At 35.8% G+C, this 288358-nt stretch overlaps 4 protein-coding genes across 5 annotated transcripts in view; all 4 read right to left on the reverse strand.

The window, feature by feature from the left end:
* Nucleotides 1-10963, reverse strand: part of LOC150107516 (oplophorus-luciferin 2-monooxygenase non-catalytic subunit-like) — a 14721-nt gene extending 3758 nt beyond the window's left edge. Inside the window, exons 1-2 of the mRNA XM_090391361.1 lie at nt 10909-10963; nt 7796-8409 (exon numbers count right to left, since the gene is read on the reverse strand). Of these exons, the coding sequence (XP_090247487.1) occupies nt 7796-8409; nt 10909-10942 (648 nt within the window). The 5' untranslated portion in view covers nt 10943-10963. The remainder of the gene's footprint in view (nt 1-7795; nt 8410-10908) is intronic.
* A 25152-nt stretch (nt 10964-36115) lies between these two features.
* LOC150107517 (oplophorus-luciferin 2-monooxygenase non-catalytic subunit-like) lies at nt 36116-56669 on the reverse strand. The gene is made up of 4 exons (XM_090391362.1): nt 56640-56669; nt 49530-50149; nt 41767-41941; nt 36116-36335 (listed from the first exon to the last, which is right to left on the reverse strand). The coding sequence occupies exons 1-4, from the start codon at nt 56641-56643 to the stop codon at nt 36187-36189; spliced, it is 948 nt and encodes a 315-aa protein (XP_090247488.1). The 5' UTR covers nt 56644-56669; the 3' UTR covers nt 36116-36186.
* Nucleotides 56670-85782: 29113 nt separating this feature from the next.
* On the reverse strand, nt 85783-102862 carry LOC150107518 (oplophorus-luciferin 2-monooxygenase non-catalytic subunit-like). Its single transcript, XM_090391363.1, has 4 exons — nt 102761-102862; nt 92645-93264; nt 89626-89800; nt 85783-86008 (listed from the first exon to the last, which is right to left on the reverse strand). Exons 1-4 carry the CDS (start codon nt 102762-102764, stop codon nt 85854-85856), a joined length of 954 nt encoding a protein of 317 aa, XP_090247489.1. The 5' UTR covers nt 102765-102862; the 3' UTR covers nt 85783-85853.
* Nucleotides 102863-116105: 13243 nt separating this feature from the next.
* On the reverse strand, nt 116106-218140 carry LOC150107519 (diphosphoinositol polyphosphate phosphohydrolase 1-like). 2 transcript variants are annotated; one of them, XM_090391365.1, is made up of 4 exons: nt 217768-218140; nt 165824-165979; nt 142326-142404; nt 116106-116330 (listed from the first exon to the last, which is right to left on the reverse strand). In XM_090391365.1, the coding sequence occupies exons 1-4, from the start codon at nt 217864-217866 to the stop codon at nt 116218-116220; spliced, it is 447 nt and encodes a 148-aa protein (XP_090247491.1). In that variant the 5' UTR covers nt 217867-218140; the 3' UTR covers nt 116106-116217. The 2 variants fall into 2 exon arrangements, with proteins under 2 accessions (XP_090247491.1, XP_090247490.1); XM_090391364.1 differs by having other exon boundaries at nt 142320-142404.
* Between the last annotated feature and the right edge of the window lie 70218 nt (nt 218141-288358).

The following is a 288358-nucleotide window of genomic DNA, read 5'->3' on the forward strand; positions in this document are numbered from 1 at the left end:
TTACTATTGGTTAGAATGACGCCAAAATCCCAAAGACAGTGAGTTATCTATTTAATTGAGAGTATGTTTTATTATTATTATTATTATTTATTCGCATAATTGATACACATTCAAAACAAGATAGTGTTTAAACAACAATTTGACTGGTGATACAGAACAATTCAGATTCTACCCAAGAATCTAAGAATAGTCTGTCAGGTAGCGTCGTAAAATATGGACTGTTCCAAGTAATGCTGTTTTTTGTAGGTCATATGGGGTCACTTCGTTTATGTTTAATTGCTGTAAATAGTTGGATAGCTTCTTTGAAGTTGCGCCAAGTGCACCGATAACTATTGGAATAATTTTAGTGTGTTTAAGCTGCAGCCTGCCAACTTCGATTGCCAGTTCTTGATGTTTAGTCATTTTTTCCAGTTCTTTGTTGTTAATGTTGACTGGGTACTGTAATATCGATAATCGAAACCTGTCGATGTTCGTTAATAGTGATGCCAGGTCTATTGTGTTCCAAATGCCGATCAGTTTGTATTCGAAAGTTCCAGAGAATTTTTGCTGTTTCGTTTTCCAATACAGTTTCTATTTTATGCTGCCAGCAGTTATCAGAAGCGGGAAAGCCATATTTTTTGCATACATGCCAACGAATTATTTTGGCCACTTGATCATGGCGGTATTTATAATCAGTTTGAGTTATCTTGCTGCAGGCACTGATTAGATGTTCAAGAGTCTCATCTTTCTGATCGCATAATCTGCATTTGCTGTTATTATTGATGTTCAAAATATTTGTTTTCATTGCATTAGTTTGTAATGCCTGTTCTTGAGCTGCAAGAATAAATCCTTCTGTTTCTTTTTTAATGTATCCATATTGTAGCCATTGCCACGTCTCGTTCACGTCAAATTATTATTATTATTATTATTATTATTATTATTATTATTATTATTATTATTATTATTATTATTATACGGGCACCTCCATGGAGTCCGAAGACTCCTTGCAGTAGACCTAATCTATCCACACAAGCTTCCATTCCTCTCCATGAATCCATTAGCAGACAAAGCACTCACAAATGATTGACATATCTTCATCTGACTGACTTTATCCACTGACTGACTGTTTTGAAGAAAAATCATACATGGAAATTAAGAGTCTGTGCAGCCTTATGTCATTAGAAAATAAACGCAGAGGCTTAGAAATCTGGAGTTTGCTTCCAGTCGACCATGAAATTTGTAGCCAAATATACGATAATGAAGTTAGCGTCTCGTGTCACTATGGTGAATTTCTTTTATTAATTTAATAGTTAACTATTGATCGAATCTCACTGTGTGTTTGCTTTAAACTCTTAACCGGTTAAGAGTTTAAAAGTTATGTTAAGACTTTTACTAAAATAAAGAGATAAAAGGCTTCAGATCGGCGATGCAGAATTATAATCAAGTGGATATTGGATCCAGCATTATTTCAAAGCCGAATGTAGAAACTATTGAAAGTTTCGTAAAAATAAGTGGACCAGAGAGCATGCGGGAATACACCCTCCGGCATTTACGAGTCGCCCTAGTGCGGACCATTTAGAAAACATGAACGCTGCCCAGGCGTCTATATATTCGCTTTCTAATGAGTCCATTTTTGATAAGGTTTCACTGGCCTGACAGCTGTGCTGTTTCGAACTGGTTGGTTCTCTTCAGAGACCAGGCAGAAATCTTAAAAGAGCGAAACTCTTTTTCAATACTAAAAAATTTGAAACGTGGGAGAAGTGTATTTTACGTTAAGTAAGAGTTTCACTGGTTACACTGCACGTTGGGCAGAGTAATCAGCATTCGATCCATCAACTATGAGATGTCTCTTGAAAAAGCATTTCAATAAACACTTCAAACATGCACCATTAGGATGAGGTTAGTACTCTAATACTGTAGCGAACTATCTAAACAGATATGCTTTACTTTCTCTAGTTTCGTCAAAAAACAAAATTAAAGACGGGTATAGACATAGCTGCTCCAAAATATCTGAAGTACATGGAAAGTGTTGTTTTCAACAGAATTCCATGTTGTAGAAAATTTTCATTTTAAATGTATACATTGACATTTATTAGTGTAAGGATGTGCCAAGCTCCATAAGAAAGCGCAATCTGCTCAAAACAATTAGGGGATATTTTAATTTCTGTCGGATAATTATAAATTTCTGCAAATAATTATAACTATTGGTTATGGATTTGCTGTAATTGATGAGATATTGTTTAAATAATCGATATTTATTACAAATTTAACAAATTATACATTTTAGCTTGAAATAATTTTAACAAGAATGACAACAAGAATAGCCAAAAACTCTTTTGTTAATTTTTAATAGTTCAAATTGCTCCATTAAAAGCCAAAACAGCGGTACAACTTAATTGCATGGACCGCACGAGATGATCAAACTGTTCTTGTGGGATATTTCCCCGCTCTTCTGTGAGAGCAATTTCGAGCTCTCGAAGCGATCGTGGTGGTACCAGTCGAGCAGACACGCGCCTACCTAAAGCATCCCAGGCATGTTCGACTTGAATACAATCCGGTGAACAGACAGGCTTGTCCATTCGTTCAATACCTTCTTCCTCAAACCACTCTTGTACCAAATTTGCACGGTGTGGACGAGCATTGTCATCCATGAAAATGAATTCCTGGCCAATTGCAGCAGAATATTGACGAACTATAGGTTCCAAAATCTCATCGTGATACCTTTGGCCTGTTAAAGAACTTTTTCTGATAAAAATAGAGATCAGTATGGCCACCAATACTTATTCCAGCCCATACCATCAAACTCTCACCTTGATGTTGGGGTCTTTCATGAATAAACAATGGATTATTTCTTGTTTCACTTTCACGCCATATCAAGATACGTCGGTTATCTGGTTGCAGACTGAGCCTGGACTCGTCACTAAAACGTACACGAGCCCAATCCTCATTTGTCCAATTGCGGTATTCCTGTGCCGAAATTCGTTGGGCCCTATTATGATTTGCAGTACGTGGAATGCAAACTATTGTCTTCGAGCATATAAATCTATGGCATGAAGACGATTTCGTACTGTCTGTGTCGATACCAGCCTCCATGTTGCTACGGCAAGTTCGCTTCGAAGTTGTGTTGCGTCAAATGTTCGATTTCTTCTGGCAAGTAATGGCAAATACTGATCGTCTGTTGAAGTTGTTGATGATGGGAGACCTTGACCTTGTCTCCGGCAAACATTTCACGTCTCAAGAAAGCGATTCCATAGTCGAGAAATTATTCTTTGAGATACACGACACGCTTCAGTCAACTTGCTGCGTTTGTCCAGCTTCTAATCGACCAATGGCTCTCTAAGCCATGGATTCCGGGACATCATGTTGCTCTGCCATTTTTAACAAAATAATGGGTGGTAGGTATCTCAAGTTTGCAATTGAAGTGATAATTATGCACTGTGGAAAAGTGAGTGCAACAAGCCGCGCTTTTATACCCCCACATGCTAATACGGCTAAGACACGTTTCGGCAAGTGTTAACATGATTTTGTACGCAGTTGTGTGTTCTACACTGTTGTATATAAGAATGTTTTAAAATAAATGTGTTACATTTGTAAATTATTTTTATAACTGTATAATTTACAAGAGAACCCAAATATCTCCTAATTGTTTTGAGCAATATATAATCAAAGTGCTGGTTTAAACATCAGATAATACAACTACTACAGTATGTTGAAACGTTTTTAACCCTCATTTTCAACAATTACTTTTAACCACTACACGCTTATCATCTGATGGAATAGTTCATCGTTACTATCAGTTAATTGCAACTGCTTGTTTACCTCACTATCACTTGTTTAACTTTTAAGCATGCTTGTCGAGTTGCTTGAGTGTCTAATTAGATGCGTGCTGTCTGTCCATCCGTGAGCACATTTGTAGAAGTGAGACAAATTCCATAAGAGGTCAATGCGGTAAAATTTTTGTCATGAGTTAGACAGAAAATAACAGCTATTCCATAACTTTCTTTGATTTACCTACCACTGGTACTGTGATGGTCTTACGAAAAAAGTGACAAGGGAAAATATCCAAATGATAGTTCTCTCGAAAATGTAAGAAGAGAAAATATCCAAGCAATAGTTCTCGTGAAATTATCAACAACTGAAAATTCAGGTCTGAACAATTCAAATGTATACGGAATGTACACAATCATCAGAGGCTGTTAAGCCTAATGATAGCTTGGTTCCCATATGCATGTGATTTAGTTAATTCCTTTCTGTCTTCATTTAATGAAATTGGGATTTTTTTAAGCAACTCCTGTCCATGAAAAGGGGAAACCTATATTACATTAGTATCGTGGGTGGGCTAAGAACATTATTTTATTTTATTTTTTTTTTTCATGTGTTTCGATGTTTTTTTTCCTTAAGATGATCGATTTATTTAATATATTTGCTAACATTTTTTCCTAGTCAGATGACGATTTGTTATCAATGGGACCATTTTATTGGCAAAATGATTTAAAATAGCAGTAATTTATACCCGTAGAATAGGCAGGATTAAACTTGATGAAATTTGTATACAGATTGCTTTCATTAGTACTGTAATAATGTAAACATTTTAATGTGATATGAAAAAGCACACTTTTTATTTAAAACAGTAGAATGCAGCAAAAGCTGCTGAAATAAATAAAAAAAATACTTTTCCATCAATACGTTATATTATCTTTTGATTTTGAATTATTAATATCATTAATAAATATCTCCCCTTGTTGCTGGTCATATTAATGCAATTTCTTGGCTTCTGTATAGCACGAAATTATTTCCTCTTTTATTGGCGAATCCGGAAAATAATAAGTGAGCTTTCAGTAATAAATAACATGAAGTGTTAGGTACTTCTTTTCCCTTGATCTCTTGCCCATTTACGCGCCACTGTGCTACAAGTTATGACTCCTGTCGTGTAGGTATTTGATGTGTTGATATATATAATATACGTGTAGTTCGGGAAGACGCAAGATTTGGGTCTAACAGTTGTTTGGGAACCTCTGGATTAGTTTACTTAATGAAATCGAAGTGCACTGACCCATCCCTAATGAATCTGAAAAGAAACAAAAACAAAAAGTGCGTGCGTGCGTTCAAGTCCGATTCCAGTCGCTGATATATTTCAGGTTGAAATATTTTTTCGGCCTGAAATTCATCCTCTAAATCCAAGAAAAACTGATTACGTAACTGACACTATTTCGGACTATAATGTTGCATTAGGGTTAGGGATTACGAGATGGCAATTGCCTGCCGTTCTCTCATCACGGAATGACGATTAAGTTAATCATTAGTAGTCTGGGTCAGTTATCTGTGATTCACAGATATTCATCAGATATCAGATATATTCAGAGATTGTCTTGTATACTACCTCTCATAGAAGAACATCAAACTCATTAAAAAGTTGTTATATTCCTTATTCAAGATACGGTTTTCTTATTTCTGTTCGTCAATGTTTAGAACTTTTTCCTAAACAAAAGTAAAGCATGATATTTTTAAAAATATTGTGACATGAAGTCGGTTCAGTTGCTTTACTATTTCGCTGGCATAACAATCCTAGCTTAGATGTCAAAAAACTTACGGGATGGATACCAGTGAGCTAGAAAATCAGTACTGACTGCAAAGTTAAGCTCTTTTATATCGTTCTTAATCTTAATCTATTTTGATGTAAAATCTAATATAAAAATATTTCAAATATATCTAACATAAAAATTATGCACAGTACTCTAAATCAGTGGTCTCCAAAGTGTGGTACGCGTACCCCAGGCGGTACGCGAGTCGATACTTGGGGGTACGTCAAAAAAAGTTGTATAGTGATAGGAAACAAATTAAGTAATTAATTAAAGATAAAGAATATTACTATCTTTCATCAATTAAACATATATCTAATATAGACAAAGACGTTATAAAGATCCTGTAAACTTAAATTTGCGAGTAGCGCACATTGGGCGACTTTGCACGCATAATCGTCCGTGGCAAAGCTGTCATGTTTTTTAAAACTAAGGAGTAAATCTCTTACTTCTTATCATTGCCATTGTTTGTAGTGCATCCTAGTGTTGACAAGCCCAAGTAGAGAAGGAAAATTGCTTAGTTATCCTGCTATCTACAGACGACACCACAGTTGTATTAATTATTTGACTATTAATAGTAAGTTTAACGATTTTTAATATATATTGTTTCTTTACAATTCCAACGCCTTTTTGTGCTTACTTTTACGTTTACACTAGAAATAGTGAATTAATATTATCAAAATTGCTTACATTTTTTAAAAGTGTTTGATTTTCAATAGTGAATCAACAGTGAATGGATTATATTTAAATTTTACAAATTAACCCTCACAAAATGGATAAATGGTTAAAAAATGTTCTCCAAAGAAACCGCGAATTGAAGATAATTATGATAGTACGTCTACATCAGACGAACAACAAGGAAAAGATAGGATTGATTCTTCTATTCAAACAAGTTCGTTATCAGTCAAATTAAGCGATGAAAACATTAATCTGAAACTTAACAAAAACCTTGCCCAAGAAAGTTCTAAATTATGAAGACGACTACTTGAAATGGGGATTTACATCGACGATAGTCAACAATGAACCTCGTCCTACATGTGTATTGTGTCATGAGACGCTATGTAATGGAAGTATGAAACCATCATCATTAGTAAGACACTTAAAAACTAAACATCCTGAACATGAACACAAATCTTTGCAATTCTTTGAACGATGTTTGAAGACATGCAATTCTCAATCCAACAACTTAAAAAATTTCACTAAAATTAACGATAAATATTTGGAGACATCTCTTGAGGTTGCATTCTTAATTGCAAGACCAAAAGCCACACACCATTGGGGAAACACTTGTACTCCCAACCGCCATAAAAATGGTAGAAATAATCCATGGAAAAGAATATGCAGATAAACTAAAATGTATTCCCTTATCAGCAAATACTATTGGTAGACGTATAGAAATAATTTCAGATAATTTAAAGAAGCAATGTATCACAGTATTAGAAGCCAGAATTTCAAGAAATTATGAAAGAAATGCAAGGCCATTTGTTCACATTAAATATTGTAATAAATATGTTTGTAAGCTGTTAATAATAAAAATAATGTGTTAAAATATCTAGCGTTTTTAATTATTATATGATGATACAAGGCATATTTCCTCTTTATAATACTTATTACAACAGATTTTTGCTCAATCAATTGGGGGTACGCAGTATGTATTTATTCTGTCTTGTGGGTACGCGATCAAAAAAGTTTGGAGACCACTGCTCTAAATCACGTACATATCAAAGTCGAAATTAAATGTTTAGGCGTGTAAGATTTTTGGTCATATAATAATATTAGATATTTATAGAGCAATTAATTCTCAAAAAATAAAACTATTTAATATGAATGAAACAAAAAAAATTGAAAAAAAATTGAAACATTGCAGAAATCTCTAACTTTAATGATATCAAAGGTTTCAATGCCTTTGACCATTGAAACCTCTAATCTCTTTAAGGAAAGAAAATATTCCATATATAGGAAAACTGGTCTAGATTCAGTATTTTACGCCTTCGCATACAGGTTCCACTGCAGTCAACATTTATTTTATATGCTAAGATGGAAGATACTGCTTAGAGATTCTGATCCAGTTAATCAATAAACCACGTCCTCTTTAGTTGATTCAATTCATTCCTATTGCATTTTCTTGCACATTTTTATTCTACTCATGATATTAATGTACTTCAGACTCTCACAAACTATGTTACATAATATTTCTATAAACATGGAACATAAATAAATATTTTACAATTACTCACCGACAAGTTTGGAAGACCAAAGAACGACATCGGTCCTAAAGTGGAGAGCTTGTTATAATCTAAAAGCAATGCCTGTAGATTTACGAGTCCATGGAATGCCTGCGGTTCGATATGTGAAATTTCGTTACCTACTAAAATAAGATGTACAAGGTTTGGGTTACCTGAAAATGCTTTAGAAGGTATTTTAGTAAGTCGATTCCCTGCATAGCTAAGAATTTGCAACTGAGATAAATAGCCCAAATTCGGTATATTTTTTAGTTGACAGCGGTAAAAACTCAATGTTTGCATACTCTCTTCCGAACCAACGAAAGCGTCATCTGCTACGCTTTCGATGGGATTGTATTCAATGTAAGAGTTCTCTATTGCAACGTTGTTGAAAATTCTAGAAGATAGATAGGTTATAGGAGTGCCTTGAATCCATAAACTTCGGATAGCGCCATAGGGAAAACTTGTTTGAAATATTTTCGCTAGTTGATCCGTCGACGTTACTTTCATACAATTCACACCGTCTCCATCGCATGTGCAAGGTTCAATGTCAACTGGTTTTGGACATGCCTTATGTGCCTCACCATGGATTGCCAGATGGAGAAGAGAAACTAGGAATACCAGAGAAACTAAAAAATAAGAAAAATTATTATCAAAATTGTGCTAGGTTTTAGATACTTTAAGAAACGTTTTCAAATATACGAACTAAAACAGTTATGAAATCGGTTGGTGATTCAACAAAATAAATCGCCAGTGACACGCAGTTGTTAACTATTGAGTATGAGTTTATGAAAACTTTTACTTTACTTTATGATGGGGAAGGATATGACAAAAAATCGTGTAGTGTGTGTGTGTATTAGATTGTATTGTGCAGAAAGTGTAATGTTTGGTGTTCTGCAGTGTACATAAATAATACGAAAACAAATAAGGACAAAATAAAATAATAATAACAATATGTAATGAAACGCCTTCAGTACGCAGATTCTAAATTATACCTGGTGTTCATTTTCGGATTAAATGGTCGATTTGTAACGATTTAGACAGCTGCGTTCCAACGAGCTTCAAGTTCCCAGGCCGGAACAGTCATCTCCAAGTCAAATGATTATATTCCGAACACGGAAAAAATAGTTATCAAAAACTACTGACGAAGAAAGCTGGTCTGCAAAAAAGGCAATTTTCTATGAACTCAAGTCAACGGTTATTCAGTTTGGTAATGAGACTTTCAATTATCCGCTATAAGTTTCTATGAATACAAAAAAAACTTTAATTCTCTACAGCGAACCTGTGTTACATTTTCGAATGTCTTTTAAGTTCTTCGGGATGCATGATGTTTTTGATTTGTTCAAATTCCTTATATGACGCGAAGAATCTTTATAATGGCTTTTCAACTGAGGTCGAATTAGTCTCATACGATGGAAGGATTTTTTTAACTCCGGATTTTCGGTTTTTCATTAACAAAATTGTTAAAACACTAACTGCTGGAAGAGCACGCGCAGTGTACAGATTAATATACTAGCATCACCTCTTTAGTTCTTCATTCATAACTATAAAGAGGCCATAGCTCTAGATTGTGTCATCAAGAAAGAGACATTTGTGGGAGGGTAGTCTTAGTGATCCACGTCCAATGAATGTGGTATTATATTTGCAGCTGGAATTCTACTGTATGTACAGATGCCTTATCAGGTAATTTTATGGATGTTCACTTTTGTTAACACTTTTAGTAAACATTACGTGAACACGTTAATAATTAGAGATTGTCAAACTTTCCGTCACCTATTCTTCATGTCAAGCTTGTTTCTGATCAAGTGAAAGATCAGGACACTTTCGAAGAATTTTCTTCCGTCAAAAGTGAAGAGTGTCTCTGTGCCATCATTACATGCTTTGTATTTTATATATAGCATTTGATGGTGAGCTATCCTCTCTACTAGAGATGAGAAAAAATTTATTCTAGTACTACCTTTGGCATACTACCTCCGACATATAGATAAATCAGCTTAAGAACACACTGAAGTTTCACTATCTAAGCCACCTTTCCAACAATAACCTACATCAGATGTAAATGACAACATAAAAAACTGAAAAACATTAATGAAAGTAGTATATGTAGTCGTTTTATTCGTTGAGCTTGTGTGTCTCCATAAAACAAAGAAGCTTGTTCTTAATTTGGAACGATATGCGTTCGAATTCCGTCTATAGCAGTGAATTTTATAACTACTTTTTTTCAGATGAATTAGACGACCTCGTGAAGAAACAGTGTAAGGTTTCATTGTTGAATTTTTTTTCTTTTCATTTTAAAAACAGTTTTGGTGTCACAGAATTAGTTCTCTTTGCAATAATTACGAACAAACCAAACTTCTAACTTCATACAACTTTGATGGTATCTTTAACTGGATTAAACTTCTTAATAGCGTTATGTCAGTTCAGTACTTACAACCTAGAAAAAAAAATTGCTTTTCGTTGAATTCATCTGCTCGCTCAGTGCGGGACTCAGCGAAGAAAACTGTTCAAAGGAAACTATTCAAAGAAACAAAAAAAAAAAAAAAAAGATTATCTCATGGAATCACAGGACCAATGGGAACATTCTACAAATACTTCTCAAGGACTAATCTCGTATATTAGATAAAAACGAAAAGAAATATATACACTGAATATTTGATTACAGAAGTACAGAATACAATTAATAATTGATAATAATTAATAAATTAAGAATACAAAATGAATAGACAATAAGAGAAATGTAAGTATACCAAGAATGACGTGATATCAGAGAGAGAGACCACTAGACCTAAATCTACTAATGGAGAAATGAGTGAACAGCGTGGTCATTAAATAAAAAGAAAAAAAAACACTAATTAATCCATAGTATATATTTATGTCAGTTTTCTTTGATTAAGGAATTAGGGGAATAAATAGCTTAAATTTCTTCATCTAAATATGCCTTAATTTGACTTTTTGACTGGCATCAACATAAACATTTTAGTTATTAGAAGAAATTATAAAGTTGTATAAAATTTCGAATGAGATTTGATTTCCGCTAACAATTTAAATATTAATGTGATCATAATACATACAGGGGCAAAACACATATAAATATACATTCACATTAAACCTGAGATTTCAATACTCACTCATTGCGAAAGGTGATTTGAAACTCTTGAGCATCTCAGAGACGAACTACATTAAGGAGATCAATCTGGTAGCGATAAATATTCTACTGATGTGGCAATCCAGATTATGAAATTCTTGTGAGAGATCGAACATCTGGTTATGTCACATGCTTCGTGATGTTTGATTAATGCTCCTGATAACCGAAAATGTAGTAATATTTTTATTTTTTTTAAAGGAAAAAAAGCTTTCAACGTTAAAGTGAGATATTAAGGTTAGCATGATAATAACGAATTTAGGCGCATATCTGAGAAAAATTAACAACTAATAGCTAAATCTAGAGCCTCCGTAGCTAAATCTGTTTTGACGATGCCATTTGGTTGGAAAAACCTGGGTTCGAATCTGTCTAGGACGCGAACCTTTATCAAGGCTTTTCAACTCAAGGTGAGTTAGCCGGTCTCATACGGATGTAGAGGGGAGGGGTTCTCACGGAAACTCAGATTTTCGTCCCTCAGAACAGGCAAACCTGCCATTAGAACACATTAAAAACATTATAATACGCTGCCTGTAGAAAACTACGTTGTCACCCCGCCCCTGCTGAGGAACTGTAAACACTAGACAAGAAACTAATGGACAAATAGCGCAGCAGCACCTAAAGCAGGTTAAGGGGCCATTCAGATACCAGCTAAGAAATAAAAAAAGCTAAATCTAATCAAAGAAATCATCAATCGATCACTTTTAATCACTGGAACGCTTAATGAAATTTTGGTCATTTTTAAAAATGATTATATGTTCAAAATAAAATGGTTATTAATTGTTGATTAATGAATACATGTTAATATAATAGTGATCTTCGTTGCCAAGCCCTGAATCCTAATTTATTTTAGAATGATTTATAAAGGGTATTCAATTAGTGTTGGTTAAGCCACGCTGAGATTCCCACCCCATCCACTTATCAAGAAACTCGGGTTTCTCTTCCTGACAAAACTGCAAACTCACTATCGAATCCATGCATTGCGAAAATAGCATAAGTTACATTTATGTAAGCCACATTTATAAGACCGAATGGCATATTACTTAATTAAGCCTAAAGATAATAAATTCTGAAGGTTCTATTTTATTCAGTCATATTAACTTATTAAAATGAATTAAAATTAATTAATTAAATCTCTTCAGTTTCGTCAGTATGGCAAGGATTTTCATTAAAGTGTTTCTGCATTCGTTTCATTTTTAAGTTTCATTATCCGTTATTCAAATTTATAGTTTCCTATTATATGATCATTAAAGAAACAGCGTGTCTGTATTCTAAACTCCAGTGATACAAATTTGGTTGGTCAGTAGCTGATGATTTCATAGTGACGTTTCATTTGCAAAAATGAGGAGCACATAAATTACGCGTCGTAAATAATGTTTCGAAATTACTACAACTTTTGAAAAGTGCTTTATATTGTTTAAGCCTTATATAATCCTCATTTTGAAATAGTTTCCTTCAAATGAACGCTTTTTTTCTTACTTACTAAATCAAACGTAGCTCAAAAGAATTAGCAAATAAAATTTACATAATAAAAAAAATTCGATCACTTCATACAATAAATAAATAAATAAATTCTCCAATGCCGTTTTCTTTAGGAAAGGGAGCAGGCAGAACTTCTCTAGTTCCAACTAATACTCGCATATTGAAATTGATACCGATTTCCAAATGTCAGTTGAACCCTTAATTGTCACAATGGATGGCTAAACCTAGTATCATAGAAACGTTTCGGTTTCTATGATACTAGACAACCAGTGGTAATATTTATTTAACCATAATGCCTCCGGAGGAAAGCTCATTAAAGGTTCGATTCTAATAGCAACAGCCTAGAAATTGAAAATTTAATTTCAATTAAAATTTTCTTTGAGTTTTAATTTGTAATTTTCGAATTCTGCAAATCGCATAAAGAAGTTTTGAGTATATTATAGCATAATGTGTCTCCAAAAATCAATTAATATTGAGACATTTATTTAAAATATGTGTTGACTTGTTAATAACATTTTTGTTCATTTCAAATCGTGGTTAACATATATACCCAAATATTGGTCAGTATACTACCATCTCAAGGATTGCAATATCATTCCTATAAATAATAGTGTAATTTTCACTGAGCCACATACACGCAGGCGCAATGAATCAGATTCTGTATATCACTTCAGACTTCAAAGGTCGGCTGAGAAATAAACGATAGGTGCTTAACAAGCTTTCCTAATAAGGGTTTGGTTTCCGATCCGTTTGACATAAGTCATTCCTGTAAATTAGAAATACGATGGTGCAAAGGATTGAATCATGAAGGAACGAAGTTGTGATGAGTGGAAACGAGTTAGTATTCATTCTACGCGTTGTTAATTTAAACTGCTTACATTCTGTCTCCTAGATCTCTCCAAACATCGCATTATTTTTTTTTCATTTAGCATCATTTTCATAGAAAATAATAATATATTTCATTTAAAACATTATCATTTGTGCATTATCTTAAAGATTATATAGTGCGAACGAGTATTCATTCTAAGACGATAACATCATCCCACGCAGAAAACAATACTAAGAAATAACGTGTCTCGCAGAAATCTGAGAATACACCAGATGAAGCAGTTTCTCAGAAATCAGCCATATGTTAAAATTTGCAAGGCCAGAATAGTTTTTAAAAACAATACAGGCAAAGAAAGATCTGAATTTCTTTGTTAGCATTAACGGATAGTAATTCGAGATTGCGTATTATTTAAAAAACAGAAATATTTAGATTTTGAACCTTGTTAAACAATGTGAGTAATTATTGCTTGATAGACTGTAGATGAATTTAATTAACTACTTTATTTGTGGTCTGTTTTCTTTTATTGAAATTTAGTTTGAATTTTGAATCACTGGGCTGTTACATAGACATTTTAGTCAGCTATGTTATATAAAGAGGTGAATCTTGAGTAAAATACAATAATTGAAAACCTAAATACATAATAAATGCATTTAGTGGAAAGGTTTTCCCCTCCAGGAAATTCAAGGAGAAAACCGGCCAGAAAAAAAAAGCAGTTTACTGACAGTATAGACAGGATGACGCATTAACTAATTATGAGATCATGTCTGCTTATGATGGGGGATTTAAATAGGATTAAATCTCATATCAAAAGCATTCATCGTGTCTTAAAGATGAAATTACTTGACCTTGACAGGGCTATTGAACTTAAGACGAAAATAGAATTGAAAATAAATAAATAAATAAAAATAAATCATGTATATTTGCAAGTACTAAAGACATTACACATAAAGACATATTAGGAGTCTCCGAACCTCGGGATATTCCAGGCTAGGTCAGCAAAAGAAAGATTTACAAGTTCGAATTCATTCAAGAAAAATAAACTACAAATTGTCTATAAAAATGAATAGAACTACAAATGATGAGTTTCCTAAAGATTTTTACAAAGATTTTTCTACACACTTGGAGGTATGAAGGGAAATTCGATCTATTATTTATTTATTTATCATTGTTAACAGTCCGCAGCGATCTTATATCTAATATTTAAAGTGTCATCTTTAACGAAGAACGAAAGTAGCCTTTAGGCCTTTCTAATACCTAAAAATAATAATATAATAAAACAAAATAAATAAAAATTTAAAAATTACATATTTGTAAAATCAGCAAGTTTTTAATATATATATTAAAATTTATTATAATATATATATATATATATATATATATACAGGGTGTTCGGGATAAATTTGACAGTTTCGTAAGGAAAAAGAAAATCTTCTTTGTATCTATTAAATTTAATGAATTGACAAAAAAACATTACAGGCAGAGTTAATTACAATACTATCAACAAGATTTACTCAAAATAACCACCATTAGCATCGATCACAGCTTCAATTCTGCTTCGGAACCTCGAACAAGCTGATGCTACAGTCTCCCTGGGAAGGGCCGCAAAAACTGTTTTAATTTTATCCATTAACTGGGCTTTTGTATTACTGGAAGTGCGATTGGTGTCTTTTTCAACTGCGCCCCATACAAAATAATCCATGGGGTTAAGGTCTGGGGAGTTTGGAGGCCAAACATTTGGACTGGTGAAGTCGTAGAAATTTTCAGACAACCATTTTTGACTTTTCCCAGAGGTGTGGCAAGGGGCCGAATCCTGCTGCCATACATACGGCCTACCATTGGCTACCCTTGTTATCCAGGGCTTGACTACAGTTAGCAACTCCACGAACAAAGCCCGAATTCCAATGCCAGGGTTCTTCAACACCTGTTCCTGCAGATTTGCGAGGAATTCTGCTGTACGAACGCAATCAGATCGTCTGCTAGGGATCTTTCTTCTTGCTACATCCTCGTAGTCACCATTGCAAGTCTCTAGTTCATGCCTGATTGTTTTTACTGTATTCAGGGAGCATTGGGCAGCAGTCGTAATATTCTTATTTTGATGGCGGGCACGAATCATCATGATACAAGTTATTCTCTTCCATGATTCAGGTGGGTTCCAGCTATCCATCCTTTCTGACATCTTGTATATGAATGAAGAAGGGTCCAAACTTTTAAATGAAGAGAAGTGTGTGTTAATACATGTAACTCACGGAAAAATATAATTAATTATAAATATGTCAAATTTATCCCGAACACCCTGTATATATGTATAATATTTTTCGCCAGCGTGACTTCAAAGATAAACTGCTTGCATAAAATACCAACACCATTTAGAATTGTAAACCTTTAGTCATACCAGGATACTGATGTACTGTAGGTTTGCAATCTTGTGTGGGTACGAATCATATAAAAATTAAATGAATCATCTTCTTCGATCTTCATATTGCCATTTATTTACGTTTTATTATTTATTTATTTACCTTATGTCCGACAATAAGGAGTAAATGATCAACTATTTTAACTCGGTTTCATAAAACCTATAAGCGCCTCTGTAGCCCAATTAGAAGGGAAGAACGACGGTACATTGCGCCCGTCGATTGGAATTGACCTAAGTTCGATTCTCGTTATGATGGGAGGAATCTTTATGTGGACTTTTTCAATCGAAGGTGTATACCTATATATAGGTATATATATATATATATATATATATATATATATATGAAGGATACCAAGTAATTTTATAAACTTGGTTTTTCACTCCTTCTTCGAAGTAAGCAAAACAGTTAAGTTTGCGCCTAAACGTAGTTCAAGTCTAAAGGTAGTGCAACACCAGGGCAACTCGTGGTAAAGCTCTGATCAGTATTTTTAGTATTTCTCATAACGTAAAACACATCTCACTAGGAGATGTATACTGTTATACATTACAGGTGGGGAGGTCACTACCCAGACCGGTTTCAACCTTTTTTGAGGTGGGTGAGAGTAAAGAAAAAGCCCATCATCGGCCAATTCAAAAATAAAAGGCGTCAGAGTGTCCCCGAAGAGAAGGAAAAGAAGGGTAAGGAAGTGACAGAGAGGTCGAGGTGGGATGCTGGGGGGGGGGGGAGAGCAGGCGGAATAGGATGGGGAAGGGAGGGTGGGGTGGTATGGGTAGGGAAGAAGAAGAAAAATAGGCCTCAGCTCATTATTCGCATCTTGCTAGCTTAAAGCTATCAGATGATATCTCTTCACCCTCCTCGAAAATCTCTCTCCAAAAAAAAAAAGGACCACGGAGGTAACCGGTGCCCAGGTGACCCGCTTCTTCAGGGCAGCCCACATCGAGTAGGCTTGCGCTTCCTGGGTTCTTCATCCGAGTTACCTCTGTGGGAGACCCCAAGGACCAAAAGAGACCTCAAAGTGCACGCAAAGACCAAAGACATTGCTAAGAGTGGAGATGCTGCTGCAGATGGAGATGTTAAAGCAGCAGCAAACAGAACTTGATGGTGTTATTTCTGACATTCCAGAGGGTTGGAGGTGAACACCACTTGTTGTTAAATCTGGTGTCACCTAAAGCCTCTCTCTCGAGATGTAAAAACCTCCTTAAAGAACCATAGAACATGTAGAGGACGATCCGAGAGAGATTCAACAGACCGGGAGGATTAGCATAGTTGGAAATTTTTTTTTCTTACCTTCCAGATGTGATATTTAAATTCACTGATGATGAATATTAGCAACTTCTGCCTGTTGTTAGCTGGTGGAGCGAACTGTAGAAAGATCACTTGCTCCTGCAGTAGGAGGAGGATGCGGAGCACGTCGCTTAGCCTCCTCCAGATGAAGATGGAAATGGGACACGCGTAGAAAGCGTGCTCTACTGTGTCCGGGCTCCTGCAGAAGCCACATAGTGGGTTCCAGTTGTTGTTGAACCACCACCTATTCACCTTGACCGAAAGGTGTCCATAGGCTATCCTTCAGGCCAGGTCCTTTCTCGACGGGTAACCTCGATGTTTAGAGAGGTGGCCGAAGAGGATGTCGTTGTTGTTGATTCCTAGATCCGGAAAGTCAGTACGAAGGATGTTAAAGAGTTGATCGTACCACATCTTGCTGTTCCGGATCCCGGCAGTGTTGACATCCGATGAGCGGAGTTGTTGTACTAGCTGGCAAAGTCTGTTGTAATCCTCTGGAACAATGTCCGCCTTGGGACCCTGGTGGACTGGGATCCCAAAAAAGGGGGAAGCTTAAAGCCTAAGAAATACCGCACAGGATAGCTGCAGGGATGGTTGGTCTGTAGTATCCTGCTAAGATGGAAGGCGGTATTGCTTAGGTATTTGATGTTGAGGATGGGGAGACCGAAGCCCCCCAGCTTCTCCGGAAGTTGAAGGATCTTGATGTCGACCTCCTGGTGTAGACTGCCCCAGAAGAACTTCAGGGGTTTCCTGTAAAGCCGGAGTTCTTGATCCTCGCTGATGTTTGTTATATTTACGACGTGCTGGTACATAGGGCACAAGATGGCTTGATGACAGTAGCCCTGGAGGAGAGCGACATCTGGCAGTTTGTCCAGTCCTTGAGAAGCTCGACTGTGGTGTTAATAAGTTGTTGGACGTCGAGCACGGGCTCTGCTGCAAATGGGGTTGTTGTTTAGGTCCCAGACTGCATACGTCTTGATCTTAGTTTTTTCGGGGTTGGGTGTTAACCCCGACACTTTGAACTTCTCTAAGATGTTGAAGAAGTTCCGTATGGAGTCGTTGTCCCTGAGGGTGCCCACCACGTCGTCCGCATATGCAATTAATTTGGAGTCATCCGTGGTGAGCAGTAGTGGAATCCCTCTTACAGCACGTGAGCTGTTGACTGCAAATCAGTCAACAGACTGATGGGCCTTCAGTTTTTGATGTAGGCTGGATCCCTGTTGGTTTTGGGGATGAATACTGTATGGCATTCCACGAATTCTCTCGGCACGTTCCCTGTGTTGAGAAAGTTGTTGAATAGTGCCACGAGAATGGGAAGGATGTAGTCCCAGGCTTCTCTATAGAGTTCTGTGCTTAGTCCGTCTGGCCCAGGCGCTTTCTTCGTACGGCACTGCTTGAAGGCTGATGTTATTTCGGCCGCTGTGATTGGTGCATCCAACCCTGCATCGATGTGCACAGGGAAGGGGTCAATATTCCAACAGGAGTAGTCCTGGGGACGTACTGTTGTCCTGATAGAAGTTGTTGTTGTAGTACCCTCAGAAGGCTTTCAGGATGTCGGGTGTTGTGGTGTGGGTACACCCGCCTTCAGTGATGGTGGTGATGGTTCGCTCCTGTCGAAAATTCACATAGCGCCTGCCTGTTGTAGAAAGCAGCCGATTGCCTGTCTTCCGAGCGGAGGTGGAGTCGATCTTGGTGTTCTTTTCTTCTACTTGCTTCTGTCTCTCCGCTTCAATGTCGAGATTAATGTCACGGATGGCATTGTGACATGGAAAGCCTTGGCGTTGACTGGCCACGACAGCTTTTTTCCTTGTATAGATCACGAAGCCGAGATCTTCTGAGGACGGCACGTTCTTGGTCCCATTTTATCATGTTTTCTTTGATGTTGGATTTTAGTCGTGCCCACGCGTCCCAGTCCCAGCGAGCGGTGCTCCCGGTGGAGCACAGTTGGTTAAGGGTAGCCGAGAACAGGGACGGGAAGTCTGGTGGTAACTTCCAGGGGCACGACCAACTTCTACTGCTTCTAGTGGATGATACGTGAGCACAACCATTTTGTCGTCTGAGATGGTATAATTAATTTTCACGTGCCTTATAGCTTCGGATCTGGAGACAAGGGAGGGTGCAAGTAGAACCGTTCGAGCCGTGTGCCCATACCTTGGCCTGTCCACGTATAATCCCGACAGTAGGGGTTGTGAGCCCTCCAGATGTCCGTCAGCTGGAGATTCCTGAGGCGAATTCCCAGTTGCCTGTAGCCAGCAGTACCTGTGTTGGGATCACCCCCCCCACACACACACACACTTTATCGTAGGCCGGGTCCGCCACGCAGTTGAGGTCCCCCCATCAGGATGACGTGATGGGCGCCATATAAGTAAGTATAAAGTGACTGGAAGAAAGTCGATCGATCTTGATGTTGGATCTGCCGGGGCGTAGATGTTAATGTACCTAGCGGTACAGTCCCGGTACTTCCAGTCGACGGCGAGACCTCTCCCTTCTGCGTCCCTCTGGATGTTATGGAAGGCTCCGAGGACGGGGGGGCTAGCATAAGTACCCCGACTCCGGCGCTGTTTCTGTTGCCGAAGCTCCAAAACGATGTTATGGGGTACTTATGGCGTAGATCCTGCATGTCCTTGTAATGGAAAAAGTGCGTTTCCTGCAGGAACAAAAGCCGGATGTTGAACGCTAGCATGAGCTTCCACACCTCCTCTTGTTTAGATGGTGAGCGGAGCCTTCTGATGTTGAGCGAGGCAACACAAAAAGGGGGTGGCGGCATTATGATGTTTTACGTTGTTATGCCCGGCCTAGGTCCTTGATTCGCAATTCCTTGACATATTTGATTAAAGCTTCAATTTGTGGGGGGGAGGTAGTATATCCCGCACCCTGCAGACCGGCTTCAAGTTCTGCACACGAACTCGAGAGGACCACTCAGCTCATGACTGGTCTCTGCGTTCTTAAAAAAGAGAAAAAAATTAAGAGTCCTAAGACTCTGAAAGAAAATCCCGCTGTGCGTCGAAACGTACTACCAGCAAGTTAGTAGAGTTAGTACTAAAGATGCAAAAGGTTAGTACACCAAAATAAATAACAAATATTAGTAGCAAATCCAACAATGAATAAAGGCTGGCTATCCTGATACGATGTGATATCCTTCGGAAATCCGTCTCCTCAGTGAGTGGCTAGACCCTGGAATACCAAGGTTTATTATAGTCCTTATAAGGACTGGCTTAAAGGGGAGAAGCAAGAATGCTTTTCATCTTCCCCGCTATCTGTAGAGGACAGGGTAGGGATAAGGTGTTATTGAGCTATTAAAGCTCTGATCATGGCAGGAGGGTAACAGCAATAGTCGAGCCTCATTTAGAACTTCATTGGCTACAGCATTGCTATCCATTACCCTCTAAGGGTATTATTAATCACCGCATCTCACCAGTCGATTCCTTCATTTTTCTCAGAAGGTTTCAGTAATACAGAGCCTTATCAACTTTACCTATACAAGTTGCTACAAGGTGCTTTTACTTTGAATAAGAAACTCTGGATGAGATAAAGATGTGAAAAGTTTTTTACCTTGGGGATAATATATATTAAGGATACCAAGTCGTTTTATAAACTTGGTTTTTTACTTCTTCTCCCAAGTAAGCAAAATCTCCCAAGTTTATAAAATTACTTGGTATCCTTAATATATATTATCCCCAAGGTAAAAATATTTTCCCATCTTTATCTCATCCAGAGTTTTTTTTTTCAAAGTAAAAGCACCTTGTAGCAACTTGTATAGGTAATGTTGATAAGGCTCTATATTACTAAAACCTTGGTATTCCAGGGTCTAGCTACTCACTGAGGAGACTTCAAAAAAGTTGAAACCGGTCTGGGTAGTGATCCCCTTCCCCTCACCCATAATGTATAACAGTATACATCTCCTAGTGAGATATGTTTTATGTTTTACATTATGGGAAATACTAAGAATAGTGATCAAAGCTTTACCACGAGTTGCCCTGGTGTTGTACTACCTTTAGACTTGAACTACGTTCAGGCGCAAACTTAACTGTTTTGCTTACTTGGGAGAAGGAGTAAAAAAAACCAAGTTTTATAAAATTAATTGGTATCCTTAATATATATTATCCCCTAGGTAAAAAACTTTTCATATTCATATATATATTTCAAGCTAAAAATAACAACTGAAATAGTTCAAAAGCAAACTAAACGATAAAAAAAATTGGTCAAAACCCGGGAAGGATTGATTACATGGCTACTGGTTGAAATATCTCACAGGCTTACACGAAAGACTTGCTAACCAATTTAACGACGTTGCCCACATTATGTTGGTGCAGCAAGTTCGCACAAATTGAGCTGTAAAAGGCACTAAAATGTAGTTAAAATAATTCACTGGCATTTATGTAGAAAGTACAGATTTAAAGTATCTAAAGACTATTGGAAACATAAAGTTGACCAAATGGTGATTGAGAATGAAAAAGCTAAAATACTCTGGGATTTCAAAATCCAGACTGACAAAAGCTTGGAATCTAATACACCCGATATAATATTGGTTGAAAAAAAAAAAGTGAAAACAAATTGACGAAAAAGAAATGAAAAAAATACAAAAGTATAGCGAGTTGCAAGTCGAAGTTGAACGAATTTGGCAAAAGAAAACGAAAGTTGTTCCCATAATAATAGGTGCTTTAGGCGCCATCCCCAAAACACTGAAAAACATTTAGAAGCTTTCGAGTTAGATGTATTAAAAAAAAGGGCAGTTGCAAAATGCTGCTTTGTACAAAACAGCATTCATATTCAGAAGGAATTTCCACAATTCATAGGGCCTTGCGTAGGCCAAATTAGTGAAATATAAGCTGAGGAAGCCAAATCAAGCTTGGATGAATATATCAAATTATACTTCACATTATTTTTAAATTCTATAGAGTTCTATAGATTTAAAAAAATAAATGTTTAAAATATTTAAGTTTAAACTTCTTTTTTTTTTAAATATTTCTAATTTTTAAAGAATGCCGCACTTTAATTTAATAAAATTTTATAGAGATCAATGTCATTATGAATAATCAGATGCTATCACTATAATGATATATAATATAGCAATAAAAATTTCAGTATATCATGATTAATGATATATTTATATTAAGAATATAAATATATCATGATTAATGATATATTTATATTAAGAATATAAAGTCCATCTTAGCATATCGCAATACAGTATACGTATACGAAGGATGTGCTGAGTATAAAATGATCACATAAGAGCATGGATGAAAAGAAATAAAAAAAATACCGTAACTATAAAGCATAACCTCTGTTCATACTCTCTTTATAATATGAAAGGTATTAAAATGGAGATGGTCCATCCATTGCTGCCACAATATTCTTCTGTATCTACTGGTAGGCTCTGCATGAAACTAAAACGTTTCTACAATCAACGATGTCGAGTGTGGATTGCTCGCAATCGGCGTTCCATTTCGTTCCTTTTATCGTTTTCATGTTATCTTGCACTGATGGGTGAATGCTCTATGCAAATACCATATATTCTTGAATGTGAATATGTAAATACAAAATGCAAATACTCTATAGAATTTAAAAACTAAAATCAGTTATTTGTAAGTTTTTATTTGCGTTATCAAAGGCGCTTTAACAATACATTCAGATAGACGTCAATATCGGTTACCTTCGTCTTGGGCGACACTGGGACACGTAGTGGTAATTTCTGTTATTAATTCTGACGGGAAGATAGGCAATGTACAAAATTCTATTGCAATATCGTGTCATCAGTTCTACTGCACTTCACAGGGTTTTGTAGAATTTATGTTACTTCCAGACACAGTGTCTCTCATTTAAACTGGGATTTGTGAAGTAGCCTGCATTTTTTCCCTCTGATGAAATGGTCTTCATCCAAATCATTTTGTGTAGTGCAAATTCACATTTTTTCATTTTGTTCAATTTGTTTAAACAGCTGGTTTAAAGAGTTAAAATAACACGATTTTAGACAGAGCTTCAAGAGTTCGCAAATGTCAAATGTCAAATTTTAGAAAAGAGAGCATATCGTCGACTGGAACATTTGAAAAAAGGACGACATGTAGAAGCTCGTAAAGCGATCATACACGCTTCTAATTTGAATGCTCTTAATAGTGGTGTTAAGGTTATTGGGGGGGGGGTATAAACAGTTTCTTGCCAATGTGTTTGTTGAGTTCGAATAACAAGTGTTTAGCTAGCATATATGTGTGATAGTTTTGCCCTACATTAAAGATGCAACGAATAAACTGGGCTCCTGAAATAAAACAGAATTAGAAGCTTATACAAACCAAAGAACAAAGTCACTTCTTGAGACAAATCAAAGAATTCCATGATCCTTGATTTGCCTTAGGAGAAATCCAGGCTCTTTTCAGCATGTTTATAGTACCCCCCTGTCAATGTAGGACTCAGTATTTCGGAGAGACAGAAAGTACCACCTTAATCAGAAACAAAGAATATAAAAAAATATATCCGGTGCGGACAACGAAAAAGCGCTGGCGCACTTTTTGGTTGTCCGCAACGGATGTAATTTTTTACATGACGGATGTCCATTTCATCACATGGAAGAAAGCGAGGCTACTTCACAAAGACCAGTTAAAATCAGAGAGCATGTTCCTAGAAATGGCACATATTTTACAAAATTCATCCAATTAACTGCAGCAGAACTGATGGTGTGATCTCAGTAGAGATGCTGCACGATCACACCATCCCTACTGCGAAGAGACGGTGTCACCATCCATGCATATGACTGTTCTTGTTCTCAAAGAATATCCTTCCCTGTCTTTGCTGTCTATTGTTAAAATGTTTTCGATAATGCTCGCTTGATTCGAACAAAATGATGTATATTATCATATGTTATCATTTTCAGTAGAAACCTCATGTCTATTCTTTATTATTGTTTAAAGACTCACTCATTTTACTACGTATTAACATAGCAGATATTTCCATTATTAGAACTATGCTAAGCCTTTTTCCAAAATTAATAGTACAATCAGTATTAATCTGCGCTCAGTGGAAGCGGATACCTTGTTCATGTAGCTGACGAAAGTTCAGCTTGGCGAAGTATTCTGTGTTCACCTATCTCCAGTCGACAGGAGAGAACACTGCAGGAGAGAATACTGCATGTTATAGATACCAGGTCATGGACCCCTATGTTCTTACATATGCAGAGCTATAGGGGAGACATTTATACTACAAGACGTTAACATTAGTCCTCACTGAGTGAAGTTTGTGAATCAATATCTTCAATAAGAGACTAGTGTATATATATGGACTATGTACTAGCCAGCCTGGTCTCTACATCTGAATCTTATTGAGCATGTCCGGGATGCTCTAGGTACAGGTGTTGCTGTTCTCAACCACCCTCGCCAAAACCTTGAGGGACTTAGGTGAGCTTTGCAGAAGCAGTGGTTGTTATTACTCCAGGACACCATCATAAACAGTATGAAACACTGTTGTGAATGCTGCGTTGCTGTGAATGGTGATAAAGTCTTCGTTTCCTATCAGTCTGACATAGGACATTCATGTAAATTAGAAATATGATGGAACAAATGACTGATCCTCGAACATGTAGTTTTGATTAACTGGAATGAGTTGGTACTCATTCAGCGTGTTGTTTATTTGAACTGCTTGCTATCTGTTACCTTGATATACATATATCTCTCCAAACATTACAATGTGTTTTTTTCACTTAACATCATTATCATAGAAGATAAGAGTACATGTCCTTTAAAAACATTATCACTTTTGCATTATCTTAAAGATGTATATAGTGCGGAGGCGTATTTATTCTAAGAAGGTCATGTCGGCCTACGCAGTGAACAATAATCAGAAATACTGCCTCGTAGAAACGAACAAATACGCCAGGTGAAGCAGTTTTGGAAGAATTCAGCCATATGTTAACATTTACAAGTCAGATTACTTTTTTAGAAAGAAAAAAACGAAACATTTCAGCTAAAGGGAAACTGCCAATTTGATGTCTTTGCTATAATTAAATTAAATCAATGCGAGATTAATGGTATTATTTTAAACAAGAAATTAAGTTTTGAATCTTTCTAAGGAATGCACGTTTAACAGTAGAGAAATTAGTTGCTTGATAACATATTTCCATATATAAAAAAATACAATGGATGTTAGTTAAAGGATGTACTAGAATCAATATAATACGAAATAAAATCAGGAAGGGATTACAAATACAAGCAATAAATTATGAAATAAAACAACAGCAAACGAATTGGAGAGATTATATACAAAAAATGGAGGAGGGAAGGCTACCGAAAGAAGTAAAGTATGAAGTGAGGGGGAAAGAGACATAGGAAGACCTAGAAAGAGAATAAAAATTTTATAGTCCTTAGGATGTCTTGAAGAAGTAAAAGAAGACTACTTCAGGAAAACATAGAAGTATTGGGGTTGAGGAACGTGAAATGGCACAATTTTCTACATTTCCTCCTCGCTCTCTCTCTCTCTCTCTCTCTCTCTCTCTCTCTTGAAAAGCCTTGAATCATCAATAGTTAGTTATGGTTTGAAATCTGCTCCTTTTAGGGAATAAAATCCATTTAGACGATTTATTATTTTATTTATCAAAAGGAATTATGAATCAATGAAACCACTGGTTCCGGTTCTGATAAAAGATTATGGTCTCCTTATTATATGGGCTTTATTTTAATTTAGTTGTTCATAATGAATATGTTAAACAAATGTTGATACGTATGCCCATGTTAAATCGTAATGGAAGAAAGTTCGTATTCTCTGTTCTTATTCTGAGATCCAGCTATAAATGGCACTACCAACAACCAGATGAACCTGTTCATTTTCTCTTCACAAAACAGATATAGAGTCCAGTATGTCATATCAATCCATGGCCTTATTTGAGCCAATTTTGTTGAAGATAAAAATTTGGTTGTAAAAATACACTTTTATCATCATATTATCTAGTCGTGGTGCATAGATACGCATATCATATATACTTGATCGAACTATGATTTATGACAATTTTTTTGGAACAGAAACAATATGAATTCAAAATGCAAATAAAGAATGTAAAGCTTAAAATCAGTTATTTACAACCTGATATTTCTCCAGCTGATCCTAGCATTATCAAAGGCACTGTAACAATACATTCAGCGAAGACAGAGGTCAAGGACGTCCAGGGCGATATTGGAGATCTTCGTGGTAATTCCTGTTATTTATACTGACAGGAAGACAGGTAATGCACCTAAATCTATGCAGCATCATATAATCATTTCTATTGCAGTTTACTGGGTTTTGAAGAATTTATGCTACTCGCAGACACCGTGTCTCTTATTTAAACAGGGATTTGTGAAGTAGCCTGGATTTTTCCGTCTGATTAAATGGTACTCGTCCAAATCATTTTGTGTGGTTCACTTTTTGGATGCCTTTGATGGATGTGTCTTTTCTTGTTCTTCTTTTCCTGACTAAGGTCGTGCTTCCTGTCTCTCCGAAATACTGAGATCCACATTGGCAGGGTATACTGTCAATGTGGAACTCACCATATGGGAACAGCAAGAATCCTAAGAATCCTTGAGTTGCTCGGGAAGGTGCTTGAAACTTTGTTCTCACGTTTGTAGACTTTTCAAAAAGTATGTTATTTTACGAGGAAGCCCAGTTTATACTGGGCTTCCTCGTAAAATAACATACATTCTTTACTCTACATTAAAGGTACTGTATACCTTTAATGTAGAGTAAAGGTATGTATAATCTGGTGGGAGTATGTCGTTCTTTCTTTTTAAGGTGTTTGGCGAGGGATTTTTCTGCTGTGTCCATTATCACAGCACGTAAGCAGAATTTTTGGTTTTGTTCAATTTGGCAGTGCTAAGGAAGGACGATTTTTTTTTCTCTCTCTTTCTTAAGGCGAAAGTTTTAAAAATTCCAAGTTTCTTGGAAGAAGGGTCATTTGACAGGCAGTATAGTTATCTGTGTGTGTACGCAGGCTTGTTGTATACTGGATAAGAGGAACCCATTTGATCGCCTCGTAATGAGACTATCCGAAAAGGACAGAGTTCTTTTTCCTTGTCAAAGCTAAAACTGATTTTGGGACGGATATTATTAAGTAATTTTAAAAAATTAGTAAGGGTATAGGGATGTGCGGTTGAATAGCAAAGAAATTGTCTTAAACAACTGGTTTAAAGAGCTAAAATATCACAATTTTATACAGTACATAGTGAGTTCATACAGATGTCAAGTAATAAATTTTGGAAAAGAAAACATATCGTCTACTGCAACATTTTTTAAAAAAAACAAAACAAGATAACATGTCGAAACTCTTAAAGCGATCGTACACTCCTCTAATTGAATGTTCTTAACTGTTATGTTAAAGTATGGGAGATTGTTATAAAACGGTCTCTTGCCAATGTGTTGGTTGAGTTCGAATAGCAAATGTTTAGCTAGTCTATAGATGTGACAGTTGTACCCTAAATTAAAGATGCAACGAATAAACTGGACTTACTCCTAAAATAACAGAGATTTAGAAGCGTATACAAACCTCAGAACAAAGTTACCACCTTCTTGAGATAAATTAAGGACTGTTGCGATCCTTGATTTGCCTTGGGACAAATCAAGGCTCTTTCCAAGGTGTCTACAGTATCCCCTGTCAATGTCGATCTCAGTATTTCGGATATAAAGAAAGTACCGTCTTAATCAGAAAAAAAAAGACAATGTTAATACATCGAGTGCAGACAACCGAAGAGTGCGTTAGCACAACATGACTTGGATGAAGTCCATTTCATCACATGGAATAAAGCTAGTCTGTTTCACAAAGACCAGTTTAAATCAGAAAGGCTGTTCCCGGAAGTGGAAATATGTCTTAACTTGTTAATAAGAGATTGGATGTATTTTTTTCAATGCAAATTGTGGTTATCATGTATGAACAAACACTGGTATCTACACTCTCAATGAGTGAACCTGCAGTCACTTCTGAAATCAAATGTCTGCTTCTGTATCTTACCGAAAATTAAAAATTTAATTTTCACTAACCCACATATACACCGGCGCAATGAATCAGATTCCATGTATAGCTTTAAGCGTCACAGGTGGCTTGAGGAGAAGGCTAAGTGCATTACGAAAATTGGTGATAAAATCTTCGTTTCTATCAGTCTCACATAGGACATTCATGTAAATTAGAAATATGATGGAAAAGACTGAGCCTCGAAGAACTGTAGTTTTGATTACTTGGAATGAGTTGGTATTCATTCAGCATGTTGTTTATTTAAACTACTTGTTTTCTGTTCCCTAGATATAACTGAAAACCATAGGTACAATATCTCTCCAAACATCACAATGTTTTTTTTTTTCATTTAACATCATTATCATAGAAGATAACAGTACATGTCCTTTAAAAACATTATCACTTTTGCGTTATCTTAAAGATGTATATAGTGAGGAGGCGTATTTATTCTAAGAAGGTCATGTCGGCTTAATAATAGAAAAATAATCAGAAATACTGCCTCGTAGAAATGGACAAATACGCCAGGTGAAACAGTTTCGAAAGAATTCTACCATATGTTAACATTTACAAGGCAGATTGCTTTTTTAAGAAAGAAAAAAAAACGAAACATTTCAGCTAAAGGGAAACCGTCAATTTGATGTCTTGTCTATAATTAAATTAAATCAGTGCGAGATGAATGGTATTATTTTAAAAAAATGTTTAGGTTGTTGGATCTTTGTAAAGAATGTAAGTTGAAACAATAGAGAAATTTATTGCATGGACCGATTTAGGCAAGCTATGCTGCAGGAAACGATGAAACTTGGATAAAGGTAGCCAATAATTGAAAAAATTGGATACCTAATTAATGTTTAAAAAGAGAACTCCTTTATATGGTATTTTTGAATTGAAGGTGAGTTAGCTGATCTCATATGGTGGTAAAAGGTTTTTTATTTTTCCCGGCAATTCGTATTTACATCCCACGTATAGGCAAATAGGCCATCAGAACCCACACAATTTATGTACAAAAAATACCGTTGGTTGGTGGTAATAGGTGGTAGATGGAAATGATGGCGGTTGTGTGTAACGGGAGAATTAAGCAGTAGGGAAGGCCGTGAGATGTATAACGAAGTGAAGTAGTGTATCCTCCTGCGATGAGCTCTTGAACTTCTTGGAGAAGTCACATAATAATAATCATTTACAAAAATTTCAAAACGTTGAACAGAAAAATCTCATCGCTGCTCTATTCTTGCCATTTTTACAGCAAGAACTGATCAAGGATAGGTTCAAACGCAGCCTTTATTCTAACATGCAGACGGACTGCAGAGCCTGAACAGAGAGCTTCAATGTTATGACTAACTTCGCATTCTGGAATTTTTTAAAAAAATGTTGGAATTTTATGAAATTCCAAATTTTGAAAGTCATACAGTATATTTAAAAAGCTTAAAATAAAATCTGCCAAAAGTACTGCTTTCAATTCATCGTCATTGTTTGATTATTCAGAAGTTTATACTAATTATATGTTGAGTAGTATTGAAAAATAATTCAAATTTTATTTCTACTTTTATAAGTGTTTGAAATATATCTGTTCGCCAATGAAGACGTTGGAGGTCTGAATCCCGCCTTTGGCATTGATGTTTGTGATGACATTCATTCATACATACAAATATACATTCTCCCAAAATGGACTTCATGGACATGGAGAAGTAGATCCAATCCTTACCAAGTAGGGAAGAGTCCTTCCTTAACATAAATAAATGTCTTTGGTTTAAATAACAGAAAAAAAATCGTAGTCCTGCCAGAAAGTTTGTTCAGTACAAACCAATTTCAATGTACTTGACATGCATGCAAAGGTTTAACGGGGGGGGGGACATTTGAAGTGGCTGAGGAATGGACCAAAATTCAACGATTGCACAAGTATGAAATCTGCGGCTGTTCTGAGAGAAATTTATAAATCCGAATGGAAGAAGAATGAACAGTGTTCGTTGCTTTCAAAAGAACAGTTCTCGGAAACGAACAATTTTTGCTTGGGAAAAAAGATTGTTTGCAAAAATAAAGGATTTTTTCACTTTCTTCAAAACTGGGAACATTGGCCGTGTTATCCAATACCTTCGAAATTAATGTGAACTCTTGAAAGAACTGGAATTATGAAGCTAAACTTTACATCCGCATGTATTGATTTAAGCTTTCTACTAACCGCTCTATGTTTTTGAATCTTTGAACTTTGAAGAAGCAGTTTGTCGCAATATCATTTCGGAAATGCTTCTTGTTTCGTTAGAGCATCGATGTCAACGCATAGATATCACAATTGTTTCTGATGAAAATGTCATCAGAAACAATTTCGGTCACCATTTCATAAAAAGAACAGCTTAAATAAGTCACTTGGAGCTCTTTATAATTCAAAACTTCACGTATCTCTGAAGAAATGCGAATGAACCTCTTCGCGCACATCATTTTGCATGAGGAGATAAGTTGATGTATCAGATTAATGGCGATTATACTACACATAATCTTACAACAATGCTACCAGTATTTCAATGCTTGTATATTATATAATTCATCTTATGATGCAGGGACTTTCAGAACCGCTTTTCATACTCTATATACTTGCTATTTAGCAACTCATTTTCCTCAATGGTAACTTCATATATGTCAATCGACCGTAAGCAAATATATAAACACCTTTTTTTAATTAGAAACTGTTGGTACGTGTACCCAAGAAGCCTACATTGGCAGACGTCATCCCAACGTAAATCAAAATCTATTGAAGATAGAAGTTTCTAACTATTCCATTAGACTGCAACTGAAAGGTCTCTCACCAGATGTCGCCTTCAATCAATACCACCTTCAAAGAATCACTTCAGACTATAGACACATTTAGCGTTTTGATCCCTTGTAGCAGGACACATGTATCCTGCTACAAGGATACATGTGTCCTGCTATCAAAACACATTGTTCTTCGTTTGATGTTTATTGTTCTTATACAGTAAACCATGAGGTTGGCTTGAACGAAAGAACACAAAGAACATCCCAAGTAGATTGAAGGACATGTTGGAATTGAGTATATAAGACTTGGTCAATTCTTAGTTTTAATCCACCTAAATATTTTACATTGCTGAATTGTATTTAGGGTTTTCCTGATTTTCACTTTCATATTATAAAAAATGTTTTCTTTCAAAGTGATGCGAATAAAAGATTGCCTCTAACTATATGAGTGAGCTGCGATTTTTCTTTATTTCTACTTCTGGTTCTATTTCTTTATCTTTCTTTCCAGCTACTCTCAGATACCCTGCTTAATCATCGATACACCTAGGTTTAAGATGGACTGTCTTTTATTTAATTTTGCCTGCTCAATTCCATCTACCAACTCAATTAGGATGGTCGTCGTCTCCGGTAGCATCCTCTAAAAGAGGATTGCAGCAGATGAGCAGCACTTTCTCTCGTCTGTTGCCTCCGTCATTCTTAAACCAGTCCATTCCACGATGTCATTAAACCACTCTTTAGTTGGTCTTCCACGCCTTCTCTTCCCTTCAACTTTCAATTGTAATATAGTTCTTATCAGATGTCCTGAGGAACCTCTCAGAAGATGTCCTGCAAATCTAGTCTTTCTCTTCATAATGTTTTAAGCCATGTTCTTTCCATCCCAACTCTTCTTAAAACTTCTTGATTTGATATTCTCTCTGTATAGCTAATCTTTTCCATCCTTCTATAAACACCACATTTCCAATGCCTTAATTCTTTCCATATCTCTCTTTCTGAGTGTCCATGACTTGCAATACTCCAAACTGTTGCTTTAACTATTCCAACTCTAACATCTATTTTAATATTATTGTTTATTAAAATCTCTTCATTTCCATAAATTCCGATTTAGCTTTACCTATTCTATTTCTAATATCCAACTCTGAAGTTCCTTTCTCTGAGATCCAACTACCTAAATATTAAAATCTTTCCACTTCTTCTAAAATCTTTCCTCCACATCTTATCTTTGCATTATCTCCTATTTTCTGTCCATTATCATTATCTTGGTCTTCTTTGTGTTAATCCTTAGTCCCCACTCTTTACAGGAGTTTTCAATTCTTTGAACAATTTGTTGTAATCCATTTTCGCTTTCTGCCATCACGACACGACTACATCATCCGCATGCCTTAAGTTATTGATGATTCTTCCATTTATTTTTATTCCTTCTTCTACATCCTCGAGTGACTCTCTAATCATCTGTTCACTATAAAGGTTAAACAATAATGATGATAACTTACATTCTTGTCTATCTCTTCTCTCTCTCTCTCTCTCTCTCTCTCTCTCTCTCTCTCTCTCTCTCTCTCTCTCTCTCTCTCTCTCCAACGGGAATTCTCCTGTTTCCTCTCCATTTACTCATACTGAAGCTGTTTGTGTCCGATATATTCTCTTTAAGATTTTCAAATCATGCGAGTCAATATCAATATTTTTTAGAATATTAAAAAGCCTTTGATATGGGACAAAAGCAATTGGGATGTTAGGAGGTGACAAATGTTTTAATTGTGCATGTTTCTTACTCTTCTTCTTCTTCTTCCTTTCCTTTAATTGACTTAGTCGCTTGTTGGTCTTTTCCCATATGTTCAAAGGCTGTCCTTTATTCCTTCTCCTTTGAGGTCGATCTCTCTCTCTCTCTCTTTGGGAGAGAGAGAGAGAGAGAGAGAAATGAATGTAGGGAGATTCAATCTCCCTACATTCATTTTTTCTGTATGTTGTCTCCATCTCACTCTATAAAGATCGATGTAGTCTAAGACAGATATCACCTCAAGTTCCTTTAAGATATCGCTATTTATTTTGAAGTCTATTATATCCAGCCGTTTTGCGCATGAATCTCATTTCATAGCATATCAGTCTTTTCTATCTGTTTGAGTTATGGTCCAGGCTTCTGAACCATAATGTTGGAATAGGTCTTACTATTGAGTTATGGATTGTTATTCTTGTTTTCTTGCTTATTAAATTTGAATTGAATATCTGATTGACGGTTTTTTATTCTTATACAATTCGTTATTTTATGTTGCATGTCTTTCTCTCTTTCATAAGATAAGTGGTAGCCTAGATATTTGAAGGTATTAACTTGTTCTATAATATCATCGTTGAGGTAAATTTTGCTTTTAATTTGTCTCGGCCTTTTAAATGCCATGACTTTGGTTTTGGAAGTGGAGATTTCCATATTGTATGTTTTTGCCATTTCATTTAATGAAAAGGCTATTCACTTAGGTGAATCCTCGTTATCTTCAATTAGAACTTGATCGTTGGCAAATAAAATTGTATCCGTGTTGGTGTAATCATTGATTTCAATTCCAAAACTGGTTGTTTCCCTCCACTCTCTTATAATATTATTAATACAGAAATATTAGTAGCGATAGACTACATCCTTGTCTGACACATTCATTTATGTTCTATGATTCAGATTTTTTTTTGTGTGACCATCTTTGGTTTTTGGTTTAATTTGGTTATGTGTGTGTGTGTGTGTGTGTGTGTGTGTGTGTAAATATATGAAAGTTTTTTACCTTGGGTTAGTTTGGAATCTTTAACATATACAGGGTGATCCAAAAGTAACAGAAAAAGTAAAAATTCAATAATTCGAAAAGTATAGAGAGCAGCACGATGCGGTTTTCACAGAAATGCACAGAAAGACAGGATTTTTTTTAATAACAAAAAATTTTTATTGCCAGAATAGTTACATTTGCCACCGACAGGTGGCGCTTCAGTTGTGTCAGTAGTTTGTACATTGGCGCAGCACAGTTCGCAATGCAGCTAGGATTACAAATGTTCAATGTGACGGCCGTCAGATGTGGCACAGCATCGAAGAGGGCTGGTTTCAGCTCTAATTCCTGTCACATGATGGCGAATAGCTTCTTTCGACATAGCCAATGACGTCGGCCGACCTCTGTACACCTGTGACTTCAAGTATTCCCATAACCAAAAGTCACAAGGTGTAAGGGCTGGAGACCTTGGTGGCTATTCGTGCGAGAAAGAGCAACTGAGGACACGGTCATCGCCAAATGTCGATAGCATCAGGTGCTGGACAGGACATGTGATGTGCGGAGGTGCCCCATCCTGCATGAATGTTGCACAGGGGCGCTTGCCTATCTTGCAAGGAGGGAATGATGATGTTTCTTAAAAGCACTGCATAACGCTCGCGTGTGACAGAAATAGTTAGAAATGTACCGCTGTGGACTTCCTCAAAGAAAAAGGGGCCTATAATTAATGGCGCAGTGAACCCACACCATGCCGTCACCTTTGGCTGATGCAAAGGGGTTTCCACAATTTCCGGATCTGTTTAAATAGCGACAGGCAGCAGCTCCGGGACCGATACAGCGCTACCTGTCGGTTAAAATGTAGCTATTCTGGCAATAAAATTTTTCATTATTAAAAAAATCCCATGTCTTTCTGTGCATTTCTGTGAAAACTGCATCGTGCTACTGTCTATACTTTTCGAATTATCGAATTTTTACTTTTTCTGTTACTTTTGGATCACCCTGTGTATATATATATATATATATATATTAGGGTTACCAAGTAATTTTATAAACTTTGTTATTTTACTCCTAATCCCAAGTAAGCAAACAGTTAAATTTGCTTCTGAAACGTAGTTCAAGTCTAAAGGTGGTACAACACCAGGGCAACTCATTGTAAAGGTAGGTAAAGCTCTGATCACTGTTCTTAGTATTTTCCATAATGAGATGTGAGATGTGCTTTACATTATGGAAAATACTAACAATAGTGATCAGAGCTTGATCAGAATTGGTTTCCGTCATGAAACTGTTAATGAAGTTGGATATTCAGTTTATCAATTTTGTTATGACATTATTAAAATGTCTTCTTCTTCTTCAACTTTTGGTTTTGTCCACTGCTGGACGTAGGTCTCCCCCATGGTTTTCCAGACCACTCGGTTTTCTGCCTCTCCAATCCATCTGATTCCTGCAATTTGTTCCAGTTCATCCTCTTTGTCTTGCTCCATCCATTGGTTGTTGTTTTTCTAGTCCATCTCCCGTCATTGCATCTGGCAATATGGCCAGCCCATCTCCACTTAGCCTGTTTAATGTATTTTACAATATCCATAACACCTGTTTGAGATCTTATTCAGCCATTTTTATGCTAAAAATAACTTAATGTTATTTTAGCATACTTTTCTCCATGCGATGTTGTGTGTTGTTCTCAAGTTTTTGTTTAAGGCTTCTGTTAAAGTCCATGTTTCTCCTCCGTATGTTAGGACAGGAAGTATGCACTGGTCGAAAGCTTTCCTTTTTAGACTCATAGGGAAGTCACTTCTGAATATGTCTCTCATTTTACCATAAGCCATCCATTCAAGGTGACTTCTTCGTTCAATCTCTTTTCTTTGGCAATCCTCAAAGGATACAATTGGCCCAAATATGCATATAAGGTAACTTGTTCTATTTCATAGTTTTCAACTTTGATAGTTTTTTGTTTATGTATTTATTCATCATTATTTTTGATTATTCTCTATTTATTTTTAATCCAATTACTCTGGAGGCTTCATTTAGTTGATTTAGCCTTTCTTTCAGATCTTCAAGATTATCTGTTTATTAGGACAATATCATCAGCAAATTTCAGATGATGCAGCCTTTCTCCATTTATGTTTATTCCTTTTGTTTCCCGATCAAGGCTTCTAAAGACTTCCTCTAGTGCAGCTGTAAATAATTTGGGAGATATGGTGTCGCCTCGCCGGATGCCTTTTTGTATTGGGAACTTTTCACTGTTTTTATATAATTTAATTACAGAAGTTGCATTATCGTAAATATGTTTTAGTGTTTCAATATATGGTTTCTCAGTTCCCTGGGTTTCAAGTGCTTTTAGTGTTGCAGATGTTTTAACTGAATCAAATACTTTTTTTCGTAGTCTATATAGGTTAGATATAAGGGTTTACTGTATTCAATTGATTTTTCAATGAGCTGTCTTAATGTATCAATATGGTACAAAGTATTGTAATTCTTACTAAATCCAGCTTGTTCACAGGATTGCATTCCCTCTAGTTTAGATTTTATTCTATTATTTATGATTTTTGTGAAGACTTTATATATGGTGGGGAGTAGGCTTAGAGGTCTGTAGTTTTTAATTTCTTCCTTATTGCCTTTTTAAAAATTAATATTAGAAGTGAATTGTTCCAATTTTTTGGAATTTTTCTCCGTTTTAGGCATTTATTAAAGAGTTTAGTAATAATAAAATAATTACATTGTTAATAATTTTACGGTTATAGATAAACACAGTCTTCTTATTAGTGCTTTATAATTTATTGCAGAAAAAATGTAAAAGATAAAATACAACAGCCTTCAGCGGGGAAAGCTATTATGTTCTGCATGGCTGGTGGTCAAGTTGAGTGAGGTCGGCAATACCCTTTCCATTTACGCAGAGGAATCCATAAATATGGTTCATCAACATACTTTTATTAAGAACCTTCCACCTGAAATCTGGGCCACAGCATTTGAATGGATTGTCTGAAAGAAAGGAATCCAGCAAAAATTATACTAAACAGGGATGAATAAATGTAAATTGAACAAGCACGCTAGAGTTTATTTATTTTTTTAATAAAATTGAGGGTTACTGTTTTGTTTTGATGTTCTTATTTTTCTCTCTGTTATCCTGCATGTATAGGAATGGAACAATAAGAGAAACGTAAATGTGGTGAGTTATTATTATTATTATTATTATTATTATTATTATTATTATTATTATTATTATTATTATTATTATTATTATTATACGCCGTCCTATAGTAAGCCGTCCTTATACTGCTTGACTTAACCAAAACATTTGATACACTTGAACATGACATACTACTCACCAAACTATACTCAATAGGTATAAGAGGAACACTGCATACATGGTCCAGGAACTACCTCTCAAACTGAACACAAGTAACAAAAATAGGTACATGTCACAACCTACCTATACAATTAAAGCACGGTGTCCCTCAAGGCGTCATATTATCACTCACGCTATTCAAGATATACATTAATGACATTAATGATGTTCGTAACATGGCAATAAGAAGGCAAATATTTCAGTATGCAGATGACACCGCACTACTAGCAATCCACACAGACATCAACACGGCTCTCTGCAAAGCACAACAAGACCTAAATGGAATCGCAACATACTTCCACCACCCCGCACCACTATCGATACATTCTCACACATACCGCTGCATTAACAACAAAAATACCTGCCAAAATTGTCCCCAAATCAAACCTGTAACACATGCAAAATACCTTGGTCTCTACATATATTGCCACCTTAAATGGACAAAACATATAGAATACCTACATACCAAACTTCTGATCATCGCAACAAAACCAAGTAAAAGAGATTATTCCATCCAACATAAAAAAACCTCCTATATCACGGTATCTGCGAATCCCTACTCAGATACGGTATAACAGTCTATGCAAACACATCAAACAGCCACCTAACAAAATTAGAAACATTACATCGGGAAATTGTGTCAACAGTCATTTGGACACCTTACACGCAACAATCAACATCTGACCAGCACATGGCGACACAGAATCCTGAGTATTAAAAACCTGAAACACTACATGACATTAACAAGGAATTACTTCAACATCACCTATCGAAACAACAGAGACACATATCGTATAATACAACCTACAACAACTCTCTACATCCCTACACCCTACAACAACAACAACAACAACTCATAGGGTTCTTTTGTGAGATCACATCAGATACCAACGCAACTGAACAGCCTACTAAGAAATTTAAAACACATAGATAACTACAGAACATTAAAAAACGAACTCTGCAAAATATATCAACAAAGTTAATACACCATTAACAGTAATATACACAGCACAAATCACCAGCATCCAATGCCTACATCCCATACAAAAACAGTAAAAACAACATAAATAGTGAAGGCTAAATTCCACTCACTTCATAAAGGCTAACCCAAGCTTCGAAGTAGGTGGGATTAACTTACCTCACCCATCTACACGTAATCCTTATAATCAAATGCAGAAATATAACAAAACGGTGAGTAAAGTATACAACAATAAAGAAGACACTGAAGATACTGATTATTATGTGATAATATTATTAATATAATATTACTGTGTAACATGAAAAAAAAATAATGTAATAAATTATTCTTATACTATGTTATCATCATTATTATTGAAATTTCATTATATGTAGAACTTCGTGCTGAACCTTGTAAAATAATATACTGAATGTTACTTAAGATGATAATTGTATATATTTGAGAGATCAAGAAAAAAAATTATTATTATAACAATATTAATAACAATATTAATAATAATTTCAATTTTAATTTTAAAAAAGATTGGATTTTTTAAAAGAAAAATATGTAATCAAGTATGTATCAATGTATCAATGTATGTATTAATAATAATAAAAAATAATAATTATTATTTTTTAAAAATTTATTATTCACATAATTAATGCACAATCAAAACAAGATACCATTTAAGTAAGAATTCGACTAGTGATACAGAACAATTCAGATTCTACCCAAGAATCTAAGAATAGTCTGCCAGATAGCGACGTAAAATATGGACTGTTCCAAGTAATGCTGTTTTTTGTAGGTCATATTGGGGTCACTTCGTTGATTTTAATTGCTGTAAATAGTTGGATAGCTTCTTTGAAATTGCATCAAGTGCACCGGGATTTTGCGTTTTACTTAGGGGGTTCAGTTATTTCCTGGTATGTACTGGGTCTCCAAGCACGGTTGAAACGATTCTTCTGTGATGTTTTTCTAAATTTGATAAGTGACTGTTTGCTGTGTATGTGCGTACATAGTTATACCGTATCTTAGTGTTATGTTAGTATTATGTTTCACAAATTCCATGATATATCAGTTTTGTTTTGTTTTTTACATTGGCTGGCATCATATCTTTTGCTTCGAAAAGTTTTGCAGCAATAGTGCGTAGTTTATTATGAAGGTATTGTATGTGTTTAGCCCACTTGAGGTGGTTGTCAATGTACAAACCACCTTAAAACACACACACACACACACACACACACACACACACACACACACACACACACACACACACACACACACACACACACACACACACACACACACACACACACACACACACACACACACACACACACACACACACACATCCGTAACACACTTTAGCGTGTTACGGGTGTGATTTCGTAGCAGTGGCTGCTTCCATTTTGAATGAAATGGTGTGTGTGATGGCTATACAACGTTAGTGGTATAATGTAAATGTTATACTTCAAAGTATAACGTACTTATAACCTAATTAAGTATAACGTAAATGTTATACTTCTAAATAAATACAAGTCTGCATGATTCCCTGACTAAATTGAATAACTGATGTAATAGATATGGTATGAAAGTCAGCAATAATAGGCAAGAAACATTGAAAACATCAACTTCATTGTGAATGGAGAACATATAGAACAAGTAAAACCATTTCAGCTACTTAGGCACGATTTTTAGTGAAGATGGAAAATTAAATATGGAAATAGAGAACAGAATCATCAAAGCTGGTATGGTAGGAAGTCAACTGAATGAATGTTTTTATATGGAATAAGAGAGAAATTAGTCAAAACACTAAATTAGCTATATACAAGACAGTGTTCAAAACAATTTTAACTTATGGATCTGAGAGCTGGGTCAGAAGTAAAACACATGACTAAAGACTAGAGACCGCAGATATGGGAGTCCTGATAAAGATTATGGTTGTGAACAGATGGCATCAATGGCAATATCATATTAAAAACGAGGATATTAGGAAAGAACTGACATTGTCAGCATTCAGGAATCGTTTGCAGAGCTAATCACAGGTGGTATGGTCACTTAAACAGAATGGGAGAGGAAAGATTAGCAAAACAAGTGTTCTCTGCCAGGTTAGCAGGAAAAAACCCAGAGGAAGACCAAGATGTAGGTGGATTGATACGGTACAAATTGCCTTAGACAATAGAAATATAAGATCTTAGAATTTTGGAGTCTTGACAGGTAACAGACTGATTTGGAAGAAAATTGTTGATCGGAAGTTAATAATGATGTAAATTTTTCACGTAGTACTATCATATGCTGTACACCCCTTGAGGGTACATGGCAGGAATTTGATGATGATGATGATAATAATAATAATAATAATAATAATATAAAAGAGAAATCAAGAGACCGCATCCCAGAATTAGTTGCAGAATTTGAAGATAAAGATACATCCATTATAATACATAATCTGCGCTCATATGCCAGCAAAGGTTGGTCTATTGGTAGGGTCTTCGCTACTAATGGCTCACTCAAAAAGTTAAGCAAGTCTGAGCGCAGTTAGCAGTTGTAAAGGAAAAATAATTCGATACTGTTGGCAATCTGCTGAGGACTGGCCATTCTCACAGGGTTAACTTCGGCCTGTAAACTGACGTATGTCAGACCTCTGTGCCCTCAGGGCACGTGGGGATGTGACAGTCACAATGACAATCTGCGATCATATAAAAAGCTGCAACCTAGCTGCATGAGTTACCAGACAGACCACATAATGCAAGCTCACTTAATAGCCCGCTACATCTTTCGCGAGCAGATATCAGGAGCAACAAACTCGATAGTTCTCAAACATTTCTATGACATTTGTACAATGCCGGATGACACAAATAAGATAATCCCTTGTTGATTGAAAGCAGCGGAATCCATGCTTTATTAATTGAAAAGATACTGACTATTAATGACCTTCATCGTTATTTAAGAAAGAAATGGACTGAGGTCAATCTAATAGCAAAGCTTTTACACCTTTTTTGAGGGAAAATAAGTTGATTCTGCACATGTTTTCCAGTTTATAAGTTTTTGTCACTCGCTTTATCAAAACAGTTGTTAGTTTTAAAATTGTCAGTTCGAAATTTGTAATTGCTGTATAAACATATTTGCCTCAATTCTGCAACTCCATCTTGATAATGCCATTCTGAATCTTAATGTTTAAAATTAAAAATTAACTCTAATGCTTTTTTCTGCTTTGGATGAGATGTGGATGGATTTGTTTCTGTGACTGGATTGCTTCGAGATTGATTTTCGAGAAATATATGCAACTTTAAACACTTCACGCCGAATACTTATTATGCTTATTTTAAACATACACCATGTGGTCAAAGATATCTTGGTAATCTTTTTTTTTCCCTTAAATATTTCGTACAAGTAAGAGAAACCAAACTAACAACTGCATTCCAAATAAAGCGTGAATTTAAAAAAAAAAGCAAATTAAGATGTTATAATAGGATGACATATTAATAAACAATCGGTTCTTGCGATTGCAGAAAAATTAAAGTATCCAAGATAAACTGCGCCGATGACGAAAAATGGAAACATGATGGTGAAAAAAATCCCAAAAATAGTCATGTCACGCATCTCTTACCAACGGTTTATGTGGTTTGCATGACTATTTTGGAGGACTACATAAAGGATTATGTAATCCTCACGTTGCATCAATACACTCTCTTAAGCATCACAGCAACAAATTTTTCTTCTCACAAAAACAATTCTGTTACGAGCTGTCAGCAGTACACCCTGCGTTTTATACAACTCTCATTTGCACTTATCTGCAAATAATGTATGTTGTATAGCGCCCTCTAACGGTAGAAAATTTGAAGTAAATTTTTCTCCTCCAGCCAAAAAAAAATCCTCCTCCTTGCGATTCACTTTCATGTAATAATAGATCAGTTATATAGACTAACAAACCAATATATATATATATATATATATATATATATAAATCCCATTTTCCAAAAATAAGGATGATCATAACTTAGTGTAAGAATTTCATTTTCTAAGATTACAATGAAAAGTGGCAAAAGTTGCTTGAAATTCATTAGGCATCGGTCTAGTCAGCACAAAATAATTAGATTACTTACTTCTAACATCAATAACACCATCCCCGGGTATTGATTGCATATTTCGTACAATTCTCTCGAACGGTTCCTGTGGTAGAGAAGTTAGATTATTGTTATCCATGAATATAACAGACGGATAAACTCCAAAGAAAGCAGTTGCGTCGACACTTTCGATATGATTATGATCCAAATAAATCTGAAATGTTTAAATAACAAAACAGTCAGTTTTAAGTGATTAATTACACTAAACAAGAATGCACGCAGAACTGATTGACTATAATAGAAACAGAATAATTGTTACCGAAATAGTAATAATAATAATAATAATAATTTTAACACTTTATTTATCTCACATAAATTAGATGTGATTACATGATAATATAATTTGCATAACATACAACTGATATAAAATAATCATTTATGTATTACTAATATTAATAACAGTAATAATTGATATTTATATGTCACAATTACATAAGTTAATATTACATGTTGCACTTTACTTTTTTTTCATCATCATGAGTTTACTGGGCATCCACAGGTGCTGTATGGTCACTCCGATGCTAGGTGATGTGCCACACCAGGCCTCGGCATGTCCTGTTCTTTGCTTTTTTGGCAGTCTCAACTCTCTGAAGATCAGTCACCACACACACACACACACACACACACACACCATCCATCCATCCATCCATCCATCTCATTGACGGTCAATCCCTTCCTTTCTTTTTTTCAGGAACTTTACTTTCTATTACCTTGAATTACTATTTCTCAAGAATAGTAATAGGTCAAGTTCCTGGAACTTTACCTTGTATTGCTATTCTGAGACGTTCTCCTTCCATCCTTTCAATATGTCCAAAATATTTTAACTTTCTTCTGTCAGTATCTTTAAGGAGCCTTAAAGTTCTACTGATCTTTTCTAACACCCATTCATTTGTATGCCTCTCAGTATATGATATCCTCAACAACCATCTGTAACACCACATCTCAAAAGCAGCTATCCTTTTCTTATCTGACTTCTTTAGGTTCCAAGTCTCACATCCATAAGTCGTTGTTGGAAAAACAGCTGTATCCAAAATCCTCAACTTTATTCGCGTAGATCTAACCTTCCAGATTTTAGACAAGTCTCTGTCTGTTGTTTTATCTATTTTCTAATTTTCCTCTGACGTCTTCTGAACAGCAATTCTTCATTAATAATGGATCCCAGATACTCAAACTTGCTGATTTCCTCAATTCATTTTCCATTAAGGTACACTCGTTTCTCAAGAGGTTCCCTGTTTGTATTTCCTTTGAGAACCATAATCTTTGTCTTGCTAGGATTGAGTTGAAGTCCTCCTCTGCTATTACTGATCTTGTTAACTTTATCAAGAATTTCTCCTAGTTCTTCCTTGTCATTACAAAGGAGTACTGTATCATCAGCATACCTCAGATTAATGATCAATCTACTACTTATCCAATGATTCACTCATAGTGTCTTCTACATATATACTAAAGAAGTGAGGAGCAAGTAAACATCCTTGCCTAACTCCTTTTACAACTTGAAGCCAGTTAGTCAATCCAACACTTGTTCTTACCGTGGCTTTTTGCTCCTTATACAAGTTGGCTATAAACCTGATAGTGTGTTGAGGAAAACGCATTCTTTTCATTACTTCCCACAGTGTCACATGCTGAACACAGTCAAAAGTTTTAAAGTTATCTAAGAAACACATTATGAGAGGGAGTCTGAATTCTTTATATTTTTCTGTGATCTGTCTAAGGCAAAGGAACTGATCTCTGATGCGTTCCCTTATCTTTCCTAAAACCTGCTTGTTCCTCGGGCATCTCTGTCTCAAGCTTGATCTCAACATTATTTAGCATGATCTTCAATAAAATTTTGCTTTCATGAGATATTAAACTAATAGTTCTATATTTTTATAAGCCTTCATGTCTCCCTTCTTATGTAGTGGCATGAAAATCGATTTCTTTCACTCTAGGTCTCCATGATCCTGTCTCCCATATCCTTGTAATCAATCTATGAAATACTCTTATCTCTCCATCCCCTGTGGCCTTAATTAACTTTGCTGGGATTCCATCTGCAACCGGGGCCTTATTGCTGTTAAGTAGCTTAACTGCGTTTTCAACGTCATACCTAAGTGGAGGAGGTTCCAAATCGGAATTTTTCTGGTAAGATTTGCTTTATCCACTCTATTGTAGAGTTCCTCACAATATCCTTTCCATCTGTGTTTTTGATTTTCAATTCCTTTGGGAGGAAGGCTCCATTCCTGTCTTTGATAACATTGAAAGAGGAATTTACCTGTCCTTTGTTTTCAATTATGCAAGGAACTACCCCCTATAACTTAGAATATCCTTTTTTTTTTCAAAGTTTCACAAAGTATGATTACATACAGAATTTACATACATACAAATAAAATGTTTAATTTCTTATCTCTTACAAACGTACATTACAAACGCAATTCATTATTTACATATATATGACCATCAGGCGCAGGAACAGTATAAAGCTCAGGCCAGGATGGTAACAAGGGTGGTAAGAAAAGCAAAAGCAGATTACGAAAGAAAATTGGCCATGCAGGCTAAAGAGAATCCCAAACAGTTTTTTCAATATGTTGCAAGTAAAAGGAAAAATGCTCATGGTAGAATGATCTTAAAATATGCTGAGGGTAGGGAGATAACCGAATCAGTCGATATTGTGGAATTACTGAGCGAGCACTTTGCAAGAGTATATCATCCAGGTGGTGACTTTGCAGGAACGGAAGAACTAACAGCTTATACTGGAATTGTGATGAATGAAGTAGAGGTAACTAGTCTATTACAGAACCTCAATGTCAATACAGCTGTGGGATTGGATGGTATACCAGCTCGTGTGGTACGTGAAGCGGCTAAAGAATTGTCAGTGCCCTTGACCATTTTGTTTAATTTGAGCCTCGGGTCTGGGTCAGTCCCAAGGGGGTGGAAAGAGGGGAAAATAGTTCCGCTGCACAAAGGTGGTTCCAAGGCTGCTGTTGAAAATTACCGGCCAATCAGCATAACAGGAATCATTATCAAGGTCTTAGAGAAAATAGTCAAGAGGAAAATACAAGATTGGATAGAAGAAAATGGGATACTGTATCGGGGACAGCATGGTTTTGTGAAGGGTAGGTCATACCTCAGTAACTTGCTCACGTATTATAACACAGTGACGGCTGAACTGGATAAGGGTAATGGGTTTACAGTGATTCTACTGGACCTTGCTAAGGCCTTTGACAGGATACCACATGGAATTCTAATCAGTAAATTGCAGCATATGGGGGGGACATAGGGTTGGTGAGATGGATAGGAGGGTGGTTGACGGAGAGATATCACAGAGTGGTTTACTCAGGAGTAGAGTCCACAAGACGGCCTGTGACTAGTGGTGTGGCACAAGGATCTGTTCTTGGACCACTACTGTTTAATTTGTTCATTAATGATATAGGAAAGGATCTGAGAGGAACAGTTCATTTGTTTGCGGATGATGCGAAGTTGGATAGGGCAATAGTGAATGCAGATGACGTCACAATTTTGCAGGATGATTTGGATAGATTGGAGGTCTGGGCTAAGGAGAATGGATGTCAATTTGATGTGGCAAAATGTAAGGTTATGCATTTTGGGGTGAAAAGATTGGCGGCAGTTTACTGCACTGGTGGAACTGTGCTCCAGGAAATTGATGAGGCACGAGATTTAGGAGTGTTGGTGGATAAGGAATTGAAATTTAGGGGACACATTGCAAAAATGGCCAAATCAGCTCATCAAATCACTTGGTTGGTGAAGAATACTTTGACAAGCAGAGACAAGCGGGTTATTGTTCCTCTGTATCGGGCCTTCATAAGACCCCATCTCGACTACTGTGCCCAGATTTGGTCACCTAGGTTTCTTCTTGATGGGGAGGAGGTGGAGAGAATCCAGAGGCGAGTGACCAAGATGATAGCAGGTCTGTGGAATGAACCTTATGAGAACAGGTTGAGGATTTGTGGGTTGCAAAAATTGGTTGATAGGCGGAGGAGGGGAGATATGATTGAGACATTCAAATTACTGAAGGGTTTCTATAAAATTAATTCAGAAGATATTTTTGAGAACAGGGCTGGTTGTGGAAGGACTAAGGGACATCCATGGAAACTGGGCAAAAGTGTGGTTAGTAAAGGTGTTAGAGCTGGGTTCTTTACTTTATAAATATATACGTATATATATATATTCTTTTTTCACAATATTTCTTCCACATCATCTCCTTATGGATCTCTTGTTTAGTAAAGTTGTCCATCCATTTTACTCCCACTTTATTCATTCTTCAAACTCTATTCACACATCATTTTAGATACCACTTCATTGAAATACCTTTTCGAAGCTTCCCATTTATTGCTGATATCGCTTCCATTCAGTTAACTGATACCATAGGACTAAAGATAGTCTTCTGTCGAGTGTCATAATTTCCAACATTGTAGTTCAGCATATGCCTGTCCTAAATGGAACATCCACGTGGTCACTACTTCCTAAGTACATCATAATCGATCACAAACTGGTGGCAAAACATTCATAATCTTATCTGTGACCCCTTCTGATGCTATGATCAAATCTAACTCTTGTTGGCCTCAAATCCCTTCTTTCACATGCTGCTTGAGGTTTCCTCACACACAAAAAAAAAGTCTACCAGGTCTGTAGCAACATCCCACTGCATATTTTACTGTACTGCATATCAGACAGCTTCCCATGTCTCCCGAATTTCTATCCTAACTGGGCACAAAGTGTCTGATATTAGTAGTAGGGCCCTCCCCTCCCAAAAGCTATACTTGTTTCCAGTTACGTCTGACTGATAGCCGGACTTAATGCCAATAATTTCCAAGCCAAAACATATTCACCAAGGCAATGAATTAACTTTTATTCCTTTGTTTCTGATGCTGCTGGCATTTGTGTAGACATAAGTTAGCTTGTCCTGTTTAGGCAACTTTCTTTTTTTTCAGTCCACAGACACAGAAAAAGTCTGAACCCAACACAAATTTCCATCCCTTCACCAGATGCATAACCATACTCAACACCATTCACATCATTGTCATGCTTGCATGCAATAGCTGAACTTAACATTGTCCACCTTCTCAAGTTTTCTCTCACAATGATCTAGTTTCACTGACTCTGCATTAAGTCTCAACCAAATTAATTTCTCCATGCTCCTAATGCAGACCATCTCTCTTTTACAAATCTTTTCTACCAACCTACACATACAAAAATTCATTTCTTGTACACAGCCTGCACAATGAATCATTTACTATCACAGCCCTCCTTAACTCAGTTGTCATATCTAGGTAATAAGCCAACAATTTTTACTTTGCTTCTTCCAACAGAACTTTCATATCCTCTCTCCTATATTTATTACTATTTACATTATTAGTTCCAACAAGCACTACCATCTTCCTTTTGACCTGAGTCTCGCATTGTTCATGGCTGTTCTTGAATTTTTAAATATTTGCTGCATTAAAATTTGTCACTTGTCCAGCTTTTTTGCAACAAGGCTTAACATTTTGTACTTTTCAAATAAATTAGCTTTTGAGAATTTCTCCTGTAACTGTATAAGTTAATCTAATGAAGACACGGAGTTGGCCATCATGATCACTATAATCATCAAGAATGGAGAAACCAGTTTCTGATATTTCTGCTTCTTTTTAGAAAAAAAAGTTTGATTCAGTTTAGAAGATGCCAAGTTAACTGATTCCAGAGAACATACTGGTTCAAAGATTGTGACAAAGTGTTTCTCATTTTCATCTTGACATATAGCTATTTAATTTTTCAAACCTTGAATACATACAACTTTACTTAATAAAATGAACTGCAACAACTTTTACCAACACATCTCCAGAGCAATTTTTCTAAATGATTTTGGGCCATGACAGTAGTGTAGAAATAAAAAAAATAACTTACGGAAAAATATAATTAATTATAAATATGTCAAATTTATCCCGAACACCCTGTATATATATATATATATATATATATATATATAATTTTAATCATATTTTATTATCTTACAGAGTATTTACATATTATATACAAATAAAAAACATTATTACGTTTTTTATCATTACAAAAATTCAGTATGCAAATTACTGGGAACTTCACTTCTGATGAGTGATATAAACTGTGTATATATATATATGTGTGTGTATGTGTGTGTGTGTGTGCGTGTGCGCGTGTGTGCATGTGCGTGCGTGCGTGTGCGCGCGCAGTTATAACTTTATTATTACATTTACATTGTTTTTGTTTCATAAAACTTTGTTCGTTTATCAGCTGGCGTTTCCGCTGTCTTTCTCGAAGCTTTTGCTGAGCTAATCTGAAGAAGATATTCCGTGACGGCGGTTTCGTGGTTTCCTTTCAGCACTTCTGGCTATCCAGGATGCTGAAATTTAATTGTGTCGATTTAACTATGTATATTTTTGTGCATATATATGTAAAGTTATACACTGCTTGTAAAGAAGTCAACGGACACATTAGTGTCAGGAATTAACAGCCATGTTGCCCACCTTAATTAAACACAGAATCTCCTTTCGCTGCGATGACTGCAGAAATCGTACGGGGCATACTTTCCATTAACGTTCGATAGCAATCAGTAGAAATTTCGGACCATTCTTCCCCATAAAACATTCCTTGACTTCATTCGATACTCCAATTTATCCCGCAGATGTTCAGTAGGATAGAAATAAATTCTATAGAAGCCAATCAAGTGTGTCTTCCACACTTGTACATAAATGCGCTGCTTGGAAAGAAATCAAGTACACTTTCCCGCAGACAACCGCTCATATAAGCACTTTAACCTTTTCTGAAGGGGGGGGCGGATAGGACATCCCTGTGTCCTTGTATTGATACCTCGGGAATGATACCTCCTGATTTAAAATTTGCTTTGGTTATTCTAAGTTATAGAGGTAGTTCCTTGAATAATTGAAAATTAAAGACAAGTAAATTCTTAGGCTAATTACATGGCAATAGAACAGATAATGACATTATACGGATCACTTTTTGAGTGAGACACAAAGGGTTTTGTTATTACGGAGGAGATCAGTTAGAACAAATTCGCTTACTTTTTATGCCGAAGTTACGAGTTAAATAGACCAAGGTAATGGCTATGTGTGAATATTTTGATTTTTGAAAAGTTTCATATCGCTCCACTGAATTATTCATTATGAACTTGTGAGAAGCATAAAACATTTGTTGATATACAGACAGCGGGAAGTAACAAGAGAATCTTTAAAAAAAATAATAATAATAAAAAAGCTTTTCAGGACTAGGATACTTTATGATTTAGTGTGTAGGGCCCTTGTTGTTTAATGCATTTACTGGTAGATGAATTATTTAGGTTCAAATATTAAAAGAAAATTTCTAATAATGATTACTTGAAATTGATTACCGGCATTCCATTTTTACATCACCCCTAAGTTGGGTGATGTAAACAATGATGTGGGCCTATGAAAGTCAAATCTTTCATACGTCTGACTTTGGCACTTCGATCAAGGTTTTCTGCAACAGAAAAACCACTTCAGATTCCCATATCTTACGTATTTCAATAATAGATATTACCCAAAGGGGATGTAGCTTCTACTGTAGAACAGTGTTTGGACCTCAGGTCCAATTAATCAGCAAACCCCCTCCTATTTTGGAAATTTACTATAGCCCCCCCCGTGCAGTTTTTTTGTATTAAGTTATACAACGTTCTACAAGTTCCCCAAACTTTCACATATGGTATTTTAATAAATATGAACTATAAAAAAATCACTATTTTAAAAGGTACTTACCGCAGGATTGAATAATGAAGGAATAGAGATTGACAGTTTTCCCAAAGTCGAGATTTTATTTTCCGACAGTTGTAGTTGTTGTAAGTCTGTAAGTCCAATGAATGCATTTGGCTCGATTACTGAAATATCGTTGCGTGCTAGAAGAATAGTAATTACTTTGGCATTATTCTGGAAAGTTCCGGTCAATAGTTTAGTCAGTCGATTTCTCGCTAAGTTAATAACACGTAGCTCAGATAAGTAGTTTAGATTCGGCACATTTTTGAGCTGATTACCAAATAAACTCAGCACTACCATAAATTGTTCTGAACCATAAAAAGCATCATCTGCTACACTTTCGATGGGATTAACTTCAATGAAACAGTTTCTTATAGCAAGGTTATTGAAAGCTTTGGAAGGAATGTTGGTAAGAGGGGTGGCTTGGATCCACAAATCTCGGATAGCCCCATAAGGAAATTTTGCTTTAAATGCTCTCTGCAGCTGACTTGCTGATGTTACCTTCATGCAGTTTACACCTTCTTCATCACAAGTGCAAGGATAAAAGTCTTGTGGGTCCGGACACGCCTCGTATGCTTGGCCATGAATTACTAGATGGAGAAAAGAAGCAAGGAATACCAGAGAAACTGAAAAATAAGAAAAAAAATATTATTAAAAAGTGGTGCGTTGTAGATAATTTGCGAATCTATTTTAAAATGAGGACTAAAAAAAGTACTTCAAAATGATATTATGAAGAATTTAGAGTTAAACCACATCCACAGTCCATAGACATTCAGAACCAGAGCCATCGTGCTGGTTCTTAACTTTTTTCAATCATTTTTGGAAAGATTAGTCATCCAAAAATTCCGTTGATTACGTCATAAATAATAAAATTGTTATCTACTATTTTCTTATGAAACTACTATATACTTAAGGAATGGAGAATTCCAGTAGTTTTTTCAGAAGGTCGACTAAACATTACTTAATGAATAATCCAACATGATGTCATGCATTTTATTAGCTGTCGTTAACTTTATTTTACGCATTTGAACAGTTTCCTATAATCAAACTTGGAATGAAAGTTGGAAGAACGATTGAATATGATCCTTAACTGGAGAAAAACCATGTTCGATTCTCTCCATTGCGAAGAATCTTCACATCAGCTTTTTTTTTTTTTCATTTGAAAATAAATTAGCCGGTTTCATAAGGAATTAGCAGTGCTTTCATCCCTGAAACTAGAAATATTCCGCGACCATCCTGTCCTGTCACGTGTCATCTCCGTCCAGAGTGTTGACTATTATGGATCTCTATCTTAGATCCATAATATACGGTAAGAAAAGATAGTGAGACTTTAATCTCTTTTAATCTCTTCCGTCTCTTAGTTATTATCCCGTGTATATAGACAGGTATGTTCGCTGACAGGTTTGCGCTTTGCTGGAAGAAAAACCCCATTTTCTGGAGGGGGGGAGCCTCTACTTACGTATGAGACCGACTAATTCATCATTTGATACAAAACGCCGATAAAAGTTCCTCTCATCACAGACGTGATGTGAACCTGGTTCTATCCAATCAAATGGCTCGTCTAAACCAAATGAGCTACTCAGGCTCCAAACCAACCATAGAACATACATAATTAACACCAAAAATATTGGGTATTGTATAATAGATGGTATAGTAAAGATATAGCAAATCGTATTGGGTGTTTGTGTAGAATGGCCTTCGTAATGACTCCTGGGACTACATAGAAGTGTAACAATAAATATAAGCATAGCACCACCATATTAAATTAATATTAAAGAAAATAAGAACACAGATTTGTTCTGAATATTTTATTAGTTTTATTTTGAAGAGCCAAACGAAATGCCTATTAAGTACAAAAAAGCAACTAAAAATGTACAGTTGCTAAAGCTTACCGCCGCAAATCAAATTTTAATTGAAGTTCATTTTTGAGCTGGTCGAGTTCCATCCGTCAAGAGTGTTGCATTCAAGAGAGCCAAGTGGTCAGGCTCTAGTCCGTCATGTGAACAACTTCCAACAGGACATAATAATAATTTTCCAATCAAGTAGTGACAGTCGGGATCTGGTAAAGGTAGTTATCAAAAGTAGTGACGAAGAATGTTAGCAAGAAAAAGGTCGATCTTCTGTAAGCTTCAATCAACAATCATTCAGATGGCAGATATTACAGATATATAATCATGAAGAAACTCACGGCATACTCAGAGACCTTTCATATTATCCCCAAAACACAATATAGTTTTCAGAAAAATAAGGGAACAACATCACTCTCTCGGAAGACTTTACAGACATAATTAATACCGCCTTAGACAAAAACAAAATTGCCATGACAGTCTTTATTGATCTAACTAAAGCATTCGACACACTCACACATCAAACCTTGTTAGAAAAGCTGAGGCATGTTGGAATACACGGACCTCTTCACAGGTGGTTTACAAACTACCTTCAAAACAGAAAGCATATCACACGTATCGGGTCAAACTGCAGCAGAGAGCTGCCAGTAACCTGTGGAGTACCACAGGGAACTGTACTCTCCCCAACTCTATTCAACATTCACACGCGCGATATTAATCAGCTACCACTCAAAGGTAAGATATTCCAATACGCAGACGATACAGCTATAATATCCATCCATAATAACGCAAGCATAGCCCAAACAAATATGCAACATGATATAAATCTGATCATAGACTGGCTCACGAAAACCTCCATACACCTAAACTCAGAAAAGACAAAAATTAATGATATTCAGAAATCCACTGACTCGACCAGTTGATAACAAATATATAACCATCCAACATCCACTTTCCAACATAAAAAACACACAGAACAGCAAAACCACTACAATCACTCAGGTTGAAACAATACGATACCTTGGAATTTACTTCGATGCAGATATGAACTGGAATAGCCACATAAACCATCTACACAACAAACTCCGAACAATAAGTGGCAAACTCTACAGGTTAAAAGACATAGTTCCCATACGCTTAAAAACACTAATATACAAAGCACTATGCCAAAATATATTAAGATAAGCTATAACAACGTATGCTTTCTGTGCACCCTACAAATTAAACAGATTAATGTCGCTACAGTACAAAATGATAAAACTGATCTTTTGGGAACAAAGAGAAAATAACGACTTTATATACACTGCAGTGTCAGAACACAAAATACTGAGAGCAAAACATTTATGTCACTATGCAGCCTTGCTAAAACATTATTTCGATGCCAACTACAGGACAGTCAGAAATACATACCGTATAACAAGACCTCAGACTACTAATTATATCACATATAAATACAATAATCACTACGGAAAGGCCACGCGAAACTTCTACATCACAGACATGATAAACAAATTACCTTTTGAATATAGAAACTTTACAAACTACAATAGCCTGAAAAGAGCTCTAAGGACATACTACGAACAAGAAACCCGCACCCAAAATACCATACAAACTTAATGAAACACAATATATTCGTTGTTCAAGCTTCCAGTTCAGCGACGCATCAATACATTCCAAGTTATTGTGCGTATGCGTAGATTTCGTAGCTTCCCAACACAGCAAAATAAATAAATAAATAAATAACCAACTGGTGTCATCCTCAGATAAGCTTACATATAAGCTTCGAGGATGAAAGCTGAGAAATTACTTCTCATCCAAAAAAAAAAGAAGGAAAAAAGTATGTATCATATGTAACCAAATGCATGTAATGTACGTATCATATGTAAACCAATGTATGTAATGTATGCATTATATGTAAACAAATGTATGTAATGTAAGTATCATATGTAAACAAATGTAAGTAATGTATCATATGTAATCAAATCTATGTAATGTGTGTAATAACTGTAGCAAATGTATGCAACGTAATAAAAAAAATGTTTTTAAATGTAAATCATGAGGTTACACTGTATGTTTGCGAGAATTAGGAAATATAATATTTTGATTGCATATGTGTAAATACTGTTGTATAATCACACCTTTTCAAATTTGAAAAAAAAAATAGTAAACTACAACATTTAATAATATACTCTGAACAATATAATTGTAAATTATTACTGTGATTGTTACTTAAAAAAAGAACTATGTTATCATAATTACTATTTAAATCTCATTATATTTAGCACAAAGTGCTGAACCTTGTAAAAATAATATACTGAATTGATGAACATTGTACATATTTAAATATTTGAAAGAACAATAAAAAAGTATATATATACTATATATATAAAAAAAAAAAAAAATATATATATATATATATATATATATATATATATATATTAGAACGGGCAACTCCAAGGAGTCTTTAGACTCATCGAGGGAGGTCCTAACATATTGTCAAAAACAACTATTCAACATTCACACAGTATCTATCATAGTTCGCTTTGATCTCATTTACAGTCATGGCACCCACAACAGACTCTGGCAGCTTAGTCCACTCATTCACCACTCTCCAAGTAAAAAATCTAGCTCTAAAACCCTTGCTAACCACACTCTTACCCAGCTTCCATGGATGGCCCTAGTCCTCCCACCACCAGTCCTATTCTCAAAAATATCTTCTCAATTAATCTTCAAGAAACCCTTCAGTAATTTGAATGTCTCAATCATATCGTCCCTTTTCCGCCTACCAGCCAATTTCTGCAACCCACAGATCTTCAACCTGTTCTCATAAGGTTCATCCATTGACCTGATATCATCTTGGTCACTCGTCTCTGGATCCTCTCCACCTCATCCCCATCAAGGAGAAACCCTGGCGCCCAAATCTGGGCACAGTAGTGTAGATAGGGTCTTATCAAGGCTCGATATAGAGGAAAAAAAACCTGTTTGTCTTTGCTCGTCAATGTAGTTTTCAGCAACCAAGTGATTTGATGAGCTGATTTAGTCACTTTTGCGATGTGCCCCCCCTAAACTTCAACTCCCTATCCACCAATTCCCAAATCCCTGGCCTCGTCAATCTCCTGGAATACAGTTCCATCAATATGGTATACTGTTGCTAATCTTTTCACCCCAAATTGCATAACCTTACATTTTGCCACATTAAATTGACATCCATTCTCCTTAGCCCAGCTCTCCAAACTATCCAAATCATCCTGCAAAATTTCGACATCCTGTGCATTCACTATTGCTCTACCCAAGTTTGCATCATCAGCAAACAAATGAACAGTTCCTCTCAGATCCTTTCCTATATCGTTAACGAACAAATTGAACTGTAGTGATCCAAGAACAGAACCCTGCGGCACACCACTAGCCACAGGCCGTCTTTTGGACTCTACTCCTGAATGAACCACTTTCTGATATCTCTCCATCAACCACCCATTTATGTTGTTGTTAAGATTGCGAATGCTGTTAAAGTGGATGTGGAAGCATTTTTGCAAGAATTTCAACGCGATTTTTGATGGGCTTTGATAGGTTTGTTTCTTTCTTTATGAGTTTTGTTGAATTTTATTGGTTTTTTTGGGTAGGAGGTAGGATTTGTTTGTAGTTGCTGTGATAATATATAATCACTATATAGGAATGCAATTACCAAAACAATTATTTGGGTTTATTCCCAAACTTACTATTCATGAGGTACTGCATATAACTAAACAATCGTGTTACCTTCTCTTCCGTTGTAATTGTCTGTTCTATAGATCACAGGATGCATATGGTGAGGGCTGAAGTGATGAGGGTGGTGTATTGATTGGAAAGACATGTGTTCAGATCCGTTCAGATCCGTTGAGCACATGTGTGGAAATATTTTTAATTGCCATTTTTCAAATGAAGATAAATTATTCAATCTACCGAAGGTGAGAACAGTTTCCACTATTTAATTTTCTATTGCCTCTATCATAGAGCCAAAGTGGCCTAAAATCACACTAATGCTTGAAAGGTTTAATCGCCCTTCCTAAAACTGAATTATATTCAAAATCATAATTATATTCAAAGTCACATGACATAGAAAAAGAGGAGTATACTCGGAAAATTTTATTTTTTCTTTAAACCAAATAAATGAAAACTATTCAGAAAAATATGTCAGACTGGTCGGATGATCAATATCCAGCAAAAACTTTGTAAAGGATTGGTTGAAGCAATACAAATGTTCGTTTAAGTACTCAGCTATTGTACAACGAAATGGCCGTTTTTTAATATTGCTATCACATGCATGATACTTGTGCTTAATCTGAAAAACAAAATTGGGTTCGAATCCCGTCTACCGGTGCGAAATTACTGACGGCTTTCTCAGTTCGTGATGAATTATACTATTTCGTACAAAGAAAGATATTGCAGGGTTTTCATTTGAATTTCGCTTTTTTTTATACAATCGGCTAATCTGGCGAAGAAAACCAGCCATTAAAAGACAATAAAGGTTAGTCTTAGCTACCTCTGTCGAAATTACAAGCAAACCATACTTTGACTTCGAACAGCGCCTCGATAATGTCATTAATAAGAAATAAGTCGAATGCTGCTTCATGGTATGATATCAACTGAGTGCAAAGCTCAAACCTAAAAAAAAAAATTTCTTCTCTTAAAGGATCAGAAAGACATGGAAATCGATGGATTTGAACACATGTCCCTTGCCAAAAGAAGAACTCAGCATGCAGAAGAAAAATATTAATAAACTTCGAAAATGAACCAATGAAAAAAACAATCACCAAATCCTAAATGCTAAACCAATAAAGTGTTACCTTTAGATAAATGGACACGTTTACACAAAATGGGCAAACAGTTTATTTACATAAAATACCTTATGGATACCACATCAACAGAAAGAAGGTTTACTGTAGAAGATCGAGTAAGGCCTAGAATCAAAAAGGGAACTTGACTTAAATCTATGAAAAGAAAAAGAACCAATAAAGAACATAGTTGTTTAAAAAAAATCAATCAGAATAACACATAATTATGTAAGTGGTGGTGGAAAGAAATCTTGATGAACCAAGGCATATCGAAAGAAAAAATTATTAGTAGAAATTATTAAATACAGTATATAAATTTAAATGTACATTTTCTACTGAAGTACATTAAATGTACTTCAGTAGAGAAGTGGATATAATGTATTTATAATTACATTCTAAGTGACGGCGTTTCAATGTTTAAAATTCATTCATATTTAATCTGAGATTTAAGTACTCACTCATATTGAAAGATGACTTCACCTTCTGAGGGTGGCACAGACGGAATGAATTAAAAACCCTCACATTCTCTGTTTTAAACTTCACATAAACTTGTGTCTGTTTCTAGCGACGTGGCAGCTCAGATTAGGAAATTTTATGAGAGATCGAACATCTGGCTATATCAGATGCTCCATGACGTTTAATTCTACTGATAATTGAAAACATAACACCAATAAATAGTAAAAAAAAAAGTAATTTAGATAATATATATATATATATATGTAGAAAGTTTTTTTACTTTGGGTATAATATACAGTATGTTAAAGATGCCAAGCTATTTTAAATCTGGTTTTACTCCATTTCGCAAGTAAGCAAACAGACAAAGATATGGTGCTTTGACCTTATTAAATAAAAATCTCAGGATGAGAGATAGATGTAGAAAGGTTTTTACCTTCGGTATAATATATGTTAAAGATAGCTTGGCATCTTTAACATATATTATACAGGTAAAAAACTTTCTACATCTATCTCTCATTCTGAGATTTTTATTTAATAAGGTCAAAGCACAAAGTTATGGTAACTTGTTTTGGTAAAATACTAATAAGCTCTGCATTACTTAAATCTTGGTATTCCTAAGCCAGGCTCCCACTGATGAGACCTCAATAAAAGTCGAAACCGGTCTGGGTAGTGGCCTCTTGCCTTTAATACATAGCATCATACATCTTCTCAAGGAGATGGGATTTGCATTAAGGGTAAATATTAAGAATAGTGATCACAGCTTATTCTACCTTTACCAAGAGTTGCCTTGGCTTGCACTACTTTGCGGGTCAGCTAGACTTGAAATACGTTCAGGCGCAAACTTGACTTGTTTGTCTGTTTGCTTACTTGGGATATGGAGTAAATCCAGGTTTTAAATAGCTTGGCGTCTTTAACACACACACACACACACACACACACACACACATATATATATATATATATATATATATATATATATATATATATATATATATATATATATATATATATATATATATATATATATATATATATATATATATATATATATATATATATATATATATATATATATATATATATATATATATATATATATATATATATATATATATATATATATATATAGATATATATATTTTTTTTTTTTATTGTAAACATAACAATCTTATATACATGATTAACCGGTTTTTGGTTCTCTGCAGTCAGACAGAGAGGTTACATGCTCATACTCTTGTTGAGGTATGTTACATCGAGGTCACTTATAAGGCTAATTACATTTTTTTTTTAAATAAATTAAAGCCATTAAGAGTTATTTTAACATGATAACATAAGATCTTATTTTAACATAAGAACATAAATGTGGAAGAACATAAAAGTTACTTTTGCACAATATTATCTATTAACATGAGAGTGCCAGCTGATTAACTTTCGCACTGTTAAGCACAACAATCCTTCTTTCTCCCCCTTTCTTTTTTTTTCCTTTGGGGGGGGGGGGGGGTAAAGGTGTCACTTCTATGCTGGAAAGTGGATTATAATGCAGTCGCCCTGCTCAGCCAGGAGTTGATTCCGTAGATTCCATTCTTGGTGGAAAAGATCTAAGGTGTTGTTTTGCCTATGGTGGTGATGCTCGTGTAGGATCCGACATCTCACCTTTTGTTGGAAGGCTGCAGTGAGTTGGTCAGTTGCCTCTCTCTGTGAAGTTGCTGTGCTGTCTGGTCTTGTATGTCTGAGGTAGAAGTTGTATATTACCGCTTTTGCGGTGATGAAAAGGTAATTGCAGAATGAATGGTTATTGGACTCCACATGGACGAGATTGAAATATTCCTCTTCTGTATGAAGATTACCACAGGTAAGAGCTGCCGTTTCCCGAGTCAAACTGATTAATTTAGTGTTGACTGGGCATTCCAAGTATATATGCCGGACCGTTCCTAATTGGTAGCAGAAGAGGCAGTTATCTGAGACGTTTGAGTTAAATTTTCGTAAAATAGTAGGAGTGGGTAATATATTATGCCACATTCTCCACTGAATATCTGCGTCAGGTTTGATGGCTCTTGTGCGATATGGTAGATCCCATTGAAATAGTGTTTGATCAGATGATGCAGGATTTTCCAACAAAGTGCTTTGGTTCGACTGTTGTGTTAGTGTACTGTAGATCTTGTTGGTGTTGCTGGGTGTAAGTTTCTCCCATGAGTTATTGGTTTTTATTAGAAAGATAGGCGCCAGAACTTCTGAGTTTGGAGGGCAAAGCCCCACTTCTGTTATGTTATCAGGCATAGCGGCTTGAAACGCGGCCTTTACGGTGTCTATCTGCTCAGCCTCATTCCCATATTCTAGGTTTTCGAGCGAATTTGGAAAGCGCCAGGTGAGGCTTGGAGAAAGAATGTCACCCAAGATCCTCACGTTTCGCCAGCTCCATGGAGGAAAGAAAAATTCTTTCTGAGTGATCGGGCTTCTTACCATCGTGTTGTGAAAGATGGGTTCCATGAGGATTTCAGGTAGAGATGCTGTCTTCACTGTGTGCTGGAGGTTTAGCTTCTTCCATCGTCGAAGGGCATCTTTGTAGAAATTTGTTAAATTTACAGGTACTTGAGCTGTTGTCATTCTTAAGGTGGTGGAGAGAGAGAGACCTCTAGTGGCAGAAGTGAAAATGTACTCAGTGGTGCATTTGTGTGATATTTCCTGTTGTAGGGCATTTATGAGAAATCGAGCGCGGAACGTTGTTATCCTGTTGTCAATGGAGACCAACTTTTGTCCTCCATCTTTTAGAGAAGTACATAGCTGAGAGTAGGAAAGCCAGTTTGTTTTATTCCATATGAATCGATATATGGTTGACTTTATTTGTTTGATGAATTGCACTGGTGGCGTAAGAATCTTTAGTGTATGCCAAAGGACACTGGTGGCTATTTGGTTAACGATTATTGTTCTCCCTCTTGTGGAGGCAGAGGCTCGTATTGCTGCCCACTTTCCTAGAACTTGCTTGAAACGCTTGTTTAGTGTTTCCCAGTTCTTATCCACATAAGAGGGTGTGTTTCCTAGGTAAATCCCCAGGTATTTGTTTCCCTCTGTGGACCAGGTACCAGACATTGGGGAATCGGTTCGGTTTTTCCATTTGCCACACCATAGTCCTATGGTTTTATGTGTGTTTAGTTTGGCTCCTGAAGCTGCCTGATATTGTTGGTATGCCTTTTGTATGTTATGAAAGTCCTCTTCTTTGCGGGCTATGATTGTAACATCATCAGCATATGCTGTCAGGGTTATGGTTTGGTAGGGAAGTTTAGGGCGGCATGCTTTGAGCAGCATGCTGAGTCTACACAAAAAGGGTTCGATGGCAATTGTGTAAAGAGGACCGGAGAGTGGACAGCCTTGTTTAATACCTCTGCTGTATGGTGCAGTTATGGTAAGCCTGTTGTTTATTTTCATGCAAAACTGTGCCTTGGCATACACATTTTAATAGTGTGAATGATGCCTGAGCCAAAGCCAAATGCTTTCAAGCAGTTGAAGAGGTAAAGGTGTTCAACGCGGTCGAAAGCTTTTTCTTGGTCTAGTGTTACTTGGTCTAGTGTTTCACTGTTGTTGTTCGCTATGCTTATGAGATCCCTTATGAGGTGTAAGTTTTCGTGGATAGATCTTCCAGGGATGGAATAGCTCTGATGCCTATTTATTATTTCGCTCAGAGCGGGTTTAAGTTTGTTGGCAATGGCTTTGGATATAATTTTGCAGTCGGTGTTTGTGATAGAGATGGGTCTCCAGTTTCCTAGTTTCGTCGCGTCTCCTTTCTTTGGAATGAGTTTGATAACTGATGTTGTCATATTGAGTGGAAAGCCATTGGTATTCGCTTCGAGAAATACTCTGTAGAGGATAGGTCCAAGCTGTTCCCAGAAGGACTGATAAAATTCAGTGGTGAGCCCGTCTATGCCAGGAGATTTATCTTTAGGTAAGGAGGTGCAGGCAGTTTTCAGATCGTGTAACGTGATAGGGAGTTCTGTGTTACTCCTTGTAGTTGGTGAGAGTCTTTTCACATCGGAGAGAATTTTATTCGTGGCCTCCATAGATGTTGGGTTGGCTTGGTACAAATTTTTGTAGTACTGCAAGGTATATAAGAGGATTTCGTCATTATTTTCTATGATGTTTCCATTATCTGTTTTAATAGCAGATATAGTGGTGCACTCTTGTTGGCGTTTTTCTAGTGAAAAGAAATACTTTGTAGGGGCATCTGCGAAGTTAATATGTTTGCGTCGTGCTGTTATTAGTGCTCCTCTTGCAGAGTGCTCTAGGTGTGAGCGTATGGTGGCTTCTAGGGACTGGTATTCCTCAGATTCTGGATGATGCAATTGCTGTTGTTGTTGCAAATTTTTAAGGGCTGAATGCTTGTTCAAATTTCTTCGGTGACTATATTTTTGGGTGAATACCTTAACTTTGGATTTAAAAAGTGACCACCACTCGGAAATTGATTGTGAAGTAGGTATATTTCTGATGAGAGTTTCGATATAGATTTTAGAGGTTCTGAGATATTCTGTATCCTTTAGTAGGCTGTTGTTAAATATCCAGTATGCTCCTCCTTTGTATCTGGTGTGTCCAGGAAAGCAAATGTTAAGAAGGATGGAATCATGGTCTGATGCATGAGATGGATGGTATGTGACTCTCCTGATGTAGGGTATTGTGTGCATCGATGTGTAGTATCTGTCGAGCCGTGCCTGGTATAAGACACTGGTAGGACCACCTTTGGCTCTCCAGGAGAACATTTTCTCGTGTGGGTGCAAGTGTCTGAAGGTGTCAGTCAGCTCGAAGTCATTTATTACATCCTGGAGAAGCTGAGCTAGTGAGTGTCGATGTTCTTGGCATTGCTGTCTGTCCATTGCAGGATCCAGAGTGCAGTTGAAATCCCCTGCCAGTATGATGTGGTCATTGACCTTGCTGAGGTGGTTTCGCACAAACTCCAGTACCTGCACTGCAAGCTGGTCATTTTGTGGGATGTATATGTTAATGATATATATTTTCTTTCCTGTCTGAGTTGTAATGAGTGCATATATTGCACACCCAGGAAAGGTATCGATTATTTCTACTTTTAGAGCGCTGTTTTGGTGAATTCCAATGCTGACTCCCGATCCATGAAGTTGTATGGCAGGACAGTGGTGCATGGTATAAGGCCAGTTCTTCCAGTGTTGATATGAAGCTTTGCTATTGCAATGGAAGTTTGTTTCCTGCAGCATAACTATTTCTGGCCGGTGGGCAAGGATATGCTGCAGGACCAGCCTGTTTCGCAGTGGTGTGGCACATCCTCTAGCGTTTAGTGAGAGAAGGTTTATTGAGGTGCTCATTATTTTTATGGTTTAGTTTTATTTGGTGCGGTAATTCTCACTTCCTTTATGGATAGTTACGCTGCCGCTGGGATTCAAGCCCGTTTATCAGGTAGTATATCCTTTTCCTGAGATTGGTGGTTTTTCTCCCTCTTTTTCCTGCCAGAATAGTTCTTAACTCTTCCAGCTGGGTGATAAGGCCACTGATGTCAGCGGTGTAGTCATAGGCTGTTAGCAGTTTTTGTGAGGAGCCTCGAACTTTTTTAAGAAAGCTCTGAAGCTGCTCACTTGTAAGTGGGCCTTCAGTGTGAGGAAGACTTGCATTTCCAGTTTCCTCTTCATCATCTGAGGACTCAAGAAGCTCGATCTCTTCATCCCCCTCTACAGGCTGCTGGGAGGGTTCCAGAGTGCTTGGAGGCAAAGGTTCCCTGCTGCAGCTGCGCTGGTTTGTCTTTGGCTTTTTTTCCGTTTTTGTTTCTTGCTCCTCTTCGTTATTTGTATCTTTATCAGAGTTAGTTAGTTGTCTGTGTTCCGTTTCCTTTTCTCTAGGATTGCTTTTAATCGATGTTGGTGGAGGTTCTTTCGAAAGTTGGATTTCTTTAGTGCTATCACTTGATTTTGTCTCCTCGGTACTGGACTGAGAGCTGTTTCCTTGAGATCTTTGTTGTTTGTTAGGGATGCTCTGTTTTTTGGGGTTGGCTGCTTGCTGCTTCTGATTCTCTGATTCGCTAGGGTTAGTAGTATTGTTAACCGGTTTCTCATTTCTGGGTATATACGGGCATAACTTCCTTACATGGCCTTCTTCGTGGCAGTAAAAGCACTGAGCAGCAACAGTAATATAAAAGGTGTAGGGTACTCCGTCTATTTCTGTGTTGATTATTTTGGGTATGGAGCCGATTGTATTGTCGCCAAAGTGCATTAGAGCCTGTCTTCTAAAGCTCTTGATGTGAGCGAATTCAGGCCTAGTTGTAGAGGCGCGTAGCGTTCGGATTTTATCTGTCACTGCGCCGTATTTTGATAGTAATCCGCGAAGCATTTGATGGCTTATTTCCGGTGGTACATTTGACACTGTTACTTTTGTGGGAGCAATTGCGATTGGTGAGATATTCACGTGGCATGCTCCGATGTCTATTCCCTTTTCAATTAATGTCTCAGACCAAGATGCGTTGTTAAAGTACATTTGTACGGTTCCGGCAACTCTTGAAATGTGAGTTATATTTTTTGGGAGAACATGTTGAGCTACTGCATCTAGATACTTTTCCAGTGGGGTGTTTTCGATTGCGAAAATTACAATTCCGTTATCTCGGGAAAAGCGGTTGGCTAGGTGAACGTTTGTACGCGTTGTGGCAGTGGTATTAATTCGCGCGGAAGTATTAGCTACAATGTTAGCATAGGAGACAGAGAGTACTGACCTTTGTCCGTTGTTGTCCGGGGGGCTGAGACTGATGTCTTTTTCTTCTCTGGCGATGTGGCTGGCGTTTTTTCCTTGATCGGAATTCTGCGACCTTTGACCGATTCCTGCTGAGCTCGGGCGTGGACCGGCTGCTGCTGGTGGTGATATGCTGTGGTTTATACTGGCCATTGCTTCGGGCGAATAAGGGGAAACGCAAGCTATCACAAATTCCCGGTACTCGAAGGCATACCGTTGTAACAATAAGCACACGAACAAAGAAGATTTTAAAATTTTAAATTTAATATAACTTTTCCTAGCTTCACAAATTTAGAAAACTAATTTTTTAACGCGATAGATTAGGTGCTTACGTTTATGTAGGTATAAATCTTGAAGCTGATTGACGTACTAGACCGCACAAAATACAACTTTAGGCAAGAGCGACTTTGGACACGTCTGCACACTTCAGCGTCGCGACTTAGACTAGATAGATAATAAAAGGTAACAAACAAATAAAGAAACACCGTGCCATTATACTTTAACGGAAGATGGAATGACATGCTTCTTCTTAAACGCAAAAATCGAAAATCCCGAATGACTGAGTTTTTTTAGTATTTTGAAATTTATTTTAATCTCTAATATCATTATATAAAGAATAATGGAGACTATTAACCAGATCCTTTTCTGTAGCCAGAATAGAAGTTGACCAGCTACTCCTCAAATGTTTCTACTGCCAAAAGGGCGTGTCCCATGTATATGTGTGCAAGTGCATCATTTCCTGGAACTCGCGTTCTGGATTACCAAATGACTGTAGACGACTCAGTAGTATAACCAATGGGAACCGAAGAAAATAAGTCTCATTTCCAGATAATAAAAGAGAGAAATGCTGCATTTAGAAACATTAAAACATAAAACTAATATATGAGTGGAAACGTATCAGTTGGGAAGGATGTAAAATTTCTTGTCACATCAATTTTCTAATATTTGTTATCATGCGCATAGTTAATTAATAATCACAGATTTTTCAAGAAATACATTCTGGATTTCTTCTTTTGAATGTTCGAAATGCGTAGTCCTAAAAAGGGGATGTCACTGTAGAAGATGAAAGTTACCCCATTCATGTGAATGATGGTCTGTCTGACCATCCACATGTAATACATAAGTGGATAGTCAGACAGACTTGGATGACATTATTAATCAGAGGTGCTCCCCCCCCCCCTCGATGAGTCTTTGGACTCCTTGGAAGTGTCACGAACCAATAATAACTTGTGAAACAATACTCCAGTTAGTAGATGCATGGGAACAAACATTTCAAGCATTAATTAGAATTAATAAGAATAAGAATTAATAATAATAAAAATATAGCACGCCTTGTAGAAGAATAACGGAACGACGTCTCCTCTAAAGGATGTGATAGACCTAATATACACCGCCTTAGATAAAAACGAAATTATGATGGTCGTCTTTATCGACTTGTCTCAAGTATTTAACACATTATATAGTAAACTCTATTACAAAAGATAAGACATGTTAGAGAAGGCAGACCTACATCCATGATTTAGAAATTAATTTCAAACTAGGAAACAAATGAGAGCCTTCTCTCTCTCTCTCTCTCTCTTTCTCTCTGTGTTCAGATTCTATACCGACTGACAAAACAGATGTGTGTGTGTGAGCGCGCGCACGCACGCACATACACTGTGATGATGAAATTTAAGTCGAATAGAAAATTTATAGCGGCATGCACTAATATGTTTACAGTTTGAACCTGTATGGAACTGTTATGGTCTTTCCAAGATTAATTATAACGCATGCTGGAAACAATAATGAAACACTACTGCAGTTAGGATTAGATGCAGGCCCGTTCCATACCAGAGTGCGAAGGTTGCAATGAACCCGTGCGGCCCAATTTAGGGGCGATATAATCGAAAACGATCATAAAAAATAGGGAATAAATAATACACTGAACTGTTTGTGCATATTTGTCTCCTTCGAATGAGGGCGATTTCAGTGAAGGGGGGGGCTGAGTCACTGGGTAGTTAAATGAATATTACGAGCTTCAACACAACTCTGTTTAATCACAGCTCTTGGCACTCTGAACAAGCATTCTGGGAGTAAAATAGAGAATGCGCAGTGGGTGCATATAATAATGGCTGCATACAATAAATAATCAGAATGGTAAATAAATATATAAAAACATAAAGTAATTAACACTAAACAAAAAATAAATATTTTACGCTTAATACATAATGGAATGGGATCTCTTGTTTTCGTGATGAAAATAAACATACGTTACTTAAATATAAAGAGCCAACAGGCTTCATTTCGGCGATATAAACATTAATCAAATTAAGGGGATATTAGATCCCATTGTTTTAAAACCGAATAAGAAATTCAAGGATTGGAATCAGAGAGTTTCATGCCGAATATAGTATTAAAAACTATAAAGGTATCGGCGAATACTAGCGTGAGCTGAATGCAAGTAGTCCTAGTACGTAGTACAAACACGGGCAACTCGTTGCAAAGGTGGGGAAAGTTCTGAGCGCTAATCTTGGTATTTTCCATAATGTAAAAACACATTTCCTAGGAAATGTGTTGTTATTAGATTATGGTAGGGAGGTCACTACCCAGACCGGTTTCAGCCTTTTTTGAGGCTTCGTCAGTGAGTAGGTAGACCAAATAGCGAAAAGAACTTATATACTCTGCTATACTATACGATACTTTAATAGTTTTTTATACTATATTCGGCATGAAACTCTCTGATTCCAATCCTTGAGTTTCTAATTCGGTTTTAAAACAATGTGGGATCTAATATCCCCTTGATTTAATTAAACATACGTTAATTTTTAATAACGATAGTAAAAAGGTAGAAATACGTGAGTATTTTTTAGCTTTTTGTCCTATAACTGATACTACTGGTGCTGCTTAGAAGCATTTGTATTAGATTTTTTAGAAAAAGGAAAAATAAATATTCACGATATGCGCGGGCAGGGTTACGATTACGGTTCGAACGTGAAAGGCAAAAATAACGACCTTCAAAGAAAAAATATTAGATATAAATCCTAGGGTATTTTATGTACAGGTATCCCTCGTTATACGCAATTTCATTTTACGCGTTTTCGCTATAACACAATTTTAAAAATTAATTTAAAAAATCGCAACCGGTAGCAATTGTCACAGTCACCCTTTGCGTGGTCATGTGACTGTGCGCGCACCGCTTTGACAAGGCGGCATCGCGCTACATGTCGTCGTAAGCGCCATTGTTGGAGTCTTCTGCAACGCAAACATCATGGAAAAAAGAGTAAATGTGATCAAAATACTTCCAAGACTGAAAAACAGAGAAAAGCTATAACACTGTAGGAAAAATTAGAAGTTATAAAGAGGTATGAACGTAATGGATGCACAGTCAACATAGTCAGAGCTACAGGAATTTCAGAATCAACTTTAAGAACAATAAGAAATCAAGCAGAGAAAATAAAAGAAAGTTGTAAAAGTGCGACGAGAATGTCGACGACTAAGATAACACAGATAAGGGTACCAATTATGGAGAAATTGGAAAGGATGTTGGCACAATGGCTGGACAAAAAACAAACACCTAAAAAAAAAGTTTGTTTAATGATTTGAATGCTATAGATCCTGATCCTAAAGTGCAGTCCTTTTCTGCAAGTGCTGGGTGATTTGAACGTTTCAAGGTGCGACATGGATTCCATAATCTCAAGTTGACTGGCGAAACTGCGGGAACTGATGTTGTTGCTGCTGAGAACTTTCCAGCAAAATTTCTAAGTGTAATTCAGGAACATGGTTATTTGCCTCAGCAAGTATTAAATCTCGACGAAAGGACGAAATTTGTGTGTTTTGTTTATAAGTTTAAGTAATTCATTCATTAAAATTTCTTTTGCTCACAAGTGTAAAGTTTTCTTCTTATTTTTTTATCCTTCTGAAGAAACCCCTATCCCTATCTTACCCATGTTAAATTCAACTCACTTTACGCGAGTTCGTTTTCCGAGATTATTTCGTGAAACGAGGGACACCTGTACCTTGTGCTGCCCATAGCTTAAATTTAGTAATAAATGACGCCGCCACAATTGTTTCCGATTCAGTGAAATTTTTTTCTTTAATTCAAGAAATTTATGTTTTAAAACGTGAGCTTTTTCTTGGTTTTATTCGTTGACCAGATATTAATAAATGATATACACAAATTGTCAACAAGTTTCACCAGCTATTCTGTCTGGTTTCTTCAGGGCAAGTATAACGATACACACCAACGTTTGCTAGTAAAAAAGAAGAATGGAGTAACACAGTCAAATAATAAATTAAAACTGACGCGTAACATCATAAGCATGGAGCGTGGTGTCTCAGTCATTTTTTACTGAGCGCGTTGTATACTTTTCAGCGAAATGAAATTCTGGTAAGCTAAGTGAATTTATTAGGCTTTTCCAGATGTCTTTCAGAATCATTCCTGGATTTCGAGTTAGATTTTCTTCCAAACAGAGTACAACCGCGGCTTGTTTGAAAATCTTCTTCTATATAAGGCATGGAGCTGTTATCCCAATCGATGGTGTGGTTAGAGATCGAGAAGTGATGGGCTAATCCTGAAGTGTCTGTTCTGTTGTTGTTCACGTCCCCTATATGTTCTTTTTTTTCGAATTTCCAGGCTTCTTGATGTTTGACCTATGTAATTTAATCCATCTGAACATGGGATGTTGTATACAGCTGCGTATTTGAAGAAAACATTAATGTCCTTAGGAGATTTTTAAAATGTGGCTTATAGTTTTGACAGGTTTGAGAGCAACTCTGACGTTGAAAGACTTCAGGAGTTTGGCTATTGTTGTTGAAAATGAGCCTGCATAAGGGATGACGATGGGCGATGTATATTACGCGATAGGAGGTTGTTGCTGTGGAGGGTTTCCATGAAGAATCTTTTTGATTATATTTGTTGGGTAACCGTTGTTTACTAGTGTTTGAGATATGAGAGTGAGTTCATCAAGGAGATCTTTTTCTTCTGAGATAATATTTGTCGCTGTATGTTTAAGCATATGTATTATGCTTAGTTTTTGCGCAATATCGTGAGACGATTTGAAGTGCAGATAACGTCCTGTGTCTGTTGGTTTTCGATAAATTGTGAGCTGGATTTGTCCATTCTCTTGTTTCTTTATTAGTGAATCTAGAAAAGGAAATTAGTTATTCTTTTCAAGCTCTAACGTGAACTTTATTTTTTGGTGGAAGGAATGTCAAAAAAAAAATGCCTATTTTTCTTATTCCACTTATCGTTGGCACATTCTTCAAAATTATGTACCTACATTAATTGTTAAACTTCTTTCTGATACTAGATGGGAAAGCAGAGTATCAGCCATGAAATCCTTAAAATATAATTTAGGAGAAATCCGTGACTCATTATATGAGTCGTCTGAGGATATGAGTAGAGACGCAAATTCAAAATTTCAGGCAAAGTGTTTGGCAAATTAAAATAAGATCATTTAAATTTATCTGCTTAGTTATGATACGGTACAATATTTTGTCACGAGGAGTTGTAGCTAGTAAGGTGTTACAAAAAGTTAATTCTACTATTGAAAATGGAATAGAAGTATTACAAAATAAATATATATATATTTAGAAAATTATAGGTATGATGATGAATTTCAAAATATGCGAAGCAAGAGAATTAGCAAAAGAAATAGAAGCTGATACTACGTTTCCTCCTCTGTCAGCAATTCGACGACGTAAAAAGAAAACAATGTTTGATTATGAAAGCACAGATGAATCTATTCAAGAGCCAAAAACGAATTTTAAAATCAATTTCTTTTTCGCCATGTTGGACACAAGTTTAAATTATTTAAATGAAAGATTTGAACTATTGAAATTACATAACGATAATCTTGACTTTCTTTGTGACATCCCCAGATTATCAAACATTCCGAAAGAAAGAAGAATGAAATATTGTTTAGATCTAAAAAGTAAATTATCTAATGGCACCAGAAAATAAACTGATATAAATGTCCTAGATTTATGCGATGAATCAGATGCTATTAAAAATTATTTAAAACCACAAATGACATGTTTAGATATTTTGCCATTTGTATTTGGAAATAATTTAAAAACGTTATTTCTGAATTTGGTAATAGCTTTACGTACTTTTTAACAATACTGGTTAACAGTTGGTTCTGGAGAAAGATCCTTTTCAAAATTAAAATTAATAAAAAATCACTTAGGATCGAGTATGTCACAAGAAAGATTTAAAAAATGTATCCATATTAAGTATAGAAAATGAAATATGTTGCAGCTTAGATTTAGAAGATATCATAAAAGATTTTTCTGTAATGAAAGCCAGAAGAACATCTCAGTGGGAAATGAATAAAAATAAGGTTTTTTTTACTATTTGTGTTTTTTCTTTATTTTAATGTACATTCCTCTTAATGTGCAGTAAAATAAGATGATTCGTAACAACCATGTTATTGTACTTCGGGATCTTTTAATTTTTAATGGAAGGGGGGGGGGCACAAAAATTTTGCACCCAGGAGTCGCAAACCCATGGAACCACCCTACTTAGACGAATGGGAACAAACATTTCCTGTATTGATTAGAATTAATAAGTCGAAAATAATATATAAATAAAAAGTAATAAAGTATTAATACAAAGCAAATATATAAAATATTTATTATACTTTTTTGTATAATATTTAATACTTTAATTAATTTATCTATTTATTTAATTATATAATACTTTTTACATAATATTCAAGTTTTGAATATTCATATCAGTTTTATTTTCACTCAACCATATATATGCAGGCTCAAAAAAAACTGTATTTTATGTCACGCTAACTTGGCATGTTCTAAGAAAAACTGTAGCAACATTATCAGCATAGCTGATAAGGTTCCCTTCCGGATCCATTGAACATTCGTTTATGTAAATTACAAATGACAAAACGCCTTGATGAACTCAAGTGTTGGTGAGATAGTATTCAATCAACGTGTTGTTCATTGGAACTTTTTTCTGTGTTTTCTTAGGTAAAATTGAAAAACCAGTGCGTTTGCTGAATGACATAGAATGATAAAAAACATATTGAATTTTTTTTTATTCAGTGTCATCATAGCAGAGGATAATAATATTATTATTATCCTCTGCTATATTACATCTCCAAGAAGTCCAAAGATTCATCGAGGGAGGACACCTATTCTACAACTCTCCGTCTCCACCAACTGCAACTACCTTCATCATCTACACCAACGCCATCTACCGCCGATCACTACCACTTTCACAGACAATCACAAACATCCATGCCCATGGCGGGATTCGAATCCGCAGCCTTTTGGATGCAGAGCGGATACGCTAACCACTCGGCCAACCAGGCCGGCTATATCTATAAATGTATCTCGTTTGAAAACATCATTTCGGCACTATCTTTAAATTATGTTACGTTCCCAGGAGTATTGCTGAGATCATATTAGCTTCACAACAACTCAGAAATATTTCAACCCGTAAGAAAGACATGTACAAACGTACCAGGTGTAACAGTTTTGAGTGAATTCTGCCACCTGTTAATATTTGGAAAAAAAAAAAAAAATTAGAGAAAATTAATAATTTTTATTTCAGCTAAAAGAAGATATGAACATGTTTCGTAGCATTAAATGAATAGCAATCCGAAATTTAGAATATAATTTTAAAAATATAAATATAAATATAAACAGTATATTCAGAAACACATAATCTCAGAAAATTCATCTCACATTATTCTATTCTGTTCACATCTGGAATAATAGCCTCGAGAAATAATTAAAATTTTATTTCAACTTTGATAAGTGTTTCAAATACATAAGGCTTGTGTAGCTCAGTGGAAGTGACGCTTGCGTCCTCTACTCTTGGTCGCTCGAAGTTTGACTTAAGTTCAAGTCTAGTCGCCGACTGGAGGAACTTTCTTCGGCCGATTCCCGAGTTAATCGATCTCTGGCACGGAAAAATGGGTTTTTCATCCCGTAAACTCAAGAAAATCGACCGTACTACCCATATTATTTCAGACAAATGACATGTCTTGTTAGGGTTAGGTACCAAGAGATGGCAGCACTTGTTTGCCAGCCTTTTCATTGGTGGCTACCATAATTAGTGATAGGCATTGGCCCTATCTCTGATTGGCTACTGATGGAGATTGAACTGCCCACTCAGTCTCCAAAAGCTAGATAGGGTATAAAGGTCTCGCTACTTCCTATAAGGGAATAAAAGGCGTTAGCTGATTTTTTTTATTATTCAAATATTTAGCTGATTGGTGTTGCGAAGGGGAGATGATCCAATTATTGTCGACGTAGTAGAGTACCACTCACTCCATTTTCTTTCTCCATTAAAACATAAATGCTCATGTTCCCAAAACATTATTTTTATATCACAGTATCAGATTTCTCTTAGGATCGTGGTGTTCAGTGATGGCAGATGGGCAGAACAAAGACTATTGTATATAGTTACCCACTACATACACTTCATTCATATCTCTTTCTTTTTACAATAACAGTGCAATAATACAGTTAGGATTAGGAACACGAGATGGCAACAGTTGGCTGCCTACTTACTCTCGTCGTTGGTAAGTCTACAAATCATCTATAGAAAGGAATGCAACTATCGATGAAAAATAACGATGATAAAATAGTAGAACCTTCCATACCTGGTTCTAAATGCTGGAGTTAAAAGATTTTTCTACACTCCTTGTTTTGTTCCAAATGTTACCAGCCCACAGCGATCTCATATCTACATATCGCAAGTTTCATCCTTAACAGAAATGAGACAAACACGTAATTAAATATTTATAAAATTAGTCGTTTTGAATTTGTTGTACACAATACAAAATTGTGTGTTGTTTGATGCGAAGTTATTTTCTATGAACCGTTAAAACTTTTAAGAAAAGATATGTCCTTTGAAGTGGCAAGGAATGGACTCAACTGAGATTGAGAGAGGGTAAGCAGTCAGCCTACGTGTGAAAATTGCAAGTCTTCTTCATAAAGGTTCCATCAGAACTAACAATTTTGACATAGAAAAAGAAGTCGTTTGCGAAGTTCGGGTAATTGCTATTCCTAGTTCTTCAGTGCGCATATATTTAGCAAATTTCCATCACACAGTAAAGGTTTCTTCAGTAGTGAAGGTACAGTTCACTGTTTGCTGCAATTTTCAGAAGACATAAGAGCCTATTGCAAACCAACGCCGAGTGAAAGCAGGGCCATGAATACAGTTATCTGTTGATATTCTTCTTGTACTGTTGAAGATTATAGTCCTTTGATAATGCTTCATTGAGGTAGAAAGAGTGAAAGATGACTGGAAGTACCAAGTTAAGGGGATTATGCAGATTGACTATAAAATGATGTTGAGTAGCTGTAGTAGTACAATTCCTGCAGATCTGGCAGAAAGAAGAGGAATAATATATTCCGAAAAAATAAGGTAAAATATCCATGTTTAACGTTTCAACTAAAATATAACTTTATAACACTAGAAAACAAACTATAACACTAGAATATTAAATAAATTAACAAAATAAAAATCTCAAAAAACATTTTGAAAATCAAGAGAGAAAACTATTCTGAAAACTTCAAGTGTATGGCATGTATATTAATTGCACCAAACGTCATAAAAAGCAATAAATTTTAAATTGATAAATAAAAAAAACATGAATTGATTGTAGTTAATATTAAAATTTTAATTGGTTAGAAATTACATATAACAATGGAAGAGAAATCTGAATTCGCAACGAAAAATTAAACGTGGATGATTCTTTATATGTGTTATGATTTAGTTATGCAAGTATATCTTTTGAAGGCTATTATGGCTATCTCTGATCGTCGTGGATAGTGAGTGAAAGCTACACAAGAATATACACTGGTGTCGAAAACCCAAGGACGAACAGTATTCTGAAGTTATGACCGCGAAATCAGCTTTCGGCAATTTGCATAACTGGCGATTTCGAGTAGAAAGCGGGTATACATTCAAATTTTCGAATGACGTGCGAAGGGGTTCACGTGGTAGCACTCTGCAGGATAAAAGGCAGAAGGCTGTGCTAAGCGAATTGTGTTTGAAGGAAGCTCCTTTCATTAAAGAGTAAAGTCGCAAACATGGATGTCTTGCAATCTCTCAAGGAGGATTTCACGCGTGGAAGAATTCTTGGAAAGCTTGAAGAGGTCTGCAGAATTATTGTTATTGCCAGAGAGTTTGTAATCTCACATATTGTTGTATCCAGGGCTCTGGACAGCGTTTCAAACCAATGGAATGTGTTCCAGACGTTTGCTAAGAGTTTGCCCTCGATCTATCACGGGGAATGAAGACAGAGTTTTGGTTATAATAGCAAAACGTAATCGACGCACGGCGGCAGGTCATCTTGCAAGTCAGCTCCATTCTAGCACAAGTACGCAGATATCTCAAAAAACTGTGGCATAATGTCTGCGAAAAGTAGGCCTATACGCTAAAAGGCCTGTGGCATGGCTCCCTTTAGCCGCAGCTCATCGTAGAGAACGCTAGTGTGGTTCGTATCCATAAAAATGGGACAAGACACCAATGGGCTAATGTAGTCTTTTACAGATGACAGTCGTTTAAGTCTTTACTCCGATTTTAGACGGCAGTTGATCTCGCGTGAAAGTGGCACCGGCTACCATCGCGAGAATGTTCTTCAAATGGATAGATATGGTGGTGCTGAGGTTATATGGTGGGAAGCATTATTCTTAATGGACGCACCAAACTATAAGTGCTGGAAAAAGGAATTATGACTGGTGAACGATATTTCAACGAAGTTTTACAAAGTCATGTTCGATTGTTCCGTGTTGCCGGAGGCGAAGAATTCAATTTTATGGATTACAATGTCACACCACATCGTACGCGATCAGTAGAGATACTTCTGGAGACCGAGGATAATAATCGAATCGATTTGCCAGCACACTCCCCAGAACTCACTGAGTTCTTAGAACACGTTTGATTGCAGCAACCAAAATCAACGGTTCGCGATGTGATCAACAAATAGAGACCTTCTGGCATCACTAGTGCAGGAAAACACCCAGCGTGGCCGCCGAAAATGGCTGACAGGGAAACGGGGGGGAGCTAAAACGGGTGGCATGCAAAAGACGGCTACATTCGGGACAGACCATCCGTGATGAGTTCCAGAGCACCAGTAGCACCGTCGTGAGCACTAATACTATGCGAAACGAACTCCATTTACTGAGTTTTCACGGAAGAGAAGCACATCACAGCAATGAACTCCTCTGTTCTACTGCAGAACATGTGAACAGGACACTTGACCAGTGGAAAACGGTATTCTGGAACGATAAATCGAGGTTTACCTGTTTCATGTCTGATGCTAGGTGTGGAGACAGACTAGCAAACGCTTGTTATCACATGTGTTATTCCCACAATAAAGTTTGTTGGTGGTGTAGTAATGGTGTGGGATGCATTGGACTGGATTTGAGTGGGACTACTGGTCGTTGTCTGTGGTTCCATGAAGTCAGCTCAATACCTTGCTATTCTGGATAATCAGGTGCTGCCTACACTGTGGAGTTTTATGGAATGGACCCATGTTATTATCAAGACAACAATGCCCCATACCACAAAACTGCAGCTGTTATGGAATGGTATGAAGATATAAGAAGATATAAGTGTTAAAAGACTGTCCTGGCCTGCTCAGAGTCCTGACTTCAACCCCATCGAACACTAGGACGAATTGGAGTTGCAATTGTAGTCCAGAGCAGCACGTCCTCGATATGTCGCTGAACTCGGAGCTGCTTACTGGTTTAACATAAAAATAAAATAAATCAGCTAATGCCTCTTATTCCCTAACAGGAAATAGGGAGTAAGCGAGGCCTTTTGGTGATTGTGTGAGCAGTTTAATCTCCACCGGTAGCCAATCAGAGATAGCTGGCACATGTCTATCAGTAATTATAGGCAGCCACTGATGAAGAGAGAGCAGCAAAGAAGTGCTGCCATCTCTTGATGCCTATTCCTAACAGGATATGTTATTTTCTGAAATAATGTGAGTACTACGGTCGATTTTCTTGAGTTTACGGGATGAAAAATCCGTTTCTGGGAGAAAAACCCGATTGCCATAGCAGAGATCGACTAACTAGGGAACCGGTCGACGTTAGGCGAAAACGTTCCTCTAGTCGACGACTAGATCAATCTAGGTCTAACTTCGAACAGCCAAGCGCAGAGGACACAAGCCCGCTTCCACTGAGTTACACAGGCCTTCCTGCCTACTGTTATCAATTGTAAATTGCTAAAGTGTCTGGATAATTATTGATAGAAACTATGTAGGATACAACTCTTCCTATTGCATGAAAAATAAGTCGTGCTTTATGTTAGAATGATCTTCATCCTGCAAGACATGGCCATTAGAACATTAAACAACGTGTAAAAACCATATTTGAGTGATACTTTTTCTAATCTTTAGCAATATATCCTATATGTAACTTTAGTCTTGTTTTATATCTCTTTCATTTTGAATTTTTGAAATTATTTATCAGACACATAATTCGAAATTCGTAAAGTGTTTTCAATCCGGATAGGATAATTTTAAGTGAGACGAAAGCACAATTATGAGGGTGGTCTAAAACGTTCTCATCCTAAGAATTAAAAAATGAATTTATAATTTCAAAATTATTTTTATTTCTCAACATAATCTATATTAAGACCTAATACATTCATTCCAGCGATGCTCCAGCGCCATTATCCGTCCCTGTAGTGGTTCTCAGTACGATCTGCAAAACACCCCTCTAGAGCTGCAATCACCTCTTAATTCGAAGAAAAACGCTGACCAGCAAGGAAGAGTTTGAGTTTTGGGAAGAGATAGAAGTCAAAGGGAGCCAAATATGGGGAGCAGGGTGAATGTTCCAACAATTCATAGTGCAGATCCCTTAATTTTCCAATTGCCAAAACACCTTTGTAAGCAGGTGCATTGTCCTGATGAAAGATGATTTTTTTTTCTTCTGCAAACCAGGTCTTTTCTCATGAATATCTTCATCTATTCTGGTTAAAAGATCGGAAATACTGCAGTTATTGTTTTACCCTTTTCAAGATAATTAATAAACAAAATGCATTTAGTATCCCAAAATACCGATACTATGACCTTTTCTGCTGATAGAACTGACTTTTTCTTCTTTGGTGCTGAACAACCAACTTCTGTTCATTGTTTTGACTGCTGTTTGGATTCTGGTTTGTAATGATGAATCCAAGTCTCAACCATAGTAAAAAAGTGATGCACAAAATCAGTTTTATTCCTGTTAAAATGATATAAGCACGGTTCAGTGATTTTCATGCGAGTGCATTTTTGATCTGCTGTGAGCAAGTACAGGAATACTCATCATGCACAAAGCTTTTTCATTTGCATTTCTTCATGCAAATATATCCTACATCAGTGTTTCGCAAAATGTGATACGCATACCCCTGGGGGTATGTGAAAGGTCCTCAGGGGGATACGTGGCAATTTTCCGCTATGCATTATTAATGCATGGAATCATTACTAAGAAAAAAATAATAATTTAAACGTATATTTTTTAAATAAATTATATATATTTTTTTTTTTCACTCAAATATATATAATTTATTAAAAAATATATACGAAATGTTTGATACCCTCCCTGTCAGGCAATTGTAACTCACAATTTGAGTAGAAGAATTCATACATAATATAATTTAATATATAATAAAATTAATTAATATAATAAATTAAGTGAATATAATTATTTGATTAAATATAATTAATTCAATATAATATAATTAATTAAATTAATATAATTTAATATCGCCCTAGTTACTATCACCCTGACGTGAACGTCGGGGCAATAGTAAATCGCTCCATGCAGTAAACAACACGCCCTCGGCAACAGCTACTATACTGCAGATGCACAAAAAACAATTAGTTTTATGTCCCTGAATAAGGTACAGAGACATTTGCAGACCGTGTAATATATTTCTCAACAAATAGTGCAATTAGAGACAAGTGCGATAAAAAGGGTACTAACTAATGAATCACATGTCCTGTCCAACAGAAACTGCTGTATAGACTCAAGTAAACCCATATGTTGCCAGTGCAACATATGGTTCTGTTTGACCCACCGCCCATCGTGAACGTGTTAAAAGTAAGAAACATATAGTGGATGCATTTCAGATTTTATGTAATTCGGTTGAAGAGAATTAGCATTTCAACTAAATTGTTGAAATGAGAGCCAACTGAACTGTCAGCTTGCTTTTCTCTTTGGATCGCGCGATATTTTGTTAATACCGCACCAATCGTATGCATGTCTTCACAGCTGCTCTATCTCTACTGGCCTACCGTTGCTATCCGTTTCGCACACCCTGCTTTTACTTCTTATTAGTCATTTGTGAAGGATTGTTCATTATGTATCTCAAGTCTCGTAAATTACTGGCAATTTTTGCTTAAACTTATGGGAAAGAAGATGATCCTATTTTGGCAGATGACTTTGATGATGCACATAAGGAATCCGCTCTCGGGGTCGGAAGTAGCAATGGCGAATACGAGCTTCTTAGTCAGTCAAAGTCATTTTCAGTTTTTTTTCTGAAAACTTTAGTTTCCGAAAATCCCCGCATATATCTTGCATCACGATATTTTTGCTTTAAGATTGTGAAAGAAAATGCGAGTAATATTTGAGTAAATACGGTAATTTTTTTAGGTTTCAAATTCTTAAGTATGGATCATTGGTTAAAGACTGGATCTATAAAACACACGAAAGAAAGCAATATAACAGATACAAGTAGCTGTATTCAATAAGAAAAACGTTGATATTGTATCCCTCTCATTGCTGATAAATTATTTAAATTAAGGAAAAATTTATAGTATCTTTATAAATTTTTATTTTCTTAAAAATAAATCACTTTTTTGTTTACATGTACAACTAAATTCAAATTAAATAGATATTTACAATGAAATATACTTATTTGTTTATTTATTACTATTATTTTGATAAGGGGGTACTTGGAAATAGTGAAAATTTAAGCTGTACACGGATTTCTGAAGTTTAAGAAACACTGTCCTACACGTTCCTTTGAAATGTCTATAATCTCAGCAATTTCACGCACTTTGACTCGCCGATCATTCAATACCATATCGTGCACTTGATCAATGATTTCTGGTGTAGTTGCACTTTTTGGACGTCCTTCACGTGGATCATCTTCAAGGATGGTACGGCCAGGTTTAAACTCGGTAGCCCATTTCTTAATTGTCGAAAACGAAGGAGAAGAGCGCCGATAAATTTTTATGAACTTCGAATGAATTTCTTTAGGAGTTAAACCTTCTTTTACAAAGAATTTTATAACCGCCTACTCAATTTTATCCATTTCCAAGGATATTATTTTTGCTTCAGACCGCTGTAAAACAAACTACTTGATAGAATGACTTTGCAATTCCATATGAATGCTTATGACAGATGTACCAACTTAGAAAAAGAAAATCCCTTGCCGACAGTGTTGCCATCTCTGATGGAGGCCGAGAACTTTTCAGACCAACCTCGTACAATAACAATTTTCTATTATCATATGAATTATGTAAAAATTAAAATTCATAAAATAAAAAAGGTCTGTGGAAAGCCGATTAAATACTTTGCACTTGGCTGCCCAAAGTAAGACGATTATGAGTTATTCTTTTCGCTAAATAAAGGAGCTATATTTTTTTTTCTAAGCTTTTCTTCCACTATTTCCTGAGTCAGTCTATCTCTGGTAAGGGTAAGCAAGGTTTCCCCTCCTGTAAACTCGAGTTTTGAATATCGCAATTAAAGAAGAGTGACTGCAGAATTCACACTATTTAAGACTACAGTGTATAGTGTGAGGATTCGAAACGAGATAGGGAGTTGCCGTATTCTTTTGGAAGAGAATTTGATCATGTTTCAAAAGATAATTAAGGCTATACGTGCCTTGCATACTCCTTTCAAAGAATAAAAGTTTCAGCAAAATTTTTTAATAATATAAATCTTGTGATGTCTTTTATCTCCCAAAGTAAATAGGCCTCTTTAGCCCTAATTAACTTTTGAAGGCAAATGAACATTGCCAGTGTCCATCCATTAAGCCTTGATTTACAGTGAAGCCAAGATACTAGCGCAGGGCTTCCCAAATTTTATAGGTCGAGATCCCATTTCGAAACGGTAATTTTTCGCGACTCACTCGCTTGCAATGCATAATTTAAAAGAAGGGGGGGGGGCATTGAATATAAAATACCGCTTTACTACTTCTAAATTGTTTATTGAATACACTTAATATGTAAATTTATTAATCAGATACATAATGAGGTGTATGTGAAAAATGGGCTTGTGTTCTATTTTTGCTATGACGTCCACATTGATATGCGTTATTTTCAGACGCAAGGTGTTTGATAATTGAAGTTTATTTAAAAATTTGTTTTTAATTCCTATCATTGCTGAAAATCCAACTTCGCACATATACAAAGTAGTAAAAGGAAGCAGTACTCTTAAAGCTGTGGTAGAAAGAGTACTCCAGCAGTACACCTTGTTCTGAGGTACAGAACAAGGTGTACCGTGACTCGACGGACCACGACTTTTTTTTTTAGGTCTTACAGTGTCCAGGAAAGGTGTTTATGACACAGCACAGTAGACTAACTTTCTGGCTCTTCACAGAAATAGGTGGTTTCATACAATAAAAAATAAATAAATAAAATCAGCTAACGCCTTTTTATTCCCGTATACTGGGAGTAGGCGAGGCCATTTAGCCCTATCTAACTTTTTTGGAGACTGAATGTCAGGGGCGAATATACTGGGTGTACTAGGTGTGCGGTGCTCATCCAAGAAATATCAATATCACCCATATTAAATTTTTGCATTTATTCCCGTTAAAGATTCCCCCGTTTGTTTGCAGATTTCGCGCGATTCCTAAAATTGAACACAATATATACTAATGCTTCATTGTCCTCTTCACAATGATAATAAAGCATTAGTGCTTCATGAAGAGGGCACTTTTCGATGCGTAAACATTGCGTCACATTCGCATTAAGAGCCCGGTTGAGCTTTCAAAATGCATACATCTTGGCGCCCTTTGAAAAGATGTAAAGAGGGAGCGGCGGGTCAAATTCTTGGCGTTTTATTATTTTTCAACCGCTGAGAAGGCTAGACTCGGCCACTAATATTTTAAGCTCACCTAACGGCTGTAATTGGTTATTGTGTCAACCAATCCAATTCAATGTTGTCACGTCATGAGTTGAGCGCTTTCTGTATCTGATGGCTGTATTACAAACAGCTGTTACACATGTTTTCTGGAACTGAGAATTTGCAAGTCGATGTTAAGAGAATAAAACTAATTGTTTTTCCTCTTGGTTGTGCAGTATAGCATCTGTTGAGGTTGCAAAGTTTTTTAACGGTATAGAGACATTTTTATTCTAATCTTCGGAAACAACAGACAGTAAAAATATATATATATATTCCTGAATAAAAATTAATATTCTGTGTATTATAAGACACTGTTGATCTACAACAAAATACCAGCAAATGTTAGATGGATAAGACAGAAGAACCGCTGATACTATAAAAAAAAAAAACGAAAAAAAAGAAAAAAACTGATGCATGTAGGATTCTCGAAAGTATGGATAATTCCGATAATGATCGGATGTTATGTATACTGAGTCTCAGGGAACCAAAGAAATTTCTTGGAAAACGGAGCGAAATATACACAAACCTGAGAAATATACATAACATGGGCAACAAATTTTACGAGATTATTTGCTGCTCCATCAAACGATATTTATTCCAGCCATTCTCTGTCTCCTCGTAAGATTTTTTTTAATTATGCTATCATAAATTCACGTATTTATATCTAGACTTTATAGGATCGTGCTATTCCCTCTACCCAGCAACTTATAGGACACACATATCACAAATGTTAATTATTAATAATTCGTTTATCATTAATGAAAGTATTTCTACTCACACTTATCCTTTCTTTTCATTTCCTATTTTAACATGTCATGGAAAAAAAATCAGTTAACGCCTTTTTGTTCCCGTATAAGGAGTAGGTGAGGTCGTATATTTTTTTTTAGCCCTATCTAACTTTTGGAAACTGAGTGGACAGTTCAATCTCCACTGGTAGCTAATCAGAGATAGCGACCCAAGGCTATCACTAATCAATCGGCACACAGTGAAGAAGGCGGATAGCAAGTACCGCCATCTAGCGGCCCCTAACTCTAACACAATATATTTAATGTCTGAAAATTGTGTGGGTTCTACGGCCGATTTTCTTGAGTTTACGGGACGAAAAACCCGAGTTTCGGGGAGGAAAAACCCACTAGCGTGCCAGAGATCGACTAACTCTGGAACCGGTCGAGAAAAGGTTTCTAGTCGGAGACTAGATTCGAACGCCTTCGTCGTGCGGTCAAGCACTGTAGAGTGCAAACGCCACTTCTACTGAGCTACACAGGCTCGTCTTATAAATGATGGTTCACATATTTTCATCTTTGAGTATTTCAAATATACCAACCAACTATAGCACTCTCTTTCATTGTTGTTTTCTAATAAATCTTAAAACAAACAGATTGTTCCCCAATTCTATGTAGAAGTATTCAAAGTTATCCTGCAATTAATTGCATTGGACCAATTAAGATGAGCGCTGATGCGCTATGCACTCTCAAAACGTTCATACATCGATAAAAATGCAATCATACAGTCATGGGCGTCTGCAGAGGGAGGCTAGAGTAAAAAATTCCACAAATTATAATCGTAAAAGTGATTGACATATGTAATCTTAAATCCTCGACCATGGAAAGTTTTGTCACACTTAAAATTTTATTATGAGTTGTCCTGTTTCGGCCAATTGGCGAAATCCCGCCATGGAAGAGGAGGTGTTGCATGCGATGGACAATAGTCCAGAAACAAGCACACGTGCCGTTGCCTCTGATATAGAAGTATCTCAATCCATTGCACTGCACGTTTTGCACTGTGAGTCCTTACATCCATTTCATCTGCAACGGGTCCAGTTACTGATGGCCGAAGATTATCCTCGACGTGTGGAATTCGCGCAGTGGTTTCTTCAGAAAAGCCGTAGACCTGGATTTTCGAACTTTTTTATTCACGGATGAAGCTTTATTTACCCGCGAAGGGGTCTTCAATCACCACAGTGCTCATGTGTAGGCCCATGAGAAACCACACACTGTGCGATCACATGCTGCACAAAACGCTTCACCATTACTGTATGGGCAGGTAACGTTGCTGTTTAGTCGGCCCATACCTGTTATCACCCCTACTGGATTTCCAGAAGGACCTTTCTGGAAGAAATTCTGTCGGATTTTCCGAACAATATTCCAATGACTGTGCGTCGGCAGATGTGGTTCCAACATGACGGGGCTCCAGCCCATTTTGGCATTTCTTGCTTCAGTATTTGGACAGGTCCTTTGGGGATCGATGGATTGGGCATGGTGGACCCGTCGCATGGCCCCATGCTCACCAGATTTATCGAGCATGGGGCCTTAAAGTCATGGTGTACAAAACGCCTGTTGCCTCTGACATGGACCTCGTGGCAAGAATCGCCATCGCCGCTGCTAATATCCGGGAAACTCCATCTATTTTCGAAAATGTACGGCAATCATTGCGTCGTCAGTGTCAGGCATGCATCACTGCTTATGGTCATAACTTTGAGTGAACCTGATGTGAAACCATATTATGTATCCAACTACTATTGAATTGTTCAGTTACGCCTAATAAAGTTTTTTTTTTTACACTACTTACTGCCTTGTGTTATTTCTGTATCTTTGTGTCCCTGTTAGTACCTTCCGGTGGCGTCATGCTTTCCTATGTGAATATCGTTGATTTTGATGTTTTCTACCTCCCCTGAAAGTTTGCACGTGGAATTCTGAACCACCCTGTATATCTGAGTTTTACATTAAAAAAAAAAAAAAGAAAAAAAGAAAATGATGTATGAAGGCAATGTCATGGATTTTTGATGTGTCTGAGAAATTCTTTCAAAGGGAAATTAGTATATGAACGTAAACATTTATACTAGATGTTGTATCCCATGGAGAAATGTACAACTGAGCAGGATTTTCGATTAAAATTTGATGAGAGAAATTATCCACATTCGAAATTAATGACCAAGTACGGTTACTGATAACATATTCTAAACATCTAAGAAAAAGTATAAATATGCTTGAAAATATCATCGTTATGGTCTGATTGCAGATTTCGATTACTGACATTTTAATTTGTATACAGTTTTGTTATTATAATAATTATTATTAAGAAAGTATTCATAAACCACTTAAATAGATTACTATAGAAAATAGTCTTAATTCCCCCTCAACAATATATATATATATATATATACCACGATTTGGTTTTCTAACAACGATAGATATGGACTTTATCTGAGGAAGATGCTTTTGTAAAAACCGACGTAGCTTTTGAGCACAATAGATAGTGTGCGACCATCATTCTCTGTCTTATTGGAAGCCTGGAGATACCTGAGAGAGTATTATGTTTGGTTCTGCAGAAGAAGAACTCTTGTCCGGACCACGATATCAATATGCTATAGGTTCACGATCTTGAAATGCATCATAGCTTTAGTGTCTGTAATTAATATAAAAGTATATATTTTTATAATATACTTTGTAACTATCACTGAATTTCAAAAAAAGATGATTTTATGCAAATGTTTATTGTTATTTATCATTTGTTGTTTATTGTAATTAAAAAAGTAATTGCAAAAATTGTATTTACTGATCGAATAAATTTAAATTTAAATTGAGTTTTAATATGTTTAAAGTTTTGCTTTCTTTCATGGTTAAAATATCCAGGTAAGATCAATTATAATTGTCAATCCCAATCTGGCTTATCTTGGGATATTGCTCTCATTTTTAAGGCAGTGCACCAAAAACTGATATATAAAAAAATTGAATTTGGAAATCAGAGAAATTTTTTCTGTTATGAAACATATTGTTAAACTCCTTCAAATCATGTGAAGTTATAAAGTAAATGTTCTTCGTAATTGAATTGTCTCCGTCATCAGATTAAAGTTCCACTTCAACTTTTCGTGAAGTACGTGAATCCTAAATTATGCAAAACTCATCTGGCTAATAACAGACCCACCTAGAAAATAAGATTAATTTCTACGTAACCATTCCCCCTCTTTTTCAAGAAGGAAGGAATATTTTTTCATTCTATTATTTTCGCGAGGATTTTAATCATTTAATTTATTAGTTTAAGTAAATTTAAGTACAGCCATAATAAATTCCACAAGTTGAATATAATAATTATTAAGGCAGATGAGTAGCCATAATTTGCATATTAAGAGCATTTTAGGTGGGAGATGAATTTCTTCACCCGGTGTAAGATTATATAGAAGATATATTTATTTATTTATTTATTTATACAAAGAAATAAAATAAATTTTAAGATATTTTCATTCACCAACAGTACGAATATATTATTAGATATATTTCACTGCCACCCACCTTTCGTGGGTGGCAGTGAAATATATAAAAATGTAATTTTGAACAATGACCTTCACGGTAATTTATAATTACAATTAAGAATATTTATAATTCATAACATGAAGAATCTTGAAATGAAACTTAGCGATCCCTCAAAATACCTCATGACAAACTTGAGGCAAGCTTAAGATCGCTTGCCTCAAGAGTCATTTCAGAAATGCTGATTTTTCTCCTACCAAATGAATTGTGTTTCAAATGAGAGATGTATGGAAATGATGATATATAATCATAAAAAATTACACTTTGTAATAACAATCTCCTATAGTGATTTTATAATACATCATTCGTTCATTATCATTCAATTCAATGCTCTTTGGTGTGTACGGCAGACAAATCGTTTTGTTTAATTCATAATTAAACTATGAAAAGACGTTGTAGTATTCCTAATAGCCAAATTAATTTCCTTATCTTGCAAAACGGGGGGAAGCAGAATAGATTGCTACTATCGTTTTTTAATAATTTTTTTCAAATTTCTCCAAAACGTAAGTACTAATATTGCAATATCGGTATTATTATTATTATTATTATTATTATTATTATTATTATTATTATTATTATTATTGTTGTTGTTGTTGTTGTTGTTGTTGTTGTTGTTGTTGTGCGAATGCAAAGTGCTTCTTAGTGATATCTGAATCATTGCATTCGTAGTAGCTAATAATATTTGCGTATTAAACTTTGTTTAGTTTGTTCACATACCGTATCCATTTTGATGTCTCAATACTTTTTCTACTCTTTTATTTACTTATATAAAATACTTCAGCACTAATAAAGTTCACTTGTGTACATTTATTCGTTAGAAATTTGCTATTTGTCTCTCTCTTTCAATTAAGATTTTGTGATTGTCCATTGTGGTAAATTTAATTCAGTTTTTCCATTGGTTTCCGTCATGAAACTATTAATGAAGTTGTATATTCAGTTTATCAATTTTATTATGACATTATTAAAATGTCATAATAAAATAATTACATTGTGAATAATTTTACGGTTGTAGCTAAACACAGTATTCTTATTAGTGCTTTATAATTTATTGCAGAAAAAATGTAAAATATAAAATACAACAGCCTTCAGTGGGGAAAGCTATTACATTACTGTTTTGCATGGCTGGTAGTCAACGGAAGTGAGGTCGGCAATACCTTTTCCATTTACGCAGCGGAATCCATAAAGATAGCGTTGCAACACACTTTGTTTAATAACTTTCCACCCGAAATCTGGGCCACAGCATTTGAATGGATTGTCTGAAAGAAAGGAATCCAGCAAAAATTATACTAATCAGGGATGAATAAATGTAAATTGAACAAGTACACTAGAGTTTATTTATTTTTTATATAAAATAAAATTAAGGGTTACTATTTTGTTTTGATGTTCTTATTTTTCGCTTTGTTATCCTGTATGTATAGGAATGGAACAATAACAGAAACAGTAAATGTGGTGAGTTAATATTATTATTATTATTATTACTTTATTCACACAACTGATACATAATCAAAACAAGATACTGTTTAAAGAAGAATTCGACTGGTGATACAGAACAATTCAGATTCTACCCAAGAATCTAAGAATAGTCTGTCAGGTAGCGATGTAAAATATGGACTGTTCCAAGTAATGCTGTTTTTTGTAGGTCATCTGGGGTCACTTCGTTGATGTTTAATTGCTGTAAATAGTTGGATAGCTTCTTTGAAATTGCATCAAGTGATATCTGAACCGATATTTTGTTTTTTTCATCAATAGCTTAGAGTTCAGTTATTTCCTGGTAAGTACTGGGTCGCCAAGCACCGTTGGAACGATTCTTCGGTGATGTTTTTTTCTAAATTTGATAAGTGACTGTTTGCTGTGTGTGTGCGTAGATAGCTATATCGTATCTTAGTATTGTTTCACAAATTCCATGATATATCAGTTTTGTTTTGTTTTTTTTACTTTGGCTGACATCATATCTTTTGCTTCGAAAAGTTTTGCAGCAATGGTGCGTAGTTTATTATGAAGGTATTGTATGTGTTTAGTCCATTTAAGGTGGTTGTCAATGTACAAATCACCTTAACACACTTTAGCGTGTTACGGGTGTGATTACGGACGTGGAAGCAATGGCTGCTTCCACGGTTAATGGAATGGTATGTGTGACTATATAGCGTAATTGGTGCAGGGGTTCTTTGATTCTAGGATTCTTTGTTATTAACATTTGCGTTTTAGTGTTGTTTACTATAATTGAATTGTGGTAGAAGGAGCCAATTGTTTTGTTTAGGTCATGGATTCAAACAAATTCAAATAAATATCTCTGAGTGCTCTTATACTCTTAATTAGGCTTGAATTACAACTGAGGCATAAAAAATGGAGGAACATCTTAGTTTTACCCGAGTAAAATACATTATAAGACAACTAGAGATCAATATTGTTGTATGAAAAGAGTAGGAGAACTCAAGAAATTTTTTTTTACAAAAAAAAAAAAAGGAGGAGGGAATGTCCTTTAAAGTGTTTGAAAACCACTAACGTAGGCTATTTAAATGTTTATCTTCTGGTGTTGCTATTTGCATCCTCAATGGCCACAAAATTTTCTTATTTTGCTTTGGGATTTTATAATTGCTAAACATGTTGGAATATACTGCATTACTCATTCAGGCTTCAGGCTTTTAAAAACAGATACTGGATTTTTTGTATAACTGGGACAGTCGGTAATTGCTGGAGTGCTATACTCAGAGTATCTTGATACTGTATTTCCTCTTCAGGAAAGGAATGCATAAGTGTGTGTGGGGGGGGGGGGGGGGGAGCAGTAAATGGAAATGAACAGAAAAATAAAAAATATATAAACTGTAAATCTGGAGTCGAACATGGCAGAAGTTTAGCTACTGCATCTATTTATTTTAGTAGATTGAAGATAGAGACCGATGTCAGTTCTGGTAATATTCGTACAGACGCTGAAAAAGCACAGATACCGAAACTGATCTGCACAGGTTTATTACATTAAGATTCAATCTAACTACGATCTCTCTCTCTCCGCTCTTAATTCTCGTTTTTTCTATAATCAATGCACTGAGTGAATAATTTTACAGAACTCATAAGGATATCAGCCTAGAAGCGAGTTCGGTATTCTTTGTTGAACGGAGTTTTGATTTATATACAGTTCATAGATCTTTAGTTGTAAAACATTGCCTTTACATCTAACATAAAACTAATTTCGTAAATGATGAAAAAATAAATACTTGTAATAAATTTAATATTAAAGTTATAAAAATATAAATTATAGTTGTAAAAATAGGTTATAGTTATAAGTTATAAACTAAATATAATTATAATTTAATTTAATTAATATAACTTTAATTATATTAATCAAGTATCCTCAAGATCTACCACGATCACTGACCTGAAGTCAGAGCTCCTAGCTCTATCCTAGTAGGAGTAAACTTCAATGCCACCAAAACTCAGTTCTGCCCGATTTCTCGCAAGAAAGAACTTGTATACCTTCCCCAATAATACTGAGATATCCAAACATGATCAGATTTCTCTACTGCGACTGACCTGCACCTTCGATCTTTCCTGGGACAACGATATTTTAACTATAGCTTCTGCAGCCACCGAACAACGTGTACTTTTTTGCACAAGACACTACTTCACACCTACACAGCTGCTAACTCTACAGTATATAAATCCCAAATACTCCAAACCATATACAGGGTGTTCGGGATAAATTTGACAGTTTCGTAAGGAAAAAGAAAATCTTCTTTGTATCTATTAAATTTAATGAATTGACAAAAAAACATTACAGGCAGAGTTAATTACAATACTATCAACAAGATTTACTCAAAATAACCACCATTAGCATCGATCACAGCTTCAATTCTGCTTCGGAACCTCGAACAAGCTGATGCTACAGTCTCCCTGGGAAGGGCCGCAAAAACTGTTTTAATTTTATCCATTAACTGGGCTTTTGTATTACTGGAAGTGCGATTGGTGTCTTTTTCAACTGCGCCCCATACAAAATAATCCATGGGGTTAAGGTCTGGGGAGTTTGGAGGCCAAACATTTGGACTGGTGAAGTCGTAGAAATTTTCAGACAACCATTTTTGACTTTTCCCAGAGGTGTGGCAAGGGGCCGAATCCTGCTGCCATACATACGGCCTACCATTGGCTACCCTTGTTATCCAGGGCTTGACTACAGTTAGCAACTCCACGAACAAAGCCCGAATTCCAATGCCAGGGTTCTTCAACACCTGTTCCTGCAGATTTGCGAGGAATTCTGCTGTACGAACGCAATCAGATCGTCTGCTAGGGATCTTTCTTCTTGCTACATCCTCGTAGTCACCATTGCAAGTCTCTAGTTCATTCCTGATTGTTTTTACTGTATTCAGGGAGCATTGGGCAGCAGTCGTAATATCCTTATTTTGATGGCGGGCACGAATCATCATGATACAAGTTATTCTCTTCCATGATTCAGGTGGGTTCCAGCTATCCATCCTTTCTGACATCTTGTATATGAATGAAGAAGGGTCCAAACTTTTAAATGAAGAGAAGTGTGTGTTAATACATGTAACTTACGGAAAAATATAATTAATTATAAATATGTCAAATTTATCCCGAACACCCTGTAATATTGTTATGATCATATGATCATATTTGGGGTAGAGAACCAAACTCCTCTCTACAATTGTTCGATTCTATCCAGAAGAGGGCAATCCCGTTAATGAATAATCCCTCTATCAGTGACCCACTTCAATCCCTCTCTCATACACTTTATGTACTTTTAAGGATGAGCATAACTTAGCGGAAGAATTTCATTTTCTAAGATTACAATAAAAAGTGACAAAAGTTGCTTGAAATTCATTGGGCATCGGTCTAGTCAGTACAAAATAATTAGATTACTTACTACTGACGTCAATAGCACGACCCCCGCCTCTCGACTGCATATTCCCTACAATTCTCTCGAAAGGGTCCTGTGGTAGAGAAGTTAGATTATTGTTATTCATGAATATAACAGACGGATAAACTCCAATGAAAGCACTCGGGTCGACACTTTCGATTTGATTATAGTCCAAAAAAATCTGAAATGTGTAAATAAAAAAAGTCAGTTTTAAGTGATTAATTACACTAAACAATAATACAGAATTGACTGAATATAATATAAACAAAATATTTGTTAACGAAATGGTAATAATAATAATAATTTTAACACTTTAACATTTAAACACTCTCACATTCACTTCTGAATAGCAATACAAGGTAAAGTTATAAGGAACTTTACCTTGTATTACTATTCTGAGAAATAGTAATACAAGGTAATACAAGGTAAAGTTCCTGGAACTTTACCTTGTATTGCTATTCAGAAGTCCTCCTTCCATCCTTTCAATATGTCCAAATATGTTAACTTCCTTCTGGTAGTATCGTTAAGGAGACTTAAAGTTCTACTAATCTTTTCTAACCCTATTCATTTGTATGCCTTTCAGCATTTGATATCCTCAACAGCCATCTGTAATATCACATCTCAAAAGCAGTTTTCGCTGTCTTTTTCTTATCTGATTTTTTTAGGTTTCAAGTCTCACATCAATAAGTCGCTGTTAGAAAAACAACTGCATCCAAAATCCTCAACTTTCTTCACGTGGAGAGAGAAATCTAGCCTTCCAGATTTTAAACAAGTCTCTGACTGTTGTTTAAGCAAGTCTTAATCTTCTTTCTGACGTCTCCTGAACAGCAATTCTTCACATTAATAATGGATTCCCGGTACTCAAATTTGCTGACGTCCTAAAATATTTCTCCATTAAGGTACATACATTTGTTTCTCCAGAGCTTCCCTGTTTGTATTTCATTTGAGAACCATAATCTTTGTCTTGCTAGGATTGAGTTGAAGTCCTCTCTTATTACTGATCTTGTTAACTTTATCAAGAATTTCTCCTGGTTCTTCTTTGTCATTACAAAGGAGTACTGTATCATCAGCATACCTCAGATTAATGATCAATCTACCACCTATCCTAATTCCTGTTTTGAGCTTCTCCAGTGCTTAACGCATGATATCTTCCGTATATATACTAAAGAAGTGAGGAGAAAGTAAACATCCTGGCCTAACTCCTTTTACAACCTGGAGCCAATCATTTAATTCAGCATCTGTTCTTACTGTGGCTTCTTGCTCCCTGTATAAGATGACTCTCAACCTGATAGTGTGTTGTAGAAAACGCATGGTTTTCATTACTTTCCACAGTGAAGTTCCAAATCGGAATTTTCCTGGTGAGAGGGCTCTTCCAAATTTTCTTTATCCACTCTATTATTGTACAATTCCTCGCAGTATTCTTTCCATCTGTTTTTGTTTTAATTTCCACATTAAACATTAATACATTTACATTATTTTTGTTGCATTAAATTTTATTCGTTTATCGGCAGGCGTTTCCGCTGTCTTTCTCGAAGCTTCTGCTGAGCTAATCTGAAGAAGATATTCGGTGACGGTGGTTTCGTGGTTTTCTTTCAGCACTTCTGGCTATCCAGGATGCTGAAATTTAATTGTGTCGATTTAACTATGTATATTTTTGTGCATATATATGTAAAGATATACACTGCTTGTAAAGAAGTCAACGGACACATTAGTGTCAGGAATTAACAGCCATGTTGCCCGCCTTAATTAAACACAGAATCTCCTTTCGCTGCGATGACTGCAGAAATCGTACGGGGCATCGATAGCAATCAGTAGAAATTTCGGACCATTCTTCCCGTAGAACATTCCTTGACTTCATTCGATAGTCCAATTTATCCCGCAGGTGTTCACTAGGATTGAGATGAGGGCTTAAAAGCCAATCAAGTGTGACTTCCACACTTGTACATAAATGCGCTGCTTGGAAAGAAATCAAGTGCACGTGCCCGCGGACAACCGCTCATATAAGCACTTTAACCTTTTCTGAAGGGGGGGACGGATAGGACAACCCTGTGTCCTTGTATTGATACTTCAGGAATGGTACCTCCTGATTTAAAATTTGCAATGGTTATTCTAAGTTATAGAGGTAGTTCCTTGAATAATTGAAAATTAAAGACAAGTAAATTCTTATGTTAATGCCATAGCAATAGAAAAGATAATTGGTAATTATATTAAGGACATTATACGGATCACTTTTTGAGTGAGGCACAAAGGGTTTTGTTACGGAGGAGATCAGTTAGAATAAATCCGCTTACTTTTTATGCCGAAATAGACCAAGGGTTAAATAGACCAAGATAATGGCTATGTATGAATATTTTGATTTTTGAAAAGTTTCATATCGTTCCACTGAAGTATTCATTATGAACTTGTGAGAAGCATAAGAAGTTTATTGATACAGAGAGAGCCGGAAGTAACAGGAGAGTCTTCAAAAAAAAAAAAAAAAAAGGGAAGCTTTTCAGGATCAGGATACTTTATGATTTAGTGTGTAGGGCCCTTGTAGTTTAATGCGTTTACTGGTACATAAATTATTTAGGTTCAGATATTAAACGAAAATGTCTAATAATGATGACATGAGGCTGATCATCAGATTCGATTTTTACATCACCTAAGTTGGATGATGTAAACAATGATGTGGATCTATGAAAATCAAAGATTTCATACGTCTGACTTTGGCACTTCGATCTAAAAGGTTTTCTGCAACAGAGAAACTTCTTCAGATCCCATATCTTACGTATTTCAATAATAGATGTTATTCAACGGGATGTACGTATCTGTTCCTATTGTAGAATAGTGTTTAAAATTATAGTCCAATTAATCAGCAACCTTGCTCCTGCTTTGTTAATTCACTAAATTCCCCCCGGCAGTTTTTTTTTTAATATATATATTAAGTTATACAGCGTTATACTGTACAAGTTCCCCAAAACTTTCAAATATGGTATTTTAATAAATATGAACCATAAAAAAAATCAGTATTTTAGAATGTACTTACCGCAGGATCGAATAATGAAGGAATAGAGAGGGACATTGGTCCCAAAGTCGAGATTTTATTTTGCGACAATTGCAGTTGTTGTAAGTCTGTAAGCCCATGGAATGCATTTGGCTCGATTACTGAAATATCGTTGCTTGCTAGCAAAAGCCTTGTAACTTTGGGATTATTCTGGAAATCACCGGTTGATAGTTTAGTCAGTCGATTTCTTGCTAAGTTAATAATTCGCAGCTCAGCTAAATAGCGTAAATTCGGCATATTTTTGAGCTGATTACCAAATAAACTCAGCACTATCATAAATTGTTCTGAACCAGAGAAAGCATCATTTGCTACACTTTCGATGGGATTAACTTCAATGAAACAGTTTCTTATAGCAAGGTTATTGAAAGCTTTGGAAGGAATGTTGGTAAGAGAGGTGGCTTGGATCCACAAATCTCGGATAGCCCCATAAGGAAAGTTTGCTTTAAATGCTCTCTGCAGCTGACTTGCTGATGTTACCTTCATGCAGTTTACACCTTCTCCATCACAAGTGCAAGGATAAAGGTCAATTGGATCCGGACATGCCTCGTATGCTTGGCCATGGATTACCAGATGGAGAAAAGAAGCAAGGAATACCAGAGAAACTGAAAAATAAAAAATATATATTATTATTAAAAAAAGTTGCTGCATTGTGGATAATTGGCGATGGATAATTTACGAAACCATTTCGAAGTGAGGACTAAAAAAAGTTAATACTTCAACAAAATAATTTCAAATAAAACACGTTGCCAACTATTAATACTGCACTATGATATTACGAAGAATTTAAGGTTAAACCACATCAACAGTCGACGATGGTGCTGGTTCTGAATTTCTTTCAATCATTTTAAGAAAGATTATTCATCCAAACATTGCGTAGATTATATCATAAATAACCAGATTGTTATCTATTGATTTCTTAAGAAAGTACTATATGCTTAAGGAACGGAGAATTCCAGTAGTTTTTCAAAAGGTTGACTAAACATTACTTAATGAATAATCCAACATGATGTCATCCATTTTATTAGCTGTCATTAAATTTATTTTACGCGTTTGAACAGTTTCCTACAATCAAAATTGGAACGAAAGTTGGAAGAATGACAGAATATGACCCTTCGACTGGAGAAAAACTGTGTTCGATTCTTTCCATGGGCGAAGAATCTTCACATTCTCTTTATATCATTTGAAGATAAGTTAGCTGGTTTCGTAAGGAATTAGCAGTGTTTTCATCCCGGAAACTAGAAATATTCTGCAAAACAGGTCAACCGACTGTCCTGTCCTGTCACGTGTCATCTCCATTCAGAAAGTTGACTCTTTCGGATCTCTACCTGAGATCCATAATATGCAGGTAAGATAAGATGGCGAGACTTTAATGTCTCGCCATCTTATCTCATGGTATGTTCACATCTCAGTGAACATACCATGTCTATAGACAGGAATGTTCACTGAGAGGTTTTCCGGGAGAAAAAAGCCTCTACTTCCGTATGAGACCAACTAACTCATCATTTGATTCAAAACATCGATAAAGTATCTTCCTCTCGCCATAGACGGGATTTGAACGTGGATTTTTCCAATCAAATGGCTTGTCTAAACCAAATGAGCTACTCAGGCGCCAAACTAACCATATAACACATAATTAACACCAACACTATTGGATATTGTCTAGTAGATGGTATAGTAAACAGACAGCAGATAGCGTTTTGTATAGTTAAGTGTAGAATGGCTTCGTAATGACTCCTGGGACTACATAGAAGTGGAATAAAAATAAGAAATAAAAACATAGCACGACCATATTAAATTAATATTAAAGCAAATAAGAACACAGATTTGTTCTGAATATTTTATTCGTTTTATTTTGAAGAGCCAAACGAAATGCCTATTAAGAACAAAAACAAAACTAAAAATGTGCAGTTACAAAATATTCCCGCAAATTTCAAATCTTAATTGGAGTTAATTTTTAGCTGTTTGAGTTCCATCTGTCAAGAGAGTTGCGTTCAAGAGAGTCACGTGGTCAGGCTCTAGTGCGTTATATGAACAACTTTCAACAAGACATAATAATAATTTTCGAAATTTCGGTAGTTATCAAAAGTAGCGACAAAGAATGTTAGCCTGAAACAGGTCGATCTTCTGTGAGCTTGAATCAACGATCATTCAGATGTTGATTATAACACATATAATCACACATATAATGTTTATTTTTATAAATTAAAAAAAAAAACTAAAAGAGAGGACTCAGCCAAAAAAAAAAAAGATTATTTTTTATTCAATACAAGGGTTGTTCAAATTTTCGTACGATTAGTGGAAGAACTTTGCAAAATAAATTTGATTCTTCACTAAAAGTAGCTTGGTATAGTTTGGTTTATTTGTTCAACATTATCAAATCGATTCTCTTTCTGTTATCTTTTAATTAAGAAAGAGAGGGGGGGTGGAATTCATAGACTCCATGTACACTATCTATCAATAACTGTCCGGATATCCGCGTTATTTGAAGTTATAATAAACATTCCAGGTTTGTTAATAACACAAAAACCGGTGTACATGTGTATGAAGCAGTACTTCATCGTAGCAGTTGAATACATGTGGTATGGCAACATAACGTGAACTCAGTGACTTGTAGAGAGTCATCATGGGCTGCCACATTGGTAGCATGTCCATATGTGCCATTGCCGCTGAGTATTCAAATTCAACGGTTGGTGATGTGATCAACAAATGGAGAATTTCAGGCATCACTAGTACAGGAAAACACCCAGGATGGCCGTCGAAAATTACTGACAGGCATAGGAGAATGATAAAACGGGTCGCACTTTGTAAAAACTTGCTACAATCAGCACGGAATCCGTGATAAGTTCCAGAACACTGCTAATACCATAGTGAGCATTAATACTGTAAAAAAAGAGCTCCAGAGCTCCATTTACTGGGTTTCCACAGAAGAGCAGTGGCACTCAACTCAAATATCACAACAATAAACAAGGCGGCTTGTCAGGCCTGGTAAAAAGAGAGTGTGAACTGGACAACTGGACAATTCACCAGTGGAAAACGGTATTCTCGAGCGATGAATCAAGGTACACTTGTTTTGTGTACCTTGATTGTGGCTGTGGAAGCAGCCTTGTGAACGCTTGTTACCACAGTGTGTTTTTACCAAGAGTAGAGTTTGGTGATGGAGGAGTAATGGTGTGGGGTGCATTCAGCTGGTTTGGAGTCGTACTGGTAGTTTTCAATGGTTCCATGAAGTACCTTGATATTATGGATAATCAGATGCTGCCTACACTGTGGAGTTTTTATGGAACGGAACCGTGTTACTATCAATTCTCCATGCCACAAAGCTACAGCTGTCATGGAATGGCAAGAAGAGATGAGTGTTAAACAACTAACTACCCTGGCATGTGCAAAGCCCTGACCTTAACCCCATCGAACACCTGTGGAAAATGAAAGCGGTGATTCAGAGCAGTACGTCCTCGATTTGATGGTGAACTCAGTGCTGCTTTCATGGAGGAATGGACACAAATTACACCTGATGTCTGCAGCACATTAGTGGAAAGCCTCCCTCAAATGGTCCAGGCGGTGATAAAGCCAAAGGTGGACATATCTGATATTACGGTTCGTCTGCTGGTATCAATTGTAAATTGCTAAAGTATCTGGACAATTATTGGTAGATAGTGTACAGTTAATCTGGGGAAGAAAACATACTAGATAAACAAACAGACATACAAACCTAAGATGTTTGTGTTATCATCAAATGCTATTTAATTATACAAAAATGTTTTGATTCCGTTGATTTCTGAAAGAAAACAGCAAAGCAGTTTAGCAAAAACTATTTTAAATAGAAGTTCAACCAGATTAGATAAATAGAAGTGTACAACCAAATGCAATAACATCACGACTTTCGGATGAAAGAGTGTGTGTGTGTGTGAGAGAGAGAGAGAGAGAGAGAGAGAGAGAGAGAGAGAGAGAAAGAGAGAGAGAGAGAGAGAGAGGGGGGAGAAAAGGAGAGAGGGAGTACGAAAGACAACTGTGCCTATTTGGAATTCTAAAACCTAAGAGGTGCATATTTATGTCTGAAATTGTGGCAGTTCTAGAGTCGAGTTTTTGAGATGTAGGATTAAAAATCTGAGTTGTTCCTGGAGAAAAAGCTTTCTTGCTCATAGTGTGATCAGCTAACTCCCTAATTAGCTGAACAAGCATATACTTGTAGTTAGCAACTAGAATCGAATAGAACGAGAAACACCTTCTTCTGGTTAAATAATAATAAATATCTCCTAGCGCATTCTATTTTACAAAAGGCAAGGCGATTTAACCCTAATTAACTTCTGAAGACTGGTAGGCAGTTAGTCACCACTCTTAACCAATCAAAGTTAGCTAGTCCAAAGCCTTCAATGATGTTAGTAGGCATCTGCAGAGGAATACGGTAAACAACTGTCGCAAGTTGTTTGCCATATTCTCCTCTTAAACATTATATTATTGTTGTCTGCAATAGAATGGGTTCTAGTCGACTTTCTTGAGTTACCGAATTAAAAACCAGAGCTTCCCGAAGAAAAATCCTTACTTACCTGTTGCACATTCGGACGAACTTGAAAACTACTCAAAGAAAGGATTAGATAATTTTCCCTTTGACATCAACTATAATTGAACTCTTTCTTCATGTGGCCTAGAGCTGTGGATATAAACGCCATTTCCACTGGGCTACACACATGTCGTTTATTGAAAGGCTAACTTTTTTTTTATTAAAATGTGTTGCTCCATCTCAATTTTGATTCAATTCGCACTTATTTGGTTGAAGTTTAGATCAACTAATTTAACATTATTTATTATAAATAACCATCAGGAACTTTCTAATCGTTATTTATTTTACTTCCTAATGGTTATTTTTGTTTTTAGCTGAGACTCACAGGCGAAAGATTCAATAACATATCAGTGACGTATGTGCATGTATGTAGATGGTAAGAAGACGAAATAAGAGATTTATTCGCATATTTCATGAAAAGTTGAATGTGTAATGTTTTGGGGATAACATGGCAAAGGACCTTTTCCAATGAACAGGGCAGATGGAATGAAAGAGAAAGAAGAGTAATGAGTTCGGACGGTAAATGAGTGGTCCTGCTGGCAGCTATTGTTATTATAGTCTTGGAAAAGAAGGAGTGGAAGGCATGATGGTGAAGGCTGTCTTGTAGAACCTTGTTCATGAAGCTATCTATACAGGAGACATAGGGAAGAAACTGAATGTCGCTGAGAGAGTGATTGTAGTAAATTCTTGAAAAGGTATCATCAATTAATAATCAATTCTCTTCTGTACATCATCGAACAATCTCAGGGGGCGGCGGTGGGTTTGAATGTATTAAATTGTGTGAAAAGTATTCCATGGTTAAGTGGATCGGGATTTGCACAGCTAGAAGATGCACAGGTGATTCTAGGAGGATGAATAATCTATGAGCGGGATGTGTTTGTGCTAGAAAGGCTGGATAAGCGGTGAAGTGATGTGAGATCTTTCTTGTGATATATTAGAGAGGACTCTATTTTAGTATCATTGAGGTTCACAGGATTAGCTAAACTCTGCTTAAGAATAGCAAGGAGGTCACAGTCCAAGACAATTAATTATGAATAATCTTGAGGCATTATAATAATTGTCTTGAATTTTGACCTCTTTGCTATGGTGAATGATGGAGAATGGTGAGTGATGAATTCCATATTACTGGTAACTAATTCGCTGGTGACCCTCCAGGTATGAAGAAGTTGTTTGGTGGTGACTTTTTCCATGAGCTTTGAGAGAGTTGAAGTAAGAGCAATTAGATAGTAGTTTGTTGGCTGACTTTTATCGCCTTTTCTTGGAACGGGCTAAATGTAGGCTTGTTTCCATAATTTTGGAAAGATACCATTTGAATGGGTGCGCCTCCGTAGTTCAATCGGTATAGATGAAACCCAACAATTTGGTCGGAAAGACCTGGGTTTGATTCCCGGTCATACGTGAGGAAGCTTTACCTGGTCTGTTTCGACTAAAGGTGAGTTAACTGGTTTCATATGGAGGTGGATGGTTTTTCCCGGTAACTCGGGTTTTTCATCCCTCAAAAACAGGCAAACAGTTCCCATGACACACGGTTACAGATATAGGACACATCGGGAGGCATGAGGCCAACGACCTTATCCTCGAGACGGTCGCGGTTGTGAAGTCCACAGCTAAAGAACCTCAATGGTTCGTGAAAAGCTTAAGACAAGACAAGAACATTTCAATGGGAAATACTGAAGAGGCAATATAGGATTGGCGTTATCTGATACAGAGGTTTTCAGCAAAATGAGAGGTATTGTTATTACGAGATGATTTGATGGTGTTTGGTTTGTTCAGGATTCTTCTCATCTACCAGAAGTAAAGGGCATAGGTGAGCAGATTTTGATAAAGTGTGTGTGTGTGTGTGTGTGTGTGTGTGTGTGTGTGTGTGTGTGTGTGTGTGTGTGTGTGTGTGTGTGTGTGTGTGTGTGTGTGTGTGTGTGTGTGTGTGTGTGTGTGTGTGTGTGTGTGTGTGTGTGTGTGTGTTGTGGGAGTGGCTTTGCGTCATCTGTGGTGAAAACGAATTATAGCCTGAGTCATTTATTATGATTCTTGATGTGTTAGGTGGAAATATGGATGAACACCACATTGCATCCAGTGGCCTTAGCGAGTAACCAGAAGGCTCTCGAAAGTCATTTAGATAAGAAACATTTTCATAATAATTTGCTCGATCAAAATATTTAGATTTTTTTTAGTTGTTGCAACTGTAGTATAGGCTGAATGTGATGCTTAAGTTTTGATCTCCAATCTTGCGATATGCCGAATTTTTTTACTTGGACTGCCTCGAAACATTTATTGGAGAATAAAAAGCTTGAACAATGGGTAAGTACTTTCGGTGGAACGTAAGAAAAAGGCCTTTATAATTGAAAGAATAATTTCTGTTATTCTGACTGTGAACGTGTTTGGTCCAGAGAAAGGAAACAATAGTCAGTCCATGGAAAAGCGAAGTCACATGTGGCATCCTCCTTTGGAACCCTTACAATGTCAGAAGATAACAGACTGAGAATGATTAAGTGAAGATTGTTCCACAGTGAAACCTAGGAGGAGTGTAGTCTGCATCAGAGAGGAAAACTGACATCAGTGGCGCACTCAGGATTTAATCTTGGAGGGGGCCGAGCGCTCAGGATTTAACCTTTGGGGGGGGGGGCCGAGTTGATTAGACGTTTTGCGAATACACACTACACAATGACCTATAACTGAGCATCTGCAGTGATCGCTAATTCATAAGTAGCACACAACATAAATAAAAAAAATGAATATGAAGTAGGAAAAGATTTTTGGAAATTTTTCTAGTGTTTTTTCCTTTTCTTTGGGGGTGCCCGGGCCCCTTGCCCCCCCACCTCTGGGTGAGCCACTGACTGACATTCATTGCATTTGGAAGGAGTACTTGTTAGAAAGATTTTTGGTAGGTAGCTAAACTATTGACAAATACATTGGCATCCCTGCCTGCTTGATCATTGGAATGGATGTAGGGCAGGTAATCTGAGTTATGGTCAGTTAAATTCTCTGGGTATTTCGGAAATGAAGAAAATCCAACTTTAAGAATGGGAAGTCTATGAAGTCAAAGTGGATTATCAGATTTTGGAGAGCAACAAAGACAATAAATGAATACAAAAAACTTGATGAGGAGATTTTAAGCCACAGTAAATTAAACAGGGAATATTTTGGATCCCATGAGCCTGTGTAGCTCAGTGGAAGTGGCATTTGCACTCTATAGCGCTTGACTGCAAGAAAGAAGAGTTGGGTTCAAATCTAGTTGCTGAGTAGAGGAACATTTTCTAAGCCTTTTTTTTCGACCTGTTCCCGAGTTGGTCGATCTCTGCCATCTGAAAGCGGGATTTTTCTAATGGAAACTCGGGTTTTTCGTCTCATAAACTCATGAAAATCGACCGTCGAAAACCCACACATTTTCCGAGATTAAAAATATTGTGTTAAGGTTAGGAAGCATGAGATGGCAGCAATTGTTGGCATTCTCTTCACTGAGTGCCGATTAAATTACTGATAGCCTTGGGCCAGCTGTCTCTGATTAGCTACCTGTGGAGATTGAACAGCCCACTCAGAGTCCAAAAGTTAGATAGGGCTAAAACGACCTCGCCTAATCTCTACACGGGCATAAAAGGCGTTAGCTGATTTTTTATTTTTTTTTATTTTGCATCTTTGCTTGGGATTTCAGTACTGATGAATTCACATGCGCCTCTTTGGACGAAGAAATCGTGTAATGTGTAGTAGTTTGTGAAGTTGTTATAGAAATAGTTGAAGTCGCGAGCTGAAGTGTTGTAAGGAATAACAGATCTGCAAGTGAGTGTTTGTAGTGGCTAATCATTTAATGTTGTTGTTAAGGTTGCGAATGTTAGTAAAGTGGATGCTTTTTGATGAGATTTTGATAGGCTTGTTCCTTTTTTTATGCGTTTTATTGGATTTTTATTGCTTTTTTTTGGGGGGGGATATTCTTTAGAGTTGCTATGATAATGCATGACGTCACTGTATAGAATGCAATCGCAAAAATAATTATTGGACTTAATTCCTAACTTACAATTCAGAAGGTACTGCATATAACTAAACGATCGTGTTACTTCTCTTCGGTTGTAATTGCCGTTCTATAGATCACAGGATGCATATGGTGAGGGTGGTGTTGAGTACATGCATAGAAATATTTTTTACTTGGCATTTTTCCAATGAAAATAAGTTATACAATCAATCCACCGAAGGTAAGAACAGTTTTCATTATATAATTTTATATTGCCTCTACCATATAGCCAAAGTAGCCTAAAATCACACTAATGCCTTAAAGGTCACCCTGCCTAAAACTGAACTGATCACAATCATAGTTATATTCAAAGTCACATGACACAGAAAAAGAGGTGTATATTCGGAAATTTTTTTCTTTTCTTTAAACCAAACAAATGAAAACCATTCAGAAAGATATGTCAGCCTGGTAGGATGATCAATTTCCAGCATAAAACTTTGTAAAGGATTGGTGGAAGCAATACAAATGTGGTCGTTTGGGTGCTCAGGTATTGTTCACCGAAATGGTATTTTTTTTAATATTGCTATCGCACGCATGATACTTGTGCTTAATCTGGAAAAAAAAAAAAAAAAATTGGGTTCGAATCCAGTCTACCGATGCAAAGTTACTGACGGCTTTATCAATTGGTGATGAATTATATTATCTCATAAAAAGAAAGATACTGCAGGGTTTTCATTCCTAAATTTCGTTTTTTTTTTTTTTTTCATAAAATCGGCTAATCTGGCGAAGAAAACCAACAATTAAAAGACAATAAACGTTAAGCTCTAGTCTTAGCTGCCTCTGTCTAAATTAGCAAACCATACTTCGACTTCGGACAGCGCCACGATAATGTCGTTAATAAGAAACGGGTCGAATGCTGCTTCATGCTGCAGAAGTGGATATAGTGATATCATCGGAGTGCTTCGTTCAAACCTAAAGAAAATTTCTTCTCTTAAAGGATCGAGAAGAGATGGAAATCGTGAGATTTGAATGCATCTCCTTTGCTAAAAGAAGAGTTCAGTATGCAGAAGAAAAATATTAATAAACTTAAAAAATGAACCAATGAAAAAAATTCACCGAATACTAAATGCTAAACCAATAAAGTGTTACCTTTAGAAAAATGGACACGTTTACACAAAATGGGCAAACAGTTTATTTACATAAAATAACTTATAGATACGACATCCAGAAAGAAAGTTTAATGTAGAAGATCGAGTAAGGCCTAGAATCAGAAAGGGCACTTGACTTAAATTTATGAAAAGAAAAAGAACCAATAGACAGCATAGTTGTTTAAAAAATTAATCAGAGTAATACATAATTATGTAAGTGGTGAGTGAAAGGAGATCTTGATGAACCAAAGCATATCAGAGGAAAGAAAAATTATTAGCAGAAATTATAAAATACAGTATATAACTTAAATGTATATTACCCAGTACAGAAGTGGATATAATGTATTTACATTATAAATGACGGCGTTATAAATATAATTACATTATAAATGACGGCGTTTTCAATGTTTAAAATGTATTCATATTTAATCTGAGATTTAAGTACTCACTCATATTGAAAGACGATTTCACCACCTGAGGATGCCACAGACGGAATGTATTAAAACCCTCAAATTCTCTGTTTTAAACTTCACATAAACTTGTGTCTGTTTCTAGCGACGTGGCAGTTCAGATTAGGAAATTTCATGAGAGATCGAACATCTGGCTATATCAGATGCTCCATGACGTTTAATTCTACTGATAATTGAAAACGTAACACCAATAAATAGTAAAAAAAAAAAAGTAATTAGATTGGGAATGATAATGGTGAACTGGGACATGTATTGAGAAAACAGACAACTGATATCCAAATCTAATTTAGAAAAGGCATCACTCAATTAGTTTTAATAACTGATAACTGATAGAAAAATTTCGGTTCTTAATATATATATATCATTATATAAAGAAAAATCGAGGCTATTAGTCAGATCCTATTCTGTAGCCAGAATAGACGTTGAACTACTCCTCGAATGTTTCTACTGCTAAAAGGGCATGTCCCATATATATGTGTATAAGTGTATCAGTTCCTGGAATTTACGTTCTGGATTACCAAATGACTGTAGACGGCTCAGCATAACCAATGTAATATAACCAATGAGAACCGAAGAAAATAAGTCTTATTTCCAGATAATAAAAAGAGAGAAATGCTGCGTTTAGAAACATTAAAACATTAATAGTAATATGTGAGTGGGAACTTAACATGTGGTAAGGATGTAAGAGCTCTTGTCACATCAATTTTCTAGTATTTGTTATCATGCGCATAGTTAATTAATAATCACAGATTTTTCAAGAAATACATTCTGGATTTCTTCTTTTGGATGTTCGATTAGCAAGCACAAAATGCGTAATCCTGAAAAAGTGATGTCACTGTAGTAGTTGATAGTTACCCCATTCATATGAATGATGGTCTGTCTGACCATCCACATGTGAGATATACGTGGAAGATCAGACAAACCTGTATGACATTATTAATCAGAGATAAGGATAGGAAACATTATTTATGTCTCGAAAATCATAAGCTCAACATTTCTGTAACTTTTGACAAGTGATTTTACGTTGCGTAATTCTAAACTTATTATTTTATATTTTTCTTTCAGTTATGCCTCATTCATAAATAACCCAAAGATGATATTTGTGATATTAGATCCTTTCAATATGTCTCGTATTAATATAATGTACTTTTGCCCTAATGTCATCAATGTAATTTAAGAGGAATGTGGATGAAGGATCTTCGTATACATAGAAAGATACTATATGGAAACGATCAGGAGGTAGCAAGGATTTTTCTCCCGGAACTCGGGTTTTTCATCCTGCATACAGACAAATCAACCTTTAAGACATACGCAATTTACAGACCAAAAAATATTAGTTGTGGTGGTGGGCAGTAGATGGCGTTGGTGTTGATGATGGAAATGGATGAAAGGGGTGGAGACGGTGAGTTGTAGAGTAGGTGCTCTCCCTCGATGAGTCTTTGGACTCCTTGGAAGTGTCAAGAAATAATAATAACATAGTACGCCTTATTGAAGAATAAGAGAACAACATCTCCCCCAGAGTATGTTATAGACCTAATTTAATACCTCCTTAGATAACAATGAAGTTATCATGGTGGTCTTTATCGAGCTGTCTAAAGCATTTGACACATTATACAGGAAACTCTACTGGAAAAGCTAAGACATGTTACAGAAGGCAGGCTTCTGCATCCATGATTTAGAAATTAATTTCAAACTAGAAAACAAATGAGCGCTCTCTCTCTCTTCAGCATTTATACCAACGAAGAAATAGATAATACTACCTCTCGGATGCAAGATCTTCATATACCCCGAACACGCGCACGCACGCACACACATATGTACGCACTTACACTGTGATAATGAAATTTAAGTTGAATAAAAAATTTATAGTAGTGTGCACTAATACGTTTACAGTTTGAACCTGTATGGAAGTGTTATGGTCTTTCCAAGATTAATTATAACGCATACTGGTAACATTATGGAACACTACTTCAGTTAGGCTTAGATGCATGGGAGCAAACATTTCAAGTATTGATTAGAATTAATATGTCGAAATTAATGGTGCAAGCATTAAGTATTAATACAAAGCAAATAAATAAATAATTATTATACTTTTATATATAATATTCTTGATACTAGGATTTATTAGGATAGAATAAAATTACTAGGAAGATTCTTGATACTAGACATGTCACATGAAGTTATCGAATTTGCCTGAACAACCGGAAAAGTAGACACAAAACGGATCGGTTAAAAGACTAATTTGTTTCGGGGTAAAAAGAGAAACATGCTATAAAAGTATAACTTTTCTGACATCAGTAAGAATAAACTGGCGTGATTTATAAATTAAGTTGTTAAGTTCTGAATATTCACGTTTTGAATATTCATATCAGTTTTATTTTCACTCAACCATATATATGCAGGCTTAATAAACTGTATTTCATGTCTCGCTAGCTTGGCATAGGTTCGAAGGAAATTGTAGCAATATTATCAGCATAGCTGATAAGTTTCCCTTTCTTTCCACTGAACATTCGTTTATGTAAATTACAAATGACAAAATGTCTTGATGAACTCAAGTGCTGATGAAATGGTATTCAAGCAACTTGTTCATTGGAACTTCTTTCTGTGTTTTCTTAGGTAAAATTGAAAAACCAGGGCGTGTTTCTTAATGACAAAGCATGATAAAAAAACATTGATATATCTTTTTATTCGGTCATCAAGCAAATGCTAGTATATCTCGTTTGAAAACATCATTTCGGTACTATCTTCAAGTTATGTTAAGTTCTCAGGAGTATTCCTGAGATCACATTAGCTTCGCAACAGTCAGAAATATTTTAACCCGTGAAAAAACATGTGCGAACGTACCAGGTGTAACAGTTCCGAGTGAATTCTGCCACCTGTTAATGTTTGCGAGAGAAAGAAAAAAAAAAAAAAAAAGTTATAGAAAATTGATAAAATCTTAATTTCAGCTAAAAGAAGATATGGACATGTCTCGTAGCATTAAATGAATAGCAATCCGAGATTTAGAATATTATTTCAAAAATACAAATATTTCGATTTTGAATCTTTCTGAAGAATGTGCGTAAAGGAATGCAGTGACTTTATCGCTTGATAGACAGCACGTGATTCTAAGTACCATTTTTTTAGGCCTGTGGTGAAAATTAACAGACTTTTTTTTTTTTTGTAAGCCGTTCTAAGCATCGCATGTGATGTAGAAAGTGTGGATAAAAGTAAAAAATAGGCGCAAATATAAGTCAAAAAAAAAAAAAAACACTACAATAGAATAACAGGAGAAAACAACTGAGTTGGCAAGATATGTGCACTTGACTAGAATGTCGAAAACCCGCAAATGCTTGACTGACAAAATTAGGGATCGGAAGAATCATGAGGAGAAAGAGTTCTGAGAAATGAGGAATATATTCTCAGAAAATTCATATCGCATTATTCTATTCTGAAGTTCTTTCTCACTGCCCATTTGGAATAGTCTCGAGAAATAAAATTTTATTTCAAATTTGATAAGTGTTTCAAATATACTGCTGATTGGTATTCGACTATACCACCCTAAACTTAATTGCGGTCACTTTCTTTTTTATCTTTCTTAACTGGTAAGGAGTTGGTCGATCCTTGGTGCAGGATATTAAGGTAAGTTTTAATCATTTAGCCAAGTAAAAAAAAAAAGTACCATAATAATACAATTAGGGTTAGGAAAAAGAGATGGCAACATTTGGTGTCTATTTTTATTCGTCATCTGTAAGTCTAAAATCATCTATAGAAAGGAATGCAACTATCGATGAAAATGACGATGATAAAATAGTAGAACCTTCCATGCTTGCTTCTAAATGCTGGGATTAAAAGATTTTTCTACGCTCCTTGTTTTATAACAACTGTCAACAGCCCACAGCGATCTCATATCGCAAGTTTCATCCTTAACAGAAATGAGACAAAAACGTAATTAAATATTTATAAAATAAAACTAGTCGTTTTTCATTTGTTGTACACAATACAAAATTGTGAGTTGTTTGATGCGAAGTTATTTTCTATGAACCGTTAAAACTTTTAAGAAAAGATATGACCTTTGAAGTAGACAAGGAATGGACTCAAATTCCAAAGTGGCATCAGTACTAACTGAGATTGAGAGAGGGTAAGCAGTCAGCATAGGTGTGAAAATTGCAAGTCTTTTTCATAAAGGTTCCATCAGAACTGACAATTCTGACATAGAGAAAGAAGTCGTTTGCGAAGTTCAGGAAAACGACGATTAAGTAATTGAGTTATTCTAACGTCTGCAGAATCAATAAACAAACGTATTGCAGAATTGCAGTGCGCTTATACAGGGTGTCCCAAAATTCACGTAAGAAGTAATTTTGATAGAAAACACAGGTTTTTAATTAAAAATTGTAATTTCTTATTGATTCATAAAGTATACAGTATAGGGTTATGCATGGAATAGCATATCCGGTAAATGGCCTCCACGGCTTTGCTGGCACATACGCACTCTTTTGTCGAAATTTTCCATGACCGTTTTGCATAAATGTGGCTGAATTTCGTTGATACAGCGCTCAATTTCCTCCTTCAAGGAGTGGGTGGTCATGGGCTTGTTGGCATAAATCTTAGACTTGAAAAAAACCCAAAGAAAAAAGTCCAACGGCGCTAAGTCACATGATCTGTGCGGCCAATTCTGATCACCAAAACGGGAAATTACACGACCAGGAAATGACTCATGTAGTAGCTGAATTGTTTCTCGGGCTGTATGGCATCCGGCACCGTCTTGTTGAAACCACATGTCGTCCACATCCATATCTTGCAATTTAGGCACAAAAAACTGGATTATGATGTCACGATAGCGAGCACCATTAACTGTTATTGCCTTACCAGCCGCATTTTCGAAGAATGGACCGATGATACCTCCAGCCCAAAATCCGCACCAAACAGTGACACGTTGTGGATGCATTTGTTTCTCAACAATCACTCGTGGATTTTCTGAACCCCAAATGCGACAATTTTGTCGATTAACGAAGCCATCAAGATGAAAATGAGCCTCATCGCTGAAGATGATTTTGTTCGAAAAATAAGCATCCACTTGTTTCCATAATCCATTCAACGAACTCTCTTCGCTGTGTGTACTCAGTAGGCTTCAGTTCTTGAGTCAATTGAACTTTGTAAGCATAAAGATGCAAATCTTTCGTGAGAATACGCTGTAGAGAGCTTCTCGAAATGCCCAATTCAAGACCACGGTGCCGAATTGATGTTCCTGGACTCTCAGCAACACTCTCACGAACTGCTTCGATGTTTTCTGTTGAACGACTTGTTCAAGGACGGCCAGAGTGTATAAAATCACTAATTGATACAGTTTCCTTGAATTTTTTAATTAATATTTTCACAGTTTATGAAGTTAAATCACTATTCCGACCATATTTTGTACGAAAATTGCGAACTGTAGCTGCCAAACCTTCATTATTTTTAAAATATTGCTCAACAATGAAACTGCGTTGTTCTTTCGTGTAGCGCTCCATTTTTAATAACCCTGAACAGTCAGCTGTCAAGCTGTCTTTTTTTTTTTTTTCTCGTTGGCAACACTTTACGGCACAAATGGAGCTAAATTTAAATCTTGCGTGAATTTTGGGACACCCTGTATATATAGCAAATTTCCATCACACAGTAAAAGTTTCTTCCGTGGTGAAGGTACAGTTTACTGTTTGCTGAAATGTTTAGAAGAAATAATCGCCTATTTCAAACCAACGCCGAGTGAAGGCAAGTTAGAAATAGGGTTATCTGTTGATAACCCTATTCTTAAACTGTTGAAGATTATAGTCCCTTGGAAATGCTTCATTGAGTTAGGAGTGAAAGATGACTGGAAGTAGAAGATACAGGGAGTATGCAGTTTGACTATAAAAGGGTGTTGAGTAGCTGTAGTAGTACAATTCCTGTAGATCTGGCAGAAATAGGAGGCATAATATATTATATTACGCAAAAATAAGATAAAATATCCATGTTCATTGTTTCAACTAAAACTATAACACTAGAATACCAAATAAATAAAATAAAAATCTCAAAAAACATTTTGAAAATCAAGAGAGAAAACTATTCTAAAAATTTAAAGCGTATGGCATGTTTATTAATTGCATCCAACGTCATAAAAAGCAATAAACTGATAAAAAAAAAACATGAATTGATTGTAGTTAATATTAAAATTTTAATTGGTTAGAAATTACATATAACAATGGAACAGAAATCTGAATTCGCAACGAAAAATTAAACATTGATGATTCTTTATATCTGTTATGATTTAGTTATGCAAATATATCTTTGAAAGCTATTATGTCTATCTCTGGTCATCGTGGATAATGAGCGAAAGCTACACAAGAATATACACTGGCGTCGAAAACCTAAGGACGAACAGTATTCTGAAGATTATAACTGCGAAATCAGCTTTTGGCGATTTCGAGTAGAAAACGGGTATACATTCAATTTTCGAATTATGTGCGAAGGGGTTCACGTGGTAGCACTCAACAGGATAAAAGGCAAAAGGCTGTGCTAAGCGAATTGTGTTTGAAGGAAGCTCCTTTCATTAAAGAGTAAAGTCACAAACATGGATGTCATGCAATCTCTCAGGGAAGAATTCTTGGAAAGCTTGAAGAATGCTGCAGAATTGTTATTGACAGAGAGTTTGTAATCTCACATATTGTATCCAGGGCTCTGGACAGCGTTTCAAACCAATGGAATGTGTTCCAGACGTTTGCTAAGAGTTTGCCCTCGCTCTATCACGGGGAATGAAGACAGAGTTTTGGTTATAATAGCAAAACGTAATCGACGCACGGCGACAGGTCATCTTGCAAGTCAGCTCCATTCTAGCACAAGTACGCAGATAGCGCATTTAACTGTGGCAAAATGTCTGCGAAAAGTAGGCCTATATTCAAAGGCCTGTGGCATGCCTCCCTTTAGCCGCAGCTCATCGTAGAGAACGTTTATGTGGTTTGTATCCATAAAATTGGGACAATACGCCAATGGGCTAATGTACTCTTTTACAGATGACAGTCGACAGTTGATCTCGAGTGAAAGTGGTACCGGCTACCATCGCGAGAATGGTTTTCATTGAAATAGATATGGTGGTGCTGAGGTTATGATGTGGGGAAGCATTATTAGTGGACGCACCAAACTATAAGTGCTGGAAAAAGGAATTATGACTGGTGAACGATATTGCAACGAAGTTTCACAAAGTCATGTTCGATTCGATTGTTCCGTGTTGCTGGAACAATCGAATCGAACAAAAAAGATTTTAAATGCTCTAAAATCTTCCTCTCCAGACATACTGATAGGTCTGTAGTTCGACATGGTTTTTCACCACCAATGAACAGCAGAACTATTATATTATACGTTCTTTCCATTCCTGTGGTATATTTCCTGAGTTGACTCAAATTATATATATAATACAAACATGTAGAGTCAAGCCATTTTCGAACGAACATTCCTTTAATACACATTCGTCTCTATTGCTGAAGTGACATGCAGTTTATGCTAGTGTTTGGACCTCTCTCTCGAAGTGCAGTAGGCATTGCGCACCATGTTTTACACCTGGTTGATAGATCTAAGCACTGATTATATGAATAATCTGATCTGCTTCTGACATAAGGGTACCGATTCTTTCAAGTTATTATTCTTCCACATTCATTTTTTTTTTCTTTTAGCATAGTGATAAAATTCTTTTGAGTTGCTTCTGGCCTGCACAGCCAATTTCTTTTTATGCTCTGATTTAGGTTTCCATATAATATATAATATAATGCTCAACTTTTCTGGCTTGGGCTTTATATATTTCATAACTGCTCTCTTTTCTCACAATATTTCTTCCACATCATCTCCTTATGGATCTCTTGTTTAGTAAAGTTGCACATCCATTTTACTCCCACTTTATTCATTCTTCAAACTCTATTCACACATCATTTTAGATACCACTTCATTGAAATACCTTTTCGAAGCGTCCCATTTTAAGTTGCACATCCATTTTACTCCCACTTTATTCATTCTTCAAACTCTATTCACACATCATTTTAGATACCACTTCATTGAAATACCTTTTCGAAGCGTCCCATTTATTGCTGATATCGCTTCCATTCAGTTAACTGATACCATGGGACTAAAGATAGTCTTCTGTCGAATGTCATAATTTCCAACATTGTAGTTCAGCATATGCCTGTCCTAAATGGAACATCCATGTGGTCACTACTTCCTAAGTACATCATAATCGATCACAAACTAGTGGCAAAACATTCATAATCTTATCTGTGACCCCTTCTGATGCTATGATCAAATCTAACACTTGTTGGCCTCAAGTTCCTTCTTTCACATGCTGCTTGAGAAGGTTTCCTCACACACACACAAAAAAGTCTACCAGGTCTGTAGCAACATCCCACTGCATATTTTACTGTAAGCCTCACTGCATATCAGACAACTTCCCATGTCTCCTGAATTTCTATCCTAACTGGGCACAAAGTGTCTGATATTAGTAGTAGGGCCCTCCCCTCCCAAAAACTATACTTGTTTCCAGTTACATCTGACTGATAGCCAGACTTAATGCCAATAATTTCCAAGCCAAAACATATTCACCAAGGCAATGAATTAACTTTTATTCCTTTGTTTCTGAAGCTGCTGGCATTTGTGTACACATAAGTTAGCTTGTCCTGTTTAGGCAACTTTCTTTTTTTCAGTCCACAGACACATAGAAAAAGTCTGAACCCAACACAAATTTCCATCCCTTCACCAGATGCATAACCATACTCAACCATTCACATCATTGTCACGCTTGCATGCAATAGCTGAACTTAACATTGTCCACCTTCTCAAGTTTTCTCTCACAATGATCTTGTTTCACTGACTGCATGAAGTCTCAACCAAATTAATTTTTCCATGCTCCTAATGCAGACCATCTCTCTTTTACAAATCTTGTCTACCAACCTACACATACAAAAACTCATTTCTTGCACACAGCCTGCACATTGAATCATTTACTATCACAGCCCTCCTTAACTCAGTTGTCATATCTAGGTAATAAACCAACAATTTTTACTTTGCTTCTTCCAACAGAACTTTCATATCCTCTCTCCTATATTTATTACTATTTACATTATTAGTTCCAACAAGCACTACCATCTTCCTTTTGGCCTGAGTCTCACATTGTTCATGGCTGTTCTTCAATTTTTAAATATTTGCTGCATTAAAATTTGTCACTTGTCCAGCTTTTTTGGAACAAGGCTTAACATTTTGTACTTTTCAAATAAATTAGCTTTTGAGAATTTCTCCTGTAACTGTATAAGTTAATCTAATTGAAGACAAGGAGTTGGCCATCATGATCACTATAATCATCAAGAATGGAGAAACCAGTTTCTGATATTTTTGCTTCTTTTTAGAAAAAAAAGTTTGATTCAGTGCAGAACATGCCAAGTTAACTGATTCCAGAGAACATACTGGTTCAAAGATTGTGACAAAGTGTTTCTCATTTTCATCTTGACATATAGCTATTTAATTTTTGAAACTTTGAATACATACAACTTTACTTAATAAAATGAACTGCAACAACTTTTACCAACACATCTCCAGAGCAATTTTTCTAAATGATTTTGGGCCATGACAGTAGTGTAGAAATAAAAAAAATTCCCACATACTTCTTAGTGATATGTAGAGATATTTACAATAATACCTACACCTGACCTGTTCTTGTTGTCACTTAACTCATTAACTGAAATGATCTAGAACAAACAAATTTAACACATTTCGTTAACAAAAAAAAAAAGTATTGGAAATGCTCCAATGGAGAGCACTCCAATACATTTTTGTTAACTGAGTACAAAACTTCATACCAAGATAGCTAACATGAGATTAAATGAATCTAGGGTGAGGTGTAGAGGTTATAGGAGAGCAAATAATATGCTAAATCCAGTCTGAAGTGCATCAGCATGCTACTTGATGTCACAGACACTATGTTAATAGCCAATAACCATATTTGTTCACTTTGGTTCAAAATGCTATTCTTCCTTTAAAATAAAATGGAGTGAACTGTAAAAAAAAAAAAAAAAAAAAAAAAAAAAAAAAAAAAAAAAAAAATGCAAAAGTGTAAATCAAGTTCTAGTTTAACACTACATAGTTTGACTGCATAATATTTTTTTTCTTTTTAAGCATTAATTTTTTTTTACTCTCTAATTTGCTATCATGTCACACCACTAATGATTCTTGAGTAAAAATCCTTGATAGGAGTGGATGTACTAAATATGCTGAAAGATGCAACATTGGTGATTTTGGACATACATATTCCACTATATATAAATACAACACACAAATAATCACACTTGCAGATTCAACCAAGGGCCAGAGTAGAGAACTGGAAAAGAGCATCAGAACACTAAAAGCAGTGCAATCTTAAAAAAATTGTCTGAATTTTTTCAAGCTTGAAAATGCAACTAACAAAAAAAAAATCAAAAATTGAACAATCTATAAATGTTGTAATTAATTTTTAAAACCCTCTGACATCAAAAATTCTGTGGAACTGACAAATGAAAATAACTGCCATAATTAATAGGTTGAAAAATCTAAAAAAAAAAAAATTTTTCCAAAGTGTAAGAAGTAAAATAATTCATTTTTTTAAATCAAAATATAAAATTATGCAGCTTCAATTTAATTTAATTTTTTATGTAAAATCACATGGGATGAGCCTTTCTAGATGATCCCCCCCCCCAAAAAAAATCCTAAACAATCTTTTGAGTTTAGCATGAAAATAAAATAAAATAAAAATGGGGAAGTACTGGGTTATATACGTTTAAATTTGTAAGCTGAACACAATGATAAAGTGTGTAGTAATTCCTAAGTTTTATTAATTTTTCAGTAGTCTGTCATCCATTTCCCCCGTTATTACTGAAACAGTCTTAGTGACCAGTTTTTGCTGCAACTTTGTGGTTGGATTTTACACTAGAAGTCAACCTCTGGGATGATTCATCAGGCACTGGGCCTTCACAGTTAACTTATTTTATAATACTTCTTTCATGTAAATCCATAAATACTAAATTCTTACAAAACTGAAAAGTACTATACTGTTGTACCCTCCATAACGACTCTTTGGACTTCTTGGAGTATTATATAATAATTATTAGGGAATTTCTTAGATTAAAAAATTAAGTATGATTTTTAACTATCACAGTCATAAAAGACAGTATAAATAAAGTCAAAAACCCACATTATATCAAGTTTTCATCACTATAAAGAAAAGCTGTGAGTTACTCAGAATTAATACTAAGGCAACTTAAATCCATAACAACTAAAGCTATGAGTTGCCCTGTTGCCTTCATATCAGAATGACATCAGTTAAAAGTCGCATATATTGCTCGTCTTGTCAAATGTGCTGATATGAAAACTTATCTTGTTTTTGCAAGAGGAAGAATTACATCTCTGAAAAATTATATTTTTCAGAGAACTAAGTATTAGTAAAAACGCTTAACGATACTCCTTGATTTCTTGATGAAATTCAAAACTTTTTTTTTTTTTTAAATCAAGGAGCAACACACATTGTTAGCTGGGTCAGAGAGAATATACAAATAACATATATAAAATAAAATTCTAGTCACTGACTAGAATTTTATTTTAAAATCAACTATAGAAACCATGCTATGTTCAAATAGTAACCATAGCGTTAGGATTAAGGACAACTAGATAGTGCCACTTTTCAGCCACCTCTCTTCACCAAATAATTAGGGTAGTCTTGGACCAGCTATCTCTGATTGGCTACCAGTGAAGATTGAGCTGCTTTCTCAGTTTCCAAAATTTACATAGGGTTAAATGGCCTCACATACTCCCTATAGAAGAATAAAAAGGCATTATCTGATTGTATTTTTAAATTATGTTTAATAAATTCAGAATGGATGAAGTAATCTTATTTTTGTCTACCTCTGTGTGCATACAATATATATAAGAGAAAGAAAAGAAATTTATTAAAAATTGAACAAGGAATTTAATCAATCTGAAGTATAATACAAGTCAAAAGATTCACTTGTTTAAAGAAAGGTTGATAGATATATGCTGAAATTATAGGAAATTATCCTTCTTTTATACAATTTTGGTAGAGAAAAATTATATGTAACTGCAAAACTACAGGTCAGAGGAAAAACAAGTGTTTCTTTGCACTGTAACAGAAAAATCACTTTTCTAGATATGTCATATCTAATTAATATCTAATTAGATATGACATCAATATCAGATCAGTGTTTTTGATTGTGACTCAAATACACACATTAAGTTCTGAAGAATATACATGAAACTCATTTAAAAACATCTGTAAAAAATATTAAGCATGAAATTACTGACAGGTGGGAAGGTATAAAACAGACGACTAAATTACATCTTCTGGGAGAACAAAAGTATATTTACAGCTGTCATCTCATACTTAAATCTAGTATTAAATACATCCATTTAGTAACTAAGATGTAACAAATGTCTCTTGTACCTAAAAATTGGAACATTCCTCTCTGACTAGGAAATTTTAATATTAACTACAAAACTGCAGATCTATTTCATTTTACCATATCCATATAGACAACCTTATTATAACCAGTGATAAACTCATTATTAAAAAAATAAAATACTTGATGAGACCACTTCACATAACACTACAACTACATAAAATATTTACCGGTGCAATATACAGAACATGAAAGTTATTATAGTGGACCAATAATATAAATCTTATGTAATTTTACTAATAAATTTTCTGAAAGTTACAAAGAAAATAGCTGTATTCCAGTACAATGGATACACTTTAACATCACTGTAAAATAAGTAAATAACACTATCATGAGAGTTGTACTAGAGCCACAGAGTAAAACATAACCCTCGTACTAAAATCTCAAGATACAGCAATAACATTTACTACATGTTACATAACATTTTAATATCCACTAAAGATATTTATTACTGCTTTTATTTAAGCATTATAAAAGAAGACTAGATGCAAAACACAGTGACATAAAAAAACATGTAAAATGACATACATAGCTGCGAAACTTAAATTGGTTTTCCTACTAAGTAGATGTAACTCAAAGACTTCAATAACAGTCTACTTACAAAATAACAGCCAATTTAATTTGTAGCGTTACAATGGCAATTTGCATGTGTGGGTGTATATGTGTGTGTGTGTGTGAGAGAGAAATTCTTATTGTTGACAGTGATTTATCAACAATTAAAAAGGATAAGGATTATAGTCTATAAACTCCATTAAGAGTTCTATTGTAAGAATGGCCATCCCTATAAAAAAAAATTACTGCTTCTGAATCAAGCACACAAAAAAAAAGGAGTTTGCAAACCATTCTTAATATTATGTGAGCAAATTTATCTTTTATTTACATAATATGAGAGGAAACTTGAAATGTACATACACTTCTATCCCTTGTTAGCAGGCTAATGGAATAGAATCTACAATGGTCAATTCATGATACCTTATCATTTTTTACAAGAAGCTTTAAATAACTGCACTGAACAGGTTTGTGGACAGCCAACAAATTAAGAGCTTCTTCAATGGTAAACCATTTCCTCTTGCGGCCTAAAAATTGTTTCAAAAATGCAATTACAATAATTCTATACTGTATCTGAACATAAATTTTGGAATTTTCTTTATAGATAATCTCTAATAAAAAATAAATAAAAGGATGAAAATTCATATCAATCAAAAGTGAAAAACTTGAATCAAAATTTTAAAATGCTGAAAACATGGGCCTCCTACACATAGCATTGATTTGCTATAATCATTGTGCAAAACCAGTTCTAGATGTTTTTTTTGCTGCATTCAACAGAAATTTTTAGCTGTCATTTCTTTTTGTTCACTTTCATTGAGGGTATTTTTGTATACCGATGGAATGCTGCCCCTGTATGAGTAAACATGATGCACCAAGCATGTGCTTGAACTGGTGCTGAGAGCTGGATATGGACTTGAAACCTTATGGGTGGAAGCAATATATAAAAATTGTTATCACCAATATCAATTACTGGATATTCAAGCAGGAATTGTAATCCTGTTTAATAATGGTGTCCCACAATTCTGGGATTATCTTATTAATTAACCCAAGATTATGGGATTTTATTAATAAATTCCTTGCAAATATAAGGATAAACTGACCATTTATCATGGGATTTTCTAATTTATATACAGCATCTTTTTAATTAAACAGTTTAAATAAGAATTCTGAAAAAAAAAAATTATTGCATTTTTACTGTGATATAAATTTTGTATGCATTTTTCTGCTAGGTGAATATACTTAAAGATAAAATCATCTATTTTTTATGATAAACTTCAGTTCTATTTACCCTCAAAAATTGTGTGGATTTGCCTAGTTCTTCTACCACTGAATTATCAAGTTGGAAAATTCATGTGGCTATCATTATACCAATGCAACAATGACACTTCAGAGGATTATAATTTACAAGTTTATTCTGAAAGCACACCCCAACTCAACATCACCAGAGTTAAAGATCAGTACTATCAACATAAGAAGCCTGAATGGTAAAGAAATGGATCAAGCTGAGGAATTAGATAAGTACCAGATAGACATAATAGGGGTAACTGAAACAAAAAAAAAGACAAAAACTGGTGAGATCTTTCTGAACAATAAGTACAAAATGTTATATTCAGGAAATGACAATCAAGGAAAAGAAGGAGTAGCCATACTCAAAAGTATTCAACACAAAATACAAGGCTAATCTTCTTGAATGGCAGGCAGTCTCAAGTAGAGTAATGTGGGCAAATATCAGAATGGGGAATTGGACAATGAGACTTATTTGTGCCTATGGTCCCACAAAAGGTTCTACTAAGGTAGAAGTGGAAGAATTTTTTGATGCTTTAGAAAAAGCAACTAACACAATGAAAAAGGTAAAGTTCGTCCTTGTGGGGATCTAAATAGCAGAGTAGGAAATGATTGTCAGACATACAAAAATATTTTGGGAAAATTTGGAGAAAAGAGCAAACTAATAATAATGGCAAATACCTGTTGGATTTCTGCTCAGGACATGGACTGGTTATTACTAACACCATTTTCCAACATAAAAATGTGCACAAATTCACATGGAGAGAAGAGGCTAGGAATAAGAAAAGTCTCATTGACTATGTTATTGTTGATAGTGATGTTTTCTCCCTGTGCAGGACACCAGAGTGTACAGAGGATTTGAAATTGGAAGCGATCACTATTTAGTCGTGAGCAGGATAAAATTGAATTTCGTATTGAAAAGAATAACATGTAAGAAAGTTTTAAAGAGAATAAAAGTTGAGCAGCTCTCAGATGTGAACTGTAGACTAAAATACAGAAAGATTATTGAAAAGAAAATGAAAGAGTTTGAGAACAGGAACCAAACCTTGGTGATTCAGTGCCAAGCCTTGAAGAAAACCCTGATTGATTCAGCCAGAGAGGAATGGGGTGAGGTTGTCTGCAAGGATAGAAAAATTAGAACTCTGTGGTGGACACAGGATGTTAAACAGGCAGTGAAGGAAAAGAAGAAAGCATATCAAAAGTTCCTGGCAAATAAATCAGCTTGTGCTCTTAGAGAATACAGAGACAAATGTAAGAAAGCTAAACACTGTGTAAAACTAGCTAAACAAAAGTCATGGGAGGACTTTGGGAAGAACATAGAAAATAAATATCAAGAAGGTGGTAAAATATCCTGGAGGGTGTTGAAGAAGCTTAGAAATGGAGGAAACAATGCTGTAAAAGGAGTCAGAGATGATAAAGGTGACAGGAGAAAAAGATATCCTGAAAACAGGATAAAAAGATATCCCTGGAAGTATGGAGTAATTACTTCAAAAAATTGAAAAATGAAACAAGCAGTGATAGCACAGTGGTAAAAAACACTCAACAGACATACAATCAGGAATACATATCCATACTTGAAGTAGAAAACGCCAAAGGGTTGAAATGTGGAAAGGCAGCAGGAGTAGATGATATTTGACGAGAAATGCTGAAATATGGTGGTATAAAAGTCTTACAGTAGCTGCACTGCATAGTTCAGAAAGCCTGGACAGAGGGACAAATTCCCGATGATTGGAGTAGAGCTCTCATAGTACCCATATATCATCATCATCATCAAATTCCTGACATGTACCCTCAAGGGGTGTACAGGATATGACAGTACTACATGAAAAAATTACATCATTACTAACTTCCTATCTACAATTTTCCTCCAAATCAGTCTGTTACTTGTCAAGACTCCAACATTATCAGATCTACTTGTTTCATTTAGCAGTTTTTCAAAGTAATTACTCCATACTTCAAGGATATCTTTTTCTCCTGTTTTCATGTCACCTTTATCATCTCTAACTCCTTTTACAGCACTCTTTCCTCCATTCCTAAGTTTCTGCAAGAACCTCCTGAATATTTTGCCACCTTCTTAATATTTATTTTCAATATTCTTGCCAAAGTCCTCCCATAACTTTTGTTTAGCTAGTTTTACACACTGTTTAGCTTTCTTACATTTGTCTCTGTATTCTGTAAGAGTAAAAGCTGACTTATTTGCCAGGAACTTTTGATATGCTTTCTTCTTTTCCTTCACTGCCTCTTTAACTTCCTGTGTCCACCAGGAAGTTCTGATTTTTTTATCCTTGCACACAACCTCACCACATGCCTTTCTGGCAGAATCAATCAATGTTTTCTTCAGAGTTTGCCACTGAATCTCCAAGGTTTGATTCCTGTTCTCAAACTCTTTCATTTTCTTTTCAATAATCTTTCTGTATTTTAGTCTACAGTTCACATCTGAGAGCTGCTCAACTTTTATTCGCTTTAAAACTTTCTTACATGTTATTCTTTTCAATATGAAATTCAATTTTATCCTGCTCAAGACTAAATAGTGATCACTTCCAATTTCAAATCCTCTGTACACTCTGGTGTCCTGCACAGGGAGAAAACATCACTATCAACAATAACATAGTCAATGAGACTTTTCTTATTCCTAGCCTCTTCTCTCCAGGTGAATTTGTGCACATTTTTATGTTGGAACATGGTGTTAGTAATAACCAGTCCATGTCCTGAGCAGAAATCCAACAGATATTTGCCATCATTATTAGCTTTGCTCTTTTCTCCAAATTGTCCCAAAATATTTTTGTATGTCTCACAATCATTTCCTACTCTGCTATTTAGATCCCCAACAAGCACCAACTTTTCCTTTTTCATTGTGTCAGTTGCTTTTTCTAAAGTGTCAAAAAATTCCTCCACTTCTACCTTAGTAGAACCTTCTGTGGGACCATAGCCACAAATAAGTCTCATTGTCCAGTTCCCCATTCTCATATTTGCCCACATTACTCTACTTGAGACTGACTGCCATTCAAGAAGATTAGCCTCGTATTTTGTGTTGAATATTATGGCTACTCCTTCTTTTCCTTGATTGTCATTGCCGAATATAACATTTTGTATTTATTGCTCAGAAAGATCTCACCAGTTTTGGTCTTTTTTGTTTCAGTCACCCCTATTATGTCGATCTGGTACTTATCTAATTACTCAGCTAGCTCCATTTCTTTGCTATTCAGGCTTCTTACGTTGATAGTACCGATCTTTAACTCTGGTGATGTTGAGTTGGGGTTTATTTTCAGATTTGTTCCAGTAGCAGACTTTTCCCTGTTCACCCTTCCCTGGCGAAAACAACGGGGGCCTTGTTTAACCGGGCGATGCCCCAGCCAGCATGAAATTTTGTCATGTTGTACCATCATTTTTTTATTTTGGTTTAACCGATAAGAATACAATTTGGTCGGCTAAATCCCAAATTGCCAGCCCATCCTCGTTCGTTCAGTATCAAAGTAGATACCCAACAGGGTGCACCATGAGAAGGTGAGGATTGGACTTTAGGTCAGAAGCTCTGGTCGGTTCTCCACATTCCTTTAAAGGCTATGTGGAGGTCTCCTCTCAGTTATACAGCTTTGACCCTTAAGCACCCCTACCCATATATAAAAAGGAAAATAAAACTGAATGTGAGAATTACAGAGGTATTTCCATACTGAGTGTTCTTGGCAAGATCTATGCAAGCATACTTGAGAAGAATTGTGGAAGAAAAGCTGGGTGAAGAACAAGTTGGATTCAGGCCAAATAGAGGCTGTCAGGATCAGATCTTTACTTTACAACAAATAGTTGAGAAAGCATGGGAATATAACAAAGATCTGTATTTAAGTTTTGTAGATCTGGAAAAGGCATATGACAAGGTGCCAAGAGAAAAGCTATTCAATACGCTGCAGTTATATGGTGTCATGGGGCATTATATCAAGCAATACTTAGTCTTTATTTGAGTTGTAAGTCGGCAGTTAGAATTGAAGGAAGTACAGGAAGTTCGTTTAATGTTAAATCTGGTGTGAGACAAGGATGTACATTATCTCCTCAGTTATTCATTATCTATATGGATCACATTATGAAGTAAAGTGGTATTAAACATGATATCAGAATTGGAGATGTTACTATCAGCTCTTTGCTTTATGTGGACGATGTTATACTTCTAAATAAATCCGCTACAAGTTTGAAGAGTCCCTGACTAAATTGAATAACTGTTGTAATAGATATGGTATGAAGGTCAGCAATAAAAAGACAAAGACAATGAAAATAGGTAGAATTGTTGAAAATATCAATTGTGTGAATGGGGAACCTGTGGAACAAGTAAAACATTTCAGCTACTTAGGCACGAATTTTATTGAAAATGGTAAATTAAATATGGAAATAGACAACAGAATCAACAAAGCTGGTATGGTAGGAAGTCAATTGAATAAATTCATATGGAATAAGAGAGAAATTAGTCGGAACACTAAATTAGCTGTATACAAGACAGTGTTCCAACCAGTTTTAACTTATGGATCTGAGAGCTGGGTCAGAAGTAAAACACTTGACCAAAGACTAAAGACCGTAGATATGAGAGTCCTGAGTAAGATTAGAGGCATGAGCAGATGGCATCAATGGCAATATCATATTAAAAAGCGAGAATGTTAGGAAAGAACTTGACATCGTCAGCATCCAGGAATGCATTAGCAGAGATAATCTCAGGTAGTATGGTCACTTAAACAGAATGGGCGAGGAAAGATTAGCAAAACAAGTGTTCTCTGCCAGGTTGGCAGGAAAATGACCCAGAGGAAGACCAAGATATAGGTGGATTGATACGGTACAATGTGCCTTAGACGATAGAAATATAAGATCTGATAATGATAATATTCGAGTCTTGACAAGTAACAGACTGATTTGGAGGAAATTGTAGATAGGAAGTTAGTAATGATGTAAATTTTTCATGCAGTACTATCATATCCTGTACACCCCTTGAGGGTACATGTCAGGAATTTGATGATGACAACGTTTATTATCAAGTTTGGAAATTCATTAACTATCATTATAGCAACATATAAATGAAGCATTTAGAATAGAAGTTGGAAAGAAATTAGAACTGTGGGAACAAACAAAATGTACAGTAATAAAAGCAGCAAACATGACTAAGTAAAGCAACATGAAAAGAAAGATCATAAATTGTCAGAAAAAGCAATTCAAATAGCGGAGGAAAGAAGAAAATTGAAACTTCAGAGAAACATAGAAAAGGTTAGACAAGTGAGTGCAGATTTCCTGGGACAGGCTACAAAATAAAGAAATTCATCTAAACAAAAGGTGAAAGGAAACTGAAGAAAGCAATATTGTAGGTAGAACAAGAGATGAAATATTGTAGGTAGAAAGATAAATGGCATTACAGGGAAGTTTATCCCTAGATTAGGAGTTGTAAAAAGTAATTCAGGAAAATGTGTGATGGAAGAAGTAGTAAAAAAGACAGAAAAAGTAGGATTTGTAAAAGAAAAATAATAATATTGAAGAATTTGAAATGAGAGAATTTGTTGGGTTTTTTTTTTTTTTTTTTCACTTTTCATGATACTGAAAAGTGAAGTGGTATCAGCAATGGAACAGCTGCCAAAAGGAAAAGCTCCTGGAGCTGATGGAGTATCAGTGGAATTACTGAGAGCAGATGGAGATGAAGTAGCCAATATATTGACTGAAATTTGTCAACAGGTTTGGAAGAAAATATACTCTGGCCTAGAGATTGGAAAACATCAGTATTCATCCAAAAAAAAAAAAAAAAGGAACATCTGCCAAAAGAAAAAGCTCCTGGAGCTGATGGAGTGTCAGTGGAATTACTGAGAGCAGATGGAGATGAAGTAGCCAATATATTGACTGAAATTTGTCAACAGGTTTGGAAGAAAATATACTACTGGCCTAGAGATTGGAAAACCCAAAAAAATTGGAAGACCAAAAATCCCAGAGATTGTGAGAATAACAGGATCATAGCTTTAATTTCACATGCAAGTAAAGTTATGATGGAAGTGATCCAGAGCAAAGGCTGGAGTCATATGTGAATACAGAAATGTCACAAGAACAGGCAGGCTTTAGGAGAGGTAGAGGAACTAGACCAATAGCAAACATGAGATGGATTTAGAAAGAAGAGAATTTCAGAAGGATTATAATGAGATCAATGGGAATAGTTGAGCATCTAATTCTCTTGATAAGAGAGCTGTATGACAACCAAGAAGCTTAATTAAAAACAGTATTTTGGAGAAACAGTGTTCGAGTGGAAAAAGGTATGCAGCAGGGTTATATACTGTCTCTCTATCTTTTTAATATTTATAGTGAATATATTATGAGAATGGCAAACTTAGACAAAGAGCCAGCTGGAATTAAGACTGGTGACAGAAAAATAAGTAATTTAAGATATGCAGAAGAAACTGAGGAGGATATAGAGCAGTTGATTCTATTCTACAAAGCCAGAATTAATTTAAACATCAGCATAAAAAAAGTAATGGCTTCTGACTATTTAAATGAATTTATAATAGTCATGATTGTTATGATTGAAAGTTATGATTTACTGGAGTCTAGCATCAGAAATGATGGTAAATGTGAAGATGAAATTAAAAGAAGGATAGTCATGGGGAAAAAAAAGCTATGTTAAACCTGACAAAAATTATGAAAAATAGAGGTGTGAGTAAGGCTACAAAAACTAGTATTGTCAAAGCAAATGGTATTTCCAGTAGTGATGTATGGATGTGAAAGCTGGATTATTAAGAAGACAGAAAAGTGAACTGAGTCATTTGAATTATGGGTGTGGAGGAAACCATTAAGAATCCATGTGCAAAAATGACCAATAAGAAGGTTTTAGAGAGTATAAAGACAGAATGCTCCTTGAGGGATTCTGTTTAGCGATCAATTTCTCACTAATAATTTCACACTTCTGTTTAGAAGTACAAAATTAATAAATTAGAAACAGAAGTACGAACTAATTTTGTACTTCTGTTTAGAAGTACATCAACTTGTGTTTAGCTATTGATGATAGCTAAACAGAAGTTGATGTACTTTAGACATATTATGCAAGCTGATGAATCATTGGAATGCGCAGTTTGGGGAAATGTTGGGGAATATTGTGAGAATGAGAAGAAGACCTGAAAAGAGTTGGATGGACAATTAAATGAACTCACCAACTTTAACTTACAGCTGCTGAAAGAAAGAACAAGAGGTCCAGTGAGATGGAGAACCTTTGTTCACAAGATCACAAACAGTCAAAAATGACTGGATGGCACATAACAAATCATTATAGCAATGCTACAATAACACTTCAGAAGATTATAATTTACAAGTTCAGAAATTACCGATCTGACAATGAAGACAAAAATATAATTTCTTGTGAGGTATAATAAGCATATGGTCTAAACTACAGGAAATGTAAATGTATAGTAGCTCATATTACTTAAGAGACCATTTGTGTAAAAATGTATGTTTAATTTTAAATAATTATAAAATTATGAAAATTATATATGCCATGAAATTATGTATGATATTGAAAGTTTTCCCACTTAGTTTAATCCTTTATCCAAGTGTAAGCCAACAAAGTAAGTTGCATGTGAAGTAACTTCACTACTGGGCAACTCGTATACAGAGGCTAATGACTTCACATTACTTGCCTTACTTAGTATCCCATAATGATAAATATGGTAAATGTTGAAAAAAACTAAACTGTTGAAAATTAAACAAATGTTGGAGACCTATACAACAATAAGAAAACAGATTCAGCCAGGAAGTAAGCACACATCCTTACAGGCATATATAATACTATGCATTATGGAAAGGGCCACTACACAGACTGGTTTCAACCTTGATTGAGGTTTCATCAGTGGGAGTCAGACCCAGAAGTGATGCCAAGGTTGAAGTAATGCAGAAGTCATATTTCCATATACAAGTAGCCAAAAGGTGTCACACTTTATTACTAAAATACTCTGGATTAGAGATAGATGTTGAAAGTTTTTCTCTAATCTTTAATCTATATTATAATAACAAGTGGAAAAGTTTTCAACATCTATGTCTAATCCACTTGTGGGTCTGGTTTTTTCTGTTTTACTGCAGAACAAAGCTGCAGACCACATTCTAGAAAATGTTACTTTAAGTGACGACTGAATTTCGAGAAGTTAAATGACAAAGAAAAGCTGTTTCTTGTTGGAGATTGAAACAGCATAGTAGAAAATGAATACCATATGTATACATAAAATGTTATGCATAAATTTATAGAAAAGTGCAAAGTTAATAACAGTAAGGATTCAGGTCAGGACATGAACTAGTTATTAGTAACATTATTTTCCCTGAAACAGAGATACACAATTTCACAAGGAGAGAAAATAAGAAATAAAGTCTTATTTACTTATATTATTGATAGCGATATCTTCATGTTGGTTCAGGATACAAAGTACAGGGGATATGAAACAAGAAGTGATTAACATTTAGTTTTCATTAAGATAAAAACGAATAGCATACTAAAAATAAAAATGTAACAAAAATTAAAAAAAAAAAACGAATCAACCAGCTTTCAGCAATTAACTATAGGCTAAAATATAGAATTATTTGAGAAAAAAACTGAACGGTTGAAAATTAAACAAATGTCAGAGATCTAAACCACAATAAGAAAACAGATTCAGCCAGGAAGGAAAATGTAAAGTGATGAAGATAGCAAAATGTTCTGGAGGTAATGAAAGAATCTTAGAATTGGAAGAAAGAGTACTAATAAACAGAATCGGAGATGATAAAGGTGATAGAAAAGCTGGTGTATGAAATAATTACTTTGAAATGATGACAAAATCAGATAACAGTGGTAGAAAATTTCTAAAAGAAATGCCATCAGGTGTACATGTCAATACTTGATGTAGAGAAAGATATCAGAAACCTGAAAGGTGGAAAGCTGACTGGAGTATATGACATTAGTACATGCAATTTTACACTATGAATACTGTACATTATACTATGAATTATGTACAGAATTCAGAAGGTTGAATTCCATATACCATATTTGTCGCACTTTTATATAAGACGCACTTTTTTTCTTTGAAAATAGGTCTGAAAAACAGGGTGTGTCTTATATGCTGATATTCAGTTTTTTATTACTTTCATTTCTGGAAATTTTCTCTATTCCGAGTTACGCGATTTCTTTCTTGCTTCCTTGCAGTGTGAGAGCATTCCAGTTATATAAATTTCAGTGGATGCTCATGCGCTGTCATAGACGATCACAGCTGTGTTCCTGTTCATTTAAACTTTCCAGTTGTTGTTGTGGTTGTTGTGAATGGTGATAAATTTCTGCCGTTAAATTCTCTCTAAATTTCTGCCGTTAAATTCTCTCTAAATTTCTTGGCAAATTATGGCTGAAAAATGTCAGCATTGCTCCAATATTGCATATAAGCTACGTGTGATTGCGTATGCTAAAGAACATGAAAACAGGGCTGCAGAGAGGCATTTCGGGCTACCCTCAATGATAAGAACTTGACAGAATCAGGAAGAGGATCTAAAAAAAACAAATCACAATAAACATAACCTACGAAGTGGAACTGCAAAATGGCAAGAACTTGAGACAGAACTGAATACTTGGATTTTAGATCACAGAAAAGCAGGACTTTCAGTGCCTACAAATTGAATTTCATCGATTCGTCATTAACGCAAGGAAACAAGAAAATTTTGAACTTGCGCAAATAGGAAACATGGACAAGGTTCCGCTGACTTTTAATGTGCCCTCAAACAAAACTGCAGATTCCAAGGGCACAAAAAGTGTTCCTGTTAAAACTTCTGGGCACAAAAAAACTCACTACACAGTTGTTTTATCTTGTTGTGCTGATGGGATAAAATTTCCACCACTATTGATTTTTAAAGGGAAGACACTACCCAAAGAAAAAACTGCTTAAAGGAGTGTTTGTACATGCAAAAGGCTGGATGGATGGAGGAGGAATAAAGTTATGGATAGATAAAATTTGGTCTAGGCACCCTGTAGGACTGTTGAAGAAGCCTGCCCTGTCGGTATGGGATCAGTTTCATTCTCACAGAACAGAAGATGTTAAAAACTCAGTTAGCTGTAATTCCAGGAGGTCTAACTAGTCAGCTTCAACCTTTGGATGTCTGTATTAATAAACCATTTAAGGGATTTATGAAGGGAAAGTAAAACAGCTGGATGCAGTCTTTGGATTTTGAGGTCATGCCATCAGGAAGAAGCCTAACATTTTGCAAGTTTGTGAGTGAGTCAAAGCTTCATGGGATGCTTTGAAAACTGAGACAGTGGTTAAATCGTTTAAGAAGTGTGGCATTAGTAATGCACTGGATGGTACAGGGGACAATTTGTTGCATGAGAACTCAGATTCTGATTTAGAAGATGTTTCAAGTGTCTCTTCATTTAGCTCTGAGGATGAATTTCTGGGTTTTGACGAAGAAGATTAAAAGATGGGACTCTTTCCTAGTTAGATTAGGTATTTGCTGAAAGTAGACCTACTTATTACTTTATATTTGAAATACTGTAAATTAATTATAATATTCATTGATAAAGTTTTTTTCCTTCCTAAAAAATGTGTACAAAAAAGGAGGTGCGTCTTATACGCAAGCAAATACGGTAACTGAATTAGAAGTGACAATATTAAGAGAGAGAGAGAAAAAAATAATATATGCAATTACAGATGAATTTCATTACTGATTTACTTGAAAAACTTAATAGGCAAGCCTGGATTTAGGCCAAACGAGGGTTGTCAGGATTAGAAATTTACTTTAACACAAATAGTTCAGAATCATGGGAATATAACAATATAACTGGATAAAATTTTGGAGATCTAAAAGTCATATTAGTAAGATTCCCAGAGAAAATTTGTTCGAAACATTGTGTAAAAGATTATACAGAGCAATGCAGTTGGATAATCATAATACACAATCACATCATATACCGTACTTTTTTTTAAAAGAAAATTATAGATTAATATTAACTACAATAAATTTACTTACTATTTCCGACATTTTGGATTATACTTAAGTTGTAAGTCAGTCATTAGAATGGATTGATGTAAAATCAGGTATAAAACAAAGATGAAAACCATCTCAACTGTTATTCATCTATACAGTGTTGGATTCTGAATGAGGAGAATTGGAAATTATTAATACTTCATTCGGAGTCCAACATAATCAGCCATTCCCTAAGCCATGTTTGCTCATCAGACTAATAATCTTTTATTAATAGTATGCTATTCATATGATTTCTTTCAAGTTATGTTTATTAATATTTATTTGTTCATTTATTGTTTTGAGATGAAGTGCAGTTGTGAAAACTGTGTATTAAATATCACTTATTATTATGAAATGAATATTACTGATACAGAGATAAAAATGGTGAATTATGCAATCCTTTTGTTATTAATGAAATGTAATATATCCAAGAAATTCTTCAAAATAAAACTTGATTGGTTGTTGTGAGAAATTATGTTATTTTTAGTTAGCGCGTGCCTTATCGTGAGTTATTGTACAGTATGCAAGAAGCCAGTTCGGTATAACTAGTTAGAACCAGATTTTGGCAGGAAAGGAGAGTAGGATGTCATGAGTAGTACAGGAGAAAAAGAGTGACACAAGAAAAAAGGAGAGAAATAACCTGGTACTGAACGGAGTAGGAAGGACTGGTAATCGCTCTGTATTTTGACTTATCTTTCTTCCAGCTCTTATTCTTTTATGAATTCCTATCGCCTCGCAGAAGAATAGTGTTGGATAAAAGGATAATAAGAATGAGCAAGAAATATTGAAAGTTAAGCAATTACGAGCAAGAAGATAAATTCTCCCGAGTTAACTAATCAATTACTGAAACAAGTAACAGACTGATTTGGAGAAAAATTGTAGACAGGAAGTTAGTAATGATGTAAATTTTTCATGTAGTACTCTCATATCCTGTACACCCCTTGACAGTACATGGCAGGAATTTGATTATGATGAGAAAATCACAGAAACAACAAAAGAAGTTTCCAGAAACAGAACAAAAAATAAAATAAATTGCAAGAAATAAAAGAAATCACAGAAACAAAACAAAAAAGAAACTGTGAGAAATAAAAGAAATAACAACAAACGTAACAAAGGAAATCGCAAAAAAAAAAAAAAATTGCAATAGAAACAAAAGAAATGGCAGGAAATTGTGTACATTGATGACAGAACACAAAGAATTATAGACACCAAACATTAAGCATACAAAATGACAGTATGAAAAAGTACAAATGTAAACAATTGGGAGACTGGAAAAAATCTAGAATTAATGTTTAAATGTTACATTAATTAATTACTTAACAATTGTAACAGTGTTACATTAATGTAACACTAATTGCTACACTAATTAACTAATTAATTAGTCATCATCATCATCAAATTCCTGCCATGTACCCTCAAGGGGTGTACAGGATATGATAGTACTACATGAAAAAAAAATTACATCATTATTAATTTCCTATCTACAATTTTCCTCCAAATCAGTCTGTTACTTGTCAAGACTCCAACATTATCAGATCTTATATTTCTATCGTCTAAAGCACTTTGTACCGTATCAATCCACCTATATCTTGGTCTTCCTCTGGGTCGTTTTGCTGCCAACCTGGCAGAGAACACTTGTTTTGCTAATCTTTCCTCGCCCATTCTGTTTAAGTGACCATACCACCTGAGATTAGCTCTGCTAACACATTCCTGGATGCTGACAATGTCAAGTTCTTTCCTAATATCCTCGTTTTTAATATGATATTGCCATTGATGCCATCTGTTCACGCCTATAATCTTTCTCAGGACTCTCATATCTGTGGTCTCTAGTCTTTGGTCAAGTGTTTTACTTCTGACCCAGCTCTCAGATCCATAAGTTAAAACTGGTTTGAACACTGTCTTGTATACAGCTAATTTAGTGTTCCGACTAATTTCTCTCTTATTCCATATGAATTTATTCAATTGACTTCCCACCATACCAGCTTTGCTGATTCTGTTGTCTATTTCTATATTTAATTTACCATCTTCAGTAAAAATCGTGCCTAAATAGCTGAAATGTTTTACTTGTTCCACAGGTTCTCCAATCACAACACAGTTGACATTTTCAATGATTCTGCCTATTTTCATTGTCTTTGTCTTTTGATTGCTGACCTTCATACCATATCTATTACAACAGCTATTCAATTTAGTCAGAGAATCTTGCAGACTTGTAGCAGATTTATTTAGAAGTATAACATCGTCTGCATAAAGCAAAGAGCTGACATTAACATCTCCAATTTTGATATGTTTAATACCACTTTCCTTCATAATCTGATCCATATAGATAATGAATAACAGAGGGGATAATGTACATCCTTGTCTCACACCAGATTTAACATTAAACCATCTTCCTGTACTTCCTTCAATTCTAACTGCTGACTTACAACTCAAATAAAGACTAAGTATTGCTTGATATAATGCCCCATTGACACCATATAACTGCAGCGTATTGAATAGCTTCTCTCTTGGCACCTTGTTAATTAGTTAATGTTTAAATGCTACATTAGCTTAAATTAATATTACTTACCTGAAATTTTCATAATAAACTACTTATATAGAGCCTGTACTAACCATTAAAATCAAAAATAACTTGTAAACTTCAGTAGTCAGAACTTGGTCATCTCCAATTAAAAGGAAGGGAACAGAAATGATTAATCTACATTAGTCAGCCTGAGGGAACAGGAAAGTGATGGACAAAGCTGGGTGTCAATACCAACTTCCTGACGAGACAGCGACCCAATGATGTACAGCTAGCATAAATTAACAGTTCTCTTAGAAGTGTAAATTACAGAAATATTGCATAATATACAATATAATTTGAAATTAAGTTATGAAATTTGTTGGAGCAGCAGCTTATTGTGTTTGAAAGACTATCTGTAACATAACAAAAAATTCTCAATTTAGAATTTTTGACCCACATATTTTATTTTAACTGTAAAACCTACAGTGTGTGTGTGTGTGTGTGTGTACACATTATGCACATATTTAACAGAAGGGCATTATGAAGTCAAATTAAATTCAATTTGACAAAGAATTACCGTATTTTTCAGTGTACAAGACGATACTTTTTTCTAAAATTTTTAGACCAAAAATTGGGGGTCATTTTATACATGGGGGGTAACCGGTTGAGAGACCCGTGGTTGCCATGGCGAAACTGACAGTACCTTGTCTCTGCAAACAGGCTTCTGCCAATCACTAGCCTTTGTTAACTCTCAACTGATGTCATTAACAGCTGATTCTGAATCAACCAATCAAAACTCTGAAAATATTCATACATCTGCAACACGTTGTCAGGGTAAGTTAATGCATTAATAGTATTTTGTGCACTAGCCCATAAAAATGTCCAAAAATAAAAAAACGATTATGTTCTTCAAAATTAAAGTTAAAAGTCATCAATTATGCAAAAGAACATGGAAATATAGCTTCAGAGAGACAGTTTGGACCTCCTCCCACTGAGTATGATTAGACAGTGGAGAAAACAGGAAAAACAACTACTCAAGATGCTAAAAAAAGAGCAGCCTTAAAAAAAGGACCTAAACAGCAAAATGGCCAAACTTGGAGCAGAGGCTTAAGACTTGGATTATGGAGCAGCACCATTATATGTGTATGTCAACCAAGCTTATTCAATATGAAGCAAAAAAGTTTGCAAGAGAACTGAACAATGTTGATTTCACAGGAAAGGCAAAATGGTGCATCAACTTCATGAGGAGAGAAGGGTTGGCCATGAAAACACAAACCAAGATAGCCCAGAAAATGCATCTTAAATGCATCCCTAAAAATGCATCTCAGTATGTATCTTAAAAATATTACCTAATTACTAAATATACTACTTTGAATATTTAAAAAAATATCAAATGTGTTTTGTTTTATGTTTAAAATATTGATTTCTTAATTTTGGGTTCGAAAAAGTAGGGTTCGTCTTATACACTGAAAAATACAGTATATTCATGTTTAATTCTTTATCCAAGTGTGAGCAAACAAACTTTACATGTGAAGTATCTTCATGACTAAGCTACTTGAATATAACGACTGATGACTCCACATCAATTGCCTTAGTGTCCCATAATGCCGAGCACATATCCTGTTGAACATATATGCGTTATGGGAAGGGTCACCCCACCCAGACATATGAACTTTATTGATGCCTCATCAGTGGGAGTCAGATCCAGAAGAGATAAGAATGAATTATGAAGATTTCAGGTAAGCAACAATAATTTAAGCCAATGTAACATTTTGAAATTTAACCATTAATGCAAGATTTTTATAACTGTACGTTCTTCTAGTTCTTTCTTTAGTCTCCTATTACTGCTTGCATTTGTATCATTTTTTTTTTCATTTTTTTCAGAGCATCATTTTTTTTTTTTCTGCATGCTTTATGCACTAAAGATTAGTTCCTACTAATCTTTAGTGTTGGTCTTGATACATGATTTCTCACCATTTCTTATGTTCTAATTCCACGTGATTTTATTTTTGTTACATTTCCTGCCTTTTCCTTTGTCTCCTAATTGAGACATCATTTGCTAGGAAATTAGTTTGCTATAGTTGAAGATTTTTGGCTTTCATGTTTTGTAAATGTAAGTTTCAAATAGTACTGGATCTATGGGACTTGAGCTAGGACTTCGTAGTTCATTATAATGCATCATTTCATTATAGTAGTATTTGCTATAGTGCGAATTTACTGCATGAAGTTCCTATCAAATTGCACATAACTGCGCTTCTCTACATTAAATTTTATAACCCACTTCCATGGCATTTTCAATTTAAATCTCTTAGGCTCTAAAGAACTATGGTCACCTAAACAAGTGGCTACATTAATTCAGCTTCATTTCATCAAAAAAGAGAAATTTTACTCTTTAACATCCAAACCACAATTATTTATGACTATATTAAATAAGAAGCGGCCCTAACAAGAAATTCTTAAGTACTCTGTTACTACCCACATCTCTTAGAAAACCACCAACTCTAAAAACACTACTTATGGTTGTCTGTTAACTAATTTCCTATCGATCCACTAAGTAATCATTAATACCAATCTATTTTAATGAGCAATTTTTTTTTTATAAGGAATGCTATGAAAGGCTTTGCTGAAATTCAAATAAATTACAGATCAATTTAAAGATGCCAAGAAATTATATTCTTGGCTTAATTCTTTATCCAAGTGTAAGCAAAGTTTACACCTGAAGTAATTTCAGGACTGGGCAACTCATGTGTGTGTGTATATATAGAGAGAGAGGATAATGACTTCACATCATTTGCATTAGTATCCCATAATGCAAAGCACGTATCCTTGTGGATATGCATGATGCTATGCATTATGCTTGGGTCACTACCCAAGACCGGTTTCGACCTTTAATGAGGTCTCATCAGTGAGAGCCAGACCCAGAAGTGATACCAAGGTTAAAGTAATGCAGAAGTCATATTTCCATGTACAAGTACCCAACATCGATCTCTAATTCAGAGTATTTTAGTAACAAGGTGCGACACCTTCTGGCTACTAGTATATGGAAATATGACTTCTGCATTACTTCAACCTTGGTATCACTTCTGGGTCTAGCTCCCAATGATGAGACCTCAAATAAAAGTCTAAACTGATCTGGGTAGTGACCCTTTGCATATTGCATAGCATCATGCATGTCTGCAAGGATATGTGCTTTGCATTATGGAATACTAAGGTAAATGATGTGAAGCCTCTATATGAGTTGCCCAGTCCCAAAATTACCTCAGGTGCAAGCTTTATTTGCTTACACTTGGATAAAGAATTAAACCAAGAATATACAGTTGTAATAGATATGGTATGAAGGTCAGTAATAACAAGACAAAGACAATGAAAATATCAGCTGCATTGTGAATGGAGAATGGTAGGAAGTCAACTGAATGAATTTATATGGAATATGAGAGAAATTAGTCAAAATACCAAATTAGCTATATACAAGACAGTGTTCAAAACCAATTTTAACTTATGGATCTGAGAGCTGGATCAGAAATAAAACACTTGAACAAAGACTAGAGACAACACATTATGAGAGTCCTGAGAAAGATTAGGGATATAGACAGATGACATCAATGGCAATATCATATAAAAACAAGGATATTAGGAAAGAACTTGACATTTTCAGCATCCAGGAATGCATTAGCAGAGCTAATCTCAGGTGGTATGGGCGTCTTTAATTTATAGTATAACCAAGTGGAAATATGACTTCTGCATTACTTCAACCTTGGTATCACTTCTGGGTCTAGCACCCAACGATGAGACTTCAATAAAAGTCAAAACTGATCTAACTGATCTTCTAACAAAAAATTACAAACCCATTACCATGAACCTAGTTTTCTCAAACTCTTAATAAACCTGCTTAATGGTATCACTACCTTGATGCAGTAAGGAGGCAGCTTTGCACACACCACTGACCTCAAGAGCTATGCCAGCAGTAACTAAATTAGCATGTCTAGCTGGACAGGTCAAGAAATAGGGGCCAGACTAAGAGAGATACCCTGGTCCTCCAGGTTTGGGGGAGGGAGTTGGAGTTTGCATAAGGCTGGTTACAAAATTTTTTACCAAGTAAAAAATTTCTATAAATTACATAGTTTAATCCTATATAAAGTTTAGTATATAGTTTACCTAAGATTAATCCCATACAGGATATATGGGATTAAACTTAGGTAAACTTTATATAGGCACATGGAATGTATGAGGTTTACAGATGGGTATACCTTGATATTGTCTGTAAAGAGATAGAAATTGACATCCTGAGAATTACAGAGACCAGATCAAATGGAGAAGGTCATTTCAAAAGACAAGATCGTAAGTTAGTTATTTATTCAGGAGGTGACCCAAAGCATCATGGAGGTAGCTGTGATACTGAGGAAAGTTCAGGGAAGAGCGCTTCTTGGTTATAATCTCATTAATGCCAGGACACTTTATTAGACTTAAGGCTTATTCTACCAATGTATCAATCATCATAGTTTATGTGCCCCCACAGATAAGCCTGATGAAGAAAGTGAGGAGTTCTATAAAAAGCTACAGACTGTGTTGGACTGCCTGCCAAGAAGGCATGTACTTTTCATTTTAGGAGACTTAAATGCAAAAGTGGCAATTAGCAACGATAGGTCAAGACACTAGATTAATTAGATCCTGGCTGTACGATGGTAAAAAAACGAGCATTTTTTGATATTGCATACTTGTACAGGAGCAGACTGTGGTACTAACCATCAATAAAACCAAAGACAGACACATCCCACAAGATTGGATGTCAGAGTAATCCCTAATGGGTTCAGAAGAAACATCAACACAGATGGATGATCTCTTGGTGACTAGTGAGGAGAGCTCATCTGAAATACTGTTGGGGGAGGGGTAAAGGTTATAATAGAGGATACATGCAAATTAGAAGAACAAGAGATTCATGGATATCAGATTCAACATGGGATCTGATCAAAAAAAGACAGAGAAACAAAGAGAGACAGGGACTGAAGAATTTAAAAAAATTACATAGAGAAGTAAGAAAAGTCATCAGACAGGACAAGGAAAAATTTTATGCTAATAAATGTGAAGAGATAGAATTCCAGATGAAGAGAGATAATTATAAAAGGATGTTTTGTTTAGTTTGTTTCCTAAGAATACAAGTTTAAGACTAAAATTGAATGGCATTGAAGAAAGGAATGGAGCAGTACTAACAGAAGAAATGGAAATCAAAAAACAGACGAAAGAGTACTGTGAGGAACTGCACAGCAGAGGATAAGGAAATTTTGGAGACGCCCTCTTACCATGATCTGCTTCCCAGCAGATTTAATTAAGGTCACAGGGGATGGAGAGATAAGTGTTTCATAGATTGATTACAAGAATATGGGAAACATAATTACAGCCTAGAGGATGGAAGAATTTGGTTTTCATAATTATGAAATTCATAATATAATAATCTGCAACAGCAAAGCTCTGCTAATAAACACATTAGCAGAGCTTTGCTGGTTTAACAAGATGAAATGCCAATCTCCAAATTTTGGGAAGTGATACTAAAGTTAATTTTTATTATCTGTGCAAACTTTTACAATTGTTACTTTGAACTGTGTAATCCTGTCAACTCAGCTGAATTTGAAAGACAAGCTAATAAGCACATGCTACATGACTGATTCTTATGATTAATGTTTTGAATATATACTAGTGTCCAAAACCTAAGGACGAACACTATTTCTAAAGATTGCAACTGCAAATTCAGACAAATCAACTTGTGGTAATTTGTATAACTGACGATTTTGACCAGAAAGAGGGTACAAATTCAAATATTCGAATCACGTGGTAGTACTACTTGATAGGATTAAAGGAAAAAGTCTATGCTAAGTGAATTGTGTTTGAAGGAAGCTCTTTTCATGAAATAATAAAGTTGCATAACTCGGATGTCTTGAATGTCTCAAAGACATCATCTAGATCAGGAGTTCTCAACCTTTTCCAGTGGCATACCACTATATTTAATTCAAGATATTAGATGTACCAGTAAGGCAGTGGCTCACATACCACCAGTGGTACGCATACCACAGGCTGAGAATCCCTGATCTAGATGATTTCATTCATTGATGCACCACACCAGGAAGAATTATTGGAAATCATTCATTGATGCACCACACCAGGAAGAATTATTGGAAAGCTTGAAGGAGACCACAGAATTACTGATATTGACAAAGAGTTGGGAATTTCACATAGCATTGTAAACAGGCTCTGGAGAACATTTCAAACCAATGGAATGTGTTCCAGATGTTAAGTGGCTCTGGCTCTATCATGGAGCATGTAGACAGATTTTTGGTTATAACTACAAAATGTAAATTGATGCACCACACCAGGTCAGCTAAGCTCATCGTACAGCATGTTTACAGTGGTGTTATATCCATAAAAACTGGGCAAGACTCCAATGGATTAAGGTACTCTTTACAGATGAGTCATTTTAGTCATTACTTTGATTTTAGACAACACTGTCTGGTGTGAAAGTGGCACTGCTTACCATCACAAGAATGTTCTTGAAAAGGATAAATATGGCAGTGCTGGGTTCATGGTGTGAGGAGACACCGTGCTTAATGTACACACTGAGCTAAAAGTGCTGGAAAAAGGGAATGACTGGTGAATAATAGTGCAACAAAGTTGTTCAACATCATGTTTAATTGTTCCGTGGTGCTGGAGGTGAAGAATTCATTTGTATGGATGACAATGCCACACCAAATCGTACATGAGCAGTGGAGATACTTCTGGATATCAAGGATATTAATCGAATTAAGTGGCCAGTACACTCCCCAGATCTCAACTCCATAGAACATATTTCGGATGCAATAGGGAAATGCACTGCTGCTCGAAATTCCCTTCCAAAAACAAACAAGACCTTATCGCTCTGAAGGGGGAGGGCCAGTTTGCCTCAAGAACTCCTGAATACTTGGTCCTAAGCATGATATGATGATGTGAGAGCTGCATCAGTTTGGAGTGGAACTGCAATGCAGCTCTCACATAGTTTTCTGTAAAGCACTGTACATTAATTACTGAACTATATCCTTAGGAAATTTGTAACTTTTGCCAAAAACATATTGCAATTTAATTTGTATGACATTTATAAACAAATATCTTGTGTAATATAATTTATTAGTATGTTGGCAATCGTCATGAACATTTTTTCATATACAGATAAAAATGTAGTTCATCCTTAGCTTTTGGATGCCAGTGTAGTTATTAGTCATTCTCCCTAATGATGTCCGTGTTATACTGGATTTAATTATCAGTTTTTGAATAAAATTCTATATTTCTTCTATATGGGCAAACCATACACTTATCTATAAAAATTAAAGTGAACATTATTATTATTATGGGCAACTCCAAGGAGTCCTTACTCATGGAGGGAGACCCTAAATATCATGTCAAGAACTATTCAGCATTTGCCCACCACCATCATATCATACTTTGCTTTAAACTCATTCACAGTCATGGCGCCCAAACAGACTGGCAGCTTATTCCACTCATTCACCACTCTCCAAGTAAAAAAAAAACCTAGTTCTATCAGCCTTACTAACTACACTATCACTCTTGCTCAGTTTCCATGGATGGCCTCTAGTTCTCCCACCACCACACCTGTTCTGAAAAATTTCCTCTGAATTAATCTTGTAAAAACTCCTCAGTAATTTGAATGTCTCAATCATATCAGCCCTTTTCCATCTATCAACCAGTTTCTGTAACCACAAATCTTCAAACTGTTCTTGTAAGGTTCATTCCGTAGACCAGCTGCTATTTTGTTCACTCGCCTCTGGATCCTCTCTACCTCCTCCCCATTACTAAGAAACCCCGCCACCCAGATCTGCACACAGTAGTCAAAATGGGGTCTTATCAAGGCTCAATAAAGAGGAACAATAACCTCTATCATCAAAGTATTCTTCAGTAACCAAGTGATCTGATAAACTGCTTTGGCCATTGCTATATGATCCCTAAACATTAACTCCCTATCCACTAACACTCCCAAGTCTCTGGCTTCGTCAATTTCCTGGAGTACAGTTCCACCAGTGTAGTATACTGTACTGATAATCTTTTCACCCCAAAATGCATAACCTAATACTTTGCTGCATTAAATTGACATCCATTCTCCTTAGCCCAGTCTGCCAATCTAACCAAATCATCCTGCAAAATTTTGACATCATGTGTATTCAACAATTGCTGTACCTAACTTTCATCATCAGCAAATAACTGAACAGTTCCTCTAAGATCCTTTCTTATATCATTAATGAACAAATTAAATAGCAGTGGTCCAAGAACAGAACCCTTCAGCACACCACTAGTCACAAGACTTCTTTTAGACTACTCCTGAATAAACTACTCACTGATATCTCTCCAGTCACCACCCTATATCCATCCCCATGTGCTACTGATTAGAATTCCATGTGGTATCCTGTCAAAGGCCTTTGCAAAGTCCAGCAGTATCACCGTATTATAAAACATGAGCAAGTTAATGATCTACTCTTCACAAAACCATGCTGCCCACCCTCATACAGTATCATCTCCACCTATCCATTCCTGTATTTTGCTCTTAATCAACTTCTCCAATACTTTGATAATGACTCCTGATTGCTCGGTAGTTTGCAACAGCAGTCTTGGAGCCTCTTTTATGCAATGGAACTATTTTCCTCTCTTTCTACCCCCTTAGGACTAACCCAGAGCTGAGACTTACGACACTAACTATTCCTTTGTTGCTTCACTTAAAACTCAAGCTGGTATACCATCCAATCCCACAGATGTATTCATATTAAGGTTCTGTAATATGCTATTCACCCCCATTTCATTCATCTCAGTTCCCTCATTCCTATAATATCACTGCCTGGATGATATACTCTTGCAAAGTGTTTAATTAGTAATTCTACTATTTCGACTGATTCAGTTGGCAATCCTACAATTAGCATTCCTTAAAATCATTCTGCCATATACATTTTTTCTTTTACTTGCAACATATTGAAAGAACTGTTCAGGATTTAGCCTGCATTGCTAACTTCCTTTCATAATCTGCTTTAGATTATCTTACCACACTAGTTATCCTTCTGGGCTGTGCCTTCTACTGTTTGTGTGCCTGCAGGTCACCATTCTCCTTAAATTCCCTCCACAATTGTTTCTTTTTTTGCAGCTCCAGCTTAATGGTGTTATTCACCCATTTAACTCCTGTTTGATTTACTCTCCTAACTCTAGGTATGCAATCAGCCATTACCTCCCAGAAACACTCCTTTACTACTTCACATGCACTATCAACATCTAGCCCTTGCAATTTTACATGCCATGGCACTGATCCAAGCAATCTCCTAAGCTCGTCATACTTACCAGTCCAGTAATTCCACATATACCTTGTCTTAGTTGAAAATTACACACATTTAGTCACCTCCCAGGTCAAGACCATATTGATCACTCTCACCAATTGGTGGCAACGTGGTCATATTCGTTATAGACAAATTCTCAGATACAATTACTAGATCGAGCACTCTCTAAGTCCTAGTATATTCCATTACATGCTTCTCAGGTATCCTTTAGTAACTGTATAAAATCCATTTCCTTCCTCCCATATGTGCTCTCTTCATTCCAATCAATGTTACCATAGTTGAAATCCCCATAATAATCCTGTCCTCCACTCATTGAGTCTATTTGCCAATGCATACTATCTCCATCATCTATTCCATCCCCTGGTCTATAGCAGCACCCAACTGTATATTTTGTTCTGCTGCCTCAATCTCACACCAGATAGCCTCAAATGTGCTATTTTCACTGTCCTGCAGTTGAACTTCTACTCTCTTTGGCTGCAGTTCATCAGCTATCATCAATAACACTCTTTCATCCCTCATTCTTTTCTCTCTATCCCTCCTGAACACACTATACTCTTCACATTCTATCTTACTAACTATATCATCTTCTGTTAGCCATGTCTCACTAATGCCAATAACCTTTGACCAGGATGAGTCAACCAAGGCCAAAAATTCCTACTGCTTGTTCTTGATGTTCCTGGCATTAGTTCAAAAGTCTCCCCCAAGCCCACCCCTATCTTGATGCCTTATACTAACTATCCCATTCTGGTTTGTCACCATTGGTACTAACTAAGGCATATTATACACATTGTTACACCCAACTGCCTCAATGATGTCTGCATATCCACTCAACAGCTTATCCCCCCCCCCAAAAAAAGCTTTAGTTTCCTGATTATGCACATCCACTTTCACTTCGTTCAACAACATTTTTTCCAGTCTCTGAACACCAAATCCATTCAGATGCAAACTATCCTTCTTGTATAAGTCCTTTTTCCCATCAAACTCACTCCATACATCCACAAACTATACACCACTCCTCCTGCATAATCTATGCATTGAGTCATTCGCTATTATGGCCCTCCTTTTCAACTCTACTCTGTCATACCACAGCACTCACTATCTTAACTCTCTCACTCTTTTCTTTTGCTACTTCCAGTAATTCTTTCAAGTCCTCTCTCAGGCCATACTTTTCCCCTTTTAAATCATTCATTCCAGCAATCAAGTCTTTCACCCTACGCTTTTGTGCTCTAATAGCCTCACTCACTTCATTAATTTTCGCACCAGGAAAGCACGATTTTGTCAAATTCTCATCAATCACAGCTTTTATGATTGAATCACCATATAACACTCGCTCCTTAATTTTCTCTCTCTCCCCTGATCATGTCCTCATCTGTCTTATCTCGCACTTGTTTCTTTTTGTTATTACCTGATCCACTCGGTAAACATTTTTTTTTGCAATCGCCCCAGCTCCAAAAGATGAAAGTCAAAATCAATTAATATCAAACACTGGACAACATACTAGCTAGAGAATGGTGCAAAGTAGTATACAAAGGCAACTAAAGCTATGCTTGTCAACTGTTATTGGTCAGTCTATCATATTTTATGTTTGAAGAAAAATAAACCTTTTCAGCTATGTCTGAAATCAACTAACAATTACCTGCACTCACCTTCAAAAAGGCTTACAAAATGTTCTCTGCACTTTCAAGTAAACTCAGGTTTACCAAAATGAATTATAGGTAGCACTGCAATAATGTTTGCATTTTAAATGCAGTTCATGTTAACAACATGTGATTACTTAAAACATTTTCCAATCAGCTGAGGAGTAATGTAAAATCACTGAACAATTCATATGCGGAAAAAAAATTTTTTTTCTATCGCCATAAAATCAAAAGTGATGAGATGGTGGTTGGGTATTCAATGTTGGATTAGTTTTTTATTATATCAATCTGCATATTTACCATAATGAAAAATAACAGAGATAAGAACAAATACCACTACAAAAACCTTTCAAAATTAACAATTCACTATACAAATGCCAGTATGGTTGGCTGAGTGGATAGCATACTTACTCTCCAACCAATAGACTATGAGTTTGAATCCCCAGGATGGGCATGGTTTGCGATAGTTTTACTAAAAGAGCATCTGTGACCCTACTACGAGCACAGATCTACTAGTACAAGGGTGATCAAACAGTGTCCAGCGATGTCAAATGTGAATAATTATGCAAACAAAGCTCCATAGGTATAATGCTATTAAAAAAAATCAATAGCAAACTTGTGGTTCCTAAAAGTTTGCTATACTGAGAGCAGACCATTTCTTTTAATTTTTTATGTATATGTATTTAATTTTTCATACTATATCAATTTCATACAAGTACATAAATACTATAATTTAGAAGTTTTAATATCTAATAACTAATTGGTAAAACAAACCTATACTTTTTGAATCTTCCCATTCATCCAGTTCTTCTGTGACCATCAAAACAAATACTGATGTTCGGTGCTTCCGTTCAGGATTCTATCAAAAATAAAATAAAATCACTTGCATCTTACTAGCATTTGCACAAAATATAATTTAAAATCTAAATTATATTTTGTGTAATTCTATATGAAATGTAATTCTATATCAAATTTACTTCATAGTTTTAGAAAAGCTATTCAAATGTATAAAACATTTGTCATTTCAAATATTTAAAAGCAATCAACATTCTCTAATAAGCATCTCTTTCACTGTTGATATAATTCAATCATGTACATCACATATATAATGCAGAACTCATATACAGGTTATTGTTGTTAGCCTAAATGTCCCACTGCAGGGCAAAGGCCTGCCTCAACCTCTCAACCACTCTCTCCTTTCATGAGTCCTTCTTGTTCATGTGACACCTAGCTGTTTTTCGATGTCATCTCTCCATCTTTTTCTCTGTCTTCCAGGTTTTCTGACTCCTCTCAGCAGCCACTCTGTTGCTCTCTTCAACTATTCATCATCTTGATATCTTGCCGAGTGGCATGTCTAATCCCATTTTGATTTCCTAGCTCTTCAAAGTCTTATTTTTGTTAGGGCTCTTAAGTCCTTGTTTCTTATTCTATCTAATCTGGATAAGCTGAGTAAACTCCTCTCCATTGCTCTTTGGCAAACTTAGAGCTTTTTTTGTCTGTGTAGTGGTTAATGCCCAAGTCTGGGAACCACAAGTCAAAGTTGGTAGGACAATTATATCTAATAATTTTCTTTTTAGGCAAATGGGAAAGTTAAATATTTCATTCCCCAATGCTTCATTCCCTAGCAGCTCTTCCAAGCAGTCAATTCTGCACTGGATACAAAGATCATTTGTTCTAAGTATTGCATTCTCAATAATTGCCCAATATATCAAAAATGTGTAAAAAAGGAGGTTTACATTCCAAATGGATAAGATTCTAATCTTTCAGGATTATTTTAATGGAAAATACACCTATTTTTCATACATATTAAAGCATAAGAATAGTAAATAAAATTTAGTACATATAAAACAAATAACTGTTGAAAGAAAGGTTTTCACTTGATTATATTATAAATTAAAGATACCAAGAAATTATATACTTGGTTTAATCCGTTATCCAATGTAAGCAAACAAGTTTGTGCCTGAAGTATCTTTCAGGACTGGGACAACTCGTGGCAAAGGTGGTATGACTTCACATCACTTGCCTTGGTATCCCATAATGCAAAGCACATCTCTGCAAGGAGATGTATAATGCTATGCATCATGAGACCTCAATAAAGGTCGAAACCCGTATGGATAGTGACCTTTCCCATAATGCACAGCATTATACATGTCTGCAAGGTGATGTACTTTGCATTATGGGATACTAAAGGCAAGTGATATGAAGTCACCACCTTTGCCATGAGTTGCCCCAGTCCCGAAAGATACTTCAGGCACAAACTTTGTTTGCTTACACTTGGATAACGGATCAAACCAAATAACTATTCAAGTAGTTCTACATTTTCTAGATTAACACACCATACAACTCTATAGAAAAATATTCGCTGAAATACATGATATTATCAGCCCTTCTTATTCACTCTCCAAACAACAGGCAATCTTGCCACTACATGCCTATTCACTGACTGTGGATTTTCTGAGTGATACATCATGAGGGATGAGAGGTGTTATTTTGTAGTCCCTGAAAGGTATTACCTCCCAAAAGCAATGTGCAGTAGTCTTTGGTTGCTCGAAATCCAGGTGTCGTGTTCTCTTTGATGGATCAAAGAGAATCAAATACTTGGTGGGATTTGGTTGCTCGAAATCCAGGTGTCGTGTTCTCTTTGATGGATAAATAGGTAACAACTGGGCATGCACTTCCAAAACATGCCTGTTTCATCTAGGTTAAACACTTACTTGAGTGTATAACCTCCTCCTGCTATCTTTGCTTTAACCTCTCTACCAGCCAGAGGTGGGTGAAATAGTCAGACCACTCTAGCATCGGCATTCTACCTTTTATCATCTAATTACCCTGCTCTGTTGTTAATCCCTTCACGGCGATTTTAGAGCCATCAGCAGATTAACACATTCGCTGCCAACTACGAGTATACTCTTATGAGTCTTACCACCGTCAACGAGATTACTCGTACTGACCTTGAAGGAGTGAAATTGCTTGGTGTACAGGAACAAACTATGCTGAAGTAACGTGGCAGCGAACTTGTTAGCTGTGGTGAAGCAACCTTTGTGTCACTTGTCTTCACGTGTACTGTGTTACTTGGAATTTCCTTTACTGTCATACAATATTTGACCTTTTTTTTGCTACACAATTTATTTACTGTCTCTCTTCCCAAAACTAAAAATTAATTTCACAAGTGCAAAAATGTCAATCCTGAAATGACTAGAGATCAGCCTTTGCAATGAATTTATTTAGTAGTAGTAAATTTGCTGTCTTTTATTCTACAAATCAGTGCAACAGAACAAGACAACTCTATCATCATCAAATTCCTGCCATGTACCCTCAAGGGGTGTACAGGATATGATAGTACTACATGAAAAAATTACATCATTACTAACTTCCTATCTACAATTTTCCTCCAATTCAGTCTGTTACTTGTCAAGACTCCAACATTATCAGATCTTATATTTCTATCGTCTAAGGTACTTTGTGCCGTATCAATCCACCTATATCTTGGTCTTCCTCTAGGTCGTTTTGCTGCCAACCTGGCAGAGAACACTTGTTTTGCTAATCTTTCTTCACCCATTCTGTTTAAGTGACCATACCACCTGAGATTAGCTCTGCTAATGCATTCCTGGATGCTGACAATGTCAAGTTCTTTCCTAATATCCTCGTTTTTAATATGATATTGCCATTGATGCCATCTGTTCACGCCTCTAATATTTCTCAGGACTCTCATATCTGAGGTCTCTAGTCTTTGGTCAAGTGTTTTACTTCTGACCCAGCTCTCAGATCCATAAGTTAAAACTGGTTTGAACACTGTCTTGTATACAGCTAATTTAGTGTTCCGACTAATTTCTCTCTTATTCCATATGAATTTATTCAATTGACTTCCCACCATACCAGCTTTGCTGATTCTGTTGTCTATTTCTATATTTAATTTACCATCTTCAGTAAAAATCGTGCCTAAATAGCTGAAATGTTTTACTTGTTCCACAGGTTCTCCAATCACAACACAGTTGACATTTTCAATGATTCTGCCTATTTTCATTGTCTTTGTCTTTTTATTGCTGACCTTCAAACCATATCTATTACAACAGTTATTCAATTTAGTCAGAGAATCTTGAAGACTTGTAGTGGATTTATTTAGAAGTATAACATCATCCACATAAAGCAAAAAGCTGTGGAAGTTAACATCTCCAATTTTGATATCATGTTTTATACTACTTTACTTCATAATGTGATCCACATAGATAATGAATAACAGAGGGGATAATGTACATCCTTGTCTCACACCAGATTTAACATTAAACCATCTTCCTGTACTTCCTTCAATTCTAACTGCTGACTCACAACTCAAATAAAGACTAAGTATTGTTTGATATAATGCCCCATTGACACCATATAACTGTAGTGTATTGAATAGCTTCTCTCTTGGCACCTTGTCATATGCCTTTTCCAGATTGACAAAACTTAAATACAGATCTTTGTTATATTCCCATGCTTTCTCAACTAGTTGTCGTAAAGTGAAGATTTGATCTTCACTTTGACAGCCTCTATTTGGCCTGAATCCAGCTTGTTCTTCGCCAAGCTTTTCTTCTACAATTCTTCTCAATCGTTTCTCAAGTATACTTCCATAGATCTTTCCAGGAACACTTAGTAGGGAAATACCTCTGTAATTCTCACATTCAGTTTTATTTCCCTTTTTATATATGGGTACTATGAGAGCTCTACTCCAATCATCGGGAATTCGTCCCTCTGTCCAGGCTTTCTGAACTATGCAGTGCAGCCACTGTAAGACTTTTATACCACCATACTTCAGCATTTCTGGTCGAATATCATCTACCCGTGCTGCCTTATCACATTTTAAGCCTATGATGGCTTTTTCTACTTCAAGTATGGATATGTATTCCTGACTGCATGCCTGGTCAGTGTTTTATACCACTGTGCTATCATCACTGCTTGTTTCATTTAGCAGTTTTTCAAAGTAATTACTCCATACTTCAAGGATATCTTTTTCTTCCGTTTTCTTGTCACCTTTATCATCTCTAACTCCTTTTAAAGCACTCTTTCCTCCATTACTACGCTTCTTCAACAACCTCAAGAATATTTTGACACCTTCTTGATATTTATGGGGGCGCTAGTGGGCCAAGTACTGCGGACGTGTTTTGAAGAGCTCCTGATTCAGATAAGTTTTTACTAGGAATAATTAAGTATATATGCGTAATTGTTTGAGTAAGAGTGGCTGTAAACATTGTACGCTACCGGTATTATTAGTGTGGTTTTTTTTTTTCTTGTCTAAACTAAATTACGAAATCGTTATTATTAGACCTAGTAACCGGCAGAGAGAAAAAAAAAAAAAAAATGGCGGCGGCATTGTCATTCCATGATTTGAATGTAGATTTCAGTCGTTTCGTTATGTGTGAGGTCTGTTATATGTATTCCTTCGATTACATAAATGATTTGTGGATGTTTAGTGCGGATGGAAGAAGGGTGTGTGCGAAGTGTGACCTGAACGAAGAACTAATGAATGCGAATATGAAATTGATGACAGAAAGTGCTAGTACTGATTGTGTCGCGATTGCACGTTTGAAAGAAATGGATGGTGAGCAAGAGAAGCGAAAAAATGTTAAAAAATCAGGAAAAAAGAAAAAGAGCGATTTGACAACCGTAACGGATGTTAAAAGGGACGAAAGTGAGGTGGAAAGAAACGAAATTGAGAGAACGAATGAAAGTAGAACTTGCGTAATGCAGAAATCGCAAGTAAAAAAAAATCGAAAGAATAAATGATGGCGAAAGTTCGACGCATGTTGGACCGAAAGTACTGAAACAAAGAAAGATGAATGACAGTAAAAGTGAGAAGAATGATAGCGAAAGTTGGACGCATGTTAGTCCGAAAGTACGGAAACAAAGAAAGATAAATGAGAGTGAAAGTGAGAAGAATGATAGTGAAAGTTGGACGTATGTTCGACCGAAAGTACGGAAACAAAGAAGGATGAATGAGAGGGAATGTGAGAAGAGGGGGTCAAGAGTTAGAAAGTTAGAAAGATTTAATGATAGAGAGAATGTGTCGCGAGGTTCAGAAAGTGAATTAGATTGGATGAGGCAAGAAATGAAATGGATGCGGAATGAAATTAAGAGAATTCAGGTCAAAACTATTAAAATAAATCATGATGGCATGAAAGAGTTAACGAAAGATGAGCGAGTGGCGTTGTATGGTGACTCCATTATTAAAGGTGTGCTAGAGGATAAAATGCACAAGGTATGTTTTCCAGGCGGTAAAATAAGTAGAGTGATTGAGGCATTGGATATGAGGCGGGAGCGAGCAAAAGAGTTAATTGTATTAATTGGTACAAATGATTTGAGAGAGAACAAAGAGCATGAAAAAAAATCGAAAGAATAAATGATGGCGAAAGTTCGACGCATGTTGGACCGAAAGTACTGAAACAAAGAAAGATGAATGACAGTAAAAGTGAGAAGAATGATAGCGAAAGTTGGAGCATGTGTCAAAATGAATGTCAAGAGACTGCTTGGAAAGATAAAAGAGAATAGTGTGACAGGAAGGGTGGTCAGTGTGTTGCCTAGGTATGATTGTGGTGAAATGAGGCGGAGAGCAAGGATTATGAATGGTATTCTGGCTGAAATGTGTGAGGAGATGGGTGTACAGTTTGTTAATGTGTGGAATGAGTTTGAGGGACGAAGTGAGCTGTATGGGACCGATGGACTGCATTTGAATGGTTATGGTGTGAGTCGCTTGGAGAGACTGCTGCTGGAAGGTAGAGAAGTGAATAGAGAAAATGAATCAGATCGAGAGGGGAGTGATGTGGAAGAGCAGGAGAGTAAGACAGGAGAGATTGAAGAAGTGGAAATGAATGGAGAGGTGAGTGGTGTGAGTATAGAAAATGAGAGAATGGGTGTGCAAGAGGAGCAGGGAAACGGGGAGGCCCAGGGTGGACAGGGATACACAGCGTGAGAAAGGTGGATGCTCCAAGAGGAGGTGAGAGCATGTGTAGGCAGGAAAGTAATGGGATGACCAGGGATCAAGAGGAAACAGATGTTGTTGCAAAGGGTTCTAAAATGAAGAAGCAGAAAGAGAAATGGTCCCAGTCCAGCATGGAGAGAGCACATCGAGTGAATGGTATCAGTGGAACTAGCTGTAGATCCAGAAATGAGTTGTTGTGTTTGTATACCAATGCTAGAAGCATAAGAAACAAGGCGGATGAAATGGTTGCACTAATTGTGTCTGTGTACCCAGAGATTGTTGGAATAAGTGAGACATCGTTAGATGAGGACGACATCCTGACAGGAATAGAGATGGAAAGGTATGATGTGTTTCGTGAGGATAGAAGGGATAAAAAGGGAGGGGGAGTGCTATTGATGATAGAGAAAGAGTTATGTCCATACAAGGTAGAGATGCAAGAGGGAAATGGGGCCAGTGGTTTTGAGGCAGTATGGTGTGAGATAGAGGTGAATACTTGAATCAAATACTTGGTGGGATGTTGTTATAGACCTGGTAATGTGGATGGTGGTGATAGTGAAATGTATAGTCAAATAAGCCAAGCAAATAAGAAAAGGGTGATCATTATGGGTGATTTTAATTATGGCAATATAGACTGGATTGAAGAGATAGCGACTGGAAGTAAAGAAAATGAGTTTCTCGAGTTTTTGAGGGATAACTACCTCAGACAGTATGTAACAGAGGGCACACGAGGATTAAGGGTCTTGGATTTGGTCATCTCATCGGAGGATGTAATTATAAATGAGGTGTCAAATCATCCACCAATTGGTGAAAGTGACCATGAGGTGATTACCTGGGTGGTTGCCAGCAGTGCAAGGACCCCTGTGAAAAAAGGGTATATGTGGAACCACAAGGGGGGGGTGATTATGAAGAGCTCAGGAGACAGCTTGCAGATGTAACATGGAATGAGGAGTTAGCTGGAAAAGAGATCAATGCAGCTTGGGGGATTTTCAAAAACTATTTAGTAGATGCAATGTCTAAATGTATACCACGGGTGATAAGGTTAAATAAGGTAGGTGTGAGATGGATGAATAAAGAGATTAAGCATGCAATACAGAAAAAAAAGGCATTGTGGAGACAGCATAAGAGAAGTGGAAGTAACCAATTTCATGAGGTCTACAAAGACCAGGCAAGGAGGGTGACTTGGTTGGTGAGAGTAGCTAAAGAGAGGTATGAACAGCAGTTAGCTAATGAAGCCAAAAAGAATCCTAGGGAGTTCTTTCGATATGTAGCCAGCAAAAGAAAGAATGATTATGGAAGGATGACATTGATTGGAGGAAATGGTATAAAGACAGCTGTTGCAGAATGTGTTGTGGAGATACTTAATGAGCAATTCATAAAGATCTTTCAATCTTGTGAATGTGACTTCATGGAGAGATTAAGAGCAGTTGATGATGGGGAGGAGAGACTGACTGTAAGTGAGCAAGAGGTGTTTGGGGAGTTGAGTAAACTAGATGTAAATAAGGCTGTGGGACTTGATAATATATCACCACGTATTTTGAAGGAGTGTGCCAGAGAGTTGACACCTACCTTGACATATTTTTTTAATACGAGTCTTGCACTTGGTCAAGTTCCTAAAGAGTGGAAGGAGGGCAAGATTGTGCCACTTCATAAAGGAGGTGATCGAACTCAAGCATCAAACTATAGGCCTATCTGTGTGTCAGGTGTTGTGGTTAAGTTGTTGGAGAAGCTTGTGAGAACTAGGATCCAGAGTTGGGTTGACAACAATGGTATAATCTTTGATGGACAGCATGGATTTGCTAAAGGGAGGTCATGTTTTAGTAATCTACTTACTTATTACAATAAAGTGACTGCTTCCTTGGACAGAGGAGAAGGATACACAGTAATATACTTGGATTTCGCAAAGGCTTTTGATAGAGTACCTCATGATAAGTTGACAGTCAAACTAGAGCAGATGGGGTTGGATATTAGATTAGTGCATTGGATTGGAGACTGGCTATCTGATAGGTATCAACAAGTTGTGTATGGGGGTGCAATATCCAGGAAAAGGAAAGTCACTAGTGGAGTGCCTCAGGGGTCTGTTTTAGGGCCATTACTATTTAACTTATATATTAATGATATTGGTGAAGATTTGGATGGAGATATTCAGTTGTTTGCAGATGATGCAAAGTTGGGACGAACCATAAAGAGTAGTGAAGATGTTGTGGCCTTGCAAGAAGACTTGAATAAATTGAGTGATTGGGCAAGCAAATGGGGATGTGAGTTCAATGTTGCAAAATGTAAAGTTTTAAAATTTGGAAAACAAAGATGGGATGCAGAATTTATGCTTGGTGAGAATATATTGTTGGAAGTAGAGGAAATAAGAGATCTGGGGGTGATAGTGGATAAGGATCTAAAATTTAGGGGACACATCGCCAAAATTGTGAAGACAACACAAAGACTTCTGGGAATGATGCGGAGGACACTGACATGTAGAAGTAGGGAGATACTTGTTCCAATGTATAAGGCTTTGATTAGGCCACACTTGGACTATTGTGCCCAGATTTGGTCACCGGGTTTTCAGAAGGATGAAGAGATGTTGGAAAGGGTCCAAAGGTGACTGACTAAGGTAGTTTCTGACCTCTGGAATGTTGAGTATGAGGAAAGATTGAAAACATGTAATTTGCAGAGTCTCGTGGAGAGAAGGAAGAGGGGAGATATGATAGAGACCTACAAGTTGGTAAGGGGTTGTTATAGGATCAATGGTGGAGAAGTTCTACAGAGAATAGTGGGAGATCAGGGGAGAACCAGAGGTCATCCCTGGAAACTGTATAAGGAGGGTGTGAGTAAGGGAGTGAGAGGCAGGTTTTTTTCGTGCAGAGTTGTGAGTGATTGGAATGCCTTGCCTGAGAGCGTGGTGTCTGCAAGTAGTTTGAATGTGTTTAAGACACGGTATGATGAGATGTGTGTGTAAGATAAAAGGACCTCCTAGATGAGTCTTTGACTCCATGAGGTCTTGTTTAATAATAATAATAATAATAATTATTTTCTATATTCTTGCCAAAGTCCTCCCATGACTTTTGTTTAGCTAGTTTTACACACTGTTTAGCTTTCTTACATTTGTCTCTGTATTCTGTAAGAGTAAAAGCTGACTTATTTGCCAGGAACTTTTGATATGCTTTCTTCTTTTCCTTCACTGCCTCTTTAACTTCCTGTGTCCACCAGGGAGTTCTGATTTTTTTATCCTTGCACACAACCTCACTACATGCCTTTCTAGCAGAATCAATCAATGTTTTCTTCAGAGTTTGCCACTGAATCTCCAAGGTTTGATTCCTGTTCTCAAACTCTTTCATTTTTTCTTCAATAATCTGTGTATTTTAGTCTACAGTTCACATCTGAGAGCTGCTCAACTTTTATTCCCTTTAAAACTTTCTTACATGTTATTCTTTTCAATATGAAATTCAATTTTATCCTGCTCAAGACTAAATAGTGATCACTTCCAATTTCAAATCCTCTGTACACTCTGGTGTCCTGCACCAGGGAGAAAACATCACTATAAACAATAACATAGTCAATGAGACTTTTCTTATTCCTTGCCTCTTCTCTCCATTTGAATTTGTGCACATTTTTATGTTGGAACATGGTGTTAGTAATAACCAACCCATGTCCTGAGCAGAAATCCAACAAATATTTGCCATTATTATTAGTTTGCTCTTTTCTCCAAATTTCCCCAAAATATTTTTGTATGTCTGACAATCATTTCCTACTCTGCTATTTAGATCCCCAACAAGGACCAACGTTTCCTTTTTCATTGTGTCAGTTGCTTTTTCTAAAGCATCAAAAAATTCCTCCACTTCTAACTTAGTAGAACCTTTTGTGGGACCATAGGCACAAATAAGTCTCATTGTCCAGTTCCCCATTCTCATATTTGCCCACATTGCTCTACTTGAGACTGCCTGCCATTCAAGAAGATTAGCCTCATATTTTGTGTTGAATACTATGGCTACTCCTTTTCCTTGATTGTCATTTCTTGAATATAATATTTTGTATTTATTGCTCAGAAAGATCTCACCAGTTTTTGTCTTTTTTGTTTCAGTCACCCCTATTATGTCTATCTAGTACTTATCTAATTCCTCAGCTAGATCCATTTCTTTGCGATTCAGGCTTATGTTGATAGTACTGATCTTTAACTCTGGTGATGTTGAGTTGGGTGTGTTTTCAGATTTGTTCCGGTAGCTGACTTTTTGCTGTTCGCCCTGGTTCCCTGGCGAAAACAACGGGGACCTTGTTTAACCGGGCGACGCCCCAGCCAGCATGAAATTTTGTCACGTTGTACCATCATTTTTTTATTTTGGTTTAACCAATAAGAATACAATTTGGTCGGCAAAATCCGAAATTGCCAGCCCATCTTCGTTCGTTCAGTATCCAAGTAGATATCCAACAGGGTGCACCACGAGAAGATGAGGATTGGACATTAGGTCAAAAGCCCTAGCCGGTTCTCCACATTCCTTTAAAGGCTATGTGGAGGTCTCCTCTCAGTTATACAGCTTTGACCCTTAAGCACCCCCCCAAGACAACTCTATGTTCTTTCAATTTACTGACAGTGCAGAAGCAATTTTTTTTTTTGAAATTTTAAAACGGGTTTGCATTGAAAATATTAAGTAATATATTTTTTAAATAACATCTATTAAAATAAATATCTTTTGCTTTCTTTCCTTGCAAAATAACATTATACGGATCGTCACATTTCAATTTTAGAAACAAATTTGTTAAATGTTAAACTGCATTACTCTGTTTCCAATTGTGAATCTCTTTTTTTAGTATCAAAAATTAATACCAATGACATTTTAGCATGGACTTTGCCCTCATCTTTTGCTAAAAATTGCAAGTTTTTATTTTATTTATTTTTTTTTTTGTAGGATGCACATTACCATAATATTCAGTGTGTAACCACTGTAGATATGTTGAAAATATAATATATGAAACATTTCAGAGAATGATTTAGTTTACTATTCATAATTGTTTCGAATATAATTAAGGTATCATATATATATATCTCCCACACAAGAAATTTGAAACCCATATCATATCAACGCTGTATAAGGAGAAAATGTTTACATTATTATTTATATATATATATATATTTTTTTTTATAAAGAATTGAATGACTAGAACCGAGATTTAAGTAAAAAGGTTTTAATATAATAACACGACCAGTTTCGGCTTGTAACAGCCTTCATCAGGTGTCATTATAAAAGAAAGAAAAAAGAAAAAAACACTAAACACTGAAGGTTAAAAAAACTACGAACAACATAGAGAGTCATTATACATAATTAGCATGAAAACGTTGTAGTTGTATTTAAAGCTGTTCTTTCGTTTGTTGCATTGTTGGGAGAGTGCGTGCTTGCAGCTTCACTTGAACGCCAGTACATGATTACAGCTGAATGACTATCTGGGAGGTTGTAGCTCAAGTTATTATTTAGATGAACAGGATTGAAGATGATTTCTCTAGATTCCACGATTTTTCTCTCTAGTTCATCATTGCAACGGAAGATGTTAGTAGGTTTTTCCGAGTAGACTTTGTGACTGGTTTTCATCATTAGGATTAGCCGAGAAAAGGATATGACTTGATAATGCACTGGCTTGCTGTCTCTTGTAAGTAATGTCTCTCATGTGTTCTTCCATACGCATTTCGACAGATTTGTCTGTCTGCCCAAAATAAGGAATATCACAATCACACAATATTTTATATACACCAGGGTATTTGAGTTGTTGATGACAAGGTTTTTGGGTGGGTTATTAAGAAACAGATCTTTGGAAGTGGAGTGAACAAGGTTCTGATATTGTATTTTCTTAGAACTTTTGCTAATTTATGTGAAACTGTACTTATGTAAGGAACAGATATATTGCCTTTGAATCTATTTGTATCTTCTGAGTGATGTCTAGGAAGATGAAGAAGGAATTTTTCAATGATTCTCTTAGAATATCCATTAACTTTGAAAGAAGTTTTCAGATTATTTTCTGTAAGAAGTTCATTTGGGTCATCCAGAAGAGAACAGGCTCTATGTCCCAAGGTGGAAATTATTCCAAGCTTATGAGGAGGGAAATGATGGGACTGACTATGCAAATATCTGTTGGTATGTGTGGGCTTTCTATATATCGATATTTTGAGTTTACCAGAAGAGCGAGTCAGTTTGACATCAAGAAAAGGCAAGGAATTATCCGTTTCAAGCTCGGCAGTAAACTTAATACTTTGATATCGGCTATTGAGATGTTCGAGGAAAACCATAAGGAATTCATGTCCATGGCTCCAAATAATGAAGACATCATCTACATAGAGTTTTCAAACTTTGGGTGTTAAAATAAAGGAAGAGATAGCCTTGGTTTCAAAATCCTCTAAGTAAATATTTGCGAGTAAAGGGGATAAAGGATTACCCATAGCAAGTCCATGATTTTGTTTGTATATATTATCTTGAAATTTGAAGTAACCGGACCTGATGCGATGTGTAAGCAAAGCTAACATTTTTTTTGGATAACTTGTCCTTGAGTAATGTTAGGACTTCATCTGTTGGGACATTAGTGAACAAAGAAGTTATGTCCAAGCTAGCCATGATGTCATCTTCATTAACTGTAATATCCTTGATGTATGTAACTAACATTTTTTTTGGATAACTTGTCCTTGAGTAATGTTAAGACTTCATCTGTTGGGACATTAGTGAACAAAGAAGTTATGTCCAAGCTAGCCATGATGTCATCTTCATTAATTGTAATATCCTTGATGTATGTAACATATTCTATAGTGTTCTTGATAAAGGATGGTGACTTGCCTGAAAAACTTTTTAGGTATTTGGCAAGATATTTTGAAAGATTGTACATCAGAGAATTGATACCTTCTACAACTGGGCATAATGGGGTGTTCTCTTTATGGATTTTAGGAACACCACATATGCAAGGAATTAACGGATGGAGAGAGCATAGAGATAAATAAACGTTTCAGGATTGCATTGCCATTATCCACAGGAAGGATAATTATATCTCTGTTGTTTTTTAAACTTTTAATAGCTTTGCGTTCTGTTGAAGTAATGTTATCTGCAGGTAGTTTTGCATTATTGATAATAAAGATTGATTGAATACGTAGAAGTTTTGCATCTTGTGGAGGAAGAAAAGAAGTAGCTTTTTCTATTTTTGCAAGTAGTCTCTCTTTTGGTTTAATTATATATATATATATATATATATATATATATATACATATATATATAATTTTTTTTTTTGAGAAATAATTTACTTTTCTATTGTAGCATGCTTTCTCGATTGATAAAAATTGATATTTCATAAAAAAAAAAAAAAAACAGAATGAGTATTATGTTGAAGATTACTCTGTAGATATTTGGAAAATTGCAAGTTCTAATAGTATAGTTCGCCCACTCTTTGTAGGTTCCTGCTTCGCGTCTTTCCAAGAATAGTCAATTCATGCTGAAGGGGAGAAAGAAATGAAGGACGCCCGAATTGGTCGCCAACACGCAAAATTATGTGCTTTATAGGTAAAATTTTCCAACACTGTTATACAAGCAACATAGTTAATTACAATAATCATAAAAGAGAAGTTAATTTTCCGACCGGTAATAATAAACAACTCACCCCACAATACGGACTGATTACCCTATTATCGGAATGGGTTCTCCTTTTTCTGAGATGCTCAGAAGTGTCGAAGGATCTCTAATCGGTGGGCAAACTATAACCATTTTTCTTTCTTTCCCATTAGAAATAAAAATTTGATAATAACAGTAATAGTTAACCTTATTTAATTCATTCTTCCTGAGTGAATGAGAATAATAGAATATTACATTACTGTTATGTAACTATTGTTATTATAGAATACAGTTTACATTATAACACAATAATACCAGCATGAATGCACATGAAAATATTTAGATGGCTGAATTTGGTCCTGTAAATAGCATAGTGCAAGGCCATCACCCAGGTTGTTGGAGGCTTGAAAAAAAACAAGTTTAGTCTCTGATGTTAATTACATATGGCATCAACATGTTATAGATTTCCAAACTTTTGTGGTTGTGTACATAAAAAAAAAAGTGTTTGCACCTAGAGGGTAGGTGTCCTGATGATCCTCCCTATTTTTATTTTATTCCTTCAAAAAAATATACTATTAGCCACTCTGAGAGGAATAATATATTACTCTGTGTGTTATAAAAAGAACTTAAACAAATTCCCCTTCATGAGGAATGGAATAATTACACTCAGCCGTTTCTCTATCAATACTTATTATGGAAAAGGATTGTCTTGATGGCCCTGAAAGGGAATATTTTTGTTTTCACACTGTTCAAAACTTATATATCTTGAACATGGAACAACCTAAAACAATGATGAACACACAAAGCAGTTTTACATTCGACACCAGATTGTCTCCTTTCTATTTTTTTTTAAAGCAGACACTGTGCATTTGCATGCAGTGTTTATTTATTTATTTTTTTTTTTTTTTTGTGGGTGGTAAAATTTCTGAGAAATAGTTAGTTAGCAGAGTTCAACTACAGAAGTCTGGAAGGATTGCCTCTTCCAAATAATAAAACCCATATATGTCCAAACACTTTTTTTGTAAGTTTTTTTTTATGTTGTTTCCTCATTACAGAGTAAAATGATCGTACCTGTAGAATCCTCCCATAGTGTCGGCATATGCACACACATTAATGAATTTATCTTTCTTAAAACCATGCTTCTCTATGGATTCTATTGGTGGATTATTCAGAGAAGACACTAGAAAAAATATTTTTATTTTTCCCCAGCATAGTGCAAATTTTCCTTCGCTGCTAAGCTCAACCTTCAACAGTTTTCCTGATACCAGATGTGGAGGATGTCTTACCTTTTTGCATTTAGGTAGAATAACAATCTGTATGATGCTGTAAATGCAAAAGCAGTGAGTCAGGACACATAAGTAGCAGTTATCCATTATAACTCAGTAACTTTTTCCCAGCAAGGGATCTAGTAATTCCATTACTACAGAATCAACAACGGAAGATACAAATATTTATCATGTTCAGTCTGCTTACCTCTATAAGCTTATCCACTTTGTGCTTCGCAAAGCATAAATTTACCCCATACTTTGCTCTCTTTTGGGGAATATACTGTTTATAGTTTTGTGTATGTATGACTGGATAGTATAGATTGATTTAGCTTTAAGGAAGTAAATTAGAAATAAGTTTGAATTAGGAAGAATTGTAATAAACTGTATATATTCCTTTTTGATTTAATTAAATGATTTGTGAACACATTGGACTGATTCTGTCAATGCATTATCCTGAAAATTTTGAACATGCATAAGATAAAGTTTAGGTGACTAATTAACAGTAAAGATTAACATAAACGGGGAATGCTAACAACATTTGCTTTGTCTTTAGTTTAAAGTCTTATAATCTCATACTTAATATGCAGTCTAACTGGTGCAGTTGTAAAAGAATTCAATTTGTTAGATTATAGAAGAGCATGAAAACATAGGATCCAGCAGGAATAAATAAATGGTGGCAGTTGCATCAACTATTGACTGCCATTTACGAAGAGAAACATTTACATCAAGTTTAAGTAAAAGAACAACAAAGACCAAGCAGTGCTGAGAAATATGTAACACAAATACATAATGTTTATAACACTACTGTTGCTACTACTTGTCATCTCAGAAATTAATTGTCTTAGACATACTTGCTAATATTCTTTTCTGCTTGAGTAACAGGCTGTAAGCTAACAAAAATTATCGAGAAAGTGAGGAAAGAACATGTCCAGTGGACACACTAAAAAAAAGTCCATAATAGCTGAATACACACAGATTTTTTTTTTTTTAACCTTTCTGATTGATTTACAGATATTTGAAACATTTTATTCTGATGTTGCTTTTGTAGATGACATTGTTTTTTAAACAAAATTTCCCCAATATCACATAATTTAATGATTTATAATTATCAGGAAATAATATAAATGAGAAAATACACAAAATTTGCTCATTTATAATAATCACAATTTAATTTCAGTATTGGGAATATTAATAGTTATCTGGTACAATTACTTTGGAAAAATAACCAATTCAAACAAAAAGAAAGTGCACATATGTTACCTAGCAGTATTTATGTGTGTGTATTAGTCTGGAGAAGAGGGTTGGCCATCAAAGGCAAAATAGAATTTTAATTCTATTATGAAAATTTTGGAAATAAAATTTCATTTTGATGCATGCACCTATACATGTTTCGAATGATAAAGTGTAGGGAACGTATCACTACTTGAAAACTGCTGCGTAATATCAAAATTAGCAGAAAATATGTACATAACAAGAGCCTCTATAGCTCAGTCAGCATAGACTAAGCCCTTTGGTTGGAAAAACCTGTGTTCGATTCCTGTCAGTGATGTGAGGAACCTTTATCTGGTCTTATACGGTGTTTTTTTCATTCGGAAACTCAGGTTTATTTGTCCCCCAGAACAAGCAAACCGGCCCTGTGAACACACATGGATTACAGTGGATTACAGTCATGAATACATCCCAGCCATATGCCAGTACCAAGCCTGGATAAAATTGGGGGAAAGCAATGGTGAACTACCCTGTAAAATCTCACCAGGAATACTTTGTGGGCAATGCCTGCAAAGTCACCTACGATCAAAAATGACTGAAAGGGAATATCAGATATATATATATCATGTATATAACAGTTTATTTTGATTTGTAGTGAGTGATTACAGGAAACCAAAAAAATTGAAGTGCAAAGAACTATAGATTACGTTTACAAAGATTCAAGATTGAAGTGCGATTCTCTATACAGCAAAATCGTAAAAGTGCGAACCTTCATGCAATCTATGAACTAACCTTTGAACTAAGATTATGAATAAAAAATAAAGAAAATTTAATTTGGAACAGATGGAGACCATATATATTTTAAGATTTGGATTTTCATTAATTTATAAAATAATTGTTTGAACAAAAATAATTATCATGAATCAAGTTCTGGGAGAATAAAACATACTGGCAACTAAGATAATTAGCAAAAAAAATTGATAGTGACAATGATCTGCCAATATTAAGTGAAGAAAGTATGAAAGGATCTCTTATTTTGCATGGGCATTAAAAACTATAATTACATGATAAAACAAGTAGCAATAATAAATATAACTTGTAGGTATTTAGTGTAATATAACTTAGATTCCAGTCACTGAGCAAACAGCAAGCAACTGTGTTTCTTGCTACAGGTAACTGAAGGTACGCAAGGTAATCTGGTTAAGTGTTCACCTCAGCGTGAAGGATTATTGCACCTTCTAGTGGACATGATGGTCAAATTGCACTTCATATCCATAATTTTTCAACAGGTAGTCTGAATCGTATCCAGGTTTCGCTAGACGTATATACATGTCCTGGCTGGTGGGGAGGTTAAAGAGATGAAAAACAATGTGATCTGCAGCCTAGCCAGTCAAGTTTGTGGAATGCATAGCAACTCTTAAAGAGGTCGCACCATCCCTACACGACTTGCAGAAAAGGTGTCAGCTCTTTCATCTATAATCAGATCTTCATATACGACAATACCACATAGACCAAAAAAAAAAAGGCAATAAGGACACAAAATGGGCACTGAGCACAGGTTGGACAAAGGTAGGAAATTAGATGCATATGTGGAATCTTCCACGGTCTTAGATCAGTGATAATCCTTATGTACAGAAATGAAATACATGCAAAAATGGCAATAACAAAAGTGCATCTAATGAGAATTACTTGTATTATCTATAAATAGGTTCCGAGTCTGGCGACTTCCTAATGATTTTCTTACGAGACCTACATAAAAATCGAAACCAATCTGTGGAGTGGCCCTTCTCATAATGCTTAATAATACATACATCTGAAGAGAAGTGCACTTTACATTATAAGATACTAAGGCAATCAATCTGAAGTCAACACTCTCTATATACAAATAGTCTAATCATGAATATAATTCATGCACAAACCTTGCTTACACTTGGGTAAAAGAATAAACAAGAATATAATTTCTTGGCAACAAGCAAAATTTACTTTTAACCAAGTGAAAAAAAATTCTACATACCATTATAGATCAACTCTACTTACACATTCTTGAATATTTATGCCAAGTTCTTTTCTGATATCTTCATTTCTAATAATATTCTGCCAATGATATATCTATCATCATCAATTTCTTGATATGTAACCTCAAAGGGTGTTCGGGCTACTATGACAGCACAACACAATTAAGTTTACAATATTACTAAACTGCTATCAACAACTTTCCTTCAAATCAGTCTTTGAAATAATTTTCTTAGAACTCTCTCCCCCATTCATGGTTACCAATCTTTAATCAACTGTTATTTCAACCAAAATGCCAGATTCATCAGTTAAACTGGTGTAAATGCAGCCTTGTACACTGAAGGTATGCGAACCTTCATGTATTATCTATCATCATCAAAATCTGGTGTTTCAGCTGATGCTCTCCCCCCCCCCCCCCAGTATAAATTTATTTTACTCTCTCTTCACTAAAAAAAAAAAAAAAATGTGTGCAAAGATATCCATATGTGTAAGGCATCAGAATAGAATAGAGATCTTCAAGTTGTCCAACTGTGCCAGGCAGATTGCAAACAAGACAATACAAAAGAACACACAGGTAGATTATTATGCCTGTACACGAATGCTAGTTGTATCAGAAACAAAAGGATAGAGTTTGTAGCCTTAGTCAATATGTTGCAACCTCAGATTGTAGGTATTAGTGAGACCTGGCTATCAAAATCAGACCTACTAACTGGTATTGAGCATCAAGGGTACAGTATTTTTAGGAAGGATAGAGAGGGCAGGAAAGGAGGGGGCATGCTGCTAATGATATCAGATGACTTGAATCCATTTAGAGTTGAGACCTATGACTGTAGTAGTACTACTACTAACAATATTTCATGTGGCAGTGAGTTTGAAGCCATCTGGTGTGAGGTGGAATCTAACAAGATCAATTACATAGTGGGGTGTTGTTACAGACCTGGAGGATCAGTTTCTAATGATGAAGAAATACATCACCAAATAGAAAAGATGAGAGCAAAAAGAGTAACCATAATGGGAGACTTTAATTATCCAAATATTGATTGAGTAGCAGTAGAATCTCATGAGAAGAATGAAAATGCATTTATTGAGCTGTTGCAGGACAACTTCCTCAAGCAGCATGTGACAGAAAGAACTCAATGGCAAAGAGTGTTAGATTTGATTACAGTGTCAGAGGGCATTTGGATAAAGACGTACCTATTCTGCCTCCGGTTGGTGACAGTGATTATGCGGTACTCACTTGGGAAGTGACTAAGTTCATGAAATGTTCCATTCAGAAAAGGTTACTTGCTGAACTACAAAGCAAAAAATTATGACGAACTGAGTTCATAATTTGATTTGATCAGCATACTGAGTTCAGTGGAATGGGATCGGTTGCTGGATGGAAAGAATATCGACAGTGCATGGGAAGCATTTAAACAACACTTGAATGTGATATCAGAATGTGTCCCGAGAGTTCGAAGAATAAATAGGTAGGAGTCAAATGGATGTGTAATTGTATTAAGCAAGAGATTCATAAGAAAAGGATAATGTGGAAGGAATACCGTGTACATAAGGATGATGTCCGTTATAAGCAGCAGGCTAGAATAGTCAACTCTTGTACGGAAAGTAACTGGCTCTGCTTGCTAAAGACAATCCATAAGAATTCTATCGATATGCTGCAAGTAAAAGAAAGAATGAATATGAAAGAATAACTTCTAAATCCAGATGGTGTGAGGATTACTGATGAAGAAGAGGTTGTTCAGTTAATGAGTGCCCATTTCATTAAAAGCTATCAACCTGGTGTACACAACATTGAGCTCACTGTTACCTCTTCACAAGATGAAGAAATGCAGGTGTATGAGGATGAGGTATTAGAGCTGTTGCAAAAATTGAATAAAAATTCAGCAATAGGGACTGATGGGATATCAGCAAGTGTGCTAAAAGAGTGTTCAGCTGAACTGGCCATTCCTTTGAGCAGGCTGTTTAATATAAGCCTCAGAACAGGGAAGATTCCATAGGAATGGAAGGAATGTATGGTAATTCCATTGCACAAGGGTGGTGCAAAGACCAATATATCCAACTATCAACCAATTAATATCTCAGGAGTAGCGGTGAAGATTTTGGAAAAATTGGTCAGGGCTCAAATTCAGAAATGGGTTGACAGGGAATCTCTACTTTGCAATGAACAACATCGGTTTACCAAGGGAAGGTCATGTTTTAGCAACTTGCTCACATTCGATAACAATGTTACCATTGAACTAGATAAGGGAAATGGATACACCATTATGCTATTGGATTTTGATAAGGCTTTTGACAGAATACAGCATGGCAGACTGCTGCATAAATTGGGGAAAATAGGTTTGGGTTATAAAATATTAGCATGGATAAGAGAATGGCTGACTGACATATCAAAAAGTGGTATACAGAGGATGTAAGTCTGCAAGATTTAAGGTAACTAGTGGTGTACCACAAGGATCAGTGCTTGGTCCACTGTTATTCAATCTGTACATTAATGATATTGGGAAGGATTTGATAAGTGACATACAGCTATTTGCTGATGATGCAAAGATAAGCAGGATAATCAGGAATGCTGCTAATATGCAGTACTTGCAGAATGATTTGAATAGGCTGGAATTGTGGGCATGGGAAAATGGGTGTCAGTTGAACGTCAGTAAATGTAAAGTCATTCACTTCAGCATGATTAGATATCCAATGTCATATTATATTCGTGGGATTAGGCTAGAAGAAACTGATGAGGCTAGGGATCTTGGAGTATTAATAGATAGGAAGTTTAAGTTCAGTGAGCCATGTGGCAAAGATTGCAAATACAATTCAAAAGATACTTGCAATGCTGAAACAAACGTTCACATGAACCATTTGAAAGATAAGGAGATAAGACCTCACTATTGACTATTGTGCACAGGACTGGTCTCCTGGTTTCCGTTGTGATTCTGATATGTTGGAGAGAGTACAAAGGAGCGTTAAAAATGTTATCAGGGTTGTGGAATACTGATTATGAAGACAGATTGAGAATTTATAGACTGCAGACACTAGCAAACAGGAAAAAGAGGAGAGATATGGTTGACACTTACAAACTTCTGAAAGGATCATACAGGATTTCAATTGATGAAATTTTTCAAATTATGGAGGGTGGAGAAAGGACGAGAGGGCATCCTTGGAAGCTGAGAATGAAAGCCGCTAAGAAAGGGGCGAGGGCTAGATTTTCTCTCAGAGGGTGGTGCATGATTGTTGGAATGAATTGCCATTGAATGTTGTGAGTGCAAGCAGCGTGAATGAATTCAAGAATAAGTATGATAGCTGGTGTGTGAGTGTGTAGTATGTGGCCTCCCTCGATGAGTCTAACTCCCTGTAGGTCTCTCTCTCTCTTAATAATAATAATAAAAAATTAACACATCAGGGTAACATGAGATGAGAAGTTTTAAAAAGAATCAGTCATGTAGCTAGCCTTTAGAAGTGAACTGTCAACTCAAATACACAATTATTGAGAGAGAGAAAAAAATAACAAAATAAGTGTTTGCAAAGAACTTAAACATCCCTACAGACATATATGAAGAAAACATTAATTCAGCAAGGGTGGTGTATAGCAAAATTGTCTGCAAAAAGAAAAGCTGATCTTTTATTCAAAAAGTAAAAGCAGCAAAAAAAAAAAAATTGTAGCTCCTTTTATATATAGCTTTCCTACAAGTCATGGAAAATTTTGGAAAGAATATAGAAGATAAATATCATATCATTGAAAAGATTATTCAAAAGGAATCAAATCCTGACAAATAAAAACTGAAAAATAAAAATTTATTCTGAAAAATTATTCAATAAGATAAGCAGAATGAGAACAATGGCCAGATATATTCATTAGAAATATAATCCATAGTACACACAGAGTATATATTAACTGATATAGCAAAAAAACTCATCAGAAACTTGAAAGAAGGACAGCTTCAATCTCACTAGAAATGTTCAAATCAACTATGACAGTATAAAAGTTGTGCAATTCAGATGACCTTGTTTGAAGACTGAATTCCAAATAACTGGAGTTACAGTTCTCATAGCACCACATAAAAAAAAGAGAGAATAAATCCAAATGTGAGAAAGAGTATTTTTGTACTCAAGTATTCCAAGTAAGATTTATGAAAGGTAAGTCACATTTCTCTGTGACCATATCTAAAATCTTCAAATTAACAGCATATGTAGGTTACTTTACCTACATATACCTGGGAAGAAAAAAAATTTTACAAAAACAAATTATAGAACTGCAAAGGTTCCCCACACAAATACACTTAACTACTCTCAAACCTTTAGTCTGTATGAACTAGGTGGATATGTTTGCTATTTGATCCCATGAATAAGACAGTTTCTTTTTTATTTTATTTTTTTTGTCCATGGGGCTAAATTGCAAACACATCCACATAGTTTATACAAAGATTGGAGAGATGTTTGTACAGTGGCTAACAGAATAAGATAGTGAACCATTTGAATGATGTGCAACATGTATCAAGAAACAGCTAACATCTTAAATGCACTTCACGTAAAAAAATTAAAATAATAAAATATCAAACATCTATTCTTTTTTGACACACATCACACATCTTTCAAATGGTTCATGATCTTTGGTTGGAAAGACCTGGTTCGATTCGCGTCTATGATATGAGGAACTTTTATCTAGTCTCTTTTGACTAAAGGTGAGTTAGCCCATCTCATACAGAAGTAGAAGGTTTTTTCTATAAGAAACTCTGGTTTTTCATCCCTCCGAACAGGCAAACTGGCCCCATGAACACACACGGATCTGCAGTCAAAAATACATACTTAGAAATCCCTCACTGGAGTACAACCTCAACCGGGCCTAAGGGATGGATGAGGAAAATTGGGGGGGGCCACATGACAACAACAATACACCTCTTACCACAGAACTCAATTTACCTTCACTACACTTTTAGCCAACGGCTACAACCCTTATAAAACAGACAAAATATTACATATCCTTTCTCCTTTTCCTAACACACACACACACACACAAAGCCAAAGTAATGTTATTTCTGTCCCATGTTCAGAACACATTTGAAAAAGATGGCTAAAGTACTAAATAAATATAATCTTCACACCATATTGAAACTACACTTTTTAATTGGCAAACCTGATCTATTTGCCAAAGGACAAACTTCCATGAAAAAAAAAAAAAAAAAAATTATATATATATATATATATATATATAAATGCTGAAATTAGCTTTGTTTATTTTTACTCATTTTAATTAATAATAATATCTTAAGGTACCTCAAATGCTCCAAGACAGCGTCCCAATCTACCACGTACTCCAGCTTCTTCCATAACTTCCCTAATAGCAGCCATACTAGGTTCCTCATCTGGTTCTAGTCCCCCACCTGGAACTATCCACCGATCTGGTGTTTTTCTGCTTGTCACAAGAAGAACCTGAAATTATTTTAAAATATGAAAAGGACCTGTTCATAAGAAAGATATACCTCTTTAATTTGAAACTGTAATTAAAATTACCTGTTAATTTTAATTACAATTTTATCAAAAAATTCATACAATATGTGTCAAACAGTTTTAAAATTTTTAAAAGGAGAGAGAAAAATTCCTCATAAGATATTCTCAAACTTTTAGTAATCATTTATGCTGAAATCTTTTAGTAACCAATTCTACCTTTACTTCAGGATATATGTGTACTTCACATAATGAAAAAATATGCCTAACCTGAATTAAAACTTGAACTGCCATTTCTTCTGTTAAATGATGTTCGAATTTGTCAAACATCAAAATTCCACTCCTCAGATTACTACCATCTCATGGGAGGGGGGGGGGGGGGTAGCTTGTATGTCCTATGATCACAAGACTAATGATGTCAGTTTTGTATTCTGATAGGACCACTCTAGGCAGCAAGGGTGGAGAAAAGGTCCAGACTGAATGCAATCCAAGACCTTCAACAGCTGAATTGATTTTTTTTTTTTTTTATGTGACTTCCACCCATGGAAGGTTGTAAACATATAGTAAAGTAGTACCAAAGGTGGGATAAGGATTCATTTTTCTATTTTTATTAATTTTTTTTTTAAAACTTTTTTACATAGTCCAGAAATCCTGCAAGCCACTTCAGGCCTCCAAAGCAGGGCGATGGTGTAACCAGGCAATGAAATTCATCTCTCACTTAAAAAGATCATAAATATCCAAACCTGTTATTCATTGGAGTGGGGGAAAGTATGAAATAAACTCAGCTCAAGCTGAGGAATTAGGGAGTCGGATTCATCTCATGATTGATGTTTTTTTTTTTTTTTTTTTAAAGCAAAAATAACAAGGGTAAGAGTGACATATACTTCAGATTTCAGGAAAAGAGTCGGTCCTACTAAACAGCATAATTTAATACTAATACCTGAAGTACGCAATACATAATTTAACATTTCGAGTTTCAAGAAGATTAAAGGAACAAAGAACTAGTTATTCAACTTCAAATACTGAACTAACTTGATGCTTATTATATAAAATAAATATATATATTTCTTCTATCTGGCATAAAAAAAAATCAATGTCCATTATCTTTAACCAAGAAACAACATTCCGTCACACCACAATTAAAACATGACCACTGTTAGTAAACTCACACTGTTCTTTACGGAGTATAACTTGTTTTATTCAACCCATTTCGGTATGTGAGTTCTTATAAACTTCTCTAAAATCTTCATCATCCGCTCCAGAAATGCTGGTGGTTAGTTAGATACATTGGTTTTTGCACCACCTTTGTACAACAGAACTATCATACATTCTTTCCATTCCTCATCTTTTCATCCAATGCAACAATAGCACTGTGCACCATGTTGAATACACCTGGTTAATATGTCTTAACAAAGTGAGCACTCATTAAATGACCAATCTCATCAGATTTTGACACAAGAGTACCATCTGCATTCAGTAAAACTATTCTACCACATTCATTCATTCATTCTTTTACTTGCAACATGATAAAATTCTTTTGGATTGCCTTTAGGCTGCACAGTCAATTTCTTTTTATCCTCTGATTTAGCTTTCTGCACAATACTTCTAACTTTTCTGGCCTGCACTGTATATTTTTCAAAACACCCCTCATTTTTATTCCCACGATATTCTTTCCACATCTTCTGCTTCTTATGGATCTCTTGCTTAATACAGATCTATTTCACTCCCATCCTATTTGTTCTTCAAACTCTAGAGATGCATTCATATACTGCCTCATTTAAGTACATTTTCAAATATTTTCCATGCATTGCTGATATAACTGACACAATGGGACCAAGGATAGTATTCTCTTGAGTTGGTCATAATTTCCAGCTTTATAGTTCAGCATGCAACCTGTCATAACTGGAACAAATAGTTAGCTACTTCACAAGAAAGTATAGCATGATCACTGTTACCAACAGGTGGTAAAATAGTCATATTCTTAATTGATATCCCTTCTGACACTGTGACCAAATAAACTTTGCTTGGCTAAGTGTTCTTTCAGTGGTAAAAGAGATAGAAATCACTGGTGCAAGTTCAGGACTGATGTATTTAAAACACCAATAATAAAGCATGTTTTTATATAGCAAGGTGTTTGCTCTGTGTATGTTACTGACAGGAAATGAAATTCTGCTGACACAGTACTCTTAACATGCAGTAATCAATATTATGCTGCACATCTATACATGACTAGCCATCCTATGAACTTGTAGTTATATGAGGAAACAGACAATACACATTTAATGCATGTCATGTGACGTCACATCTATTTGTTATCATGAATTTATTTTTCTTGTCACAGTTTTAGTGTTTGGACAACTGTTATCTATTCATATATTCTCTGATGTTTATTAAGCCCTGATGAAGCCATCAGTTCTTCGTAGGTACTTTGTAGTAACTTACAAATTTTAACAACTAATTAAATTTCTTTGTTACACTAGACAAAACATGTGTGCTCTTCATCTATTTATCTCTCACTTAGCATGAGAGATAAGTAGATAATCAGAAACCCCACAGAAAACACATAGGGTGGGAGATTATGATGTGCTGTTACCTTATTTTCTGAATAATATTATTCAGAAAATAAGGCAATAACCATTATTCAGAATTTTGAATTATGGTATCCCTCCAATTCTGCTTGTATTTCTAAATAATTAACTAATGCTCATTATTACTAATACATTATTATTTAATAAATTTATTACTAATAAATTAGCAAAACATGAACTCAGTCTCATCAAGTTGGAGAAACAGAATATAGTTCTTGGTTGCAATAGTAGTAGTCAGAAATTCTCTTGGCATACATTACAAAACAATATTTCAATGACAATTCCACTTCTCCTAGACCAACCTAGAGTATACCAGGTCCCTTTTGGTTGCAAACTGTCCTACTACAGCTAAACAGGCAGGACAGCTAATATCAGGATATCTGAACATAAGGAATCAGGATATCTGAACATAAGGACTATATCCAGTTCAACCAATACAACCACTCAGAACTTGCTGACCATGCTTTGGACACCTGCCACAAAATACGCTGGAAGAAAGCCACTTTACTACACCGCAGCAAGTATAAATATGAGAGATTATTCCTGGAATCAGCCTCAGCTCTAAAAACTCCCCAAACTTCAACAAATTTAGATGCATAAAACTGTCCCAAATATGGAAAGCTTGCATTCTAAGAACATCAGCCCAACTGCCAAGACAACTTAATTTAGCCCACTAGGACTCTTAAGACTGACTTAAGGTGTTTTCTTTAGTGTTAGTGCCTGCGTGCATATATTATTTCGTATTCCCTGAAGATGGTAATGTAACATTACTGAAATATAGGAAGTATTAATTAAAGATTTTAATTAATATTCTAGTATAATGTTATCTTTCCCTAAAATCTCAGTTACCTATTGATTTCTATCCCAACTGTTCTGACTGGTTGTATCATCAATCAGAACAGCTGGAATATTATATACAACTTAGCAGTGATGAATATTATGGCCAAAATGGAATTCATATCTAAAAGTTTCTGAGAAAAAAAAATGCTGACAATTTTAATTTTTGTCAAAATCGAACAATAAGTATCGCACTGTGCCTAAAAACTTAAAAAAAAAAAAGCATTTTGCACTAATCCAGTGAAAAGCAACTACAATAATGACAAGTACAGGAATGCAACATTTTACATTTGACACAGATGATATCATTGCTAGTTTTCAAATTTTCTGACTACAGCATACTCTCAATTATCCAGGCAATCAAGAAGGATACATGAATAATTGAATAACACAAATAATCCAAAATTATTATCCAAAATAATCAAAAATTATTATTATTCAGGCCTCCATGGAGTCAAAAGACTCATCGAGGGGAGCCCCCCCCCCAAGAAACACCAAGTCTATCAAACCACTCCTTGAACTAATTGACCATTCTCGCTCTCATTAGCCTGTTATCCTCCATTCTTTCCAGGTGACCTAACCATCTCATTCGACTAGCTCTGATTTCATTTATTATTAGTAGCTTCTTATAAAGTTCATAGAGTTCTTTATTCATTTGCCTTCTCCATTCATTTGTCACATGATCTTTAACCAGACCAAATATTTTTCTTAAGATTTTGTTTTCGAAGCATTATAATTGATCTTCATCAGCTTTTGTTATATTCCATGTCTCTGCACCATATGATATGACTGGTCTAATTAGCATTCTGTTGGTATTTATTTTAGATTCGTATTACAAATTTTTAGACGAGAGGAAGTGCTGAAGTGAGAAATAAGACTTATTACCTACTTGGATTCTCATCTTAATTTCTGTTTTGATCTTATTATCTTTAGTTAATACAGAGCCTAGATAATTAAATTGTATGGAGTTTTTCAATATCATGGTCAGCAAATTGAATAGTGGATGGCTTATTGAGTTCATTAGCTCTAGATACTTTTAAATATTCTGTTTTATTTTGATTAATATTAAGACCTATTTTTTCAGAAGAGGTTTTAAGGTTTATAAAAGTTTCAGTTATATCATCTGCACTTTCTCCTATAATATCAGTATTATCTGCTGATATTATAGGAGATATTATCTCCTATAATATCAGTATTACCCAAGGAATGATGCAGAGCATGATACAGTACTTTTCGTTGTTTCTCGAATTACTTTTTCTAAAGCTATGTTGAAGAGTATAGGTGATATTGCATCTCCTTGTTTTAAATCTGTGAAGATGTTGAATAGCTCTGATAATATGTTATTAGCAAGGCCTCTACATTGATTTTCCTATACACACATTTTGACCAATCTGATTAATTTTTCTGGTATTCCAAATTCCTTTAAGATATTCCATAGACTGTCTCGATGTATGCTATCATATGCTTTTTGGAAGTCAATGAAGAGATTATGACTTTCTTTATTATATTCCTAATATTTCTCTAGAATTTGTCTCAAAGTAAAAAGGTGATTAATGGTTAATCGATTTCTTCTGAATCTTGCCTGATATTCTCAGAGAATCTCCTCTGCATATGGAATAATTCTTTTTAGGATAATATCAGACAAGAGTTTGTAACTAGTATTTAAAATTGAGATACCTCTATAGTTTTCACATTTCCTTTTATCACCTTCTTTGTGGATGGGGATTATTATTGATTCTTTCTAGTCTTCTAGCAGTTTTTCATTTTTCCATATGAGATTAATTAGGGAGAATAGTTTGTTAGTTAATTCTTTCCTTCCATATTTAATTTGTTCAGATGTGACTTTATCAAATCCTGCAGCTTTATTATTTTTAAGAGTTTTAATGCTTGTCTCTAATGCTGGCTCTTTGACTTCTGGTTCACAAGTAGAGTAAATTTTGACTAGGAATGTTGCTTTGGGATTTTGGCAGTTTAGTGGCTGTTTGAAATATTCCCTCCACTTTTCAGCCATCTGTTTGTCATTTGCAATAATTTGTCCTTTATTATCATTAATTATTGCAGTTCTTGATTGAAAGCCAGTCATTAGTTTATTTATACCTTGAAAAAAAGTTTCTTGCATTTTTATATGTATTCTCTTTATCAGTTTTATCAATTAATTCTTTTAGATATAGTCTATTTTTCTTGCCTAATAATGTTTGCTTCTCTGCTAGCAGAGAATCAAACAAAATTATAAATCTCCACAACTATAAATCTGCACCCAGATCTATAGTTTTGGATAGTTATTGTAGTCCTGTTGCTTCTAAGCCCATTTAAGCTTAGCTTCTTTTTTCATTTCTATTGCTTCTTTGCATTCTGTTATTAAACCATTTATTATGGTATGAAATATTTTGGAATCCTAAAACTTTTTCAGATGCTCTGTTTATACAACCCGTAATTTCATTCCATAGAGTATCAATACTCTATGGAATGAAATTAAGCTCAGCTTTTATTTCACTAGAGTAGTTTGATCTTATTTTACTGTTTTTCAGATTATTAATATTGAGTTTAAGATGTTTTTTTTTTTTTAATTGAAATAGTTTTTGTTAAGTTTTATTTTCAGCACTGATCCTACTAAATAATGATCTGAATCACAATTGGCACCTCTATAGCTTCTAACAGTTTGAATACTGCTTTCTAAATCTTTTTTCTATTAAAATATGATCAATTTGGTTGCGGGTTAATCCATCAGGTGATGCCCATGTTTGCTTATGGATGTCTTTCCTCATAAATGCTGTGCTACTTATTATCAGATTCTTGGATATTGCTAATTTTATTAACCTTATCCCATTATCGTTTGAGATTTCATATAGGTTATTATTTCCAATTGTTTGTCTATAGATTTCTTCTCTTCCTATTTTTGCATTAAGGTCTCCTAAAAGTATAATTATGTCATCGTTTGGTATTTATTTCATCAATTATTCCTTCCAGTGTATCATAGAATTCATCCATGGTATCATGATCAGTTTCCTTTGTGGGTGGCATGTGCATTAATTAAGGTTATTTTGAACTTTTTTGTTAAAAGTCTTATTTTACTGAGTCTTTCGTTGATGACCTCAAAACTTACGAGTCCCATAGCCTTCTTTGTATTATAAATCCTGTTCTCAGTTCATGTCTTCCTGTGATATTTCCACCATATAATAACAAATAATCTCCTAATTTATGTTCACCACTATCAGTCCATCTAGTTTCCTGAATTGCCACTATATCCATTTTATATTATTTAAGTTCATCACTTAAAGTTTGCAGTGCACCTGCTCTATATAATCTTCTAACATTTCACATTCCAAATCATAATCCTTTATTCCAAGAACAGGTCAAGTTCCATCTTGTACAGTCTGATATTAGGGCTTATTTGGTGCTTGGGTGTGTTAGAAGATAGAAATAAGATCCAACAGTGTTGGAGCCTTGACAGGTAACAGATTAATTTGGAAGAAAATTGTAGATAGGAAGTTTCATATCCTGTACATCCCTTAAGGATAAATGTCAGGAATTTGATGATATTTAGTTATATAACTGAAGCTTTTTGTTTTTGTAATAAATGCAAGTTTTTCAATTTTTCAGACATTTAAACAGATGCAACTGAAAGGCTAAGTATAAAAAGAAATTATATTGCTACAGTTACCATGCTAAGAAATAGTGTAACCAATCTGCTACATACAAACTAAAAAATGTGTTCTTATATTGTGTATTCAAGTAAGGCAGCAAGAGATAGGTCACATAGGATGTGCTCATTTTCATGAACCAAATATTCTGCAAATATATTTATAGTGGGTAATTTTGTAAATCAAATACTCAGTAAATTAAGGAATCATGGAGAGATAAATCTGCACCCAGATATTTTGAAAGTATATTGCACTTTAGAAATACAGTTCAAATTGAATATCAGTGCACATATGGACTAATGTGTACAGATATAATAAAATTAGTTTAATCCTTTATCCAAGTGTGAGCAAACAAAGTTTGCGCCTGAAGTATCTTCAGCAACAAGTTGCCCTGTTGTTGTATCACCTTACCCTAGTCCTGAAGATACTTCAGGCGCAAACTTTGTTTGCTCACACTTGGATAAAGGATTAAACTAATTTTATTATACTCTAACCAAGTGAAAAATAAACTTTCAACATCTTTCTCTAAATCCAGAGTAATTTATTAAAAAAGGGTGGCACACCATTTGGCAACTCCTATAGGTGGAGATGATCTGCTAATGCTTCTGCCTGGTATCTCCACCGGGGCCTGGCTCCCACTGGGGAGACCTCGATGGGGGTCGAGACTAGTCTGGGTGGTGGCCCTTCCCTTAATGCATAACATTAGACATATCCGCATGGAGATGTGTTTTGCATTATGGGAGATGCTGAGATAGGAGTGCTGGTAGCTTTCTCCACCTTTGCAACTAGTTGCCCTAGTGTTGTATCACCTTACCCTAGTCCTGAAGATACTTCAGGCGCAAACTTTGTTTGCTCACACTTGGATAAAGGATTAAACTAATTTTATTATACTCTAACCAAGTGAAAAATAAACTTTTAATGTGTACAGATTTGATAGTTTGGTTTTCAAGGAGTGGGTCGGGAGAAGGTTTACTAAGTCAGTGTCTACGGAATGTCAGATGTGAAGAGAATGAGATTAAAGGAATGCAACTAGCAGAGTCTTGTGAACAGAAGGAGACAGGATATAACTGATAGATATAAGTTGGTGAGGGGTTTGTTACAAGATTAAATGTGGAGATTTTCACAGAGCAGAGAAAGATGAGGGTAGAACAAGAGGCCATGCCTGGAAGCTATATAAGGAGAGTGTGAGAAGGGTAGTGAGAAGCAAAATGCATTGCCTAAAAGTGAGGTGAGTGCAGAAATTGTGAATGAATTTAAAGCATGGTTTGATGACGTTTTTGCATGAGAGGGTATGGACCTCCCAGAACAAGTCCACTGACTCCATGGAAGTCAATAATAATAACAATAATATGCATTCACTTTTTAGCATGATTTATTTTTAGCTACAATCTCATGAAAACATGTCTGTTAGCTTTATCACATCTTTCTGCACACATAAGAAGGACTACAAAATGGATGAACCAACTGGGATAAACAATATTTACAACTATGAGGGGGGAAAAAATGTCAACCAGTTTTAATTTTTTGCTATAACCTGATAATTCCTTTTGGATAAAAATCAAAATACATGTTTCACTGCTCTCATGACAAGTAACTTTATTGTAGGAATGATGTATGCAGTGCAGGAATCCTTGAAAATGTAAGAAGTGTGATAAACATGGGAGGATACACTGAACTAGATATCAGTGATGTTCTCATACTAATAATTTTGTTCCAGCTTATTGAGTTACATAATACTGCAAAATAAATCTGGAAGGGAAGGGACATCAGCCTGAAAGAAACAAGAAATGGAAAATCACCTGGAGAAGATAAGCTAGGTTCAGAACTATATAAATACGCAGGAACAAGATTAAAAGAAAGACTCATTATTTTTAAATAAAATTTATTAAACTGGTATCCCCCCCCCAATAGAATGGAAAAAAGCAATTGCGATTCCTATCTTTATAATTCCTATCAGTATACTAAATTCCTGTTACAAAATATATAGCAGAATCTTAAATAGCAAGCTAATGAAATATTCCAAAAACTTTATTTTAGAAGTACAGAATGAATTTAGAAAAGGATGATCACGTATAGGTCATGTTTAGAGAAAAGAAGAGAATACAATTTAGAAACACATATTGCATTTAGTGACTTTGAAAAAGCATTTGACAAAGTTAAAAGAAACATTATTTAACATGTTAAAAGAAAGACAAATACCAAATAATATCCTAAAAGTTATCACAAGTATATATGAAAATAATCAAATACAAATAAGATTGAATCATGAGCTATCATATATGAGAGAGGTAAACAAAGGGGTACGACAGGGATGTCCCCTCTCGGCAACTCTTTTTAATATCTACTTAAATGAAATAATATTAAAATGGAATAAAAATTTACATCAAGGAATTAAACTTTCTCCTATAGTGAACTTAAACACACTCCTTTTTGCCGACGACCAAATAATAATTACAAATTCTGAAGATAACTTACAGAAAGCTATTTTAGATCTATATGAGATAGTCAAAGATTATGGTATGATAATATCAACAGAAAAATCAAAAACTATGGCCTTTAAAGGACAAGATCCAGTAAGAAGTAAAATAGTAATATATAACAAGATCCTAGAACAGGTGAATTCATTTAACTACCTAGGATGTATGATCACATATGAAAATGAAAAAGATATAAACGTAAAAATTGCAAAATATTAAAAAATAACAGGTGTAATTAACTCTATGTTTAAACCAAACCTAATTCAAAAACAAACCAGACTAAAAGTATACAATACATTAGCCCTACTAGTCTTAATGTATGAAAGCAAAATCTAGACAATAAAACAAAAAGACAAACAAAGATTAATAACAGCAGAAATTAAGTTTATGAGAAAAACTGCAAAGTATACCCTATTTCAGTGGTTTCAAACTCAAAAAATCATCAGTCACTTTTCTGCACATCAAACCAGATAGGAAGAAATCCATAGGATTCCCATACCTTACGTCAAAGGCATCTCCGAACATCTTTCTAAAATTATGAAGAAATACAATTTTGCCACTACTTACAAACCTATCAACCAAATTTACAACTTGTTACCTTCTCCTAAGGACAAACTCTCACCTTTGATGTTGCCTGGTGTTTATGAGATTCCATGCTCATGGAAATTGTCTTGCTTTGAACAGACAGGTAGGTAGGTCTGTTCAGAAATGCATCTCGGAACATGAACACCACATTCGTCTTTTTAAACCACAGAAATCTGGCCTCTCTCAACACGGAATTGAAAATCCAAGCCATAGGATCCATTGGGAAAAGTCTAAACTTTTACACAGATCTTTATATAAACATGAACATTTATACAAAAAAAGTTCTGAAGCCCTACTATACAGACCAAATTTAAAGCGCAACAACGTTCTTACTATTCCTAAAGTATTTAATGGTAATCGTTTTTAATGGTAATGAAAATAATGTAAAATCTGTCATACAAAGAAATTGTCATACAAAATTGTGTTAAATAATTATTATTAGTGCTATTTTTACTTCTGTAACACGTTACGCACATTTATCGTAATCATGCGCCCTAACTGTATGTTATTCCTATTATTGTTTAAATTACTGTACCGATGATGTCCTAAGATACTTAGGATGAAATATTTACAATTAAATAATTTTCACTGTGGTTAATACATGTGTTTCTTTTAATTAATTAATCAAATATGTATCTTCAAATCTTTGAATAAGATTTATATCACACTGTAAATTAGCTCTATTTGTAGATTTTCTGGTGCATTATTCACGTTCGTTTTTAATGGTAATGAAAATAATGTAAAATCTGACTCCAAATCATTAAAATCTTTCTTCAAATTCTTGTCGTAATAATGCTATTTTTCTTCCATATTCTTGAGATTTTTCATTTGAAATAATAGGGCGGGATTTAAGATGTAGGAAATGTACGAAATTTTTTGATTCCAGTTGTGTTTCCCATAATTGCAATTTAACTTTAAAAGCTTTAATACAAGCATACATGTCAGTAATAAGTTTATTCTTTCCTTGCAGCTCTTTACTGAGAATATTTAAATGGCCGTTTAAGTCAACAAAAAATGCTAAATCTGTTATCCATGTATCATTAGTAGCTCGTCGATGGTTTTATTTTTTCGTGTCATGAAAATTTTGATTTCATTTATTAAATCAAAAAACCATTTTAATACAACTCCTCGACTTAACCACCTCACCTTGTTATAATAAATCATTTCTCCATACTTGCTTTCAATTTCTTCAAGCAATGCAACAAATTCTCGATGATTCGGAGCTCATCCACGGATAAAGTTTACTGTTTTAGTTACTGTTTCCATAACATTATCCATCTGCAAACTTTTGGCACAAAGTGCTTCTTGATGAATAATGCAATGTATAGTGCAAAATTTATTCTGAAAATTTTCTTCTTTCACTATATTTCTTAATTTTACCGCTATTCCATTTTTTTTTTTTTTTTTTACCAACCATAGCAGCTGCACCATCACCTGCAAATCCAACCATTTTATCCAAACTTAATTTATATTTATCTATTACAGTTTTTATTTCAGAAAAAATATCCTGTGCACCAGTTTTTCCTTTTTCTATAATTATTGGAAATTAAGAATTATTTCCAATAATTCCTCAATTACTTCAAATTCATCAGTAACACCTTGTATGAAAACGGCAAGTTGTGCTATATCTGTGATGTCAGTACTCTCATCAACTGCTACTGCTATTGAGAATGCTGCAAAATCTATACTTCTTTCTTTTAACTGACATTGTAAATCACTAGCGATTTCGTTAATACGTTCCGCTACCATGTTGGCTGACAAACTAATATTTTTAAATAATTGTTGTTTGTAGACAAAGAAGTTCAGTAGACTTAATCAAACAATCTTTAAGGAATTCGCCATCAATAAATGGTTTTAATCGTTTTGCAATGATGTGCACGAGAGCAAAACTTGCGTGAACTGTTGCTTCACTGGATTTATTTGTTTCAGTAAAAAAATTTTGTTGTCGTAAGCCAAATTTCAGAAACTAACTTTCTTCCCTCAATTTGCCTTCCAACATTTCAAATTTTTCTTCACGATTCATTTTGTAATGGCGACATAAATTGTATTCTTTTGGAACTGATATTCCCTTATTACAAATAAAGCATACAATTTTATTGCACACAACACCACAAAAGTACATAAATTCCCATTTATCTTGAAAAACACGTCCTTCTTTGTCCACTTTTCTTTTACTCTTTGTTAAAAACATTGCTTGCAGTTTAATCTCCTAATTAAAATCACTATTATAATTTTATTTACAACTTTAATTCAACAAGATGAATTTTCGTATGAAAGCAACACTCAAAAATTATGCACAATTCTTAACGATAGTTATTGATATAGTGTAGATCTAACAACAAGCACAAATAAACAGGTTTTATAAGCCGTACGTTAGTTTGTCTCCATCTATATTGCAATATGAACTGCGCAGCTGTGCATCGGAAACACCAGAATACTGAAGCAGTATTCTGGTGTTTCCGAATACTGAAACTGTTGGCTGGCGAAATAAATTTACTGATTGTAAATTGTAGATATGGACTGAGCTTCTGCACACATAAGCTCAGTCCATATCTCTGTCTCTAAAACTATAAGCATCGTATTTACAAAAATACATAATTGAAATGTATTTACAGGCCGTGTAAAATTGCTTTGGGGGTCAGATGCAGCCCATGGGCTGCCAGTTTGAGACCACTGCCCTATCTGATCACAAAAGAAACGAAGAAATTATGAAAGAATTAAACCAAGAACCAGTAATAGAAAAAATTTAAAAATATAAACATAAATGGATGGAACACGTTCAAAGAATGAAAACAGAAAGATTACCAAAACAAGCCTTAAAGTACAAGCCATTAGGAAAAAGAAAACCAAGACATCCTCTTAAACGATGACTTCTAATGCCGGAACATGCCAAGCTAAGCCTAAATCCTTGATACGCATAATGATGGAAGGGAAGGGCAAATGTTACCTAGCAAAAAAAAATCTTTCTACACCTTTAAATTAAAAAAATAATAATAATAAAATTTCTCTCGCATTTATTTTTCTAACATATAAATCTACATTCAGCCAGATAGTGGCTCTGAAATTTATTCGTTCTTTCTTTCTTTTTTTAAATAATGTGCAATTATTGCATGAACATTGTGCATTAGCAGCAATCTTTATTAGTGTTTGTCATGACTGCTGAAATCTAGGATCCTTATCCGACTGACAGTTTAAAGATAAGCTATTAGCAAAACAATTCTTAATTCTAAAATGTGCTCCTGATAATTATTATTATGGGCTACTCCAGGGAGTCCTTAGACTCATCGAGGGAGGCCCTAAACATGCCCATACAACTATTTGACATTCTCACAGTATCTATCATACCTTGCCTTGAACTCGCTCACTATCATAGCACCCACAACAGACTCTGGCAGTTTATTCCACTCATTTACCACTCTAAAAGTAAAGAATCCAGCTCTAACACCCTTGATAACCACACTCTTGCCCAGCTTCCATAGATGTCTCCTAGTTCTCCCACCACCAGTCCTGATTTCAAAAATATCCTCTGAATTAATCCTATGGAAAACATTTAGCAATTTGAATGTCTCAATCATATCTCCCCTTTTCTGCCTATCAACCAATTTCTGCAACCCACAAATCTTCAACCTGTTCTCATAAGGTTCATTCCATAGACCTGCTATCATCTTGGTCACTTGCCTCTGAATCCTCTCCACCTCCTCCCCATCAAGAAGAAACTTAGGTGACCAAATATGGGCACAGTAGTCGAGATGAGGTCTTATCAAGGCTCGGTACAGAGGAATAATAACTTGCTTGTCTCTGCTCGTCAAAGTATTTTTCAACATCCAAGTGAGTTGATGAGCTGATTTAGCCACTTTTGCAATGTGCCCCACTAAACTTCATCTCCCTATCCACCAACACTCCAAAGTCCAGAGATAATACCTCCCAAGATAATAGTAAAGATATAAAAATTATATTTACAAGAAACAAAAATAAATATTTTCAGAAGTAATGCATAGTGCAATTCAATGGAGATAAACATTTAAAATGTCTTTTGCTTCAGCGATACTGCTTAAGTCACTTGTTTTGTGAAACATGAGCTTTAAGCAGCAAGTGCATATATAACACTATATGAACAGGTAAAAAAAAAAAATTAAAACAATTACTGCTCATGAGGAAAAGGAAAACATCAGTGTCACCATGAACCTGAGCCCATCTTTCCAGTAAATTTATGTTCAATGAGTTCAACTGATTTAATAAGGCATGAAAAGTTATGCCTTATTAAATAAATAAAGCATAACTAACTGAAGTGAATCATAATGTATATGTTACAGTAATTGCTACACTAATAATTTGCATATTATAATAAATTAATGATTATAATTATATAATCATTATAAATAATTATGAGAATTATAATAAATTGATGATCATTTTTATATTATAATACCAAGATATTAAAACAGCATTAATTGCTTTTTGAGAAACTCTTTGAACACTGTAGGAGAGGGTGTGTGTGTTACCTGGTCTTTGAAGGAAGCTGATTATGTGTATCAGTTTGTTACACACAAGAAGGTGTCTAAATATGCAGAAAATGGCATGTAATTTATGGATGAGTTCAAGCTACTCTTGAACAAAAATCTCAATAAATACACCAGAAATTATATTTGTATTTATTACTGGAGTGAGCGGAGTTGGTGGTGTAAAATCGATGCAGCGTAAATTTTCCCAATTTTTAATGCATCGACTTTTACAGGGGTCACATCCAAAAGTAAATTTGTAACATTATATGTAAAATACATATAATATGTAACGTATGTATTATATTATATATTTTACATATTATATATAACATATAATATGTAAAAAATAAAGATAAGCTAGGTTCAGAACTATATAAATATGCAGGAACAAGATTCAAAGAAAGACTCTTATTATTTTTAAATAAAATTTACTCAACTGGTATCCCCCCAATAGAATGGAAAAAAGCAACTGTGATTCCTATCTTTAAGAAAGATAATAGAGATGACCCTAAAAACTATAGAGGTATCAGTATACCAAATTCCTGTTACAAAATATATAGCAGAATCTTAAATAACAAACTAATGAAATATTCCGAAAACTTTATTCTAGAGGTACAGAATGGATTTAGAAAAGGACGATCATGTATAGACCCAGCCTTTTGCCTAAAATTAATAAGAGAAAAGAAGAGAATATAATTTAGAAACACATATTGCATTTATTGACTTTGAAAAAGCATTTGACAAAGTTAAAAGAAACATATTAAAAGAAAGACAAATACCAAATAATATCCTAAAAGCTGTCACAAGTATATATGAAAATAATCAAATACAAATAAGATTAAATCACGAGCTATCATATACAAGAGAGATAAACCAAGGGGTCCGACAGGGATGTCCCCTCTCAGCAATTCTTTTTAATATCTACTTAAATGAAATAATAAAATGGAGTAAAAATTTACATCAAGGAATTAAACTTTCACCTACAGTTAACTTAAACACTCTCCTCTTTGCAGACGACCAAATAATAATTACAAATTCTGAAGATAACTTACAGAAAGCTATTTTAAATCTAAATGAGATATCCAAAGATTATGGTATGATAATATCAACAGAAAAATCAAAAACTATGGCCTTTAAAGGACAAGATCCAGCAAGAACTAAAATAGTAATAGATAACAAGATCTTAGAACAGGTGAATTCATTTAACTACCTAGGATGTATTATCACATATGAAAATGAAAAAGATATAAACGTAAAAATTGCAAAATATTTAAAAATAACAGGTGTAATTAACTCTATATTTAAACCAAACCTAGTTCAAAAACAAACCAGGCTAAAAGTATACAATACATTAGCCCTACCGGTCTTAATGTATGGAAGTGAAATCTGGACAATAAAACAAAAAGACAAACAAAGATTAACAACAGCAGAAATGAAGTTTATGAGAAAAACTGCAAAGTATACCCTATTTGATCACAAAAGAAACGAAGATATTATGAAAGAATTAAACCAAGAACCAGTAATAGAAAAAATTAAAAAATATAAACATAAATGGATGGAACACGTTGAAAGAATGAAAACAGAAAGATTATCAAAACAAGCCTTAAAGTACAAGCCATTAGGAAAAAGAAAACCAGGACGTCCTCTTAAACGATTCAACGATGATTTCTAAGGCCGGAACAGGCCACGCTAGGCCTAAATCCTTGATACGTATGATGATGATGATGATGATATGTAAATAACACTAAAAGGCCACGCATGCATGTATTGAATCTCAGAGGAATTAACACGCAAAATTGTGTAAATAGAAAATGTATGAATATGTTAAGTTCAAGGTAATGTAATTTTCTATGTAAGTAATACCAAAAGCCCATGTATAAAAACCCAGAGGAATTAACATGATAAATAGAGTAAACAGAAGATATCTTAAAATAGAAGTTCAAGGGCAATACTTTAGAATTCGGAAATGTATTTGATGTTAGTATTTAGTATAGAGGAAACCTATTGTATCCAAAGCCAATCTGATACCGCCTTCAAGGTAAATAGTAAAAGAGGGCGGTATACATCAGAAGCTGGTCAGGTATGTTGTTAAAACGATTAAACGTGCACTTCAGGGAGAGCTAGAAGTCTGCGCTTTCAAGAAGATTAAAAGTCTGCGCATGAAAGTACGAGGGTCTCAGACCTTCGTCGATAGTTTCCGCGGGAACGTTTGGGATCCCAAACCTTCACTCAGGGTCCCGCGAAAATCCAAATATAAGAATCACAGAAAAGTTATCGAGCATCGACCATCAGCAGAGTTGACGCCAGGAGAAAAAAGTGGAGGGAGTCGATCCATGGACACGTGAAATCTGGATGAGGTCGTGGAGGGAGAACCAGAGGTGAAAACTTTCAGAGCAAATAGCAGCCCAGGACCAGGATGACTAAGCCTTGATCGTCTGACCTTACATCCGAGTATCTATTACACCAGAAAATCGTGCTCCAGTACCCGCGAACCATTCCAAAGGAGAATACAGTATCGATGAAACCTCTAAAGTGATAGCCCAAGACCTGACATAGAGAGGAATCCAGGAAATCTGTAAAGGAAGTACAAACAAGTGCACTATACTGATGAAGGAGTCATGTGAGTTTACTTTCGTTGTAAATTTTCTTATGTTGTGAAGGACTGATAATTTTATAGAATTACTATATATAGTAGAATGAAAATTAGTTTGGATAAAGAGAAGTTGTTTTCAAAGTAATTTTTTTTATTGTAAAAGACTGTTTTAGGAGGACTGATAAAATTATAAAATTACTATATATATAGTGCTATGAAAAATAGTTTGCATAAACAAAAATATATATTAAGTGAAGGCTGGAATTTATGGTCATAGTTAATCAAGGCATGATAATTCCTAAATTGTAAATGGGCTGATAGTTATCTAATTAAACTGCTTAATTATATGTATTATTTGTATTTTGTTGCTTGCTTAAATAAATGTCCTAAAGAAAGTTTCCTCTAAAGTGTTTATCTTAGAGAGGAGTTAAAAGTAGCATTCCATTAATGTATAATTTGTATGATTGTTTCAGCATAGATAAACATGTTTGTTTTATTTACAAAGAGTGCTGCCTGATCTTTTACGCAATGCACTATTCCAAAAAAAAAAAAAAAAAAAGCGATCCTGTGAGCAGGGAGTTTAAAAATAGGTACGAATTAGAGTTAAGAGTTAGCCACGACTGTAAATAATTATTGAGATGGGCCTTTACTGGAAGTATTGATATTTTATTATGCCACATGGAGACCTAGTGGCACGGTCTTTAATAAAAAATAAATTTCTAGGTATAAGGAAGGAATACTGAAGGTAGAGCAAAGAGATTAAAGTTAACAGAGTACATGAAAGGAAAAGATAAAGTTAAAAGGAGGATTAAATAAGTTTAATGAAAGAATAGAGATATAGAAGGTATAATAATAATAAATCAGAGTATAGATAAAGTAAAGATAAGGAAATTAATTAAATAATAAGTGCGCAAAAAAAAAAGATAGACAGAGATCACACCAAAGCCACAATAACCATTCATTTTACAGTGGTATGGTTGAGTGCTTGAACAGTAACGATAAGAGAGCATGTGTAGACAGCACTGAGTTAACAGTAAGAGAGCAGACGTAGTAGCTGGTGGCAGTGAGCAGTAAGAAAGCAGACGTGCCACGTAGTGAAAATGTGATCGCCATAAATGGCAGTGAGAAATTAATTGAAGGGATGAAAGTGGAGTTGGTCAAGATAACATAAGAGATTTGCATGGGAATGTGAGGATGAATGGAACAAAAGATTTGAAAAGAAATATCGAATGATATGAGAGTTTGGGGATTCGATGATAAGAGGTGTGGTGAGTGTAAAGGTGCAAAGGGAAGTTGAATGAGCAGGGTGATTGAAGCATTGGATAAGAGGAGTATGTGATCAAGAGTTGGTAGTGCTAGTTGACACAAATGATTTCACTGGTAACAAGGAGAATGAAGTACAGATGTTAGGAGGCTGGTATAGATAATAGCAAGGTAGGTAAGGCAGTCAGTGTGTTGCCAGATAATCTGAGTTGATAAGACGAGCAAAGATTATGAATGGTATGCTAGCAGAGTTATGTTAGGAGAAAAGAGTTCATTTTGAATGTGGGATGAATAGAGATGTATAAAGGAGATGGGCTACATTTAAATGGATTTGGTGTGAGTCAGTTGGAGAAAATGATGACTGAACTGAATGGAAGACCTGAGGAAGCAAAAGGTGTTGTGGAAGAGCAGGAGAGTGAGGTAGAAGACTGCCAATGGAGAAATGAGTGGCACAAGTGAAGAGAACAAGAAGGAATACAAGACAGAGAAATAGGGAGAGTCACAGTGGAAAGGGAGACAATGCATGAGAAGTGTAGATTATGGTATCTGGAGTAGGTGAGTGCACAAGAAAAGATTAAGGTAATCAAGGATGTGGGGATGATTTTTAGGTCTGGGGAAGGAGTGTAATATCAGTAAGGTGTGAGAGATTCCATGCCTAAGATTTCACCACTTGTTTTAAGACAATGTGCTAAGGAACTGACTATGACATTATCAATGAGTTTTTGCAATGGGACAAATTCCTAAGGAGTGGAAGGAGGATAAGACAGTGCCAAAAGTACACAAAAGATTCAGTCCTCTGGTTTTCATGTTGATGAGGATATACCAAAAAGGATCCAGAGACAACTAAGGTTGTCTCTGGATCCTTTTACCGGTCTGATCTGGATACTGGTCTTCCAGATGTGGGATATAGAGACAGATTAAGAGAATGCAACATGCAAAGCCTTGTGAATAGGGGAAAGAGAATCGATATGACAGACATTTAAGTTACTGAGTTAATGTGGAAGGAATTAAAAAAAAAAAAAGATTATTATCCTCAATTGTATAAAATAAATTTATCAATTATTTTAATTTAATTACAGACCAATAGTTTTTAATCCTTGAACACCCTACTGTATACACAGAGGGATTCCAACGTAAGCACACACATGCATTAATGTTTTTGAATGCAATTCCTGTTGTTTAATAACTGTATTGATGACATCTTATGATACTTAAGATGAAATATTTGCATATTAAAAAGTTAATTACTGTGGCATAGTTGTGAATTTTTAGTTATGAATATGCACAGCTTTCACTATATAAGATATAAAAATCCATTTCTTTTTACATCTACAATTCACCTCTGAAAGGTGCTTAACATTCATTCTTTAAAATTTTCTTGAATATATTTCTTTTCAATATGATATTCAACTGTATTCTGTTCATTTTATTATTTAGACTAAAAAAAAATTAATCCAAACAAGCCGAATTTTATAAGCTTTTGGTTTTCGTTTTTGGTTTTTAGTTCAAAATAATTGCAAAATAATTTCAGTTTACTAGTTTTGGTTCACTATTTTGGTTGAGTGCTGCATGTTTTAACCGTACCTACAATGTTTATTAATAATGCTGTGCGATTTTAATAGTCTAAACAAGCTGACATTCCTATCGTTTTATTCATTTTGTGTAGCTATAAAATGGATACATCTCCAAGATAGTGTTCAAAAATAGGTACTCTTTCTCAGCACACATCTATGACTCAAAGACAAGTTGCCAATGAGTGTGGTGCTGGTTTGGGCATTGCTAATGCGATTTTAAAGAGGTATCATTTCTCCTGACAGAAGAGAAAATGTAGGTGAAAAATGGAAAACTACACTTACTCAAGATTGTTTACTAGTTAGGAAAAGCAAAATGAATCTAAGGTTGTAGACTTAATTAGAGACTTGGCAGCTAGTGAAATTAATGCTTCTGACATGACATTCTGTTGAAGATTGCTGGAAGCAGGGAGCTGCCCACAGACCAAAAAAGGAACTGTTGACAAAGGCTATGCAGAAAAGAGGCACCAATTGGCAAAAGCCCACAAAGATTGGACTGTTAAGAAGTGGAAGGTCATATTCTCAGATGAGAGCCATTTCTTTGTACAAGGAGAGAGAATACACTATGTTTGCAAATCAGCGGCTATAAAGACATCTCCAGCCCACTTTCAACAGGCTCCTAAATACCCAGGTAAGAAAATATTCTGGAGTTGTTTTACACATGACGGTCCAAGATAACTTGTGCCTATTGATGGTATGATGAAAAGTGACCAATACATAAAATAGTGGAGAAAGAGTGGCCCCACAGATCCAGAAAGACAAGAACTCATCTCCCAACAAGTTCTTGCCACACTTTAAAAAAAAAAAAAAAAAGTGAAAGAGTTTCTGAAATATCATAACATTTAATTGCTTCAGTGGCCAGATAACTCTGACATTAACCAACAGAAACTTTGTGTGGGCAATAATAAAAAAGCGACTTGGAAAACTGAATTGTGATACAAAGCATAACTAAATACAATCCATTATAAAAGTAAGGTTTCAAGATGCAGAAATAAGAAAAATATGTTCTACATTGGTAGAATCCATGCCTAAACAAATTAATGAACTTATTAAGAACAGAGGAGCACATGAAAATTATTAGATAAAGTTGGAGTTTAATTTTTGTACTTATTTTCTTGCAAAATTAGAATTTTTCTTTAAAATGTGAGTGTTCAGATTAATTTGTTTGCTACTGTATGATATTTCTTTATATTTATTTTGAAAAGCATCTTTGTTGGGATCATTTTCTACTTTGGTTTGTGCCTCAATATATTATTCTAAGAACCTTTGGGGATGGGAACAGTTTTTGTTAATACTTCTATTTTGTCTGGAAAAGCATACAGTTAGATATATAGCATTTTTTGTTCAGCTAAAGAGAAAGAAAGGGATATTGAATGTTGGCTTTGGGCACGGAGAGAGATGCGTAGGGGGGGTGAGAAGGAATGACATCTCTGTTGGTGTTAATAAATTTGTTAGAAGTCATAATAAAAAATGGAATAATCTATTATGTGGGCATTACTGCTAACTGATAACCGGATTTCATTGAAAATAATTTTTACCAGGGCTTCTGACCTAATGTCCAATCCTCACCTTCTCGTGGTTCACCTTGTTGGGTATCTACTTGGATACTGAACGGACGAGGATGGGCTGGCAATTTGGGATTTAGCCGACCAAATTGTATTCTTATTGGTTAAACCAAATTATAGAATGATGGTACAACATGACAAAATTTCATGCTGGCTGGGGCGTCGCCCGGTTAAACAAGGCCCCCGTTGTTTTCGCCAAGGAAGCTGGGCGAACAGCGAAAAATCAGCTACTGGAACAAATCTGAAAATAAACCCCAACTCAACATCACCAAAGTTAAAGATCGGTACTATCAACGTAAGAAGCCTGAATGGCAAAGAAATGGAGCTAGCTGAGGAATTAGATAAGTACCAGATCGACATAATAGGAGTGACTGAAACAAAAAAGACCAAAACTGGTGAGATCTTTCTGAGCAATAAATACAAAATGTTATATTCAGGCAATGACAATCAAGGAAAAGAAGGAGTAGCCATAGTATTCAACACAAAATACGAGGCTAATCTTCTTGAATGGCAGTCAGTCTCAAGTAGAGTAATGTGGGCAAATATGAGAATGGGGAACTGGACAATGAGACTTATTTGTGCCACAGAAGGTTCTACTAAGGTAGAAGTGGAGGAATTTTTTGAGGCTTTAGAAAAAGCAACTGACACAATGAAAAATGAAAAGTTGGTCCTTGTTGGGGATCTAAATAGCAGAGTAGGAAATGATTGTGAGACATACAAAAATATTTGAGGAAAATTTGGAGAAAAGAGCAAAGCTAATAATAATGGCAAATATCTGTTGGATTTCTGCTCAGGACATGGCCTGGTTATTACTAACACCATGTTCCAACATAAAAATGTGCACAAATTCACATGGAGAGAAGAGGCTAGGAATAAGAAAAGTCTCATTGACTATGTTATTGTTGATAGTGATGTTTTCTCCCTGGTGCAGGACACCAGAGTGTACAGAGGATTTGAAATTGGAAGTGATCACTATTTAGTCTTGAGCAGGATAAAATTGAATTTCATATTGAAAAGAATAACACGTAAGAAAGTTTTAAAGCGAATAAAAGTTGAGCAGCTCTCAGATGTGAACTGTAGACTAAAATACAGAAAGATTATTGAAAAGAAAATGAAAGAGTTTGAGAACAGGAACCAAACCTTGGAGATTCAGTGGCAAACTCTGAAGAAAACATTGATTGATTCTGCCAGAGAGGCGTGTGGTAAGGTTGTCTGTAAGGATAAAAAAATCAGAACTCCCTGGTGGACACAGGAAGTTAAAGAGGCAGTGAAGGAAAAGAAGAAAGCATACCAAAAGTTCCTGTCAAATAAGTCAGCTTGTGCTCTTAGAGAATATAGAGACAAATGCAAGAATGCTAAACACTGTGTAAAACTAGCTAAACAAAAGTCATGGGAGGACTTTGGCAAGAATATAGAAAATAAATATCAAGAAGGTGGCAAAATATTCTGGAGATTGTTGAAGAAGCATAAGAATGGAGGAAAGAGTGCTATAAAAGGAATTAGAGATGATAAAGGTGACGATTGAAAACGGGAGAAAAAGATATCCTTGAAGTATGGAGTAATTACTTTGAAAAACTGCTAAATGAAACAAGCAGTGATGATAGCACAGTGGTAAAAAACATTGACCAGGCATGCAGTCAGGAATACATATCCATACTTGAAGTAGAAAAAGCCAAAGGCTTGAAATGTGGAAAGGCAGCAGGGGTAGATGATATTCGACCAGAAATGCTGAAGTATGGTGGTATAAGAGTCTTACAGTGGCTGCACTGCATAGTTCAGAAAGCATGGACAGAGGGACGAATTCCCGATGATTGGAGTAGAGCTCTCATAGTACCCATATATAAAAAGGGAAATAAAACTGAATGGGAGAATTACAGAGGTATATCCCTACTGAGTGTTCCTGGCAAGATCTATGCAAGTATACTTGAGAAACGGTTGAGAAGAATTGTGGAAGAAAAGCTTGGTGAAGAACAAGCTGGATTCAGGCCAAATAGAGGCTGTCAAGATCAGATTTTCACTTTACGACAAATAGTCGAGAAAGCATGGGAATATAACAAAGATCTGTATTTAAGTTTTGTCAATCTGGAAAAGGCATATGACAAGGTGCCAAGAGAGAAGCTATTCGATACGCTGCAGTTATATGGTGTCAATGGGGCATTATATCAAGCAATACTTAGTCTTTATTTGAGTTGTAAGTCAGCAGTTAGAGTTGAAGGAAGTACAGGAAGATGGTTTTATGTTAAATCTGGTGTGAGACAAGGATGTACATTATCCCCTCTGTTATTCATTATCTATATGGATCACATTATGAAGGAAAGTGGTATTAAACATGATATCAAAATTGGAAATGTTAATATCAGCTCTTTGCTTTATGCAGATGATGTTATACTTCTAAATAAATCCGCTACAAGTCTGCAAGCTTCTCTGACTAAATTGAATAGCTATTGTAATAGATATGGTATGAAGGTCAGCAATAAAAAGACAAAGACAATGAAAATAGGCAGAATCATTGAAAATGTCAACTGTGTTGTGAATGGAGAACCTGTGGAACAAGTAAAACATTTCAGCTATTTAGGCACGATTTTTAGTGAAGATGGTAAATTAAATATAAAAATAGACAACAGAATCAGCAAAGCTGGTATGGTGGGAAGTCAATTGAATAAATTCATATGGAATAAGAGAGAAATTAGTCGGAACACTAAATTAGCTGTATACAAGACAGTGTTCAAACCAGTTTTAACTTATGGATCTGAGAGCTGGGTCAGAAGTAAAACACTTGACCAAAGACTAGAGACCACAGATATGAGAGTCCTGAAAAAGATTAGAGGCGTGAACAGATGGCATCAATGGCAGTATCATATTAAAAACGAGGATATTAGGAAAGAACTTGGCATTGTCAGCATCCAGGAATGCGTTAGCAGAGCTAATCTCAGGTGGTATGGTCACTTAAACAGAATGGGCGAGGAAAGATTAGCAAAACAAGTGTTCTCTGCCAGGTTGGCAGCAAAACGACCCAGAGGAAGACCAAGATATAGGTGGATTGAAATTATACAAACCCAAACAATTTTCTAATACACTGTCATAATATTTTTGGGCATTTAGGCTGCTGAATTGGTGGGTAAATAACAGCTTCAACCAACTATAGGCTGTGGGTCTTTTTGAGTACTATTGTATCACAGATAATAATTCTTTAGATGGTAGATTTTGTTTGTGAGACCACCACCTGCTTACTGCAAGTATGAAGTGATGGCTTGAAAACAATATGTTGTTTGGTCTTTTAAGATAAAGCTTAGATAACTTGGGAATCTTACTCTAGAGAGAAAAATCTTAATACTAATGAGTTATGGGTTTGTAACCTTTTGTGGATGGTATTATTAAAAAAAAATAATAATAACTGGACTTTACTTCACTTTCTTTAGAAAGTGAAAACATTAAATATATTAACAATATATTTTTTTTAATTGCTTCAATAAGTTCATACCCATCCATGATATGAACTAATCCTAGTCTAGCAACTTTTGCAATAGCAATTACACTGTTTACCAAAAATTATAGTACCAGCTGTGACTAATTACATGGCAACAGTGTCACTGAAGTTTCTATTCACCATTAGACTTCTGTGGCTGTTTATTACATAAGAGATGTAGGAGAGGGATTTTCTACATACAAATGCTTGGTTAATGGCTTGATTTATGGAAAATTTATGCATAATATTGTGATCAAAGAAACAACCAGCATAACTGATTTTACAGATTCATGAAACTACTTAAAAAACTCTTGCAGCCATTTTTTGTTGTTGCTGCTACTAGACCATTTTTTACATAAAATTTAATGAGCATATGCTGATTGATTCTTGGATGGCATGAAATCCAAATGAAGTTAATAACAAAAAGTATCACAAATGAAAGATGACTGGAAGTAACAAATTCAGCAAGTATGCAGTTCAACTGTAAAAGGATGAGTAGCTGTAGTATGAGTACCTATAGATCTAGCAGAAACAGGAGGCATAATGGGTGCTAGTTCTGCTAAACAATGGCCATGATAATGTCTGTAGAAGAGAAAGAATGCAGAAATTTAGTGGCTGAAGAGTCTAAGAGAAATGTCATTTACCAACTAAACCACCCTTTTCTGAACAGCATCAAGAAATTTTTAGGGTCTTAGGTGTACCATTCCATACATGAGAGAACAGTATTACAATGAGTAAGTAACTGTTTGGCAGTTAAGTGCAGTCTTGACATATCATCATCTTCCAAGTTTTTTGGAAGATGATGATACAGAATGATATGATGGGCCAGGAAAGGTTCAGAGTAAGAGTCAGTCCAAGAAGAGAGATTTAGTCTTGACTATTAAGCTCAGCATTATCAAAAGCAGAGATCTGAAGACTTTTGTATGGGAAAACAAACAAATCTTTTGGAAGCATTAAAGTTGACTAAGCTGCTTTCGTCCCAATCAAGGCACTTGTTATAGATGATCTTGAAGAATGAATTGATGGAGCATTACAAGGCCTGTCATATGAAAAGGATGAGTGGGGGTGTGCTATCATCAGCAAAACTATGAATAGGGTTTGCAGCCAATGAGAGCAGCTCATTTATATAAATCAAGGAGAGGGTGGGTGAAATGACAAAGTCCAGAGGACACTGGCATTGACAGGAAAGTGAGGAGAGAACACCATGTAGGGATCAATTTGAGAGAAAACAAGCAATCCATTTACACAAGAACAGATGCAGTCCAAATGATAACTTGTTGAGAAGCCCTCGATGCCAGACCTTATCAAAAACCTTGGAGATGTTAAGGGCAATAGCAGTTTCTCTAAATATTTCCACAGAATGGGTCCAAATGTGAGTGATGCAGGCCAGGAGATCTCTGTGGATCTGAAGTGGTGAAATCCATTCTAGTGGTCACGAATGAGTTAACTGTTCAAGGTGTTGAAGAAGCTGATTGCTGATAATCTTCTCCGTTACTTTAGACAAAACAAAGATGGTTAAGTAGTAAAGTCAAAATTGAATATATTAAAAAAAATAAAAGAAAAAAGTAATAGTCTAAAGAGAAACCAGTATCATACCTAAAAAATGAAATAATACCAAATACCTATAAAACTAAAGCATATGAATGCAGATATAAAAAACTGATAAATGCAAAATAAATTTAAAAGAATTCTTAGATTATTTACAGATCTTTGAAAAAATAATGATAACAATAAAAAAAATTACACCAAAAATTTTTTTAAATGATCTAGATAATATAATAACAATGAAAAAATTAAAAGTAAACCTAAGTAAAATAAATTAAAAAAATGATAAATTCACATCAGAAGATGGGATAAACTCCAAACTGAATAAATTCGCTGAAAAAAATTTCTTCAGATTATTAAAATTTTTAAATAAAATATATAACAAATACCAATAAAAAATGGAATTGCCTATATTTAAAAAAAAGGGGATAAAAATTAAAGAGGTATTACTTTATTTAATACATGCAACAAAACATAACAGAATAATTAATGAAAAACTGAAAATATAATTAGAATGTCAATGAATTTTCTAAATTCACTGACATTCTAATTATATTTTCAGTTTTTCATTAATTATTCTAAGATAAGGATCTACAATGATTGCAGCTTTTTGCTTAAAACTATTTATAGAGAAAAGATCATTTAATTCAGAAACTACCTTTTGTTTACAGATAATGAAAAAAAATTGATAAAGTAAAAAGACATTGTCTGATATATTACAAAGAATAAATATACCTAATATTTTATTATAAGCAATACTGAATATAAACAAAGATAATGAAATAAAAATATGTCTGAAAAACAATCTATAAACCAAAGTGTAAGGCAGGAATGTTCTATCTCCAACACTTAAATATTTATATTAATGAAATACTAATACAGTGAATCCTTTTAAATACTCCAGGTATAGAAATTCCCTGAATAAATTGTTACTATTTGCAGGTGATCAGGTAATAATATCAGATAAGACAATTCAAAGAGCAATATACAATTTAACATTATAATAGAACAGTTTGGAATGAAAATATCTATAAACAGAACTAAAACAATGGCATTTTGTGGACAAACTCAGGTCAGAAATGAAATAATTACTAATAATAAAATAACAGAACAGATAAATACTTTTAATTATCTTGGATGGGAAATATATATATATATATATATATAAAGTGGCAGAGTACAGCATTTTTTGGCAGGATAGGAAAGGAAAACATAGTGGTGGAGTACTGCTTATGATAAGTGATGACTTATGTCCTCCTAGAGTAGAGGCTTTGGAAGGCAGTGACAAACGGTTTTGAAAATGTAGAAGTGGCCAAGACAGGATATTTATTGGGGTGTTGCTATAAACCAGGCAGCACAGAGGGTGGGGAACAGCAGATGTTTAGGCAGTTGAGCTTGGCAAGTGCAAGAAGAATGATTGTTATGGAAGATTTTAACTACAGCAGTATAAGCAGGGAAGAGGAAAATGCAAGTAGTAAGAAGGGGATAGAATTTCTGGAATTCTTGAGGGACAAATGTCTTCGGCAGCATGTGATGGAGGGAACAAGAGGCTCAAGAGTTTTGGATTTGGTCATAGTATCAGAAGAGCTGATAATAAGTGAGATGACATCTCTCCCACCAGTTGGAGAGAGTGACCATGTGGTTTTGACTTGGAAAATGAACAGACATGCAGGTGTATCAAAGAAAAGGGAACACACGTGAATTATAAGGTGGGTGATTATAGTAGTCTTAGGTATCAACTAGAGGCAGTTCCATGGAGGGCAGAATTGGAAGGCCAGGATATCATTAGTGCTTGGGAAATTGTGAAAGAATATTTGTTAGCAGCAATAGTAAGCTGTATTCCACGGGTGAAGAAGTGGACACAATTTGGTGTAAAGTGGATGACAAACGATATCAAACAGGAACTGCAGTTGAAAAAGAGATTATGGAAGATATACAAGGAGAGGGGTGGAGGACAGATATACGAAGAATATAAGATGCAGGCCAGGAGAGTGACCAGAATGGTGAAGAAGGCAAAACCGGAATATGAGAAGAGATTGGCACTAAGATCCAAAGAAAATCCTAGAGAATTTTTTAACTATGTGGCCAGTAGGCGGAGAAACGATTGTGGATGAATGACATTGCGGGATAAAAATGGGAATAGAGTGACTGATGCAGAGGACATAGTGGAGTATTTCATCCTGGAGAAGTTTTTAATATTAGAGGGATAGGGCAGGATCAGGGTTTAGAGGAGAATGTGTTCCAAATACTGAGTTCTCTGGATACCAATAAAGCTGTTAGACTGGATGGTATTTCACTATGGGTTTTGAGAGAACGTGCTAAAGAACTGACAGCTCCGTTGACCTGGCTTTTCAATAAAAGTCTGCCTGAAGGAAAGGTATCCAGAGAATGGAATGGAAGGTAAGATAGTGCCACTGCATAAGGGCAGAAGCAAACTGGAAGTGTCTAATTATAGGCCTGTTTGTGTGTCATCAGTAGTTGTTAAGGTCTTGGAGAAATTAGTGAGGAACTATATACAGCGTTGGGTAGATGAGGGTAATGTTATCTGTGAGAATCAACATGAATTTGTTAAGGGATGCTCTTGCTTTAGTAATATGATTGTCTTTTATAATAAAGTGACAAGAGCAGTTGATGAGGGAAAGACATATACTGCCATTTTTTTGGATTTTCCAAAAGGCGTTTTACAGGGTGCCACATGATAAGTTGATATTTAAGTTGCAGCACATGGGTTTAAATGTCGGGTTAGTCACATGGATTCAGGATTGGCTGACTGATAGGTATCAGAGAGTTGTGTATGATGGGGCAATATCAAGGAAGCAGAAGGTTACAAGTGGGGTTCCACAGGGATCAGTACTGGGACCTGTATTGTTCAATCTTTATATCAGTGATATTGTCAATAGATTGCAAGGGGACATTCAGTTGTTTGCTGATGATGTGAAGCTGGGAAGGGTTATCAGTAATAGTGCAGATGTGGCAGCCCTGCAAGAGGATTTAGAATAAACTAGACAGATGGGCAAATAAATGGGGTTGTCGGTTCAATGCAGCAAAATGTAAAGTCTTGAGGTTTGGGATCCATCGATGGGAGGATGCGTACTCAATTGGAGGAGCTGTACTGGAGGTAGGGAAGACAAGAGATCTGGGGGTGATGATTGATAGAAAACTGAAATTCAGGGAGCATGTTGCAAAGGTGGTGAGGGTAACTCAGAGGATTGCTGCAATACTGAGAAGGCCGCTGACCTGCAGAGATAAAAGAGTTATCATTCTGTGGTATAAGGCCCTGATCAGACCACACAGACTATTGTTCTCAGATTTGGTCCCCAGGATTTGAAGGGGGATAAGTTGACTGTGGAAAGGGTACAGAGGTGATAACAAAGATGGTTTCAGGATTGTACAATGTGAGTTATGAGGATCGACTGAGGGAATGTGGACTGCAGAGTTTGGTGGATAGAAGAAGGAGAGGTGATATGATTGAGACTTTTAAACTGTTGAGAGGCAGTTACAGGGTAGACATTGGAGAGTTCTTTCACTTGGTGGAACGGCAGGAAGGAATGATGACAAGGGGCCATCCCTGGAAGTTACGAAAGGAGGCTGTGCACAAGAGGGTGAGGAGTGGTTTCTTTGCATGGAGGGTAGTTGAACCTTGGAATGCATTGCCTGATAGAGTAGTTGGAGAGGGAACGGTTAATGGGATCAAGGAGTGGTATGATAGACTTTGTATTTCCTAAAAATGACTTCCCACGAAGAGTCTTTTGACTCCATGGAGGCCTGGATAATAATGATAATAATAATAATAATAAAAACATGCTTAAAAATATACAGTACTTTAGCAATACCTACATCATTACATGGCAGTGAAATCTCAATTGAATAGGATAAAGAATAAAAACGAGTGAAATAAGATGCATGAGAACTGCCAAATATCCATTAGACAAATAATAATAATAATTAAAATAACTAAAAATCAATAGAAGAAAACTAAATAAATATAAACAAAACTGAATAAAACATGTAAAGTGAATGACCAACACCACCTGATATCCTAAACAATAAAATATAAACCTTCTGGGAAGAGAAAGCAGGGTAGACCTCAAAGGAGGCTATCAGATTAAAATGTGACCAGAACAGATGATAAGGTCTATATCAATAATGGGTACAGGTTGAATAATTATTATGGAGGGGGGGGGGAGACTTCAACTATAGAGATATATACTGGAAGGAAGAAAGAATGCATAGCAGGAAGGAAATGGAATTTATACACCTACTGAAAGATGATTACTTCAGTCAGCATGTGATAGAGGGGACTAGGAGAGCGAGATTATCAGACTTGGTCATAGGATCAGAAGAGAAGAGCTATTCATAACCAAGGTGGCCACACTGCCTCCAACTGGTGTAAGCGACCATGCGGTCTTGACTTGGGAGATTATAAAATATGAGGAACATTCTGAGGGGTATATATGGAACTACAAGGCAGATGATTAAGCTTAATCTATGCCATGGCACAAAACACTGCAGGATAAGGAAGTAGTGCATGAAAGATAGTTAAGGGCCATCTAAAGGATGCAATATTAAATTGCATACATAAGGTAAGAAGGATTAATCAAGTAGGAGTTAGATGAGTAATATCATTAAGCATGAGCTGCAGAAGAAAATGATGTGGAGGGTATATAAGGAGAAAGGTGACCAGCAAACTCATTAACAGTACAAGGCCCAGGCAAGAAAGGTGACTAACCTGGAAAAGGAAGGCAAAATCAGATTATGAGAAGAACTAGCTAAGCAGGCCAAAGGAAATCCCAAAGAGTTCTTTCGTTAGGTGGCAAGTAAGAGGAAGAATGACTATGAAAGATTAACCTTAATGAGTGATGATGGTAATAGAAGCAGATAAAATAGTTCAGTTACTGAGTGACCACTTTGCAAGGATATATTATCCAAATGAGGTATACAGATGATACAGTCTTATTGGTAGAAAGAGAAATCTAAATCTAATTTTGAAAATCAAGGAAGTGAAAAAATGGGGCTTCACCTTAACATAAAGAAAACAAAGATCATGACAACAGCAGCTAGTGGAGAATTGAAGTTTAAAATCAATGACAAAGGAATTCAATCAGTTCAGGATTTCATCTTCCTTGGTTCAAAAATTGACCGTGATTGCAGATTCAACTCTGAAATCGATCATAGGATCACTCTGGGCTATACTGCAATGGTCAGCATGAATAAGAACTGGAAAAGCAAAGACATCACTCTGTACCAAAAGTAAACTAGTCAGAGCTATAGTCTTTCCCACAATGATGTATGGGTGTGAGCACTAGACAATAACACAGGCTGATAGAAGAAAAATTGATGCATTTGAAAGATGGTCACCAAGAGTTGGATAAGACAGATGAAATCATCTAAGTAAGGTTACTGATGTCAGCATGTGGAAGCAGAGGTGAATAAATTGGAAGTTCTTGGGATATTGCAGAATCTCAATGTAAATACAGCTGTGGGATTAGATAGGATATCAGCTTGGGTTTTTGCAAGAATGTGCAAGGAACTGGCAATGCCTCTGATTAGGCTGTTTAAGAATCTTAGCTCTGGTAGAGTTCCAAGGGAGTGAGGGAAAGAGGGCAAAATAATTCCCTTGCATAAGCGGGGAGGGGGGGTTCTAAGACTGCAGTAGCAAATTATAGACCAATCAGTATCTTAGATGTGGTTGTAAAAGTACTGGAAAAATTGGTCAAAAAGAAAATTCAAGTATGAGTGGATAAATACCGTATTTGCTGGCATATAGAACGCACCCCCTTTTTTGTACACATTTTTTAGGGAAAAAACTTTATCACTGAATGTTATAATGAATTTACAGTATTTCAAATATAAAGTAATAAGTAGGTCTACTTTCAACAAATACCTAATCTAACTAGGAAAGAGTACCCACCTTTTAATTGTCAAAACCCAGAAATTCATCTCCAGAGCTAAATGAAGAGCTTGAAACCTCTTCTAAATCAGAAGATGAGTCCTCATGCAACAAATTGTCCTTTGTATCATCCGTGCATTACTAATTCCACACTTCTTAAATGATTTAATCACTGTCTCAGTTTTCACAGCATCGCATAAAGCTTTGACCCACTCACAAACTGGCGAAATGCTGGACCTCTTCCTTCTTCCTGATGGTGTAACCTCAAAATCTGAAGACTGCATCCAGCTGTTCCACTTCTCCTTCATAAATCCCTTAAATCGTTGATTAATACTAAATCTAAAGGTTGAAGCTGACTAGTTAGACCTCCTGGAATTACAGCTAACTGAGTTTTCAATTCCTTAAATTTATTTGTAACACTTCTGTTCTGTGAGAACGAAACTGATCCCATACTAGCATGGCAGGCTTCTTCAACAGTCCACCGGGGTGCCTAGACCAAATTTTATCTATCCATAACTTCATTCCTCCTCCATCCATCCAGCATTTTGCGTGAACATGTACAAACACTCCTTTAAGCAGTTTTTCTTTGGGTAGCGTCTTCCTTTTAAAAATCAATAGTGGCGGCAATTTTGTCCCATCAGCACAGCAGGATAAAACAACTGCGTAGTGAGTTTTTTCATGCCCCGAAGTTTTAATAGTAACACTTTTAGGGCCCTTGGAATCTACAGTTTTGTTTAAGGGCACATCAAAAGTCAGCGGAACCTCCATGTTTCCTATTTGCACAAGTTTTCAAATTTTTCTCGTTTCCTTGCGTTAATGACGAATCGATGAAATTCAATCATTTTTTCTTCATATTCAGCTGGCATCTTCTGTGATCTTTTTGTTTTAGTCTGCATACATAGCTGGTTTCTCTTCATGAATCTTGAACACCATGATGTTGATGGTGTTCAAGCCACTAACAGAGGGCAAATTAGATAGTCCTCTGTTAATGGCTATCGCTTTCGCTTGATGAATAATCATTTTTGTAGACACCGAAAGTCCCGCTTTTTTGTGGCCTAAAATCCAACTATTCAGTTCTGCCTGAAGTTCTGGCCATTTTGCAGTTCCACTTCGTGCATTATGTTTACTGTGAGTTGCTTTCTTTAAATCCTCTTCCTGATTCCGCCAAGTTCTTATCATTTTCTCAGTTGGGGGTGGTCCAAAATGCCTCTCTGCATCCCTGTTTCCATGTTCTTTAGCATATGCAATCACACGTAGCTTGTATGCAATATTGTAACAATGCCGACGTTTTTCAGCCATAATTTGCCAAGAAATTTAGAGAAAATTTAACGGCAGAAATTTATCACCGTTCACAACCGCGACAACAATTGGAAAGTTTAAACGAACAGGACACAGCTGTGATCGTCGATGACAGCGCATGTACATCCAGTGAACTCTACATCAGTGTTTCTCAAAGTGTGGTACACGTACCCCCAGGGGTATGTGAAAGGTCTTTTGGGGGAGGGGGAGTCCGTGGCAATTTTCGCTATGCATCATTAACACATAGAATAAAATTCAATGTATCCATGAAGTTCAAAATCTTAAAACATTCCTATTGTATCACTGAATAAGTTATACAGACATCTGCAGGCTGTGCAATATGTTTCTCAACAAACAGTGCAATTAGAGACAACTGAGATAAAAACAGAAAGACTAATGAATCGCATGTCCCCCTCCCACAGAAAATGCTGTATGACTCAAGCAAAACCATATGTTGCCGGTGCAACATATGGTATTGTTTGAGTGAACGTGTTAAAACGAAGAAATATATAGTGAATGTGTTTCAGATATTATATAAGGAATTCCGTTGAAGAGAATTAGCATTTCAACTCAACTGTCGGCTTGTCTTTGTCATTTAGAAGCACGATCTTTTGTTAATACTGTACCAATCATATGAACGCAGATGTCTGAAGTTTGAGAAACACTGCTCAATGTAACTGGAATGCTCTCACACACACACCACAAGGAAGCAATAAAGAAATCACGTAACTCAGAACAGAGAAAATTTCCAGAAATGAAAATAATAAAAAACTGAGTATTGGCATATAAGAAGCACCCTGTTTTTCAGACCTATTTTCAAAGAAAAAAGTGCATCTTATACGCCTGCAAATATGGTATATGATACTGCATGAGGGGCAACATGGCTTTGTGAAGGGCCAGTCATGTCTTAATAATTTACTAACTTTTTATAATAGAGTAACAGCTGAGTTGGATAAAGGAAATGGCTACACGATGATTATACTGGATTTTGCAAATACCAGATGGAACTGTTATGTAAATTAGAACAAATGGGGATGGATGTGACACTGGTTATGTGGATAAGAGGGTGGCTGCTGGACAGATATCAAAAAGTGGTATATGTAGAGGCAGAATAAAGGCGAAAACAGGTAACTCTAGTGGTGTGCTGAAAGGTTCAGTGCTCGGACCACTACTGTTTAATTTGTACATAAATGTTGTATGAAATAACCTTATCTCTCTCCTTGGGTCTAGTCTCCTAGGTTTCTTGGGGATGAAGAAGCAATGGAGAAGATTCAGAGGCAAGTGATCAAAATGGTGAATGGTCTATGGACAATCCACAGCATTATATGGAATGCCGAAGTTGGTTGATAGGAGAAAAAGAGGGGGATATAATAGAAACTTTTAAGTTGCTTAAAGGATTGATTTTTTTAAGTTGCTTTATAAGATTGATGCAGGAGATATGTTTCAACACTTGGCTAGAGAGGGGCAGAACAAGGGGTCATCACTCGAAGTAGAATAAAGATATGGTTAGTAGGAGTGCAAGGACTAGATTTTTTGCTTGGAGAGTTGTAAATGAGTGGAATTGGTTGCCAGAGTCAGTCGAGTGCTTTGTCTCTTAATGGGTTCAAGCAGTGGTATGATAGATTGAGTGGATAGTTTGGGTCTCCCACGATGAGACTTTGGACTCCGTGGAGGTGCCCATACAACAATAATAATCTGTATTCAGCATTATGATGATGATATATCATATCACCCATATGATATAATATATTTACAAAATAAAATTAACCACTGAAAATAACACTGAGTTACAAAAAACCACAAAGGACAAAGCTTCACATGAAATTTTATTAAAAAGCAAAAACCAACAAAACATCTTTTTAATACATGAAAGTAATTTTTGGTGCATTTTTAATATAGATTTTTATTTTAATTTATTTATATGTTTATAAATTTATTTATTTTTAATTTATATTTTTATTTTAACATCTATTGTATATTACTGTATAATTATTTTAGTGATGTAATTAACTATTATTAAGTATTTACTGTAGATGCAAATGTATAAAACAAATAATAAACTCAAAAAGAGCTGGGCTAGTTGAAGTTGAAGTGAGGTAACTAACATAACAGATCAATATATGTCTGGTAAATGTATGCATTCTCTTACTGGTATGTCTGTATATCACTCAAATGCCCTGATCATTAAACACACACACACACACACACACACACACACACACACACACACACACACACACACACACACACACACACAACAAAGTGACTATACCAGCAGTTCAGTTGTAAGTTATGTTATGCAAAAACAAAATCAAAAATTTGCGATAACCAAGATACAGGACAGAGTTAAGGTTAAAGTTGCACATCGTACAACTATAACCTTGTAAGAATTATTCTGCAAAAATTTTACAAACTTCAAATATGTCTATGGCCACAGTTACAGATGCAGCTTCCTTGAGTAAACTTTCTACACTAACTCTTCCAAAAAATATTCTGTGGGATTCAGAATAGGACTCTATATGCTGACTATAGCTTGAAATTGGATTCTTGTCCGTCTGTCTCTCTCTCTCTCCCCCCTCCCCCAATCATCACTCTCTCCGGGATCCTCTATCCCCTCTACCTCTTTCAACACATCTCCACCAATCAAATAAAATGCACCCAATCCATTCCTTCCAAATTACAAACCTTTATTCTCTTTATTGTTATAAAGATGGAATTGCAGTCTCACAAATCCACCCACATGCTATTTGTCTCCTTCTGGATAGCCACCTCATTGGCTTCACTGCTCATTCATCTCTTAACTCCACATCATCTGCAAACAACTGAATATCTATTTAAATCTTTTTCCAATATCATTACATGCTAAACATGTTATGCATTAAAATAGATCCCAGAGGCATACTTCTAGTGACCTAAGATGCTACACAGCTAGCACTAATATCTATCGGGCAGCTACTCCCCTATCCAACTCACAAATTAATTATCCAATACTATTTGCTCCCATTTAAAAGTAACTCCTCATGTGGCAATCTATCAAAGGTATTTACAAAATCTAGATATATTACTACATATGAATTCCTCTCCTACATACGAAGGAGAAATTGCGTTTTAGCAATTCTCATTAACAAATTTTTTATTACTATTTGACACCTCCAAGGAGTCCAAAGACTCATCGAGGGAGGGCATCTACTCTCCAACTCTCCATCTCCACCACCCATAATCCACCAACTACAACGAACCACAACAACAACGCCATATACCGTCTACCACTACCACTTTCATAGACGATGACAAACATCCAAGCCCACGGCAGAATTCAAACCTGCAGCCTTTTGGCTGGAGCAGATATGCTAACCACTCAGCCAATCAGGCTGGCTCGTTTATGTTGACCCTTTCTAAAGGGTCCTACTGTTATCGATCCAATCCTGGAACTAGTTCATGCCAACCTTCAATGATTTAATACCACTCCAGATTCACAGACTGATCTGTAATTTGAAGATGCAATCAGTTTTTGTTTTTTTTTCATTAAATTCACCACTGTGGTCATCTATACTGGAAAGTCAACAAATCATTTTGAACAGCCTGTCACTGAAAATGTGTGTATATCTACAATATTAATTTTGACACACTAGTCTGAAAACGTGTTACTTGTGTAAAATGTAATAATGAACTGGAATACTTGGTGCTGAATGAGGAGATCCCCCCCCCCCTTAAAAACATGCTGTATAGCACAAATTTGTGTGGGTGTGTTTTAATGTTTAAGACCAAAGTTCAAAAAATTATTAAATGATAGAACAATAATTACATTTTTTGCTAGGATAAATAAGGAAATTAATTCAAATAGTATTGCTGCTGGAAATTCAAACAGCTTAGATTAATATCTAAGCTTTAAATGTCTGTGTGAGGTGCTATTTTAGCTGCAAACGTGTAAACTTTTAAAATATTGTGTATTATCTTTCAATCTCCTCAAATCCTTACTAAATTCTAGCAAATGAATCCATTTTATGATTTAAAAAAAAAAGTATTCATGAATAGTTAGTGATAGGAAAAAGTAGACTTTAGTGGTAAGCACTAGTATGCAGGATTGGCCAGAATTACAGCAGTGGCAACTAAAACCATTAGGTACTAAATTGTCTACTATGTTGCACAACTGCACACATTCTCAGGCATATGCATTTTTGAAGGAGGGGGGGGGGGGGAGATCCAAGTTTTGGAAGATAAAGCCTGCAACCACCTTTATATCAGACTAGTTTAATTCAACCACCCAGAAATAGTGTTTGAACTTGATTGCTGTGCAGCCCAATTTCACATCTAATGAAACATGAACTTTGAACTCCTCACATGTTCATCACCCAAATGACTAATTGTACAAAATAATAAAAATATATGAAGTCAATGGTGACTCAGCTTGTCCTTCTAAACTTGTTTTTTCTAAATCTGGATTAAAATCTATCACAGAAATTCATAAAAAGGCCAATATATTCACTCATAAGCTGGTTAAGTAATTTTTTTTCTTTCTCATCCTTTCAGAAACCTATGCCACATAGTCTGTTTCAGTCAAGTGTTTCAATGATCTGCGTCCATTTATTATTTATTTTTAATATATACATTAGAAAACAGTCATTTTTGAGGTAAAAATTTCTACGATTTGTTCAATAAATTGCATATACTGAGAAATCATTTCCAGCAAGTTACAATAAATAAAAAAAAACATGACGTCCTCAGTTTTGTTACTTTTTCTCCAAAACTAGCAATTCAATAATGGTAGGCTGATGTATGTCTGTATATGACGAAAATAGCATGTGTCATTTTACTCTTGGCAAGCCGAGGAAAAACAGTTGGCAGCTGTCGGTTTAGCAACATTGCTATAAAAGCAATAATCAAGTTTAAAGATAATTCCAACTACTTAAGAAAAATAAACTGAACACTGATCTTTAAACACTAGTAAATTTAAAACTGATAGCTGTCAAAGAACACTGATAGTTATAAAAACTAACAATTTTGCTGACTAATATATATAAACATTCTGAATCAAACTATAATGGAACAAAAAATAGATAGACAAAAAAAATGTTTCCAGTGCAGTGACATGTTGTGCAATACAGAAAGCTAGAAAATTCTGATAAAATAGCACTTGAGATGCCTGGAAAGATGCAATTCTCTGTAAACTTTGAACCCCTAACATACTTACAGCACTACTTTCACTTTGCAAATATCTATGCCACTTAACGTTCAATGTTTCAAAATGGGACTTCTTAAAAGCCTTCTCTTAGGAGAATTTTTTCACCCCCCCCCCTTTTAATTGTCAAGTTTCTATGTCTCCTGATTATCCACATTTTTTTTAATGTTTTTAATAATACATCCACTTATGATATAAATAAATTATGTATAAAACAGTAGCAGAACAATGCAAAACCAACCTTCATTAAGTTTCTCAAAAACATTCACTGGTCTCCCTACAAACCTTCCCCTCAGAAAAAATATTACACACAAATTTTAAAAAAATGATCAATTAAAAAAATCAAGCCAAGAAAATTTCAAGGCATCTGTTACATGATCACAAAGCACAAGCCTAGAAATATGGGTATTTGCCATGGATTATTACTATCATTGCACAGGCACCTCCATGGAGTCCTAAGACATCGCAGGAAACCCAATCTATCAGCAAAATATCTATTATACCTCTCCTTGAAACCATTAACAGACAATGCAATCAACTAACTTAGGCAACCAATTTCACTCATTCACCACTCTCCAAGTGAAAAATCTAGTCCACATATCCTTGCTAACTACATCCTTATCCAACTTCTAGGAATGACCTCTTGTTCTGTCCCATCTAGCCAAGTGCTGAAACATTTCCCCTGCATCGATCCTATGAAAGCCTTTAAGTAACATAAATGTTTCTACTATCATATTCCTTCCCCTTTTGCCTATCAAATAACTTTTGCAATTCGCAAACCCTCAATTTATTTTCATAGAAAGCATTCCACAGACTGCTCACCATCTTAGTCATTGCTTCTGGATCCTTTCCACCACTTCATTCCCAAGAAACCCAGGTAACCAGACCTGAATGCAGTAATCCGGATGCAGTTGTACAGAGGTTTTATAAAGAGAAACGATAACTCGCATATCTCTGCTTGTTAGTGTGCTCTTCAATAGCCAAGTAATACTGGCAACTTTAGCAATATGCCCTCTAAACTTCAGCTCTATCTACTACTACTACCTCCAGATCCCTGGCTTCATCAATTTCCTGGAGTACAGTTCCCTCAATATGGTACACAGTTGTAATTATGTATCTCAAAATGCATAATTTCACACTTTTCCACATTAAATTGACATCCATTATGTTTTGCCTATACTCTGCCTACTTAAATCATCCTGCAAGCTCTCTACTGTGAGTCATCATCAACAATTGAATACGCTGGACAACAACATTTTAGAAAAGTTGCCTCCCCTCCACCCCCCAGATTCAGCCATAGATTTCTAGATGCTGAAATAGGAATATTGCAATGAAAATGCAAAATTGGCTACAGTTTGTGAGATCTGCAATAGTTTCTTATATAGTAGAGTAGAGTAATACATACTTATCACTGTGCCCATACTCTGTCTACTTAAATCATCCTGAAAGCTCTCAGCAAACAAATGAATACACTGGACAACAAACTTTTGCAAGTCATGCCCCTAGATTCAGTCATTTCTTATAGATTTCTAGGTGCTGAAGAGGAACATTGTAATGAAAATGCAAAATTGGCTATGGTTTGTGTGAGATCTGAAATAGTTTTATATGTAATGGAGTAATACATACTTATCACATACCCCAATAAAAGTCTGCTTCTAAGTCCTGTAGAGCTGCTCAGGATTATCTCCAGCAAGCATCAACATAGTCAGCCAACATGGAAGTGGACCACTTTCTCTGGTATCATTTCACCATCTTTGCAATTTCCTGATGGAAAAGTTCACCATGCTATCACTAACAATGTCGCAGTTGTCAAAGAAGAAATCCAAGTGTGATTGCAGCCAAGTTTGTGATACAGAGACTAGTCCACAATCAGTTCCTTGTAGTTTCCTGCTGTGACATTTCTGAGGAAGTTAGTTGACACCAGATGATATGCATCCCAAGCGCAGGTTATCGAACATCTCTTCAATGAAGAGCTCTCGGATATGAGGACCCACAAAAATTTCCTCTTTAATTTTTGCTTCACTGAGTCAAGGGAATTAGCCAGATACTTGAAAGCTGATCCAGTCTGGTCCATGGGTTTTATGAATTCTTTTTTTTTTTTTTACCAGACCAAATTTGATGTATAGGGGCTGTAGCAGAAGTTTTTGCATTTCTGTCTGTGCTGGGTGTTGCACATTCTTCTCTTCAACCTTCAGCTGCAGACCCATCAACACGCACACAACCTTCAAGTCACCACAAGGATACCAACCATATTTGTGGTTGGTATCCTTGTGGTGACGAAGACAGTTCAAAGCTGTTTTAGGGTAGCGTGGGTTTCTTTCGTGTAGACAGCATGTCCAACTGAAATGGAATGGAAGCTGGTTTCTGTTATGCAGCAACACCGCCTTGAGACTTAATTTCAATGAGTCTGTGTGTTGAGGCTTAAGTGCTGTGAAGAATTCATGTTGGAGGTTTAATGGAATATTATCATCACCGAGAAAGGATTAAGAACAATTTTAACACTTCCAATATTTCGTATCCGTCACAGAGACATCATCAGGGATTACAAAAAAAAATCTGTAACAGCACACACACACACAAATATAATACAATAGTGAGTGAAACTAAAGTCCTATCTACGTGGTGCGCCCTCTATGGGCATTTGCAGGTGGCCTAGGATGTAAGGCAGGATCTCTGATAATTAATGTTTCCCAAATTTTGGGAAGTTTAATGCAACCGTATTTGTTTAAATTCGGTTGATTCCTAAGTGCAGATGCAAAGAATAACTTTTTTTTTTTTTTTTGAATTTACTATGGTGGAGCATGATGGTGGTTTTTTCCCAGGAGATCCAAAACACGGTCTGCAAGGCCAGATTGACCATAATCATGATTGCAGATGTATGACTTGTGTTCTTCTAACCGGATTGTTGCTGATCTGCCTGTCTGTCCGAAGTAAACCAGTTTACAGGCACAAGGTACTCTATACACACTTCAGGCATGAGAGAGGAGGGAACTGCTCTTTTGTGGAACGAATAAGGGTAGCAAGTTTATGGTGGAGCTTAAAAGCTGTATGGAGGTTGTACTTTTTTAATGATCTGACTATTTTTTCTGATGTACCACGGATGTGAGGTATGGTGATGGCATTTCTGAAGTCCTTCTGAAGAGATGGTTGGGGAATGGGGAAGGACTTGATTATTTTTTTAATTCTGTACTCACTGTAGCCATTGGAAAGGAAGGTGTTGTGTATGTGTTTGAGTTCAGTTGAAAGGACTTTAGTTTCAGTCATTATTGTATTATATTTGTGTGTGTGTGTGTGTGTGTGTGTTGTTACAAGTTTTTTTTTGTAATCCCTGATGATGCCTCTGTGACGGAGATGAAATATTGGAAGTATTAAAATTGTTTTTAATTCTTTCTCAGTGCTGATAATATTCCATTAAACCTCCAACATGAATTTCAATGAGTCTATGAATAGTCGCCATTCGTGTGGGTCATGTTTGATTCGAAGGGCACTCATCAGGCCATCTACATCATAGCAGAAAACAAGGCCATCTTCTTTTCAGAAGGTGCAAACTGCTCATGACGAATGCAAAACGAAGTCACTTGGACATTTTCCTTGAGAAGATTCTATTATAGAAGTCTTGATCCCAGTAACTCCACCTTGGCCTTGGACAGCTCCAGATCATGACACGATCATTCAGTTGTTCTTGTGTGAGAATGTGCAACACAGATGACACACCGTGGACAACATGTAGATCACCATTAGACGCAGAAGGCTCAAGAGAACCTGATATCAGTTTGCATCCATCCTCATCGTTCTCTGAATTGATGGAAAATTCTTTTGGAGGTTCAGGAATGGGAAGTCCTTTGCCATATGTAATTGATGGGAGAGCAGAAGGTATATTTGGGTATGCTGTTATTTACTTTTCCTCGTGATGCCTCCCAAAACAGGTGGTACCATGAAGAAGTAGCAGGCATTTGTATGATTGCTTGGCTTCCTCCAATCCATAGGAACAGCAAATGCCATCAACACTTTACCATCTTTCAGCCACTTCAGATTTCGAGCACGCATACTGCAGTATATGTGTTGGGCCCAGCCTTGTCCTGGTCCCCAATCTTACATTCGAAATAAAGCTGATACGCTCTTTCATTAATGGAGTGATGGCCTTTTTCTGGCTTGCAAATGTAACAAAAGTTATTTGTACTATTAACACAAGTATGAGGCATCATTACTGCTGGATTTACACTGCAGGATCGCTTGTGTAGTACTTATGACACAAGAGTAAATGGAAGTGTAGTCCAAGTCACACAAACACTTGCTCATTTTACGAGAGTTCACTTTATACTAATGATTGCATTATCTTACGACAGTGATGTTATGACTCAACTGCATTGAATCAGCCAATTATGCAATAGCTCCTGGGAGTGTTGTGTATGATTGGCCGATGCAATATGTGTTGTAATCAGGAGCTTGAAATACAGTGTTGCCAAATGACACCTGTGTACATGATGCAGACTGAGTCTCTCCTAAAGAAGAGCCAACTGACAGATTTTACTGTCATTTTCATGTTCAGCATATTGAAATTAGAAAAATATTGTTATTTTCATTTCAGAAGCAAATTGTGTGTATCCAGTGATATCTCCCTTCAAATTATTTCCTATATGATTTTTCCTATATTTCCTATATTCCAAATTAAATAGCAGTGGTCCAATCACAGAGTCCTGTGGCATACTACTAATCACCAGCCTTCTGGATTCTGCTCCACCATTACTTTTTAGTATCTGTCCATCAGCCTCCTTTTTATTCATATCATCAGTTTCATAACCATCCTCATTTGTTGCAGTTTGTGTAACAGAGTTCTATGTGTTATCCTGTCAAATGCCTTTGCAAAATCCAGCAGTATCATTCTGTAGCCATTATCCAACTCAGTTGTCACTATTATAAAAAGTTAGATTACTAAGGCATGACTGACCCTTCACAAAGCCATGCTGCCCCTCAGAGTATCATATTTTTATCCACCCCTAATAAAACCATGGATAAAGCATAAAGCCAGAGGTTTTTTATGGATTGTCACTAAGAAGTTAATGAGTTTCAGAATGCCTTCAATAAACAGTTTTTGCTACTAAAGAATATAAATGAAAATTGCTGAGATGCAATTATGTATTGCAAAGATTAATTGGCTAAGTGTCTAGTGCAGTGGTCGATAGAAAAATATGACATAATTGTACAAGTAATATTTGATTCGGTTAACTTGGATTACCTCCATCCTGAATGACAATGCAATTAAGAGTGAATTGTAGGAACAGTGACATGAATAGGACCTGATGGAGCAAGGTCATGAAAATAGTTAGAGGCCAATCCAGTAGGCCAAAATGACGTATTTACCAATAAACGGATGTTGATGGTTCCTGCCCGGCTGACACGGCGGGAGCAAGATCGCAACACGTGCGTGGTTCTTATTTACTTACACGTACTCAATCCCAGTCTCATTTTTGCATATCGACATACAAGTGAGCGTTAATGTTCTAAAATTCATCAACACATATTATAATTCAATCGTTATTCATTCACGAACTAAACTTCTCTATGTTGAAGAGTTGAGCAGGACTGGTATTAATACCAGTAGTTTATTAATATCACTAGTAATACCAGTGATATTACTAGTGATAGTAATAGTAGTAGTAATATAATAATATACTATATTATCATACAATAAACACTGTAACTATAAAATAAACAATCTAAAAACTCACATAAGCATCTTTTTTGCTTGTCCTATTATAATTACATAATAGTAAAATAGAGGGGGTCGATACAAAGTCAAGAAACTCTTGAAGGGGTCGACAGTCAAAGAAGTTTGGCGACCCCTGGTCTATTGTATCTGCTCTTCAATGAACAGACTGGGAGTTCATTTCCCATTGTGGACAAGGACCTTTTGTCAATATTTTTAAAGTGGTAAATGAAATTTCATTGCCTGGTATGAGACCACCACCTTGTTTATTGGAATCCGGAAGCGACTTTTGGGTTATCTAACACTTAGCCCACCCATACTATACTAGTTATAGGCCTTTCATGAGTAGAATGCATATAAATAAACTTTTAATATGTGTAGTTTATTTGCTACCACAATGATAGGGATAGTTATTAACTTCCTTCAAGGTTTCATCCCACTTCAACAGGAAACATGTTGAAGTTCCAAAAAAAAAAAAAGTTCAGAAAGAGGAAACTTGTTACCGATGAAACTGAAGACCTGCAGATTATAATTTTTAAGAACTGTATTTGAGGGATATAGTTCCAAATGACAGCAGAAGGAATGAACGAAGAAAAATTTGTTCTGTAAGTTTGGAGATGAACTGCAAAGAGATGCTGAATAGTTACAATAAATATAATGGCAGATTTAGAAGAGAGGAGACCAATGCCAAATCAGACAAAGAATAACCATGGAAATATTTGCAGAATATGCCAAAAGAGAAAACGAATGTGTGAAAGAGTGGAATGGTGAGAGATGAGTCATTAACACTAACAGATCTCTTCTATACTGAGCCAAGTACAATACTCTCCCAATTATCTTCACCTTCAAATAACAAATTGAATAGTTTAGTGTGTCAACTGAATTCTGGTACAGTATCATATAAATGTACTGTCAGTTAACTGGCCCTTCAATCATGAGGCCAACAAATTGATTTTTCACTACAGTCAGATAACTGAGAGATTACTATATTTTAAGTAGCTCTTAGGAGTACTACATAAATGCAAGAAATAGTAATGGTTGATGGACTTAAAATTTGTACAGAGTTAAGAGGTGTTCAGAGGATAAAGTAACATTTGGAGAAAAAAATCATTTCTTGGATGCTAAATCAATATTTCTAATGTCCATCAAGCAATACCCAAGAAAAAAGACAGTATTGAAGTTTGCAAGCAATGAAATTTACTAAGTTATCAAAATCCCATTGAAGAATGTCTTGGAGATCAGAATTTAGGTTTGTAAACGTCAATATTCTGGAAGTTTCAGTGATCTGCACATTTCAAGGTTTATCAAACAAGACACCTACTCCCTATAAGGCAGTGTTTCTCAATGTGGGGCGTATGCCATACTGGGGGGGGGGGGGGATTTGAATATTTTAGGGGGGAATTAGAAAATGTACATGTTTATATTATACTTTTTCAGTTTGGCTGACTATTATGCTAGAGGGGAAGGGCATCAAAATCTTTGTGACATTGAGGTAGGGCGTGATCCAAAAAAGGTCGAGAAACACTGCTATGAGGGAAAAAAGATGTTAGCTTTTTTTTTTTTTTTTTTTTCCCAGTGAGGATAGCAAATTAAATATGGAAATAGGTGGTAAGAAGCTAGTTGAATTTATATTTATAGAAATTAGTCAAAATACTAAATTAGCAGTATAAAAGTGTCTTCAAACCAAATTTAGCTTGATCTGAGAGTTGGGAAATAAAAACTGATCAGAGACCCACATATGATTTCTGAGAAAAACTGTGGAAAACAGATGGCCAAATTATATTAAAAAATTAGGATATTAATTAACATTATGAAGAAAATGCCATTATAAAACTAGTGATAACATTTGCATCACGTATCAATATCATATCAATTATGTACAGCATGTCATAATACCTTGTCATTAGTTCCTGATATGCATCTTCAAAGTTACAACTATTTACTGATTTACTACATAAAGCAGTCATGATATGCAAAATAATCTTAATCTGAAATTACAACACATCCTGAAAGTATAATAGTAAACACCATTTGGTTCATTAAAGTCTCATAAACACATTTCCAATTTACTCATGATTTTAAATCTCAGAGGCAAAATGATTATACTGAAAAGTTCCCCTCTCCCAACAGAGGATCTCATATATGCATAAGAAAAATTCTCAAGGACTCATAGAAAACCATGGAAAAGCAAAAAGCAGTTCTCCAATGTTCTATCTTCTTCTACTCAAAGATTAGGCATCTATTGTTGCAGTCTTTTCATCTTACTGCTGATCTTCCTGTGTTAATATACATGTGTTAAGGCTTAAGTGCTGGGAAGACATTATGTTGGAGGTTTAATGGAGTATTGCTAATTTTAATGCTTCCAATATTGTGTCTCAGTCACTGAGACATCTTCAGGGAGTACAAATAGCATTTGGAACACACTTATATAAAGACAACACAATACTGAATGAAACACATACATAAAGACAACACAATACTGAATGAAACACATGGTTACGACTAAAATATTCAAATTTTGGGAAGTTTCTGTACCTATTTGTTTAAATTCAGTTGATAACCAAATCAACTGAATTTTGGGAACATTAATCACCAGAGGTCCCAATTTATTGGTCTCAATGTAATTGGATTTATATCCAATTTACATTGAATTACATTATTTGTCTATCTACGAATACCCATAGAGGGTGCACAACCTAGATAGGACTTAATAAGTCACAGTCAAGTGCTTCATTCAATACTATTGTCTTTGTGTGTTTGTTACAAGTGTCGTCACACTTGAAGATGTCTGTGACAGATGAAATATTGGAAGCATTATAATTAGTTTTTAAACTTTTCTTAGTGCTATCAATATTCCATTAAACCTCTAACATGAGTTCCTCCCCCCCCCCTTTGGTCTATATTTATCCACTTCCTTTGGCAGCTGATATCTTTCCATCCTAAATAGACGTTCTATTTTTCTCTATATTCCTCATCATCATCAAATTCCTGCCATGCACCCTCAAGGGGTGTACAGGATATGATAGTACTACATGAAAAAATTACATCATTACTAACTTCCTATCTACAAATTTCCTCCAAATCAGTCTGTTACTTGTCAAGACTCTAATATTATCATTATCAGATCTTATATTTCTATCGTCTAAGGCACTTTGTACCGTATCAATCCACCTATATCTTGGTCTTCCTCTGGGTCGTCTTCCTGCCAACCTGGCAGAGAACACTTGTTTTGCTAATCTTTTCTCTCCTATTCTATTGAAGTGACCATACCACCTGAGATTAGCTCTGCTAACGCATTCCTGGATGTTGACAATGTCAAGTTCTTTCCTAATATCCTCGTTTTTAATATGACATTGCCATTGATGCCATCTGTTCACGCCTCTAATCTTTCTCAGGACTCTCATATCTGAGGTTTCTAGTCTTTGGTCAAGTTGTTTTACTTCTGACCCAGCTCTCAGATCCATAAGTTAAAACTGGTTTGAACACTACCTTGTATACAGCTAATTTAGTGTTCCGACTAATTTCTCTCTTAAATCATATGAATTTATTCAACTGACTTCCTACCACACCAGCTTTGTTGATTCTGTTGTCTATTTCCATATTTAATTTACCATCTTCAGTAAAAATCGTGCCTAAGTACCTGAAATGTTTTACTTGTTCCACAGGTTCCCTGTTCACAACACAGTTGATATTTTCAACAATTCTACCTATTTTCATTGTCTTTGTCTTTTTAATGCTGACTTTCATACCATATCTATTACAACAGTTATTCAATTTAATCAGAGAATCTTGCAGACTTGTAGCGGATTTATTTAGAAGTATAACATCATCCGCATAAAGCAAAGAGCTAACATTAACATCTCCAATTTTGATATCATGTTTAATAGCACTTTCCTTCATAATGAGATCCATATAGATAATGAATAACAGAGGGGATAATGTACATCCTTGTCTCACACCAGATTTAACATTAAACCATCTTCCTGTACTTCCCTCAATTCTAACTGCTGACTTACAACTCAAATAAAGACTAAGTATTGCTTGATATAATGCCCCATTGACACCATATAACTGCAGTGTATTAAATAGCTTCTCTCTTGGCACCTTGTCATATGCCTTTTCCAAATCGACAAAACTTAAATACAGATCTTTGTTATATTCCCATGCTTTCTCGACTATTTGTCATAAAGTGAAGATCTGATCCTGACAGCCTCTATTTGGCCTGAATCCAGCTTGTTATTCACCCAGCTTTTCTTCCACAATTCTTCTCAACCGTTTCTCAAGTATACTTGCATAGATCTTGCCAGGAACACTCAGTAGGGAAATACCTCTGTAATTCTCACATTCAGTTTTATTTCCCTTTTTATATATGGGTACTATGAGAGCTCTACTCCAATCATCGGGAATTCATCCCTCTGTCCAGGCTTTCTGAACTATGCAGTGCAGCCACTGTAAGACTTTTATACCACCATACTTCATCATTTTTGGTCAAATATCATCTTCTCCTGCTGCCTTGTCACATTTCAAGCCTTTGATGGCTTTTTCTACTTCAAGTATGGATATGTATTCCTTACTGCATGCCTGGTCAATGTTTTTTACCACTGTGCTATCATCACTGCTTGTTTCATTTAGCAGTTTTTCAAAGTAATTACTCCATACTTCAAGGACATCTTTTTCTCCTGTTTTCATGTCACCTTTATCATCTCTAACTCCTTTTACAGCACTCTTTCCTCCATTCCTAAGCTTCTTCAACAACCTCCAGAATATTTTGCCACCTTCTTGATATTTATTTTCTATATTCTTGCCAAAGTCCTCCCATGATTTTTGTTTAGCTAGTTTTACACAGTGTTTAGCATTCTTGCATTTGTCTCTATATTCTCTAAGAGCACAAGCTGATTTATTTGACAGGAACTTTTGATATGCTTTCTTCTTTTCCTTCACTGCCTCTTTTACTTCCTGTATCCACCAGGGAGTTCTGATTTTTTTATCCTTGCACACAACCTCACCACCTGCCTCTCTGGCAGAATCAATCAATGTTTTCTTCAGAGTTTGCCACTGAATCTCCAAGGTTTGATTCCTGTTCTCAAACTCTTTCATTTTTTTTTCAATAATCTTTCTGTATTTTAGTCTATAGTTCACATCTGAGAGCTGCTCAACTTTTATTTGCTTTAAAACTTTCTTACGTGTTCCTTGATCTTTTCTCTATATTTCTTTCTATATCTCTATATTTTCTCTATAGGTCTCTATATTCCTTTATCTTTTCATTTATGTGGTAAATATCTACCTCTCTGCTGATGCCATTTCTTATATGGCCCAATTTTGTGCATCCTTGAACTGCTCTTAAAAATCTCATTTCTGCAGTTTGTATTTTACTTTCATCCTTCTTTTTAACAAATCAAATTTCTGAAATGTATAATAGTGGGAGTGGCCATTACTTTATTATATTTTAGATGAGTTTCTCGTCTTTTTTTTTTTCAGTGTCCTTTTAAATTATTCTAAGGATTTTCTTTAATTTCTTATTTTTTTCATCTATATCTGTATGATATGTTATTATGCAGCCTAAATAATTGAACTGTCACCTGTTCCATTATTTTATTTTCTATGACTATTTTTGATCTAGCATGATTAACCTTTAAATGCCATAAGTTTTGTTTTCTTTTCTGAAGTATTTAAATTGTATTGTTGGCTTATTTTTTTAATTCATAAACTGATTTTTGAGGATCATCTTCATTGTTTTGTAACATTATTGCTGTTGTAGTGCAATTGGAAGAACAGCAGAATATTCAACTGGAAAAGACCTGGGTTCGATTCTCATCATGATGAGGGGAATCCTTATATGGGCTTTTTCAATTGAAGGCGAGTTAGCCAATCTCATACAGAGGTAGCAGGGCTTTTCCTCCAGCATACAGACATATCAGTTTTCAGAACATGCAATTTATAGACAAAAAATACTGTTATTGGTGATGATGATAGTAGTGTCGTAGTTGGAGAATTAAGTAGTAGTGGAGAGGGCGAGATGTATTTATTGAAGTAGAGTGCCTTCCTACAATGAGTCCTTGGACTCCCTGGAGGAGTCATGTAATAATAATAGTCTGATCATCTGCACCAGTATTGTATTGATAAGTTCTTCTGGTTAACCAGACACCTCATTTTATTGTTGCTTTCCCATATTTTAATAATCTGATCAATATGTATTTATTGAATATATATTGAATAGCACTGGAGATAAGCTACATCCGTGTCTTTAGTTTCAATCTCTTCTGTTAATTTATTAACAAACTGTAACTGCATTTTTGTATCTTTATATAAACTTTGCACAGCTTGTATTTCTGTATGTTTGTTTTTTTTCCCCATTATACTCCATAATTTCTCTGTGTATTTTATCAGAAGCTTTTTCATAATCTACGAAGGCCAGATGAGTCTAGATTAAATTATGTTTTCAATAATTTGTTTCAAAACAAATATTGCCTATACACAATATTTCATGTCTGAAACATTTTGTTCTTCTGCGATTAGAATGCAAGCAATCTTTTATTCAGAATTTCACTGTACATTTTGTAACTTGCATTGTTTTATCTTCTAAATCAAATAACAGAACATGTAAATTTTTCAAGACACATAATTCTGAATTAGTTTACACTCAAATGTGGTTCACAATCTGCAATTTTGGAAATATTCAAGTTACCTTTAAGCTACAATATGCTCAACCTCACTACTGTCTTTCCAACATTTCTCAAGTCAGTTGTATTTTTATTTGTCCACATTCGGGTACAGTGTGTAAATATTGATACGCCATATTTGGAATAATAAACATGAAATGCAATTTAACAATCTTTTACCAGCGGAAAAAGAATCATATGATAGCCAAATGAGGCATGAGGGAGGCGGGGATGAAAATTTCACTACGGTAAACCTTGACCAACGGTCTTTGTTCCCAGTCTTAGCGATACGTTAAGTAGTCATTTAGCTGACATAGCAGATAAGGATAACGGTACCTCCAAAATTAATCTGTTGCCTACGCATGCCAAGAAAAAAATAACATTCCACCGACATTTCTTAACTTACCTCATGTTCATCCTCATTTCTGACGCACAGGCAAGCTGCTCGCCTAAGAAATCCATCTGCATCATACGTACGTGTGGAATTCGGTTTCTCCTTCACCATGCTTATTTCTGAAAATATAAATCTTCTGAAAATATAAATACCTAACGCCGCAAGTGTAAGCAGTGTAACACGTTACGCCTACTTCATTATAAAATTCAAGACTTAGTAAATAAGATACTATCTTATATTCCTCAGACTGTTAATCATGACATCGAAAAAGCTGACTTCAAACAACTAATTTTCAATATTCTTCTATAAAAATAAACGAACTGTCTACATGCTAAACGACCGTAACGAAGAGCACACAGCACTTGACACTACATCACGAACTAGATATTACAGACGGATACGAAACACTGTTCATTACCACCACCACACACACACACAAATAAAAAAAATATTGTAATAGTAGGCATCGCCAAAATGTGTAAAGGTCAGGACCGTTACTAGTCATTTGAAACTACACACACCGGCCTCTGAATTAGAAACCGTTATGCAGATATACGTAAACTGTTAGCTGTTAACTTCTGTGGCAGATGGAATGAACCCTTGGCTCTTTATCCCTTTATCTCTATTTTACTTGAGGTTGTTGTGTGGTAAAAACCAACAAGCCCGCTCTTTGGGAGCTTTTGTGTTGGTTTTAACTTTAAGATGGCTTTTGGTCTTCAGTGTTTGAAGTGGTCTGTTGGGCTATAATTCGATGCCTGTCTTAGTAATTGGTTCTGGTGGTTTTCTGTTATTCCGAAGAATTTTTCTGCGACGTTTTTCATAAGTGTCTTGATGTTTGATAGTTTACCATCGCGATGAAGTTGAGTGTTTCTGACAAATCAGGGTGCGTTTAGTGTCATTCCGAGGCATTTGTTCAGAGTTCTTTGCAATTTTCTAATGTTTCTTTCTGTCGTGCGTCCCCAGGCTGATGAGAATTAGATTAATTTGGGTCTTATTACTGCTTTGTATATGAGGATTTTGTTGTTTTGGTTCAGGAGGCTTTTCCTATTTAGCAGTGGGTACAGCTGTACTATGGCCTGGTTGCCCTTGGTAGTGACGTACTCGGTGTGCGTCTTTAAATTTAGTTTCCTCTCCAGGTGCACTCCTAGGTATTTTGTTGTCTCCTGCCAGGGGATTATTTTTCCAAACATTTGAATGTTGTTTTCGGGTTCTGTTTTCCTGCTAGTGAATAATACTGCAGTACTTTTTGCTGGATTAATTGCAATTCGCCATTTTCTGTACCAGCTTTCTAGGGTGTTGGCTGCGATTTGAAGTTTCTTGGTTGCGAGTTTTGGTCTGAGAGATCTAGCTATGATGACTGTGTCATCGGCATAGAGTGCAGTGATGGTTGGTGATACGTTGGGGAGGTCTGCCATGTATATGGAGAAGAGTAGAGGAGATAGCAGTTAGCCTTAGGGGGACACCGGCCATTATTTTTCTTTCAGTGGATCTGATTCATTCTATTTTAATTCTGAACTTGTTATATAAAAACCATCAACTTTATTATTATCCTCCACAATTGTATGTTTTATATATAACTAAGATATATTTGTTACATTTTATTTGTCACTATGGGGATTAAGTGTACAATTTGAATGTATTCATTTTTATAACTATACATTTAACAGGGAGAGTTTGAGTATTATCTTGCACTTAACACAATGCAGTCTGTTCGAAGAGTTCAATATTCAGTGCTAAGTGAATAATAACAATATTAATAACTCCTATGATGATGAAGATGATGGTGATTGTGAGTATCACTTGATTAAGCTGTGCCAAGACGTGCTAATCCCACCGATTTCAATGCTATGGTTAGCATTTATGAAGAGAATTGGATTAGCATACACTATTTATGTTCTTTGGTACTTTTTATGGATGGAATGTGAACTTTGGGAGCTGCAGCTTTGCGATTTGTGAAGTGTGTATTGGTGTTAATTCTATTTTAATTAACTGTGTTTGTATTAAAACACGAACTTCTACAGTTCGTGTTTTAATATTTTGTAATTGTCTATGTGTTTCAACTTTTGTTGAAGGTTGTTGAGAAGCTTGTATGAGATGTGATCTCACTGCAGAACTTTATGGCTTATTGAAGGGTCTAGGGGTGTAAAAAGTTCTGTTTGGTCCTTGATGCGATATGTTTCTCTGCTGTTACGATAGGTGTTGTTTATCCATCGTATTTACATATGTACTGGTGCGAATGAGCATACAATTCACTATAATGCAGTAATATAAAACAGTTCAATAGTAAAAATAACAATTATTATTATTATGGGGGATTTCAACTATAGTAACATTGATTGGAAGGAAGAGAGGACATATGTGAGGAAGGAACAGGATTTTATGCAGTTATTAAGGGATAGCTATCTGAGACAGCATATAATGGAAAATACTAGGGGTTCGAGAGTTCTTGACCTAGTAATAGCATCTGAGAATTTGACTGTAATGAATATGACCCTGTTGCCACCAATTGGTGAGAGTGATCATAACGTCCTGACCTCGGAGGTGGCTAAATGTGAGAAATTTTCGATTAAGACAGGGTACATGAGCAATTACAGTGCTGGTAAATATGACAAGCTAAGGAGATTGCTTGGTTCAGTGCCATGGCATGTAAAACTACAAGGGCTGGATGTTGATAGTGCATGAGAAGTGGTCAAGGAGCGTTTGCAGGAGATAATGGCTCTCTATACCTAGATTCCGAATAGTAAATCAAGTAGGAGTTAAATAGATGAATAACACCATTCAGCTTGAGCTGCAAAAAAAGAAACAACTGTGGAGGGAATTTAAGGAGAAAGGTGACCTGCATGTACACGAACGGTATAAAGCACTGGCCAGAAGGGTAACGAGTGTGGTAAGAAAAGCAAAATGGGATTATGAATAGAAATTAGCCATGCAAGCTAAAGAGAATTTCAAATAGTTTTTTCAATATGCTGCGAGTAAGAGAAAAACTGTATATGGCAGAATGAGTTTAAGGAATGCCGATGGTAGTGAGTCACTGAATCAGTTGATATAGTGGAATTACTGAGTGAGCACTTTGCAAGAGTATATCATCCAGGCGGTGGCATTGAAGGAATGAAGGAACCATTACTTTATACGGGAATTGTGGTGAATGAAGTGGAGGTGAACAGTATATTACAAAACCTTGATGTGAATACATCTGTGGGATTGGATGGTATACTAGCAGGAGTCTTACGTGAAGCGGCTAAAGAATTGTCAGTGCCCTTGACTATGTTGTTCAATCTGGGTCTCGGGTCTGGTTTAGTCCCAAAGGTGTGGAAAGAGGGGAAAATAGTTCCACTACATAAAAGAGGATCCAAGATTGCTGTTGCAAATTACCGACCGATTAGTATATCAGGAGTCGTTGTCAAGTTCTTGGAGAAAGTAGTCAAGTGAAAAATGCAGGAATGGATTGATGAAAATGAGATACTATGGGGACAGCATGGTTTTGTGAAGGGTAGATCATGCCTCAGTAACTTGCTCAAGTTTTATAACACAGTGACGGCTGAACTGGATAGAGGTAATGGGTTTACAGTGATACTGCCGGACCTGGTTAAGGCCTTTGACAGGATACTACATGGCATTCTAATCCGTAAACTGCAACATATGGGGATGGATATAGGATTGGTGAGATGGATAGGTGGGTGGTTGGAGAGATATCAGAGAGTAGTTTATTCAGAAGTAGAGTCCAAACGACTGCCTGTGACTAGTGGCTGCAAGGTTCTGTTCTTGGACTAATACTATTCAATTTGTTCATTAACGATATAGGAAAGGATCTGAGAGGAACTGTTCATTTGTTTGCTGATGATGCAAAGTTGAGTAGGGCAATAGTGAATGCACAGGATGTCGAAATTTTTGGATGGTTTGGATAGATTGGAGGACTGGGTTAAGGAGAATGGATGTCAATTTAATGTGGCAAAATGAAAGGTTACGCATTTTGGGGTGAAGGGATTAACAGCGGTATACCACATTGGTGGAACTGTACTGCAGGAGATCGATGAGGCCAGGGATTTAGGAGTATTGGTGAAAGGGAGTTGAAGTTTAGGGGCATATTGCAAAAGTGGCTAAATCAGCTCATCAAATCACTTGGTTGCTGAAGAATACATTGACAAGCAAGTTATTGTTCCTCTGAATCTAGCATTGATAAGATCCCATATAGACTACTGTGCCCAGATTTGGTCGCCTGGGTTTCTTCTAGATGGGAAGGAGGTGGAGAGGATTCAGAGGCGAGTGACCAAGATGATAACAGGTCTATGGAATGAACCTTATGAGAACAGGTTGAAGATTTCTGGGTTGCAAAAATTGGGTGAAAGGCAAAAAAAGGGGGAGATATGATTGACACATTCAAATTACTGAATGGTTTCTATAAGATTAATTCAGAGGATATTTTTGAGAACAGGACTGGTGGTGGTGAGAGGACTAGGGGCATCCATGGAAGCTGGGCAAGAGTCTGGTCAGTAAAGGTATTAGAGCTAGGTTTTTTACTTTTAGAGTGGTGAATGAGTGGAATAAGTTGCCAGAGTCTGCTGTGGATGCCATGACTGTAAATGAGATCAAGGCGAACTATGATGGATACTGTGTGAATGTTGAATAGTTGTTCTTGACATGATGTGAGGGCCTCCCTCGATGAGTCAACGGACTCCTTGGAGTCGCCCGTAATAATAATAATAATAATAATAATAATAATAATAATGGAATGATTTTATATTAATAAAGATAATGTTTCTGCAATTTTTCTTTTGTGTTTTTCTTTCAACATACATAAATATTTTTATAGATTCTGAAAAAAAAAAAAAAAAAAGAAAGAAAGAAAGAAATCAGTTGCCTTTTCATTCCCGTATAAGGAATAAACCATTTTAGCCCTATCTTACTTTTCGAGAGAATGAGTGGGCAGTTCAATTCCCACTGGAAGCCAATCAGACACAGCTGGCCCAAGGCTATCACTAATTAAGCTTCACGCAGTGAAGAGAAGGCTGACGAGTGCCGCTATCTCGTGGTACCTAACCCTAACACAATGTTTTTAATGTCCGAAGTGTAGTTTCCACGGTCGATTTTCTTAAAGTTATGGGAAGAAAAAACCCGACTGTCGGTGTTTTTTCGTCCCAAAAAAACCACTTCTCCGTGCCAAAGATCGACTAACTCGGGAACCGGTCGAAACAAAGTCTCTAGTCGGCGACTAGAATCGAACTCATGTCACTCTTCCTTCTGTAGCGCTAGGGAGTGTAAACACTACTTCCAGTGAGCTACACAGGCTCTATAGATTCTGTATATTTTTGATATAGTTGTTTGTTTGTTTATTTGTTTGGATGGGATTTGTACTTATTTCCTCAAAGCTTCTACATAGCTTAGCTGAGGAAGATAATGAATAGTTATGGTTTCGTGGATTTGTTTCAGTACCCGTCCCCAGCCAGGTGTAGATTTAACTTTTTACACGTGTGCGCTTGAAACTTATATATATATACAGTATGTGCTTTTTTTTTCGGTTTTTCATCTCCTCAGAAACAATAAAACACAGCTTTGTTTGCCTCAAATCCATCAAATAGTTGGCAAACAACTTTAATCAGCATTCGCGATCACTGTCCAAAAACTACAGGAAACATTCTCTCCTCGCTCAAAGAAATATTCTCCACTAGGACCATGGGAAACAGTCAATATGATTTCCCACAGTAACAAAAGAAGAACTGTCCCTTACAATTCATCAAATTAAGCCTAACAAAGGACCAGGAATAGATGGAATCAGACCAAAAGACATAAAAAAAACCTCAACTAACCTATGCCCAGTTATACTAAAACTGTTAAGTAAAATCTTCTAAACGGGATACATACCTGAAACACTAAAGACTCCATTAATTACTCCCATATATAAACATGGAAGAAGTATTATAATAATTACAGACACATCGCCACATTGTCTGTAACCAACCAAATCTTGAAGCGCATTGTATATTGCAAACTCTCCACTTACTCTGAAAAATTTTAAATAATCTCAAAAAAACAATATGGTTTTCAAAAAAAAGAAAAAATAAAGGAAGAGCAACACTCCTGGAAGATTTTACAGACCTAATAAACGGTGCATTAGATAAAAATGGAATAGTCGTTTTTATTGATCTAACAAAAGCGTTTGACACATTGAGACACAAAACTTTGTTGAATAACTATCGGAACACATCGGAATCGGAGATCGTCTACTGCAATGTTTCAAAGCATATATGAAAAATAGAAAACACATCACATGTATAGAATCAGCGCACAGCAAAGAGACACTGATAACCTATGGAGTACCACAAGGAGCTGTTCTTTTTCCCATTGTGTTTAACGTATACACATGCGATATTAGCCATCTTCCCCTAAAAAGTAATATCTTCCAATAAGCATACGACACGACCGTAGTATCCATTCACAACTACAAAATTATCGCTTACACTAACATGCAACACGAGATCAATTTCATCACTATCTGGCTAACTGAAAACGGTATATATAAACCCTGAAGAAACAAAGCTAATGATATTCAAAAATCCCCCAGATCCTACCCATAGAAACTAAATATCCCACTATCTAACTTCCATTCTCCAATGCACAAAGCGCTGGTCCTAAAACCACACTATCACACAGGTGAAAACAACACGTTATCTCGGACTTCACTTCGATGCTGATCAAAGATGGAATAGTCACACAAATTATCTACACAACATACTCAAGATAACAGCAAGAAAACTATATCGATTAAAAGGCATTGCTCCAACACACATAAAAATGCTAATCTATAAAGCATTATGTGAAAACATTGTAATTACATCATACACAGCAAGGATAGAACACAAAATATTTAAGGTGAAACATTTATGCCACTACACAGTAATGCTAAAACATTACTTCAGTCGAATCTACAGAGTAACCAGAACAACATATCAGATAACAAGCCACATCAACAAACTACATAATATATAAGTACAATGATACGAAAAAGCCACCCGAAACTTTTACATGCTGGACATGATCAACAAACTGCCATTCGACGTCAGAAACCTATAGATCTACAGAGATCTGAAACAGGTGTATATAGATATTATAGTGAGACTGAAAAATCACACACACACACACACACACACACACACACACACACACACACACACACACACACACACACACACACACACACACACACACACACACACACACACACACACACACACACACACACACACACACACACACTATAAGGAATTCCTTTGAAACGTTATTACAAGGACACAAACACCCCATATTCAAATCCAACCCTCTTCAACAAGGCTTCAACTACGGACCGCCTGATAAATCAATCTTTCTCTGTCTTGAAGAGCACAAAAGAGACATCTTTTATAATAGAATCCGACCCAGCTACGTCTTGTCTCTCTGTAAACTCTGATCAAGGCAGCCAACACCAAATAGACTGGAATGAAACTTCTAATATTCACAAATGTTACGATGAACTTAAATGACGTATCCTGGAGTCAAAAGAAATCGCCTTCGATTCTGCCCAAATGAATAGCTACAATTTGCCAGATTCGCATAGCTCTGCTGTTCAATGCTGACGTTCTTGCGAGATAACACGCACGCGTGTAAATGTAGCTAGAAATGAAGCGCGGACTCCAATTTAAACTTAACTACAGTTTGTGATAGCTCTGCTGTTGTTAGTGTGTAATGTTTCTGTCAGTCTTTTTTGTATATAGCATTTTGTACTTTAACACATGATGAAGTTGGTTTATCAACGAAACTAGCTGTTTCCTTATTAAACTTTATTCTTAATTATCTCGGCGGTTTGAGTCATTAAAATTATTGAACATGTTCATAAACCGAGTCAATATGCAAACAAATATATATATATATATATATACGATATTAGGGTTACCAAGTAATTTTATATATATTAGGGTTACCAAGTAATTTTAGAAACTTGGTTATTTTACTCCTAATCCCAAGTAAGCGAACTGTTAAGTTTGCGTCTGAAACGTAGTTCAAGTCTAAAGGTGGTGCAGGACCAGGGCAACTCATTGTAAAGGTGGATAAAGTTCTGATCACTATTCTTAGCATTTCCCATAATGTAAAGCACATCTCACTAAGAGATGTATACTGCAATACATTATGGGTGGGGTCACTACCCAGACCGGTTTGAATCTTTTTTGAGGTCTCCTCAGTGAGTAGCTATACCCTAAATACCAAGGTTGACAATTGACATTTATGACTTTAAGGATGAAGCAAGATGCTTTTCATATTCCCCGCTATCTGTTGTAGTTACAGTCAGGGTAAAATTTATGAGCAGATTGCTCGCCCTGAATGGGCATGGAGATTATGCATCGCAAAGGAGGCTAATATAGTTTTTGGTCTTCTATATTTGAATAAGTCCGTTGCCTCATATGCTGCAGCTTGCTGAACCAAATCGTTGGGGTGTGTGGACGTCTTTAGGAAAAACTTGGATGCTAAGGATTGTACAAAAGAGAAAATATAAGTAATATTTGTATCTCTATGAAGTTGATTGTTTCTAACATACCACGGGGCGTTCAGAATCGTTCTCAAGCACTTGTTCTGCACTCGTTGAATCTTGATAATGTTAGTATTAGAGGTGTGGCTCCAGGCTGGAGAGGCATAGGTGATTATAGGACGAATCATCATCTGGTATAGCTGCAATTTGATTCTGTTGCTGAGCTTGCTATTTCTGTTAATTTGCGGGTAGATCTGAGCTATGACTTTAGATGCCTTTGCGCACGTAGACTTGATGTGTTGGTTGAAAGATAGCTTTTTGTCGAGAATTACACCCAGGTAATTTGTTTCTGTCTGCCAGGGAATTTTAGTATTGAATAGTAACACATCTCCTGCAGGAGACATTGGCCTTTTTGGGAAAAGAACGGCTGAGCTTTTCTGGGGGGTTAACTTCCAATCTCCATTTGGAGAACCAACCCTCCAGCTTTAAAAGGTTTTCTTGAAGCTTTCTGGTAACGAAATAGGGTCGGAGAGATCTGGTTAGTATTGCTGTATCATCCGCATACAAGGCCAAAATGGAAGACATCGGTTTGTACGGGATGTCCGACATGTATACATAAAACAGCAATGGATCCAGTAGGGTTCCCTGCAGCACTCCAGCAAAGATATGGCGTTGGGACAAAGTAGAACCGTTGATTTTTGCTTCCATTGATCTATTCTGAAGATATGAATGGATTAGATGAACCATTTGTAGTGAGGTACCGGCTGAGATAAGTTTGTGTAGAAGTCCAAAATGCCAGATTTTGTCAGATGCTTTAGATAGGTCTAGGAAAACAGCTGCTCTGTACTGTACATCACCATCAGTTATAGCTGGTGGTGATGTATTCCACAATTCTGTGGATATGCTGGGTAGTACTATGGTGTTGCCGAAACCCAAACTGTTCTTTAGGGAGGATGTTTAGGTCATTTACTGAGGTTTGGGGTCGTGAGAGAATGACCGTGTCTGCAACCTTACCCAGATTAGAGATAAGACTGATTGGACGATAATTTTGCGGTAGGTGTGGGTCTTTGCCTGGTTTATGTATAGGAATTACATCAACCAGGGTTCCAGGTAGAAGGAAAATAGTGAAATCTTAAGATTGCATTTATTATACTGGTCAGGTGCACTACAACTTTCCGAGGTAGCAGCTTGATCACCCTGTTTGAGATGCCATCTGGTCCAGGAGCTTTATTGTTCTTAAGTTTTTTAATGATATTATAAAATTCAACAGGTGATGTGGGTGCAATATGGTCAGCGCTGGTATCTGGGAGATTTAAAGCGTGTCTGACCTGTCTGTGGATTTTGTACAAGTGATTGAAATCTAAGTTGTTATAAGAGAGTTTGCACTGCTCCTCTAGATTCTTCACTATGACCTCTGCCTTATCTACATCTGTGTGAACTAAGCCCTGGTTTGAGATTATGGGGGGAACTGTTTTTATTTCTGATGTTTCTCAGTAACCCCCAGATAGAGTGATCAATAGGCGAGATAGAGGATAACTTTTTATCCCAAACTTGGTTTCTATGAGTTTTAAATGCATCTCTTACTGCACCATTTATCCTATTTAGAGCTGTTTTATCTGGTGGTGCACGCGTGTTATGGAATATTTTCCTAGCTCTGTTTTTGTCTCTGATCAAGTTCATGATGTCTTCAGGCAAACAATCTGGGTTGTGGGCCTATTTGTAGGAGGAAGCTACCTTTATAGCAGAACTAATTTGTTGTGTGAGATTTGTAACTGCAGTTTCTACTTCTTTTGTGCGTATGTGAGGAACAGGTCCAATATAATCCTTGAGTGCTGTTGACAGCCTTTCCCATGCAATGTAGGAGTGAGAAGGAGGACACAGATATTCTTGATTTCCCAGCTGTAGTAGAATTGTCTTGTGATCGGATGATAGTTCATCCATAGATATGATGCTGTATTGAAGTTTGATATCCTGCAGGATAGCTATATCCAGGATGTCAGCAGTGCTAAACGTACTGACATGAGTTGGTTCGGTGGGACCCGCTGCAACAGCTTTGCTTGATCCTAAGTAATTAGAAAGGATTACTCATTGTAAAGGTTATTTAACGTACTGACATGAGTTGGTTCGGTGGGACCCGCTGCAACAGCTTTGCTTGATCCTAAGTAATTAGAAAGGATTACTCATTGTAAAGGTGGGTAAAGTTCTGATCACTATTCTTAGTATTTCCCATAATGTAAAGCACATCTCACTAAGAGATGTGGGCAATACATTATGGGTGGGGTCACTACCCAGACCGGTTTCAATCTTTTTTCATCCATAGATATGATGCTGTATTGAAGTTTGATATCCTGCAGGATAGCTATATCCAGGATATCAGCAGTGCTAAACGTACTGACATGAGTTGGTTCGGTGGGACCTGCTGCAACAGAACTGCTTGATCCTAAGTAATTAGAAAGGATACAACCATTCTTGTTGGTGGTTGTGCAATTTCACGCAGGGTGCTTGGAATTCAGATCCCCGGCTATAATGGTGGGATCGCTGACGCATAAGATGGCATTTAGGTCAGAGTGAAGTAGAGATTTTTAGGGAGGGTTGTAAGCTGAGCAGATATTCAGTTTGCCAGTGGAGCTGGTGACAACCTCCACGCCTGTGATCTCAAGGTTAGTGGTTGAAGGATTGCTCACAGAGTGGTGCTTAATGTAGTTTTAAATGAAGATGGAAGGGCTGCCGCCTCTGTAGAGTAGTCTGTCATTTCTGTATAGGTGATAGCCCCTTATTGTAGGATTGTCTGATGGTCTTAAACGAGTTTTACTGATTAATATACATCTGCTTGATATCTATCTGTGAAATTTCGGTTTCCAGAATTTTGTTTTTGAGTCCATTTGCGTTCCAAAGAACTATCTGAAGTGATACTGGAATGAGTTTGTTACTGTTCATTTATGAGAGCTGTGAGGATGACCTGAGTTTCACGAAGAAATCTTTTAGTGGAGGTTTCAGTAGGATTTGATAGGCTGAAATTTTGTAGCATGTTTGCTAGTGAGGGCGAAATAACAGCTGTCAGATTTTTAGGTGCTGTTGGTTCGATTTTGTTCTGGTATTGGTCTATTTGTGCGGGTCACATCGGCATAACTTCTTGTTTGCTTTTGGGTGTCTATTTTTGGAGGTCTCCGATTTTGGCCGCTGAGTCCCCGGTTTTGATGCCTGGGCATCTGGTGTTCTTATACTGTAGGAGGAGGGCTGCTTGACTGCCTCCATCCGTCTGTTCTTTGGGTGCTGAGTACATCCTTTGTAGTTCTCAGGATGAGGGCCACTGCAGTTTGCACATTTGGCGGAGGTGGTCCTCGGCTTTGTGCAGATATTGGTTGGGTGGCTGTCCCTACATTTTAAACATCTATATTCTGCTCTACATAGATTCTGGGCATGGCCAAACTTCTGGCACCTGTGGCACTGCCTAGAAGATGATCTTTTCCGGAGTGGTTCTGGTTTGACGATGAGACCACAGACTGTTTTTAAGTTGTAGATATCCTTGTATATTTTATGAATCTCAACTAGGACTAATGGCATGGGAGTCTTGTCTGCTTTGTACATTCTGCTGACATTGACTGGAGGCAGATCTTGAGACTTCAGGTCAGCAGCTATTTCTGCTGTGTCAATGTCTTCACAGACACTACGAAGGACCGCTTTTAAGTTTTTTCGGAGCTGAGCGGAAAGGTATGATACTGGATGCCTCTGTCGTCCAGTTCTTTGGACAACCTTCTATAGTCTGTCACAGTTGCTGGCTGGATCTTTATGCCTTCATCCATGTTTTTGGCCTTAATGAAGCCAATGTGCAGATTGGACATTGTGGATCTTAAAGCTGCCCACTTCTGCTTATCTCTAAGGATGATCGGAGGCACCTTTTCTTTGGGAGAAATAGCGGCGTCCGAACCTTGAGAATCCTGTTCCATTTCATTATTGTCATTGTGCGGTTCTTCTGTTGCCCTTCGCTTTTTGCGTGCGCGCACTTCTACAAAGTCTGAAAGAATAGAAGGCACCGATTCTAATTAATCTTCTACGACAACGTCTGTGACACTTTCGGGGGAAACGTGTCATACAATTTCACTCTTCCCGGCCAATTGTTGTTAAGTAGTTCACCTAGTCTTATAAATTCGTTATATACCTCTTCGAATATTGTCTCATTTAGCTGTTTTTCCATGATTATCAATGTGAAGTATAAAAATGAAATAAAATAAATAATAATAATAAAAAAAAACGCTTACCGTGCAGTTGTAGTCTTACCGACACTGCTACAAGACTATGTACTGTTTTGGCAAGAGCACTCAATCAAAAATTGCATGATCTACAAGACACATAATGTAATAAAACGCACCACATTTCCAAAACTGACCAGGGACGCGCCAAACAAAAACTAATCTTCTTACGAGCCTGATCCCCTATATCAGCCCCTGATACAAGAGCCATACCAAGATTTTAGTAATACAGAGCCTTATCAACTTTACCTATACAAATTGCTACAAGGTGTTTTTATTTTGAATAAGAATCTCTGGATGAGATATAGATGTAAATAAGTTTTTATCTTGGAAATAATGTATATTAGGGTTACCAAGTAATTTTAGAAACTTGGTTATTTTACTCCTAATCCCAAGTAACCAAACAGTTAAGTTTGCACCTGAAACGTAGTTCAAGTCTAAAGGTGGTGCAACACCAGGGCAACTCATTGTAAAGGTGGTTAAAGCTCTGATCACTATTCTTATTATTTCCCATAATGTAAAGCACATCTCACTAAGAGATGTATACTGCAATACATTATGGGTGGGGTGGCTACCCAGGCTGGTTTCAACCTTTTTTGAGGTCTCCTCAGTGAGTAGCCAGACCCTAAATACCAAGGTTAACTGTTAACTTCTGTGGTAGATGGAGTGAGCCCTTGGCTCTTTATCCCTTTATCTCTATTTTACTTGAGGTAGCTGGGTAGGTATTATGCCCGTTCTTGGTGAGCTTTTCTAGTGGTTTTCATTTTAAGATGTCTTTTGCTCTTCTGTGTTCGAAGTGGTCTGTTGTGCTGTAGTTTGATGTCTGTCTTAGTAACCGGTTCTTGTGGTTTTTTGTTATTGCGAAGAATTTTTCTGTGACGGTTTTCATGAGTGTCTTGATGCTTGGTAGATTAGTATCGCGATGAAGTTGAGCGTTTCTGACAAACCAGGGTGCGTTTAGCGTTTAGAACAAGTGTCTCCATCCTGAGACACTTGTTCTGAGTTGCTTGCAATTTTTTAATGTTTCTTTCTGTCGTGTGTCCCCAGGATGGTGAGGCGTCGATTAATTGGGGTCTTAATACTGTCTTGTATATGAGTATTTTGTTATTTTGGTTTAGGAAGCTTTTCCTGTTTAGGAGTGGGTACAGCTGTGCTATGGTCTGGTTGACCTTGTAGTCGATGTAGTTGATGATGTAGTCGGTGTGCATCTTTAAGTTTAAATTCCTGTCCAGATGTACTCCTAGGTATTTTGTTGTCTCCTGCCAGGGGATTATTTTTCCAAACATTTGAATGTTGTCTTCAGGTTCTGTTTTACTTATGCTGAATAATACTGCAGTACTTTTTGTTGGATTAATTGCTATTCGCCATTTGCTGTACCAGCTTTCTAGGATGTTGGCTGCGATTTGAAGTTTCTTGGTTGCGAGTTTTGGTCTGAGAGATCTAGCTGTGATGACTGTGTCATCGGCATAGAGTGCAATGATGGTTGGTGATAAGTTGGGGAGGTCTGCCATGTATATGGAGAAGAGGTAGAGGAGATAATAGGGATCCTTGGGGAACACCGGCCGTTATATTTCTTTCGGTGGATCTGTTTCCTTCTATTTTAATTCTGAACTTTCTGTTACTTAAGAAAGATTTGATGAGTTGGACGAGCGGTGTTGGGATTCCGGCCTTGTGTAGCTTGTACAGTAGCCCATAGTGCCAGATCTTGTCAAACGCCTGGGCTATGTCTAAGAAGATTGCTCCTGAGTGTTGGCGCCATTCGTATCCTAGAGTGGTATGTTCTATGACTCTGTAGACTTGATGGGTTGCTGAGTGTTCTTTTCTGAAGCCGAATTGTTCGTCAGGTATTATGTGTTCTGCGATTTTGCCTATGCAAGATAGTAAGCTGACGGGCCTGTAGTTTTGTGGAAATTGTTTGTCCTTTCCTGGTTTAGGGATGAGAAAGACGTCTGCTAGTTTCCAGCGTTCTGGGCAATGTTTTAGTCGTAACATGGCGTTGGTGATGGCTATTAGGTGCACGATGCCCTTGCGGGGGAGTAGTTTAAATGCTATATTCGGGATCCCATCAGAACCTGGGACTTTCTTGGTTTTTAGTTTTTTGATTACCTGATATATTTCTTTTGGTGATGTGGGTTCTGGGTTTTGGACAGGTTTGGTGTTCCAGGTTATCTTGCGTACTTGTTTATGGATTTTCTGGATGATGTTTAGGTCTGCATTTTTATAGTTGGGGCTGCATTGTCTTTCCAAGCTGTCTGCGAAGGCTTCTGCTTTTGCTTCTTCTGTGTATGCTATCGTGTTCTCCCCTTTGATTGGGGGGGGGGGGGGTATGTGCTATGCTTGGACCGAAGTGACTTCATGATTTTCCATATGTGTTGGTCGTCTGTGTTTAGTTGTTCTATTTTGTTGTTCCATTGTTGGTTGCGATGGTCTTTAAGCGCGTATCTGACTTCGTTTGTTGCTTTGTTCATTGCTTTTTTGTCTGTGGGGGTCCATGGTCTTCTGGTATTGTCTTCTCAGTCTATTCTTTTCTTTGATGAGTTGTTTGATTTCTTCTAGGAGTTTATTTGGGGATGTCCTTGTGGTTTCGATTGTTACAAAGGATATTGCTGTCGCTATTTGTTTTTCAAATGTTGTCACTGCATCTCTTCTGTTTGTTATATGGGGTACTGGGCCAAGATTTTCTTGAAGAGCTGTTGGCAGTTGGTTCCAGTTTACTGTGGTGGTGCTGTCTTTTGTTGGGTCTTATATGGTGCCCAGCTGTAGAATGATATGGTTATGGTCTGAGCTCAGCTCGTTTACTGACTGTATTTGGTAGCTGTATGGTATCTTTCGTAGTATAGCTATGTCGAGGACATCTGGACGGCCGGTAAATCCATACTGCGTGGGTTCTGTTGGTCCTATTATTGCCATATTTCTTGTGGTGGCGTATGTGTTGAGTGTTTTTCCATTGGTATTGGTGTTTCTACTGTTCCAGGTCGGATGTTTAGCATTGAGATCTCCGGCTATGATTACTGCCTTTCCTGTGTTCAGTATTTCTTCTAGGTCTCTTTCTAGGAGTTTTTTTTTTTTTTGGAGAGTTGTAGGCTGCCAATATCATGATACTGCTTGTATTCTCCATGTGTATTTCAATTCCTGTTGTTTCCATATGTTCTGTTTGAGGTCTGGCTATTGCGTTGTGTTTTATGCTCCTTTTTTAAATGAAGATGGCTGTACCTCCTCCTCTTGCGTAGGTTCTGTCTGTGCGGTATGTGGTGTAGTTGTTGATTCTTGTCTTGTCGATTGGTCCCAGGTGTGTCTCATTTACTAGGATGATGTCTGCTTGGGTCTCTGTTGCGAATTCTTGTAGTTCTATTGCTTTTTTGGTTAGTCCATTAGTATTCCAGCTGATGATCTGTAGAGAGTTGGGTTTTCTTTTGCTTTTATCCATTAAGGATTGTAGAGAATAAAATCTGTGTGTGTTTTAAAATGATATCCTTGGCCTCTTGTGTTGGGTTAGTTTGTCGGAGTTCTGTAAGCATCTCTCCTATGCAGCTTGTTATGTTGACGAGATTGGTTTTGCTGGTTTGCTGTGGGTGGTTAGTTTTGGGTTTGGAGTCTTCTTGTTGGGTTGGTCTTGCAACTTCTGCATATGTTCTTCCGTTTGTTGTGGATGCTGTGGATCTATATTCTTGTATCGGCTTGCTACTTTGGGGTTGGATCTTCAAGTTTTGGGAGTGTGTTGTACACCCTCTGTAGTTGGCGGAGTGCGAGCCCCACAGTTAGCACATTTCGCTGGCTGGGTGCGTGGTTTCTTGCATTCTAGAGTGGCGTGTTTTCCTCCACATTTCACGCATCCGAATTCCGCTTTGCAGCATCGCTGTGCATGACCGAACTTTTGACATCTGTGACATTGACTGCCGAGTTGGAAAGTGTAGTATAGTAGGTTGCTGCTATCCAGGAATTTTTGTTATGTTTCTGTAATCTGTCGATGTCTTAGGTTGGATGCGTATACCTTCATCTGTGTTTGTTACTTTTGTAAATGTTATTCCTGTTGTCTTTAGAGAGGTAGCAATCGACATCCAGTGTTCCTTGGCTCTTAGGATGACTAGGGGTATTCTTTCTTTTGTTCCTTTGTCTGTCTGTGGTGTTCGATATTTTCCTTTTCTTTTGTACCTTCTGGAAGTCGGTATGCGGTTCTGCTGTCTGGTAGTCATTGTTTTGTATTGCATGTTCCTCTGGTTCAGGCAAATGTGCGAAGTCTTGTGTTTCGTCTTCGTTGTCGTCCATGATGTCGTCTGTGACTGTTGTGGGTGGGAATGTGTCGTACAGTTTTACCTTCCCTGACCAATTATCGTTCAAAGTTTTCCTGGTCTTAGGAACGCTCTATAGACTTCCTCAAATGTTAGGGGTTTATCCATGGTTTTGGTAATGCTAGGTTAAATAGAAAATTTGCTTTTACTTACCTTTGTAGGTTTCTCATCACTCACGATATCTGTTGTATAGCTCTTTCACTCAGAAACGTTCCTGTCGTCCTTTTTTAAATTTGTAATATATGGTTCCAATACTTAAGAATTAGTCCGTACTCCGATAAACGAATGTGCACTATTCTCATCGGTAGATCACTCAACCACCTTAAATAATAAATAATAAATAATAAAGTAGATCATCCCAGAGGATGGACTGGGAACTGGGATGAAGGTTTTAGTAATACAGAGCCTCATCAACTTTACCTATACAAATTGATACAAGGTGTTTTTATTTTGAATAAGAATCTCTGGATGAGATATAGATGTAAATAAGTTTTTTATCTTGGGAATAATGTATATTAGAGTTACCAAGTAATTTTATAAACGTGGTTATTTTATTCATAATTCCAAGTAAGCGAACGGTTAAGTTTGCTCCTGAAACGTAGTTCAAGTCTAAAGGTGGTGCAACATCAGGGCAACTCATTTTAAAGGTGTTAAAGCTCTGATTACTTGGTAACCCTAATATACATTATTCCCAAAGTAAAAAAACTTACTTACATCTATATCTCATCCAGAGATTCTTATTCAAAATAAAAACACCTTGTAGCAACTTGTAAAGGTAAAGCTGATAAGGCTCTGTATTATATTACTAAAAACCTTGGTATATTTAGGGTCTAGCTACTCACTGAGGAGACCTCAAAAAAAGGTTGAAAGCGGTCTGGGTAGTGACCCCACCCATAATGTATTGCAGTATGCATCTCTTAGTGAGATGTGCTTTACATTATGGGAAATACTAAGAATAGTGATCTGAGCTTTACCCACCTTTACAATGAGTTGCCTGGTGTTGCACCACCTTTAGACTTGAACTACATTTCAGGCGGAAACTTAACTGTTTGCTTACTTTGGATTAGGAGTAAAATAACCAAGATTATAAAATTACTTGGTAACCCTAATATACATTATTCCCAAGGTAAAAAATGTATATATATATATATATATATATATATATATATATATATATATTAGTTTTATTCATATATATATAAACGTATATATATATTTTTTTTTCTACATATATATATATATATATATATATATATATATATATATGTAGAAAGTATTTTACCTTGGATATAATAAATGTTAAAGATACCAAGCTATTTTAAACCTGGTTTTACTCCATTTCCCAAGTAAGCAAACAGACAAATAAGTCAAGTTTGCGCCTGCACGTAATGCAAGTCTAGCTGATCCTGCAGGTAGTGCAAGACCAAGATAACTCATGGTAAAAGTAGAATAAGCTCTGATCACTAATCTTAATATTTACCCATAATTCAAAGCACATCTACTGGAGGAGATGTATGATGCTTTGTATTAAAGGCAAATTGAGGTCTCATCAGTGGGAGCCAGGCCAGAAATATCAATAAAGGTCGAAACCGGTCTGGGTAGTGGCTCCTTGCCTTTAATATAAAGCATCATACCTGCAGGGTCAGCTAGACTTGCATTACGTGCAGGCGCAAACTTGACTTATTTGTCTATTTGCTTACTTGGGAAATGGAGTAAAACCAGGTTTAAAATAGCTTGGTATCTTTAACATTTATTATACCCAAGGTAAAATACTTTCTACATTTATATCTCCTCCAGAGATTTTTATTTAATAAGGTTAAAACACCTTATGGTAACTTGTTCTGGTATAATACTTATAAGCTCTGTATTACTAAAATCTTGATATTTCTAGCCTGGCTCCCACTGATGAGACCTCAATAAAGGTCGAAACCGGTCTGGGTAGTGGCCCCTTGCCTTTAATACAAAGCATCATACATCTCCTTCAGGAGATGTGCTTTGCATTATGGGTAAATATTAAGATTAGTGATCAGAGATTATTCTACTTTTACTATGAGTTATCTTGGTCTTGCACTACCTGCAGGGTCAGCTAGACTTGCATTACGTGCAAGCGCAAACTTGACTTATTTGTCTGTTTGCTTACTTGGGAAATGGAGTAAAATCAGTTTTAAAATAGCTTGGTATCTTTAACATATATATATATATATATATACACGATGGTGGTCTGAAACGTTCTCGACCTCGAACATAGATGGCAACACTATCGGCAAGTTTTTTTTTCTAAGCTGGTACATCTGTCATAAGCATCCATGTGAAATTGCAAGTCATACTATCAAGTACTTTGTATACAGCTGTCTGAAGTAAAAGTGTTGTCTGTATCCCTTGAAATGGATAAAATTGAGTTCCGTGCGATTATAAAATTCTTTGTAAAACAAGGTTTAACGCCAAATGAAATTCATTCGAAGTTCATAAACGTTTATGGACACTCTTCTCCTTCGTTTTTGAAATTAAGAAATGGGCTGCCGAGTTTAAACGCGACCGCACCAACCTTGAAGATGATCCACCTGAAGGACGTCAAAAAAGTGTAACAACACCAGAAATTATTGATCAAGTGCACGATATGGTATTGAATGACCGGCGAGTCAAAGTGTGTGAAATTGCTGAGACTATAGGCATTTCAAAAGAACGAGTAGGATATATTTTGCATGAAGAATTGCAAATGAAACTGGCTTGCGCAAGATGGGTGCAGCGCTTGCTCACAGCAGATCGAAAATATCTGTACAGTGCTTGAAGCGTATTAACAAGAATAAAACTGATTTTGTGCGTCGAGTTATTACTATGGATGAGACTTGGATTCACCATTGCACACCAGAATTCAAACAGCAGTCAACACAGTGGACAAAAGCCGGTTGTTCAGTGCCAAAGATGACAAAGTCAGTTCCATCAGCAGGAAAATTCATGACATCAGTGTTTTGAGATGCTAATGCCATTTTCTTTATTAATTATCTTGAAGAGGGTAAAACAATAACCGGAGAATATTATTCCAATATTTTAACCAGACTAGACGAAAAAATTCGTGAGAAAAGACCCGGTTTACAGAAGAAAAAAATCATCTTTCATCAGGACAATGCACCTGCCCACAAAGGTGTTTTGGCAATGAGAAAATTAAGGGATCTGCACTGTGAATTGTTGGAACATCCATCCTATTCTTCAGAATTGGCTCCCTCTGACTTCTATCTCTTCCCAAAACTAAAACTCTTCGTCGCTGGTCAGCGTTTTTCTTCGAATCAAGGTGATTGCAGCTGTAGAGGGGTATTTTTCAGATCTTAATGAGAACACCTGCAGTGACGGGTAATGGCTGGAGCATCGCTCGAATAAATGTATTAGTCTTAAGGAAGACTGTGTTGAAAAATAAAAATAATTTTGAAATTATAAATTCGTTTTTTCATTATTAGGTCAAGAACTTTTCAGACCACCTTCGTAGTATCAATTTATAAAACGAAAGTATAAAAATTGATTTATGAAGACAATTTAACTTCGTTATCGAGTGTTTTATTAATTGGCCGTCCATTTTCGTTAATGCGTTTGATTAAATTTATTCCAATCAATTCAACCGTCTTCAATTTCGTAGTGTATTGCATTACTGAAAGTAACTTTTGTAATCGGTGCCTTCGTAATGCAACCCTTTAGCCTCCGTAGCTCAGTTGTTGTGCTTAGGATGGAAAGAACCTGGTACGAATCTTGTCTCGATCACGAAGAATTTTTTTAATGTTTTTTCAAATGAAGGTGAGTTATTCGGTCTCATGCGTTTCTCCTCCCTGTATCTCAGATTTAGATCTCCTAAATCAGGTAAATCTCCAGATAATACACGCAGTTTACTCTTAAAGCTTACATTACAACCAGCTGCATCATATTAGTTTCATAAGATGGTGCCTCTTTCCCTCTGCATGCACCTCATCCCCGTTGCATCATCATCATAACCTAAATACATAAATTATAATAATTCATAAAGCTTTCCCCTTTCACTCGTTCATCTTATTTGAACACTAAATAATATTGCTTACTCACTGATTGAACACATCTGGTGTATAAATAAACAGAAAAGTCAATTTTTTTTTTTTTGAAAAAAAGCATGATTTATTATCAGTCAGTTGTTATGTTCATATACAGCAGATAAATGTTCAGCATGCATCGTAGTGAATTATACAATCAATGCAAACAATTTCTAAAAACAACCATGTTCTTGTTTTTCTCTTTGTTAGCAAGCTTAAAGGACAATGCAGAATCATCATACTTCAAAGTCCAAAAACTTGTAATGAGGTTCAATTATTTCTGTCAAGCACATATGTAGTAAGGCCAGTTCTACTGTTAGGCGGGATGAAAAAAAAAACCCAGAACTTCCGGGAGAAAAAAAAACCATGCCTTCACCATCTGAGACTGGCTAACTCAGCTTTGGTTGAAAACATCCTGCAAAATGTTCCTCCCATCGTTAATGGGACTCGATCAGCGATCTTTCAACCAGATGGTGATTGTTTTTCTTCGCTGTGTCACAGAAGTCTTTCTTCGGTGATGTTATACGTATTTTCCACTTCTTTAAGACGAAACATCTGATAACATCCTTGTAACACCTGATAGGCAGAAGAACTCCACCAATAGCATTAGTCAGGAAATTGTGATAACTGGTGTTTCTGATTCTTCTCTTCTGTCTCTCTATTGATTTTCCATCTTCTTCGAGTATCTTTCCCATTAAAACCTGAAAACAGAAAAAGAAATACCGGTTATTCAACCGGATCCCTCAGATGAAGCGATTACCCATACGGAAGGACACCAGTACGAAACAGTCAGTGCACCGTTTCCTCCCCCTCCTAACGGGCAAATACCTGCTGCACTCATGTCCCCATCACACATCTTCAGGATCCAGTTGCTCTGTCTTATTTTTCGAAAACCCGAAACGCTTTTTTTTTGTTACACTTATTCAGATTACTCAAGTATGACAACACTGTTGATGAGCTATTTATGCGTGATGGATGCGCCAGGTTTCAACTACGCAACCACCCTGTGTAGGAATAATGGAGTACTTCCTCCAAATCCTCCTCGCATCCATTACCCTCTACATCAGTGTGCTGCTCAATTAAAATCCAACGCACCTATCTATAGCTCATCTATTAATCCAACCAACCATCCAATTTTTTCCGTCCAAGACGGGTTGAGTACCTTAATTAAGGATTTTAACCAATTAATGCAGCGGCTTACCATTTCTGCATCTCCTGAAAACAAGTATTTATGTCTGTAGATCTGTGTGTGTGTTCACGCAGCCTATTTGCAGGAACAAGAAACCAAAGCTTAAGAGTGAAAAACGCTATAATGTAAGAAAAACCCTCCATCACTGCATGAAATCGGCTAACTCACCATTTGATTGAAAACACCTGATAAACGTTCCTCACGTCATAGACGGGATTCGAATCCGGGTGTTTCCAACCAAAGGGCTCCCCTGTACTGACTAAACTACAGAGATGCTCCATCGCTCATTGCCTTTTCTAACATACTTACGTGACACCAACACTCATAAAAAACGAAAACTTCCATCCTGGCTTGGTTAAATCAAACTCCTCTTTATTCTATGATATTCTCCTCCAATCTAATCCTTGGCATCTCGTAGATGGACGTGAACTATGATTAAGTGTTAAGCGTGCTAATTAAGCATTTCTGCAGTTGGTAGGACTTGGAGCGTTTGCTTCTGATACAAGCCGTTCTTGTACCTCGACTTCACCAAAGACGTTAATTAGCGAATGAAGTAACAATTGGAAAGATATGAACAATGAAAGAAGGCTCTCCACTTGCAACAATTGTTTGATAATTTTAGAATTTTTAGCATTCAACAATATACCAGCATACTTTGTTTAATAGACGTATCCTTTAACTAGAGATTATTTAAACATCTATTAGATACGAAGTTAGTTGCAACTTCGTTCCATGTTTGAATTACCTGCTTCAGTCTACAGGTAATTCATATATGAATTACCTGTAGATTGAAAATGGCATCACGATGATTCTTGAATAATGCGTTAGGATCAAAGGCCTGTTCTTTAAGGACAGAAAATATATTTTAGAATTTTGACAGTTTAATCACCATCCTTTCCTATCACTGGCATCTCTATTCGTGATATTTTTTAGTTGTCTATTGATACACATGAATTAGTCGGTTGGGTGCTTTATTCCAGGTGATTAAATTGGTACACCTATCGGGTTCTTCGTGTTGATCTTCCACTATCCCACTCATAGGTTGCGTGGACAAAAGAATCAGGCCATACATGATCGGTCGAAAACCATACTTATGCAAATGGCTTCTCTTTTTTTAATTCTCAAAGGGAGATACTTCCTCCCTGGTGGTTATTAACAAACAAAGCTGGTGGCGATGTTGATTTTGTTTCATTGTGGCATTTATGTTTTAATTCTGGAAGTATAAATTGCACAACAGACAAGTATAATGTACACAACACCTTATTAAATCGTATAAATTTTAATTTCAACCATTCATTAATACCGTATATATAAGAATGGTCTTTAAATATCATAACTTCTTAGGCCTAAGCTTAACAATTTAAATTATTTAATTAATTTAATATAATTAACTGATGAACAATGCTAATTCATTAAAGGTTTCAATTAATTTAATTTATTACTTTATTGCAATTTTATAAGACAATATTTGCGTTTTATGATGATATTAATAAAAATTATTGAAATATTTAAAATTTATAAAAAAAAATCGAAAAAATTGAAAAAATTAGTGTCGAGTAAACGATTAAAATAATTTATTAAAAAATAAATTAAGAGAAATGTAATTAAATGAAATCTATACTATGAGGAAGTGAATGAAATGTCACTCAACACATTAGCCACAAGCCTAAAACAGTCGATGAGTGAATATCGAGCTTCATTTATTTATATATATATATAATCCATGCGAAAAAATTACGTTATAAAAAGTTATTCACAACTGTCCCAGTTCATTACTTCATAATTCAAAGGGAAATGGACTGAAACGAATTTTGTTCTCATCTGACGAAAAAACAATAGAATTTAATATATTGAGTACATCACATTCATTTTACTCAATCAATCTAATGCTATGCTTATCATGTCCCGTAATCTATCGCATGTGTTGTTTCCGAGTTACGCAATTAGTTCAATATAAATATCGATTTCACCTATTCGTGAATGAACTTTCAGCCCTCTTCTGATATTCGGATGGACGTATAAATACAATCCCCTATTCTGACATTTGTCTATCTATAATATGCTATAATACTTTAAGCAAATTTCTGTAATTCTTTTTTGATGCCTAGAATATCTTAAATTACACCCCCCTTCCCCTCCTGGAGATAAAAATTGGCTCCTTGACGAATTCCGGTAATATAAAGTAATATACCCTAGAATGTATCCAGCATCTGTTCTGATAACCCTTTCACGTCCATTAGGGTTTTCAGAAAGAAAAATGCAAAGAAATGCGTAAAGAACTAAGAATAGAATCATAATATGTAAACTAGGCAACTGCTGTCCTGGCTATTCAAATGATTAATGTGTCCATTCTCCAACGAACAGGCAGCAAATTTGTCCGAATCGTGATGTTTTTGATCGTCATTAGATGACAGATGAATTTCGTCGTCAGGTGCGAGACCACCTTCCCTCTTGGGAGAAGGTTGAAATGGTTCTTCGTTTGCTTTCTAGAGCACGGTTTCTGGACTCCGCAACAAATAAAAGTATAATAAATAAATGCACGAGGATGTTCTGAAAAGTTCTCAGCCTAGTCCATAGATGGCACCACTATCGGCACGATTTTTTTTTTCTAAGTTGGTGCATCTGTCATACGCATCCATGTGAAATTGCAAGTCATTCTATCAAGTACTTTGTTTTATGCAGCTGTCTGAAAACAAAGTGTTGTCTATCACTTGAAATGGATAAAATTAAGTATCGTACGGTTATAAAAGTCTTTGAAAGAAGGTTTAACGGCAAAAGAAATTCACTCCAAGTTCATAAAAGTTTAAGGGCTCTCTTCTCCTTCGTTTTCGACAATTAAGAAATGGGCTGCCAAGTTTAAACGTGGCCGTACCAGCCTTGAAGGTATTCAAGAACGTGAAGGACGTCCAGAAAGTGTAACAACACTAGAAATCATTAACTAAGTGCACGATATGGTACTGAAAGACCGGCGAGTCAAAATAGGGTATATTTTGCACGAAGAATTGCAAATGAAAATGGTTTGCGGAAGTTGGGTGAAGCGCTTGCTCACAGCAGATCAAAATCTCACTCGCATGAAATTTCTGAAGAGTGCTTGGAGCCTTTTAACAAGAATAAAACTGATTTTGTGCATCGATTTCTTACTATGGATGAGACTTCACCATTACACACCAGAATCCAAACAGCACATAAAACAGTGGACAGAAGCCAGTTGTTCAGCGCCAAAGAAGACAAAGTCAGTTCCATCAGCAGGAAAGGTCACAGCATCTGTGTTTTTGGGATGCTAAAAGCATTTTGTTTATTAATTATCTTGAAAAGGGTAAAACAGTAACCGGGGAATATTATTCCGATCCCTTAACCAGACGAGACGAAAAAATCGAGGAAAAGACTCGGTTTGCAGAAGAAAAAAATCATCTTTCATCAGGACAATGCACCTACCCACAAAGGTGTTTTGGCAATGGGAAAATTAAAGGATCTGCACTATGAATTGTTATAACATCCACTCAATTCCCCAGATTTGGCTCCCTCTGACTTCTTTGTCTTCCCAAAACTAAAACTCTTCGTCTCTGGTCAGCGTTTTTCTTCGAATCAAGAGGTGATTGCAGCTGTAGAGGGGTATTTTGCAGATCTTACTGAGAACCACTACAGTGATGGGATCATGGCGCTGGAGCATCGCTGGAATAAATGTATTAGTCTTGAGGGAGATTATGTTAAAAAATAAAAATAATTTTGAAATTATTTCGAAACAGTATTTTCAGTCAAGACATCAAAATGGAATTTGATTTGGATAAATGTGCAATTTATCCATTAAACAAGGAAAAATTAATGACACTAGCAATTTTAATTTTGATCAGGAGAAATATATAAAAGCAATTTCAGCTGACGAACTAAAAATACTTAGTAATACTAGAAGCCAGCGATTTCTCTACTCGAAAGTGAACAACAAGCAGCAATAGAATATACCAAAAGAGTCAGAAATATTCTGAAAACAAAACTTAATTGATTAAACACAATTAGAGCAATGAACTCTTGGGCTATACCAGCGATCCCATACACAGCTAGCATAATACACTCAATGGACAAAACATTAGAGATAGGGTTGAGGAGCAGTCGACACTGACATCCCCCTCCCGCATAGAGTAAAACATACCCAAAACGAACGCAGACGGTAAATAGGAAGATATCAGGGCTTCCCAACAGTGTGTCGCAATCGACGAATATGGGTAAATGTGGCGGCGCAAGACAGATGGGGCGTTCTATCGCCCAAGTGGTAAGAACCCTAGGGTTCTTGAGGGTAACAGTATCAAATATTTTTTTTTTTTTATGTTGGGCCCATATACAGGAGGTTGGCTGGTCAACATATAGTACGTTAGTACCGTATATGGGTGTTGGGTTGTGAAAGGAGAAACTGGTTTACATTTGATTTGAACACCTGTATATTGTATTCCTTGGAAAATACGTGAAGACTGTTCCACAGTACTGCAGTAGCAGGGATGAATGAGGAGCGAAAAGAAACATGTTCTGTGGGTTTCAAGGTGTACTGTAAACGGATGTTGGGCGGCAGCTGTACGTGTTCCAATGGGCTTGGTACAGGGTGGGGGGGAGGGATTATTGATGCTGTTTCAGATAAACCTTTCCCGTGAAAGTATTTATAGAATATACAGATTGCAGAGACCAAGCGTCTATGTGAAAGTAGGGGGAGCGAGTTGGTGAGGGATGGGTCATTTATTAGTCTAATTGCTCTCCTCTGTATTGAGTCAAGCATTTTGAGGGAGCTTTTTGGAGCCCCAATCCAGATGTGAGAGCAGTATTCGAGATCTGGGCGGATTTGTGACTTTTATAGTGTTAACAGCTGTTTAGAGGTGAAGTAGCGTCTTGAGCGAAAGAGAAACCCTAGTTTTTTGGAAGCTGAGGATGCAATGGTTGTGATGTGTTTATGCCAGGAGAGGCTTGATGTCAAGGTAATTCCGATAAGAGAAATTTCGTCTTGTCTGTGAATTTGAGTGTTATCGAAAACAATGCTGGGAAAAAATGGTTATTTTTTGTGAGAAATAAGACAGAACTGGGTTTTACTAGCGTTGAAGTTGACAAGGTTGTCTGAGCCCCATCGAAGGATGGCTTGGAGGTCGGAATTAAGGGCAGTAGTGGTTGATGTTCTGTTGGTTGAAGTTAGAGTTCTGTAGTGTAGGGTTTGTCAAATGAAAGGGAGGAATGTAGTGTGCTGTCATCTGCAAACTGTGTATTGGGTTAGAGGTCAACTGAAGTAGGTCATCGATATATAGAAGGAAGAGGGTCGGTGATAGAACTGAGCCTTGAGCGACCCCGGCATTAGTTGGATGGTGAGAGGATAAGGAGCTGTCTACTATCACACATAGTGTGCGTCCAGACGGGAAGCTGGCAATCCATCTGCAGAAGTCCTGAGGCAGTCCAAATGATGGGAGTTTGCTTAGTAAGCCTTTGTGCCAGACTCGGTCAAAGGCTTTGGAGATATCAAGTGCAACTACTTGGGATTCGCCGAATTTCTCCATAGCGCTTGTCCAGTGATGGGTGATGTATTTAGGTCTCCTGTTGAACGGCTTTGGCGGAATCCGTATTGGTGGTCGCTTAATAGTAGGGTACCTTCAAGGTAGATTAGGATTTGAGAGTTGATGATTTTCTCCATTACTTTAGATAGGACTGAAGTGAGTGAGATAGGGCAGTAATTAGATTGCAGTGATTTGTCATCCTTTTTTAGGAATGGGTTGAATATAGGCCAGTTTCCAGGTTTTGGGATATATATACCAGTGGAGTAAGAGAGTGTGTACAGATGGTATACGATTGGAGTTGGTTCAGATGCACAGACCTTCTGAATAATTGGAGGAATTCCGTCTGGGCCAGGAGACCTTTTTTTTGTGTATAATTTAGACAGTAGATTTGTGATGTCTTTTTGGCAAAAGGATATAGGGACATTGTATGTTGGACAGTTGGAATGGCTGGAGGGCATTTGTCATTCAGTTATGTGTGCATTGGAGGCAAAGTGTGATGCCAGGAGGTTAGCTTTTTCTATGGGTGATGTTGCAAATGAGCCATCTGGGTATGATAGAGTAATATCACAGTAAAATCTGGGAATAGTGTAAGGCAAAAGTTATGGCCAATTGCCTTGGCAAGGGACCAAAGGCATGGCTGCCATTTAAACAGGCTGCAAGCTTCCTGCTTTTTGCCCGTTCAAAATCTGTTTTGGAAGTATTGATAGTTTTCTTGCATTTGTTTCGGGCTTTAGTGTAGGCATTGGATGGGGATGGGGTTTTTGATTTGAGCCAGTTGCGGTATGCCTGATTTTTCATTTATACTACCTTCGCACATTTTCTGGAGAACCAGGTTTAGTTAGGGGACGGCAGGTCTGAGTAGTGTGGGGAATATATGCTTTCATGCCAGCGAAGATCACTTTGGTGATGCGTTCGGTGCATATGTCTGGACTGGAAGACCGGAAACAATAATCTAACCATGGGAATGAAGCATAGTAGTCTTGGAGATTGTCCCATTTGGCACTATTAAAATGCCAAACTACTCTTGTGTGGGAGTAACTATGTAGGCGTTGTTGCATGGGGGAAGGAGATAAGCATTAAGTTGTGGTCAGAATTACCCAGAGGGCTTACTACATTTACTGCATATTTAGAAGGGTCATTAGTAAGGAAGAGATCTACCGTATTTGGGGAGTGGTTTGGGTTATCTGGTATTCTGGTCGGTTTTTGAACAATCTGCGTGAGGTGATTAGTGACTGCAAATGTTTCAGCATCTTTGCCTGCAGAATCTGTATGACTGGAAGAGGAAAGCCAACTGGTGTTATGGACGTTGAAATCACCCAGGAGGATGATTTCGCTGTTTGGGGAGTGGGACTGGAGAAAACCAACTTTTAAGGAGAGGAAATGAAACAGCTCTGTGTTATTGGTGGTGGTGGTGTTAGGAGAGCGATAGAGACAGCAGATGAATTTGACTGAGTGGGGGAGGGATATATTCAGCCAAAGAAGGTCGAAGTCGGGCGATTCCAAGCTAGTTGTTCTCTGGCAGCGTATGTCAGAGCGGATATATGCACAGACGCCACCCTTGAGTCGAAAGGAGTTAAATAGTCTATAGTTAGGAAGGTTGAGATGAATAGCGCTGGGAGGAGGTGAGATTTGAGAGTTTCGGTTAAAAAGAGTAGGTGGGGTTTTGTGGACTGCAGGTGGTACTAGATGCTGTTGAGGTTAGAATTGAGGCCACAGATGTTGGTGAAGTGGATGTACAAGGTTCTGTAAGGTATGGATTTGACCCCAAGGGTCCTGCACGTTTCCTATGCAGCGCCTGCATGCTGGTGTTCTTGGTGGCTATTGGCGTCACTTGGTTTTTGTACTAGTCTGGATTGTTTGTAGTCTATTACCCAACTATTGTCTCCATTTTGGCGTTTTTCTTCTAGTTGTTTTCGGAGTTGGCATCTTTGTTCTCTCTTGGCAAAGGTTAAATCAGGTCGAGCACGTATGAGCAACTGGGGGAGAGTGCCCTTTAGCTTGTTGCTTATCGCTGAAGTGTGCCGCGAGTATACCTTCAATAGATGTCCCCAGCGGGCAAGTCGTGGTCGACCACACGTCATCGATGACCAGGTCGACGTAGACTGTCCAAGTTAGTCAGACCAACGCAGAGCAATGGCAGTGCAATCACATCCAGTTTCAATGTCGTCATCGAGCGTTGCGCATCGCCTGGTGTCGGGACCATCAAAACTGGACCTCTATAGAGTAGACCAGAGTCGTGTGGTCGGATGAATCTCATTATCAGTTGTACCGAGCTGACGGGAGGGTGCGTGTGAGACTTCGACAGTATGAGGCCACGAATCCGTCGTTCCAGTCGGCTCTGTTCAAAACGGTACTGGCTTTGTGGTGATTTGGGAGCCTTCTCATATGACACAATAGATTTCTTAGTATGTCTGGAGAGGTCCTTAAATGCTGCGAGCTACCAGAATGAGCTGGCTTATCACCATACACTTTCATGGGCTTCGCACATCCTGCAGCCGATGGTCTGTTTCAGCAGGACAGTGCACCGCCACGCCGGGCCGCACCACTCAGACTTGGCTCGAGGAAACATCATCTGAGTTTGGGATGATCCAATGGCCTCCAAAGTCCCTCCAAAGACATTTGATTCCGATAGAATCTCTATGGGATGCCATAGAGCGAGACATCGGATCCATGTATCCGGGAACCGACGTCTAAGGCGTAGTTGTGGACAAAGATGCAACAGGCATGGCTAGAATCACCTCCGGCAACGTTCGGACAGCTGGCGGAGTCAGTGCCTCGGAGATACAGGCCGTTATTCGTGCTAGAGAAGGAACGATAAGCTATTTGGTAGGTATCTCTAATGTTTTGTCCATTGAATGTAGAGTGGACAAAATTAGACCTGGATAAATTGGGCTACAAAACTAGAAAATTAATGACTATGCATCATGCATTACATCCACGATGTGATGTTGACCAGCTGTACCTACCAAGAAGAATAGGTGGACGGGGTCTGCTGTAAGTGAGACAGGCTGTGAAAGAAGAAGAAGAAATTAGTTTAAAAAGTTACATCGACAATAGCTGTGAGCAAATGCTTCGAGCAGTTACACAAGAGGGACTTCTAAAAGCAACAGAAAACAAATCCCATTAAAAGGAACAGCAAAATAACCCATACGTGAACTGGATAAATAAACCCTTGCATGACTAATTTCTTCGAGAAACTGGGAAAAAATTGGTATGAACAAGACTGCAATGGCTAAAATATGGATATATTAAAAAAGAAACAGAAAGATTTATTCTAGCAGCTGAAGAACCGGCATTACAAACTAATGCAATCAAAGTAAAATTTTTGAACATCAATAATAACAGTAAATGCAGATTATGAGATCAGAAAGATGAGACTGTAGAATATCTAATCAGTGCCTGCAGCAAGATAGCTCAAATTGACCATAAATACAGCCATGATCAAGTGGCCAAAATAATTCATTGGCATGTATGCAAAAAGTGCGGCTTTCCTACTTCTGATAACTGGTGGCAGCATAAAATAGAGACTGTATTGGAAAACGAGATACCAAATATTGTCTGGGACTTTAGAATGCAAACTGATCGGCATTTGGAACACAATAAATCTGACATCACAATTATTGAACATGGATAAGTTTGGATTATTAACAACGCAATAGCCACTAATAACAACATTAAGAACAAAGATTTGGAAAAATTACAAAATATCGAGATCTGGCAATCGAAATTGGCAGATCTGTGGCTTAAACACACTAAAATTATTCCAATAGTTATCGGTGCACTTGGCGCGCAACTTCAAAGAAGCTATCCAACTATTTACAGCAATTAAACATAAACGAAGTGACCCCATATGACCTACAAAAAAAACAGCATTACTTGGAACAGTCCATATTTTACGGTGCTACCTGACAGACTATTCTTAGATTCTTGGGTAGAATCTGAATTGTTCTCTATCACCAGTCAAATTGTTGTTTAAATAATATTTGTTTTTTAAATAATGTTGTTTAAATCTTGTTTTGACTAAGTATCAATTATGTGAATAAATAATAATAATAATAATAATAATAATAATAATAATAATAATAATAATAATAATAATAATAAAACATATCCTCAATTAAATAGATTGAGGTGAAAATGAAAATCCAGATTTTTCAATATTAAAAGCAGTAGAAAGATAATGTTCATTTTTTCCCACTGTATCAATGAAAGATCACTAAAACTTAGACATTACATTAGTCAGCCTTTCTCCCTCTCTCCATTTTATATAAAATCCCTCCGTATTATCCCATGCGATTCTATAAATAAATAAATAATAAATCCTGGAAACATTTTTTATTCACCAACGAGGGCATGTTGCACTCCTTAGTCCTAACTTTTTAAAAATCAGTTGGAATCTGTTTCACATTTCGTCGTCAGATGACTGATGCAATTTCTTAGACGTCGATGGATGAAAGCAACACAAGATTACAACTGGCGAATCCCATCATTTCTAATCCTAGCCAATGGTTAAACATCAGTACAGTATTGGAGGAGTTCCGTGATAGATTTTTTGAGTTGTAGAGTTAAAATCTCAAGTTTCACTGAGATTATGAAATAAATGGGAAAAATCCCATTTATTTCATTATTTCAGCCAATGCTCAATTAATTTGCAACTTGCTGAAAAAAGTCCTACAAAAAAATCTAGGACTTTTTTTCTAGTTCAGTGATTAAAATCGAACTCATAAGATTGTTCTTCTGCCGATCTAGCGTCATGTCGTTAGCCTGTGGATACTCACGTATATGCACCTTGTAAAAAAAAGTGCATGTACTCTTCAGTAAGTGCAAGTAAACACTTACAAGATTTCGTTATTAATAGATAGTAATGACTATGATAGCATTCATTGAAATTTTTCATTAATTAATGCATTATTTGTCGTTTTAGGCGTCACACCTATTACCAGGCATCCATAAATATCCAAGGTACTCTTGTTTTCCCTTTGCTTATCATATTGTTCGGTAAACGCATTAAATCACGCGGATAAAATATATAAAAATATGCGCATTCATATTATTTTTATAATATCCAAAGGTTAAATTCACTTCAATGGACACTTCGCATCCATGTAATTATGGACGTATATACAGTACGAGTACGTCAAGGCAGGTAGAGTGATTAAATCATGTGTGTACTAATTACCCACTCAGCCAGTGCATGCCATTTCTTTACCACTCTTTGTGAGACAAATGAACTCCTCCTCACTTCCTTGTTATCAAATATTTCAGTACCTTATATTTCTACTGTAAAATGTTTCCATGACTCAGTTTCTAATGAATCATATCACTAAATATCGTATTACAGTACACATTATCACTGATCATAAAACAGACCACAGAAAATTACAACTCACAAATAATCCTTTAAATAAGACTGGAATTTACTTTGAACTTTTCATTATAAACTTAAAGCAATGCTATTTCATAATATTCGTGATTTCTTGTATGCATTACTTAGCAGTAGCAAATTTGATCTCCAATAAGTTAACGGACCGTAACACTGTACTTTGTTTGGGTTCAAACTGTGATGATTTTATTTAAAAACAGTACAATTTTACAATCTTGATTACATTGGTCTGGTTTTTCCCTGCACGTAACATCTGACTGCATGTGAGAAGAACAAGTATGCCCTAAATGAATATCTACTACATATGGTGATTACTCTTTTTCTTAACTGTAATTAAAAAAAAAAGAACACAAGAAAAAATCCGCTAACGCCTTTTATTCTCTATAAGAGAATAAAAGGCATTAACGGATTTTTTTCCCACAGAACGAGGATGGAATGCAAATAATTGAACCTAAACGGCTAGAAGGTCATCCCTTTGAAGATCGGATTTACTTTATGTAATGTGGAATTTGGCTGTAGGAGTTCAAAAAAAGCATTCTATAAGGAGGCGAGGCTTTTTAGCCCTAATCTAACTTTTGGCGACTGATGGGGAAAGTTCATTCTCCACCAGTAGCCAATCAGAGATAGCTGACCCAAGACTATCACCAATTATAAATGGCATCCAATGAAGAAATGGCAAACAAACTTCCATCTCCTGGTCCCTGACCCTAACTTAATGTTCGTATGTATTGTCTGAAATAGTGTGAATTCTATGGTCGATTTTCTTGAGTTTACGCAACGATAAAATACAAATTTCTTGGAGAAAAAAACCAGCTTTCCTGTGCCAGAGGTCGACTAACTTGAAAACCGGCCGAAGAAAGGCTTAGAGAAAAAGTTATTATAGTCAGAGACTACATATAACTTAGTTATTTCTTCAGGCAGTCTAGCACTATGGATACAAATGCGACTTCCACTGAGCTACACAGGCAAAATAATATGAGAGAAATCTGTCAATGTTTAGTCCCTCGAAATGTAATCTAATTATATTAAATGTATGTATTGAACAAATGCCTTTTCATTGCAACACTACTAGTTAAAAATAAACCATTCATAATTGTGTATAAAAGGCATTTTTTCGAGACGACTCCGTAACATTACGTAAGCTTCGTAAGGTTCTCAAATGTATTATTGGATTTTCCCTTGCTAATGATAATTTACAAGACTAAATTGTCAATGATCCTTATCATTCGTGAATACAGAAACTACACCTGATAATTTTCAGTATCATCGATGTTCGTAACGGTATATACACATGTCATTTTAGCCACAATTTTTAATGAATATAGTTAATTAAAATGAAGAGGTAACAGAATAAGTAAAGCTGGTGCAATGAAATTAGCTAAAAGACCAAGGTGGTGGTATACAAGTGTGTTCTTACTGAAATCTATGGATCAGAAAAATCAGATGGAAGAACCATATAAGGAGATTTGCAGAAAAGAAGTTCACATTGTTTATACTGAATGGATAAGCAAAGCTAATCTCGCTTTTGATCTACTTACATAGAATTGGAGATGATATATTAATAAAACAAATGCTTGAAGCAAAATGATAGGTAAAAATTCCAGTGGATGATTAAAATATGTAGTTTGGCATGCTTTAGCAGCCGGAATATACAAGATTCATTTCAAATGTTCTGCACACACTAGGTATAAGTTGAACATTGGCCTTCCGTTGTCATTCAAAATGTGCGATATCCGAGTTGATCAGATTATTATTCTTTCTCCATTTTGAAGTCATATTTCGGAACAAGATAAACAAAAAAAACGAAAGAAAAAATAAGCAAACTTTTATACTCAGTGTTACAGTTTTCTTGTCCCGAACTATGACTTCAAAATGGAGGAAAAATGAGATCAAGTCACATATCGCGCGTTTTGCATGCCAATGTTTGATACTTCCCATTGTAGGGAGTATCTAATCGTATGGAGAAAGATCCCCCCCCCCTCTCCAGTGGAGTCCTAACATGCGCCTACCGACTTAGAACCTTTATAATGATTTTTAATCCGAAGATAAGATAGCCGGTTTCATATGGTGTTGGCAGGATTTTCCCTTCAGAAAAGCCGAATTTCCCCCCAGAAAAACAAACGAACAGGCCCAGAAGAATGCATGTATCTTACTTACGTATTATACTCACCTCATAACTGACCCTACCTATCAGACACATCAGACAAAAAAGATTTGCTTTTCGGACCCAACATTAGGCAGCAGTAATAAAGCAGAATGGAGATTGTAGGGGCTGCAAATCTATTTTATTCATTAAGTGTTTGGCTAAACAACAAGAATGCAGTGTGTTAGTTTATGTTCAGTGTAAGTTATTCTAATGATCTATACTAGTCTACTGACTAGTCTATCATGACATCTGATAGACTCCATAAAGGTAACACCAAAATAAATAAATAAATGATCAATTTTTCTTCGATATTGTTATTTGCCATGCGTTTGTAAGTGTATAAAGCAGGAAATTGGATTTATTGTAATCTACGTCTAAGTTTTATAAGGCAGCGAAATGTAAACGAAGTAAATTACACAGAATGGTCGCTTTGCAGACTGGTTAGCGTATCTATTTTCAAACCAATAGACTGTGATTTCGAATCCATGAACATAGGTATTTTGTGAATGTCTTTAAATGGAGGATATGAATTTCATCGTCAAGTGTGAGAGTATCGCCATGTTTAAAAGACAGTACTGGCTTGAAAAACTTCCATCTTTGGTCTCTAGAACACGATTTCTGAATTATCTAATTATGTAACATTTATGTGTTATATTAATACTAATGTACGACGATAGGACTTCAGCCTTTCGTGGGATGAGATTAAGGGGGAAAAAAAGCCTGCTAGCGTAAGAGAAATAACTCATAGCTAGAAGGTTTAAAAATAAGCAAATAACTCATGGTATAGTTGTTGGGGAAGTCAAAAGAGAAACGAATAGCACATAGCAAGAGACCTAACAGAAGCATGCCTTGGAAGTCTAAAGACAAACTACACATAGCAAGGAAATCTAAGATAAATTAATAACCCTAGGAGCTAACAGCTCTACGAGAAGCCAATCCAAGTTATCATGTGCAACGCCCTAATTTTCTCTGGTAGGTTACCTCATAACAAATGGCTGGAAACTTAAAATGAAGTCGAAATAAAAAATGAAAAAAAAATAGTGTATTCAAAAAATACGTTACCAAAATTTTATATTGAAATTATTGTTGTGCACCAACACAAATCTTTCTTATGGACATTTTTCGGAAAACTGAATAGCCAGACCTTCCCAAATGTGCCATAAAGCTCACTGACTGTTTGCCATCAATGAACACAACTTTTTCGGAGTGAAGTGTAAATGAAAAATCAGGTTATTTTATTATATGGTCATAGTTTGCTTTTAGTATATTGGCCTATTTAGGCTTTAATACGATAAACAATGAATCTGGAGCTGTTCGTTAAAAATAACAGAATAAGTCCTAAATACACATCTTGACAAAAAAAAAAAAAATAATAAAAAATAGTCATGAGTAGTCAAAAGTAGTCATGAAAAAATTGAAATCGGCACCAATGTTAATAAATTTGAGAATTACATAAGAAAACTATCAACAGCCTCAAAATGATCTATTAGATTCAAATCAGTAATATGAGGAATTTATCAAAATGATTAAATATGCAGACAGCAAATCGCAATATCAGAAAAGAGTTACTGTGAAAAAGGATGTTCACACACGCTGGATAATAGATGAATTAATAACATTATAAGGACGAAAGAAAAACTATATTATAAGCATAAGAAGAATCCCAACAATTTAAAGTTTGAACGAGAGCCTCCCATAGCTCACTTGGTATAGACCAAAGGTCACAATCTATAGCGCATGCGCCAAAAGTGACGCATTGGATGATGAGAATTAGCACATTGGATCCCAATGATATAAAAAGCAAGCCTATTTATGCAAAACGTATTAATATTAACCAAAAAACGATTTGTAGAAAAAAAAATTTGAATCATTATTTTTAGAGATTTTATTGTTCTGTGCAAATATTTTGCGCATTCACTTGTTTATGCAAAAAAAAAAAAAACAGAAAGTGATAGTAAGCTTGAAATATAAAACACAACATCAGGCTGAAATAGAAGAAAAACTGAAGCTAGTGCTTGGGTCTGAGTTACGGAGAGAATATCTGATTAAGAAAAAGAAAGAAATCAAAAGAAGATGAAATGATGTATGGTTGTTAAGAGAAGTTATGAAAGTTTGGCGGTGACAGAAGCGTCCTACGAAATTGTTTTAGCATTGTCCAAAAAAATAACAATCCTTATATACCTAATATAAGGATTGAGTCCTCCTAATGAGGGCTCAACCCGTTCCCCCCCCCCAAGGGACGGGGGGAACGGGGGAATAAATAAATGTTTGAAGATGACTATAAAAATTTCGCTAATACTTAAAGGAAAAAATAAAGCACAAAAAAGAACATTTTCGCTTAAGGAAATTTCTTTCTTGTATGAATGATAAAAGTAAAGAATGGGGGTTAATTAACATGATAACTGGCATGACAAAGCAGAAAACATGCGATTTCTCAGAGGGCAATGACATCACCGTTGTCCTTAACGAAACGAACAACCACTTTACAAACTACGGAAGTTGTGATTTTGATCCTACAAAGAGGATTAAGTACGTGAATTAAGAATTCCACGTATGATCTATATGCAGTAAATGAAGATGATGTAAAGAGTGTATAATCGGATTAATAAAAAGGAAAAAACATGAGATGTGACCATATAAATGTCAAAAAACTAAATATATCATTAAACATAAGTTACAGTTCTTCACATATATTATTAATAAATATTAATAACGTGTGTGAATAAAAAATAATAATGATAAATATTATTTATTAATAATATGCTTTTCACATATATTATTAATAAATCTTTTGAACACGGGAAATTTATAGAACACTTAAAGATTGCTTCAGTTCTTCTGTTATTAAAGAAGGTAACAGAAATGAAATCAGAAATTACAGACCAATATCTATACTATCCACAGTCTCAAAGGTAATTGAAATCGTAATAAATGAAAAAAAAAAAAAACGATTAAATGACTATATAAATCTTGTCCCTTTCCCACCCTCCATAAATTGAAAAATTCTATCAATTGAAATCCTTGCAGAAGTTTGTAAGTCTCAATCTTATCGCTCTTCTTTCTCCTGTTTGCTAGTGTCTGCAGTCTACAAATTCTCAATCTGTCTCCATAACCAGTATTCCACAAACCCGATATCACTTTTAACTCTCTCTCTCTCTCTCTCTCTCTCTCTCTCCAATATATCAGAATCACAACGGAAACGGAAACTCACAATGTTATGTGAGTCCTGGTAGATACAGTCACCGGATTTTGCGCAGTGACTCTATAGCGCAAATTTAATTTTTCTAGTAACCAGTATGGCTACGGCACTTGGTTACATGTACTGTACAGTTTCTGATATTTTCTTTTCATGTTTATCATCTTGTATTTTCGTTAGCATATCAGCCTCCACATTACAATTCATGAGGTGATATTATATTTCAAGTAGTTATATCATATTTATAATATTATTTTTTCTATGTTCCATGTCACAGATGGCAAAATCTGTGAACAGATAGTTTTGAATTATTTTGTACGATTCAGTTAATCAAAGTCACTCAATTTAAGCTGGCATTCAAATGTCTCGAAAGTTTTGATAAAAGTTCTAAATTTTATCTAAATCTTGAGGAACTGGTCGAGTAAAATTATTAATCTTGTTTTTAGTATTTTGTTATTTCTCTCGAATGGAAGTGTTCATGAATCAAGCTGACTGTCTCTGACTTGAACACTGTTTAAAAGTTCTTACAATCACAAATGAAATGTGAACCTGAGGTGTTTCTAGTGCTGCTCTACAAGCTACGTCACGAAATAGTTACTATTTTTTTTTTTTTTTTTGGTATTTGTACTTATTTTTTATTTGCTTAAATGCTGGACTGATCTCGGTGGTCATGTGCTTCCATCTAGGAACAACATGATGAACTAATACGTAGTGGGCTTTTTTAATACATTTTTTCTCTTATTTTAATATGATTTCTTATGTACAGTATTTCACTTTGAAATATAATTAAAAACATAGTATTTTCCTTAACAGCATACGTAACATCCATTAACAGTCAGTAATTTCTGTTTAACCTAAACATCCTTAAAAAAAAGTGTCATTTTGGCTTCGAGAGAAAATATTATTTTTTAACAACAATCACAAGTGAGGAATGCATTTAGCTGCCATGTTAATAATTTATTAAGCTTTAGCTTATTCCCTCTCTCTCTCTCTCAGTAATTAGACGAAAGAGGGAGATATTACTTACTAGTCTTGCATGAATGCAGAGTAGAGGCACAAACAGGTGTTGCATCTCTGCTGTAAAACGATCGGAGACGGAATACAAATAACTAACGTAAAAGGTCATCCGTTTGAGGATCGGATTTTACCTTATGTAATGTGGAATTTGGCTGTAGGAGTTCGAAACAAGCTTTCTATAATCTAAAGATAACGTTTAGAAATCAAATATCACGTAAAATGATTATTAAAATTGTTTATTTACTATATAAATAAAGCAACTGACATGTTACATCCATAACAAAACTGAATATAAATATCTTATACATTATTTGAGATTTTTTTTTAATCTGTAAAAATAGATACACAGAGCTGAAGAACATTTAAGAAAGAGTTTTAAAAAATCTTTGAAATGTTGAACTAACACTTGAACATGCAAAATTTAGTGACCAATTGAGAATTCTGTCGAGCCTGAAAAAACTGCCACGGTTTACAAACTTATCGCAATATTGGTCTCATAGATTAGCATGAACCAAATATGAAACTTAAAAATTATTATTATTATTGAACATTTATAAATTTTATTATCTATCAACATGCTCCTGTACTATATATTTATCGTAACGAATTACATATCTGCGTATCTCTGTCCCAGAACATCGGTTTTTTTTTTTTTTTTTTTTCAGAACGCAAAACAGACAAACTGGCCAGAAGAATATACGCAATTAACAGAGATGGATTAATAAGTAACCGATTTCGATACAATTTAGAATCAGTTGTTTTCTTGGTTTTTGAACCATCTCTATTCTGCATCAAAGACAATTAACTAAAAGACAATTCATCTTTAAGGGAAAGATGAATCCTCTGAAATGCAATTTATCGAGGAATGGAGAGAAGATTCACTGAAAGAATGTCAATGAAACAGCAAAATGAATTTCATCGAAGCCATTCGTTTTTCGTAGCGCTTGTTAATATTCCTGAGGAGTCATTGACTTGGAGTTTGCTAATCCATCGAGAATCCAGCTTTTATGAATGATATTTGCATTGTTCATAGGATGTTATTGAATATGTTGCGTACACGATTTATTTCGTAATACCACAATCAATGTATGTATAATATGCAGAAATAAAATACATACCTCATTGCGCTGAATAAATTCACTGCATTCAAAAACATCAAGCTTGGGTTGCACTGATTGCATTTTACAGAGATATAATTGATACAAAAAAGAACTGATTACAAGTAGAGTCAACCTAAACGTTTTCCGAAAAGAATGATAATAAAATTAAACTTAAACAAATTCAAATTTTCCAAGATGATTTTATTGACCTCTTTAAAATTTCACTTCTTTTATGTTCTAATGGGATACAGATTTTGAAAAATTCTAACTACTCAAAATTAACTGCACGGAAAATCTCCAGTTTCATCATATTAAGTGATGTGTTCTATTTCTACTTAAATATTTTTTGGCTTTCGCATAGAGTTGTTCTTACAAGATGATTATTACGGAAGACATAAAGTGTACAGAACTCGTTGGTCTTAAAGGGCTGGGAGTAACGCAGATTATTATTATTATTACAAGAACGATTTGTCATCTTGCTTGTCCACATCAGCAAATACCAGTGATTTAAAAATATTGAAATGATTTCTGTGAGAAGTATTATAATGATACAGTTATTACAAGTTTGCGATGTTTAACAAAAATTAAGATTGTTTATTGGTAAAAATATGTCAAAGTTTAATTTACCTAAGCACAAAAAAAAAAAAAAAAAAAAGGTCGGAAAATTACATTATCGTAAGCAATACGCATGCTCCGTACTGTTTTCGAATGCATTTTACAAAACACATATACACATCTATCAGAGTTTTATCTGTAGTCATCCGACTCAAGTTATTCCTGGACCAAATAGATTTTATTGAATTTTTTTTTATATTTATAATCTTAAACAACAACAACAATAATAATAATAATAAAACTGTTGATCCATCTCAGTTGTTTCAATCATACCCTTTGTGGATGGATGGAAAAAAAGAGAACAAACACTTCGTAAGTATATTTAGCTGTAAATTTGTTCTGTCTAAACGCAATTTAATAAAATTTTGCATTTGGAATGTAAACTAGAAAATGTTGACATAATTTTATTTTAATTCCAATAGGATCATTTTTATTAGCAAAATCGTTCATTGGTGGAACGAATTTTTTTTATTTTTTCACACGAAGTTGCAACATTAATGCTGTGCGACACGACATTCAATTAAGTTATTTCAATTTTGATTTCACGCGAACCATTCATAGTGTCAAAATTAGATAAAACAGAATTCTGAGATGGATCAACGGTTTTATCATTATTTCTATGGGTGTGTATATTGTTATAGACTGAAAATATGCGAAAAAGTGACGATAATTCTTGTTAATGCCAAGTATGGTGTCATGCGATTCTAACTACGAAATCTTTGTCTCTTGTGATGTTTTACGTACTCCATGTTAGAAAAAAAAAAAAAAAAAAATATTAATGGCAATAATGCTATATCTCAAAAGTCCTCATATGCTAAAACACTGAGCCAAATAAATCAGAGGCTTCCTTTGGAGCTTCCATTGCCTCCTACATATCTGTTATTTATTTATTTCGTTCTTTTTTTCTCTTTTTTTTTTTTTCGGACGCGAAAAAAATTGTTTTTTTTATTATTATTATTTTTTTTTAATTGGAATCGTAAGTTTAATCATCGCTGATTTTTTTCTGGCATTCATAAATGCTGAGATGTTTTAATGTAAATATTGTTTTGGAAAAAAAAATGCATTAAGACGTTACCGGTTGAGATGGTGCAGTAACATCTTACAGTAGGGGGGGGGGGGGGGGGCTTTCTTTTCCCATCACTAAAAGTGTGACATCATTAAGGATAACTTGATTCTCTTTTATTTACAAATAATGGTATCAGTAAAAAATGTTTCAGCAGATAATGCTTGAATATGGGGTTCTAGAAGTGTTTAATAAGCTGTTGAATTTAAAAAGTTTATCAGTGACTAACTCCGATATTCAACTTCAAATGGAACCACCTTGATAACTTGGAATGGTTATGAGTATTTTTCACTCGACCCAATGAAATCTCAGACACCACACCCTTGCTCGTGCATTGCAGGGCGTGGTGGCATGGTAGTTGTGCCACTAGTCTGTGTTGTGTTCATTTATTATAATGAAATTTCCTGTCTTTAAAAAAGAAAAAAATTCTGGGTGCGGAACTCCCAATACTGGCGGAGTTCTCCGCTGTTTCGATTACAGGGAACAATTTATTGCTTGAGAGATGGTGGGGACAATGAGACTAGAGGCTTTTCTTATAATCGATGATTTAAAATAAAAATCGATAAAACTAAAAGACTTTCCTTATTTGTGAAATTATTGTTAAGTAGATTTCTGATGTTGAAAATGGAAATCAACCAGTCGATCAATTTCCTGTAATTCTAAAAAATAAACAAATAAACAAATAAATAAATAGAGTTAAAATATATTTCAAGAGATTTTTACTGATTTCCAGAAATTCTTCAAAATATAATGAAAGTATCAAAGGAATATCAGCATAGTCACAGCAGTAGTTTTGAAACAAGGATGATACTCGACAGACAATAACTTTTCCTAATAGATTATGTTGCCGGTAGATGGCAGTATACAATGCACAGTCCTGTGCAGAGTATCGCAATTCGCCTATTTTTAATAAATATTTTGAATATAATCATAGTTAATTCATGAATAACTTTGAATACTTTAGGAGAACTCCAATATACTTAAATATACATAAATTTCCTTTGGGCTTTGTATATTTAAACAGCAGTAGGAAATCATATAGTACGAGTGTTTAGCATAATAATTTGTTATCTTTTCCATTATTAAACTTATAGACCAATTCCTTCAGTCACGAAATATTTTAATGGATATATTAATGAATATGTGCTACAAAACTGTTAAGATTTATTGTGACAAAAAAAAGTTGGATGATGTACCAAAAATCGGGAAGCCGCAAACATTACGTTCAGGCCTCTCCAAACAAAGCACAGGGAATAATAATAAAACTGTTTTATTATTATTATTATTCCCTGGGTTTTTTTATGTTTGGGAATCTCACTGCTTCTTCTCCCCCCCCCTTCCAACCCCCCTTTAATTTTTTTTTTTTATTTTTTATTTATTTTTTTTTTTTTTTCTTTGTGCCTCCGCGAACGATGGACAGCTTGTGCCATGGAAAGACGCGTTTGCCGCAAAATGTCTATTTAATTTAAATGGTTTGAATGTCATTTAAACGAAGCATATTTAAATTAATTTTTTTTTATTCCAAAAAATAACATAAAAATTTGATTATCACACCACATGTTATATAGTTCGACACGCCACACCAGTATGACATGTTTTAAAACTGTATGTGTGTGTTCTGTGACTGGTTTTGCTGAATGAAAAAAGCTTTCACTCGGGGGGGGGGGGGGATTCTACTTCTGTATGAGGCTAGTACCTTACCTTTAGCTGTATAAGATTTCTTGATTATAGTTGGGATTCCAAGGCAGGTTTTTCATGAACGAAGAACAAATGACGCGACATCCTTGTGACTGAAATTATAAAGGCGTTTGTATCGTAGTCCTAAAATGTATTAGGATTAGGACACAATGCCATAGGCACAATATAACTAAACTACGATACGCTTTTATAACTCGTATGTTAGAAAATGTTTCTAACATAAGAATGACTTGATATAAAGTTTTGAAAATACAAATGTGGAGGAAGGGGGGGGGTCACTCTTCTTCCTGTAAGGTGCAAAGGAAGGCTATTAGCATATTCGAATATCTAGCGTGAGTTGGTGCGAATCCATTTCGGAAATACTGCAAAAAAAAAAAGTAAAGTAAAATTTAATTGGTGGAATGACATAATTCATATATAATAATCAAAAGAAAGTTATCAGTTGAATGTAATTTCTTTAAAATATTTTGCTAAATAACAAAACTAATGGTAGGACAAGATATTTTCAAATTCATATTAAAATCTATATTAGAACCAATCCTCTCGCTCAAAGTAAGACTGAATGCAGCATCCGTTCTGTACATCTCACATAGGCAAATGCTGCATGCAAGTTAAAGAATTCTCCCTCCTCCCGACACACACACACACACACACACACACACACACACACACACACACACACACACACACACCAGTCTCTGTTTCATAGAGCGTGTAAATAATTTCTGACCTATGAGTCAATTACAAAAATTATATTCATATGCAATTAAAACAGAACACAATAATCATAATAAAAACAACACACAGTTATTACAATCTTTTTTTTTTCAGCTTTTCTCTGGGAGGCTCCCTCGATGTGAGGTCCCTTTCAGCTACGAGGTGTTGCAGCATTTGATGAGACTGACCCAGTTGACCGGATGAATATATAACCGATGTTAGTAAGGATAATAACGGGTTTTCAGGCTTATTCTAAGAATCGTGGGCAGACTAAGGAGGAAGTCTGGGACCTTCTTTATAAGAAAATAGCTTATCGTATTTCTTGACTGGAGAGGATGGGGGGGGGGAACGAAGTCAAGAACCTCTTGAAACAAGAAGTTCTCCAGAATAGATACGATAACCTTTAGTGTTAAGATAAAATACGTGTGACCTGGGAGGTGGCGTAACTTGCCATTTATAACAACTTCCATGTGACAGGTTATCGTGCATGCAAGTTCCGCTACGGAAACTTGAAGTGGTAGAGAATATGTTAAAATAAACTGTCATTTCTGGCTTTTTTTAACGAATAGCACGAGGGGGATTAAATACCTTTATGGAAGTTCCATCACCAGTTATTAAAATACGACTTAGGGACGTATGCATTCTCGTGAATGATTCCGTCAAGGACTAGAATCCTTCCGGTCCACTATGACCTTGAGAGGCACTTCACATATCCTCAGATAGAAAACAGAAAATCTAAATTAATTTAATTTCTTTTTATTGAAATAGAAACTTTGGAAGAGAGAAAACAGAGTTAGTATTCTGTTCCTTTATTGGCTGCTGATAACATTGGAGTGAATCGAAATAGAATTGTGGTCTAAGTGCGTGAGGAATGTAGTCCATTTGGTTTGCTTTTGAGAAAGCCCAGAAATGTGACATTTTTTTATCTCAAAACATTTTCAATACATAGATAGGTCTACAACAGTAGACCTATCTATGTATTTTATAAATTATAGTAGTTATTTTACATAAATACATTATTGCAATATACGTATTACGACAATATTAAAGATTTGTACAGATGACTGATAAAACTCGTAACACTTAAAGTTTAGAAATAAATAATTGTAGTGAATGTAAATAAACTAAGAATATTTAGACACGTGAATGGATTGAAATATTTAAAACTGCACAAATCAACACATGCTTATTATTATTATTATTATTATTATTATTATTATTATTATTATTATTATTATTTATTTTATTTATTTATTTATTTATTTTGCATCAAGGTATAATCTTTATGTTGGGGTACAGCAATATATTGCTTAGGCAGCAGTAACTGTATGCCTCTGCTCACTATTGATGTATCATTAATATTCACACATTCACAAATAAATCTTGCGTTGTAATATTTTTTACTTTATAAGAATCGCTGTATGATATCTGAGTTTAGGTCTTGGGTAGCGTGATAACTGTCTATATGTGGGCAAATATTCAACAATGAAAAATAAAAAAAAATACTTTTATTTTTGGGGTACAGCACAAGTACAATGAACTTTTAAATCAACCTCTGGATAATGCGAAATGTGTTCAATTTATTTTATTTTATTTTATTTTTATATTATCATACACAAGCTTATCTACTTGCTAGGCCCAACAGGTTTGTCATCCGAATTTCTTTCTCTCATGGACGGTTCTTCCTTTCTTGAAGTTGCTTGAGGTTCCTACGTTTACTTCTACCTACATTCAATCAAATACTTTTGTTTTTGGCATCTCGTATTTGGAATCCCTGTGACGAACTTCCGTCGTTGGCCGAGTACTTAGCGTATCCGCTCTCCAGCCAAGAGGCTGTAGTTCGAATTCCCACGAAGGGAATTCGAACATCTATCACGAAGGGATAGATGTTTCTGATTATCCAACTAACTGTTTACCATATGTACTGCTGTGATCTGTGTCCTAGCGCAGTATGACCTTTGATGTCTTTGCGCCATAAAATCAAAAATAACAAATTCACCTCTGACATGTCCACACCGCTGTAGAGTCTTCTTCCAATATTTCTGCTATAGGATCCAGTTGATGCAACAGTTCTCTGGGGATTTCATTCCGAATTCGCTAGTTTCCAAAGATACGTCAGCCACTTCGTAGGCCATCCATTTCTACTGCACATTACCTTCGTTTCTGACGTTGTATTAATGACCATCCTTCACCTCGTATATCAGTATATTCAATTATAATTCACATGATAGCATTCTTTGTGTGTGTGTGTGTGTGTGTGTGTGTGTGTGTGTGTGTGTGTGTGTGTGTGTGTGTGTGTGTGTGTGTGTGTGTGTGTGTGTGTGTGTGTGTGTGTGTGTGTGTGTGTGTGTGTGTGTGTGTGTGTGTGTGTGTGTGCTTCTCACCTCTGTCGAACACCATTTATCATAAACAATTCTCCTGCATCTTGACTTATGCAATAATCCAAGTCTTAATGAATGTTTATTTTCTTGGGCGTAAAGGAATACCATCTTTGTGTACTTTTGGAACATCATAGAGTAATAATCATAATACTTAAGGCAGATAAAGGCAACAGTACTGTAATACTGAACACCAAGGACTACGAGGATAAAGTAAACAATCTACTATCGGACTTGTCTGTTTATGAAAGATCCTACATTAAAAAACCACCATGACACAAACGAATTACTACGCAATACGTCCAACTGGTCAACAGATCTAATTAAAAAACTAAAATCCATGCACCCTTTAACTCCGAGACTCTATGGTGTTCCAAATGTACACAAAAATGGTATTCCTTTACGCCCTATTGTGGATGGAATCAACTCACCTACCTACTTATTGTCCAAGCATCTCTCCAAACTCCTACAACAACATATCCATAACTCAGAGAGTTATATCAGAAACCCACAACATTTTGTGGAAAAATTAAAAAACATTACCATATTAGAAAATGATCTTCTAGCTAGCCTAGATGTCACCTCTCTTTTTACAAACGTTTCCGTGGTGGAGGTCATCAGCATCCTAGGTAACTTGTTCCCACAAGATATAACCTCACTGTACGATCACTGTCTAAATTCAAACTTTTTTTTTTTTTTTTTGGAAGAATACGATTTACCAACAATTAACAGGCTTGGCAATGGGCAGTCCACTTTCACCTTCTTGTGCTGACCTATTTATGGAACACCTCGAAAATAAAATCCTATCTCAAATAATTCCTAAATCAACAATTTGGTGATTTAGGAATTAATTTTAATGGAACTACAACAAGGATGACCTACTGGACTTCCTCAATAAGATCAACTCCTTTCATCATTCTATTAAATTTACTCTGGAACTTAAAAGAGACAATCAACTTCCGTTCTTAGACATCTTAATTAAGAAGCAAATTAATGGCCATATAGACCTAACAGTTTACAGGAAACCTACGAATACAGGTCGCTATCTACATTTCAGCTCCTCTCACCATATTTCTCACAAACTCAGCGTAGTACACATATTAAAGAAAAGAGCTGTCCGCATCACAATAGATAACAAGGACCTTCAAGACGAGTTAACACTGATATCTAATAATCTGCACTTGAACGGTTACCCACGAAGACTCGTCAACAAAATCCTTTTCTCTGAACCACCATAAAGAGAGCGAGAGGATACTCAATATATCAAAACTATCGCAATTCCGTATGTGAGTGGCATCTCCAACAAGCTCGCTAGTCACCTCAAACCACACAAAATAAGAGTGACATTCAAACCTATAGAAACAATTCGTAAACTACTGGGATCTCCAAAAGATAACCATCCTTTCTATAAATATGCTGGAGTTTACAATATTCCATGCTCGTGTGGTTCAAGTTACATCGGGCAGACATCAAGAAGCCTCGAAATTATACAGAAGGAGCACATTGGTTACGTCAAAAACAACAGATAAGACATATCAGGCTTGTCTTTTCCTTTTTCTATAACTAACCATGTCATTGAGTGGGATAAAAGCTATTCCCCTTACATAGAAGAGGACTACCACTCCCGAATGTTTAAAGAAGCAGCTACAGTCGCTCGCTCTGTTGATAACCTTAACAGGAATCAGGGTTTAATACTCCCAGAGATATGGAAAACCCTAATTAGATCTCTTAACACACAAGAAATGAATTTCAATGCAACCTACAGTACGTTCCTTAGCACAAATTATTAATCATGTACACGCGATACGTGTATCACTCACGTTCAATGCTATTTCAGTTTGTAACTATAATCGTTAGAATTTTACAGTTATTCATATTTGTGTAATGTTTTTTAACCTAAGCTTGTACCCTGAAGATGCTAACAGCTAAAGTTTGGTGAAACTAGGAGGGTTTAATAAATATTTATTAGTTAACACTTGATCTATTGTCCAAATAATTACTCTAATCCAAGTCTTTTCCAAAGGTGCCAGATATATGCAATATTATCCCTAGATATTTAAATTGCCAAATCGATTTTATTTTATTGTTCTTATTCCTGATATATCTAAGTTATATTTATCTCCCCTATCAGTAAATTTTTTTTCTGTTTTCTGAATTCATCATAAATCCTCGAAATTCATATGCTGTATTAAGTTTTCAGTCATATATTCTGCATCATCCAAGTCTTGGGCTATTATCACTTGGTTGTTGGCAATAAGTAAAGAATGTATCACATGCCCCCCCCCCCCCAACTGGAACACTCTACAGGATGTATTCGAGTCTCTAAGTACAATATGTAAATAAATTTTAAAAAGAGTTGGAGCCATTCCACATCCCTGTCTTAGCACTTTTATTGTTCTGAAATATTCCAAAATTTTATGAATTTTTAACTGTCCTTTTATCAGCCAGATGAGTGGTGCATTCATTCCAAGTTTCCTAAGGTATGGATAACAGATGAAGTCTCTTCGCACTCATCTTCTCTCATATATGGCGAATTATGAATATGTTATCCATACAGAACTTTCCCTTTTCAAATCTAGATTTGCAAAGTTATCTGAAATGTTAATTTTCTGAAAAGTTATCTGTAATATAATACAGTAGGACTTCCTATTGAATTAACGCTGAATTAACGTGAAATTTTAATTCATCTATTCATATTATTAATATTCTATGGATTGGAAGTTTCCTTCGTTTGGATTTGCCATAAACTGGAAATTAAACTCAGAGAATAACATTTCAGCTAAGGTTAGCCTCGGGTTCTAAATATTCGCAGCCCATCCAAACTTTGAAGATGGCGGTTAGATACAATAATTTCGACACACACACACACACACACACACACACACACACACACACACACACACACACACACACACACACACACACACACACACACACACACATCAGTATAGTGATTGCAATTACTGCAGATTATTCTATTTATTATCTTTTCATATTTCCCAATAGCCGAAGCTTTCGTTATCCATGAGCGGAGTGAAAAAAAAAAAACTGCTTTTTTCTCCCCGATAACTTAGTACCGCGAGTAAGTCGGCCCATATTCTGTCTTGCCTTAAGATGAATGTAAAGTTAGGTTCTAGGCGATTAGAACAATTCTCGAGCGAGTATGTCATGGAATACATCTGGGGTTATTGGGACGGCGGGATAAGCTTTCGCCCTAACTGTGATCTGTATTATAAGAAAAGGCAATTCCAATCAGCACCCAGGCAAACAGAGCGCGTGGCAAAGACGGCCATCGAGACTAAAACGCTTTTATTGATTTGTAATAAATCAGACTATTTTAAAAATAATTTTTATGTTGCAATATAATAGTGCAAATGTAACCGAATATGTCAAAGTTCTCATGCAATTAATTACTATTCTACCTTGAATACAAATGAGGAGGGGGAAAAGCCTTTAAAGAAAACACAGCACATGTGACAAATTTATTGCGAAGACGCAATTTATTGAATAAAACATCGAATTTTATGTTATTGCGTTGAGTTGAGTTGAATCGACGAGAATGACGGTAAAGACAATAACGGTCATAAGACTATGTTATATCTTTTAAAAACGTGTTCTCCGGCTAGTTTGTCTGTTTTCGAAAAAAAAGAAAACTTTCCAGATAACCTACTGCATGTATGCCAGGCCAGTTAACTCACCTTCAAATCTTCGTTCAGTACGCAAATTTTCAAAAGGATCTTTTCTCGAGATCGTAGTTTGGATTCAAATTCGTGTAACTAATTTTACGTTTATTTTTCAAAAAAAAAAAAAGAAAAAAGAAAACAAAACAAAAATAAAAATAAAATAAAATAAAAGATCAGTAAATTCCTTTCTCAGCTTCCACCCCCCCCCCACAGCATTAATTAATATTCTGCAGCTTTTCGCGTTTGGGAATGATAATAAAAATAAATGAATAATATATCTTTTTACTCATTTTTTTTACATTTTGAATGCTTGTTTTCAGCAATAAGCAAGTCACAGAGTAGAATCCATTTATTATGAAGCATGTCATTTAGATAGAAATTAAACTGTTTCTTACAATATATTTTTTGAGTTGTTAAAAAAGTCTACCGTTTAGTTAAATTTCCTTCTAAATTGCGTGGTGCGTAACACACCTTGCGAAACGCCTCATATTCTTCCATATCAGCAAGCTCTTTACAAATTGAATTTGATTTATGTGTTGGACTTTCATATTGGTACATAATAATAAACTTTCGATAATTATGTACTGTATTTCACTATCAATAATTCACAAAACTTTTTTTTTTATAAAAAATGCTATTTCTATAATACACATGATATTCTAATCAGTTATGATTTATGAATACAACATTATTTCAGTGTTTGCCTGACTTAATGAAAAATACATATTTCCGAAACAATAAAAAATCATATTCGGAGAAGTTATTTTATACTTCAGCAATGAAATAACCAATGACGTTCTAACTGCATACTATTTTTTCTGATTTCAAGCCCACGCCCAGTTTATTAGCTGGGCGATTAGGTAGAGGGCGTGTCACTGACAAGGAACAATGAAAGTCGTTTGGCAGTTTCCTACTAAAAAAAAAAAAAAAAATAGGATTTTAATATTTTATTCCAAAAGTTGAAAATTCATCGAAGATTTTTTTTTTTCGATTTCTTCGACTAAATAGAGCTGTGGCATATAATAACAAAACTAAATAACGAAACAAAATAATAAAATAAAATATCGACACAGGTGTAAATTATAGTAATAATTTAAAACACATGGATCGTCTAAAGTTAGTTTAAACAGCTGAAATATGTGAAGGTAAAGTTGTTTATGTTACATTGGAGATGCTGTAGTAGGAGAGAGGGGGAAAAGGGGAAAAACCATCAGTGGTCCATGACCATATACCATTACTCTCCATTTCTGTATGCACAGAACCGTGACTAGCACTTACTCAACTCATGATCGTCCTAGCGAATGTCACCTGCAGTATATCCCACCTGCAGACACACCCGTACGTAACCTTCCGGTTATTCACGAGTAGTTTGTTAATGGGTGGGGAGACAGTGAAAGAGGGGGGGGGATATTTAAAGGAAAGCAAGAAAGCGATGGTATCAGGTATGACATATGTGTCGTGACAGGATACAGATAAGTAGGATTTTATATACGCACCGAACCTGCAGCCTATTAACGAATGGCACCCCAATCTACCGAGCATTAGGGCTGCAGAGGGAAAGGACCTCCTCCTTCTTAAGAAGGGGAAACAATAGAATGGTCACATGATTCGGTTATCGCGTCTTAAAGAAAAGCAGCACACCGGATACAATTAGTAAGACATTGTTCTAAAATCGGGGAGAAAGAATGGTTGCCAGGTGGATTAACTGCTTCCCTGATCATGCGCAGTGAGTCAAAAACTGCTGAATGTTTTCAAATAACTAAGTGGAAAAACCAAGTCTTCAAGTTTATTCTACTGTATTTTAATGAATAACATACAATAAAGATTGCGCTTAATAAGGCATGAAACTAGTGAGAAAATCCCAACATGGAAAAGGAAACGTGTTTATGGTCAAGTCACTGTATAATAGTTTCAATACACCGTGTAATATATTGGACGGAAGTTTATAACTGCCTTGGTCGGATTGGAAATTCGTGAAGATTATTATAAGACAGCATTCCATATCTTTAAAGTAATCCAAAGTGATCTGTTTGATGACGAGAGGTGCTATGGGGAAAAAAAAAAACATCCAGAAACCATCATCTTTTTTTTGAACTTCCATTCCAGTTAACTTAATTCATTTGCTTATTAAAGGTTGTAATGTATAACATTTCTAAAAAAAAATAATAATAATAAATAAATGCTATTTTTTTATAATGCCGAACTATTGAAGTTGAAATTTGAAAGTTAATTTGATAAAGAATGGCAGACAATGGCGCGTGTAATTCAAAGATTTTTTATATGATGGCTCTTATTAACTGTAAAACAATAATTGAAAAGATTATGTTGTTTAAAAATTACTTTAAAAAAATATATATATTATTTGAAAAAATCTTTTAATTCACATTGTTGGAGGTATTATTTATCCATATCGTTTTATTAATTGTTAATCGGCATAATTTTCTAACTCAGGATTTTTTTTTTAAATATCGATGTTTATAAAGAGTACTTAGATGGCGCTGTATGTGTCAACATGTACAGCTTCCGTTAAGAAATTCGAAAATATAAAAAAGATATAAAATATACCGGAGTGGTAAGAATTATCTCTAATTCTCTCTGCTTTTTTTTCTCTTGATATTATGTTAGAAATTTAATAAATGGAAGTGGATTGATTTTAAGGAATGTGTATTAGGAATTTTCTCATGTCTTCTTTATATAAACTAAATAATAAAAACGTCTTTTTTTTGTGATGAATTAGAAATTAAAGATAACATCATAGAGTAAAAGATCTGCAGTTTACAATCGCACTGCATTTATCAAAGGTCACGTCAATTACTCCCAGCCAAGTATTTATAGCGCTTCACTGATTATTCTTATTACAAGAAGCATTATGATTAAAATTCCACATGCTGTAGCTCCCCTTCTAAGGTGAATATGATCAACCTGCGTCTTTTATTCTAAAGAGATATTCAATAGAATACAGCTTATCAAATTTAAAGTGTTAAATCCAAATAAACACTACAGCACTAAAAATATCGATAACAGATGTCCAAAGAATATTTTTTATCCTTCTTCTTCCTCTTCCTCCTCCTTTGCCACACTGCAGACAGTTTTCCAATTGCACTGTTCAACCGATTTCGACCAAATTTAAAATGCACTAATTTATTGCGTCGTTTATATTCCCGTGAGGATTCATCTCAATCGAATAAAAAAAAAAAGTAGAGGTTATGTGTTGGTGAGGAGAGTAACTTTCTCTACAGATACCTCTACAGAGATTACCACCGATTCTATAGGTCTCTGAGAAATTTAACCTGCTCGGACTGAAAGGAAGTTTTTTTTGGGAGGTGGGGGGGGGTTCCTTTTTCTATATCAGTTGAATTGTGCAACCATTTTGAATTTTAGATATCGATTTCAAGGGAATAAGTTATCGATATTTTTATCTACTACATGTAATGTGATATCTTATTTTTAAAAAATCTCATAAATAAACGAGTGAACCAAGCAGATAGAAAGAATGAGTAGCAATTTCAAAGTGGCTACTTGACTGTTGATGTTTTAATTGCTAAGAATGTGGACTCTTCTGTGAAATTCGAATGCCTACCTTTTTATGAGATTCATGAGTACTACGAATTTTATACAGTAAATCAGAGTACAATGCACAGAAATTTCTGTGCATTGTACTCTGATTGGATTGCATGTTGCTTCAGTATTTGGCAAAAGAGTTCTTTGTCTAATGAAAGAGAAGTGATATTATAAATGCATTCTTAATAGGTTAATAAATAAGTTATTTATTAAACACACACACACACACACACACACACACACACAGTACTTCTATCCAGAGTAATCTGCAGAGAGAACCAGTAGACGAAATACCCTCAAACTTGGTGGGTACACAAACAAATCATGGAGAAGAGATTCTGGCAATAAAAAGAAACTGTTCAAAAATGACCGATAGGGGAAATATTGCGCTGAGCGAGAAAAAATAGTGAATTTTGTATATCACGTGAGCCATAAGGCGGTATAAACGCAAGAGAGAGACTGACTCTACAATCATCTTACGCGATGGATCTTACTTTATCTGAACGTGCATTGCTTGTGAAGTGTTTCCGTATGAATGGAGAAAATGATGCAGCATCGCAGCACTTCGCCAGTAGATGCTTAAAGACTTTGCGAATAGGCCCAGTGACACCAAATGCAGTGCGACTCATGGTTCGTCGATTTGAAGAGACAAGCAGTTTGACAGTCCAACCAGGAAGAGGGTGTAAATGTGAAATTCCGCAAATGATTGAAGATGTTGCAAATGCAGTTGTTGAGCAATCAAATGAGAATGCTGAAGGTTCATGCAGTGCACACGCACAGGTTTGCCACACACAACCGCATGGAGAACTTTGAGTAAAGCATTGTAATGACACCCGTATAAACTCAGCCACAGTCAAAAGTTGCAAACGTGAGATTTCGGCTTCCGAGAAATTTCTGCGTTCACATTTCAGACAGACATGGGGGGAGAAGAGGATTAGTCTTGGAACATCCCATGGAGTGATGAAGCAGATTGTCATGTTTGTGAAGCAGAAAACACTCAAAACTGCTGTATTTGGACTAAAGAAAATTCCCGTTTGTTTTAACAAGTTCTCTTACATTCGCTAAAGGTCACAGTGTGGATAGTATTAACGGCCAACTTCGTTATCGGGTCTTTTTTTTTTTAGTTCGAAGAAATCCATCGAACCGGACCTGTGACCTACACGATCATGGCTGCGCGTTATAGGGACATGTTCAGCAGTTTCGTCATCCTTCAAATGCAGTAAAGAGAGTGCCTAAACACAACGGTATTGATGCAAGATGTTGAACTTCACGACCCTCCCCCCCCCACATACATAGGACGTGAAGTTCAACACTTAATGTGTCAACATTTCACAGAGTAATCCGTGGCTCATTTTCTATGAAATGGCCACCGCGTTCAGCAGACCTTAACCCGCTGTGACCTTTGGCTTTTGGGTTACCTCAAAAGTATCGTGTATAGGGGCAAAGTTCTTTCACTTGGCATATTTTAATTAAAGACAAAATCGCACGTCTTGTGCGAAACCTTTCGCCAGATCAGTTGCATTCCACTGTAGACGGTATCATGGCGGTATACTATTAGCCTTTGGGTTGTTTTTTGTAGGCTTTTGTAAGTGTAGGTTGCGCATCTTACTACAATTATGGTAAAGATGGAGAAAGCTACATATACTTGATCGCTTTTGGCTATCATTTGATTACCTTTATTTGTTTTTAATATATTTCCTTCCGATTTCACAAAAGGTAAATCACCTAATACAAGTCTAGTTAGCCGTCAAACAGATATTTGTTTCTCCTTATGTCGTAGGGCTGCATTGCATTAGTCTCAATAACTATCCTCCCGTTAACTTTACGATAACACATTTCTAACTTGAATCGTTAACTAATCCTAGTTCGCTGATGATCGTTATAAGAAACTGAAAGAAATATTGTGAAACATATACTTCTTTCAGTCTATTATCGCTTTTCATACTGTTCGTGTGGAAACGCATGGAGAAACAAGGTAACTGAACTTTAATTATTATTAACAAATACAATATACTTGAAAGATATCACGTTTGCCACAAAACACTCTTCAATTAAATAAATAAATAAAATGTCGACCGCTCCATCAAATATTTATCTGTCTTCTCGTTTCCCGTTCATTGTATTGACATCCATAACTTAGTGAGAAATTGAGATCATTCATTTCATCACTTCCGCTAAATAAGAAGGATGGCCAACGTATCCGGGGGATATTGGACGACAGGATACAATTTGTTTCACGATGAGGTTCAGTAGAATCTCATGCGTCAGTAAAGATAGTGGCAATGGCCATGGGTCACTTGGAGCACGAGGAGGTAAGCGTCCGAAAACATCCGGTGGGATTTAAATCTCTATTCGTCTATATACATTGACAGCAAAGAGAATAAAAAAATCATTCTAGCGAAGTAAAAACACAGTATATTCAGGAAAAGAATACATGTATAGACATTTATTGCACCTGAAGTATTTCTATGCATCCAAGGATTAAGGAAACATCAATTCAAATTTTACATTTCAGTAAAATATGATGGAAAAGGATTATAATTTGACATCCTGCTGAAGTATTGTGGTCTTCATTTCTGCCTGCATTAAATAAAGATGTTCAGGGTTATTCCGTAACTAGGTAAAAGGCATTAATCTATTGAGTTAAACGAATTGCTGGTACTAATCTTCAGCATGTCAGACCAACCATTTGTGTTCTTCTCGGTTCCTATGTAGAGACAACACAATTCCGGTTTAAATTGGACCATTTTGCCTGAAAAAGAAGCGCGGAGAATTGCAGTTCGAAAATAAAGAAAGTTCCGTTCTCGATGGTGGAATTTAAAAAAAAATTTGAATTTTTACTACATCTTTTCTTTTCATTTTGTATCACATGTGGCCATATATTAAAATATGGTAAATTATTTTCGGATCACATTTAGATGTAAAATAGACATATGATTCGAAACGATACATAATTATGTTACAAATGACAACATGTAAGATGCAGTACGTAAGTTAACACATTTTTGTAAAGAACCAAAATATCAAACTTCAGTAGTCTGTCAAACCAGAGTGAAGTTATATAGATTCTTGTATAGATAGGGATACAGACAGAAGGACAAATGGAATCGATTCAGTGTTATAATATTTTGAAAAACGCAGCATGCCTTGAATAATATTCAATTGTCCACACGTTATAATCGTATTCAGGCATAGATTCGTTGAAAGAATTATTTGCATTTAAGGAGATTTAAAAATTAAGAAAGTATAGTTAACATTATTTTTTTTAATTATAAATAAGTTAGATTAAGATAATTTGTAAATATTTAAAAGTTAATACACCTTTTATGTTTTACAATCACATTAGTATATCAACTTCAACATCGATATTTCTTTCAACCCTCCCAGATCACTCAGACCCCTTTTCATTACCAGAAAGCTTCAAGAAAACATTCTAAAGCTGGAGGGTTGGTTCTCTAAATGGCGATTGGAAGTCAACCCCCAGAAAAGCTCAGCCGTTCTTTTCTCAAAAAGGCCAATGTCTCCTGTAGGAGATTTGTTACTATTCAATACTAAAATTCCCTGGCAGTCAGAAACAAATTACCTGGGTGTAATTCTCGACAAAAAGCTATCTTTCAATCAACACACCAAGTCTGCATGCACAAAGGCATCTAAAGCCATAGCACAGATCTATCCGCTAATTAATAGAAATAGCAAGCTCAGCAACAGAATCAAATTGCAGCTATACCAGTTGACGATTCGTCCTATAATCACCTATGCCTCTCCGGCCTGGAGCCACACCTCTAATGCTAACATCATCAAAATACAGCGAGTGCAGAACAAGTGCCTGAGAATGATTTTGAACGCCCCTGGTATGTTAGAAACACTCAACTCCACAGAGACACAAATATTCCCTATATCTTCTCTTTTCTACGATCCTTAGCCACCAAGTTTTTCCTAAAGACGTCCACACATCCCAATGATTTGGTTCAACAAGCTACAGCATACGATCCAACGGACATATTCAAATATAGAAGACCAAAAGCTATATTGGCCTCCTTTAGTTATGCATAATCTCCATGCCCAATCAGGGCGAGCAATCTGCACATAAATTTTACCCTCACTGTAACTACAACAGATAGTGGGGAATATGAAAAGCATCTTGCTTCACCCCTAAAGACATAAATGTCAATTGTCAATTCTTTCAACCCAACAAATTGGTTCAACTAGCTGCAAATTGCTAAGCAACGGATTACTTCAAACATAAAAGACAAAAAGCCATCTTAAATTCTAATTCTGGTGTTCAATCTCCAAGCTCGCTCAGGGCGAGCAATTGGCTCACATAAATATTTCCACTCACTGTTTCTTTCCCTATCAGATAGTGGGGAGTATGAAAAACATTTTGCTTCATCCTTTATGTCAGAAATGTTAATCGTTAATATTTCTTTCAATGCAGAATCCTGGTACATCTCCCAGATTGGTTTTTTCTTCTAGTACTTGGGCTTGGTGACAAGTCCAAGTACTAGAAATGGAAACGGTATGTATGCAGTGAAGAGCCTGCATACACGCAAGGTGTCAGGTAATGATGATAATAATAATAGTAATTTGTGGCCACAATGTTTTATTCTTCCAGCCTGCGTGATGCAGCAACTTAGTTTAGTGTTCCCCACGTGGTCGTGAGCACGTCTGTTTTCTTAAGAAGAAGCGGTATTTTTAAGTCTTAAAAAATTATTTTAAGTTTGAAACCAAAACTCAATGCATTAAATGAACAAAATTATCCAATAAAGATGACAACACTTCAATGATCGTGAAGAATTTAACAACTAAATAGAAGGCAATGTTTCTAATAAACATGTAATTATTGAAGCATTGGTTTTCTTAAATTTTATTTTTTGAATAAAAATAAATTTTGAATTATTTATTTATAAACAGAAATAAAAGTGTAATTAATTCTAATTCGCTCTTTTTATAGAATTATCTTTTTATATCTGAATGAAATATAGAAACACATTCCATTGAATCAATCAATCAAAAAAAAAAAAATATATATATATATATATATATATATATATATATATATATATATATATATTAAAATAACTTGACTTATTTGTCTGTTTGCTTACTTGGGAAATGGAATAAAACCAGGTTTAAAATTCTTGGCATCTTTAACATATATTATATCCAAGGTAAAAAACTTTCTACATATATATATATATATGTGTGTGTGTGTGTGTGTTTAAGATACCAAGCAATTTTATAAGCTAGGTTTTAATCTTTTTTCCCAAGTTAGCAAACAGACAAATTAGTGAAAATTGCGCCTACACGTATTGCAAATCTGAGGCAACTCGTGGTAAAGGTAGAGTAAGTTCCGACCACTTTCCTTAGTATTTTCCCCTAATGCAAAGCACATCCCATTGCGGAGATGTATGATGCTATGCATTAAAGGTAAGGTTCACTACCCAGACCGGTTTCGACCTTTGTATAGGTGAAGCGGGCTCTAAAAAATAAGACGATCCCGAAAGATCGCCCAACTCAGCGTTGTTCCACTCAGTGACAGGCTCACCCCGTCACCGAGAAGAACATTTCAATATTGGCTTATGATATATACCCAGTGGCAGGCTGTGGTGATGGCCTCACTAAGAGACAGGCAAAAACCTACCCCCAAGCAGAGCCTCTCATAGTCAGGCCCGCACCGGTTTCGACCTTTATTTTGACCTTTATCTGGCTCCCACTGACGAGGTCAGTGGGAGCCAGACCTAAAAATGCCAAGGTAATACAGAGCTTATAAATTTTAGTTTTTCCCCCTTGCCATCTTGGCATGAAGCATCTATTTTGTTAACCTTACCTCCCTGTTCTGTTTAAATGACCACACCACCTTAGATTAACTCTCCTCAGACATTTCTGAATGCTAACAACGTCAAGCTCTTTCCTTATATCTTCATTTTTAATATGATTCTGCCACTGATGTGATTCCTTCATTCTCATAATTTTTCTCAGAACCTTACATTTATGGTTTTCATTCTTTGCTTAATGGTTTCATTTCTAACCCAACTTTCAGATCCAGAACTTAAAAATTGTTTCTAACCCTGTCTTGTATACTACTAGGACATGGAGTTCTGATTTTCTGTCTTGTAGACCAGCGCTTCCCAAACTGTGGGCCGCGGCCCCCTTGGGGGCCGTGAAATAATGAAAACAAATTTAAAATGTTTTAAGACTAAGTAGATTTTTTTATTTTAAAACAAACGTATTTAACTTTTATTATTTCTTTTTTGTTATTTTTTATATTTTAATGGAAAAATTCACACATTGGTGTTGGTTCACAAACTTTGCTTCCTGCGTATTTCGGCGCTTAACGAATATTAGTAAATATTGCTTATTCATATGTTTCATTTCAAAGCAGTAGTTAATTGTATTTACTTCGAATGTTCTCCAGGGAAGTTCCAAATCTTTCTGTCCCTTTCATAACGCGTTCGTAATCAGGGACTGTTGATATTGACTTTATATACATATAAAAACTCGTTTTATATTATCACTGTCATCTGAGCTAGTTTTCTGTTACCAATAAAAGTTTCGCATATACTTTACACATGAAAAAAAAATCTTAAACAAGTTCATGTGGGGATATAGTAACTCGCTTGCAGTGGTAAACAACACGCTCTCCCTAAGAGCCACTATACTGCAGAGGCAATAAAAATAAGTACTTTTATTATGCCAGTGAATAAGGTATGAGGAGTCTGTGTAATATATTTCTACAAATAGTGCAATTAGAGACAACTGGGATAAAAACACACTAATTAATGAATCACATGTCCCTGGGAGAATCGCTTCCAATTTTACGAGCGAACTCTACGCAATAAATAAAGCACCAGAAGCCTAGTTAAATCTATCATCATCTCAACAATCTGAAGGAATTATAATTTACAGTGACTCAAGATCAGCTATGGAGGCAATCAAAAATGGCAATACCAAGCTCACACAAGACATCCATAAACTCTTAAATCATCTAAAGTGTTTAGGTAAAAGTTGCATTTTACAATGGATTCCTGCTCATGTAGGCATTGATCACAACGAAACAGCTGATAAATTAGCAAAAGAGGCCAGAAAACTCAACCAAGAAACTCATATGATAACTCTTGCTGATGCCAATGCACTAGCAAAAGCTAAACTAATTCCATTGAAATCAGTGATACAACATCAAATTCCCGAGATCAATGCTGACAGAAGGACCTCCACCACGATAGCAAGACTACGAACAGGACATTATAGAGGAATGAAGATCAATACAGATGATACGAGAACATATAAAAACTGCAACAACTGCCCCATTACTGAACCGACACCCACTCACATCTTTACCTGTCCAGCAATTACAGCAGCCTTGCAAGAAATAGATCCTAATCCTGAACAACAGCTCTATACAAACAAAATCACAGACATAGCCAAAGCAGTACAAAGAGCACACGGAAACATCTAAGACTCTTCAAAGGACAAGACAACAACAACAACATGTCCCCTCATAAAGAAACTATGCTGTATAGACTGAAACAAAACCATATGTTGCATGGGCAAACACAGTATCTAACTAAAAGCTATTGTTATTAATTAGATGTATGTGAGTTCGATTTCCCAAGGCAGCAATAAAATTCAACCAAACGTGTTAAAATTCGTAAAAGTGTTAAAACTAAGTAATATATATATATATATATAATGAATGTTATGGCAGTTTCACATATGGAATTCGGTTGAAGAGAGTTAGCATTTCAACTCAATTGTCAGCTATGCTTTTATCTTTCGGTTACGCGATCTTTTGTTAATACCGCACCAATCATATGCACGTTTTAATAAACAGACTGCCTTTGCTGTCTGTTTCGCGTTAGGCTTAATTACCGTAAAAGGAGAAAAGTCACAAAAGTGAAAAATGTTCCTGGTCCGGGGATTCCCTTATTCAGGTAATATTCACTAATTTCATGTTATCAGTCTGTGGTGTGCTGGTATTGGTAAGTGGTGATATTATTTGATCTATTCTACGTTAAAAAATTTAACCCTGAGATGGATAAGTGGTTGATAAAAAAAAAAAAAAATCCCGCGAACAATCAGAAGCAGAAACAGACTAAAAAAAAAAAAGGACAGTATTTCATATTTTACCAGAACAGACCGTATCGTCTTCAGAACCAAACGGTAAGAGGCAAAAAATGTAATATATGCATTTGATTTTTGCAATATTCGCTGTGTATGTTTTGTATTGAATATAAATACAATAAATATTATAATAATATATTTCTATTACGATTTTTTTTTCGAGGGGGCCGTGAAATATTTTAATTTTTGCAAAGGGGCCCTGACATCCAGAAGTTTGGGAAGCACTGTTGTAGACAACTTTACCACATGCCTTCCCAACTTCAGTGATTTGGATAATTTCTCTCTTATTCCGTAGAAATGTATTCAGCTGACTCCCTACCATACTAACTTTGCTTATTAGATTGTCCATTTCCAGACTTAATTTGCCATCTTCACTAAAAATTGTACTTCAATAAAAGAAATATTTTACTTGTTCTTTAACTTCTCCATTGAGAATGCATCTGAAGTTTGTATGTTCGTGCCTATTTTCATAATTTTGATCTTTTTATTGCTGAATTTCATGCCAAATTTGTTACAGCTGTTTATTCAATTTACATAGGGAATCTTGAAGACTTGCACTAGATGTGTTAGGAGTACAACACCATCTGCATAAAGCAAAGAGCTAAGTTTGATATCTCCGATTCTTATTTCAAAATCGGAGCTATGCCACTTTCATAATGTGACCCATAAGGATAATGATAAGTTCTAGAATAACAGTTCTAGAAAATAAGAGATAGAATGCACAATTGTCTCACACTTGATTTTACAATAAACTACGAGTTCTAAATGCTGACTTACAACTTAAATACAGACTATGATGTTTTCAGGATACTTGTGACATAATGACTGAATAATACAAGCACGTAAACACAAGAAAGATATTTAATTAACAAAATATTTCGGCCTGGAAATAGCAGACCATCTTCAGTGGCATTACAAGAACAATTAAAAAAAATACAAGCTGGAATACTAACAAGGTGGATCATTTAAAAATAGAAACAATGTTTTCTTACTTCCAAACTGAATCAATCAACGTTTTCTTCAGAATTTGCCACTGAGACAACAAGAAATTTGTTCTTGTTTTCAAACTTTTTAATTTCTTTTTGTGATTAATATTTGTATAGTTGATTCCGCTGCTCAACTTTCATGTTTTTTAAAACTTTTTACATGTTTTTATTTTCAATAGGACACTGCTTAGAATTAGGAAGTGATCATTTCCAAATTCGAATCCATGTATATTCTTGTATCCTGAACCATTGTGAAGATATCGCTATCAACGATAATATAGTCGATAAAACTTTTTTTTTGTTTTCTCTCCATAAGAATATGTGCATATTATTAATTGAAATGGTGTTAATGGTAACTAGTCCGTTTCCTGAACAGGAATCTAGCAAGCGCTTACCTTACCGTTACTATTAGCTTCGCCTTTTTCTTCAGTTTTTCCTAAACATTTCTATATGACTGAAGTTCATTTTCTCCTGCTGTTTAGCTCTCAGACAAGGACCAGCTTTTTCGTTTTCTTTATATCAGATTGCTTCTCCAACTCAAAATATTCCTCCACATCTTCTTTAAGAGAAATACAAAAGTTTCATTTTCCAGTTTCCCGGTTTGAAATTTCCACATATCTCTACTTGAAATTGTCTGCTGCTCAAGAAATTTATCAATGCTTTCGCTACTCCTTCTTTTGACTGATGGCTGTTGCCTGATTTTAACATCCGCTAAATAATAATTATTTAGCAGGATCAGATCTGTATTATTCTTCTTCGTCTCGGTAACACTAATTATGTCCACATGGTAACTGTCTAGTTCTTCTGCCAGTTCGCCTTCTTTTCCATCAATTCCTCTTATAGTGCCTGTCTTCAGTTCTGCTGACACTGAGTTTGTTACAGTGGCTGACTTCCACTGCCTTGTTCTGGTTCTTTGAAGAAAACAGCGGGGGAACTATGATTGTGCGACACCCCCAGCCGACATCAATCATGCTGTATAATCATGTTTATTTCAGCCGATATAGAATACAATTCGCTCGGTGAATCTCCAAGTTTCAGCCAATTCTCATTTATTTAGTATTCGGTGTCTACCTACTAAAGGACGAACCACGTCATGAGGATTGATCATTACATCATAAGTCCTGGTGGGCTCTTCGCATTCCAGTAGAGGTCTCCTTCAAGTTAACTATTCAAATTTTACATGCTCTATGAAAGAGCTACAGAAGTGAAACACAAATCCAAAGTTGTAGGAATGTGTCATTTTATCTTCTGAAAAGTGTTAAATAAAATTCTGATGCATTCGAATATCCACTGGGAAGTGTTTTCGCCTTCTCTGCTGAAGATGAAATCGACATATGAAGAGTTAAATGGTGAATTTGACAAGGATAAGAACATTTCATTATTCTTTGTTCAGATGTAGAAAAGTATTTTCTTCTAACGGTAATCTTAATCTCATAACATTTGATGCAATTACGTTTATAGCCTTGTTAATATTATGTTTCATAGTTTAATTTTGTTTATATCTGACGTGTCAATAGGTATTTATGTGTACTATGTTGCTAGATACTGACACCTTGTATATAGACTAGCCTTGTTTGATCGATTCAATGGATGTGTGTGCGTGTCGTTCACATAATTCTATTATAATTAAGTGATATTATTAAAAAGTCGAAATTCCTGATTTCTAAAGTCCTAAATTTTAGATACCAGATGATTTTAATTGCCTGGTGTGATACCATTGTCTTGCTTATAGGAGATTGAAGTGGCTTGGAAAATATCAAGTTTAGTATGTATTGCGTTGATGGGCTTCACGATTAACTAATCTCTTTCCCATTCATCTACGAAAGTTTTAACACCTTTCAAAAGGTGGTATTAACACTGGGGGAAAACATAATTGACACAGTTTTGGTTTAAGTATTAATTTGCCACTACAGATGCTCCGATGGAAAACAGAAAATTGAAACTTGGTTAAATTCTATCCAGATAGTGCAGATCAATGCCCATTCGAACATTTAGTCAGAGATAGTCAATTACAATCTGATAGAAACCAAAGAAATGTATAGACTCATTTTTGTATGCATCTTAAGTCCCAAAGTTTTTAAATTCTATCTAACCAAAGTGAGCTTATTGCTATGTAAAATTTGCATACACTTTCTCTGTTTGGGATCCTGCAAAGAGTTTATCTGAAACAAAAATTTTTATTCAACAAACTTCTGTGTTAGCTTCAGGTTTTCTTTTTATATATTAGCTTAATAACTGGGAACTGATCTAATTACGTGACGAGAGGTTAATTACATGGAGCATTTTTTTCAGAGGAGAAAAGGGGAAAAAAAAAGCCTGGACAGCAGGGTCAGCTAGACTTGCAACACTTGCAGGCTCAAACTTGACTTGTTTGTCTGTTTGCTTACTTGGGAAATGGAGTAAAACCAGGTTAAAAATAACTTTGGTATCTTTAACATTTATTATATTATATTATACCCAAGGTAAAATACTTTCTACCTGGACATCTTTATTAGTGAGTGCGCATCAAATATAATCTGTCTATTTATAAATAATTATTTTTCTATGATGACATATTTATATATGAATTTATTTATAATAAAGGCTCTGTTATATAAGTCCTAAATGTCAGCATGTGTGCTTGCACTTCCTCATAGTAAGCTGCGAAGTTTAGACATAGGAAACAAATATGACCACCATCCGATGTTGGTGATAGGCGCATTGGTCGAAGCAAAAAGTGATTAGAGGAAGTCGGAGGGAGCCACTAGTTACAGACAATGGAAGGCCTTTCTACGTGATCGCAATCTTTTTTTCCCTTTTTTTTTTTGTCATCCTTTTAATAATATAAGCGTTTTGTTTGTTAACAGTATTAGCAACCGGAGAAAATTCAAATAGACTCGAAAATGCTATTTAGTTAATGAAACCTTAAAATACACATTAAAATAATGAATAATGTGTGGGATCCATTCGGAAATCGAGTCTCTTTAATCACAATAATGCAATACTGGGGTAATTCTCCGCGCCGAAGATCTCAATACTGTCATTTGCGATCGATTTCTTTTGTTTGCTTCTTGCAATTACAAAAATGGATTTTTATTTAAGATACCCGAGTTCGAATCGAATCTCGCTTTTCACTGGAGGAACTTAATTAGGTAGGTCTTTTTTGTTTCGTGTTTCGGTCATAACTAAGTTACCTAGGCCAAGGCTAAGAAGTACAAGGCTTAATTTTTTTCCTGACAGTTTTGAATTTATAGTTTCAAGCTCGTTTCTATATAAGTCATTCTATCTACTTGATTCAAGATGTCAAATCTTCATTTGTCGTAAACTACGTGATGCGAATGAGCCAACACTTGACTTTCAAATCTTTGAAGTACATAATAATATCTTCTATTTCTTTATAGTCATCTTCTAAGATAAATAATCGCTTAAATGAACATAAATTGACTTCATACTGGTGTCAATAAGAGACTATTGATTACATCAGGCAATGATCATTGATCGTGGATCAACATCGGGCAAAGTAGACTGCTGTAATAAGTCAGCAAAACTGAGTACGCTAAGGGAAGGAAAATACATGCATGGTGCATAGTAGATTAATTCCACCAAGAGAGAAAATACGAAAGATTTTATTAGTAGTGGTAGAAGAGGAGTACTGCCATCAACATGAGACATTAGTCCATCAATGGCGAAAAAAAAAAGTTTCTATTCCGTGAATTATTTTTTTAACTCTTCCTTTTAGTGACATTTAGAAGCAGCAGTAGCCTAGGCAGTTATAACTGCATCATTTCAATTTCAAATGGGTTGTATGGTTCTTAATTCCGCTATAAGAATTGATACAATAATTGAAGATGAGTCAGCGGTCTCAAGTAGCAAGATTTTTCATCCCGCAAAACAGGCAGTTCGGACGAAATATATAGGGTTATAGTGAATATCAAATAGGGTTTCCTTATTTGATATTCAGTTATCCAACAGCTATGAAAAATAAAATAGTAACAAAAGTCTGTTCATGCTAGACAATATTTCCCAGAATCTGTATCTTACAGTAAGAATTGACAACTCTTTCTGAATGTTAGATGTATTCAACAATTTTCTGAATAATCACATTTTACTTCGAACAAAATCGTGAAGAAAAATAGAGTAGCAGAAATGCCACATGATCTGTATGACTTTCAGCATAAGTTATCTTTTGTATTGCTTTAAGTATTGAACTAAATAAAAGCCTTCTTTGAAGACGTTATACTCTCTATAAAAAATTTTCAAAACCTCTCTGTTTTTTTTTTATTTTAAAACAATCTTGATTTAAGATTCCATTATCTTGATACACTGTTTCGAACCTGCATTGCTCTTCAGAGGCGAGTTAACTATATTAATCGCAGAAATATGTGAGCATGAAGTCTCTTCTATGAATAATTCACATTTAGTTCAAAAGAAAATGACACAAAATTTATGCAAACAATAAAAACAGTTTATCACTTTATTGAAAGATGATCATTATCGTCTTGCTATCTAAAATCGCATTTAAATATAACAGTATGAAGCAAATATGTCTCCATTATTTTATAATTTATCATTCGATTTTCCTAATGTGGAAATGCATCAGAAAGCTGCACAAGTAAAGAAAGGCTTCCACTTTCGTCGTGTTCATTTGTATTCATTAGTAGCTATAGGCTTTAGTCACTTACTGAAGACTGCACAACGCTCTCTCTCTCTTTTTTTTTTCCGCTCTTCGCCCCTCTAGGTTTCAATGATGCACAACGACGCAGTCATCGCAGCTCACCCCGCATCCAACTACGCTGCTTCAGCAAGCGGGTCAAGAAGATGGTACTCAGATATGATTTCATCGGCTTGGTGGGAACAAAGCCACAGGAGTAGGATGACTCCATCAAATCTCGGTGACAGCAATATTCTCCCCTAGTCGTGTCACAGCTGCGGCTCCCATCCCCGGAGGCTACAATAACTGGATGACAGTCGCTACGGAATGTAGAAAGGGGAGATGAGAAGTCAGTAATCAAGAATGACGGTGCCGTTGTTAGATGTATCCTTTGTCATTTGTGGAATGTAGATGTCTGATGAGGATGTAGTAAAGGGAAATTTGTTCTTTTATCACCACGAAGAAGATGGGAGGAGCCAGGAGTAAATGATCAATACTTTCGAAATTGTGGCTTATTTTAGAAAAGGAAAATGTACACACGAAACTTTGAGCAATAATTCTTTCACGACTAAGTTTCAATCCTATTTCATACTTTCTGTTATGTAATGATACTCCATTCGTATTATGGCTTGCTAGTCATTTTCTAAAACCTAATTTGTAAAACCTATCATACACTTTTCAGCAGCTGAGTCATCTAAGAAACCGCACAATTATTTTATTGTTATATTTTGTGTTTTGTGCAATTAATTTGCGAGGAATATTTCCAACTGGGTCTGGAAAACCGTTCTTTGTTTAGCATAGACCGTATTTACGCGATTTCCTCTCAGAAATGTAATATATATCAGCTTATTTAACTAAACTGTCTTTAAATGAAAAAAGAAGAAACGAAAATCATAAAATTAATCAATTGGGAGGTAACGTTGTGCAGAAAAGAGAACACTATCTCATATACTAAACATTCATCTTACATCTTAATTCAGAGTTCAAATCTCTGCAGCCTCTGAACACATACTTTAACATGAATTTTAGATCTTAAGAATGCACAGGATTCACTTTAACTTTAGCAATCTTAGACATCAATAAAACAAAAAGAAGAATCAGAACGTTACTGAGATCCAGCACTCTAGAACGAATTAAATTGTCTGAATTCGACTAAACTTCATATTTCCTTAAGTCCTTAAAAGGACTGGCTAGGTGGGCGAAGCAAGAATGCTTTTCATATTCCCGTTATCTGTAGAGGACAGTGTAGGGATAAGGTGTTATTGAGCTATAAAGCTCTGATCATGGCAGAGGATAACAGCAATAGCCGAGCCTCAGTTAAACTTCATTGGCTACAACATTGCCATCCATTACTCTCCCTGGATACCCATTTCAGTCGCCTCGTACGACATGCATTGGGGGCTATTTTTATCCCGGCCACCACACGAGGAACTTCATATTTATCCTTATAGTCCTTATATCCTTATAAGGACTGGCTTAAAGGGGCGAAGAAACAAGAGGAGAGTGTGTAGGGATAAGGTGTTATTGAGCTATTAAAGCTCTGATCAGAGCATCAGGGCAGGAAGGTAACAGCAATAGCCAAGCCTCAGTTAGAACTTCATTGGCTACAGCATTAACATCCATTACCCTCCAAGGGTATTAATCACGCAAGACGCAAGAACGCAAGACGTTGCTGGCTATAAGGGCGAAGCAAAATGCTTTTTTATGCTATCTGATAAGGATTACTGTGAGGAAAAGTTTATGCGCTAAGAGCTCTGCCTGAGTGGGTGCGATTCAGAGATCTTCATTTGGAAGTAGGATGGCCTTCGGTCTCCTATATTTTGAGAAGTCTGTTTCATCATAATTGGCTGCTTGTTGCACTAATTCATTTGGATGTGAAGAGGACACTGAGAAGAACTTCACTGCTGAAGACTGCAGGAAAGAATAGATGTAGGGGATATTTGTATCCCGGTGAAGTTGGACATTTCTGACGTACCATGGTGCGTTTAATATCATGCGGAGACATTTGTTTTGCACTTTCTGTAGTTTGAGGATATTTGTACTTGAGGTGTGACTCCAGGCTGGGGACGCGTAAGTAATAATGGGTCGAATCAACAGTTGATAAAGGAGCAGTTTTATTTTGGTATCCAGCTTGCTATTCCTATTGATAAGAGGGTAAAGCTGTGCAATGACTCTTGATGCTTTTGAACATGAGGCTTTTATATGTGAACTGAAAGTTAGTTTTCTGTCCAGCAGTACACCCAGATATTTGGCTTCTGCTTTCCAGGGAATCTTGGTATTAAATAGGAAGATATCATCTTTGGGGAATATTGAGTTTTTAGTGAAGAGCATGGCGATACTCTTCTGAGGGTTTACTTGCAGTCTCCATTCCGAGAACCAGTGCTCTAATCTCTGCAGGTTTTCTTGCAGTTTCTTGGTGACAAGGTGCGGTTTAATAGATCTGGCTAGTATAGCTGTGTCGTCTGCGTATAGGGCAATGATGGATGACATTGGATTGTGCGGAATGTCCGCCATGT

The sequence above is a fragment of the Typopeltis vanoorti genome, chromosome 4, assembly GCF_054136105.1.
Source record: "Typopeltis vanoorti isolate ZY-2024b chromosome 4, IOZ_Tvanoo_1.0, whole genome shotgun sequence".
Lineage (NCBI taxonomy): Eukaryota > Metazoa > Arthropoda > Arachnida > Uropygi > Thelyphonidae > Typopeltis > Typopeltis vanoorti.

What these genes read in the sequence shown, in the direction of transcription:
- LOC150107519 (XM_090391364.1), bottom strand. Translation starts at nt 217,866, where the DNA reads ATGGTGAAGGAGAAACCGAATTCCACACGTACGTATGATGCAGATGGA. An exon ending in GCTGTCTTGGAGCATTTGAG is followed by an intron (nt 142,405 to 165,823) that starts GTACCTTAAGAT and finishes TATTTTTGATAG; the next exon opens with AATCCTGAACGGAAGCACCG. An exon ending in GGAAGATTCAAAAAGTATAG is followed by an intron (nt 116,331 to 142,319) that starts GTTTGTTTTACC and finishes AACAATTTTTAG; the next exon opens with GCCGCAAGAGGAAATGGTTT.
- LOC150107517 (XM_090391362.1), bottom strand. An exon ending in CTTCATTATTCAATCCTGCG is followed by an intron (nt 41,942 to 49,529) that starts GTAAGTACCTTT and finishes TAAACATTTCAG; the next exon opens with ATTTATTTGGATCATAATCA. An exon ending in TGGTGTTATTGATGTTAGAA is followed by an intron (nt 36,336 to 41,766) that starts GTAAGTAATCTA and finishes CCTTTCTTTCAG; the next exon opens with ACAATCCATTCAAATGCTGT.
- LOC150107518 (XM_090391363.1), bottom strand. An exon ending in CTTCATTATTCGATCCTGCG is followed by an intron (nt 89,801 to 92,644) that starts GTAAGTACATTC and finishes TACACATTTCAG; the next exon opens with ATTTTTTTGGACTATAATCA. An exon ending in TCGTGCTATTGACGTCAGTA is followed by an intron (nt 86,009 to 89,625) that starts GTAAGTAATCTA and finishes CCTTTCTTTCAG; the next exon opens with ACAATCCATTCAAATGCTGT.